Source organism: Anolis carolinensis, chromosome 4 (assembly GCF_035594765.1).
Source record: "Anolis carolinensis isolate JA03-04 chromosome 4, rAnoCar3.1.pri, whole genome shotgun sequence".
Taxonomy (NCBI): domain Eukaryota; kingdom Metazoa; phylum Chordata; class Lepidosauria; order Squamata; family Dactyloidae; genus Anolis; species Anolis carolinensis.
Window position 1 is genome coordinate 248,523,736 of NC_085844.1, and position 218,935 is coordinate 248,742,670.

General features: G+C 41.4%; 5 protein-coding genes and 1 long non-coding RNA gene across 13 annotated transcripts; 3 read left to right on the plus strand and 3 right to left on the minus strand.

Annotated features, from left to right (window-relative positions):
• Positions 1-10,201: 10,201 nt before the first annotated feature.
• psmf1 (proteasome inhibitor subunit 1) lies at positions 10,202-26,916 on the plus strand. Its single transcript, XM_003226120.4, has 8 exons — positions 10,202-10,338; positions 14,483-14,625; positions 17,904-18,056; positions 19,498-19,580; positions 22,592-22,789; positions 24,910-24,963; positions 25,536-25,694; positions 26,567-26,916. The coding sequence occupies exons 1-8, from the start codon at positions 10,311-10,313 to the stop codon at positions 26,616-26,618; spliced, it is 870 nt and encodes a 289-aa protein (XP_003226168.2). The 5' UTR covers positions 10,202-10,310; the 3' UTR covers positions 26,619-26,916.
• Positions 26,917-37,167: 10,251 nt separating this feature from the next.
• Positions 37,168-50,803, minus strand: tmem74b (transmembrane protein 74B). Its single transcript, XM_062979120.1, has 2 exons — positions 50,561-50,803; positions 37,168-41,466 (listed from the first exon to the last, which is right to left on the minus strand). Exon 2 carries the CDS (start codon positions 41,424-41,426, stop codon positions 40,743-40,745), a length of 684 nt encoding a protein of 227 aa, XP_062835190.1. The 5' UTR covers positions 41,427-41,466; positions 50,561-50,803; the 3' UTR covers positions 37,168-40,742.
• Positions 50,804-55,573: 4,770 nt separating this feature from the next.
• Positions 55,574-100,653, plus strand: rad21l1 (RAD21 cohesin complex component like 1). Of its 5 annotated transcripts, none has more exons than XM_062979121.1 (15): positions 55,581-55,991; positions 71,664-71,732; positions 72,909-73,084; positions 75,162-75,291; positions 80,404-80,503; positions 83,437-83,537; positions 85,283-85,468; positions 86,829-86,927; positions 88,555-88,659; positions 89,834-90,063; positions 90,942-91,029; positions 91,399-91,511; positions 91,987-92,073; positions 97,497-97,574; positions 99,371-100,653. In XM_062979121.1, exons 1-15 carry the CDS (start codon positions 55,973-55,975, stop codon positions 99,557-99,559), a joined length of 1,770 nt encoding a protein of 589 aa, XP_062835191.1. In that variant the 5' UTR covers positions 55,581-55,972; the 3' UTR covers positions 99,560-100,653. The 5 variants fall into 5 exon arrangements, with proteins under 5 accessions (XP_062835193.1, XP_062835191.1, XP_062835192.1 ...); XM_062979124.1 differs by lacking the exon at positions 55,581-55,991 and adding an exon at positions 63,756-64,019; XM_062979123.1 differs by lacking the exon at positions 97,497-97,574 and having other exon boundaries at positions 55,574-55,991.
• Positions 61,811-69,440, minus strand: LOC134298555 (uncharacterized). Of its 2 annotated transcripts, none has more exons than XR_010005669.1 (2): positions 69,253-69,440; positions 61,811-62,003 (listed from the first exon to the last, which is right to left on the minus strand). It is a non-coding gene; the product is annotated as an uncharacterized LOC134298555 (long non-coding RNA). The 2 variants fall into 2 exon arrangements; XR_010005668.1 differs by lacking the exon at positions 69,253-69,440 and adding an exon at positions 63,361-63,714.
• Positions 100,654-112,668: 12,015 nt separating the features above from the next.
• snph (syntaphilin) lies at positions 112,669-172,679 on the plus strand. 3 transcript variants are annotated; one of them, XM_008118810.3, is made up of 6 exons: positions 112,669-113,263; positions 113,401-113,533; positions 155,837-155,927; positions 158,846-159,052; positions 165,080-165,229; positions 166,364-172,679. In XM_008118810.3, exons 3-6 carry the CDS (start codon positions 155,884-155,886, stop codon positions 167,604-167,606), a joined length of 1,644 nt encoding a protein of 547 aa, XP_008117017.1. In that variant the 5' UTR covers positions 112,669-113,263; positions 113,401-113,533; positions 155,837-155,883; the 3' UTR covers positions 167,607-172,679. The 3 variants fall into 3 exon arrangements, with proteins under 3 accessions (XP_008117017.1, XP_008117019.1, XP_003226156.1); XM_003226108.4 differs by having other exon boundaries at positions 112,672-113,263; positions 158,945-159,052; XM_008118812.3 differs by lacking the exon at positions 158,846-159,052 and having other exon boundaries at positions 112,670-113,263.
• Positions 172,680-178,006: 5,327 nt separating this feature from the next.
• sdcbp2 (syndecan binding protein 2) lies at positions 178,007-195,774 on the minus strand. Its single transcript, XM_062979127.1, has 9 exons — positions 195,535-195,774; positions 189,784-189,862; positions 186,651-186,753; positions 185,330-185,439; positions 184,933-185,094; positions 184,519-184,694; positions 182,274-182,445; positions 180,895-180,986; positions 178,007-179,439 (listed from the first exon to the last, which is right to left on the minus strand). Exons 2-9 carry the CDS (start codon positions 189,835-189,837, stop codon positions 179,385-179,387), a joined length of 924 nt encoding a protein of 307 aa, XP_062835197.1. The 5' UTR covers positions 189,838-189,862; positions 195,535-195,774; the 3' UTR covers positions 178,007-179,384.
• Between the last annotated feature and the right edge of the window lie 23,161 nt (positions 195,775-218,935).

Genomic DNA, 218,935 nt, shown 5'->3' on the forward strand with positions numbered 1-218,935 from the left:
AACATTCTGCCAGCCCGTTTATGTTGGATAAGTGAGACTCTACTGTGTATATGTGTGTGTGTGTGTGTGTGTGTGTATATATATATATATATATATATATATATATATATATATATATATATATGGAATGATGTCCAGAGTAGAAGAAAGAGCCCTTGTCTGTTTGAAGCAAGTGTGAACGTTACAATTGGCAAGCTTGATTAGCATTGAGCAATCTTGCAGCTGCAAAGTCAATCAGTATTGTAGCCTGGAGGCATCCTCTGCTTGGGAAGTGTTAATTGGCACTTGATTGCTTGCTGTCTGGAGTTTTCCTGCTTCTGAGTGGTGTTCCATATTTACTGTCTTGATTCTGGTGTTTTTTAATACTGGTAACCAGATTTTGTTCATTTTCATGGTTTCCTCCTTTCTGTCGAAATGGTCCACATGCTTGTGGATTTCTGTGGCTTCTCTTTGTAGTCTGACATGATTGGTGACAGAGTAGTCCAGCATTTCTGTGTTCTCAAATAATATGCTGAGTCCAGGTTGGTTCATCAAGTGCTCTGCTATGGCTGATTTCTCTGGTTGAATTAGTCTGCAGTGCCTTTCATGCTTTTTGCTTCATATATGGGAAACTCTACTACATTTGGATGTCCTTATATAGACTTCGTGTCCACAGTTGCATGGTGTACGGTAGATTCCTGCAGTTCTTTGCTGAACATAGTGTTTATTGAATTCTCTTAATGGGTCTGTAGATACTTTGTAGGTTGTGTTTCCTCATCAGCTTCCCTATGTGGTTACTGGTTCCCTTGATGTACAGTAAGAACACTTTTCCTCTAGGTGGATCTTTTTTTTTACTCTCATGGCTTGTTTTTGGTCTTGCAGCTCTTCCAATGTCAGTTGAAGAATACATACCCATTGGCTTGTAGAGCTCAATGACAGTTTATTGCATTTCCTGCCACATGAAGAGTCAGCCAGTGATGACTTCAAACTGAGTCCTAAGCTATTTAGGATGCGGATCCTACATGGACAGGTTCTGGACCAATCGGGAGGTTGTGTGGGTTTCTTAAATAATAACTAAACACAGCTGTCTATTCTAAACAATATCTGAAAAATGTGTACCACGATAAAGGTTCAAACCATAGAACACAATATGTATATTAGAGCATCATATACATAATAATGTTAATAATACAAATAATATTACAACTGATAACCAAATTCTGTCAGCTGTAGTGGCATATAGTCATAAGTTACAAAGATTTATAGACTGCAATCATCCAGGTTGAAATGCTAAACAGAGCAGTTTTCAGTATAAAACATATCAGACATATATCAACAAGACTCCAACTAAAGTTTGTTAGCGACACAGTATGTGTACATCCAGTCTCTCCAAATGCATGTAATATGCTGTAAAACTCAATATATCAGTGTGCAAACCAATTGGCTCAAACTTGGCTTGGATTCAAAACAAAACAAAGTCTCTGTAGTCTTGGAGCAGTTCTATAGGACTCTTCAGGATGTAAATGCAGTCAATAGGCTGTAGCTTCAGTTTGTTGACAATAAATGGTCAAATAGATGTTATTTTAGAGTAGCTGGCTGTGAGCCGAAGTAAGCTGTTTACAAGCTGTTTACATAAGCCGTTTACTACTGGTTCCCAGGTTTACTCCAGTTTCAGTTAACCCTTCATCTGGTAAGCGGCAATGTTTCGAATATCTGTATTGTTGGCTCAGATTCAAGTTTTCTTAAAGAGATAAAAGGAAAATGGTCTAATATAGTGCTCTTTATAAGATATCACATATGATTTATATAGACCAGGTGAAAATAGACATATCAACAAATGCTATATTTACATAGTGTTTACTCCCAGGCATAATAGTCACAATTGTTTACTCACATGTTCGCAGTGTCTACGTGCTGATTGTGGATTCTATAGTGTGAGCAGCCATTAGTGGTCATCTGACAGTTTAAATATATGATTACAGGAAACAGCTGAAATCAAGTTTATCATTCAAACCATGAGGTGTGGTTGTTCTCAATTTGTGAATCCAAAAAGTTTCCCTTCTGAGGAAACCAGTTCTGATGTCAGCATTGTCAGTAGAATATAACTTCTCTAAAGTAAAAAATCTAAAGCTGTTAAAGGAGTGAGATTTATCATGAAAATGTGTATATAAAGTGGAATCTAAACTTTCTCTTTTGATTTTACACTGATGTTCCTGTATCCTGACTTTCAAGGGTCTAGTAGTCATCCCGATATAAAGTAAATCACAAGGGCATCAAATTACGTATATTACGTTTTCAGTTGAACATGTAATAAAGTCTTTCAATTTAATCTTAGTATTTGATGATGGATGAACAAACAGTTTAATGTCAGACGTGAGACAACAGACATCACAGTGACCGCACCTGAAACTTCCTGTCGTGATACTTCTGGATTCCGTATTGGTTTTCTTAAAATCAGAATGGATAAGAATATCCTTTAAGTTTTGTGATCTTTTGTGTGCTATAATGGGTGTATCTTTGCAACCTGGGATCTCCCATATGAGGTGCCAATGTTTGTAAATAATACTGCGGATGTGTGGGGTTTGTGTGGTAAGTGTTAATGGACAAATTATCCTATTTTGCTGTTATTTTGGATTGTATGTTAATAAAGAACTCCTATCAATTTGTAAGGACTTCTGAAAGGCCTGTTTTAGTACCTTGGCTGGATAGCTTCTAGCTTTAAGTTTGCTGTGAGTGCACTGGCTGCTGAAAGATAATGAAAAGGCTTGCTATTGTTCTTCTTAATTCTGAGAAATTGAGAGTAAGGTAAATTGCATTTGAGTGAATGATGGTGGTAGCTATTATAATGCAAAATAGAGTTTTTGTCAGTTGGTTTTGAGTAATTAGTTATATATAGGCCCCTATCGTCTTGATGTATAGAAACATCTAAGAAATTAATGTCTGTTGATTTAATAGTTTTGGAAAATTTAATATTGGGGTGTATGGTGTTGATCCAGGAACTAAATTGTTCAGCTGTATGTAAATTAGAAAAAACCGCAAATATATCATCTATAAATCTCCTGTAAAAAATCATATCATTTAAAAAAGGATTAGTGTCCTGATTATAAATGTAATCAATTTCTAGTTGTGAGACAAACAGATTTGCTATGAAGGGCGCTGTTGGACTTCCCATGGCAACCCCACTGGTCTGTATTACTTAAATACCTGTCAAATGAAAGAAAAATGCCCTGTCCTTGCAATTGTGGTTCATCAATTCTTTGGAGGGCTTTCTCCACTGACATCCTCTCAGACATTGAGAATGTTAATGTGGGATTTGTGTATTCATAGTTTTTAAATGCAATTTGTGCCATGTTTGTATTGCAACTGATTGCATCATCTAGAATGTACCATAGTGTGGAAAGAGTTAATTGCCAAGAAGCTATGATGACCTTGATGTGTGGCTGGAACTAGGGAGTATCCAGACACAAGTGTTTGTGCATAACGACTGCGTCAGTTCAGTTGACATCTGTCTGCTTAGAGTTCGAGTCAAGTTCTGTTGGAGAACAGAACAGTCCTGTGTTCGTCTGTTGTCTGCAAGTCTGTTTGTGTTGATTACTGTTGCATACAGTAAAACTTTGTAAATAGTTTTACCAACGTCTCTGAGTGTCTCTTCGTTCTGCGTTCCACTGCTTCCATCCAACTACTGCTGCGCTGCAAATAATCTGACAGAGAACAACCCTCTGGTTTTGTGATCGACCCATCTGTATCTCATTCAGCCTTTTGGGAAGCTAGTCATGTCGGGTCTTCGAACCCACATTTCTTGTGGATGCTGAAATCATATACTATTCTGATTCTGAAGACCAGGGTTCAAATCCCCACTTGATCAAGAAAACCTCATGAGTGAACTTGGGCAAGTCACGCTCTCTTAGAGGGAGGCAAAGATCAGCCTACTCTGAAGAAACCTTGCCAAGAAAACCTTAGGGCAGACGTGGGCACACTTTGACTCTCCAGGTGTTTTGGACTTCAACTTCCACAATTCCTAACAGCCTAACTCACACAATTCCAAACGAAGTTTGCTGGTAGGCTGCTAGGAATTGTGGGAGTTGAAGTTCAAAACACCTGGAAAGCCAAAGTTTTCTCATGCCTGCCTTAGGATGAGAAGCACATAGTCCCCACCTGCAGCTGGGTAGAAGACTATCACCTCACATTTTGGCAACGTGGAAGAACAGGTGCCACAGAAATGCATATGATTTCCTTCACACTCCAAACAGGAAATGTTATATTCCGGAGATGAGACACATTTTGCTCTGGGTTCTCACTTTTGCCTGTGTGATTGCAATCATCTGGGGTTTTGCAAATCCTTCTATTCCTGGAGCTCGAATTCTGTGTCTGTTTTTTTTTAAACCTTTCATCAGAAAAAAATCCCTTTGAGGTGTCCAGGGACCGAAAATAGCTATAGGCTGGGACTGCATAAACTCAAGAAACTTTCACACTTTCCCTAAAATCCATGGGGCTGTGTCTAGATGAAAAGAAGCAGAAAAAAGGACCCAAGACGACAACTACCACTGTCAACAGTGGTGATAAACAGCTTACAAGCCAACTGTGGCTCTCCATGGTCCTTCCGCCATAAATCCACATTGGACGTAAGTCAACTCTGAAATGTTTAACTTTGGACTTTCTCACTTCTGTTGCCAAATTGGATCTTCAGTTGATGAAAGCCTGGGGAACGCTGTCAGTCCTTTGCCAAACTCTTTCACATTGCACTATTAAAATACTTCATTCCCACTTTAATGCTCTATCCTACAGAATTCTAGGATTTGTGGCTTATATATATCTGGAAGAAAATCCTAGATACCTCCCCAATGCTTTAGTATCTTAGCTAGTATATGTTGAATAGGCATTATTGGAAATGCCTGGGATCCGAAGTGCTTTGGATTAATTATTTTTTTAGATTTTGTAATATTTCCAAATACTTACTGTGATGACTTAGAGATGGTACCCAAGTCTAAACATAGAATTTATGTATATCTCTTATCTACCTTCTGCACATAACCTAAAGGGAATTTTATACATACAGCAGAGTCTCACTTATCCAACATAAACGGGCCAGCAGAACGTTGGATAAGCGAATATATTGGATAATAAGGAGAGATTAAGGAGAAGCCTATTAGACATCAAATTAGGTTATGATTTTACAAATTAAGCACCAAAACATCATGTTATACAACAAATTTTACAGAAAAAGTAGTTCAATAGGCAGTAATGCTACGTAGTAATTACTGTATTTACAAATTTAGCACCAAAATATCATGATGTATTGAAAACATTGACTACAAAAATGCGTTGGATAATCCAGAACGTTGGATAAGCGGATGTTGGATAAGTGAGACTCTACTGTAATAGTTTTAATGATTTCATGCATGAAACAATGTTTGTGCCTTGAACCATCAGAATCAAAAGGGACAATTCTAGATTTTGGAACTCTGGTAATGTTAGTGGGTATCTTAACCGTAGCTGTCGCTCCAACAGCCTTGGCACTACTTCATGTTTTTTGGCAACTGGGGAGAACTTCCTCTGAACAATTAAAAATGGAGTGTGGTTCGAGCGAGCCTCAAAACAACAGCCTGTACTTGGAGCATCTCTGGTAATAGTTATCAAAGGCAGAAGAACTGGATGTGTCAGAAACGGAAGCTGAAGGTCAACGCTGGAATCCCAAGCCACATGAATGCCATTCCAAAACTGGATGAGCAATGAGGCTTCATTGATCTTTGATTCAAAAAAAAATTCTCAAATCTTTGTGTTCCATGAGTTTGTCAACAAGAGAACATTTGCAAAAACAAAGACACTACATAGACATCACTTACATAGACATGTCGAATTACTGCCGTTTGTCACTTCTTGAATGGCCATAGCACAATACTCTAGAATTGTAGGAGCAGTAGTTTTACAAGGTCTGTAGCCTGTTATCAAAAACTGAACCCCATAAATTATGAACCGCAAAGTCAGTGGGTCCATTGGGACACACAGCAAGAACACGTTGACCTCTCACTTAATTCTAAGATAATCTTCAATGAACTCCTCCCTGGAATGCTATACATTTCTACACACCCCGGACATCAGGGGATAGCCACACATTTAGCATTATCCTTTTACAATAGTTTGGAAAAGCGTCAGGGAACACATGATGGGTCTCTTGAAAGAGCCACAAGGTTTGTCATAATATGTGTTTATTTTATCCTAGGAACATTTCCTCATCTATTTTGTGGTGCCAGACCCCCTTCCATGAAGTATCCATTGCACATGCCAACACCTTGCGCACCCTTTGTTCCCTGAGTCGGCACCCATTGTATTGACTGGAGTTGAAATATCAAAATCAATTTCAGCCCATTATCACTTTCTTTCCAATCTCGCCTCTTTCCTGGGCAGACCAATAAATGGACACAAACCTTCAAAATAATCCAATGACCGTTTATTAAATTTCCTGCCATGACTGGAGCCAACCAGCAATGATGACGGATGAAGCTCGAGACCAAAGGGAGCGGATCCTAATAGGCCACATTTTGGACCAATCAAGATCCAGCACGGTAGTCTAGAATAGCTATCAAAAGTGCTATAAATATTCCTATGTGTTTGCACTGAGGTATGTCAGTCTTCGGGAGCACAGACTTTTAAGCCAAGGAGAACAAATGCCTCTGATTTTGCCTTCAACCCATCTGTGTGTCATTCAGTTCTTTGGGAACTACGCACTCCAGGCCCCAAACCTACAATTTTAGTGGAACTGAAATCACATAACAGAGAGTACAAGTGCATTAACAAACTACAAATCCGAGGAGACCATAGCATTGAGCCTTGGCAGTGTAAGCTTGTTATTTAGAAGGGAGAATTCCCTAGGGCCAGGATATACAAACAGAAAAAATGCAAGGGTTTGAGGGTTTTGCACAGGTGAAATCTCTTCACACTCCTTTTTATTAGTGTAATCCTTGCACACCAATGTTAGCACAAGAGTTATTTTTGTGGCAGATCTCCAAAAAATAGAGTGCCTCTTAGATGTAGAGCAGAACTTCCTAATGCCTCATAATATTATTTATTGTTGTTGTTGTCTTTATTTATACCCCACCTTTCTCCCTCTGGGGACTCAAGGCAGCGAACACTTCACACTGGACAAGTTTAATATATGCCATTGCTATCTATTTGTTATATATACAAGGATGCTCTCAGACACAATGGCCCATAATAACTCGCTTTGAGCAGCACCCCAAGTCATGAATTCCCTAAGACAACATTGTGGTGTAATGAGAATTCTTAAAGATTTGTCATATTTGCAGCTTTTACTGTATTCAGCTTTTATTAAAACAAATTATGCTTTGAAGAACCTCCCTTTTGTCGAAATGGCCTCCTTAATGCTCAAGTAGCACCACTTTCCTTTTGGTTGTCCCTTCACCGTCAGAGATACCAATAAAAGGATCTGGCTTTAAAAAGATTTTATTTAAATGTTAGAAGATGAAGGGCTGCCCTCTTGTGTCAGTTCTGAGATCACAAGGCAATCTGCATTTGCTAACACTTGTGCATTTGTGTGCGTGTGTTTTCAGAGTCGGTAACAACAACAACAACTTTATTTTTATATCCCGCCTCCATCTCCCTGAAGGGACTAGAAGCGGCTTACATGGGGACGAGCCCAACATCAACATAGATTAAAACACAATCCATGAATTAAAACAAAATGACAAAATAAATATAAAACAACCTAAAACACATCAAATGCTTTAAAAACCTAGACTTAAAATACATGTGCAGAAAAAGATGTCAGAGTATTAGCAGTGCAGCAGTAGTTGGATGGAATCAGTGGAGCGCAGAACAAAGAGACACTCAGAGACGTTGGTAAAACTATTTACAAATTTTTACTGTATCAACACAAACAGACTCACAGACGACAGATGAACACAGGACTCAAACTCTAGGAAGACAGAACTCAACTCCTAGGCAGACAGATCTCGACTGAACTGATGCAATCAGTATGCGTACACACTTGTGTCTGGATACTCCCTAGTTCCAGCCAAACATCAAGGTCATCATAGCTTCTTGGCAATTTACTCTTTCCACACTATGGCACATTCTGGATGATGCAATCAGTTGCAATACAAGCAAGACACAAATTGCATTTAAACACTATCAATACACAAATCCCACATTAACAAAAGAAACTTGTGCAGAACTCTGTATAGGGCTCATAATAAATAGTATAAAGGCGATTGGTAAAGAGCGAAGGGACAGTCTTATTAGAACACTGACGGCCTATAAAAATGAGGAGTAGTGATAAAGTGCAATGAGATATTGTAAACAAACTGGGGATCTGGTGGGACTGTTCACTCATTACCAGGGCTGGTCCAACAATGAGGCAAATTAAGCGGTCGCTTCGGACACAAAACATACGGGGGCGCAGTCGAGACTGCTTTTTTTCTTGATGTCTTGTAAAACATGATGTTTTGGTGCTTAATTTGTAAAATCTTAATATAATTTGATGTTTAATGGGCTTTTCCTTAATCCCTCCTTATTATCCAACATTTTTACTTATCCAACGCTTTTATTTTTCAGTGATTGGCTTGGGGGGGGGGGGCGCCAAAATTCTGTTCACTTACACTTGAAAAATACCTAGGGCCGGCTTTGCTCATTACCCAGGGTAATAAGTTAAACATCTCACATGGATGTATCCAGAGTTGTTCAAGTGCCAGCAGAAGGAACACAGTAGCAGAACAGGTTCCCTCTCCACCCTGCAGACCTTGAATCTGCTATAGAAACCCTCAATAACAACAACAACAACAACAACAACAACAATTGTATTTCTTACCCGCCTCTCCTCTCCTCGCAGCTCAAGGCAGGTTACAAAATTGCTAAAACACATCATTCTACTCTGGGAACTTGATTGGATCCCTGCGCAACCACGAAACCCACTCGATAAGCCTGGGAAGTCACACTCTCCCAGCCTCAGAGAAAGGCAATCCTCCTCTGAACCAAACTTGCCAAGAAAACCTTGTACATGATTTGAGTGCGGGCTCTGAGGGCGACAGGGGAGTCCCTTCTCTCGGCCCCACCACCGTCTCAAGAGGACAAGAGAAAGGGCCTTCTCTGTGGTGGCCCCCCGGTTCTGGGATATCCTCCCAAAAGAGATTAGATTAGCCCCGACCCTTCAATCCTTCCGTTCCAGCCTCAAAACATGGATGCTCAAACAGGCCTTTGACCTCGAGTAGGCATAATGGGCCCATACAAAGTTGACATTTGGCACTTTCTAAATCGATGGCCGCTAGTTTTATTAACGGATGTTTTTAAAATGGTATTATTTTGACTTTTATGTTATTTGTGCTATGAGGTTGTTGTTATAATTTTAGGTGACTTGTTTATATGTATATACCATTTTTTTATTTGCTGTATATTATATGTGCACCTTGGGAGTGCCTTTGTAAGCTGCTCTGAGTCCCTCCGGGGAGATGGTGGCAGGATATAAAGTTTATTATTGTTGTCAAAGGCTACAACCTTCACAACCTCTGAGGATGCCTGCCATAGATATGAGCAAAACATCAGGAGAGAATACTTCTGGAACATGGCCATACAGCCCAGAAAACACATAACAACAAAGTTTATTTTTATTATTATTGAACAAACACAAAAACCGCAATGTGCCTTCAAGTCAGCGGTCAGGTTTTGGAGACTGTGAATTTCACTGGGTTTTCTTAGTCAAGGAATACCCAAGGGTTATTTAACTTGTCCTTCCCTGATATATAACCTAGCAACCATTGGTGGTCTCCCATCCAAGTACTAACCAGGCCTGACCTTTTTTAGCTTATAAGATAATTCAGGATCTGGTGCCTTTGGGCATTTAAGTTGGTGAGTGGCAGTTAGTGGGCGGCTGGGTTTAATACTAAAGATATTTAATTCTGTTTCAATATTTGTATATTTTTAAAATACTTTCCATGGTGAAGAGCTGGGAGAGAAGACAAGAAGAACATAAGGCAATACAAGAAGATATGAAGGCCATATGTTAGAGGACTATATTTCTCCTCTCTTTGTTATAGAGCAGGCATGGGCAAACTTGGTCCCTCCAGTTGTTTGGGGAATTGTGGGAGTTGAGAGTCCAAACACCTGGAGGACCTAAGTTTGCCCATGCCTGCTTTGGATGCTCCTTGTAGCAAAAGCCGTGAAGATGGAACACAGAACCCGTTTGAAACATAGAACCCAGCAACTGACCAGCGGCCTGGTTTGGCCAGCCGAGCCCAAAGGAGGACAATGCCATCTTCGTAACGTTCACACTAGCTTCCTCGTCCTCTTCTTCGCATCATGTGGCCCACATCTCCATAGCCATGGCAGAGCGCGCCCGGAAAGTACACGGTCAGTGGGAAGAATGAAAGGCTACACATTTGGCTCAGACAATCCCAGTTAGTCCTCCCTCTTCCCATTTGTTCAGCTGCTTTAAAGTGTCCCAGTTTCTCCCTCCTCCTCCCAATTCTCCCTTGGTTCTCAGCTTCTTTCAGTTGCTGCAAATTGTGTTCAAAGTCTATGAACCCCAAGCAGAGTGGAGAGAGAAGGACTGGATCGTGCCCTGAATAGAGATTTATAGTCCAAACACATCTTGGAAAGTTGTGTTTTCCAACCCTGCACCTCGATTGGATAGTTTGGTACCCTTTTCATTGCCATGGGTCAGTGCTACGAAATCCTGGGACTCTTTGGCAGAGAGGGCTAAAGGCCTTGTAAAACTACTACTCCCAGGACTCCATAGCATTGAGCCAAAGCAGTTAAAGTGATATCGAACTGTAATATTATAGAGTGTCAGTGCACCTTACAGCTCTGGAGACATGAGTTCAGATCTCTGCATTGTGTGGAAGGGGGCCGATTGAAAAAACAATAAATAAAAGGGGAAATAAAATAAAAAATACAAAATTACTAAAATGAAAAATGTTTACGCTGCTCGTATTAATATGATCCACGGGCAGATGGAACGTTTAAAATGAAATAGAGTTAAGATACTATACTTTGAAAAAGTCAGAATGCAACGAGGTTTAGTTAGATTAAAAGGCAGAATATTTAAACTTTATGATTTGGGAGTTTGGGTGTGTGTGTGTGTGTGTGTTTTTTTGTCATTGACTTTTTAGCATATATTAAAATATATACACTGCAATAGGTTTGCTGGGGGTTGTCATCATTTTGCAAGAACCTGAGTCATCTCTGCCAAAAGGTGTTGGTGCAGTTACAAACTACAACTCCCAGGATCCCATAGCATGAAGCCATGGAAGTGGTCTCAAACTGTGTTAATTGTAACAGTGGAGCCAGAAATGTGCAATGCCATGAGAGCTGGACTAACAAAGTGCAAAAAGATTATGTTCCATTATCGGGGGCCCTAGAGAGAGAAGGTGTTGCACCCTAGCGAGGGTCCACTTTGCTCTCAACACACACCACTGAGACAGACTTGATATAAACAGTTTATTGATAAAGAAGTAGCAAAAAGTAAGGCAAAAGCAATAAGGAAATGCAATAATCCAAATAGAATTCAGTGTCCCAGAAACAGCAAGTAAATCCTTAAAAGACAAGGCTTAAAACAGGAACATGATCTTCAAAGCAAAATCCAAAGTACAAACAGGAGCATGAAAGCATGAATACTTTCCCAAAAAACCATAGGCAAAACCTGAACCAAGACTTGAGGCTTGAAGACAGGAATAAAGCAGGAGATCTTGCTCTGAAAGCAAAGTTGCTTGATCTGAAATGTGCCCCCACATTTCCCCTTATTTTCCCATTCTTACAAGACATGAAGGCATTCCTTTGACCTTGGGTTCCCAGCCTTTTGGCAGCAATCCTTAACGAACATCTAGGGAGCTTAGTTCTCAGACTCAGCCTTGTTTCTCTGTCTAATTGGACTTGCTCATTATTACTTTCAGAACCGCCTAGCTGTTGTTTACTTTCCCTGCCTTCCTCCAGTTCTGAGAGCTGGGAAAGGTCACTCTGATCTGAAGCCTCCGTTATCTCATCTCAGCCTGTTAGCTCATCTTGGCTGCCTGCCTGTGGCTTTCTCTGAATCTCTGGCTGCTCAGACTAAGAATCTCTGGCTGTTCAGACTGTCTAACATTCCCAGTTTCAGACTGTGCAAACCCAAATCCCCCTTCATCATCAGACTGAACCACAACAGAAGAATAGTCCATTTTACGCAGGTCGAGGGTGGGTTGAAGGAGGAAAACCATTTCTACCTGTTTTCCTATTATTCCCCCCCACCCATGTCCCTGTCATGGAAACAACCCTCGTTTATGAAATGGGAAGTGTGGAAGGGGAATAACCAGTGAAAACAGTAAATTGTTATAGACTATCCTTCCCTCTCTACCTCCCTTGTGGCCTCCACCCCCATAATGAAACAGTACCCATTTTACTTTTAATAAACCTCTCCTTTTTGCATTTTATTATTATTGAATTTTACTGAACCAACAATTCTACTGCAGTTTATTGACCACGGCATTTTACTCAACACTTTGTTTTGCTTTTTAGTAACCATTGCATTTTAATTAGAATCATAGAATCAGAGTTCGAAGAGACTTATCAATCCTTGTTTCCATTTTATTAACCATAGCAATTTATTTAACAAGTACCTTTTTGCATTGCATTGCATTTTACTTAAAACCTTTTTTTACATATTATTAACTTTGTCATTTTATTAACTTTCTGGTTTTTTTGCATTTGGTGAATGTTTGCATTCTGTTTTTATTTTGTATTTTATTAATCACAGCATTTTACTTAGTAAGCATGTTTCTTTTTCTGGCATTTTATTAATCATAGCATTTTATTTAACAAGCACCATTTTTCTTTTTGCATTGCATTTTACTTTCCACCTTTTTTGCATATTATTAACCTTTGTTTTGTTTTGCTTTTGATAAACCTTTGCATTTTGTTTTGTTTTGTATGTGTATTGCACATTTGATTGACAATTAAAAGGCAATCCTGGGTTGCTGTGAGTTTTCCTGGCTATCTGGCCATGCTCCAGAAGCATTATCTCCTGACGTTTCACCCACATCTATGACAGGCATCCTCAGTGGTGGTGAAGTCCGTTGGAAACTAGGCAAGTGGGGTATATTGGCAAGAAAAGGAAAAAGAAACATGCTAATTAAGTAAATTACTGTGTGATAAAATGCAAAATAAAAACTGAATGCAAACGTTTATCAAATGCAAAAAAAAAACCAACAGAAAGTTGAATGCAATGCCAAAGTTAATATGCAAAAAAGGTTCTAAGTAAAATGCAATGCCTAATGCAATGCCAAAGTTAATATGCAAAAAAAAGGTTCTAAGTAAAATGCAATGCCTAATGCAATGCCAAAGTTAATATGCAAAAAAGTTCTAAGTAAAATGCAATGCCTAATGCAATGCCAAAGTTAATATGCAAAAAAAAGGTTCTAAGTAAAATGCAATGCCTAATGCAATGCCAAAGTTAATATGCAAAAAAGTTCTAAGTAAAATGCAATGCCTAATGCAATGCCAAAGTTAATAATATGCAAAAAAGGTTCTAAGTAAAATGCAATGCCTAATGCAATGCCAAAGTTAATAATATGCAAAAAAAGGTTCTAAGTAAAATGCAATGCCTAATGCAATGCCAAAGTTAATAACATGCAAAAAAGGTTCTAAGTAAAATGCAATGCCTAATGCAATGCCAAAGTTAACAATATGCAAAAAAAGGTTCTAAGTAAAATGCAATGCCTAATGCAATGCCAAAGTTAATAATATGCAAAAAAAGGTTCTAAGTAAAATGCAATGCCTAATGCAATGCCAAAGTTAATAATATGCAAAAAAAAGGTTCTAAGTAAAATGCAATGCCTAATGCAATGCCAAAGTTAATATGCAAAAAAGTTCTAAGTAAAATGCAATGCCTAATGCAATGCCAAAGTTAACAATATGCAAAAAAAGGTTCTAAGTAAAATGCAATGCCTAATGCAATGCCAAAGTTAATAATATGCAAAAAAAGGTTCTAAGTAAAATGCAATGCCTAATGCAATGCCAAAGTTAATAACATGCAAAAAAGGTTCTAAGTAAAATGCAATGCCTAATGCAATGCCAAAGTTAACAATATGCAAAAAAAGGTTCTAAGTAAAATGCAATGCCTAATGCAATGCCAAAGTTAATAATATGCAAAAAAAGGTTCTAAGTAAAATGCAATGCCTAATGCAATGCCAAAGTTAATAATATGCAAAAAAAGGTTCTAAGTAAAATGCAATGCCTAATGCAATGCAATGCAAAAAGGTGTTTGCCATTCACAACAACCCGGTCTGTAGATCGTTTGTAGGTTGTGTTTCACCCGGAACCAAAGCGTCGGGCTGTGTGTTTCCCTGCAAAAGGGGGCGGGCCTCCCCGGTCTGCTTCCTCTCCGCCTCCTGGGCCACTTTCACTTTCAGGCCCCGTCGCAGGAGTTTGCATTGCAACCAACCCTTCCTTCCGTCCTTTGCTGGGGTTGCATTCTTCCCTCCTGCTGACGCGTGTCCTCCCTTTCCCACGTGACGCGTGTCAGGCGGCTGCAGCGCGATGGCCGGCCTGGAGCTGCTCTTCTCCTCGGTTGCGCCGGACCTTTCCTGCCCGCAGGACGCCCTGGTCTGCTACCTGCACTGGAAGCTCATCACCCATGGCTACCGCTGCCTGGGCGCTGGAGACCAGGTAAGAGGCCCTCGGCATCATCTCCAGGCCACCTTAAAAGCATCACCCAAAGCTGGGCGCACCCCATCCAGACCCATAAGCAACCCAGAAAGAGGAAAGCATGCATTTAAGTTGAGCAACTAGTCTCCAAAATGCTTAGGACCCAAAAGTAGATCTACTGTTAATACTAACAGTATGTTAATCTACTAACTAATAATAATAATAATAATACTTTATTTTTCTGTCCCACCACCATCTCCCCAAAGGGATTTGGGGCGGCCAACATGAGGCCAAGCCCAAAACAAAAACAAAATGTGACAAGTTAAAACCAATATAAGTAAGTAAAAACAATTCAGCTATAATAGTAAAGGTAAAGGTTTTCCCCTGATGTTAAGTCCAGTCGTGACCGACTCTGGGGGTTGGTGCTCATCTCCATTTCCAAGCCGAAGAGCCGGCATTGTCCATAGACACCTCCAAAGTCATGTGGCCGGTATGACTGCATGGAGCGCCATTACCTTCTCACCGGAGCGGTACCTATTGATCTACTCACATTGGCATGTTTTCGAACTGCTAGGTTGGCAGAAGCTGGGGATAACAATGGGAGCTCATTCCACTCCCGGGATTTGAACCTGGGACCTTTGGGTCCACAACAGCTCAGTGCTTTAACACACTGTGCCACCAGGGGCCCCAATAATAATAATAATACATGTACAGTAGAGTCTCACTTATCCAAGCTAAACAGGCCAGTAGAACCTTGGATAAGTGAATATCTTGAATGATAAGGAGGGATTAAGGAAAAGCCTATTAAACATCAAATTAGGTTATGATTTTACAAATTAAGCACCAAAACATCATGTTATACAACAAATTTGACAGAAAACGTAGTTCAGTACACAGTAATACTATGTAGTAATTACTGTATTTACGAATTTAGCACCAAAATATCACGATGTATTGAAAACATTCACTACAAAAATGCGTTGGATAATCCAGAACGTTGGATAAGCGAGTGTTGGATAAGTGAGACTCTACTTTAATAATAATACTTTATTTTTCTGTCCCGCCACCATCTCCCCAAAGGGATTTGGGGCGGCCAACATGAGGCCAAGCACAAAACAAAAACAAAATGTGACAAGTTAAAACCAATATAAGTAAGTAAAAACAATTCCGCTATAATAGACAAATTAAAAACACAAAATACAAAAACAGTGTAATGACCCGATAGGGAAAGTAGTAAAAACAGCATCACCATCAATTGATAAAATGGGGGTAATCAGGTCAAAAGTATGTGATGTTTTGGTCCTTAATTTGTAAAATCATAAGGTAATTTCATTATAATTCGAAACCGTCATCCCAGGCCAGTACAATCTCAGTTCTCCATTGCACTTATGGTTCAATGTTATTTATTTATTCAGTGTTGTTTATTTACATTCACAAGGTGGGCCAAAAGCCACAAAGGGGATTCAATGTGGAGCAAACATTCACGAAAAGAAGAGGCGATATAGATATATAGCCATAGCAAGGGATCATACAACAATATGATTTCAAAATCTTTAACACCTCCCAACAAAGGATAACCCCAGGCAGGAAACAGCAAGGCTTTAAAGCTGCAAGGCCATTACATGCTATTCAAGGAGACCAATTAAAACGTTCAATCTTTCCTCCAACAGACAAGACTTCTTCTCCCGCACTAGATATTATTCCACAGGTATATCAACCACACTAGCCTGCCTGTTTCTTACCTAGAGAAATCAATTGAAAATAAACAGAACCTGCCTCCAAGCATTAGAAATCTAAAAAAACAACAACAGTACAATAAATAAAGAACAACACTCTGAAACCAAGGGAATTCCAGACAGTAAACAATCAGCCCAGCTAACATCTCCCAACGAAAGATTCCCTCAGGGAGGAATCAGCCAGACTTATAGGCTACAAGGCCATTACATGCTAATCAAGATAGCCAATTTATTATGCCACAGCAACACGTGGCTGGGCACAGCTAGTTCCTTATACAGTAGAGTCTCACTTATCCAAGCTAAACGGGCCGGCAGAACCTTGGATAAGTGAATATCTTGGATAATGAGGGATTAAGGAAAAGCCTATTACACATCAAATTAGGTTATGATTTTACAAATTAAGCACCAAAACATCATGTTATACAACAAATTTGACAGAAAAAGTAGTTCAGTGCACAATAATGTTATGTTGTAATTATTGTATTTATGAATTTAGCACCAAAATATCATGATATATTGAAAACATTGACTACAAAAATGTGTTAGATAATCCAGAATGATGGATAAGCGAGTGTTGGATAAGTGAGACTCCACTGTATATCTATTATCTCCCAGGGTTTTGACTGCCCAAGATTTGTCCTGAGCCCCCACCACCAAAAAAGGGAACATCTGCACATAAACATACAGGATGCATCTACACCAGGCATGGACAAATTTTGGCCGTCCGGATGTTTTGGACTTCAACTCCTACAATTCCTAATAGCCGGTAGGCTGTTAAGAATTGTGGAAGTTGAAGTCCAAAACATCCAGACGGCCAAAGTTTGTCCATGCCTGATCTACACTATAGAATAAGTGATTATTATTATTATTATTATTATTAATATTATTATTATTATTATTATTATTTGGCATAGCTCAATGCTATGGAATAATGTGGTTTGTAGTCTTATTTTTGCCTTCTCTGCCAGAGAGTGCTGGTGCTTCATCAAACTACAACTCCTATGATTCCATAGCATTGAGCTCAATGGTGTCAAACTCCATTCATTCTACCGTGTTTCCCCGAAAATAAGACAGTGTCTTATATTAATTTTTGCTCCCAAAGATGCGCTAGGTCTTATTTTCAGGGGATGTCTTATTTTTCCATGAAGAAGAATTCACATTTATTGTTGAACAAAAAATGAACATTATATACTGTACAGTAGTTGTCATCACAAACCAGCATAACCAAACTGTGAATCCTATCAAGAATTTCTTGTTATTACCATTATTTCCATATACAAGACTATGATATGTACATTTACCAATCCCGCATGCTTTGGTGTTCTGTTTGGCGGGCATGCTTCCAAACAAAGACTTTGCTAGGTCTTACTTTCTGGGGAGGCCTTATATTTAGCAATTCAGCAAAACCTCTACTAGGTCTTATTTTCCGGGGATGTCTTAGTTTCGGGGAAACAGGGTACTGTGTAGATGCACCCACTGTCTCCACTGTTGCTTGACATGGTGCAGCCCAGCCAAAGTGTCATCTCTCTCTTTCTCTTCTTTGGGGGTTTCTCCATCATCCAGCCAGGTGCCAGCGAGAGGAAGTCGGAGATGTTGCCTCCCGGGTGGAACGCAGACAAGGAGCTCTACACCCTGCGCTACCGGGCAAAGGACGACTCCCGCGACCTGCTCCTGAAGGGCATCATGGTGGACGGCAGCATCATCCTCAACGTCATGGTGAGCCAGCTTCCAGGCCTAAGAAGGGGTTGGGTTCGGCCTCTTTCCCACAACCAAAAACACGGAGGGGCCCCCCAAGGTCCATCCAATCCAATCCCCTTCTGCCATGCAGTAGGACACCATTAGAGCCTTCTCTAAAAATGTCCATCCAGTCCAAAAGATTCCACTGCGTTGCTGTGAGTTTTCCAGGCTGTATGGCCATGTTCCGGTAGCATTCTCTTGACGTTTCACCTGCATCTGTGGCAAGCATCCTCAGAGGTCTGTTGGAAGTGAGGCAAGTGGAGTGTGGAATAATGTCCAGGGTGAAAGAACCCTTGTCTGTTTGAAGCAGGTGTGAGTATTGCAGTTGGCAAGCTTGATTAGGGTTGTTGTGTGTTTTCCAGGCTGTATGACCATGTTCCAGAAGTATTTACTCCTGACGTTTCACTCACATCTGTGGCAGGCATCCTCGGAGGTTGTGAGGATATATACTTCACTACCTCTGAAGATGCCTGCCATAGATGTGGGCAAAACGTCAGGAGAGAATACTTCTGAAACATGGCCATAGAGCCCAGAAATCACACAAGAACCATGTGATTTCGGCCATGAAAGCCTTCTACAACAAGTTTGATTAGCATTGAGTAGCCATGAAGCTGCAAAGTCAATCAGCGAGGGCATCTGCATAGAGGTAGCTTGGCTGTTATGCCTGGAGGCATCTTTTCTTTGGGAGGTGTTAACGTGCACTTGATGCTTTGCTGTCTGTAGTTCCCCTGTTTCTGAGTGGTGGTCTTTATTTACTGTCTTGGTTTTAGTGTTTTTTAATACTGGTAACCAGATTTGGGTTATTTTCATGGTTTCCCCCTTTCTGTTGAAATTGTCCACAAGCTTATTATTGATTTCAGTGGCTTCTCTGTGTAGTCCAGTGGTTCTCAACCTGTGTGTCCTGAGATGTTTTGGCCTTCAACTCCTAGAAACCCTAACAGCTGGTAAACTGGCTTGAATTTCTGGGAGTTGTAGGCCAAAACACCTGGGGACCCACAGATTGAGAACCTGGTGTAGTCTGATATGATGGTTGTCACAGTGGTCCAGCATGTCTATGTTCCCAAATAATGTTCTGTATCCAGGTTGGTTCATCAAGTGCTCTGCTGTGGCTGACTTCTCTGGTTGAATTAGTCTCTTTGGTGCTCTTTGGTTTGTGTTTGGACAATGCTACTGCATTTGGTGGTTTCCATCGATTTCACTATCATCAGGAATTTCTTCCTAATGTTATCAAGGATTTTCTTCTCTATTTTGAATCTACATCTTAGGGTGCATCTACACTGTGGAATGAATGCAGTTTTGCCCCACTTTTGATAGCTTTGACTGAGTGCTTTGCAAGCCCTGTAAGCTTTCTCCATGCAGTGAGTCCTGCCCACCAATACTGTGGTCCACCTCAAACTCTCTTCTTTCCTTCCCCTTTCAGGAGCCCAAATCCCAGAAAGTGGCGGATTTGACCCTGAAAGTGACTGACTACATCAACCCGGAACACCTGGCTGATTTTGACAAGTAAATATTGATCCTTCTCAACTCTGTAGCCAGTGGAGGGTCTGCAAGGAGAGATGGGAGCTGGAGTCCCAAGAGTATCATATGGCCACTTGATTCCATCACTATCAAATTCAGATAATCTATCACACATCAGATCCAGATAATCTGCTTTGAACTGAATTATATGGCAGTATAGTCTCATCTATTTTGATAGTCTGGATTATATGGCAGTGTAGAAGGGGCCTGAGAAGGAGTGCCCTTTGATAAACCAGTAGCAACAGAAGCTAAGAGGAATTCTGCTAGGTTAGCCTCTAAGCCTGTTGCAGGATTTTGAAAGGAATAATAATAATAATAATAATACTACAAACAGGTTACAAAGTTATATATTTTAAAGAAAATGCTACTCATCTACCTTCTAATACTAATACAATATGACTAAATATCTGCTTCAAATAACATGTTTAAACAAACAAACAAAAAAAGCATACACAAAAATAAAGCTGACTAACAAACTTAAAAAATAATTGTGTGTAACACGATTTTTGTTCATGGGTTATCAATGTAATTTCCTAACTGGTTATATCATAAAAACATGGAAAAGGTTTATTAAGCTGCCAAAACTTTGTCGTTGTGGGAAGGACATCCTGCAGCACATTTTGCTGTAGTTTTTCAAGGAATATCACGTCTAGTCTCATCCGACAGAATTTGTGGCAGCCACAAAAACAAAGTTTCTGGAGTGTAACAACTGCTTTCAAAGTAAATACAATTGGACAGGAAATAATATTTTCAAACCAGGAACAAACATTTCTTTTCAATTTTTTTTACATAGTGTACTTTATATACTCCAGTATAAGCCAAGTTTTTCGCTCAGCTTATACTCGAGTGAGGATCCTGGGCGGCTTATATTCAGGTCGGCTTATACTCGAGTATATAGGTAATCAGAGTTGGGCAGTCTTATCCTATTACTGTCTTATTACAGTAGAGTCTCACTTATCCAAGCTAAACTGGCCGGCAGAAGCTTGGATAAGCGAATATCTTGGATAATAAGGAGGGATGAAGGAAAAGCCTATTAAACATCAAATTAGGTTATGATTTTACAAATTAAGCACCAAAACATCATGTTATACAACAAATTTGACAGATAAAGTAGTTCAATATGCAATAATGTTATGTTGTAATTACTGTATTTACGAATTTAACACCAAAATATCACGATATATTGAAAACATTGACTACAAAAATAGCTTGGACAATCCAGAAGCTTGGATAAGCGAGGCTTGGATAAGTGAGACTCTACTGTATTATCTTAAATTATTTATTTATTTATTTACAGCATTTATATTCCGCCCTTCTCACCCCGAAGGGGACTCAGGGCGGATCACATTACACATATAGGCAAACATTCAATGCCTTTTAACATAGAACAAAGACAAACAAACATAGGCTCCGAGCGGGCCTCGAACTCATGACCTCCCGGTCTGAGTGATTCATTGCAGTGATTCATTGCAGCTGCTCTCCAGCCTGCGCCACAGCCTGAGCCCGAATACTGTCTTATTATTATCTTAAATTACAGTTTTATGTAAATATTCAGAAACGGGTTGACAGTATATATAACAAAAACTGGAGATTTGGCTAAGTATGAACTGCATGACTGGAAGCATATCTTTGGTTTCACCACGAGAACTAAAACATTACCTTTAGGCTTTTCTTAATGTAGGTGACAATTAGGTTGAGGGAAGAATGTGGTGGCTGCTCTAAGCCAATATGGACGCCACCAAAGTTATTTTAGTGCACGAACAAAAAATGTAGTTTCATGGCGCAGCCTGCTAGTAAAGTCTGCTAGGACTCTCTTTCCTTGGCTGAGGATCAGTCCAAGAGTTGCCAGACTTGTTCATGGTCTTTTGTGTTGGAAAATATGACTCTTCTTCATTGTCATAGTGGTCATTGAACATGACACGCCTTGCTATACCTTAGCCTTAGACAACATGGGAAAATGGGTTCCTTTCTATTTGCTTGGTTAGGGTTTGCCTAGGTGGAGCTCCCCAGACTTACAGCTTTCCTTCTTTCTTGGTTTGGTGCCGTGTTTTCTTTCCTATGCCCTTTTGCAAGAGCATAGTGTCAGTTATGGGGGATTCTGGGGTTCACAGTCCAAAATGGCATGTTTATTCATGCTGTGGAAGTTTTAGCCTGCAGCATTTGGGAGGGGAAAAGGAATCCGGGTTTGCATCTCATGTATGTATATGTACCTTCAAGAATTTCCTAGGCTGCATCTACACTGCGGATTAATGCAGCTTGATACTACTTTAACTGTCATGGCTCAATGCTATGGAATCCTAGGGAGTTCTGGAATCTTTCCAAAAAATGCTGGTGCCTCTGCAAACTACAACTCCCATAAATAATAATAACAACACCTGAGGGAGGGCCAAAGTTTGCCCATGCTTGGTATAGATGCAGTCAAAGTCTGCCAAAGTGACTGTAGTTCTGCGTGGACCAGGAGAAACGTAATTTAGTGTAGAATAGAATAGCTTTATTGTCATTCTACAACTAAATTAAATGCTTTCCCCAGCACACATCACAGAAACAACACACCCATTGCTCCATATCAATGTGACGCCATGGAGTTCTGTAGAGTTACATCTCTAGGATAAAAGCTTTCTTGCAGTCTGTTTGTCCTTGTCTTTGTCATCCTGTACCATCTGTCAGATGGCAACAATTAAAAAATAGTAATATGCCAGGTGAGATGGATCCCTAAGACTGCTCTGAGCTTTCTTAAGTCTGCGGGACTTATAAAGTTCTTCCAAAGAGGGGAGAAAGAGAGCAAACAATGAAGTGGTGACGCTTTGGAGCGCTTCCTATCTGCCACTGCAGTTACCAAACTGTGCTTGATATGTTTGTTCATATTGGCAGTTTCAAAGGGATGCATGTGGTCTGGCCACAAATGTCTCCCCCGCAGACATGTGGGCATTTCTATATTACTTGGTTTCAGCAGAAGGTGAGCAGCTCACACCTCTCCATCCATCTCATTCCAATAGAGTCTACCAGAACACAGAGGAGCTGCAGGCGCAGATCCTCCACCACATCGTCTCCCCCTTTGAGACAGCGGCCAAAGACCCCGCCATCCCCAAGAAGGAGCCCAAGAGGGAGAGGAACCCCTCTCCGCCCAACCCTCCAGACCACGACCCGCTGTGGATCCCACCCCGGCATCCCCATGGCGGCCGGCAGCCCAACTGGTGAGTTTGCTGGCTGAAAAGTGCTTCTGTTTTGGAGCCACTTCCTCCTTGAAGGTTGCCGCTGAATCGGGTCATATGTATGGGGAATGCAACAACACCTAGCATGGAAGAGTGAAGAATGCCTCATAGTCAGCAGCAGTAAAAGGGTTAGATGGTTTGAGTGATCTGTAACTCTCAGCATCCCCAATCATTGAGCACACTGGCTGAGATTTTTTTTTTAATGTATACATTTTATTGTGATACTGTCTATACCTAGCCACATGTTGCTGTGGCCCAGTCTGGTTTGATGAAAAAAACTCATTAAAAAGTTCTTTCTCCTATCCTGGACCTTCCACAGATATATAAAGAGAAGCCTCTCACAGGATGGTAAAACATGCAGGTATCCCCTGGGCAGCATCCTAGCTGACGGCCAGTTCTTTCACGCCATAAGTGGCAAGGCTACGGCCAATTGGAACATTTCTTGCTGTAAATAAAGAACACCACTCAGAAAACAGTGGAATACTAGACATGAAATAATCAGGGCCAGCTAACACCTCCCAACAAAGGATTCCCCCAGGCAGGAAGGAGCCAGGGTTTGAAGCAGCAAGGCTATGTAATACTAATCAAGTTGGCCAATTGGAACATTCACACTTGCTTGTAGAAGAAAGGAGTTCTTATCCCACCCTGAACCTTCCACAGATATATAAAGAGAAGCATCCCACAGGTTGGTAAAACATCCAGGTGTTCCCTGGGTAACATCCTTGCTACTTGCAGTTTCTTCCTGACACCCTTTCTGTGGCTAGGGCTCAGATCCTCAGCCTTGTGTAACTCCTCGTAAGTGGCAAGGAGGCAAGCCTAGCCTTCCCTTGTGGCCCCGCCCACACGGGTTGCTAAAGAGTGGAGACTGCTTGTCCGTTGCTTGCACCGATGCTAAAAGGAGAAGCCGTCTATTCATACGGTAGCTAAGGGAGGAGGAGACTGATTGACCGTTGCTTAGGGATACAATTTTACCTTTCTCAGGTGTGTCAGGTTTGTGAGAGTGGGCTTAAAACACTTCGCTATGTTGTGTCTGATTTCATAGCAATTGGTGCTAGTTTGGAAGATATGAGGCCCCTCACTTACTGACATTACATTTTTATTTATACCGTGTTTCCCCGAAAATAAGATAGTGTCTTATATTAATTTTTGCTCCCAAAGATGCTCTAGGTCTTATTTTCAGGGGATGTCTTATTTTTCCATGAAGAAGAATTCACATTTATTGTTGAACAAAAAATGAACATTTATTATAAGCTGGACAGTAGATGTCATCACAAACCAGCATAAACAGACAAACTGTGAATCCTATCAAGAATTTCTTGTTATTGCCATTATTTCCATGTATAACACTCTATGGTACGTACATTTACCGATCTGCTCTGGTGTTCTGTTCGTTGGGCATGCTTCCAAACAAAAACTTTGCTAGGTCTTACTTTCGGGGGAGGCCTTATATTTAGCGATTCAGCAAAACCTCTACTAGGTCTTATTTTCTGGGGATGTCTTATTTTAGGGGAAACAGGGTATAAATGGGGGGGGGACGACGACGACAACAACAACAACATGCAATCTTCGAGATTAAACAATCAAAATACAAATATTATTTCCCCTGTCCTGCCACCTCCCCATTCCTACCCATGACTTCTGACACCACACCATACAGTTTTAAATTCTTACAGCCTTTTACGTTATTTTAAAGTGTTTGTTGAATATGTTGTTGTCCTGTTAAGTTATTGTACCATTTTATTCTGGAATAGTTCCAAATTGTTTATATGGTTCTATTTGTAAGCCAGTCTGAGATCTCACGATTAAAAAAGCAGGATAGAAAGACCAGTTCAGTATCCCTCAGTCCTAAAATATTAATCTGAAATGGTCCACCGGAGAGAGTGGTGCCTGAGATTTCTGATGCTTTAATATACACAAACTTTGCTTCATGCACAAAGCTATGTAAGATATCATATACCTTATAATATATAATGTGGGTTTGTGGCTATGCGTTTTTACTTTTAAAGGCCCTTCTGTAACCATTTTTAGAAAACCAATATCCTGCATTCAGTGACAGACTCTTCAAACTGTCTTTCGAAACTCAAATATATCTTCCTTTTCAGGCAAGACCCCATGGGACCATTTGCTGTTGGAGGAGAAGACCTGGACCCCTTTGGGTACATTTTTCATTCTATCTAAATATCCTTTGTGAGAAGTCCCTGTCTCAGGGTGCATCTGCACTGTGGAATTATTGCACTTAACAACTTCCATAATTCCATAGCAGTGAGCCATGGCAGTTAAAGTGGTGCCAAACTGCATTAATTCTACAGTGTAGATGCACCCTCAGAGGGAAGGAACAGCAGCTAGAAATCACTTCCAACACACTGCTTTTTCAGGAATGTGAAATCAGTACATCGTCTTCAATTCTTCTATTTTACTGCTGTCCAGCTCTCACTCCTTCATAAGTGGCCAATGCATCTTAATTAGTAATAAATATACTGTAATAAAATGTTAGTACAAGCTGTTCAATGTTGCTACATGAATCACCAGACTACGTAGTTCCGGTAGAGCCGACATAGGCCAATTTTGGCCCTCCAGGTGTTTTAAATTTCAACTCCTACAATTCCCAATAGCCTACCGTTGTTAGGAAGTTGTAGACCAAAACTAGCGGGAGGATCAAACGCAGGTCAGTGCCAAGGAACTGGCCTGAGTCAATCCAGCTGTCACCTCTCTTTCTGCTTTTGCTCAGGGGCCGAAGCGGGGGAATGATCTTCGATCCGCTTCGATCGGGATATCGGAATCCTGTGATAGATCCATCTTCAGGACTTCCAAACAGACTGCCTCCTGGATCCGTTCCCCCTGGTGCCAGATTTGACCCCTTTGGGCCCCCAGGAGCTAACCGAAGTGGGTGAGTATCAGAAACAGATAAACTAGAACATTGTTCTAGTAACAAGCTGAGTATCTCTTAGCCAAAATGCTCAGGATGAGAACGGTCTTGGATTACAGATTTTGGAATACTCACATGCACATAATGAGCCTTCCTTGCTTCCTCCCTCCCTCATGCACGTGTCACCTAGCACAATCTTTCTTTCACTGTGACATCAGAGAGGGCCACTTCACCTAGTTTTGTTCCTTTTCTTTCCCTATGCTGTTGGGCCCAAAAGGGTTGGTTGTTTTAGTTAAATCCATAAATCTAACTTTGATATGTTTTAATGGTTTTTAACTGGGAGTTTTTTTAAAATACTGTTTAAATTTAATCCTGTTAATATGTTTGCATACTGATATATTTTTAAATGTATGCCAATGTTTTTATGTTAAGCTGCTTTGAGTCTCCTTCAGGAGAGATAAAGCAGAGTATTATTATTATTATTAATAATAATAATAATAATAATAATAATGTATATATTTATGTTTTAGTTCAACCAGAGGCTGAAGAGGAGGGGATAGTCTGTGTGCCAATTTTGGGCTAGACCCATCATGCCATGTTTGGAGCCTTTGTGGAACAAATGGACAAACATATTTTGATTTGATAGATACACATATAGATAGATAGACTGACAGATAGATAGATTGAAATATTTAACTCCCATTCTGCAGCCTATTTGCATATTTTAATGGGTTAAGGAGCCATCAGGGGTTGCCAAAATTACTTTGGGGGGGGATCCCAGCTGGAAGGTGGAGTCATTGGTGTCTGTGAAAGCTATGAGTGTGGGTTGGTTAATTCTAAACTGGCTTAATATGGATAGTGGCACTTCCATGTTTTCCATATTCTCCTTTCAGGCCGAATCCGGACCACCTTCCACCTCCCAACTACGATGACATGTTCATGTGAGAGAAGCCAGATGCCTCCGTGCCACCCACTCTACTGTTTCTACTGATGAGGGACATTCCTCTTTCCCCTCAATAATTTGGGGTGTCTGCTTTGATGGACTTCTTGGGCAGCACTTTCTTTTCCTAGCTCTGGCTGTTTGTGTGGATTGGATTTCTCATCCCATGAAGAGGAGATCAGTGCCGCCACCTTCTTTCTCCCCTTTGTGCTGCCTACTTTGCCCCAACGACACATCCTCTTTGGATGCTGTACATTGGCACTTTGGAACTTTAACCCTTGCTAAAGATGACTGCTAATCCCTAAGCATTACTGGTATGGTCTGATGGGTGTGTTATTTTTCAAAGGATGTGGTTGTGAGACATCAGTATCATTCCTTCGCTTGAGCATAGTGTGAACCTGGTAGTGAACTTCGCTCATTTGGTAGGAGCATTGGGTTTCGATCAAGAGAAAAACAAGATCATTATGGTGATAGTAATAATCTCTACCAAGAGAGAAAAGCAGAATAATAATGCTGATAGTAATAGTAATAATTATTACTACAGTAGAGTCTCACTTATCCAACGTAAACGGGCCGGCAGAACGTTGGATAAGCGAATATGTTGGATAATAAGGAGAGATTAAGGAAAAGCCTATTAAACATCAAATTAGGTTATGATTTTACAAATTAAACACCAAAACATCATGTTGGACAACAAATTTGACAGAAAAAGTAGTTCAATATGCAGTAATGCTATGTAGTAATTACTGTATTTACGAATTTAGCACCAAAATATTATGATGTATTGAAAACATTGACTACAAAAATGCGTTGGATAATCCAGAACGTTGGATAAGCGAGTGTTGGATAAGTGAGACTCTACTGTATGTTTGTTTATACCCCGCTTTTTCTCTCCCCAAGGAGACTCAAAAGTGGCTTACATTAAAAGCATTTCAATACAATTTAAAATATACAAACATTAAAGCAGAATTAAATATTGTGGTGTTAAAGGCTTTCATGGCCAGAATCACTGAATTGCTTTGAGTTTTCTGGGCTGTATGACCATGTTCCAGAAGCATTATCTCCTGACATTTCACCCACATTTATGGCTGGCATCCCCAGAGGTTGGGAGGTCTGTTAGAAACTAGGCAAGTGGGATTTTATGTATCTGTGGAAGGTCCAGGGTGGGAGAAAGAACTCTTGTCTGTTTGAGGCAAGTGTGAATGTTACAATTGAGCACCTTGATTAGCACTGAATGGTCTTGCAGTTTCAAAGTCTGGCTGCTTCTTGCCCAGGGGAATCCTTTGTTGGGAACTCTTGTCTGTTTGATTTTTAATATTGGTAGCCAGATTTTGTTAATTTTCATGGTTTCCTCTTTTCTGTTGAAATTATCCACATTCTTGTGGATTTCAATGGCTTCTTTGTGTAGTCTGACATGATAGTTGTTGGGGTGGACCATTCAATGCTAATCAAGGTGGCCAATTGCAACATTCCCACTTGCCTCTAACAGACAAGAGTTCTTTTTCCCACTCTGGACATTATTCCACAGACATATAAACCCCACTTGCCTAGTTTCCAACAGACCTCACAACCTCCAAGGATGCCTGCAATTGATGTTGGCGAAAAGTCAAGAGAGAATGCTTTTATGGCTATACAGCCCTGAAAACTCAAGCAACCTAGAATTAAATATCATTGGCATTTAAAAAATAGTCAAAATCCATAAAAAACAAATTCAAATTAAAAACCACTGCAACCCCTGACTTGATCTTAAAAGCTTTCTTCTTTAAAAGCCTTCCTGAATAAAATGGTTTTAGCCTATAATAATAATAATAATAATAATAATAATAATAATAATAATAATAATAATAATAATAATAATAATAATAATAATGCTGCACAGTGGGGTGGGATACTCACAAATTGCCCTGCCCACCCAAAACCAACATTTCCAAGCAGCCATGCCTACCTTTTGAATCCTCTCATTATCTAATTTTGCTGCCTTTCCGTGAAAGCCATACAAAGCTTGCACTGCTGCCACTTAGTTTCTTCTCTTTCCTGCCCTCCTAGAGCTTGGAAAACTTCCTTTTGGCAATTATAGCTCCCCAGATACCAAGGAAAGGCATTTTTTATAGCGGGAACTCACCCAGACATCAATTCAGTTCTTGTTTTATTAATAAAGGGGGTCAACAAAGGGCATGTCCTGGTACCCACAGAAATAGCTCTTTGATGGCCTCATGTGGCTGCACTTTACCCAGTACTGCATTGCTCAATACTAATCCCGGCAACGCCTGCCCATTGGAGGATGCCAAAAGCTGTGCACAAAGGAAATTTTAGGCAATTCTAGGCTGCATCAAGATGGATATAGTGTCTAGAAGATCAGAGAAAATCCTAGTCCCACTCTGCTGCTTTGGTCAGACTTCACCTGGACCAGTCCTGCGCAAAACAATCCAAGAAGTATGTACTGTATGGTCGATGGCTTTGATGGTCAGAACTGGATTGCTGCGAGTTTCTGGCTGTATGGCTATGTTCCAGCAGCATTCTATCCTGATGTTTCACCTGTATCTGTGGCTGGCATCCTGAGGTTTGTTGGAGGTGAGTGTCCTGTTTTGTCTTTCAAGAACAGCCTTAAAACACTGGTAAGTAAATGAAAACTGCTTTACTTCAGGAAAACAAAGAACAGCATACTCCGTTGAATAATGCAAAATAAAGCAAAGAAGTCTTAGGGCAAACACAGTTTTTAAGTCTCTGATCAATTCCTAAATCAAGTAGCAGTCTTACTTCAGACAAAGAAACAGCAATAAATCATTAGGAGCAGTTTCCCAGATGTAGATTGAAGCAGGCACAAGGAAGGTGAAGGCTTAGGTATTAGAGTCAGTTTGTTACCAGCAAGAGCTGGCTGCACCTGCTTCTGTTTTATAGCCCTAAGGCCCCTCACAGCTGCTAGAGCGGTTCCCAATTATACATTTGCATTTCTGGAAGCTATTCTAGCTGAACGACTTCTCTGCTCTGTTTCCTTTCGCCTCTCCTGAAATGTGGGTAGTTGCAAAATCTCGGATTCCAACTCACTCTCAGATTCATGAGCACTTTCCTGCTCCCCTTCTTCTGAAGAAGAGGAATCCCTAACAGTGAGGCAAGTGGACTGTATAATATACCTGTGGAGTAATATCCAGGGTGGGAGAAAGAACCCTTGTGTGTCTGAAGCAAGTGTGAATGTTGCAATTGGCAAGCTTGAATAGTATTTAGTGGCCATGAAGCTGCAAAGTCAATCAATGAGGTTCAAGAGAGACAAGTTATGTGCACATGTAGCCTACTTAGTTTGTTAGTATTTAAGGCTATCTCTGCAGATTTTCCTAGGAAATCATGAAAATCTGCATAGAGGTACTTAAATATAAAGAGCTAAGTAGGCTCCATGTCTGACCGCTGTGCACATAACCTGCCTCTCTTGAACATCCCATTTCTCCCTGCAATATTTCCGCCCACCTCCAATTGCCAAGGACCTTTTTCCTCCCCTTCCCTCCTAGCATCCATTTGGGCTCCTCTGGGGAAGAAAAGTCAATTTCCCTCCATTGTGGTTGCTAGGCAACGGGAAAAAGGCTTGCCAAAGATGTCCTGGTTAATTGAGAAGTTAATTGCTCTCCCCGGAGGATGCTCTGAGCTGGTGCTGCGAAAGGTGCTTCATTCTCTGCCGAGGTAAAGAAGTGAGGGACCAAAACGGTGTGTTTGGGTCAATGCAACATAGACACCATCCCTTTGCAGGTTGGACTTGGTGGAAGAACGGACAAAGATGCCATCCATTGTGGGTGTGCCAAGATAGAGCTAGCCAGTTTCCCGTACAGGTTGTGATGGCTTCCAAGGCAGTCCAAATCCTCTGTCTAAGAGGGTGTATTATGCAAGATTATTTGCCATGAGCAGAGGGTGTAAGAGTTGGAAGGGACCCCAAGGGCCATCCAATCCAACCCCAGTCTGGTAGACATGAACAGTCAAGAAATGACCCTCCAACCTTGTTTATAAATCTTTCCTACATGCAACCTCTTTCAGCCTCAGAATTACTTAATTGATCCTGAGTATATATAGGTATATGGAATAGGTATAAAAACCAAGCTACTGATAACAAATTACTATTTGCAAGGCGTGCCAAATAGCCTGATGATCCTTTTCATAAAGTAAATCTGCAGCATCTTCTGCAGAGTCCATTGTAAACACTGAACAACAGAGTCATGTAAATGTCTAAAACAGTGGTTCTCAACCTGGGGTCCCCAGATGTTTTTGGCCTTCAACTCCCATAAATCCTGACAGCTGGTAAACTGGCTGGGATTTCTGGGAGTTGTCTAAAACAACCACTTAGTAATGTTCAGAAACCTCTTATGGCTGCCAGATATTTTGGGACTCCCAGCTTAAGAAACAGGGTTCTAGAGAAGAAGACTCCAGCACACTTCAAGGTAGAATATTTCTTTTGAACAGCTCTAACCACTGGGAACTTCTTCACATTCAAGTGGAATCTCTTTTTCTGGAATTTGAATCCATTGCTCTATGTTCCTGGAGGAGCAGAAATCAGACCTGCTCCATCTCAATGTGGCATCGGTTCAGATATTTAAACATGTCCCCTCTAAACTTTTGAGCCTTTTCTTTTCCCATCTAAACATACCCAACCCCCTCCACTGCTCCTCATAAAGTTTGGCTTTGGGGAATGTCAGAGCAATCTTATTCTTCTAATGGTTGGTTCAAAAACGAAGATGTTGCATGACAAAACCACCTAGGTACCTGTTGCAAAATAGATGTCAGGCTCTCGCCAAGCCAGGTTGGTCCTTCCATCACTGTCTTACCAATTCATGTTGCTTCCCAATCCTTGTCAAACTGAATCCAGCAGCCTCCATTGATATTTACCTTCACTATTGCTGATTAAAGGTGTATGTGATGATTTGTGATGCCTTCCTCTTCTGTCTGATGGGTTTAATTGGTTAATCAATCAGAGTCACTTGGCACATTACTGAAACCATGATGGAGATGCCTTTTGAGATACTGAACACACAATGAAACAATGAGTAGGGTGGCCAAGATTGCTGGAAGGAGTGCCATTGAAAGGATCAGGGTCTGGAATCATAGAGTTTGAAAAGACCCCAAAGGACATCTAGTCCAACTCCCAGGGGCTCCTGCCACACAGGGACACATAAAGCATTCCTGCAAGATCACTATCCACTTCTATTTAAAACCTCCAAAGAGGGAAACCACCGGAGGCTGATGCTGCAAAGGATTCCACTTTGAAACAGATCTTACCATCAAAAAATTATTCCTAATGTTTATGTGAACGCTTTTCCTGCAATTTTAATCCCTTTGTTGTGTCCTAATCTCTAGAGCAGCAGAAAAATGGTTACCTGTGATTCATTTGTTTCTGTTTCATGGATGATGGATGTTCCATCATTTGGTTGCCAGATGTACAGTCAGCCCTCCATGGATCCAACCATCTACAGCTTGAAAATATTGCCCAGAAAATAACCAAAAGTCAACTTTGATTTTGCCGTTTTATATAAGAGAGGCCATTTTACCTTGGCATTGAATATAATGGGACTTGAGCATCCATGGAGGGCCTGGAACCAAACCCCAGCAGAAACCAAGGGCCTGCTGTACATCCAAACACACCGTATTCACTGATTACATTTTGCTGAATTCTGCAAACTTAAGGGAGAGCAATTATAAGATGTGGCAGCTGTCCCATCCTGTTCCAGGATGAAAATTAAACTGAATTGACTTGTTTTCCTTTCTCACTTTCTAATGGAACCATGTTTTGTATTGGGAGGGAATTGTAGAAGTGTTGAGCAATAAGTCCCTGATCATAGAGTAATAGCTTCCCATTTCTTGGATGTCTTTGGTGGCAATTAGCAAAAAATGAGAGATAGAAATAAAATAAATAAATGCAATATCCACAGGTACAGTAGAGTTTCACTTATCCAACATAAACGGGCCAGCAGAATACGTTGGATAAGTGAAAATGTTGGATAATAAGGAGGGATTAAGGAAAAGCCTATTAAACATTAAATTACATTATGATTTTACAAATTAAGTACCAAAACATCATGTTTTACAACAAATCGACAGAAAAAGCAGTTCAATACATGGTAACGTAATTACTGTATTTACAAATTTAGCACCAAAGTATTGCAATGTATTGAAAACATTGACTACAAAACATTGACTACTAAAAGGCGACTGCGTTGGATAATACAGAACGTTGGATAAGTGGAGGTTGGATAAGCAAGACTCTACTGTAATAATGAACCCTATTGAACAAACTATTACTAGCAGAAACATATCATAGAAAATGCTTAAAGAAGACAGATCTCTACTCATCACTTCGTCTTCAAGTGTGGCTGTATGGTCATCTTTCAGTAGAGACATACCATAGAATTGGTATGCTTCTGAGCTCTGCGAGTGCCGCATTTTTCCGAATGAAGCAGAGAGTGTTTAAGGATCGGGACATCCATAGGGATACCAAGGTGCTTGTTTATAAATCTATAAACTTTGTTATATGCCTGTGAGACGTGGACTCTCTACAGATATCACACTCAATTCCTAGAATGATTCCATCAGTGTTGCCTCTGAAAAATCCTGTGAATTTCTTGGGAACAGGGCCGGCCCCACCATGGAGGCACGTGAGGCCGCCGCCTCGGGTGCAGGTCGGGGGGGCGCCGTCAGGCTGGGCGGGAGGCGGGGCACCGCCCTGACGGTGCCCCGCCTCCCGCCCAGTGCGCCCTGGCCTGGCTGGCCTTGCCCGGCCGGCTGCCGGCTGGGTAAGGCCAGCCAGGCCACAAGGCTTGCCCGGCCAGCTGCCACAAGGCCAGGGCGCACTGGGCGCGAGGCGGGGCACTGTCAGGGCGGTGCCCCGCCCCCCCGCCAAGCGTGCCCTGGCCCCGCCTCCCACGCTGCGTGGGAGGCGGGGCCAGGGCGAATAGCGTGGGAGGCAGGGCCAGAGTTGGCCCCGCCTCCCGCGCTATTCGCCCTCGCCCGTCTGCCCTTTTCTAGCTGGCCAGATTGCAATCGCGGCCTGGAGGGACCTCCGCTGCAGTCTGGCCAGCTAGAAAAGGCCAGACGGGCGAGGGCGAATAGTGCGGGAGGTGGGGCCAACTCTGGCCCCGCCTCCTGCGCTATTCGCCCTGGCCCCGCCTCCCACGCTGCGTGGGAGGCGGGGCCAGGGCACGCTGGGCGGGAGGCGGGGCCAGGGCGCGGGAGGCGGCGCCGGTGGGGGGGCGCTTTTCACCCCCCCCCCGCTTAACATTAAAATTTATCTCCGGCCGGCCCTGCTTGGGAAGACAGGCGGACAAATGTCAGCATGCTGGAAGAAGCAAAGACTACCAGCATTGAAACGATGCTCTTACACCATCAACTCCACTGGACTGGCCACATTGTCCGAATGCCTGATCACCATCTCCCAAAGAGTTACTCTACTCAGGAACAGAAAATGTAATGTTGGTGGACAGGAAAAGAGATTTAAAGATGAGCCTAAAGCTAACCTTAAAAACTGTAGCATAGACACTGAGGACTGGGAAGCCCTGGCCCTTGAGCACTCTAGCTGGTGGTCAGCTGTGACCAGCAGTGCTGTGAAATTCAAAGAGGCATGAATAGAGGGCGAAAGGGAGAAACGTGTCGAGAAGAAGATGTGTCAAGCCAACCCTTACTTGGACCGTCTTTCATCTGTAATCCGATGTCCTCACTGTGGAAGAACATGCAGGTCAAGAACAGGGCTCCACAGTCACCTACGTATCCACCGCCAAGATACCACACTTGGAAGGATATCATACTTGGACAACAAGGAATCACCTAATATAATATATAGTAAAGGTCAAGGTTTTCGCCTGACATTAAGTCCAGTCGTGTCTGACTCTGGGGGTTGGTGCTCATCTCCATTTCTAAGCCGAAGAGCCGGCATTGTCCGTAGACACCTCCAGGGTCATGTGGCAGGCATGACTTGCATGGAGTGCTGTTACCTTCCTGCCAGAGTGGTACCTATTGATCTACTCACATTGGCATGTTTGATTCAAGTAACCCAGTTGGGGGTGGGAAGAGGGTGGTAAGGGTGGGTGGGATGGCGGGTTTAAAGGGGCAATTAATTAAGATATGCGGTCAAGAGAATCACAATTGGAACCTGTATCCCAGCCATAAAGATTGTAAACAGTTTTTATGTTATCTTTTAGATGGCTAAGGTATGCAGTGTATTGTTTTGTTATCTGTATGAAGAATAAAAAAAAGTTAAAAAAAAAACAAAAAAAATTAAAAAAAAACCATTGGCATGTTTTCGAACTGCTACGTTGGCAGAAGCTGGGGCTGACAGCAGGAGCTCACTCCGCTCCCAGGATTCAAACCTGTGACCTTTCAGTCCGCAAATTCAGCAGCTCAGCATTTTAACACACTGCACCATCGGGGGATCCTTTTAATATAATATATAAATGTATATAAATATATTTAATATACCATAGAATTACCTGGAGGACCTAGAAAATGCCTAAAGGACATGTTTTGTTGATTATGGGTAAACGTCTGAAATGGGATTGCACTGTAACAAACACAATTTCCACTCCAAGTGGACACACAAATCTGAAGCCAGGGCCACTGCCACTCCACCTCCTCTGAGGATAATAGGGAAGGACTCCATCCGCGTAATGCCTGGCTGATTGCATTAAAGCCTTGTGCGAAAGAGCCTTCCTTCCCATTACAATGCAGCACTCAGCCTGCCAGCACACCGCAGCCTTCCGCAGATCTAATCTCTTTAACAGGTTGATCTCTTTTTCAAGGGCATTTAATCTTATTGAGAGGGGAAGCAATTGATGTTCACTCAGCGCCTTCCATTTTTTTTATGCCGTGACCTGAGGGAGAGGTGCCTGCAAGACGTGCCCAGGGCTGCCTATGAGCCGGGCGGGGAGAGGCATCTCCTCATTCATCCTGGATTAGGGTCCCAAGGTAACGCTTTCCTGTTTACATCCTCGATCAGAGATGGATCACACAGCCATGGTAGTCATAACAGTATCTCTAGCATGGCCTTCCACAATTTCCCGTCTGCTCCTGGGGCTTCAAATGAGCAAAATCAAAACCACAATGATACAATTGCAGGATTTATGAAATCACAGAAGAGGATGAGACTCCAAGGGTCATCCAGTCCAACCCCTTCCCTGCCACGATCCAGACCCTATTTAAAACCCTCCGGAGAAGAAGACTCGACCAGACTCCAAGGCAATTTATTCCATTGTTGAATAGATCTTACTCTTAGGATGTTCTTCCAAATCATTACGTGGAATCTCTCCTTTTTTGCAATTTGATTCAATTGCTCCTTTGTCTACTCTCAAGAACAGTGGATAGTTGGACATCTTTTCAAATATTTACATATGGCTATCATGTCCTCTCTGCACCTTCTTTTCTCCAAACTGAAATATTTACCTTCCTAAGCCACTTTTCAGATGGATTTGGGGCTTTCAAAACTTTTATAATTTTGGACATCTTTCTCTGGACCCTTTCCATCTTGTTCATCTCCTTCTGGAATTGCTTAGCCCAGAACTGGACACAGGGCTATTGCAAATGAAGTCTGTCCAAAGAAGAGGACTATGACTTCTCCAGATCTAGACCAGTGGTCCTCAACCTGTGGGTCCCCAGGTGTTTTGGCCTTCAACTTCCAGAAATCCTGGCTGAAATTTCTGGGAGTTGTAGGCCAAGACACCTGGAGACCCACAGGTTGAGAACCACTGATCTAGACACTATCCTCCAATTGATGCACTATCTTCCTATAGTTGCTTTGGGTCTTGATCCATAGGGAAAAGAGAGGTGGAAATGATGATGATGATGATGCAGTCCAGAATCACATTGGCTTTTGTAGCAGCTGCATCACACTTTTGACTCATGTTCAGCTTGTGGTCTGCTAAGACTCCTAGATCCCTTTCACTTGGACTATTGTCAAACCAAATGTCACTCATCCTATATCGGTGCATTCCAATCTTTTTCTGCCTAAATGAAGTGCCTTCACTTCTCATAATCCCCGACCATTGGCCATTCTGGCTGGGACCTCTGGGAGCAGAAATCCAAAAGAGCATACTAGAACTCTTTAACAGAGAGGTATAACCCGATTTTTTTTCTTCTTTTTTCTTCTTTTTTTTTTTTTTTTGGTCTTTTTTTTAACCTCTATTTCTATATTTATTTTTTCCTCTTGATACTTTCCCACTTTTCTATTGATATATTGTTCCACCACTTTCAATGTATCATGTTTCACTATATAAAAAATAAAATAATTCACACACAAAAAAACCAGAGAATTCCAAGAACCTCAACAAACTACAAATCCCAGAATTCCATAGGATGACACTGTGATAGTGAAATAGGTATTGAGCTATGATGTATGGTGCAGATACAAACAAATAGTAATACTCAATTCTCCTTTTTCAAAGAGCTTGAGTTGAAAATAGGTAGGAAAAAAACCATCAAGTCCCTTTTTTGGTTATGTAAATGACTCTCCTTACAGTATTTTCAAAGCATTCCAATGCTGCCAGTGATGCAAACATCAGCACAGAAGTACAAACGGATCAGAAAGAAGACGCCACACACATTTTAAATGGTTATTTATATATACAATGTTCGATTTAAAACATTCCATTTCAATGTTAAAATTTCAGTAGACATTTAGGCCACTAACCAGAGGTGCTGTGAAGAAATCCAGATAAGGAGGCTGCTAAAAGAGATTGGGGTTTAATACATACATACATAATACAGGAGGAAGAGGAGAACCTTGTAAATCTTCACTTTTGCACATGTAGGAAAGTTAGAATATTTGGGAGGAGAAGGAAAACTGCTTTCCATCCCCAGGGCTGCAGAAAGAGCTGGTAGGATCCTGAGAAAGTAGACTGCACCATTTTAAACTGCAGGTGAGGAGCTACATTTCTGAAAGCATGTTATTTATTAAACCTGTTCCTTATCAAGGATAGAATGGCACTCGAGGTGTACACAGAACATATACGCAGTTGTTGCTGCTGCTGCTGTTGTTTTTCTAAAGACAAGTACAAAAAGTGAAAGGCTGGGTTAGTAGAAGGCTTCAGACATGAACAGTCCACACCAGTAGTTTGGAATGGTACAGTCCCCTCGATCTCCAGGCCTGATTTAGATTAACTATTGCTCAGAATCTTATTTCCTATGATCCCCATTTCCCATCTTCCTCCCTGTCCCATTCTTGCTTTTTTATCAGTGGGATGCAGAATTTGTCTTGAGTTTTAGTACGAACTTTTAAGGAAGCCATTCAATGATGGGGATGAGCTCCCATGTTCTGGATGGCAACGTTAAAGCTACCACTAAAATCCAAAGCAAATCCACCAACATGAAGCAAGCAGCAACCATTCCAGTAATATTTACCCCCTATTTCCCAATTATAAGCAATTTAAATATTCCAGGAGTTTCCAAAGGGGAATCCGGGGTAAAGAATGAAAGATGAGCAAACCTTGTGTCAAAGGCTTTCATGGTCAGAATCACTGGGTTGCTGTGAGTTTTCCAGGCTGTATGGCCTTGTTCCAGAAGCATTCTCTCCTGACATTTCACCCACATCTTTGGCAGGCATCCTCAGAGGTAATGAAGTATTGTCGAAGGCTTTCATGGCTGGGATCACAGGGGTGTTGTATGTTTTCCGGGCTGTATGGCTATGTTCTAGAAGTATTCTCTCCTGACGTTTTGCCCACATCTATGGCAGGCATCCTCAGAGGTTGTGAGGTATGGAGAAACTAAGCAAGGAAGGTTTATATATCTGTGGAAAGTCCAGGGTGAGAGAAGAACTCTTTGTCAGTTGGAGGCCAGTGTGAAGTTTTAATCACCTTGATTAGCATTGAATAGCTTCATCTCCTGGCTTCTTCCTGCCTGGTGGCATCCTTTGTTCAGAGTCGTTAGCTGCCCCTGATTCCCATGTCTGGAACTCCTGTTTTCAGAGCTCACAACCTCTGAGGATACCTGCCATAGATGTGGGCGAAACGTCAGGAGAGAATACTTCTAGAACATGGCCATACAGCCTGGAAAACATACAACAACCCTGTAATGAAGTATGTTAGAAACTAGTCAAGTTGGGTATATATATATATTTGTGGAATGTTCAGGGTGGGAGAAAGAACTCTTGTCTATTTGAGGCAAGTGTGAATGTTGCAACTGGTCACTTTGATTAGCATTGAATAGCCTTTCAATTTTGAGGTCTGGCTGCTTACTGCCTGGGGGAATCTTCAGTTGGGAGGTGTTAGCTGTCCCTGATTGATTCATGTCTAGAATTCCTCTGTTTTCTGAGTGTTGTTCTTTATTTACTGTCCTGATTTTAGAATTTTTTTAAAATGCTGGTAGGCAGATTTTGTTCATTTTCATGGTTTCCTCCTTTCTGCTGAAATTGTCCACATGCTTGTGGGTTTCAATGGCTTCTCTATGTGGTCTGGCATAGTGGTTGCTAGAGTGGTCGAGCATTTGTGTTCTCAAATAATCTGTTGTGTCCAGGTTGGTTCATCAAGTGCTCCGCTATGGCTGACTTCTCTGGTTGGATTAGCCTGCAGTGCCTTTCATGATCCTTGATTCATGTGTGGGCTCTGTGTTTGGTGATCCCTATATGCAGATGTGTCTACAACTAAATGGCATACGGTAGGGTCCTGCAGAGGTGAGAGGTGGCCAGTTTGAAACATTCACACCTGCCTCTTACCAGACAAGACTTCTTTTTCCCACCCTGGACATCATTCCACAGATATATAAAACCCACTTGATTAGTTTCCAACATACCTCATTACCTCTGAGGATGCATGCCATAGATGCAGGCGAAACATCAGGAAATAATGCTTCTGGAACATGGCCATACAGCCCAGAAAACTCACAGCAACCCTGAGCGAATCTTCTTATTAGCAAACTGTACAGCATTTCAATATACGTCTCTTTTTGACTCTTTGACAAGACAAATATCAAGTGATGAAAAAAATCTGCTGGTATATGGCTGCACGTTTTGTTTTAAAAAAGAAAGGTTTGGCTCATTGCAGCATTCTGTTTTTTTTGAAACCGTTTTGATGCTTTTCCTGGCAGCCATGCCTTTCAGAGGTCACCTTTCATCTGAGTCATTTCCATTTTGAAGCTGCCTGTCGACACATTTTCCCTTCCCATCGGCCGCATGCTGGCCTTCATTAATGTTTCATACTTCCGTACCATCCAAGATGTAATTCTATCCTTCCTGCAACAGCAGCTGGGGCTTTCGAAGCCGAAAGGCAGGTGACTTATTGGGTTGAACAAGCTGCGCATTGAAGAAGAAACCAAATGATCAGACAGCTCTTTGATACAGGTAGCTGCCTTCTTCTTGGCACCGAACAGACGGAGATATTTGGGTGCAACAGGTGAGACTACAGAGCCAGGTTTGCTGGTGCCTGTTGGATGCTTTGGGTGGAGATATCCCCTCGTGGTGTCATGTCTGCAGAATGTGCTACAAATACAAAGGGTATGAACAATGTAACAAGACCTAGGGAACGTATACAAATGAGGTGACCTCCAATATTTTCAATATTTTCAATGTTAAATTCTGCATCTCTTCCAGCTGGAGCTATTGCTAAGACATTGTTGGCTGCGGAAAACAAACAAAAAACAGAGTCGCCTAGGTCAAATGTCCAGGCCTCCAGTAAATAAGTATGGAAATAATGTCCACAAAGACCTCAGAGAAGGGACTTTGGCTCTGCATCGTCGGCGTAGGCAATTTGGTTGTGCAACAGTCAAAAAGCTACCAAGGGATATATGGGGAATGTCCCAGGACTGTACATAGCACAGAAAACATTTCTTTTTGAGGGATTGGAGCTCATGTCTTCTCTAGACTTGATGCGTCCCTAAGAAGCTCCTACTTCCCCCATCAAATCTAAAGCCATATTTGGTTTCCCCCAAGTTTCTTTTTTTTAAGGAGAGAAGAAGTGTCCGGGTAGTTTGGCCTGAGATGTGGTTTAAACAGCTTCCCAGCATAGAAGAGGTGACATTCCCATACCTTCTTCCTCTCTGATTTCTTTGCGGTACAAAGTTATCCTTAAGTGTGAATGAACCATCCAACTGCAAATGAAGGAGAACAACACCATCCTACAGACTTTTTAAATAAGCTTTTAACCAGAAAGGACTCTTTGAGACCCACCATTTATGAAGAAAGATTAGCAGCTCTGGCCAACATTGGTAGCATCCGTCACATGAACGACCTCATTCTCAACCAAGTTTTGTCCCCCGTCTCCATTGAGTTGCCTCATCCTCAGGTTTATCGATCCGTAAGTCTTTCGGGGAGCTCTGGAAGACGGGAATGTCCTTCTCCGGTAGAGCTCCCCTTTGTAGATGGAGACCATCAGGAGAACGGAGAGAAGCATCCCACCCAAAGTCAACAGGCCCAGCCCTGCTATGATGCACTTGTCCAAATGGGAGCCCAGGCGGGCGTAATACATCTCCAGCCGCTCCATCTCCCTGGCAGAGACAGAGTCTGGGTTGACCTGAACCTCCCGCGGGATGCTGTAGGCCACAATCACCAGCAAAATCCCTCCGACCAAGAAGATGAGAGCCAAGATGAAGCCATAGTCTACGGAGGTCCCGGGTGAGTCCGACAAAGTGACGTCCTCCGACCGTGGAGACAGGTCTCCTCTGGAGAGCGCCGTGCTCCTGCTTCCTGCACCTTGACCGCTCCGGAAGGACGTTTCGGTCTCTTCCTCCTCCCCCTGGTAAGAGGCATTCTCAATGCCCAGCCTGGGAGCTGTCCATGCAGATGATGAGGTCTCCCCCTCTGGGGTCCGGCGGCTGGACCCTGGGCCATTCCCCAAGACAGTCAGTTCCAGGGGCTGCGAGGACGCCATTGGGATGGGGTCCCTGGGGTCATCCCTGGCAGCACTTCATCTGCAAGAAAAGACAGAATAATCCAGGTGGTGAGAAAAGTCTGAACCAGAGCAGCTCATAGAAACACAGAGAACATAAGAGTCATCTAGTCCAACCCCCTGCCATGCAGGAACCCACAATGAAAGCACTCCCAATAGAGAGCCATCCAGCCTCTGCTTAAAACCTCCAGAGAAGGAGACTCCACTGGATTCGCAGGCAGCCTATTTTACTGTCCAACAGCTCTTACTATTAGGAAGTCCTTCCTAATATTTAGATGGAATCTTTTTCCCTGCAGTTTGAATCTATAGGCCCGGGCTGTGGTGCAGCCTGGGGGCAAGGGACAAAACATTTCCAATGCTAATTAGGATGATTAACTGAAACATTAATGCTGGCTCCCAGTGACAAAGAACTCTTGCCACACCTTGGACTCTACACAGATATATATTCTTTCCTTTCCTTACTTAGTTTATCCATACCTCACAACCTCTGAGGATGCCTGCCATAGATGTGGGCGAAACGTCAGGAGAGAATGCTTCTGGAACATGGCCACACAGCCCGAAAGACATACAACATCCCTGTGATCCCGGCCATGAAAGCCTTCGACAACATATTATCCATTTGTCTGACATCATTGGGACAAGGTCCCCTGGCAACACTTGACCAGCAAGAAAAAACAGACAATATTCCAACTGATGAGAACAATGTGAAGTTGGACATTTATCCACTTGCCTGAGCCAACACAACTTTCAAGTCTCCTCAATTATTTGGGAAGAAGTGGGCCAAGATTTTTAAGGTGTGCTCCTGTTGTATAGGGTGTTGTTACCTGTGTGCTTTGCTAAGGGCTTTCCCATCTCATTGCTTGAACAAAACACTTGTTTGGCTAAATTTTTGGGATGGTTTAGAGAGGCTCTGATGCTTTTATTCTTTCCATCAACAATCTCTAGAAAAATCTCAAAAAATCTCAGACAGTTCCCATGCCCAAACCTGGGAGTGCCAAAAGTAATCGCTGCGTAACAGAACAATGAAGACACCAGACTGTTTCTCAATATGTAACAAATCCCACACAGCACACACTACAGATGCTGACATAGTATACAATAAATTTTGCAAATTTGCCATTCTATGTATGGTGCCTGCCTTCGTATTTAGACCTCTATGGAGCAAGCATTGCCATCCTTTGGCTTCCTTATACATCCGTGTGTGGAACCCCTTTTATGACTCCTGAGGAACCCAAACAGTCTCCCAATTCTCATTTACAATTTTCAATGGTTTTTATGCAGTGTCCATCACAGCTGCCAGGCACTGGTCCAGGATCCAGGGAGCTTCCTTGGATTGTAGTAAAAAATAGTAAAGTTGTGTGTCATCTGTGTTGAGATGACAACCAACTCCAAAACTCTGGATGACCTCACCCAGTGATTTCACCCCAAATACATTCATTTTCCAATGCAGTTCCTCTCAAATTGTGACACATTGTCATTTCCTGAAACCATTTTGATAGAGACTAAAGAGAAAAATTGGTATTTGGGCTTGTTTGAAGTGTATGGCTGCCGGGAGAACTATAGGAGAAAACTGGTGCCCGGCCTCCATGCAGTTGCCTTGGCATAGATCTTGTCAATTCTTCCAGTCCCTCAGTTAAGCTTCATTCTCACTTTGAGATCCACAATCTATCAGCTGTTACCAACAGTGTTGCAGAATTTGAAAAAGCACGAATGGAGGGTTTAAGGGAGAAATGTTCCAAGAGGAAGGCACGTTAAGCCAACGCTGACCGGGACCACTTTCTGTCTGGAAACCAATGTCTTCACTGTGGAAGAACATGCAGGTCAAGAATAGGTCTCCACAGCCACCTATGCATCTACCACCAACACACTACATCCTCGAACTACGAGGGACCGCCTATGTAAGTAAGTCTATCACTGTACTCATCTGATGGTAAATACTGTTCTACATTGCATGAACCCTGTCAGAAGATGGTAGACTTCTTTTACTAGGGGTTTTTTAAGGCTGATGTCCATCTTTTGGGGTTAGGGTTGTTGTGCGTTTTCTGGGCTGTATGGCCATGTTCCAGAAGTATTCTCTCCTGATGTTTCGCCCACATCCATGGCAGGCAACCTCTGAGGATGCTTGCCATAGATGTGGGCAAAACGTCAGGAGAGAATGCTTCTGGAACATGGCCATACAGCCCGGAAAACACACAACAACCTTGTGATTCCGGCCATAAAAGCCTTCGACAACTCTTTTGGGGTTAGTTTAGTACTGGATTCCTGCAGTGGGAAGGAGTTAAACTGGAATTAATCAATCCCTTCCATCTTTATGATTTTGTCATCTATTCATGAGAAATTTGTTATGGCTCACTCTGCCTTTCAGATTATAAACACAAAATGCAGTTATGTTCCCTGAAGGTAGTTTCATACACAATGTTTTACTAATGTTGTGCATTAAACAAAGTTTGTGTACACTGAACCATCAGAAAACAAAGGCATTACTCTCCCAGACACCCACATGGACTATTTTGGATTTTGGAGTATTTTTTATTTTTTTATATAATAATTTTTATTGAAAATAAAAAAGTTTCCTTTACATAAAAAGTGGGTGAACATTTTGGTTAAAGAAAAGTAGGAAAAGGAGATAGAAAAAAGGAGAAAAAGAGAGAAAAAAACAGAAAGAAAATAATCATATTAAATAAGGGCTTTTTCTGACGACCTTATCTGCACCATAGAAGACCCCCTCAATAATACTGAACTCTGGCTACCAAATTCAAAGAATTTGGGAAAATATCAGGATTTAGAATAAACAAGGAGAAATCAAAAATGCTAACTAAAAATATTACAAAAATAAAGCATGAAAAACTGCAGGAACTTACGAGTATTTTTTATTTTTGGGATAAGAGACACTCAGCCTGTCTTGCCTTTCTTCCCACTCACATACAACCAAAGCAAAGACTCCGTTCACATCTCCACACATTTCCAAAAATATCTCACTGTTAAAGATAAGCACTGTGACTGTAACATCATGACTTTCCCCGCTGCCTTCTATTTTACTATCTCTCCAAAAGCCAACCTTATTTTGTGCCTTTCACTTGCCCTGATAAAGGTATCACTATGGGATGGATTTGGGATTTCTAAAAATAGACAGTTCAATTCCTCCTCCTCCCATAACCTTCACTGCCATAACTTAATCTCCTATTATAAATTAATCCTATTAGATCACATCCTGAACTCTTAGGGAGCAGAGAATAAGACATTTATTTGCCCTCCTCTATGCATCGTGGCTGGCAGATATTCAGAAAGATCTATCAAGATAGGCACACAAACATTATCTTCTCTATTTAAACATCTGTAAAGCTTCAGATACACTTCCCAGGACTTGGTTTTCCACCCCGTTGACCTTCGTTCTACCTCTAGAGTTGTGGGTTTTTCTTTCCTGAAATATGATCTATGCACAGGACCTCCAATGAAACCCAAATAGTGAACAATGTGGTGGAAGAAAGAAAGAATAGATATAATAAATATATTATTTTCTATGGTTTGCCGATACAGTTTGATGCATTCACATCACACAAGCACTCTCTATAGATCTGCAGCCTCACCTTTAATAGTTTTGTTGGCTTAACTATGTATTTAATAGTCCTATATTTGTTGGTGAAGGCTTTCCTGGCTGGAAGCACTGGGTTGATGTGAATCTTCCGAGCTGTATGGCCATGTTCCAGAAGCATTCTCTCCTGACACTTCACCCACATCTATGGCAGGCATCCTCAGAGGTTGTGAGGTCTGTTGGAAACTAGGCAAGTGGGGTTTATATACCTGTGGAAAGCCCAGGGCGTGAAAAAGAACTCTTGTCTGTTGGAAGCAAGTGTGAATGTTGTAATTAACCACCATGATTAGCATTGAACAGCCTTGTAGCTCCAAAGCCAGGCTGCTTCCTGCCTGGGGAAGTCCTTTGTTGGGAAGGATTTGCTGGCCCTGATTGTTTCTTGTATGGAATTCCCTTGTTTTCTGAGTGTTGTTCTTTATTTACTGTCTTGATTTTAGAGGTTTTTTAATACTAGTAGCCAGATTTTGTCCATTTTCATGGTTTCATATATAAGTCCCACTTGCCTAGTTTCCAACAAAGCTCACAACCTCTGAGGATGCCTGCCATAGATGTGGGTGAAAAGTCAGGAGAAAATGCTTTTGCAACATGGCCATACAGCCTGGAAAACTCACAGCAATGCAGTGATTCTGGCCATGAAAGCCTTCGACAACAAATCGCCGTCATCATTGTCATCAACATCATCTCTAGGATTCTAAGATTCTATCTGAAAGGTGTTCTTCCTCTATTCCTATATGTGAAGTTCTTCCCATTGTTTTTATTACACTTCTTGCCATCCTCACTGTTGAACAGTTGTTCAACAATATACTGCCTAGGAGTCCGGTGGACACTCTTTCTTTAGAATACTTTAAGTAGAGGTTGGATGGCCATCTGTTTGGAGGGCCTGGATTGTGTTTTTCTGAACGACAGGGCTGGCCTTTATGGTTTCTGATTCCCCAGGCCTCTCTGCCACTTTCAGGTGTCACCTCCTGGAAGAGGTTAAAGAAAACATTGCAGAGGAAGCAGCTGAGCAAACGCCTCTTGCAAATGGAGCTGTAATGTAAAGGTCATGGGAAAGGGAGGTGCAGGGAGAGACATTCTGACACTCATGAGAACACCGCATAAAGGGGAAAAAATCAATCGCCCACAAAGGCTGCACACCAGCAAATATCGGGGTCTGGAGTGTTGTGCAATTGATCTAGATGTGCTTAACAGTTCCACACACAAACGCAAGACAAAGGGGGAGGGAGAGACCTTTATAGTGGGTTAAGATGAATCAAAGCCCTTCTTTTGCAATCATAGGGCATGAAACCTTGGGCAAGTCACACTCTCTCAGCCTCAGAGGAAAGTAATAGCAAATCCTCTTTGAACCTGGCCAGGAAAGCATCATGATACGGTAATCATCATCATCATCTCAGCTGGTATTTGGAAACAATAAACATAGACAAAATTATGATCTGTCAACTGCAAAAGGTCACCTTACTTGGATCTGCACACATCATCCGAAAATACATCACACAGTCCTAAACACTTGGGAAGTGTTCGACTTGTGGTTTTGTGATACAAAATCCAGCATATAGATCTCATTTGCTGCGTCATACTATGTCTTTGTGTCAATAACAATAATAATACAGTAGAGTCTCACTTATCCAACATAAACGGGCCAGCAGAACGTTGGATAAGCGAATATGTTGGATAATAAGTAGAGATTAAGGAGTAGCCTATTAAACATCAAATTAGGTTATGATTTTACAAATTAAGCACCAAAACATCATGTTATACAACAGATTTGACAGAAAAAGTAGTTCAATATGCAGTAATGCTACGTAGTAATTACTGTATTTATGAATTTAGCACCAAAATATCACGATGTATTGAAAACATTGAGTACAAAAATGCATTGGATAATCCAGAACCTTGGATAAGCTAATGTTGGATAAGTGAGACTCTACTGTACCAGGTTTCGACGGTGGCCAGGCAAGCTTTTGCACAATTAAAACTTGTGCGCCAGTTGCACTCGTACCTTGAGAAGTCAGATTTAGCCATGGTAGTCCATGCTCTGGTTACATTCCGAATAGACTACTGCAATGCGCTCTATGTGGGGCTGCCTTTGAAGGCTGTTTGGAAACTTCAAATAGTGCAACAGGCAGCAGTCAGATTGCTCACCGGAGTGGTGTACAGGGAGCATAAAACCCCCCGCTACGTCAGCTCCACTGGCTGCCAGTCTTCTACCGAACACAATTCAAAGTGCTGGCTTTAGTCTATAAAGCCCTAAAAGGTTCTGACCCAGCTTACCTGTCTGAACGGATCTCCCCCTTTGAACCATCTCAGAGTTTAAGATCACCTGCTCTCGGTCACACTCTCTTTGCAGGCGTGACTGGCGGGGACGAGAGACAGGGCCTTCTCAGTGGTGGCCCCTCGGCCATGAAATTCCCTCTCTAAGGATATCAGATCAGCCCCTTCCCTCCTTACCTTCAGTAAGAAAGTGAAAACATGGCTTTTTGGTCAAGCCTTTGGAGAACTTGTGCCATAGATAAATATGGAATTATGTGCATGACTATTGGAACGGCCCAGACGATGACTTTGGAGAATGCAGTTAACAGTGAAGGTATTGTTTTGTATGTTTTTAAATGTTTTTAATGTATTTTATGATTGTATTCTAAAAGGTTTATTTTAACTGTACATTGTTTTAAGGCACTGAATAGTTGCCTAAGTGTAAAATTGCCTTGAGTCCCCTCCGGGGTTGAAAAAAGGCGAAGTAGAAATGTCGTAAACAAATAAATAAATAATACAGATTGAGGTGGAATACAACGGAAAATAAAAAACACATACAATAAAATACATCGATTAAAAAACATACCATTATAACAACATACACCAAACACAGGGTACAAAAATCAACATCTAGCAGCAATAGAATGCGAATTCAAAACTCATGATTGGAAGTTGACGTGAGTAGGCCTGCCAAAAGAGACAGGATTTTAATTGTGTTTTAAATCCCAACAGCCATAAGTTGGGAATGACTTGAAGGCCCATGGCAAATGAAAAGGCTATGATACTGGAGGAAGAGGAAGTTGGTAGGAAAAGGGGGAAATGCAATGTCGATTGGATCCTATGAAGCTGCCTATGAGATTGCAAGACATGCTGACAAGGTTGCAGATGATTTCTTGAAGGTCTCCCATTCATGGGCTTGTCATGAGTCAATGTGGATTGAAGTCACATAAGAACAACAGTGGCTGAAATCCAATCTGAGCAAAGATGCCCAGGACTGGGCTCTCGGTACTCACAGAAAGCCACAGAAATGCATGACCTTTGGACAGATCAGGTGCCCTGGGCACATGGTTGGTGTTTCACTCAGCTCTTCATTCACACACGAGACACACACATTGGCTTCTATCCTGGTAGTAAATATGATACTCTCCAGCTGAGACACACCACTATGATTCCGTACAATTACCACCCAGTCGCTTCTTCTCTCCCTCCACCTCTGGATGCTGCAGGTCACGAGATCCTTTGGGGACTCTCATTGAAATATAGTTTAATTTAAAATTTAAAATATATTTGAAATGTGTTTGCTGGCCTCAATACATGCTGTGTCCCTTTGGGACAATATGAAGCAAAAATATTCAAGAGACCAATGGAAACCCATGGCAGCTCCCCACAAAAAACAAATGGCAGAGGGAAAACACTATAATATAAGAGTGTTAAGCTCATTTTCATGAAGGGCTACATCCGCCTTAGGGTTGCCTTCAAATAGACATTGAATCCATGGAGGGATAAACCATGGAGACAGAGACCAAAAGTATGAATGTTGCAAATGGCCAGCTGGATTAGCATTGAATGGCCTTGCAGCTTCAAAACCTAGCTGCTTCCTGCCTAGGGGAATCTTTTGTTGGGAGGTGTTAACTGGTCCTGATTGTTTCCTGTCTTGAATTCTTTTTTCTTTTTTTTTACTGTTGCCCTTTATTTACTACCCTGATTTTAGAAGTTTAAAATACTGGGTTGCTGTGAGTTTCCCGGGCTGCATGGCCATGTTCCAGAAGCATTCTCTCCTGATGTTTTGCCCACATCTATGGCAGGCATCCTCAGAGGTTGTGAGGTCTGTTGGAAACTAGGCCAGTGGGGTTTATATATCTGTGGAATAATGTCCAGGGTGGGAGAAAGAACTCTTGTCTGTTGGAGGCAAGTGTGAATGTTGCAGTTGGCCACCTTGATTAGCATTGAAAAGCCTTGCACCTTCAAAGCCTGGCAGCCAAATACTGGTAGCCAGATTGTGCTCATTTTCATAGGTTCCTCCTTTCGGTTGAAACTGTCCACATGTTTGTGGATTTCAGTGGCTTCTCTGTGTAGGAACATGACCATACAGCCCAGAAAACTCACAGCAACCCAGTATTATTATTCTTTGATAAACAAGTTTAATACACAGCAAACTAGATCACTATGCTGGCTGTTGCAATGGATCACACACCGGACACTTCCCAAGTGTCTAGGACTATGTGATGTTTCAGCGAATAATGCAAGCAGATCCAAGTAGGGTGGCCTTTTGCAGCTGATAGATGGCTTTTCTGTGTAGGAACATGGCCATACAGCCCAGAAACCTCACAACAATTCATTACAGTAGAGTCTCACTTATCCAAGCTGAACGGGTTGGCAGAACCTTGGATAAGTGAATATCTTGGATAATAAGGAGGTTATGATTTTACAAATTAAGCACCAAAACATCATGTTATACAACAAACTTGACAGAAAAAGTAGTTCAATACGCAGTAATGTTATGTAGTAATTACTGTATTTACAAATTTAGCACCAAAATATCACAATATATTGAAAACATTCACTACAAAAATGCCTTGGATACTCCAGAACCTGGATAAGCAAGCCCTGGATAAGTGAGGCTCTACTGTATTATTATTATTATTTGATAAACAGCAAGGTTAGTACACAGCAAATAAGATCACTACACTGACTGTTGTATTGGATTACATGCCGGACACTTCCCAAGTGTCTAGGACTGTGTGATGTATCGGTGAATAATGCAAGCAGATCCAAGTAGGGTGGCCCTTTGCAGCTGACAGATGGTAATTTTATAATAATAATAATAATAGTTGTTGTTGTTGATGAATAATATAGAAATTATCCTCCAGCATCCAGAGGGAAATACCAAATGACACGGAGGGCCTTGAATGTGACCCATGTGCTGCGGCAGTTCTCTCTCAGCCACCCATCCACTAAAGGAGAGCTTTCCCCACAAGTGTATGCATCCTCCTCTTTAGGGGCAAGGGAATCCTCCCTTAGAGGATGGCCTGGGGACGATGGGTACTGCAGTCCAACCCCATTGGGACTGCAGGGAGCTAGTGCCCACCCTTTCCCCCCTCCCACCCTGCAGGGATGAGCAAGGTGGCATAGAAAGCGGGTGGGAGCCAGGCAGGATGATGACTTCATGGCTGCTCCCCTCTCCCTTCCTCCTCCTCCTCCTTCCCTCCAGATCCAACATCGCCATCGCTTATGATCACACACACACTACAGTGAGTCTGGCAGGGAGACCTACCTTTCCTGGCCCGCCTTGCCTTCTTCTCGGCTGCCTCGGGGCGCATGCTGCCTGGCCAGGGACATCCAGAGAGCCTTCTTCTTCCTCCTCCTCCTCCTCCTCTTCCTCCTCAAGACTTGGGAAGGCTTCCCCCTGCCGACCGATCCGGGAATTGCAACAGCGGCGAGGCGTGGCTGCAGAAAGGAAGTCGCTGTCCGTTCAGCACCACGAGGCTCTGCAGGGCTTTGGGGTCCAGCCTGGCCTTGGCTGCAGGTGCATCTGCGTTGTGCATAGTGTTAATGCAAAACAAGAAGCCTTTTCCCACACTCTGGAGCTTTCCCAGAGCCTTCTCCCTCTCAGGAAGTATTTGGTAGGAGAAGGAGATCAAGGTCAGGTCTTTGCATTTATCTAAGTGCCTTCAAGTCTCTTTATGACAGGCATGGACAATCTTCAGCCCTCCAGGTGTTTTGGACTCCAACTCCCACAATTCCTAGCAGCCGGTAGGCTGCTAGGAATTGTGGGAGTTGGAGTCCAAAACACCTGGAGGGCCGAAGATTACCCACACCTGATCTAGACTGTTGAATGAGTCCAGTATGACACGGTTCAATGCTATGATATCCTAGTTTTAAAATTCTTTGGTCTGTACTAAAGAATGCTGGTGCTTCAGAAAACTGCAATTCCCAGCGTTCCATGCACCGGGCTGTGGCGCAGCTGGCTAGTAACCAGCTGCTATAAATCACTACTGACTGAGAGGTCATGAGTTCGAAGCCCGGGTCGGGTTAAGCCTCCAACCATTTATAGCCCCGGCTTGCTGTTGACCTATGCAGCCCCGAAAGACAGTTGCATCTGTCAATTAGGGAAATTTAGGGACGCTTTATGCGGGAGGCTAATTTACAACACCATAAAAACTGCCAGAAAAACACGAGGAAAGGAATGCGGAAGTACAGCCACTACTGGACGGTGAAGCAACAGCTCCCCCTGTGGCCAGAATCGTGAAGCTGGAAAAATGTTAAAAATGCCTCTGAGTCTGTCTAATGTATGTTGTTTGTCTGTTGGCACTGAATGTTTGCCATATATGTGTTCATTGTAATCCGCCCTGAGTCCCTTTCGGGGTGAGAAGGGCGGAATATAAATACTGTAAATAAATAAATAAATAAATAAATAAATACCATATGGCAATCAAAGTGAGTTGAAGTGAATAAATGATGCACCCTAGGTCTCTCTCCATCCTTTTGCAAAACATGCTCCCTGAAACTGATTTCTCTCTCTCTCTCTCTCTCTCTTTTCTACCTTCCCCCTCTGTTCCTTTATGATGGAATTGACCCTCTCCCAAAGAAACAGAAATTGGGAGGGAGAGACAATACTCCAGAAGACAGGAGCAGAATTCAAAACCATCTTAACAGATGAGAGAGATGATTGGCCAAAACTAACACAATGAAGTTCAACAGGGACAAATGCAAGAGGCTCCACTTAGGCAGAAAAAAGGAAATGCAGATAGACAGAATGGAGGGTGGCTGGCTTGACAACAGGATGTGTGAAAACGATATTGAATACTCATGAACAAGTTAAACATGAGCCAATGGCATTTTGGCCTGCATAAAATTGGAGCCTAGTGTCTAGATCCAGGGAAGTCATGCCTCTATTCTGCCTTGGTCAGACCACACCTGGAATCACACAGTGTCCAATTCTGGGCACTGCAATTTAAGAGAAATATCGACAAGGTGGACTGTTTCCAGAGGAGGGCGACTAAAATGATCAAGGGTATGGAGAAGAAGACATATGAGGAGTGACTTAAAGAACTGGGCATGTTTAGCCTGCAGAAGAGAAGGCTGAAAGGAGACATGATGAGGGCCATGGAACACACACGCACATTGCAACCCCAAGGCTGCAAAGCAATTACCCAATGGAGCAGCTAAAGCACCAGCTGTTCGATATTATGACCTTCTTTCAGGTTTCTCCTCCTCTCTGGATAAAGGGAAGGAAAGGCAGAAATTTTAAAAAGGCAGAGAAATCACTGAAAGATTGCATAGTTAATAACAATCTTCCAGTCTTCCTTCCAGTTCTGTCCCATTCTGCTGTGAAGGAAGACACAATTCAAGTCTTCCTGACAGATGGCCATCCAGCCTCTGCTTCAAAAGCTCCAGAAACAGAGACTCCAAAGCAACATATTTCACTGCATGTGCTAGATGAGCATCCTCCCACCCACATCCTTACACGCCCATTCCAACAAGAGAGTCAAGCAAAATGAGCTTAAGCAGTGTTGTCAATAGAGGTGGCGTGGACTACACTGAGGTGATACCAAAACACCTGTCTATAAAGATTAGCAGGTTTTTAAGCAAAGGCTGGATGGCAATCTGTCAGGAGGGCTTGGGTGGTGTCTTCCTGCCTGGCAGAAGGGGGTTGGATTGGATGGCCCAAGGAGTCTCTTTCAGTTCTAGGATTCTATATTGACAAGCTGGAACATATCCAGAAAAGGGTGACAACATGATGAAACAATGAATCCTTGCAAGGAGCAGCTTAGGGAGCTGCATATTGAAAAGCAAAAGTTACAAAGGAGCACAAGAGCCATGTTTAGATATTTGAAAGGAGGTTCTTTTGAAGAGGTAGCCTGCTTGTTTTCTGCTCTTCCAGAGAATAACGTACAGAGCAATGGATTCAAACTGCAGAAAAAGAGATTCCACTTGAACATTAGGAAGGGCTTGCTAATAAAAAGAGCCATTTGATAGTGAAATTTGCTGATGCCTTGAAGTCTTGTGAAGTCTCCTTCTCTGGAGGCTTTTAAGCAGAGGCTGGATGTGTATTCTTCCATGGCAGAAGGGGTTGGATTGGATGGCCCGTGGCGTCTCTTCCAAATCCAGGTTTCAATGAACTCAGATCTAAACAAGATCAGACCAAAATGCCACCAAGACCATGTGCCAATGCTCTCATTGTCTGCAGAGGATGTTGACAAAGACCCAAAGGCCGGCCTCTCCTTCCGTTCCATCCCAGGACATGTTTTCCCAAGGACATTTATTATTTCCCCAGCATTTGCTTTCCCTGAGTGCATGCTTTACAAGACACTTGGTGCCAGACAGTGAAAGGGGGAGCAAAATTAAGAGCAGGGGCTTTGAAAAGGCGCTGTTGCGTGCCAACAAGTGAGGAGGCATTGCCGCATCGTGACAACTGTGTGTGGCAAGGTTTCCTTGGCAACGCACCTCCGTGGCTCACAACAAGGCATCGGAGTCGGCTGATAAGTGTGCAGGATTGTTTCTTGCTGGTGCTGCGATCATGAAAAATATGCTTGAGAACAGATAGAAGCTGTTCTATAATAAAGGAGCATCTACATTGTAGAAGTAATGCAGTTTGACACTGCTTGAACTGCAATGGCTCAATGCTCTGGAACCCTGGGGGTTCTAGTTTGCTGACACACCAGCCCTCTTTGGCAGAGACTAAAGATCTTGTAAAACTACTACTTCCAGGATTCCACAGCACTGAGACATGGCAGTTAAAATGGTATCAAACTTCTACAGCAAGCATGGGCAAACTTGGGCTTCAACTCCCACAATTCCTAACAGCTGGGAGTTGTGGGAGTTGAAGTCCAAAACACCTGGAGGGCCCAAGTTTGCCCATGCCTGTTCTACAGCGTAGATAAACTGGACAGTTTTATTCCAAGTGAAGTCTGTCCAAAGCAAAATAGTCATACTATTATTTTCCTTGATCTAGATATTATATTTCTATGGATGCAGCCTATTATTATTATTATTATTATTATTATTATTATTATTATTATTATCCTGCTTTATCTCGCCAAAGGGGACTGGCTTTCTTAGCTGCTGCATCACACTATTGACTCATGTTCAGCTTTTGGTATATTTATTTTATTTATTTACTATATCTCTATGGTCTACTATGTCTCCTAGATCCTTTTCACGTGTAGTTTTTCAAGTCATATACACACAACATCTACAGAAAGGGAGGTGATGATGCATGGGCAGACGGATGGATGGACACAGATAGTATAGTGAGCCCTCTATGTTTTCTGGGTTAGATAAAGCCACAGATAAAATACTTGCTATGCTTTGACCTAAGAAAATAACTTTCTAGGAATTTCTAGGCCTTCCAGCACAATTCTGTGATCAATCTCTCCTAGAAACTGACCACATAATCGCATTGGGGAACCTACAGAGCCCAACAGAGGTGTCTCCTTGAATATCCAGTCCTCCAACATGACATCCTAATCCACCTCAATGCTTTATGGAGCTTTCTTTTCCTTCCCTGTTTTTCCCTGAGCAATAACTCTGTCAGCAAAGTAAAAAAGACAACAATCAGGTCCCAGTTGACCATAGATTCGCACTGGTAGACCGAGAGATTGCTAGAGAGAACATTTAAAATCAAATATGTAAATAATTGGTGGTGGCGCAATGTGTTAAAGCACTGAACTGCTGAACTTGCAGACCGAAAAGTCCCAGGTTCAAATCCCGGGAGCGGAATGAGCGCCCGCTGTTAGCCCCAGCTCCTGCCAAACCTAGCAGTTCGAAAACATGCAAATGTGAGTAGATCAATAGGTACCGCTCCGGCGGGAAGGTAACGGCGTTCCATGCAGTCATGCCGGCCACATGACCTTGGAGGTGTCTATGGACAACACCGGCTCTTCGGCTTAGAAATGGAGATGAGCACCAACCTCCAGAGTCGGTCACGACTGGACTTAACGTCAAGGGAAAACCTTTACCTTACCTATGTAAATAATTTAATCCAGAAAAATCAAAACCACAAAAGTGGAGGGATGGCTGAAATTTTACTTTAGGAAGCTTTTGGCTTTCAGCGTATATGCAACAGGTAAAGCCTTACATGGGGGCAGGCATGTGTAGTATTTTAATTCGGCTATATTATTAAGTCTATTTTAATACTACTCTTTCTAAAATAGAAATTACCTTTTATTTGTTGTATTCACCCCTTTAAAATGCATTGTGCTTAAAGGCAAATAACAACAGCAATTGCTCTAATTGATTGATTGATTAAGCCTGAAGAATGGGGGAAGTAGCTTTCAGCACTTGGGTGAGCTCCTTTAAAATCTGGATCTAAAATGTAGAGTGGATATTTTAACCCTAAAAGCCACAGGTTGAGAGAGGAAAAATGCCCTGTCCCCACACAAAAGCAGCTCTCCCATTCAAAGCCAAGGCATTCACCCTCACCAGTTGCTGGCAGCACAGTGCTGTTACATGGCAGAGAGAGAGAAATGCTGCGTAGCTGCTTTGCAAAAGGCTTTAGAGCGTCTGGAGGAAGAGGAGAAGGAAGTGGGAGCCATTGGGGAGAAAGGGGGGCCTGCAAGTCTCAAAGGCTCGTGTGAATCCTTCCGTCTCTCACCTCTTTGCCTGGAGGCCTTCCCTGAAAGCTCCCTGTCCTCATCATGTCACTGGAAGAGGAGCGGAGAGTTCAGATTGAAGAAGCCCTGGCATGGTTGAGGAGAGAACTGGTAAGTCCAGAGGATTTTATGTCCTTTTGACCTGAATTTTCCAAAAATCCACACCTTTCTTCATATTCATGGATGGAAAGGACTTGGAAAGATTTAACCTTCTAGTCTATATGAATACATTCATTATGAGGTTCTGGTTTGGGTTTTGATAACTCTGTTCCAAAATTCTTCCCCTTTGGAGTGTAGTTTGATCCCACTTTAAAATGCCATGGCTCAATGCTATGGGATCCTGGGAGTCATAGTTTCATAAGGTCTTTAGCCTTCTCTGCCAAAGAATGCTGGTGTCACATCAAACAACAACTCCTAGGATTCCATAGCATTGAGCAATGGCAGTTCAACTGGTGTCAAACTGCATTGATTCCATGGTGTAGGTGCATCCTAAATCAAATGTGAGGTTAAGCCGATGCATCTTGATCTAGACCTTTTTGTGCTTAACACTCAGAAGATTGGGTCTGAATGCCTGGATTGAACATTGCCACATTATTTTGCCATGAAATGCTCCTCCATTTCAATGTGTAGTGCTTCGAATGCTGGACTAGAACTCGGGTTTCAATCCTAACTTGTCTATGGAAATACACTAGGTGACCTTGAATGAGTTAGTCTACTGTTGTATTGATGAAGCTTCACACCACTTTCGCTCCCTTGACTCAATTCTATATAATCCTGGGAGTTGTAATTTGGTGAAACACTAGCACCTCTTAGCAGAGAAGATTAAAGGCCTCACTAAACCACAACAGCATTGAGCCACAGCAAGTAAAGTGGTGTCAAATGGCATTAATTGACAACAGATATATACATTCAGCCTCAGAGGAAGGCAAAGGCAAACCACCTCTGAGCTGATCTGGCCAAGAAACCCTGTTTCCTTTTTAGGATTCACATAAGCATTCAAAGACTTGAGGGCACATAGCAACAACAAAGAATAGGGAGCTCAGAGTTAACCAACAAATATATATTTGGCAGTGAAAACAGGAGCAGATGGAATTTATATCAGAGCTGTGAAAATGGGCACACATGTAATTTCCCTGCCATCATTGGTTTCTCTTTGTGAGCATGGGCTGAAATTCATAATCAATTTCTCCATCACCAGGAGGAACAAAAAAAAACTTGAGGTTGAGAAAACAGGAATGCAAAACTATGTGAAACTAACACATTTGCCCTAAGCTTAACCAGATCTGTCTATCTTTCGGGTGACTTCTCTAAAGACAGTTTGCAAAATTTGAAGACCATCTTCAATCCATCAGTATAGCTGCTGTGTCACTGGCAGCAGGGATTCAACAGGTGAAGGCTTTTAATGAGTGCTGAATAGTAATGGAAACACCTGTTGAACTCCTCCACAATCTGTTATTACATATTTTGGGGGCTACTGACCTCAAAGCTCTTCAGCTTTCTCTGCCTCACCAAACTACAACTCCTAGTATCCCATAGCATTGAGCCAAGGCAATTAATGTGGTGTTAAGCTGCTTGAGTGTCATTACTGAAGAGTGATTTGAACCAGCTCTCCTAAATCACAGCATGCTCTCATTATTTTATTGTTAGTTTATTACCTATTAATAGTAGTATTACTTTATTACCTTTGTTAGTAATAAGTAGAATCCAGCAGATTGTGGCAATATACTTTACAACCGTTCTGATTTGGCAGGGATTGTCCAGGTTAGTCTTCTGCCATTACATTTTAAAATGTCCTTGTTTCTCTCTCCCCCACCCCCCACTTTTCACTTTTGCCAAAATACTCAAATCAAAGGGTGCAACTGCAGCTCAAAATCAACTTATTTCACAGGATACAAAGTGAGTTCAAAGTGCATCCTTTTCGATATTTATACATGGTTCTCACATCCCCTCTCAACCTTTTCTTCTCCAAGTTCAACATACCCAGCTTCTTATAGGGCTTGGTTTCCAAACCTTTCATCAGTTTTGTTGCCTTTCTCCAGTGGCTTGGCTATTAGTGGCCCAGTTTTCATTTGTGAAATGTTGAAGAGTATACGGAGAATATGTTGGAGAGATCTGATGTGTAGGGGTTTGAGCATTGCATTACAACTCCTGAAATTTCAAATCTCTGTTTGACCTTTGAAACTCACTGGGTGACCTTGGGCACATCACAGTCTTTCTCTCAGGCCCAATCCACACTGCCATATAATGTTGTTTCAAAATGGTTTAACTGCATTGAACTAGATTATATGTAGACTCGTATAATCCAGTTCAATGCAGTTAAACTGCATTCTGAAATGGCATTACATGGCAGTGTAAATGGGGCCTCAATTGAAAGCAATGGCAAACTTCCTCTGAACAAACCTGATAGGTTTGCATTAGAATCACTTAAGTCGGAATCAACTTAAAACCGGTATGGGCAAACTTGGGCCCTCCAGATGTTTTGCTAGGAATTGTAGGAGTTGAAATCCAAAACACCTGGGGGGGCAAAGTTTGCCCATGCACACAACTTCCAATGTGGGGACAACCTGTAATCTTAAAATATTTACCTTTTTGGACTGCAGCATCTATAATCTCTTTGCCATTGCAGTTCAAAACAGAAGTAACTTTCTGGGCAATTTTGGTAACTTGGCCTGCCTCACAATCTAATGGAGGAATCCCACCATTTATCCAGGGCAACCCTGCCAATTCTTGACTAGGGGAAACTGAAATTCTTTTATCTCCTCTTTGTTCCCTTGTCAAGGCCGAAATGCAGCTGCAAGACCAGCAGTTGTTAGAGAAGCTGTTGCAACTGCACACTGCTCTACGGGAGCTGAAAGTGGAGAGTGCAGATTGGGACAGCTCTGACCCAAGCAGGGATGGCTTCACATCCAGAGCCCGGTCCAGTTCGGAAGACATGGGTGGCCCTGTTTCCCCAAGAAGGTCCTCAAAAGTCAGGAGGGGACGGAGGAATTCTTTGCCATGAGCCATTAGAGGATTCCACTGTCTCTTTCAAAAGTATGTTTCTTTGTGTGGCAGGTGGAGAAGAACTGCTATGGATATTTCAACTGTACAGCAAGATAGATTTTGGAGCTGGAAATGAAACTGGAAAGACTTGGGTGAAGATTCTACCTTAAGTCAAGTCCAGGATAGTCTTCACAAAGTTTCTGGATATGTTGGACCACAACTCCCAGAATCCCCCTACTGCAAAATCATGATCCAAATCACCTGTAGGGCATCAGTTTGCTGGAATTGGTGATCTTTCACATAGAAAACAACGGAATTCCTTTTGTATATTTTGACCGATCGTAAAACACCTTGTTGCATTTTTCAGTTTCAAGTGTAGCTGCTTTTCAACACTGAAGCAGCCCACTTTTGAACTTAAATGCATTTCCAACTTGGCTTCAACACTTGTCTCTGTCTTTTTTTTTCCCCTCCGCATTATCATTTAGTATTCCATTGTGGTGGTTTTCTGTATTTTCTTATTTCCAAATGGATCTTTCTATTGTTTTGAATTGCCTTCAAGCTGGTTTCAACATATGGCAACCCAATGAACGAGAGAGCTCCAGTCAACAACTGCCCTACTCAGGTCTTACAAATGCATATACTGGGCTTCCTTGAGTTATTTCATATGTAATTATATTACACTTTGTAACAGGATTTTGAAAAATGTGGCTTGTGGTGGAACTGAAGATAAAACTTCAGTGGAGACCTCTTTTCCCCATGATAATGACTCTTCCAGGAGTGGATTTCCCTTCCTTCCGAGGGCTTGATTCATCTCCTTTCCTGTTGTCTCACTCTGTTCTTAACTAAGAGTTATTTGTAAGTTGGATGTTTGTAACCTGGGAGTGCCTGTAATGGCAAACTCCAGGTTGCATGGGATGCATACACAACACTTAAAGTACTGTCACTTCTAGTCATGATGCTATAATTCTGCAGTGTGAAAAGGGCCCTAGAACTGAACCAGGTACTGCTGTCTCTCTGGCAATAAAAGCCATTGCACCTGCCTTGCCTTTAGCGTTGTTCCTCCGCAGCCCTTTCCACTCTACCAGGTCCCTCTGACCTCAATCGCATCTCCGGCAAATGTAATCCATCTCCGAAATCTAATTCCCAGCAGGGGACCCTACATTAGTCAATATTAACACCCGGACGAGGAAACATTTGGCACATACACAGCAACACGGCCTTTTAAACTTCAGATTAATGGACAGCAATCCCTTGCTTGCATACTTTGACCATTGTTTTGCCATGTAAAATGTGCGCATGTGTGGATATGTCTACCAAACTCATCTGGTCCGAGACCACAAAGAATCTAGGAATCAGAGCAGTATGTGATGACATTCACAGGGTGTTGTTGTTGCTGTTGGGTTGCTGTGAGTTTTTCGGGCTGTATTGCCAAATTCCAGTAGCATTCTCTCCTGACATTTTGCCTGTATCTATGGCTAATGCTTCTGTTGGAGGTGAGGCAAGTGAAGTGTATATATACCTGTGGAATAATGTCCAGGGTGGGCGAAAGAACCCTTGTCTGTTAAAGCAAGTGTGAATGTTGCCGTTAGCAAGCTTCAATAACATTTGAGTAGCCATGAAGCTGCAAAGTCAGGCTGTGGCACAGCGAAATCACTACTGACAGAGATCATGAGTTCGAAGCCAGCCCGGGTTGGATTGAGCTCCCGACCATTAATAGCCTAGCTCATTGTTGACCTAAGCAACTTGAAAGACATATGCATCTGTCAAGTAGAAAAGTTAGGTGCCGCTTTATGCAGGGAGGCTAATTTAACTAATTTACAACACCATAAAAACGTCAAGCAACATGTAAAAGAATGAGTAATTACTCCATCAAGGGCTTGGTGTCACAAGTGGATGATGAAGCGGCAACTCCCCATGTGGACGGAATTGAGCATACCCTCATGAAGCCAGAAGCTGGAAAAATGTTAAATTGCCTCTGTGTCTGTATGTCCTATGTCTAATGGCATTGAATGTTTGCCATGTACTGTATATGTACATTGTGATCCGCCTTGAGTCCCCTTCGGGGTGAGAAGGGCGGAATATAAATACTATAAATAAATAAAGTCAATCAATGTGAGTATGTGCATAGATAGCCTGGTCTTTGTTGCCTGGAGGCATCCTCTGTTTGGGAGGTGTTAACTGGTACTTGATGGTTCACTGCCTGGAGTTCCCATTTCTGAGTGGTGTTCTTTATTTACCCTCTTGTTTCTGATAGTTTTTTTTTAATGTTCATTTTCAAGGTTTCCTCCGTTGTGTTGAAATTGTCCATGTGCTTTTTGTGGATTTCAATGGCTTCTCTTTGTAGTCTGACATGATGGTTGTCAAAGTGGTTCAGCATTTCTGTGTTCTCAAATAATACTCAGGTTGATTCATTAAGAGCTCTGCTATAGATGACGTCTCTGGCTGAATTAGTCTGCAATGCCTTTCGTGTTCCTTCATTTGTGTATGGGCATTGCTGGCTTGGTGGTTCCTATGTAGACTTGTCCATAGCTGCATGGTATTCAGTAGAATCCTTCAGTGGTTAGAGAATCCCTCTTATCCTTGCCTTAAAACAGACAAGGGTTCTTTCTCCCACCCTGTATGTTCCACAGATACATTCCACTTGCCTCACATCCAACAGACCTCTGAATAAACCTCTGCCACAGATACAGGTGAAACATCAGGAGAATGCTACTGGAACATAGCCATACAGGCCGAAAAACTCACAGCAACCCAGTGATTCCAGCTATGAAAGCCTTCAACAACACATTGTTGTTATTATTTCTCACTTTTATGAGATGCACTTGATTGAGATACAAAGCAAAGAATGCTTAGAGGCAGTATTTGCAAAATCCCTTCCTCTGAAATGCAGCTTGGCCTTATTTATTGGTAGTCTCCCATACAAATGCACTAAACAGGGCTTACCTTCCTTCAAATATCAGAGAAGATCTGGTGTATTTAATGTATTTAAATCCCCTCCAAATTTCCAGAATTGTCTTTGGGTTTCTTTGTAAACGGGCGACACCTGCTGTCCAGATGTGATCGGTTCCTTTTCCAAACATTTTCTGATACTTCCTTGAGTAGGAGAACATTTTTTGAGAAACCATCAGCATCTTCTGCCATCTGAAAGATTAAACAAATGTATAAACAAACTGTCAGGAAGTCCAATAATAAAAGGCCAATTTTTAAAACAGCTATCATCTCTCTCTCTCTCTCTCTCTCTCTCTCTCTCTATATATATATATATATATATATACACACATACAGTAGAGTCTCACTTATCCAATGTTCTGGATTATCCAATGCATTTTTGTAGTCAATGTTTTCAATACATCGTGATATTTTGGTGCTAAATTCGTAAATACAGTAATTACTATATAGCATTACTGCGTATTGAACTACTTTTTCTGTCAAATTTGTTGTATAACATGATGTTTTGGTGCTTAATTTGTAAAATCATAACCTAATTTGATGTTTAATAGGCTTCTCCTTAATCTCTCCTTATTATCCAACATATTCACTTATCCAACGTTCTGCCGGCCTGTTTGTTGGATAAGTGAGACTCTACTGTATATACAACTCAATATATATACTTATCCCATTAAGTTTGCCTCATCAATACTACAAATCCAGTAGTTTCTTAAAAGTGAAGCCAGAGTCTTTCCAAGTGGCATAAAATTTAACACAGGATTAGTCCTATTTGTTTCAAGGAATTCAAAATTTTGGTTAGCCTTTTTTGAATGGAGGCTCATAGAAGAGCTATTAAATGATATTATATATTAGTAGTAATAAAAATAAGCATTGTATTATAGCCCCACTCTTCTATGAGACTCCATTGATGGTAGTAAATAATAATAATGATGTGTATTACTATTTCGATACACTAGTGATGTATACTCCACTAATATAAGAGCCAAAAAGAATGAGTCTTCTCAAACACATACAATATCATATATATATATATATATATATATATATACAGACACACATTTACATAGAGAGAAGTAATAATTTTTGTTTAGATACGCCATCGATGTACACTTCAAAGATATGAACCAAAAAGAATGAGTCTTCTCAAAGACATACAATATTATTGATATATTGATATAGGTATTTAATGGTATATTTATATTACATGTAATATTACTAATAATATTACAATATAGTGTTATAGTACAATATGGTAATATATAATGCTTATATTGTGCTATACGAATAATATAATATATTGTATGTACATATGATTGTAAGTTCTTCGGGGTGAGAAGGGCGGGATATAAATGTCGCTAATAATAATAATATACATACATACACACATATACATATATACATACACAGAGTAATAATAATATTTATTTAGATATGCCATTGATGTGTACTTCACAATTATAAGCGCCAAAGGCATCCATCTTATACACACACTTATACAAAGAGAAAGAAAAATAATAATAATAAATAATAATAATATGTTTATTCTTACAGCACTCTCAGGAAGAAGCAACTCCGGTTGCTCCTGACACGAAAGAAAAAAAAAGCACTTTCAGTGTATATGGGAAGGAAACAACAAAATATAAAACTACATAATAATACAATTGTAAAACAAAATACCCAGATAAAATACAATATAGCATGAAACAAACTGATCTGAACGATATAATCAAAATATACAAGCTGTCAAAACAACATTCAACCAGAAAACAACGCAGCTTTGGAAACCGAGGCCCCGCCCCTCACAGAAATTCCCTCCGCGGGAGGGGCGAGGAGAGGGAGCAGCATGGATGACGACATTTACACCCTGCGCATGCGCCCTGGCCGATGCGTCTCGCGCAGGCCCTAACGGTCGAGCCAAGTTCGAACGTGAGTGACGTACGGGGAGGGGGAGGGGTGAGTTGGAATTTAGAAGCGTAGCTCCTGCTTCTCCGTTCCGCGCATGCGCAGTCTGCTACTGTGGCGTTCTAATTGTAGAGAGAATCTTATTAACAAGCCCGCTTTTTGAGGGCGGGAAAAAGAATGTAATAAAAAGTGGGGTTTATAGTCTGAATTTACATTAATGTGCATTTCCCATCCCTTATTATTATTATTATTCTATTATTATTATTACCTCAGAACTACACAAAAAGTTACATTTTCTCCCCTGAGGTAAACAAAAAAAGTCATACTCCATTAACTAATTGATATTATTATATCATTTTCGACCTTGCATTGAGGGTGTTTTAGTGAATACATCTGATCACTATTTTTTGCCATATATTTTCATTGGTTTTAGTTATTTAGTTATTACAGTAGAATCTCACTTATCCAAGCCTTGCTTTATCCAAGTTTCTGGATTATCCAAGCCATTTTTGTAGTTAATGTTTTCATTATATTGTGATATTTTGGTGCTAAATTCATAAATACAGCAATTGCAACATAACATTACTGCGCATTGAACTGCTTTTTCTGTCAAATTTGTTGTAAAACATGATGTTTTGGTCTTCATTTATAAAATCATATCCTAACTTGATGTTTAATAGGCTTTTCCTTAATCCTTCCTTATTATCCAAGATATTCGCTTATCCAAGCTTCTGCCGGCCCGTTTAGCTTGGATAAGTGAGATTCTACTGTATATCATTTTCGACCTTGTATTGAGTGTGTTTTAGTGAATACATCTGATCACTATTTTTGCCATATATTTTCATTGGTTTTAGTTATTTAGTTATTACAGTATCATATCATTTTCGACCTTGTATTGAGTGTGTTTTAGTGAATATATCTGATCACTATTTTTTGCCATATATTTTCATTGGTTTTAGTTATTTAGTTATTACAGTATCATATCATTTTCGACCTTGTATTGAGTGTGTTTTAGTGAATATATCTGATCACTATTTTTTGCCATATATTTTCATTGGTTTTAGTTATTTAGTTATTACAGTATCATATCATTTTCGACCTTGTATTGAGTGTGTTTTAGTGAATATATCTGATCACTATTTTTTGCCATATATTTTCATTGGTTTTAGTTATTTAGTTATTACAGTATTATATCATTTTCGACCTTGCATTGAGGGTGTTTTAGTGAATACATCTGATCACTATTTTTGCCATATATTTTCATTGGTTTTAATTAGATATATGCCTCTTCTGCCAAAAGCAGCCTCCAGAAACAATATACATAAAATCGCAATAATATTTAAAATACCACATATTTAACAGTTCTGGTACAGTAATGATATGACAGACTTTATTTGAAAGTACAGTAGAGTCTCACTTATCCAACATTCGCTTATCCAATGTTCTGGATTATCCAATGCATTTTTGTAGTCAATGTTTTCAATATATTTTGGTGCTAAATTCATAAATACAGTAATTACTACATAGCATTACTGTGTATTGAACTACTTTTTCTGTCAAATTTGTTGTATAACATGATGTTTTGGTGCTTAATTTGTAAAATCATAACCTAATTTGATGTTTAATAGGCTTTTCCTTAATCCCTCCTTATTATCCAACATATTTACTTATCCAACATTCTGCCGGCCCGTTTATGTTGGATAAGTGAGACTCTACTGAAATATTTAAAATACATACTAGGACAGATGTAGCGGTTCTGCTACAGTATTGATATGACAGACTTTATTTGAAAGTATATTTTATTTCCGGTAGAAAACCCTTTCCCCTCTTATTTCTCTTCTTCAGACACGCAGAGTGATTAATTAAAATGAACAGTATACCAACTAAATCAATATACGTAATCACATTCTAACTAATGGGTTATATTAGATACTGATGTATTTCTTTGTTTCTTAAGATTTATTTATCGTGACAGAAGCGAATTGAGGGTACAGTTATAAAGTATTTTTTAAAAACACATAAAGTTAAAACTTGATATACTAAATTTCCCTTGATCAGAAGCTACCATTTAGAGTGCCTCTGGTGTCACTGTGAGAAGATCCTCCATTGTGCATGTGGCAGGGCTCAGACCACGTTGTAGTCAGTGGTCTGTGGTTTGCTCTTCTCCACACTCGCATGTCATGGACTCCACTTTCTGGACCCATTTCTTAAGGTTGGCTCTGCATCTCGTGGTCCAAAGCGCAGTCTGTTCAACGCCTTCCATGTTGCCCAGTCTTCTGTATGCCTAGGAGGGGGTTTCTCATCTGGTATCAGCCACTGATTGAGATTCTGGGTTTTAGCCTGCCACTTTTGGACTCTTGCTTGCTGAGGTGTTCTGCGAGTATCTCTGTAGATCTTAGCAAGCTATTTCTTGATTTAAAGTGCTGGCTATCGCACCTCAGAATACTTCACCTTGCTATAGACACCCAGTCACACACAGGAGAAAGTCTTTTGTAGTTTTATTGAGCAAAAGCAGATATAAATCTAAGCAGGCAGTAATAAGGTTTTCAAGATTGCAGTAAAAGAGTCAATAGAAATCCAATAGTTCTTAAGCCATAAGAATCCACAAGTCCATAAGCCAAAAAGGGTAGACGATAGATCCCAAAGAACAAAGGCCCAAAGGTTTCAAAGATCCAGGAACAGGAAACTTCTCTTAGGCATGAAGCAGGAACATCCACTCAGATGAAGCGAGAATTTGCTTTGACAAAAATCTATCTCAAAACACACACTTTTAAAAGCAACCCAAAAATGCATTTCTCTTTCCTGTGGGGGCCTCTCTCTTCCCAACCAATATTACACTCCTACAAGGCTGAACTCCCTTCCATAACAACCGGTCCGCCCTAGATAATGATGGCACCCCTTCAAGGTCCTCGTTATCTTGCACCTGAACTGGGGCTGAAGACACTGGGGCTTGAGACATCTCTTGCTCATTAATTCCCATGGGAATGTCATCCTGGCTGTTATCTATGGCCAGCTGGGTCAACAGTTCATTCTGCTCAAGCTGCATTTCTCGAGCCTCTGAATCGGCCTGTATCATTCCCATTCCCATGCCATCATCCTGAAATTCATCCTGCATCCCATCATCTGGCTCTTGTATCTGAAACCCAGAATCCCCTTCTTCATCCTCACTCTGGCTATGCTGTGACTGAGTCACAACACTGGCTTGCTGGTCGATATCCAGACAGAGCATAGGCCAGAGATGTCACTGCCTTTCATTGCTGGCTGCTACTTCTCGGCAGATGTCAGGTGGTGCAATACTGGCTAAACAGTATAATTTCTCCATTGGTGCATTTATTTATTTAATTATTTATATCCCTCATTTCTATCCCGCCCTTCTCACCCGACGGGACTCAGGACAGCTTACAAAACTGGCAGGATTCAATGCCAATACACAACAACATAAAAGAATAAAACCTAAGCAGTTAAATACAGATTTAAAACAATACAAAATACTTGAGCCATTCATCCACAGAACATAAACCTTAGTCCAGACCGAGTCGAAGCCAACGAAACTTATTCTTTGAACGCTTGCTCACATAGCCAGGTCTTCACTTTCTTTCTAAAACTCAAAAGGGATGGAGCCTGCCGGATGTCACTAGGGAGGGAGTTCCACAGCCGAGGAGCCACCACTGAGAAGACCCTGTCTCTCATCCCCGCACCAGTGAGGCTGGCGGGACCGAGAGCAGGGCCTCCCCTGAAGATCTTAAATTACGTAGTAGGTCATAGCAGGAAACACGTTTGGACAAGTAAGCTGGGCCAGAACCATTTAGAACTTTATAGGCTAAAGCCAGCACTTTGAATCGTGCTCGGTAGCTAATCGGCAGCCAGTGGAGCTGACGTAACAGAGGAGTAGTGCACTCCCTTTACGCTGCTCCAGTTAACAACCTGGCTGCCTCCCGCTGGACTAATTGAAGCTCCCGAACAGTCTTCAAAGGCAGCCCCACATAGAGTGCGTTGCAGTAGTCTAATCGGGATGTAACAAGAGCATGGACCACTGTGGCCAAGTCCGGCTTCCCAAGGTACACAGACATCCTGTGATAATGCGGTGTGAAAACGTTGCTGAAAATTATGATAGAGTTACAAGCTGTGTCGATGCAGGGAACGCCGTGGATGTAGCACACCTGGATTTCAGGAAGGCCTTCCTCCGACAAGGTCTCCCATGACCTTCTGGCAAACAAACTAGTCAAATGTGGTTTTGGCAAAACTACGGTGAGGAGGATTTGTAATTGGCTAAGTGAACAAACCCAAAAGGTGCTCACCAATGTGTCTTCTTCATCCTGGAAAGAAGTGAGGAGTGCCATAAGCAGAGTTACGTCCTGGACCAGGTTCTTTTCAACATCTTGATTGATGACTTGGATGAAAGGTTAGAAGGCATGATCATCAAGTTTGCAGACGGGACCAAATTGGGAGGGAGAGCCAATACTCCAGAAGACAGAAGCAGATTTCAAAATGATCTTCACAGATTAGAGAGATGATTGGCCAGAACTAACAGAATGAAGTTCAACAGGGACAAATGCAAGATAGTCCATTTGGGCAGAAAAAATGAAATGCAAAGATACAGAATGGTGGATGCGTGGCTCGACAGCAGGATGTGTGAAAAAGATCTTTGAGTCCTCATAGGAAACAAGTTACATTTGAGAAAGAAGTGTCATGCGGTAGCTAAAACAGCCAATGGGATTTTGGCCTGCATAAATAGGAATCTAGTGCCTAGATTCAGGAAAGTCCTGCTACCCCTCTCTTCTGCCTTGGTCTCAGTCCACATCTCGAATCACAATGTGTCCAAATTCTGGGCACCGCAATTTAAGGGAGATGTTGGTAAGCTGGAATGCGTCCAGAGGAGGGCAACTAAAATGATCAAGGGTCTGGAGAACAAGCCCTATGAGGAGCGGCTTAAAGAACTGGGCATGTTTAACCTGCAGAAGAGAAGGCTGAGAGTAGACATGATGAGGACCATATACAAATATGTGAGGGGAAGTCATAGGGATGAGGGAACAAGCTTGTTTTCTGTTGCCCTGGAGACTAGAACACAGAATAATGGCTTCAAACTACAGGAAAGGAGATGCCATCTGAACATTAGGAAGAATTTCCTCACTGTGAGAGCTGTTCGGCAGAGGAACTCTCTTCCCCTGAGTGTGGCGGAAGCTCCTTCTTTGGAGGTTTTTAAGCAAAGGCTGGATGGCCATCTGTCAAGGGTGCTTTGAATGTGATTTTCCTGCTTCTTGGCAGGGGATTGGACTGGATGGCCCATGAGGTCTCTTCCAACTCTATGATTCGAAGTTCAAAAACTGTTTAGGGGGGAGTTTCAAAGAGATCCACCAACGAGACTTACTATTGTCAGGATAGTGATAGCAGCTCGCATAATATCATAGCCCCTTTTAACTCTTAGTGTGATAAAAGAACTCAAAAAATACACATGAGTCCGTTGCTTTAAAGTAGAAAAGAAAATTTAGTTCTATTCACTGCACAAAAACACAAAACAATACAGAAGAGTTGTTCTCACCAATAACAAACAATATCTCTGGTCAGTCTTTGTCTTCAAACAACAGCATTCAAACAAACTGCAACTTTGTTTTTAGTACAATGTTCTTATCTTGCCTTCCTTGGCACTCCAAACGGCTTCATGCTCAGGACGCTGCATAACCACTCCCAGCAACAGCTTCTTCAGCTCTCAACGAGCCACCAAGCTAAGCCAAATGCAAAGCTCAAAGCTTGCAAACTTAGTGCCTTGTTTTATGCAGAAGTTGATAACACACCCAATTAACTTGTGGCAGCTGTAACAGAAAAGGTTCTGATCCTCCCTGTTACTTAGAAAAAGCCTATTGTAAACCTCTAGTAGCAACAACTATACCATGATTCGAATCACAAATAAGTTTAGATCCGATAGAACTGTTCAGAATGGCACACTTTCCAACCAGGATGATGTGGAGTGATGTTGAGGCGACATTCAAATGAAATGGTTCAATTAACCGCCACAATTGCACCGACTGGGGGCTTGACAACCTGCATTTTAGGGTGGAACACCATGTCAACTTACTAGGAGTTACAGTGTGTTGCGGCTTATCATCAAGAGAAATAATTGGACCATTGTTTTTTGATGCTACTGGGACTGAGGTTTAATTTGAATGTCGCCCCTCATCACTCCTTGCAATCATGGTAACAAGTTGCATTGGTGGATGAATCTCTTTGAAACTCTCTCCTAAACTGTCTTCTTTGCATTTCAACTCCGTTTTCACACTTCCAGGAGCATTTTAAAATGAATTTCCCTTGTTCAAACCTTGGTCTGACTTCCATTATTAAATCCAATGGGTTTAACCTGGGGGGGGGGGGCATCAATTGAGCTATCAGCTTGGGCAAGTCTACATAGAGACCATCAAATGCAGTGCCCAGACTAAGGCCTCGAATCAAAGAACATGAACAGCATTGCAGACTAATTCAACCAGAAAAGTCAGGTATAGCAAAGGACTTGCTGAACCAACTTGGACACAGAAATGCTGGACCACCCTGATAACCACCATGTCAGACTACACAGAGAAGCCATTGAAATCCGCAAGCACATGGACAATTTCAGCAGAAAGGAGGAAACCATGAAAATGAACAAAATTTGGTTACCAGTATTAAAAAAACACTAGAATCAAGACAGTAAATAAAGAACACCATTCAGAAACAGGGGAATTCCAAACAGCTAACATCCAAATGTCAGTTAACACGTCTCAAACAGAGGACGCCTCCAGGCAACAGAGGCCAGGCTACCTCTATGCAAATACCCTCACTGATTGACTTGCAGCTTCATGGTTACTCATGCCATTCAAGCTTGCTAATTCACACTTGCTCTAAACAGACAAGGGTTCTTTCTCCCACCCTGGACATTCCACAGATATATATACACTCCACTTGCTTCATTGCCAACAGAACTTCTAAAGATGCCAGCCAGATGCAGGCTAAATGTCAGGAGAGAATGCTGCTGGAACATGGCCATACAGCACGAAAAACTCACAGCAACCCACTAAGTAGCATTCAGTAGTCTCCCTCTCTGACAGCAAATCATTTTGGATGCGAAAATTAGGTGAACAATCTTCACAGTCTAATCATTGATAAAATGGCATTTTGTATTTTTTAAACCAAATTGCCCGTCTAAACTAGGATTACCACAGTAAAAATTAGAGGAGAGTTCCTGTAGCTTTAATGGTTGTGTAGAAGAAGGAATTTCACATCAGTTTTGCAAGATTCCTGATTGGGTGCCAAGCAACACAGGTGCATATTCCCTCTTAGACATAAGTAATTAAGGCACAGGAGCTATCTCTAGTTTCCAGTCTAGAAAGCCTTCCCTTTGTGGAAAGCCATGCTTTCTTTTTGAATAGACTATTTCTACGCTAGAACAGTACTAGTCAAAGACCATTTGAATGGTACTTGGTTCATCTAGGAGATACTAAAAATGTGTAACAAAAATGGTTGAAAAATTTCTCTGCTGCTAGGATTAGCAAAATAATGACTCAGAGTAATGATCTGTGGACCAGTCTTTTCTGTGGTGTGTATGTCTGTAGCAAGTTTCCAGGAGAGAAATAATTGTAGCCATCAACCACAAAAATCAAAAACAAAACCTCAGATAGCTTTAAAAGTACGGCCCAACCTGTACTACTGTATTTCTTCGATTCTAAGATGCACTTTGCCCCTATATAAACATCTCTAAAAATGAGATGCATCACAGGTGTATCTTATGTGTTCTGTTGTTGGAGGAAGGACTGACATTAGGGTACTCTTACAATTAAACAAATACGGTATTGTGATGCTATTCATTGCCACAGGTATATGGCCAGGTCACTGGTCATGATGGCTTTTAAAAAGGACAAGATTCAGTCATGGAGTTGGATATAAGTATCATTGGCTAATTGTATATTAATTTTTTTATGCCAGATTCCCAGGCTGTGCTATTTCCAGGATCAGAAGAATATTCCCCTGACCCTCAGGGCAGAGCCAAGAGAGGTATTGGCTGGAAGGTTATTATTATGAAAAAGTAATTTGTTTCGGTCTGTAATCTATAATCTAGTTTCATCAGGTTTTGAAGCTCCAGGAATTTTCAGTCAGCAGGGACCAAGGGACCTCTGAGGACCCTTCTGCATTACCAAATAAAATTCAGATTACCTGCGCTGAACTGGATTATATGGCAGTGTAGACTCATATAATCCAGTTCAAAGCAGATCATATGGATTATCTGCTTTGATAATCTAGATTATATGGTAGTGTAGAAGGGGCCTATGTCACTGGTTACTGTGATAGTTCTATGACCTCAAAATTTGTTACTGTTACAAATTTTTAAAATAAAACTGTTAAAATATCTGAATGTTTCAAACCAGTGGCCTATTTACCTTGTCATCAACAATTTTAACTTGTGAATTTTAACTTGCAGGGTGAATTTTAATCTGTATTTTATCTGTGTATATTTGTTATATGTATTTTAATAGTGTTTTACTTTATCTCACTGTTTTAATCATGTTGCACCCTGTCTCAAGCTGCAAGGAAAGGTGGGTAATAAATAAATTACTCTATGTAACACAATTTTTGTTCTTGGGTTGTAAATGTTATTTCGTAATTGGTTCTATCATAAAAAAAAATGGAAAAGGTTTATTAAACTGCAAAAACTTGGTCTTTTGTGATAGGGACATCCTGCAGTACATTTTGCGATAGTTTTTCAAACAATATCTCATAGAGTCTCAACCAATTCAACATAGTTTGTGGCAGCAACAAAAATGAAGTTTCTGGAGTAGAACAACTACTTGCAAAATAAGTACCACACAATTAAACAGGAAATAAAACTTTCAAACTAGGATCAGATTTTTTTCAATTTTTTGGCATAGTGTTATTACAGCTTCAGTATGTATGCCTTAAATGGAAATGCTCCTGTAATACATAGATGATATTATATACACAAGTACCTATTTCTGTTTTTATTCTAGATTTTATATGCAATCAGTGGAATTGTTTAATATGTCTTGGAAATCTAATTTGAATTACATGCCTGCGGAACTTGGAAATCTAAGAACAAGCCCCTTCTGTTCACAATTATTTATGACAAAACTTAGTTGTTTTTTAATTGCTGTGGAAATTATTCAAAATGACACATTCAACATTTAAAATATTTTTCTTCTCCACCCCCCCCAGCGCAGCAAGTTAGAGAACATAATATTGGCAAAATGTTCTACATGCAACTGCTGATGGATAAGCGTGGGCCTTTGGCCAAGATATGGCTGGCTGCTCACTGGGACAAGAAAGTAACAAAAGCTCATATATTTGAGTGCAATTTAGAGACTACTATTGAAAAGATACTTTCTCCAAAGGTATGAAATGTCTCTTTGAATATAACATAAATGCCCCCAAGGTTTTATTAAATATTAAAAATCATGTGACTGTACTGTTTGTTCAGTTCAGTTGCAGGTAGACCTAGGGGTTCTAAACCCCTGTTTGCTTCAAGATGGCATAGATTTACTACCCACTACCCAAAATGTAGGCTAGAATCTTCTATATAGAAAAAGCTATTTGAATGTCTATAAACATGCCCAGTGTTTTCACCTGTTATAGATTTAAAACCTCACCCATTTCAATCTCACCATTCATTGTATGAAGTGTGAAGTTTAAATTGGTGAGGTTTTAAACCTCACCCTTCATTGTATGAAGCGGGAGCCCCCATTGGCACAATGAGTTAAGCCCTTGTCCCAGCAAGACTGTTGACCGACAGGGCAACAGTTTGAATCTGGGGAGAGCATGGTGAGCTCCCTCTGTTAGCTCCAGCTCCCCATGCAGGGACATGAGAGAAGCTTCTCACAAGGATGGTAAAACATCAAATATCCAGGCATCCATGGGCAACGTCCTTGCAGATGGCCAATTCTCTCACACCTGAAGCGACTTGCAGTTTCTCAAGTCACTCCTGACATGAAAAAAAAATGTATGAAGCCCTATAGAAAGTAGCATTTAAAACAATAAAGTAATTAATATTAATTTAGAAAATAACAGAAGAAACATTAAAAGCGATACAAGAGTGGGAATTCTTGGGACTCATGCAGAGCTCTTTGCGGGTGAGAAGGCATTGAGGCTCCTGAAAGAAATAAGAACATTGCTGCCTCGGTTACTGTGGCATATAGTCACCCCCCTCTTGATGTGGCCCAGTGCTCAGAAAACACCTTCTCCCAGCACATAGCAGGAGACAGGCAGAAACAGCAGACATCTTCCAAACATCACATCTTCCAAAGACACCCCCCCCCCCCCCAAATCTAGATAGACACAGTAAAACAAAACAAATATTTCTATTTCTCTAGGGGTGTGTGCAATATCCTAAAGAAGCACATTCTGGCAAATGTACATTTGTATCTACATTTGGTTTTCTGTAAAGGCAAAGGGACCCACCCCAAATATCTTTGGTGAAAAGTACAAATTGTTGCTGATGTGGGGAACTATTATATTGAGGAAAAGCCCATTTTCCATATTTCATGAAGTTCATAGATTACAGAGTTGTGGACAGAGGCAAAGCAGGTCTATGTGGCCCTTTTTTCCTTCCTTTCGTAGGAACATAAAGGAAATATACAAAAAAAAAAAGGTTTTACCTAGGCATGTCACACATTCTCAGCGTCAGAATACGCTGTGATAGGGTTGCTCTAAGTTAGAAATGACTTGAAGGCATACAACAACAAAACCTACCTCTAATCATTGTAGAAAACACCCGTGCACATAAATATGCGTATTATCACTCAATGTTTTGTGCTTGTGGTGAAATCCCTTTCTTGGAAATTATTGAGAAACATAACTGTTGACACTGAGATATAAGGAAAGACTAGTATTTGTAGAAGATGGACAGTTAAGGTTGGAGGTGGGGAAAATTCAAAACATTGTACACAGAAAAAGTATGTAGATAACATTTGCTATGTTCTAGAACTGGTTTTAGGACTCACCAAAGAGTATTTTATGACACAGTGCTACAATCTGCTCATGGGATTTGAGCCATAGAATGTGTAAATAGTAATTAACTCAGCTTTCTTTAAAGGAGAATCTGACTAATTTGTAGAAAGGTCTGTCGGTGACTATTAGAAATTAAAGCTCTAGATACATAAATAATATGTTGTTGTGTCCCTGAGAAGCAAGTTTGGGAGCACTATTTTGTTGAAAGAAATAACAACAATGAAATCGTTTATTTATTGCCTCTCAGCTCACCAGGACTTCTGTGGTGATGCATAAGAGCTCTACTACCTATGAGGTTTGGTCTTCATTTTCCTCTTAAGGGTTTGTCGGAAGCATTTGATAGATTTGAGAAAATTGAGGGAACTACTAAAATAGATGAACTTTTGATCATATCCAACAGGCTTTTTCTTATGATATACTTAAGGTGTTTCTCAAAACTAAATAATTGCAATGTTTTACCCCAAGTGTGCAATTGCTCTGAGAACCTCAGGACATCTATTATTAGGAGTGGTACGCATCTATCATAGAAAAACCAAGTACCTTTTGGCTGACTGCAATGAAGCTCTACTTAAAATGCAGGCAACCTTTCGTCCAGGTATGTCACACTAGCTGTTTACTTGCTATTTCCTGTTCATTACAGTGTAAGGAAAGTGCTGTTTGGGTCTTCCAGCAAATTAGATCAGTTTGTGAGATCGGTATGGATGTATTAACATGACAATTGTTATCTTCAATATAGAACAAAGAGTGTTATGCAATTCACCACCCTTGATTCAGCTGATATTAAACATTTTTTGACTGCAAAGCAATACACACTTACTTAGCCAGTTGAGAACCAGTATTGTGTAATGCTTGGAGAATTTGACTAGAATTCTGGAAGACTAGGGTTTGAATTGCTATTCAGCCATGGAAACCTACTAGGTAACTTTGAGCAAGTGACAGTCTCTCAGTCTAAGATAAAGCCAAGGACAAAACCACCTCTGAAGGAATATAGCCAAGAAAACATTATTTTTAGAGCCAATGTGATGTAGTTGTCTGAGTTTTTAACTAGAACTCTTTCCCCTCAGCCATGGAAATCCAGAGATTCATAGAGTTGCAAGGGCCTCATGGGCTATCGAATCCCCGGCAAGTAGCTGTCCAGCCTCTTTTTAAAAACATTCAGTAGCGGAGAGCTTTCTTTTAAAAATTTGTTTTAAAAGCTTATCAGAATAAAAGGGTTTCACTTGTCTGTGGAAGGACAATGAGGAAGCCATCCTTGCCTCCCTAGAAAGGGAATTCCAGACTCTAGAATAGCCACAGATAATATTTTCTCTGACATTCCCACCAACAGTGCTTCTGGTGGTAATGGGACTGAGAAAATGTCTGCTCTGAGGGTCCAGGCAGACTCATATAGGGAGATATAGTCTGGACCAGACCATCCTGGGCTCTGTAAACTATAACCAGTACTTTGAATTTTGACCAGAAGTAAACTAGTCACTTTTGGAGTGGTTGTAACGGACATAGTATAGTCTCTGTTACATGTCACAGTTGGCTGCAGCTTTTTGAACCTGCTGAAGTTTCTGCACACTTTCTAAGTGGTTTGCATTACAGTAACTTGGATGTAACTAAGACATGTACTTTTATAGCCAGAACTGCCATAACAAGAAACATGTGCAAAGACACTCATGTCCACCACTAAAATCTGGGCCTCCAGACTCAAAGCTCAATCCAGGGGTACACACAAAGTATGAACCTGTGTCTTCAGGGTGTGTAGCCCCATCTAGTACATGCCAAATCCCTATCCCTTGATCTCCCTTTCGGTTGACCAGGAGCACCTCTGTCTTGTCTGGATCACATTTCAGTTTGTTTGCCCGCATCCAGTCCATTACCTATTATAAGCACCAGTTTAAAATCCTTGGATTTGGGTGGAAAGCAATAGTAGATTTGGGTGCCATCTGCAAATTGATGGCACTATACTTAAAAATTCCAGATGACCCCTCCCAGTTGGGTAAGATTCTTCTCAATGAAAAGGACCCAAACATCAGGCAGCAATGATACCCCAAGTGCTGTACTATGAATAGAAGAGAGGAAAGTTTTAAAATGGCTGGATATATGGTAAACAGCAGGGGACTGCTTATGTAGGAATATATATCCTTCCACAACTATGCAAAGTAGACAGTCTCAGATATAATAAGCAATTATGTCAGCTTATCACCCCAACAGAATTGTGAGATATATAATATATGATTAAAAAATATTGTGAGGCCGAGAGAATCATGAAGGCGATCTGTTAATTTTTTTAAAATCACACAATTTCTGGCTGTAAGGTTGCAAATAGATGTGAAACTGTGTTTAAAAACACCTAAAGTGTGAGGAAATGGGAGACAGTAAAACAGAAGCTCTGGGAAATTATTTTCATCTCTTACCCAGCTACAAAGCTATTTTTGCAAATAACAGTTTTTGAACAGAGAAAAAGTATTTTAAGAAATAGAAGATCAGCTACAACAGCTGCCTATATATACATCACAGTGTTACTAACAATTTGAATTTAGTACTTGATTGATTGAGGATCCAGTTTGGTACCTACTGACCAAAGATAAGCCTCACTTAAAGACAGTGGGGCTTACTTCTGAATCTGCATGAGTAAGATTGTTCCAGTTGAACTACTGAAAGCTTTTAAAGAATCCAATGAAAAGATTCCCTGCTAACATTTTCCTCAGTAGATTGATTCCATGTCAAGATTCATCAATTGGTCAAATCAACCCAAAGCTAACTGAGTTGAAGAGCCTTATCACAATAGAGCTTAAAAGAGTAGGATAAGGCCCAAAGTGTAAGAACTTGCAATTAACTGGGATGATATTTGTTGCCACCACATTTTCAGTTTTTTCTGGTCCCCTTAGTTCTTACAATAGCAGATGGAAAAGAGGATTGTCCTAGCAACAATATCTTGTTGTGAGTTAGTCTTGTTGTAATGCAAAGTATATGGGGGCTTAATCTTGAACAGACAATAAAAATCAATTAGCATTATGCAAGACCTGTTCCTCACTGAGATGAAAACAACTAAAGCTGTTTTGTTCATGAAAATTAACACAGATGTTTACATTTTGGATAGGATGCATACAGATAAGTTGGGACTTCTTATGATGACTATCTGCACTTCAGAATGTATAGTATAGTTATGATCATCTGGGTTTTCTTTCAGTTGAAGGGTTTGTTTCATTTCTGCAAAAAGAGTACTTACCAGACCTATATTCATAATGGAGTGATACCTTTATTGGCCAATCAAATGCACAAACACATCAGACAAGCTTTTGAAGCTCTGCTAGCTTCTTCCGTTGAGTGAGAAGGAAGTATTTTGAGTAGTCTTCATGGAAAATGATAATCCAATTTTCATGATGATTTCCATTTGGTCTACAGACCTTTGCAACTTCTAGCTGATGAGAGTACAGGGAAAGAAAAGCCTCTTTTGTTTTCCCTCATTATGGTTCTTCAGATTTGCTTCCACGGGCCTATCCACACTAAGGACTTTAAAGTGAATAATGGCAAGCATGATTAGGGGGACTGGAAGAAAGTATTGTAGTGGAGGGCACTGTGTGGCTTCTTTCTAATGTCAGATTGTCTGGCTACTGTATTTTTTTGTGTGTATATAAATTTTTGCTACCTTCAATACCTCCCCATACCATGCTTCCAGAGTGAGATTGGTTACTATCTTCCAATTCCTTGCAATTATAAGTCTTGCCACTGTGAATAAAATAATAACCAATTCTTTCTTTTCCATTTCTAAATTTAACTTTGTAATGCTGACCTAGCATCTGGGATGTTTATTCCTATAATTTTACCTATTTCCATAAACGTATTGTTCCAAAAACTCTTCAACTGGGGACATTCCCAACATAAATTAAAATATGTCCCTTTGTGCATACCACATCTCCAGCAGAGGTTACTTTGCTTCCTATCCATTTGGTGTAGTTTAACTGAAATGGCAGACAAAGGTTTGAGGTAATGAGACAAAGAGAGTTCCGGTTGCTGCAGAAAAAGACGTTTATTCCCAGTGGCCACAGAGAATAAGCATAGGAAGCACCCTCTCCTGTAATCAGGAAAGCAAGGGTACAGAACAAAGAAACACAGGCCTTTTTATACCATTTTGCCTTCATCTACCTACGTCATATAGGATTATCAATCACCAATTAGTGTCAAAAAAGTCTTTGCATTTTACTAAAACATAGCCTACTTTCAAGACCTCTGACCCTCCATTAGGCCTTATCTAAGGAATTTCTATCTAAGCTTTCTGGGGTCCCATTAATTGAAGAATTTTCCCTATCTTAGCTTTTAGGGAGTCATTAGCACTCCTACATGGCGCCAGGTTACTTTAAGCTTATTTTGACAACCCAAAGAGCCTTAATTTGTCTTGTCCACTGGTTTAGGAGCTTATCTGGTCTTGTTGACACTTGACATATGTCTCTGCCACTTAGGGGTTGAACTTTGGTCTCTGCTATGAAGAGACAGGTATTTGCTAGACAGAGTGTATTTTGGGCTATATGCACACATTCTGCTTGTGATTATATATATTTTCTATTCCCATTTCTAATATGATTACATTCAATATATAGTTTCCAATACAAGTATTATATTTTTCCAATACACCTTCATCATAACCAGTGTAGTATCCCATCTCCATATGACTTTGTACACATTATACTTTCATCTTATTAACAGATTCTTAACCACTCTCTACTTTAAAACCCCTTCCCAATATCCGAGATCCATCAGAGGCCCTAGGTCTCCTTCCTGTATTTTTTCTAACAGCTTCAGCCCTATTTCTTCACCTATTAATCCATTGTATACTTTCCCAATTTATCCTTCCCCAGCTATTTCTTGCTTTTTAAGTTTACTTAGCCATTCTTCATATTTATTCAACTCTCTACATCTGGGATAACCAGCCCTTTTTCCAACTATATAGCTGTTGCCTCTCAAGCCAATTCAGGACACCTTGCCCGTCAAATTTTGTATCCATTCCTTCCAAGAAAGAGCACTTTCCACCTCCACCATTTTTTTATGCTTAAGTTTAACTCTCAGATCTTCTGAGAAATTTCCCAATAAAACTATTGGGGTTAGGGGAGAGACTCCTGAAATATATTGCTTTTTAACTTAACCCATATCTCCATAACATCTTTAGCCAGGTTATTTTTATACCCCTTAATTACTTTGCCTATTTTTTAAATGAAAAACATTTCCCCATAATCTCTTTGCCAACATTTACCTTCCAGTTCCCACCAGATTAATTTAGGTTCTGAGAGCAGCAGAATGGCAAAAGGTGAGATCTTATTCCACCCATTTTGAAGTGGGAAAATGTAGTCAGTTTTTGCCATTGTTTTTCTTTGCTTGATGCTTTGCATCCATTGTTACATGCCCTTAGGTTTTATCCTCGACTTATCCATGAGTTATATCAAAATCCATAATTTTGACTTCCAAACCTGCCCACGAATTATACATGAGATTGACCATCAACAATTTTTAAATAGTCATAATTTGTGCTGCTATAATATATGCAAACGGCTTCAGTACTGCTCATATGTATGCATTTTTAATATCACGTATGATACAGACACAGTTGTACCTTTTTTTAAAAAAAAATCCTATATGGTACCTTCAGCGTGTTCATGCATTTACAATATAGAGAACCAGACTACAGAATGCCACAAATAATCTAGTGTTATGCATTTCCATTTAGGACTTGTTGATCTCCCAAAAGAGAACTGTGAGGCGAATTATGATGCTATTACATTGCCCGAAGAGTTTCATGATTTTGAGACACAGCTCCCTGAGGTGAAGTAAGTGCCTTTCAGGATATAGTTTCTTAGGAGGCTCCTGAGACTGATAGCTTTCCACATGAACCACTAATATCAATTTGAGGAAGTGTAGATTTACTATTGCTACTATAGTATCTATCATCATGCTTTCTTAGGAAGATTTCCAGCGATTTCTGAGGAAGGAAGCTGACAAAATGTGGTTGACAATGGTATTTTACTTGATTTATCTGCACAAGTCTTTATTTATTTATTTATTTATTTACAGTATTTATATCCCACCCTTCTCACCCCGAAGGGGACTCAGGGCGGATCACATTACACATATAAGGCAAACATTCAATGCCTTTAACATAGAACAAAGACAAGACAAACATAGGCTCCGAGCTGGCCTCGAACTCATGACCTCTTTGTCAGAGTGATTTGTTGCAGCTGGCTGCAGCTGGCTGGCTGCTCACCAGCCTGCGCCACAGCCCGGGCCCTTCTATAAAGGTTTCTTCTATAAACCTTTGTTTTAACTTGTGTTTTATCATCATCTTGTGTTTTAAACTGTGTATATTGTTAATGTATTTGCGCCGTTACTTTTGTAACATTGTGAGCTGCCCCGATTCCCCACGGGGAGATGGTGGCGGGGTATAAATAGTTTTATTATTATTATTATTATTATTATTATTATTATTATTATTATTATTGTTGTTGTTTCTGTCCTATTGTTGTTGTGTCCATCAAGTAAGTTCTGACTTATGGTGATCTTAAAGCCATTGAGCATTCCAGGGCTGAAAATGTGTGTTAATTGGTGGTTTTCTAAGGCTGAACAGGGAGTTGAGCCCCAGTATCCAGCGTCATGGCCCAGCTCAGGCTACTAGTGTAAGCTGTTAGGAATTGTGGGAGTTTAAGTCCAAAACACTGGGAGGGCCAAAGTTTGCCCATGCCTGTACTAAACCATGCTGGCTCTGAACAGGGAAAATTACCTGCTTGTATTCTAACACCCAGAATCCCCCAGCCAACATACCTGTTGTTGGCTTTTAAAAGCATTGGTCCTACAATTATTCATTTTTGATTATATTTTTTACAATCAACTCATCTTCCAACCAAAACACCCATTTTTTTCACCCTTTTACAGCTTCTTGTGGTTCCCCTCTCTCCTGTGAGTAAGTTAAAAAGAACGCAGTGGACATTTTATTCTTTTTGTAGACAGATAGAAGACGCAAAGGAGATGAAATGAGGTTAGAAAATAGCATTCCAAAGGAAGAATACCCATTTATAACATTTTCTTTTACAAATGATGTATGCATTTTTGTGCTGAATGGAGCACAGCAAAAGAATCGCAGTGTTAGACAATACTGCTACAGTGTGAAAGAAGTGTGCCTTTGACTGTTTTCTGATTCATTGAGAAAAAAAAATCTTGAGAAACATTCCTACTGGACGATAAAAAGCAAACAAAAACAGGTAGGATATGAATATAAAATGTGTATCTGTGTGTATCTGTACAGGTATATAGTGAATACAAATTCCTAAAATACCAATTAGTTATTCAAATTGAAACAACACAGTCCAAACTATAAATGTCAACATGGGACAAGATCCATCAGGCATAAATTGTTTGCTGAAGCAAAACAGACAGATGACCCAAAGTCTCATTAGGTTCTTCAAACAAACAGAAACCATACATTTTTCAACTCAGTGTCTTTTTTAGTGGGTAGCATAAGAATTTCCTTGGCCACTAATGAAGGCTGTCCGTTGAAGCTATTGCTATCTTTAGTTTGGACTGTGTAGTTTTACTTGAATAAATAACTATTTTGGAGATGTAATCTATTCATTATATACCTTCACATACACACACACATATATTTTATATTCATACTCTATTTGTTGTTATTTCAATGTCCCTTTTGTCCTTCTAATTACAATGAACCCTCCCTCACTGCTGAGTACTTCTCCTTCAAGTTCCCTCCCTAGTTTGAATGCCTTGAAAAGAACAGTGTACTGTACATATATGTAGCAAGGAAATAACAAATATGTAAATATAAATAAATAATATTTATGAATGTATTTATGGTATATTTACATAAGTATGTATCCCATATCCCACCTTGCTCTTTGACTAGCGATGACATTTCCCAAACTGCTTTGAGTCCCCTTTGGGAAGATAAAGCAAGGTATAAATAATAATAATAATAATAATAATAATAATAATAATAATAATAATAATAACTACTGTGATGATATTATGTAGCAATTGTGAGAACACCGTTTCCTAATTTACTGTATATACTCAAATATAAGCCTAGTTTTTCAGCCCCTTCTTTAAGACTGAAAAAGCCCCCCTCGGCTTATACTCGGGTGAGGGTCCTGGTTGGCTTATATTTGAGTCAGCTTATACTCGGGAATATATGGTACATTTATTATCTTTCTCTATTATTATTGGTATTATTACATTTATTATTATTTTTCTATTAATGTTGCTAATATTACATTTATTTTACTCTATTTTTATTATTATTATTATTATTAATACATTTATTATTTCACTCTCATCTTATTATTATTATTATTTTACTCTATTTATTATTACTTGTATTATTTTCCTGTATTTATTATTATTATTATTATTATTATTATTATTATTACATGTATTATTTTACTCTATTATTATTAAAAGGATGCATAAGCACGTTTACATTGAAGAAGATGAGAATAATGATTTGATCAGAGTTGGACAGTCTTATCTTAAATTTGAGCTTTATGTAAATATTCAAAACATTTAACCTACTGAAGCCTCAATTAATGTAATTTTATCAGCATCTATTTTTATTTCTGAAATTTACCACCCTCGGCTTATACTGGAGTCAATGTTTTCCCAGTTTTTTTGTGGTAAAATTAGGTGCCTCGGCTTATATTCGGGTCGGCTTATACTCGAGTATATACAGTAAGTAAAATAACATTGTTTCTTTCAGTGCCATTGATGTTGCCCAACATTTTACACTGAACCAGAGCAGAGTTGAAGACATCACTCTAATGGAAGAGGATTTTCGACTTCCTCATAGTGGCAGTTTTGGTAAGGTAGCATTTTTTCTTTATAAATCAAAATATAAGTTCTAATTTTATGTTTCAAGTTTTGAAGCCAAAGGGAATAAAGTTCAACATCATACGTCTTGTCTCACTGTATAATGCAAGATGACATTTTCTGGGTTCCAGAAACTGCAATTGTTCATTAGCTCTGTAGGATTCCCTCAATAATAAATAGTAGGCCTGATTCATTGTCTCATTTACAAATAACAGAGATTTAAATAAAAGTTTGTCCTCATTTATTAATCACATATCGATTATTGTTTCAAGAAATAACTGGGGGAGGCTTGAAATTTTCTTCTCTGTCATTCATTATAATGCTTAGTATCTGTCAAAATTCTTCCTCACTCCAAGCTGCTTGTCACCTTAGGACTGAAACCATTGCCCATATTTGTAGTTCCCCTTCAAAATAACAGTTTTGGAGGATAATTTTCAATTAAACCTGGGACAAAGAGGCTGACATCTCTCAATCTTGATTTTTTTTTTTGTTTCTCCAAATCACATGGCATTTTTTTTCTCTCCTTGTTTCATACTGTATTTGTTATACTGTGTTCTCTCCTCTGTGGCAATTCATAAAGGTTTTTACACATTTTCTCATGAGACACCTTTACTTACACCATTTAAATAATGTACACATTTACCCATCTAAAAATTCCTGCATTTGTCTTTATTTTACATTTTTAGCTGTGTGTGTTGTAATATTTTATTTCTCTGAAATAGCCCATAAGGGTCACAGATGAACATCTTCTCAAGCTAAGGGTACTTTTTTCTTGCCTTTGTCTCAGAAGATGCAAAAAAGCTACTTTTATAAAGATCATAGAATCATAGAATAGTAGAGTTGGAAGAGACCACATGGGCCATCCAGTCCAACCCCCTGCTAAGAAGCAGGAAAGATTGTCAAATCTAACAAAAAAAAAGAAAAAAGAAACCCAACTCCAATGTTGTGGAATGGAAGGGGGGATCCATAATACCATGCCCTTCACATTTTGGCCCTCATCACAATTTTTGCTTCCCATTTTAAAGGTAAAAAGGATACAGGGGCCAGGCTGTGTTGCAGCTGGTTAAGTAGCCAGCTGCAATAAATCACTCTGACCAAGAGGTTGTGAGTTTGAGGCCAGCCCATTTCAGAATGAGCATCCGACAATTAAAATTAAAAATAGCCCCTGCTCGTTGTTGACCTAAGCAACCGAAAGATAGTGGCATCAAGTAGGAATTTAGGTACCGCTTTGTGGGGAGGCAAATTTTACTAATTTACGACACCATAAAAAAATCATCCAGTTCCCATTTGGAATGAGGAAGTATCCATCAAGATGTCACAGTGGATGGTGAAGCAGCTGCTCCCCCTGTGGCCGGAATTGAGCATCTCCTCAGGAAGCTGGAGAATTGTTAAATCACCTCTGCATCTCTGTCTCTATATTTATATAGCATTGAATGTTTGCCATTATATATGCACATTGTGATCCGCCCTGTGTCCCCTTGGGGTGAGAAGGGCAGAATATAAATACTGCAAATAAATAAATACAGGAAACATAGTCATGTATTTCTCAATCCTGATTTATGATCTAACTTTAAGCTGTTGTTTTAGGTTTAGCAGCCTTTTTTAACATTTTGACTTCCTTTTAAACTTAAAAAAGAGATACATTTGCTAGAATAGCATTTTTAAGCTTTTGGAGAAAAAATGATTTTTATTTGTTCTAAGAAATTATCAATAACCTTTCATATGTGTCTTCAAAGGTGAAGAAATTGAAATACCAAGACAAAGCAGCTTCTTAAATGACAGCTTATTGACTGGTTCTGGTGGTTTCTTGCTTGACCGCAGTTTTTTGAGCTTCTCTGGAGACAAAATTGCATTGAATGAAGAGGAATCTATCTTAAAGCATGATGGATTTGGAGATGAAGGGGCTGTTGAAGATATGATTAGTATGTATAGAAAAAAAATCCTTTTATAAGCAAGCCAAACGGAAACAGATGTCACATATACATAAGCCACTTTTCAGAATTATTATCCAGACCTGCACTTTTTATTATCTACTGTCTTTATCTTGTTCTTCTGGGGTTTTAGCACAGAGTCTTAAATATGTTAAATTATTAGAGTATTACATTCAAAGACATTATTGTTATTATTACTATTATTATTAATTTTCCATCATTTCCCAGTTTAGGGTTCAAAGCTTACGTCATTTCTTTAATAAAATACAGAGCAGCTTTAAAAATCCATTTTACAAGCCCAATAATTATTCATTGGATAAACCATTATTTCCAATTTCCTTCTTTGTTTCACACAGGAATACCACTTCCTACTAATGTACTGATTAATGGCTAGGATACAAAGATCTACTCTAAGCACATGCACACAGCATCACTTATAAACTGAATATTCCCTTTGTCTCTAAATTAGTTGGCCATGAAACAAAGAAATCTGCAGTTTAAGAATTGCAAGCTTGAAAGTCCTTTAGTGCTCTGCACAAGTCATGTGATTCTTTTAAATTCCAGACAAGAGAGAGAATAGACAGTCTCCATGTTCTTTGGCATTGAATTTATCAGCAGGAAAGACAAGCCTAGTCCCATATTCAGCAGACACACACCTGTGTAAAGGTCCTTCATGTGTGGGATGAGGGTCTTGGCCTAATTGGAAGCTTCTTCCAGCCCAGTTTGAATGACTGTGTCTAGCTCTTGGATAAGCTCTGCATGCTCAGAGATTTTGTTTGTGCCTCATTCATGGAGAAGGACAAGTTGGTATTGCTTCACAGCCCCCTTTATGTGTTTGAACACATGCAGGTTATGCATCAGGATTAGTAACTTCCCAGGTATCCAATGGTGAGTGGTAGGAATGACAGGAAAACAAAGACTAGTGGCTTATATCAATATGGGAACATATCTATATGCATGGCAATGGTGGAACCCACAGATGTTGCAGTCACGAATTTAAAAGTAGCACTATCAACCTTAGTGCAAACACTCAAGAATAAACGGTGCAAAATTTCAAGGCAGGAGTGTCATTTGGCTAGCAAAGTTCCATCTGGTGCTGTTCTATCTCCTCCTCACCTCATCCACTAAAAACCTACCCTCACAAACATCTGCAAACCATTAGAACTTAGGGTTGATTCTGAAATACAAAAATTGTGAAATATTCCCTTCCAGATCTCTGCCACTCTATATTAAAACTTGGGTTTAAAGGTGCAGAATTAAACTCTGTCCCATCTGTTCTACCATTGTGTTTTTTTGTTTTTTTTTTTGTTTCAAAACATTGTGTGTAATGTAAATTTTATGTCACCTTAAGACAGTGTGCTTGGAGGAGAGCAGCATAGCCTAATTGAGCTCTTTGGCCCAGAGGAAGAAATTCCTTTAATTTCAACACCTCCAACTGATGATATAGCAGGTAAGTTTGTAACTAATTTGGTGTAGCAGCAGCAAGCTTTGGCAAAGAAAAAGAAAGATCTTGTAAACTACAACTCTCAGGATTCCATAGCATTGAGTTATGGCAGAATTCTACAGTGTGTTGCACTCTTAAGTGCTAAGTGACAGCTGTAATGGAAGAGCAGGCCTCCATTGTTTGGAGGAATTTAAGCAGAGGTAATACAAAGATATGTGAGGAATACTTTTGTCCCAACCTGCACTGTTGAAATTGCAATGAATATGGGCTTGGACTAGAATGATCTCCAAGGCCCCTTTTAGCATTATCTTTCTAAGAAACCACACACTCAGGCATTATCAGCCAGCTGTTTCAGGCTGGAGCATCTAATTCTTCCTCCTTTCAAAGGCTCTTGCACTAAACTATCAAATATTCATATGGCACACTTCTGCCCTAAGCCCATCAGAGCTTGGATCAAAATAATGGCTTCATGTCTCTCTCCTCATGTGAATTAACAATAACTGTTATAAATGTTCACTTTTCTTAAGCCATAATCAGTCTGTCAGCTAAAGGTTTCAGAATTAACACCAGAGAAAGCTATTTAGATTTGTCTATCACACTCAGTGTCAATTGTTTTCATTCATGAGAGAGCAAAGGATGGGGTGCATTATTTATAAGTTGTGCACACATAGTGTGATTGGGAATGGAATTTAATTTCATTGTACAATGTACAGTGACAACGTTTTTCTATTCTATTCTAACATAGAAAATTGAAGATATATTTACTTTGTTTGAAACAAAGCTAATGTAGGTATACTCCACTGACTTTCTCCCAAATCTGTCATATATAAGAAGGATCCGACTCAGTTTTTTGGCTGCAGTTCTCTACCAACATATGGAATAAGACCTATTAAGTGCAATGGACCATACATCTTAATTGACACATGTAGTGTGAAGTAAGGAGTTCCAGTTTCAGGAATCAACCACAATGTGGTCTGTTACTATAAGTTTGGAAGGGCAGTACTGCGGCGCAGTCAGATTACTATGTTTTTATGGTGGTTTTAAAAATTCCCTTAATTGTTTTTTGGCTTGTTTTATTCTGGAAGAGTTTGGAGTCTTGGATGGATTCCAAATGGCTTAATGGCTTAAAAGGACAGAAAACAGGCTTCTTGGAGTCCTAGTGCATTTTCCCCACAGATGTGAACAGTTACATTTGAATTTGGTTATCTTCTATGGTACATCTTCTGTTCTGGCTATTGTCTTTCCATCTCAAAAAAAGGGATAATATATTGCATATCCCATATCATATCTGGACTCCTATAGGGTATTACACTGGCATGACTCCTGGTTATGCTGGAGATTGTATTATTTGCATATTGGCATAGGGAGATATCAACTAACCCCTAGACAAACAATTGCTTTTCAGGTAACATTCTCTCTTAGCCCTATCTGGAGATTATTATGTTTCTGGTAGTCTCTTATCCTACTTTCCAATCTTTACCTTCCAAAATAGAATAAAATTAATGCATTTAAGGTGGTTGACAAATGAGATTTCAAGTCATTTAGTACAAATTGCCAATCTTTGACATAGGCTTACATTATTTGCTACACCATATAATATATTTTTACAGCATTGTGGATTGGTGTTTTATAGATCATCCCATACCTGTCCAGGAAGCTATAAGTCCCCAAGTAAATGAAACAACACTGTTTTCCAATGAAGAAGAAGGTTTTGTGCTTGAACCAATTGATGAAACAGGTTAGATTTACTCAATGTTTCTTTTAGGGGTGGGAGGACTATAATAGCGCTGTATTATTACTATATTTACAACCCGCTTTTTTCTCCTAAAAGAGAATCAAAGCAGCTAACAATGCTAAAAAGAATACAATATGTAATGTACAATTTAATTTTAATAACAAATAGAAAAATTTGTGTAGCTGTGAGTTTGTTTTTGCTTTGTTTTAGTACTTTCCAAATTGCTTTGTTTTTAGTATTTTCCAACAAATTGTCTCTTTCTTACTTTTAATAGTTCTTATAGATGACTTTACATTTGCCTGAAAAGTTGATATTTATATGGAATATTAACCAACATTCGTGTATTCCATAAAGACACATATTGTGACAGAAATTTCAGAAAACCTGAACAAAAAATACAGACATTTTATCACATTAGTTTCCTGGAAAGTTGTAAACAGTGTCCCCAGTTTCAATCCCCTTCTGTGTAAAAGCTTATTTTAAACAAAAAGGAACACACAAAAAACATTGGGTCAAATGTTGTCCCATAAAATCTATTGTGTTGTTTTGGTTACTTTTTCCCCCACACAAGAAGGGCTGACATTGATGCAAAATGCACATTTCATCTTATATGGGGAAATACTTTCTGATTCTAGTGATATCTTTATCTTTATTGTGGAATATCCTTGGTTTGGCATTCACAAACATGTCTATGGACATGGGTCATTTTTATACAATGTAATCCATTGGCATTTTTCATTGGGATCAGACAATGAGTCTGACTGAAGCGTTTTTATTTCCATGTACTAATTTATTTCCAATACTAAAGCTTTGTTAGCATTATAAATATAATTGTTATCAACCATGCAAAATTGCTTCAAAAGTGCGGAAAATGTGATAACATTTTTCTTGAAATCTCTAGGTCCTACAGTGCAGGTTGATTATTCACAGATTTGATTAGTATGACATCTCCATGTCCTCCAATGCAACTCTGTGGTTAGCTTCTGCCAGAATTGATAACAGAGTCTCACTGGAAAACCCAGGGATTCCTAAAGAGACTAAGATTCACATTTGCAAATTAAAAAAGTTAAATGTGAAAGGCCAACTGTGCAGGGTACAAGGAACAAAGCTGGGACTTATCATACCCTTAGAGTTCATTGGGTTGATAATATGTCACTTGAATGTTCCTTGTATTTAGATCTCAAAAGGAAGCAAAGAAGTAAAAGAAAAAGGAAGTTGCTTGTTGATGCAATGAAAGGGTTAAGCAGCACAACTATAAAAAACCAACTTATGAACTACAAAGATACTGTAACTACACTGGATATTGCACCTCCAACAAGGAAACTGATGATTTTACAGGAGCGGGGTGGTGTGAATAAACTCCTGGAAAGATCTACCCAGCCTTTAATTCACGAACATTTGCTAATGGTAACAATTTGTGACTGTTAGTAGGTTACTTCATATTTGCTGTTTAGCCCATGGAAACATCATTATGGGAATTGTAGTGTTACAAGACTTTTAGCCTCTGCTTGTGCCTTACCAAACTATTACTCCCAGGATTCCACAGCATTTAGCCATGACAGTTAAAGTGGTATCAAGTGCCATTAATTCTACAGTACAGATGCACCCTCTGGCAAATGTAAACTACTGTAGCTTCTCCTAACTCGCCTGTTTTTTCCTCATCAATAACTTTTGCCATCTTGGCCACACTCAAATGGTGCTTGGTCACATGTGTTCCAGTTTTCATCTGTGAAATGTTGGAAAGCATGGTCCAGAGTGGAGAAACAATCAGTCAGTTAGCCTGAAGTTGCATGATTCCTGTAATCATCCCCACAGAACACTCTATGATAATGTTGGCATTCGTAATATTTTTTCCCAAAATTGTCATTGCTTATACTCTTGGGATACCAATAGCAATTCCATGAAAACTTGTTTTTTCAATAGATACATTTCTGAAATCAAATGTGTTCCCTGGTAATGCTGCTCAGTTTACAGATCACTCAGTCTTGCAAAAAATAAAGTCTATTGATAAGCCTGTTATGTTGATTACAGTTTACATTGATTTCTCAAGAAAAGAAATACATAGTTTGGGACTCCAATTTGAAATGCCATGAGAACTACATGCCAAGCCAATAAACTTAGTTATAAATTAGACATTTCTCAATATCTATGAGAACGTTCTTTGGGTCCCAAAGTTTGGCCATATATGATGTGTGTCATACTTTTTCCTCTTCTGAACCTTTTATTTAGTGAGTAGCATGAAATTTGTATTCCAGAGTTGCATAGAAATGTTTGTGTTCTTACAGCTGTTTGGAAGAAGTCTCAGGAATGGAAGAAAAACGTTGCAGCAAGAGGCTGAAATAGAAGAAAGAAGCAAAGAACAAAGTATCAGAGGTGGGATTCTAGAATTCTGTACATCAAAATTAGCAAGAAAAAACTCATTCTTTTTCTCTTTCAAAAATGGGACATTTTACTTTAGTTTTTCAGTCTTTCATTTCAATAAGAGTATCCATGCAGACTAACATTCACATCTTATATCCAGTAATGTTATGATGCTTGTGGTGGTCTGTAGTCTAGAAGATAAATATTGGAACAGTTCACAAGGTATATGTGTGTTTAATAATTTAAAACCCTTGGGAAAGGTCAAATTTGCAAAAGCTCTTTGACTGGTCCCTGTATTTCATTAGTAGGGTAATAGAAGTTGCTCTGGACAAGATGTTAATACCAATTTTCTTTTGTGAATTCATTTTATTGTCAGTGCAGAGTCAGCAGCAGAAGTTTCAAATAATTTGCAGGACTTGGTTCACCAGGAAATTCAACCAGTTTTGGAAAATGGAATAGATGAAAGAAATAATGCTATACATTTTGAAACTACAGTAAGTATTTTCAATACAAATTGATATTGCTGTGCTAAAACAATGGACAGGAGTGTTTCCATTGAGACCCTCATAGAGTATTATAATAGGTCCGTCTAATACTTAATTATGTTTCCAGTTAAAAGATAAAATGGGATTATAAGAGAAAGTTTTTTAATAGCATTATAAGGATAATGTATTTTATAAATTTTTTTGCTGAAATTATTTTTATAATGATTTACTGACCTATAACTATCCTGCTCTTACAAGTAAAGGTAATCGATTTCACAGTTAAACTTCTGCATTTCTTGTATGAGCAATGAGCTTGTCTTTAAAAGGTTTTGGGGGCATACACTTAAACAGAAAAGTGCTGTGTACCCTTAATTATGCATCTGCTGCTGAGTAAGGAACATACAGACAACTCTTAACAGAATCACAATTAAATTCTGTTTGCTAATACACTCTTTTTCTCTCCTCACCCTACTTCCCATATTAGGAAATCATGTCTGCTCTGTCCAGCGGTTCTTTCATGGACTCCTCTGTAAGACAACAAACTGAGATGAAGCAAACGGCTCTGAAGGATGTATGTTTGATTATTTATTCCAAACATAATTTATTCAAAATTATTAGACATTGGTTTTTAAAGTACTCCCCAGGTGTGAGAATAACATGTTATAGCTGGTACAGTGAACTGATAGAAAATAATCCAGGACAACAAAAATGTCATTTGAGTTCTCCCTTCCCTTCCCTTCCCTTCCCTTCCCTTCCCTTCCCTTCCCTTCCCTTCCCTTCCCTTCCCTTCCCTTCCTTTCCTTTCCTTTCTTTCTTTTTGTTTTTGTTTCATAGAATCATAGAATCATAGAATAGTAGAGTTGGAAGAGACCACATGGGCCATCCAGTCCAACCCCCTGCTAAGAAGCAGGAAATCGCATTCAAAGCACCCCCGACAGATGGCCATCCAGCCTCTGCTTAAAAGCCTCCAAAGAAGGAGCCTCCACCACGGCCCCGGGGAGAGAGTTCCACTGTCGAACAGCTCTCACAGTGAGGAAGTTCTTCCTGATGTTCAAGTGGAATCTCCTTTCCTGTAGTTTGAAGCCATTGTTCCGTGTCCTAGTCTGCAGGGCAGCAGAAAACAAGCTTGCTCCCTCCTCCCTTTGACTTCCCTTCACGTATTTGTACATGGCTATCATGTCTCCTCTCAGCCTTCTCTTCTGCAGGCTAAACATGCCCAGCTCTTTAAGCCGCTCCTCATAGGGCTTGTTCTCCAGACCCTTAATCATTTTAGTCGCCCTCCTCTGGACGCTTTCCAGCTTGTCAACATCTCCCTTCAACTGTGGTGCCCAAAATTGGACACAGTATTCCAGGTGTGGTCTGACCAAGGCAGAATAGAGGGGGAGCATAACTTCCCTGGATCTAGACGCTATTCCCCTATTGATGCAGGCCAGAATCCCATTGGCGTTTTTAGCAGCCGCATCACATTGTTGGCTCATGTTTAACTTGTCCACAAGGACTCCAAGGTCTTTTTCGCACACACTGCTGTCAAGCCAGGCGTCCCCCATTCTGTATCTTTGATTTCCATTTTTTTCTGCCGAAGTGAAGTATCTTGCATTTGTCCCTGTTGAACTTCATTTTGTTAGTTTCGGCCCATCTCTCTAGTCTGTCAAGATCGTTTTGAATTCTGCTCCTGTCTTCTGGAGTGTTAGCTATCCCTCCCAGTTTTGTGTCGTCTGCAAACTTGATGATCGTGCCTTCTAACCCTTCGTCTAAGTCGTTAATAAAGATGTTGAACAGAACCGGGCCCAGGACGGAGCCCTGCGGCACTCCACTTGTCACTTCTTTCCATGATGAAGACGACGCATTGGTGAGCACCCTTTGGGTTCGTTCGCTTAGCCAATTACAGATCCACCTAACCGTAGTTTTGTCTAGCCCACATTTTACTAGTTTGTTTGCCAGAAGGTCGTGGGGGACTTTGTCGAAGGCCTTACTGAAATCCAGGTACGCTACATCCACGGCATTCCCTGTATCGACCCAACTCGTAACTCTATCGAAAAAAGAGATCAGATTAGTCTGGCATGACTTGTTTTTGGTAAATCCCTGTTGACTATTAGCAATGACCGCATTTGTTTCTAAGTGTTCGCAGACCACTTCCTTAATGATCTTTTCCAGAATTTTGCCTGGTATTGATGTGAGGCTGACCGGACGGTAATTGTTTGGGTCGTTCTTTTTTCCCTTCTTGAAGATAGGGACCACATTCGCCCTCCTCCAATCTGCTGGGACTTCTCCCGTTCTCCAAGAACTCTCGAAGATAATTGCCAGTGGTTCTGAAATAATTTCCGCTAGTTCCTTCAGTACTCTTGGATGTAGCTGGTCTGGCCCTGGGGACTTGAATTCGTTTAGAGTGGCCAGGTGTTCCTGGACAACTTGTTTCCCTATTTGGGGTTGGATTTCCCCCAATCCTTCGTCCATTCCATGTTGCTGAGGTTGAAGATGGCTTTCTTTTTGTGAGAAGACCGAGGCAAAGAAGGCATTAAGTAGTTCTGCCTTTTCCTTGTCCCCTGTCGCCATCACCCCATCTTCTCCTTGCAATGGCCCTATCGCCTCCCTTTTCTTCCTTTTTCTACCAACGTAAGAAAAAAAGCCTTTTTTGTTGTTTTTTATGTCCCTGGCAAGCCTGAGCTCATTTTGCGCTTTAGCCTTGCGAACCTTTTCCCTACAGGTGTTGGCTATACGTTTGAATTCTTCTTTGGTGATTTCTCCCCTTTTCCACTTCTTGTGCATGTCACTTTTGAGCTTTAGCTCAGTTAGAAGTTCTTTGGACATCCATTCTGGCTTCTTTGCACTTGTCTTATTTTTCTTCTTTGTTGGCACTGTTTGCATTTGCGCCTTGAGTATTTCACTTTTGAAAAACTCCCATCCATCCTTAACTCCCTTGTTTTTTAATATCGGCGTCCAGGGAATGCCGCTCAGTAATTCCTTCATTTTTTGGAAGTCAGCTCTCTTAAAGTCCAGAAAGCGTGTTTGACTTGTCTTAGTTTCAGCATTCCTTTGTATTGCAAACTGCAGGAGCACATGGTCACTTGCTCCTAAGGATCCAACCACTTCAACTGTATTGATCAGGTCTTCCACATTTGTTAAGATTAGATCAAGAGTTGCTGATCCCCTTGTTGCCTCTTCTACCTTCTGGACCATAAAATTATCTGCAAGGCAAGTGAGGAATTTGTTGGACTTTGTACTCTTGGCTGAGTTTGTTTTCCAGCAGATATCAGGATAATTGAAATCGCCCATGACTACTATATCTCTTCTTTGTGCCTGTTTGGTCAGCTGTTGACAGAAGGCTTCATCAAGTCCTTCATCCTGACTCGGAGGTCTGTAGTAGACACCCACGACAAGATCTTTTTGAGTCCCGGTTCCCTTGATTCTTATCCAGATGCTTTCAAGCTGGTTTCCCGGATTACAGTCTTGCATTTCTTCTGCAACGTAACTGTTTTTGACATATAAAGCTACCCCCCCTCCTCTCCCCTTTGTTCTATTTCTGTGAAAGAGGTTATAGCCCTCAATGGTTAAATTCCAGTGATGGGAGTCATCCCACCAGGTTTCAGTGATGCCTATGACATCGTATGTGTGGTGCTGTGCTAGGAGTTGGAGTTTGTCTTGCTTATTTCCCATGCTCTGAGCATTAGTGTAAAGACATGTAAGCCCCTGTGACCTCCCCTCGAACTGTTTATTTGGGATTATTGTGCTCTCTGTACTTGGTCCTTGCTGTGTTTGTGCAGCCCTCCGTTTAGCCTTTTGGCGGTTCCCTGTGGTCGTGGGTAATATAGTGTTCGCCAGGCTGTTGTTCCCCTCCCCCAGTGGATCTAGTTTAAAGTGCGCCTAATGAGGTTTGTGAGTCTGTGTGCAAAAAGATGTTTTCCTACTTGTGTGAGATGCACCCCATCGCTTGCCAGTAGTCCATCCTCTTGGAAGAGTAGACCATGGTCAAGGAAGCCAAAATGCTCCTCTTGACACCATTTTCTGAGCCAGTTATTGACCTGTACTATTTTTCCGGCCCTTGTAGAGCCGTGTCCTACAACGGGGAGGAGGGATGAAAAGATCACATGTACATTATACAGTTTTAGCTTTGTTCCCAGAGCTCGAAAATCATTTGTGATCTTTTGAAAAGTATGCCTAGCGGTGTCATTGGTACCTACATGAATCAACATAAGGTGGGGAGGGTGATGGGGTTTTAGGAGCCTGCTCAGCCTCTGAGTGATATGGTGTATTTTTGCCCCCGGGAGGCAGCATGTTTCTCGAGCCATCCCATCCGGTCTGGAAATGATGGCTTCCGTTCCTCTAAGGAGGGAGTCACCTACTACCAAGACCTGTTTCCTTTGAGGATTGACAGGGTCCCTTTTGTGCAAGACAGTGTGTATGTCCCCTGAAGAGTGTTCCTGTTGAAGTGAATCATGTAGGTGTAAAGTGTTGTCCTCCTCCTCAACATCCCCAGTGCATTCATCAATGACAATCCATTGAGATACATCTGAGAGCCCATTACTCTCCCAAGGATGTTCCTGTTGCTCCTGGTCTATGATTGGGGATGGAGCATTTGCATGATTACATAAGTGTGACTGTGGTGATGCACTGTCCCTGTGAGGGCTATCCCCTGTGCATTGATCCAGGGTGGTCCACTGAGTGGTATCTAAGAAATTGTGGTCCTCCACAAGATGTGTTTCCTGATTGTATGTTAATGATGTAAGAATTTGAAATCTGTTGTGTAAATGCAGCTGAGCAGAGGAGTTCTGCGGAGGCTGCCTGGTCCTGCGTCTCCTTCTATGGGTGACCTCCTTCCAAGCCTGAGGGTTGTCTACCTTTGAGTTGATCTCCCCATAAGGTTCCTGATCATGGTCTTGGTGGTGTTGGTGTGATGCAGGCTGCAGATCTACAGCAGCGTGTTGTGCAGTGTCCAAGAAGAGCTCGAGTGCCTGAATGTCCTTAAGGGTCTTAATACGGTGCTCGAGCTGTTGGATCCTCTGCTCCATCAGAGTCATCTGTTTGCATTTGGAGCAGTTGTAGTTGTCTAGTTTTTGTGTGAAAAAGCGGAACATGCCACAGCTGGTGCATGTGATGGGAATGTTTTGCTTTTGTTGCATCTCTTGGTGAGCGTGGTGGCCAAGTGGGATCTTTGTACAGTTAAGTAATATGCACGCACTTTATGTGCAGACTGCAACAAACCACCTCTTTGTGTATTTGTTTATGTTGCTTTGTTTCCTGTATGTAATGCAAAGGATAGTTAGTAAAGGTGCCTTTTTCAAATAAAGCTTTCCCAGAAACTCAATTAACAGGGGACAATGCCTGCTGTCAATCAACTTAAGTACCTGGCTCTCTTTCAACAGAACAGTCACACAACAGTTAGACTTTGACCACAGGAGCCAAGCCCACACTCAGTTTAAAATCTTAGCCAAATCTTAGCCAAATCCTACCTGAAGCCAGGGAGCAAAAATGTCCTCCTGCTGCCTCTGCCTCTGCGAGAACCAACTGCCCTTCTGGGATCAGTTTGTTGAGCAATACAACAAATCCTGCAATATTCTGAGGAGCAAAATCTGAACTGTGGCACTGGAAAGGGGTTATTTGCCCCCTCCCCCCAATAGCATTTCCAAATGAAATAACTGCTTATCCCTCACAAAATCCATAAATACAAGAAACCTTGCCTGGTAGAATGGAAGAGGCTCCAAAGGAAGAGTCATAAATATTCTGCTAAGACACAACTGTATCCAACCGGCAGTATATCTTCTTTTTATCAGATCTCATAAATCTATTTCATAGAGAAAACACACTGCAAATTATCTATAAATAGTATTACTACCTGTCCATGATGATACCTTGAGGCCCTGAGTAATACAGACAAATGAGCAGGAAATTTCTGAACCACCTGTTAGTAATATCATGCTTGGAGAGACTAAAATAACCCTCCATTTAACCTTTGATTGGGCAGAAATGAATAATTTCTTCTGCTAATCCTCAATATAGGAATCTCAAGAGAGCAACACAGAAAATGAAGAAAAAAAGAGGCAGAAGAGGACTCTATTGCTTTTGGAAAATTTGCGGGTAAGCTACCCTAAAAAATTAAATCTGTCTCTGCTTTTAAATGGGGAGGGGGTGTTGTACTCTTCATTGATTGCAATAAATCAGGTGTAAATGAAAATAAATTAATGAATCCACTTTTGATCATAAAGTGAAATTGCAAAAATGTCCTGTTGTAAGCATTTTGCCTTTATTGTTCTTCTGATGCACAGCACCTTACTGATCCTAAGAGGCATATGCAGCCTTGAAATGTAAGCCAAGTATCTTACAGAACTGAGACATCTGGACTGGTGGTGCTAGAGAAGCATCGTGTAAGGATTAGAATCCTTGTCTGTGATACTGATGCTAGTGACAAGAGTTATGTTTTCTGCCTTTGTTCTTTACTTCTGGACAAAGTGCAAAGGGCCAGGATAGGCTGTGGATGTAAAAGGATGCTCCCCCTCCTCCCTCTGCATGGCTTTGCCTCTGGGATCTGCTTATAAGGACTTGCATACTGGATGCATTCATTGCTGGTGTAAATCCTTCCCTGGTAAACTGGAATCCTTCCCCAAGAATAGATCTTCTGTGTGGAGGAAGGGTGTGGCCCCTTCCACACTGCCCTTATATCCCAGGATCTGGTCCCAGATTATCTGCTTACCTTTTATTATCTGTCAGTGTGGATTCATGTAATCCAGTTCAAAGCAGATAATCTGGGATCAGATCCTAGGATATAGGGCAGTGCAGAAGGGGCCTGTGGAAATCATTTCAGCTCAAGGGCCGCAACCACAGATTTTCAGCAGCCATATTTGGGGAAAATACAAGGCTAGGATAGACCTGAAAATATATGTAAAATACAAATTAAGGCTCTTCTTGGCAATAGCTAAAATTTAGGAGAAGCATTTCAACTATTTATAAAAAGGAAAGAAAAAAAGTGTAATATCTGGGGAATCACAAAATGATGCTATTATGGAAACTAGGACTCAGAGCAATAGGTTCAAATTACAGGAAAAGAGATTCCACCTGAATATTAGAAGAACTTCCTGACCATAATTGCTGTTCAACAGTTAAACTCTCTTGGCTCATTCTTTGGAGGCTTGTAAGCAGTGGCTGGATGGCCATCTGTCATGGGTGCTTTGATTGCGTTTTTCCTGCATGGTGGGTAGTTGAACTTGGATGGTCCTTGGGTTCTCTGACAACTCTGGGATTCCATTGCCTTCTTCAATTTAAATGTATCTATGTGTATAATATACACATATTTTACAAATCAGGATTTAATCATGATACAGCTGTGGAAGGAGCTATCGGTATCATGCCTTACTTGTGGGCTTTCCAAAGCCAACTGTTGTTAGAACAAGCCTGTAGAACTAGATCGGTCCAACTGAGCTTTTCTTGTGGCTTTCTGATGCGTTTATCTTATGTCTCCCAATAAATATTGTCCAAAGGAAATGCCAAACAATCCAGCCTCCAATGTAATGGTTTACTGTTATAATCCCATACAGGCATGTAGCCGGGGGGGGGGGGGGGGGGCGCTTGAGGGGCTTCAGGTCCCCCCCCCCCCGAAAATCTCAGGGTGGTCTGTGAAAAGGCCTTACATTTATTATTTAAACTGTGGTGATCAGATCATGATATGAATAATAATCATATATCCCATATGCATGGGGGTATTGGGATAATGATACAAAAGGTTGGCTAGGGTAGATCCTCCCTCACCCAGGCTCAGCTCCCCCCCCCCCCCCCAAAATCAAAATCCCAGCCCTGCCCAAATCAAAATCCTGGCTATGGGCCTGATCCCGTATAAACCTAATGTCTTCATTTTGTTCTCATTTTGTTCTCATGTGCAGCATATTGACCAGACAGGAGCAAAGTCTTTTAGCCTTCTGGCTCTCTGCAAAGACAACAACAGTAAAGAAGTTGCAAGCAAGTTCTACAGTCTTCTTGATCTAAAGAAACACCAAGCTGTTAATGTGGCTCAGTCTGCTCCCTATGCTGACATTATAGTGACCAAGGGTACAATGTTCCATACTCTCTAGGATGGAATGCTCTCCACTGAATTGTAGGCTTCTCTAAATGATAACTGAGCTCTTCTGTTTTAAAAACATTCTAGAGTGAAATCATTTATTTCCATCTCTCTTCTGTTACTAATAGGTCTGTAGATGTCATGCCTTAAGAATGGAAACAAATACACACAAATATTTCAACAGTATAAAAATTTGCTTAACAAGCCCCTCTAGAATTCAAGTTGCAAGTTAAGAGAAATGCTTATTTTTAAGAAGTGTTCAGCCTTAAATCTTTTGTGTTGGCTACCTGTTTTTTCCTACTTTTCAGAAAGGATATAACTCCATTTGGCTCATTTTGTACAATATTTTTGTGTATTGTTCATATACTTAGCTAATATAGTCTGATATGAAAAGGTAGATAAGACATGTATTGAGCAAACATCTGTAAATCTTGGAAGATTGTAGTCTTGAACTGGCCTTTTTTACTGTACTAACAATGTTCGACATAGTGTTTGGTCTGAACGATGCATAGTGCAGAGATTAGATGCATTTTTCGAAGCACAACTTGTTTCCTACAGCCCCAAACATTGATCCATGTCTGCCCAACCTCTGCAATAGCTCTGCATTGATGACACGAGAATGTGTCAAGGGAAGTGTTATTATTTCCTCGCTCAATTCCTAATTGGGTGGCAGAGAACTTGAAAAATATGAAAGATAAACTAGTATCCAGCACATTCAAAGACAGTGGAGAGGGATTATGTTTTCCAGCAAGTTGAATGGTGTCTGATACAGCCATTATTGATTATAGTGTAAACTCTTATTTTCTCTCTTTTGGTGTCTTTGGTCTGACAGCATTTGTATATTTTTGAAGCACTGAAAAAAATGGAAAAATATATTTAACCCGAGAGATGATATTGGGCAAGAAAAACTAAAATTACATACAAGTAAAACTAAAATTAACCTCTGATTTTAGGTTAATTTTTTTATAATGGGTTTAAAATGGGTTAAATTACGTGTTCTATTTAAAATGCATAGTTAAATGCAATGTTCTATTTATTTTTACTTCTTTCTTTTTCTAAGATTTTTCCGACATATTTATTCAATTAAAATAATGTGTTTTTAATCCATGAAGGCTTTAGAATTGTTTTTTTACTATTAAATAAACCTTGACTCTGCTTTTTACATGTAACTTGAACAGATGAATATTTAAATAATGGGTGAATTATATTTTGCGGACTGAAAGCTGCATTGATCTCTTTGGAAGCCTTGAGGTTGTATGAGTCTGCAGGGCTTTTGAGTGGGGAAATGTAGATGGAGGAAAGATCTACACAACATATATACCTATTCAACACCAATGATTTCTCTCTTATGCACACACACATATTACTACCCAAGGATCTTGTATAAACCATGAGAAGCAAATAATCAACCCCTCCTTCCTTTGGGGCCTGACAATTGTGACACGGTTCGTTTGTTTAATATTTGCAAGTTTCCTTCCTGGACCAAGTCTACCCAGCAGAATTTGTTTGTATTTTCATCCATATCTTTGTTTTTCCTTTTTGATCTTATTCAGGAGATATTCCTGGTCAATTTCATTGTGTTATAGCTTTGCACTGATCAAGCCTACAAATTCAAAACAAATGTTTCCATTAAATATCTTAGCAGACAGAAAAAACCTGTCATCTAAATGTCAAGAAGACTCATACTAATAAATAAGAAACAGAACACTATGTACCTAAAACGTGATATGTAAAATATGACATCTAGCTGGTATGTAACTATTTCAATGATGCCTGGTTCATGGTTGGGCCAACATGATATTGTGGTTTGAGCATAGAACTATGATTGGATGGCCATGGAAACCCACTGGGTGATCTTGGCCAAGGCACACTCTCTCAACCTCAGAGGAAGGCAAAGGCAAACCAACTCTGAACAAATCTAGCCAAGAAAATGCTATGCTGGGTTCATCTTCGAATCACCCTAAGTCAGAAAGAACTTGAAGGCATACAACAAGTCATTCATGAATTGGTATGCCCAGGATTTGGTAATGCAGGATCAATACAGGTCTTTCCCTTGCATCTGAACCTGGCAGGAGCTAAATAAGCCAAAAGATAAACATGGGTTATTTCTCTGGTTCAGAGTTCTGGCTCCTGATAGATTAAGAAGCCATGTTAAATAAACTGTATAATAAAGCAGGAATGACCAGCCCTCATACACCAGCATTCTGACTCATACAAGCTGAGGACTTTAGCTTAATTTTGAGATACATCTACACTGTAGAATTAAGGCAGATTGATACCACTTTAACTGCCATGGCTCAATGCTATGGAAGGATAAGAGTTGTTTTACAAGCTTTCTCTGACAAATAGTACATCTAGCTGCAAATCCAAGGATTGTGTAGCATTGAGCCATAGCAACTAAAATGGTGTCAAAGTGCATTCATTCTACAGTGTAGATCCACCCTTAATGTCCAAACTGGATCAATAACTGGAAGCAAAATCACTCCACCCAATTAAGGGGCCCATGTAACTGGTACATCAACACAGACACCTGCAGCACAACTCTATCGTGAATGTTGACCATTGAGCCATACTGGCGGACCTAGAGGTTCCTAAAGAGAACATTAATCAAATATGTGAATACTGAAATTCACAAAAGTTAAATCCGCAAATGTGGAAGGCTGACTGTACATGTCTTTACTTCTCTGTCACATGTTCATAGTAATTGGTTTGGATATTATATTCTTCTTGGAGAGTTGCATTAAGTAGTTGTATGTCTGATTGTGGAAAGTTAAGTGCATGGTGGAGAAAAGATCAATGTGTGTATGTGACACATGTGATACACGAAAACATGACACCGAAATCTAGGAAAGTCCAAGTGTTCAATAGGAAATTATTTCAGTAACCAGCAGGCTCGGGTTAGAACCCAAAAGCTTGGAATTTACTTTCTCTAGTCCCTTCATTAATGACATCTGCCCTTTTTCAGATATATACACAAACACCCATCCCCAAGTTGGTAATGAAGATGAAAGACTGCTCAACTAGATCAGAAACAATACAAAGGAAGACAGCACAGTGTGAGAGATAGACAAATATCACCCTGTGACACATTGGTGTGAAGGAGAAAAATGAGCATCAGTGTGAAACAGGAGATGGGAAACCAGCAGGAGGGGAGCTGCTGGCAAAGAGGAGGGCGTCCTTGAACTCAGCAATAACCAGAGTAATAGAGAAGCAGAAACACTGATAGATGTATTGGAGAAGAGTGCAGAAAAAATATACAGCCTGGCCCATTCTCTCATTGTGTTTCTCTCTTTTGCAGGGTCCCTTGCATGATATTTTGTTATCAAGCTACAATATCCCCCCTCCCCTGCAAAAGATTTATAGATTTATAGTTCATCAAGACATTTCAGACAAATAATATGATTTTTTTCTTTTTTATTAAAATATTTTCCAGAGATTCAGAGTTTTGAAATGCTAAAACACTAGAGGCTCTGGAATGGACTTAGAAGCAGCTGTACCCTACAAACTCTATCAAATCTAACCCTTTTATGATTTTTGTATAACTTGTATCTTTAATGTACAGTATCAATTCCTACTAGATATAGCGTATAAACTGTTTCTAATATATGTATTAAAATATAACTGGAAGACAGCCACCTCTCCATGATCCAGTTTACATAATCCCTTGGGAAAGGGGACCATGGCCAGGATCCCTCCAGCCATTTCCCAAGCCAGATAACTAACAAACTCCTTGTGTAAATATGTATATAGATTAGTGGTTCTCGACCTGTGGGTCCTCAGATGTTTTGGCCTTCAACTCCCAGAAATCCTAGCTGCTGGTAAACTGGCTGGGATTTCTGGGAGCTGTAAACCAAAACACCTGGGGACCCACAGGTTGAGAACCACTGATATAGATGATCCTCTTTTCCAACAACATATGCTTGGGATGTTTGTTCATTTAACCTGAAGCGGAGTGTCTGCCACTCCTGCAGAAGAGGGAGCTTAATAAATCCAGATCCATTTACTTCTCAATGTCAAAAAACAAGCTTTGATTGTCTGGAAACAACACCTTTGTCTTTTGAGTCTCACACCTCTGTTTTACACAGAACTGGACACTTGAGTTAATGAAAAACTCATCAGCATATCTGCACCATTGTTTCCTCATGAACTGTGTGCCTTCCCAGGTGGCATCTCTCCAGTGGATTGGTTTCTTGAATAGACCAATCCCCGGCTGCCATTCTTCTTGCCACGGGAATCCCCACCTGCATATTGTGACATCAAAGGAACCCTCAGCCAATTTCAGCGCAGATCCTAGCCAGTCTCTTTTTCAGCCAATCAGAGTGTGGGGCAGGAAGTATGAATAGCTGTCAGAATGTATAAGGTGTCCTGTATTTCTCTGTATGTTTATACTTGTACCTTATGAAGCAAATTGCTTGTACTTGAATCCTTTTTGGCTAAATCATAATAAACCTGTAGCTTGCCTTCAACCCAGATAGATGTTATCTGTCCTGACTGATCTGGTTTCACAGATGCTCACCGGGCACAGACCCTTTTAACCACAGTTCTAGCTGAACTCACTACACGTTGCTACAAATTCTGCTGAGTTCTCAGAATGTGACAATAAAAGGCACTCTACAAAGAGCTGTGTGTGATGGATGGATGAAGTGATCATCCACTAGATTCTGGAGAACAAAGCAATTGACATTGCCTCAGCTTACAACATTTCAGGTTTACAAGGTTTCAACAGAAATGAATGAACTAATGAATGAATGAACGAACGAACGAACGAACGAACGAACGGTTCACTCACAATTTGTAGGAAGATAAAGTAGCTGCAGTTTTGCTGTTGCAGGTAATCAGAGGCGGTTCTACCACCAGGCAAACTAGGCATTTGCCTGTGGCGCCAAGTTGTTGGGGGCGCCATTGAGGCAACTCCTGTCTCCTGCGGCAGAAAGGAGCCAAGGAAGACAATATGGTTTTTGGGAAGCCTGTGAACTAAGTTTTGCTTATCTTACCTAACTTGGGTGAATTAATTTAATGCATACACACTTATTTAATTGAATGTTCATTTTCTACTGTTACTTTTTATTTTATGGAGCTTGTTTTAATTCATTGGTGAGCCACTTTTGGCCCCATTTATGAGAAAGGAGGGAAATTGTTAAATAAGTCCTAGTGCCTTCATTTATAAGTAAATTTTCCCAAGGATTAAAGTTTTAACACCTGTATGCAACTAGTTTAGCAGAGATATAGAATCTACACTTTCTAATGGATGTGCAAGGCAGAGATGGCAGTAATGAATGTCCAGCACTTCTGGAAAATGTCAGTTTGAGAAAATCTGACATACATTGTCAGAAATAGTTGTACTGATTCAGACTACTGGGTCATCCAACTCAGCCTCCTCCTCTGTAGGAAGTCTAGGAAGCAAGGCAAGTGGGGCTTCCTCCCTGGGGGCATCCTTGGTTGGGGGGTGTTAGTTGGCCCTGATTGCTTCCTGTCTGGATTTCCCATTTTCAGAGTGTTGTTTATTTAGGCTTTTCCTTAATCCCGCCTTATTATCAAACATTTTTGCTTATCCAACACTTTTATTTTTCTTTGGGGGGGGGGGCACCAAAATTTCTGTTCGCCTACACTTGAAAATTACCTTGGACCGGCTCTGCAGGTAATATAGGAGGAAAAAACTTGAATCTTGCCATCATTGGAAAAAAATCACTGTTGCCTGTTTATATGATCTACTTTTTAAAGACTTTAAACCTCTTTTAAATTGTTAGTGGGTCCAATAAAATTGCTAACTTTGTGGCTATTTCACCTCCATCGAAATGCATTCTCCCAGTCTCCAGTGGTTCCGTGGCTTGATTTTCATTGCAAATCCAAGGATACAAGTTTAATGTAAATCAAGACTAACTTGTACTATGGAGAGATGAACATGTGACCATTACTGTATTTTGAAAGGATCCTGGATTTATTGTGAAAAACTGTGCTAGATTAGATTTGAAAAGATAGTATCTTCCATTGGTTCCATTGAATAATGATTTAGGCTGCCTTTCTATGTATATTCTAGCTGGGAGTTAGTTCTAGATTAGTCCTAAATTGTTCTTTGAGGGTTAATTACCCTTTGAGGGTTAATTATGAGGCTAAATCCCATCTGCTGTTGGTGGTGGTGGTGGTGTTGTGGTGTGTCTTCATGTCATTTACGACTAATGGCAACCCTAAAGCAATCCTATCACATGATTTTCTTGGCATGATTTGTCCATAGAGGATTTGCCATTGCCTTCCTCTGAGGATGAGACAGTGTGATTTTCCCAAGATTTCCTGATGGGTTTCTATGGCTAAGCAAGAATTCAAACCCTAGTCTCCACAGTCATATTCCAACACCCAAACAACCACTACATGCTGCCTCTCCATCTTGTTTTACATTGGTGCAAAGTACAAAATAAATTCTGTCTCACTCAGAGAGACCTTGTGAATGATGTCTGCTATCAACCATAATTGCCTGGGCAATATGTTTGGGTATATTGTGTTTTGCTTTATATTTAATGGCATTCCCAGTCTTTTCATTCCCAGCGCAGCTGCTTCGTGCCTAGATGTCCTTTGCTCTTCTGCTAGGAAATAAATTGAAGTGGGATGAGTCATTGAGAGGAGGAGCAGAGAGCGATAATACACTGGGGAGAGATTCAAACACATTTGTCTGTCGTCTTGATAACAGACTTTATTATTTTCCTGCCACCTTTCCTTAAAACATACCAAACAAAGATGAATTGACCTGTCTATTACATTTTGCATTACATTTTGTTTTATTTATATATTCTCCTCAATATCTAATAGCTAATAAGACATTCAAATCTGTATTAAAACCATTTAACAGAGAAAATGAAAAGGATAGGGGGGGATGTCATTAAGGTGACTAATAATGGAGCCTTGCAGAGAAAGCAGAGAATAAAAGAGGAAGTTAATCTGAAGCTCAGCTGATTAGCTAATATATTATTAATATTCATCATTTACATAATATTTTCATATGTGAAGCATTAGACCAACCAGGCCTATGTTCCTTTTTTGTTGTAAAACATCTTGTACATTTTCAACGCTATATATATATATATATATATATATATATATATATATATATATATATATTGTTAATATTATGGTTTTATTTGGACTCCAACAAGAGCTGTACAAGACAAACCTGAATATGAAACTGAAAGGCTACTAAATTAATTTCACCAATAGCTATGCTAGGAAGGGAAGATGTTGCAGTCTCTTAGCATACTTCATCTCTGACCTCAGGGTTGCTATATTTAAATGACAAATGAAAGGGAGGGCCAGTATATATGTGAATATGTAGTGATTTAGCTAGGACTACAATTAGAGAATATGTGCCTGGTGAGCGTATGCTAAACCAAATCAGCTGAGACAGAGAAAAAAACTCACCAGGTTGAAGACAAGTCACAGAGGTTTATTATCCAATTCACCATGGCTAGTGCTATAGACTTTATTTGCATATCTAAGGAACTCCAGCCAGCATTCACATCCTTAGAAGTTATCCCCCGATTGGACAGCGATCACCAACTTCTAACAGTGAGATGCCTCCTGCAGACTGACCTTAGAAGACCTATACTCAGCTCCAACCAGGAAAGCCAGATATTGGAATTACAATATAACAAAAGACTTAGACGGAAATTTGTTAATTCAACCCACCTAATGGATATCATCAACTCCCCAGAAGTCGGCATTCTCAAAAAAGAAATCCAGTTCGAGACAAACAGTATAGAGGCTGTTTTTGATGCCTATAATTCTTTAATCAGTGGCTTAAAGTGGGCGCTGACAGAGAAACCTAATAAAAAACCTCCACTGACCACAAGTGGTTTGATCAGGAATTCACCATGGAAAAAGAAAATGAAGGAAAACTGCCTTTTTTTAGATGTCCTTGTCATCTGCAAACCCAATCAACAATTGGGTCACACAGTTTACAGAAAACCTACAAACACAGATAGATAGATAGATAGATAGATAGATAGATAGATAGATAGATAGATAGATAGATAGATAGATACCTACATAAAAACTCCAACCATCACCCAAGAAGCACGATCAAAGCCCTGGCAGACGGGCTAACCACCTAAACTGGGCTCTACAGGCCAATGGATGCAACACCACAGACGTCAGAAGAGCTGCAAGACCAAGAACAAGCTATGAGAGAAAAGACAAAGATCCACCCAGAGTAAAAGTGTTCTTACCATACATCAAGAGAACCACTGACTGCATAGAAACCATCTACAGACCCACTAAGAAAATCCAACAAATGCTACGTTCAACGAAGGACAAGAGGGATCATCTCACCTCTGCAGGAGTCTACTGTATACCATGCAGCTGTGGACAAGTCTACATAGGGACCACCAAACGCAGCAATGCTCAGACACAAATCAAACACAGCGCCCAAACACAAACATAAAAGTCACTGCAGACTACTTCAACTAGAGAAGTCAGCCATAACAGAGCACTTGATGAACCAACCTGGACACAGAATATTATTTGAGAACACGGAAATGCTGGACCACTCTAACAACTACCACGTCAGACTACACAGAGAAGCTATTGAAATCCACAAGCATGTGGACAATTTTAACAGAAAGGAGGAAACTGTGAAAATGAACAAAATCTGGGTACCAGTATTTTAAAAAAATCCTCCAGAATCAGAATTAGTCTGCAGTGCCTTTCATGTTCCTTGATTTGCGTCTGGACAATTCTGCATTTGGTGGTCCCTCTGCAAAAACCTATCAAGCATGGGAGATCCTACAGTGAGCGTCGGCATAGCTTCTTTCACACAATAAGCACAAAATGCCACCACCGCAAAAAAAAAGTAGTGCCATCAGGAATAGATAACTAACTAAAAATAATCCTCCAGCCCACAGTTGGAATAAGTCCTATATCTTTAGAGCAAGATCCACTCCTGCATATATTCCTGAGCAGAAGGCGTTCTGCATGCAGGAGAGGGAAAGGGGAATGAATGCAGCAAGAGGCTGTGAGTCATCCGCTTCATGAAATCCTTTTGCAAAAAGGGGAAGCTTAACAACCAAGGTCTATGCGTTCGGATGCTACTCACTCCTTTTGGAACCAGCCCCACTCAACTCAAGAAAACACGCTTTATACCTTGTTGGGTTGCTATTCTCTCTTAGGGTCTTCTTTTGGCAAGATTTCTTCAGAGACATTTGCCACCTCTTTCTTCTCAGTCATTATGACTTTTTCAAGGTCACTCAGTGGATTTTCATGTCTGAGCAGGGATTCGAACCCTGATCTCAAGAATCATAGTTCAGCACTTAGACCACCATACAATGGCTCTCCAACAGAACTTACTTCTAAGTAAATATGCATTGGGCTATTCAGTGGCATTTAAACATCACAACTGTTGTTCACAGACAATGTAAGATGGCTAGGAATAAGTGTTCTAACCTGGGTTATACTGGACAAGTCCCCCCCCCCCCCCCCACACACACACACAGACATTCATCATTCATCATCATCATTTAATTACTTATTAATCGCCCTCCATCCAAGATGCTCTAGGCAATTTACAAGATAAAATTGTAAAGGATAAAAATAAATACATACATACAAATATTGATAAAATTAACTTAGATTAAAAGCTCTAGTAAAGAGCCAGGTCTTGAGTGCTAGGATAAAAGGCCCTTACTCACGCATGGCTCTCATGTAGGGCGGCAAGGCATTCCATAAGGCAGGGGCAGAAACAGAAAAAGCTCTGCGCCTGGTCCTCTCCAAGTGCACTTCTCTAGGACCCGGTACATAAAGTAAGTCTCGTTGGGATGGTCGTTGCGACCTCCGATGATGAGAGAAGGAGAGACGGTCCCTAAGGTACGATGGGCCCTGGCCGTAAAGAATTTTAAAGGTCAGAACTAGCATCTTATATAGACCACAGTAATCAGTTGGAAGCCAATGCAGATGCTGCAGCACTGGTGTTATGTGGCATTTCATGGGTGTTCTTGTGAGTAGCCTGGCTGTCGCATTCTGAACAATACGGAGCTTTCGGGTCGTGGACATCGGAAGGCCAACATACAGGGCGTTGCAATAGTCCAGCCTAGACGTGACCGTGGCATGGATGACTGTTGCCAGAGCCTCATCAGATAGATAGAGTGCCAGTTGCCTCGCTTGTCGTAGGTGGAAAAAGGCCTGTTTGCTGGCAGCAGCGACCTGAGCTTCCATTCTCAGCTGCGAATCCAAAACGACACCCAAGCTCTTAACGGTAGGCAAAGGAGATAGGGCAGCACCATCGAAGGTGGGTAGCAAATGGGTCAGATCAGTCAAGCGGCCATGCCAAAGAATGTCAGTCTTCGCCGGGTTCACCTTCATATATATCATGGTTCACAAAATAACACCAGTGTCGTTCCCACATAGGTGTTCCTGAACATAGTTGGCATACACACATATCTGGCAACAGCACAGTGAGTCAACTTTATCCACGGATTCTACATCCATGGATTCAGCCATAAACAGCTTAAAATATATTTTAAATAAAATTAAACAGCAATTTTTAATTCCGTCATTTTATATAAGTGATGGAAGATAGATGCTTTTGAACTTTGGTGTTGGAGGAAAATCCTGAGAGTGCCTTGGACCGCAAGAAGATCCAACCAGTCCATCCTCTAGGAAATAATGCCTGATTGCTCACTGGAGGGAAGGATATTAAAGGCAAAGATGAAGTCCTTTGGCTACATCATGAGAAGACAGGAAAGCTTAGAGAAGAGAACGATGCTGGGGAAAATGGAAGGAAAAAGGAAGAGGGGCCAACCAAGGGCAAGATGGATGGACGGTATCCTTGAAGGGACTGGATTGACCTTGAAGGAGCTGGGGGTGGCTACGGCCGACAGGGAGCTCTGGCCTGGGCTGGTCCATGAGGTCACAAAGAGTCGGAAGCAACTGAACAAATAAACAACAACAACAAAATGTTATTATTTATTTCTTACCCAACTTCTTAAGGCTTGAAGTGGGGTGCAACATAGTTTGGATCTATGCTACCCTGTATCCCGGGATCTGATTCTAGATTATCTGCTTTGAACTGGATAATATGAGTCTACACTGACAAATAATCTGGGATCAGATCCTGGGATATAGGGCAGTGTAGATCCTGCCATAGTTAAAATTAATAGATTAAAACATGAAACCACTAAAACAAATTTAGTGAATGACTCAGGCCCCTTCAGCACTGCCATATAATTCATATTATCAAAGCAGGTAATCCACATGATCTGCTTTGAACTGGGTTATATGAGTCTACACCAGGCATGGGCAAACTTGGGCCCTCCAGGTATTTTGGACTTCAACTCCCACAAGTTTGCCCATACCTGGTCTACACTGTCATATAATCCAGTTAAAGCAGATAATCTAGATTTTATATGACAATGTAGGGGCCATAGACATATGATTAAAACACATTAAAATAATCCATGACCCTTTGTGCTTCGATTGTGTGTTCTTGCATGTCCAGGAGTTAGACTGGATGACTCTTGCGGTCTTAACTAACTCTATGATTCTATAATAAAATGCCAATTTAAAATTCATACTTTGAAAAGCATTGAATATCCCAGGAAAAAAAGATACATCGTTAATTCTGTTGTCAAAGACTTTCATGGCCGGAATCACTGGATTGTTGTGAGTTTTCCGGGCTGTATTATTATTTATTCATTTAAAACATTTATATTCTGCCCTTCTCACCCCGAAGGGCACTCAGGCGGAGTACAACATATATACATTCAATGCCGGAGCATAAATTGAACCATAAGGTAAAGGTAAAGGTTTCCCCTGACGTTAAGTCCTGTTGTGTCTGATTCTGGGGGTTGGTGCTCATCTCCATTTCTAAGCCGAAGAGCCGGCGTTGTCCATAGACACCTCCAAGGTCATGTGGCCATTGGCATGATTGCATGGAGCGGTACCTATTGATCTACTCACATTTGCTTGTTTTCAAGCTGCTAGGTTGGCAGAAGCTGGAGCTAACAGCGGGCGCTCACTCCACTCCCTGGATTCAAACCTGCGATCTTTCGGTCTGCAAGTTCAGCAGCTCTGTGCTTTAACACACTCCACCACCGGGGGCTCCAAAATGAACCATAAATACAGTAGAGTCTCACTTATCCAACATCCGCTTATCCAACGTTCTGGATTATCCAATGCATTTTTGTAGTCAATGTTTTCAATACATCATGCTATTTTGGTGCTAAATTCGTAAATACAGTAATTACTACGTAGCATTACTGCCTATAGAACTACTTTTTCTGTCAAGTTTGTTGTATAACATGATGTTTTGGTGCTTAATTTGTAAAATCATAACCTAATTTGATGTCTAATAGGCTTCTCCTTAATCTCTCCTTATTATCCAACATATTCGCTTATCCAACGTTTTGCTGGCCCGTTCATGTTGGATAAGTGAGACTCTACTGCAGGGGTCCCCAAACTAAGGCCCGGGGGCCGGATGCGGCCCTCCAAGGTCATTTACCTGGCCCCCGCCCTCAGTTTTATAATATAATATTTTTATATCAGTTTTAATAATATAATATATTGTATATACATATAATATTGATAATAATCTTATGTTATACAATATAATACTAATAGTAATACCATATAATAATATTAATTATATGTTATATATTGCATATTATATAATAGTATAGTGGTATAGTTCAATATAGTAATATATAATGCTAATGTTGTGCAATGCTAATAATATAATATATTGTATGTACGTACAGCTGCTCTGTGTCCCCTTCGGGGTGAGAAGGGTGGGATATAAATGTAGTAAATAAATGCAGTAAATAAATAATTATTTTTAGACTTAGGTTCGGCCAAAGTCTGACATGACTTGAATGCACACAACAACAACAACAACAACAACAACAACAACAACAACAACAACAACAACAATCCTAATTAACTTGACTATCTCATTGGCCAGTAGCAGGCCCACACTTTCCATTGAAATCCTGATAGGTTTATGCTAGTTAAGATTGTTTTCATTTTTAAATATTGTATTGTTCTTTCGTTTTTGTTGTTGTTGTTGCATTACTAATAAGACGTGCAGTATGCATAGGAATTTATTTTGGTTTTTTTTTTCAAATGATAATTTGGCCCCTCCACAGTCTGAAGGATTGTGGACCGGCCCTCTGCTTAAAAAGTTTGGGGACCCCTGCTCTACTGTATACATAAACACTAAAATCAGTTATCTTCATATTATGGCCATGTTTGGCCATGTTCCAGAAGCATTCTCTTCTGATGTTTCACCCACATCTAAAGCAGGCATCCTCAGAGGTTGAGGGGTCTGTTTTAATTCTATTTTAAATCCGGACAGTGCAGTGTGAATGGTCCCCAGGAATAGGGTTGCCAGGGTTTCCAGCATTTCTGCTCCTGTGCATACACAAAATAACAGCAGGGAAGTTTCCTGGTGTGGAAGGTTATGGGGTGCAAGAAATTCCTTTTATAAAAATGTCCCCAGGCCACTGATGATGGCAGGATTTGTCCCAAGGAGAGCTAAAGTGGTCCAGCTCTTGCCCAGGCCAATCCCTGTGCTCTGTCTCTTTAAGAAGGCAGCGCAGAGAGAGAGAGAACCGCAAAGTACGCAGCTGCTGCTGCCTGGGCAGCCCTGTGCCCATCCCCTCCCATCAGCCCAGCCTCCTTTCCCACAAGGTTGCAGGGGAGCATCACCGGCTGAGCAATATGGAAGAAGACACTGGAGCAGGTGATGAGGATGGGGATGGGGATGGGGATGGAGGCATTGATCCCTCCCTTCTCCCCTCCATCCCCGGCTGGGATGCTGGGCTCTTTTCTCTCTCCTTTTAATCATATTTCCTCTTGTCTTCCTTGGCTTGGTGACAGGTCGCTGAAAAGAGACGCTGGCTGCTTCCGCAGTGGGGCTGCTGCACCCTCGGCCATTGGCCCAGAGCATCACCAAAGAGAGGAGAAAGCGGGCTTCTTCTTGGCATCATCCCTGCTGCCTGAGCTGTTCCAGGTGAGAAGGACCCAAGAGGAGGGGGAAAAATATCCTGCATCCCTCCTTGGAGGCAGCGATGCAGACTCTTTTGCACATAAATGAATCCAGGGCATCCGGCTCAAGGGTTAAATCGGCATGACTCATATGCCCTCCCTCCTTGACCCTCTTTGGCTTGCAAACTTAAAAGGTGAGGCATGGAAGCTGGACACATTGGCAAGAATAAATGTGCAAGAAGGTGGTTTTGGGTACATCAATGCACCTTGTATCCCTCCCTTTTTGGGGATCAGACACACCCGGCTGCCCAAACGCCTCTCTTTTCAGACAAGCCGGCTTCTCTCTCTGCCATTCTCTGCCAGGGAGTGGGCATCGTTGCCATCTTCCGACAGAAATTAGGCAGGCCCTGGAGGGTGTGGATGGCCTCTTTCCCTTGCCTCTCTGTTTTTCTCCCTCTACCAAGGTCATTGGTAGATATCCCTTATTTTTTGGTGAAACAAGACGGGCATAACATTGCCTGGTGTAGCATTTTGCATTAGTCTCCAGAATGCTCCATCTTGTGCAAAAGAGACTCCTTATTCAAGCTGGGCCTGCCTGGAGGCAAAGGGCTTTTCCCCAGGTCAAACCCCCTTCTGATCCATTATTGTTGTTCTTGTTGTTGCTGTTTTGCTGGAATGGACTATGAGAATTATGTATCTCAGCTTGCAACGGCTGATCCTTTGGGTTATTTCTTTAAATCATTGCTTAGAAATGTACTGTCTCCTAACTCCTTGTCTGAATGGAGCATATCAGCTTTCTTCCATATAATGCAACACAGCCTTTGCTATCCAGTGGGGTTTGGTTCCAGGGCCCCAGAGATGCTCAAGTCCCATTATATAGTGAAAAGGTATTTCTTATATAAAATGGCAAAATCAAGATTTGCTTTTGCGGTTGTTTCAAGTTGTTTGCAAAAAAAAAATATTTTCAAATCATTGGCAAGATCAAGGTTGGCTATTTCAAGCCGTGGGTGACTTACCATATATACTCGAGTATAAGCCAACCCGAATATAAGCCGAGACACCTGATTTTACCACAAAAACTTGGAAAACCTATTGACTCGAGTATAAGACGAGGGTGGGAAATGCAGCAGCTACGGGTCAAATTTAAAAATAAAAATAGATATTAATAAAATTGCATTATTTGAGGCATCAGTAGGTTAAATGTTTTTGAATATTTATATAAAACTTTAATTTAAGATAATAATAAGACTTAAATAAGATAAGACTGTCCAACTCTGAATACCTTTATACTCAAGTATAAGCCGACCTGAATAGAAGCCAGCCAGGACCCTCACTCGAGTATAAGCCGAGGGGAGCTTTTTCAGCCCTAAAAAAGGGCTGAAAAACTAGGCTTATACTCAAGTATATACAGTAATCTGTGGATGCAGAACCTGAGGATAAACAGAGCTGTCTGCAATCTGACTTTTTTTTTCAAGTTTTCAAACTTTATTGACTGAAAAAAACATATTTAACAGAAAATATGTTAAAATTTTTGTTTAAGAGACATTTTTCACATTAATATTTCATGTATTTTATAATGCAAAACAAAACTACAGTAAGTTATAGTTCCCACTTGGACATATCATGATACGTAAGATAGAGCTGTGTAAATTCAGAAGAGTATAGTGAAAGATTGAAAATTATAAGAATTGTTGTATGAATGTGTTGTCGAAGCCTTTCATGGCCAGAATCACTGGGTTGCTGTGAGTTTTCCTGGCTGTATGGCCATGTTCCAGAAGCATTCTCTCCTGACGTTTCACCCACATCTATGGCAGGCATCCTCAGAGGTTGTGAAATCTGGTAGAAACTAGGTCAGTGGGATTTATATATCTGTGGAATAATATCCAGGGTGGGAGAAAGAACTCTTATCTGTTCAAGAAATGATGAATATTGCAATTGGCTAGCTTGATTAGCATTGAAAAGCCTTGCAGCTTCAAAGCCTGGCTGCTTCCTGCCAGGGGGAATCCTTTGTTGGGAGGTGTTAGCTGGTCCTGATTGTTTCTTGTCTGGAATTCCCCAGTTTTCTGGGTGTTTTTCTTTATTTACTGTCCTGATTTTAATTTTAGAGTTTTTTAAATATTGGTAGCCAGATTTTGTTCATTTTCATGAACAAGCATATTATTTGAGAACACAGAAATGCTGGACCACTCTAACAACCATCATGGCAGACTACCCAGAGAAGCCAAGCATGAGGATAATTTCAACAGAAAAAAGGAAACTATGACATTTCACAGATATATAAACTCCACTTGCCTAGTTTCCAACAGACCTCACAACCTCTGACGATGCCTGCTATAGATGTGGGTGAAACGTCAGGAGAGAATGCTTCTGAAACATGGCCATACAGCCCAGAAAACTCACAACAACCAACTTGTGTATTAATTTCCAAGTTATAGGACTATATTTCATTACAATTAAAGCATCTGTATTGGTTAGTCCAGATGACTTGCCCAAGGCATTTTGTCAGTCAAATTATTTTGTCATGTGGATCAAAGTATCCAAGAATTATCCCTCACCCTTTCAGCCAGTAAAAATGACACAAAATTAAAGAACTGACAATAAGATAATCTAAAAACAATAATAACAAACAATAATCCAACCACTTTCTTTAGCCTCAAAGGAATGCAATTTGACTTGTGTAAACAATTGCAGGAAAACAGATTCCACCTAAACATTAGGATGACCTTCTCAAACTAAGAACTGTTTAACAGTCTGTGGAGTCTCCTTCTCTGGAGGTTTTTAAAACAGTGGCTGGATGGCCATCTGTTGGGAAGGCTTGGACTGGGTGTTCCTGTTTAGCACAATGGGGTTGGACTGGATGGCCCTGAGGGTCTCTTCCAACTTTGTGGTTCTATGGGTTGTTGTGTTTTTTCCAGGCTGCATGTCCATGTTCCAGAAGCATTCTCTTCTAACATTTCGCCCATATCTATGGCGGGCATCCTCAGAGGTTGTGAGGAAACTCTGAGGATGCCCGCCATAGATGTGGGCAAAACGTCAGGAGAGAATGCTTCTAGAACATGTCCATACAGCCCGGAAAACACACAGCAACCTTGTGATTCACAGCCATTTGTGGTTCTATCATTCTAACTCTGCATTGTCGGCACCACCTGTCCTAGACCTATAGAATCATGTCTATTGTAATTTTACAAGGTCTTCTCTGCCTCACCTAACTACAACTCCCCTGACTCCATAGTAAAGAGCCATACAAGTTAAAGTGGTGTCAAACATCATTCATACTACAGTATAGATACATACAACCAGAGATACCTCATGGGCTATTCATCAGAGCTGCTGGTTCATGTTTGGTTTGGTTTGGTTTCTCTCAGGAAATCCTAATGCAGTTCCATAGCACTGAGTTATGGCAACTCAAGGAGTTTTGTATACAGAATAAAACTGACACACTATGCCAGGATATACTGCATTCAGTCCAGATAAAGTTCCCCTGTTGCTCTTGTTTAATCCAGGGTGCATCTACACTGCAGAGTTAATGCAGTTTGACACCACTTTAACCGCTACGACTCAATGCTATAGAACAGGCTTGGGTAAATGTTGGCCTCCAGGTGTTTTAGACTTCAACTCCCACAATTCCTAACATTCTTTTTAAATAATTCTCCCATTGTAGTTCTCTGCATATACAGTAGAGTCTCACTTATCCAACACTCGCTTATCCGACGTTCTGAATTATACAATGCATTTTTGTAGTCAATGTTTTCAATACATCGTGATATTTTGGTGCTAAATTCGTAAATAGAGTAATTACTACATAGCATTACTGTGTATTGAACTACTTTTTCTGTCAAATTTGTGGTATAACATTATGTTTTGGTGCTTAATTTGTAAAATCATAACCTAATTTAATGTTTAATAGGCTTTTCCTTAATCTCTCCTTATTATCCAACATATTCGCTTATCCAACGTTCTGCCGGCCCGTTTATGTTGGATAAGCAAGACTCTACTGTAATAGGCATTTGTGCCAAGGGGATGTCATACCAGCACCCAATCTATCCATTAACTAATTTGTTTATAAAATTAATCGCTTATCCGCTGCCAAGGGCCATGAGCACAAAGCCCAACAATGAAATCCAGATGCAGCATTTGTTTCCATAATTCAGAAGAAAGCATTTGGGAGAAAATGGAATGGCCTCCATTCTTTGCTGCTATGTTGGTGATAAGGAAGCCCAGCCCAAAGGTTTGGGGCCACTGAGACCACTACAAGTCTAGCAATATATAGTTTCGTTTTCAACACCACCGAGTAGCCAAAACCAGTGATGATTGGATGGGGAGAAGCCTCGTCATGTAGATCTGCAAGACTCAGGGCAGTTAAGGATTAAAAGGTCACTTGACCTGGGCTTGATGCCACAAAAGAGAGCGAATAGCAACAAAGCTTGCATTGCATAAAGGTTAGTCCTTGTGAAATGGATCACCAACTTCCGCATTAAAAAAATATGCAGGAAATGGGCCCTGAATAAGCAGAATAAAGCAAGAGGGAAGATGCTATGACACACAAGGCTCGTGTGTTTACAAATGCCTGCTGTTGCAGGGCTAAGTCGTGTATCAGTTTGCACAGATATGAGGAATCCTATCAGCAGATGAAATGAGTGTTTTGCTTTTTCAAAGAGTTCCAGAGTTTGGGCCGTGTACCAATTCAGTGGGAGGAAAATGAAAAGCTGTAGTTTGGTGAGTGATTCCTTGGAAGGAAACTACACTGAACAAAACCAGTCTTGCATCTTTGTAAGGCTACATTGGGAACTTACAAATGCCTCCTTAGGCCCCTTCTACATTGCCATATAATCCAGATTATCAAAGGAGATAATCCCCATGTTCTGATTTGAACTGGATTATATACGTCTACACTGGCTATACTGTATATATTTGAATATAAGCCTAGTTTTTCAGCCCTTTTTTAGGGCTGAAAAAGCTCCCCTTGCCTTATACTCAAGTGAGGGTCCTGGCCGGCTTCTATTCAGGTCGGCTTATACTTGAATATATAGGTATTCAGAGTTGGATAGGCTTATCTTATTAAAGTCTTATTATCTTAAATTACGGTTTTATATTAATATTCAAAAACATTTCACCTACTGATGCCTAAAATAATGCAATTTTATTAATATCTACAGTAGAGTCTCACTTATCCAGGCTAAACTGGCCAGCAGAAGCTTGGATAAGCAAATATCTTGGATAATAAGGAGGGATTAAGGAAAAGCCTATTAAACAGCAAATTAGGTTATGATTTTACAAATTAAGTGCCAAAACATCATGTTACACAACAAATTTGTCAGAAAAAAGTAGTTCAATACGCAGTAATGTTATGTTGTAATTGCTGTATTTACGAATTTAGCACCAAGATATCATGATATATTGAAAACATTGACTACAAAAATGGCTTGGATAATCCAGAAGCTTGGATAAGTGAGGCTTGGATAAGTGAGACTCTACTGTTTTTTATTTTTATTTTTGAATTTGACCCGTAGCTCGAGTCAATAAGTTTTCTGAGTTGTTGTGGTAAAATTAAGTGCCTCGGCTTATATTCGGGTCGATTTATACTCGAGTATATACAGTAATCCACTTCAAAGCAGATAATCTGGGTTTTATATGGCAGTGTAGAAGGGGCCTTAGATTTCCGATTTCAATAAGATGCATCCCTATCCATGCATATTCAGCTTCTCCTGTTCACATCTGAAAACATGGATTTTGTTTCGAAAAAGGCACCAAATCAAATACAATTGAAAAATTAGTTACAGATGGGAACACATTCTAGGAATCAAATATTATGTACAAAACTATTAAAATTTATCAAATCAGGGCTTGGAAAATTGCATCTTATAGCAAAGGATGCATATCTTCAGCACGATCCTTTTTCCAATTCCTGTAAAATTGTGTTCAGAAGGATTTGGTATCTTTTGGAAACAAGCACCACAAATGTAAACTGTACTACTGTTTTTAGATCTGGTTTCTAGTGAAGCCTTTTCCAGATTAGTGTAAAGACATATGAGTTTTGGCACCTCCTGGGATTTGTTGCGGCCTGGCAAGGGCCAGATGATTCTGATGAGGATGATGGGTTTCAAAATGATATGTCTGAGAGCATTCAGAGAGATTTGCAGGCAGGCCACTCTGAAACAGGTCGGCCTGACCCTGAACCAGCAGATGGTGTGCATACCAGGGAACGTGAAACTGAATTTTCCCTGGAGAGTAGGCCTTGGGGAGATGCAGAAGATGCAGAAGTCTCAAGGGAGTATAGATTAGATCTCAGGACTCAAGGCGTGAAAAGCAGGCAATTAAGACATTCCAAGAGAATTAGAGAAAAGAGTTTCAGGTCCAGATGTGGCAGGGATGATGCCATGAGTGCCTTGGTGGGTTTGATTCTCAACAATTCAGAGAAGACAGCTTTGCCTTTAGGAAACAGTCTTCTGTTCATGTTGACAAGTCTTTGGTTCTTGTAATACCAAGATTCTTATTTCATGTTAATGTTTATGCCTTTGCCTTTGTACCTTGGAAGAGTTTTGCCTGGATTAAGTTTCCCGTGTTCATGTTCCTGCATTTTACCTTGGATTATTGCTATACTCTTGGGTTTCTAGTTCCTGTGAGATTTTGCAAGTACCCACATTTCAGGAGAGGCGAAAGGAAACAGAGCAGAGATGTTGTTCAGCTAGAATAGCTGCCAGAAATGTAGCTGAGTAATTGGGAGCTGCCCTAGCAGCTGTGAGGGGACTCAGGGCTATAAAGCAGAAGCTGGTGCAGCCAGCTCTTGCTGGTAACAAACTGACTCTGATGCCTTCACTTCACTCTCCTTGTGCCTGCTTTGTGTCTGCATCTGGATTTATTGCTGTTTCTTTGTCTGAAGTAAGACTGCTGTTTGATTTGGGAGTTTACCAGAGACTGTGTTTGCCCTATGACTTCCTTGCTTCTTTTTGCATTATTCCACTGAATGTGCTGTACTTTATGTTTGCTGAAGTAAAGCAGATTTCATTTACTTACCACCGTGTTTTAAGGTTGTTCTTGAAAGACAAAACAGGATAGGTTTCTTGAACTTGCACTGGATCTTTCCCAAACAGTATTGTCAAAGCCAGGCATACTTTGGTGAGGACATCCTATGGTTTAAATTTTCTCTGTATGGATTTTCTTTTCCTTATAATGAAAAAACTGCAACTTCAGTGATGCACTATAATACTATAACTTCTTTTTAAAAATTCAAAAGAGGGAAAGGAATGGAAGAAAGGAGACTTTTGTTCTTAAACATCTCCAAATAGTCATAAGATGGTCATAGGATGATCTGAGACCACAGAAATGGGGTTCAGTGGCAGGTAGAGGTTTTCCATAATTGCTGTTGATGGAACTGCTCATATGTCAAGAAGAAGTGAGTGTGCAAAGAAGTAGGAAATGGGTTTAAAGATTGGATGATCTTGAACGAAAAGGGAGGGATCTGAAAGGGAAGGAAGAATGAGAGAGAAAAATAATTGATAGAGAGCTCCACTCTTTTCTAACTCCCTAACTGGCAGAGATGTCTTATTTGGAAATCACCTGCTATGCTTTTTGGCTTCAGGCTTGCAGCTTGATCATGAGTGGGGAAGCTCAGAAATCCCTGATTCAGCAAATCCCGATGCAAAAGTTCACGCTGGCAGCTGTGCGTGAGAGCAGGGCGGTCGGGTTACGTCTCACCAAGGAGGCCAACTTGCCCATTAAAAGAGAGCCCTGTTATGAAAACTTGGCCCCAAATTACTCTGTGCGAACTTGCCATCAGCTCCTACAATGTTGGCTTTGGTCGGGAATTGTATGCCATTGAATAGTCCATGGAATTGCTGTTCTGCTGACAAATGTGAATAAGTCTGGTGTGTACCAGTTAGGAAAAAAACCGAATGTTGTAGTCTTTGCTTTTTGCAGAGAAGCCCACAAAAGTGCCCGTCAGAGATGGAATGGCCAGTTATATTTAGAACTGGGTGATCTCTTCTATTTATGGAAATGGTTCGTAATGAAATCAGGGTGAGGTGGTGCCTATGTTTGCACCAAAAATCTAAAGTAGCATTTTTGATCATTCTGGCTTTGCAGTTACCATTCCAGACATAATATGTTTTGAAAGCTGAGCAGACTCATGCCTGGTTATACTTGGTTATACTGGGAGGATACCAGTAATATCAGGAACCTGCAGGTTGAGGGAAATCCTGCCTGGAAGTCGTTGCTACTGGTCCGAATTGGCAATATTAGGTGAGATGGACCAATGCTTTGAATCAATAGAAGATTTTTTTTCATACGCTTCTTTGAACTACCGTGGTAGTGCATCGACCCCAATCAATCCAATTCCTCCAAACAAGATGAGCTAAATTAAAAAGGTGCTTAGAGGAGATGGAAAAGATAATTGTTGCATCCTGGTTTGTTAATCTTAAACCAGAGTTTGAAGCTCAATTCTGGATCTGGGCTTCTTAAAGGAGTGACAGGCATCGATCTAGATTTGTATTTATTTATTTATTTACAGTATTTATATTTCGCCCTTCTCACCCCGAAGGGGACTCAGGGCGAATCACATTACACATATAAGGCAAACATTCAATGCCTTGACATAAAACAAAGACAAAGACAAACGCAGGCTTCTAGCTGGCCTCGAACTCATGACCTCTTGGTCAGAGTGATTGGTCTCAGCTGGCTGCAGCTGCCTGCTCACCAGCTTGCGCCACAGCCCAGGCCTGCCATAGAAAAATGTCACTTTCAGACAACCTAGGCATGGCATCACTTATTAGCACAACTACCGTCGCCAAGTTGGAAAGGATTTTAACACCGAGAAGTTAAAACTGATAGCCCTCTTTGCTGGATATCCCTGAGACTGTGGCCAGTGTCCCACTTCTTGCTGGCTTCCCTGTACTACTGTACTTTGGCCAAAAAAATCAGCCAAAAAAGTGTTCTTGAATTGACCAGAAGTGACTATGGCTTTTCCCTCCCATTATTTTGCTTTATTTATTTTATATTTGTATCCTACTTTCTTTCTCACAAGGAGACTCAAAGTAACTAATATTTGAAATAGTTTTTGAGCTGGGGAGTTATTTTAATGATATACTGTGCATTTCCTCAATTCAAAGTTGTATTTTTTCTTATATAAACAATTCTAAAATGAGGTGCATCTTAGAATCACAGGTATGTCTTATGTATTTTGGTTGGTGGGGGTGGTACTGAAATCTATGGCTTTTTACAACTAAAGAAATACGGTCGTTGCTTAATAATTGGGCTTTCAGCCATACTTACTCCACAGACATTTCCAGCCAAGATTCAACATTGCAGTCAATAGTGCATCAGTAACTAAGCTGCAGAGGCCCAAAGACACCCTGTTGTAGTGAACTGTGAAAATGCATAATAGTACCTGCCAGAGCATCCCAAATTCACAACAAGCACTGATACAGTTTAGGGCATGATGCCCAACAGTCACTCATGTAGGTACCATTGCACAATAGGCACTGGGCACCATTACATGGTAATGTCAAATCAGCCTTTTGTTGAATACAGATGCAATTGTTCAGATCTTTTCGCCACACAAATAATACCACTACTTATATGGATATGTCCCCCTACAGCAGTGGTTCTCAACCTGGGATACCCAGATGCCCCTGGCCCCCAACTCCCAGATTTGTACACAACATTCACTGAGGGTAGGTTTTTGGCTTGTGGAGTATATGCCCTAAAGCAAGCATGGGCAAACCTTGACCCTCCAGGTTTTTTGGACTTCAACTCCCACAATTCCTGGCCTCAGGCCCCTTCCTTTCCCCCCTCCCCAAGTTAATTTGGGTACAGAGTGTGTGGGAAAAGGAAAGGGCCTGACGCCAGGAATTGTGGGAGTTGAAGTCCAAAACACATGGAGGGGCCAAGTTTGCCCATGCCTGCCCTAAAGGCACCAACAGCCAAGCTCTTGATTGTCTGGAAACAACACTTAGTCTTTTGTTTTATATGGAACTGGACACTTGAGTTAATCAAAAACTCATCAGCATATCTGCGTCATTGTTTCCTCATGAACTGTGCTCTCGCAAGGAGCGTCTCTTCAGTGGATTGTTTTCTTGAATAGACCAACCCCTGGCTGCCATTTTTCCCACCTGTCTTATCTTGGAAGCTTAGCAAGGTCAGCCCTGGTTAGTACTTGGATGGGAGACCACTTAACGAGTGCCAATGCTGTAAGCTGTGTTTCAGAGCAAGGAAGTGGTAAAACGTGAGTAATCCTGTGGAATTCATAGGGGTTGGTGTAAGTCAACAAGCAACTTTTGGGATAAATTAATACAAAATGACAGGAAAGAAATCACTAAGATATACAAAATCTTGTTGGAGTGGTCTACTGAACCGGAAGTAGTAAAGAATTGCACGTTAAAATGGGCTAAGAACATTGGACGCCCAATTAAAATTGAAGAATGGGAAAAGATTTGGAAAATAAAAACAAAATATACGTACGCCTCTGATCTTCAGGAAAATTGGTTTAAGATGTTTCACAGGTGGTATATCACACACAAAAAATTAGGATTAATGTACAAAAATATTCAAAATAAATGCTGGAAATGTAAATCACGTGAGGGAGATTACTTCCATACATGGTGGACCTGTTCAGAAACAGTTAAATATTGGAAATACAGTAGAGTCTCACTTATCCAAGCTAAACGGGCTGGCAGAAGCTTGGATAAGCGAATATCTTGGATAATAAGGAGAGATTAAGGAAAAGCCTATTAAACATCAAATTAGGTTATGATTTTACAAATTAAGCACCAAAACATATTATACAACAAATTTGACAGAAAAAGTAGTTCAATACGCAGTAATATTATGTTGTAATTACTGTATTTATGAATTTAGCACCAAAATATCACGATATATTGAAAACATTGACTACAAAAGTGGCTTGGATAATCCAGAGGCTTGGATAAACGAGGCTTGGATAAGTGAGACTCTACTGTATATGCATGAAAAATCACAAAAAAAATCTAGAAAAAATATTTCCGATGAAACCGGAATTCTATCTTCTTGGATTAACAGATAGCATATCAACTTTTACCAAAAATGATGACATTTTATATATATCATCGGCCACAAGAATAACCTTTGCTCGACAATGGAAATCAGAAGAAATACCAGCGAAAGGCCTCTGGTCAGAGAAGCTCGATGAAATTTTTGATATAGACAGATTAACATATTTATTGAAAGAAAACAGAGGCAAAACAATAAAAAATACAGACTGGAATAGATACATTAGATATAGAAAACAAGCAAGGGAATAGAATTTATTTATTTATTTATTTATTTACAGCATTTATATTCCACCCTTCTCACCCCGAAGGGGACTCAGGGCGGATCACATTACACATATAGGCAAACATTCAATGCCTTTTAACATAGGACAAAGACAAACAAACATAGGCTCTGAGCGGGCCTCGAACTCATGACCTCCTGGTCAGAGTGATTCATTGCAGTGATTCATTGCAGCTGCTTTCCAGCCTGCACCACAGCCCGAGCCTAGATGGAATGAAAAGGAGGATCCTGGGAATCCAAACAAAATGGAGACCAACAAACAAGAAAAGCCAATATAAATATTTGAATATATCCATGAAGAGTAGAAAACGGAAGACAAAAACTTTTACCCCTTTCCCCTCCTTCTTCTTTCTTTATTTCTTTTTTCTTTCTCCTTCTCACCCTCCTTCCTTTCCCCATAAATTTCTCTATATCTTTACTTACTATTATCCTTTGTTCTTTTCTTTCTCCACTTCTTTTCTCTCCCTGTTTTCCCTTTGTCCCTATATATATCTTTTATGTAAAGTGTTTAAAATCTGAATAAAAATTATCAAAAACAAAAACAAGCAACTTGAAGGCACGTGCAAACGTAAGAACTGATCTCGGATCCTTGCCTTCAAAAACTGCTTGACAAACTCCTACAATATATAGGAAATGTGTCTTTTTTTGGACTGGCACTCCCAGATTCTGGGAGAATCCGTCCAAAAAGGAAAAGCTTTTCCAAACCAAGAAGACATCCAGTTGCTGGAGACTGTATTTCAGAAGTAGAACTGGCAAAACTACCTCTTGAGTATTTCATTCCAAAGAAAATGCTGTGACCTTATTGGGGTCACCATAAATTAATGGTGGTTTCAACACAGAGGTGGATATTGCGCCAAATTGTTGTGTGTGTGTGTGTAAAGAAATCCTTGCAAAGAAAGAGCTCTGCAAAAGGGGAGCTGATCTTTTTGCAGAGGCAAGCCACGCCTCAAACAATGTATCGGTTTGATGGCAGATGGCTGGTTTTGTCAGTTGGGATTTGAGCTTGCTGGGAGAGCACAGGAAAAGAACAGGCTCTCTAATAGCTACGGTCAAGTAGCAGGTTTAAATATGTTATGCTGGATATATTGATTGCTGATTGATTAGTTATTGATCCTATGCAACTACAAGGACATTGTACGATTGCTGAACTGTTTATTTGACTTCAACAAGCAACAAGTAAAGTTTTCCTTTTGTTCTTTTAATTCCTTTGCCGCTGCACACTCACCTGGTAACAGTGGGCAATGGCAAAAATGGGAAATCATTGAACCCATGGTTTCAACCCAAAACCTTGGAAGCCATTCTCATTTGCTGTACACTATACTAGTACTAGTGCTCTATGTAGACTTGTACTCTGGTGAGTAACCTTGATGCTCCAAGTGTCTGAAATGCTTTTTTAAAACAATGATGCAAGGGATTGAATTGGAGGCCTTCTTAGTGCAAGCCAAGTGGTGACTCCTTTGAATCCATTTTAATGCATGGCTCCTTCAAATCCATCTTGGACCCAAAGATTTACATGTCTCTGTGCCCGATTTTTGCCTAAGTATTTGAGTGAGTGGTTGATTTGAAATTAGGGATGAGTGGCTGAGTTATTGCTTGACTTGGACAAAGTTGGGAATCTCATCTGGATAGGAAATTCCAGCCAAACGAGGAGTGTATGGCCGATATGCCGTGGCTAAATTAGCTAACTTGGTGAGAACCAGAAATGGTAAAATTCAACTGTTTTGAAACTGAACTGATGCTTGATGCAAAAAAATATTTCTGGTTTATAATATAAAAAGAAATGGTTTAAGCCTTAAAGTGCTAGACACATAAAACTGGAAATGCAAGTTTGTCTAAAATGAAAGCAGGCTGTTGAATGATGCATGAATGGTGAAGGTTGGATGGGATGTTGTTGGATCATATCTCCCAGCATCCTAACCATTATAGCTAAGGATGCTGGGAACTGAAATCTAACACCATCCAGAGAGCCACAGATTTCCCATATTTATTGTGAATAGGTATATTACATTAAAGGAGAGAATCCTAAATTATTTTACCCTATTCACAGTCTAGCTATCATCCACCTGATATGTCCAATTTCTCCTATTTTCAATTTATCGCTATTTTCTTTTAAAAATCTGTTTGAGTAGGCGTAGCTCTGACACTCTGCATAAGCAGCTTATTCGGTCCCTGGCCTCCCTTTATAATTAGGAAGTTTTTCTTAATCCTAAATCATCAGCTTGAAGTTCAGGCCCATTGCCTCTTTGTTGAGCTGAGTCAAAGCCTTTGGTAGTGCTGCAGCAGTTTCGGTTTGTGCCAAGATTGTTTTCTTTGGTGAAAGCTGGCATCTGAGCAAGATTAAGTACAATCTCAGCTGCTTTTCCTTCAGATAATCTGCTCTTCATAGGAGTCCGCAGTGGTGCAATGGGTTAAACCCTTGTGCCGGCAGGACTGCCAAATTAAAGGTTGGGTTGCTGACCTGAAGGTTGCCGTTTCAAATCTGAGGAGAGTGCGGATGAGCTCCTGCTGTCAGCTCCAGCTCCCCATGCAGAGACATGAGAGAAGCCTCCCACGAGAATGATAAAAACAAAAAATGAAACTACTACAAATACTGAACATTTTCTGCAACTTGGTCATTTAATTCGGTCCAGGTATACGCTCGCTCTGTGCAATAGTTTTTACTGAGGGTCATGTTTAAATTTATTGTTTCTTCCAATTTGGAATTTTTACTATAATGAGTATGTTATTATCATTTTACATACTCATTATAATAAAAATGTGCTATCGTCGTTTTAGGAGCCCCCGGTGGTGTAGCGTGTTAAAGTGCTGAGCTGCCAAACGTACAGACCAAAAGGTCACAGGTTTGAATCCGGGGTGCTGGGTGAGTGCCCGCTGTTAACCCCAGCTTCTGCCAAGCTAGCAGTTCGAAAACATGCAAATGTGAGTAGATCAATAGGTACCGCTCCGGCGGGAAGGTAACGGCACTCCCTGCAGTCATGCCAGCTACATGACCTTGGAGGTGTCTATGGACAACACCTGCTCTTTGGCTTAGAAATGGAGATGAGCACCAACCCCCCAGAGTCGGACACGACTGGACTTAATGTCAGGGGAAAACCTTTACCTACCTATCGTCATTTTATACTTTTGATATTAAGTGAAGTAGTTGTGGCATTGAACCTTTGCCATTTATATGTATGTTAACCACCCTGAGTCTCTCTGGGGAGAGAGGAAGGTCTAGAAATATTATTATTATTATTATTATTATTATTATTATTATTATTATTATTAACATCAAACATTCGGGCATTCCCCTGGGCAATGTCCTTGCAGACGGCCAATTCTCTCACACCAGAAGCAACTTGAAGTTTCTCAAGTCACTTCTAACACACATAAAAAATGCTCTTCATAAGAGTGTAGTGCAGGCATGGGCAAACTTCGTCCCTCCAGGTGTTTTGGACTCCAACTCCCACAATTCCTAACAGCCGGTTGTTAGGAATTGTGGGAGTTGAAGTCCAAAACACCTGGAGGGACAAAGTTTGCCCATGCCTGATCCAAACATTAGGAAAAACTTCCTTAGAGCTGTTTGACCATGGGATCCGATGCTGCCTGGGAGTTTGGTGGAATCTCCTTTTCTGGATGTTTTTAAGCAGAGGTTGAATGTTCATCTACCAGGAGGGCTTAGATTGTTTCTTCTTGCTTAGCAGAATGGGGTTATATTGTCAAAGGCTTTCATGGCCAGAATCACTGGGTTGCTGTGAGTTTTCAACAAATGCTGCATTTAGCAAAGGATAAGAGGGATCCTCTCACCACTGCAGGAGTCTATTGCATACAGTACAGCTGTGGACAAGTCTCCACAGGGACCACCGAATGCAGCAGTATTGCCCAGACATGAATCAAAGAACACAAAAGGCACTGCAGACTGATTCAACCAGAAAAGTCAGCCATAGCTGGAGGACTTGATGAACCAACCTGGACACAGAATATTATTTGAGAAGATAGAAATGCTGGACCATTCTCACAACCATCATGCCAGAGAAGCCAGTGAAATCCACAAGAAGCATGTGGACAGTTTCAACATGAAAATGAACAAAATCTGGTTACAAATATTAAAAAAAAACACCAGAATCAAGACAGTAAATAAAGAACAAAACTCAGAAACAGGGGAATTCCAGACAGCAAACAATCAAGTGCCAGTTAACACCTCCCAAACAGAAGATGACTCCAGGCCACAACAGCCAACCTCTATGCAAGTACCTGCACTGATTGATTTTGCATATTCTTGGCTACTCGGTGCTATTCAGCTTGCCAATTATAACATTCAGACTTGTTTTAAACAGACAACAGTTCTTTCTCCCACCCTGGACATTCCACAAACATATATACACTCCACTTGCTTCACTGCAGACAGAACCTCTAAAGATGCCATTAGCCACAGATGCCGGTGAAACGTCAAGAGAGAGTGCTGCAGTCCGAAAACCTCACAGCCACCCAGAATGTGGTTGGACTAGATGGTTGTGGGAGTGTCTTTCAGTTTTGTGATTCTATAAGACATAGCAGGCACACATGGGCTGTTTACCCTCCACTTCCTGTTGCCATGTGCTTCTGTTCTGCCCAGTACCTCCTTTTTTTTGCACAGGTGAAACAGACATTCAGGAAGAGGAAAAGAAGTCTGGGATCCACAGGGCAATTGAAACCAAGCATGGGGTTGTCCCCTCTTTTTCCCCCTGGGATCGCAATGGTGGCATCCCATTGTGGGATATGGAGGCCAGCACAGATGTAATCTTCCAGATTCTGTTGCTCCCAAAGCAACAGAAAGCAGCTGCCAATACGTTGTAATTTGAGAAGAAACCTATTTATTGTTCAAAAAAACAATGCTTATCACCTGAACAGTTCATTCTCCCTCTTTTCCTTCCAACTTCCCATCTGCGTGAAACCACAGAAGATCATATTTAACAGTATGAAAAGGTTGGAAGAAAATAAGAGTATCCATTCAGAGTATTTGGCCAGAACCAACAGCCACACACACACACAAAAGGAAAGTTTAGCAGTTTCTTTAAGCTGTGGGAATCACAGATGTCACTGAAGGCATGCTTTTTATAGCATAATTTTTTCCTACCTGGAAAGTTAATTTGGGTACAGAGTGTGTGGGAAGCAGAGGACTGTATGGAAAAGGAAAGATTGGAGTTGAAGTGAGGCATACATGTCAGGATGAACTGACATTGCACCCAAGAAAAGCACAAGGCAGGATTGCAGAAGCCAAAGCAATCTGGAGGTGGATTCTAGAGTCCCAGGGATCCAGAAGATTTGCAGGTGCCATATCTATCAACTTGGGAGTAGATGCTCCCATTGTCAGCCTGAATGATGCCTGAGCTGCAAAGCAACAGAAGGATCCTGCAGGAAATTCAGCAGAGACTGTCAGTTTGCAGCTGTGAGTCTGTGGCCCATTCCACACAGAGGAATAAAATCCCATGTTATCTGCTTTGATTTGTGATATATGACAGTGTGGACTTGAAGGGACCATAAGCCAGAAAATAGTAAACTTTTGCATAATTCATCCAGAGAAATCAGCCATAGCAGAGCACTTGATGAACCAGCCTGGACACAGTATATTATTTGAGAACACAAAAATGCTGGACCATTCCAACAACTATCATGTCAGACTACACAGAGAAGCCATTGAAATCCACAAGCATGTGGACAACTTCAACAGAAAGGAAGAAACCATGAAAATGAACAAAATCTGGCTACCAGTATTAAAACACTCTAAAATCAAAACAGTAGATGGGAACCAACACTCTGAGGGCAGAGGACCACTAATGACTGAAAAAAGGATGCCCCCAGTGTGACCAAAATATGCATATATGATATGTGGTATGAATGGAAGAGTGAAAGAGAGCTAGAAATTTGAAGACACCAGTCTGTAGACTAAGACCTGCTCAGGAATTGTAATTAAAACCTGCTAATGAGACCTGAAATAGTTGACCTGCCCGGCAAACTGTGATAAGAACTGTGACTGATAAGAGAAATGTTTACATCTGTTAACATCTGTCAACATTTGCTAACTTGATGAACTTTTGGGGCAGAGCTGCTTGTGTTTGCTAACACCAATCAAGAGGAATCAACATCTGGTCCAGGAAACTGAGGATATTCCAGGATGGAAGACGTCTATGATTCATTTACAACTTTGGGACAACATCATCAGCAAAATATTGCTATATAAGTGACCTTATGACAGTCCAGAAGGTGTGACAGACAGCGACGCTGTTCACCCGCCATGCTCAGTGGAGATGGTGTACTTGGGAGTGGCAGATCTGCTATGGGAAAGCAGGATTCTGTTCACTGTTTGGGGCCTCTTTTTCTCATGGGAAGAGAAAAGAGTGCATTTTGAAGTCATGGTCTTTTTGAAGTTTTGGCGTTTTGGAACTATGTCTTGGCAGACAGCAGTGGGAGCTGGGTCTGGCCTAAGCAGGTGCTTCTCCAAGGAGGGAGAAAGAATATGGTAATATTTGTGTGCATGAAGATGGATGCATGTTGTTTGTGAATGAAGAATGAAAATGTAAACCCCCCCCCTTTGTTTGTTTCTTAGCCAATGTAACTGTAGGTTGTTTGTAAATCCAATGTAGTTGCATAGAATCTGTATGTTTGTATGTCTAAATGTTGTTCTTTCGTAAAAGTTCTGCTATACCTCTCAGACTGAAACTGCAATAAAAAGAACCTATGCTTTAAAGTTATTGAAAAGTTATTCTTAACACTTTGGGTGTCAGAAGTGGGATATTCTGTTCAGTCTGAGCAGGATGTTTTAACTTATGTTGTAAAAGTCTTCATGACACCAGGCAAGAGACAAAAATCTTTCCAATGCTAATTAGGGTGATTAACTGAAACATTAATGCAGGCTCCCAGTGACAAAGGACTCTTGCCACACCCTGGACTCTACACAGATATATATACTTTCCTTTCCTTACTTAGTTTATCCATACCTCACAACCTCTGAGGATGCCTGCCATAGATGTGGGCGAAACGTCAGGAGAGAATACTTCTGGAACATGGCCACACAGCCTGAAAGACATACAATAACCCTGTGATCCCGGCCATGAAAGCCTTCGACAACACATTTTGCATATATGGCTTTGCCTCTGCATATATCATATTAGCCTTTTATATTGACAATGTAAGCTCTTTGTATGAACTAAAGTAGTACGTGTAACACTTCTCCGTTGTGGCCCCCGGCTCTGGAACTCGCTCCCCAAGGAGATCAGGCAAGCCCCCACTCTGATGGCGTTTCAGAAGAGCCTAAAAACCTGGCTCTTCACACAGGCCTTTGGTTAAAGACTGTCCATCCCCATAATAATCATGTCCTCGACCTTTTTTGCACTGGTCGCACTTCTCCTGGTCAACTTGACATTAGCTCAGGGCTCCTCCCATCCCAAATTGACTTTCAACGAATCTGCTGCACTTTATCTGTTATCTTGAGTTTACAACTTATAATGCACACTTTAGCTTATCTATTACTGTAACTTCACTAGTTTTAATTCTGTGTTTTTTAAGCGTGTTTTTATTTCATAAGTTAATGTTTAGATTTTATAATTGGTGCATGTTTTTGTCTATTGATGTATTGTATATTGTTATTGTTTTTATTTGATATTTTTGTGAGCCGCCCCGAGTCCCCTTCAGGGGAGATGGAAGCGGGATATAAATAAACTTATTATTATTATTGTGGGCTGGTGCTTTTCTCTAGAAGGTTCTGAGGAGAGAAGCTAGCTTGGAGTAAATGAGTTAGGTCACAGATACCACCTGTGCCAAAATAGGTGTGGATATGAAGAAGACCATCAGCAATTGGTCAAGTTTAGGTAAGCCAAGATATAAGAATTTTATTAAATTTTTTATATACATCAAAAGAGTGAGAACAACCAAGGTATAGAAAAGTAGGGAAAAGAGAGAAAGGTAAAAGTCTACAATCTACAAAAATATACCAGCACACAAAAAAACAAAAAGCAAAAAAAAAAAAAAATGACTTCCATTCCATCTTCTTGGATAATATTTTCTTATCATTCAATAATATTTTTTCTTGCTAAGGAGAAAAAAAATAACAAAATTGTCTCTCGTAATCTTAATTTTCTCAAATTATCCAGATAGTCCTGAAGATCGTCCCAATTTGTTCTTTTCATTATCTTGCCTGTATATTTCTTCAACAAAAAAGTCAATTCGTCCCTATCCTTTATTTCTCTTATCTTCTCCGCCCACTCCTCAATTGGTGGGACTGATTCCTGTTTCCATTCTCTAGCTAAAACAATTCTAGCGGAAGTCATAATATAAGTAAAAAGTTTATCTTCTTGTTCCGTCAATTGTAAGTCTAAATCTGTAAATCCTAATAGATAATACTCTGGTTTTCTTATAAATGTTCTTTTTAAAATCTTTTGTATTCTTCATGAATCTTCACCAAAAAACTTTGTTGCTTTTTTACAAGTCCACCACATGTGATAGAAGGAGCCAACTTGTTCTTTACATTTCCAGCACTTATCAGAAACTGTTTTATACATTTTGGCTAATTGTTTCGGTGTAGTATACCATCTGTGGAACATTTTTATCCAATTCTCTTTCAAATCCATTGCATATGTATATATATGTATATATATGCAATGGATTTGAATATATAAGATATATATTCTTTGTTAACTGCAACACACTTTGCAGCAGCCATTTGCATGGTACAGACCTTTGTGTGTGTACGGCTGTTTTGTTATGATAATAATAAATACTTTGCTTTTCGTACTCTCACGAGACTGGGTTTTCTGCCTGATTCCCTCCTGGCCAGGACCCTTTGAAGTAATTGTCTTACAGACTCAGATATGCCGGTTCAAAGCAGATATTGTGGGTTATTCTGTCTTGGTATTCTGGGTTATATGGCTGTGTGGAAGGGCCCCATCTGAGCAGATTACAAACACTACTAAGGGAACATTTGCACTGTCCAATTATTAGTTTGCCCCCATTCCCTCCGGCAAACACCCGGCTTGCCGGGAGGGATAATAGGGCCTCCCTATTATCCGACAGTTTTTGTTATCTGACATTCAGCCCACCCGTTTATGTTGGATAACCAGAATTCTGCTGCATTTATTGTTAATGTGGGATTTGTGTATAGATAGTGTTTAAATGAAATTTGTGTCTTGCCTGCATTGCATACTGATTGCATCATCCAGAGTGTAACATACCGTGTTTCCCCGAAAATAAGACAGTGTCTTATATTAATTTTTGCTCCCAAAGATGTGCTAGGTCTTATTTTCAGAGGATGTCTTCTTTTTTCATGAAGAAAAATTCACATTTATTGTTGAACAAAAAATTGAACATTTATTATATACTGTACAGTAGTTGTCATCACAAGCCAGCATAACCAGACAAACTGTGAATCCTATCAAGAATTTCTTGTTACTACCATTATTTCCATGTACAACTGGTAAGTACATTTACCAATCCTGCATGCTCTGGTGTTTTGTTTGGCGGACTCTGGGCATGCTTCCAAACAAAAACTTTGCTAGGTCTTACTTTCGGGGGAGGCCTTATATTTAGCAATTCAGCAAAACTTCTACTAGGTCTTATTTTTCAGGGATGTCTTATTTTCGGGGAAACAGGGTAGTCTGGAAAGAGTTAATTACTAAGGAGCTGTGATGTCCTTGATGTGTGGCTGGAACTGGGGAGTGTCCAGACACAAGTGTGTGTGCATTACTGATTGCATCAGTTCAGTTCTGTTCTGAGTTGAGTGCTGTCTGCCTAGAGTGAGAGTCAAGTCCTGTGTCCATTGTCTGCAAGTCTGTTTGTCTTGATTATTACTGAAGTCAGTAAAACTTTGTATATAGTTTTACCATCGTCTCTGATGTCTCTTAGTTCTGCGTTCCACTGATTTCATCCAACTACTGCTGCGCTGCAATTACTCTGACATTTATGACAGTGGACTTCTGTAAATGATCAGAGGGACTATTGTAAATACTACTGTTTTTGATCTCTTGGAATCAGTAAATTTCCTGTATTTTTGTTCTGCAAACCTGAGTGGCATGTTCTGGTTCTGCGGATGACTCTGGATCGCGGGCACACGTAAGAGCTTCCATTTATCATCAACAATCCACAACACAAATGTCCTAACTTCCTGATACATTTTGCCCTATGCAGAGGAGCTTTTGAAGACTTCAAGAGTGTGCAATCTTTCAAGACCCAAAGGAGGCACTGATTAAGCAAAAGAGGAGACCGCTCCAATTACAGACAGCGGCTTACTTGCTTTGTTTGAAAACAAATAAAACACGTGACCGTCTATTCGCAATTGGAGCTATCCTCTAATTTGCTTTCTGCTACCGGTATATCTAGAATTGAATCCCAAAGACTCTCTGCTTTGTTCCACCAACTGGAGCATGTTGCTAAATGCGCATTTGCATTAAACCTGCCGCGTGCCTCAGCTGCATCCAGTATATATTCATCTCTTGCCATTAAAGTCTTGAATGCATGCCCTTGGGTCAGAATTTCCTAATAGCTTGCATCCATAATGTCCTTTCTCTCATACATGTGTAATATCCTGCCATTTCTTTTGTAGTCCTCAAGGATACGTGTATGATCTGCCTTCTGCTATATGGCATATAGCCTCAGGCCCCTTTCTTTTCTCCCTCAGCCGCTTAAGCGGCTGAGGGGGAAAAGGAAAGGGCCTGAGGCTGTCAGGAATGGTGGGAGTTGCAATCCAAAACACCTGGAGAATCCAAGTTTGCCTGCTCTATAGGGACTGAGTGTGATACTAATTATAAGAGCTGTTCAACAGTGGAACTCACTGCCTCAGTTTTCCCTCCCTCCCCCACTCCGCTCCAGTAATCTAATTTTGGCATATCAGGTCTGTGTCTGACAAGTTTGGTCCAGATCCATCGGTGTTTGGGTTCACAGTGCTCTCTGGATGTAGGCGAACTACAACTCCCCAAATCAAGGTGAATTTTCCCCAAAGACCTCCAATATTTTTTACTGGTCATGGGGACTCTGTGTGCCAAGTTTGGTCCAATTCCATCTTTGGTGGAGTTCAGAGTGCTCATTGATTGCAGATGAACTATACATCCCAGTACCTACAACTCCAAAATGTCCAGGCCAATTCCCCTCAAAGACCACCAGTATTCAAATTTGGGCATATTGAGTACACGTGCCAAGTTTGGTCCAGATCCATCATTGTCTGGGTTCATGGTGCGCTCTGGATGTAGGTGAACTATAACTCCTATAAATCCCTCCAAAGACCTTCAGTATTTTTTGTTGGTCATGGAGGTTCTGTGTGCCAAGTTAGTTCCAGGTCCATCATTGGTGGAGTTCAGAGTTGTTGGTGTTTACTCTTCTTCAGAAGAGGAATGGGAGCAGGAAAGTGTTTGTGAATCAGAGGAGCAGTTGGAATCTGAGGAGGAGAGTTTGCAAATACCCACATTTCAGGAGACGCAAAAGGAAACAGCGCAGAGACATTCAGCTAGAATAGCTGCCAGAAATGCAGCTGAGTAATTAGGAACTAGCCTTGCAGCTGTGAGCGGACTCAGGGCTATAAAGCAGAAGCAGGTGCAGCCAGCTCTTGCTGGTAGCAAACTGACTCTTCGCTCCCGTTGTGCCTGCTTCAAGTCTGCATCTGGGAACCTGCTGCTAAGGATTTATTGCTGTTTCTTTGTCTGAAGTAAGACTGCAATTTGATTTGGGAATTTATCAGAGACTAAGAACTGTGCTTGCTCTAAGACTTCCTTGCTTCCTTTTGCATTATTCCACTGAATGTGCTGTACTTTATGTTTTGCTGAAGTAAATCAGTTTTCATTTACTTACCACAGCGTTTTAAGGCTGTTCTTGAAAAGCAAAACAGGACAAGAGTGTTCTTAGATTGCAGCTGAACTATACATCCCAGTCCCTACAACTCCTATAAATCATGGTGAATTCTCCTAAAACATCTGTAGCATATTCAGTTGCTGATCAATTCCTCTGTTTGCTGTAGGCCACAGAAAAGAATAGGAAAGGGTTAGGGGAGAGGCAGTGGGCGGGATTATGCAAATCCCACACTAAGTGAGAGATAAGAAACACTGGGATGTCTCTGGTGGAGGAAAAACAGAAAACCTAGGATGAAATGGTCCCTGTATGAAAGCCTTCACTTGGATGGTGGGCAGTATGGTGTTGGTAGAGGACAGTGACAGGGCTTTTGGACATGCTCATAGCACTCTATAACCAGCAGAGTCATTGGAGGGAGGGCCATTGGTGTCTCCTGGATAGTGAGAGTTATAGCTATTTGTGTAAGTGGGAGCTTGTCTGTGTAAGTGGACACCCCGCCACATGCATACATACACTTTTTCATTTTTATTATCTGTCTATATATAAATGTACTGGCCACTTGTAGGACTGAGTTAACAACAAAACCACTGGACCAAATGGCACCAAATTTGGCCACAATACACCAACACATCCAAAGTATGTCCTTCACTAAAAAAAAACCCCAAAAAATCTGGATTGGCCTATATCTGGGTTGATGTGTATTTTCTGGGCTGTATAGCCATGTTCCAGAAGCATTTTGGAACATGGCTTCTGGAACATATAGCCCGGAAAACACACAACACCCCTGTGATTCTGACCATGAAAGCCTTCGACAATACATGGCCTATATTTTTTTCACTTTCCGCCCCTCCCATCCTCCGTTGGCCGCCTTGAATACCATTGACCAGCCATGCAGCTTCAAAGCCAGGCTGCTTCCTAACCACAGGGATCCTAACCACGAGACTATGCCACAGCGATGCGTGGCCGGGCACAGCTAGTGTTTATATGGATACAGATATAGATACATGTGTGTGTTCTGCCGTGCTTTATTTTTCTATTCAGACATTGCCTTGTTATTGTTTTAAATCTTGCTTTCAAGGCAAGAGAAAATACATGTGAGACAGCATGTCAAAAATAAATAAATATCTGAGCGTTGTTTCTGAACTAATTCCCAAAGTCTCATGACTCCCTGCTGGTTTTCCCTGCTCTGGATTCAGCCAGATGCCCTTTTGAGCCTGAACATATTGTTGTTTCTGTATAAAACGTAATTAAGTTAAAGGGAACGGCAGCCTCGGCGACAACGGGTCTGATCTTGTCAGGATGCCATAGTTACAAATTAAAACGTCCACCTTTGGAGTGTCTGCAGATAGATCAGATGCGACGTTAATTAATTAAAAGAAACAAAACAGATTACTATCAGAGCTGCACTTGGATACGTTCTTTTCATTTGTTATATAATTTGACCAGACAACATCATGCAAAGATATGTTATTTCACTTATGAATGGGACTGTATTAAATAAAATAAATAACATGAAGCTGTTCTGGTAATTTGAAAGGGAGCAATTTAGGAAAGGAAGCTTGAAAGGGGAAAAGGACAGGTTTAACCAGGCATGGGCCAACTTGGGCCCTCCAGGTGTTTTGGACTTCAACTCCCACAATTCCTAACATCCAGTAGGAAAGAATACTTCTGGAACATGGTCATACAGCCCGGAAAACATACAACAACCCTGTGATCCCAGCCATGAAAGTCTTCTACAACAGAAATACCCAGCATGTTTGACATACTCACAGTAGCCAAGCTGTTTATACATAGCCAAAGCACATGGCAGAACCATAGTGAACATCGCATAGACATAGAATTGGATCCTGACAATGAGATTGCCGTAAGTCAACAAGCAACTTAATGACACACAAACACACATTAGAACAACGTCCAATGTGTCATCTATTTGCCCAGGTGCTTCTATGATTTCAACAGATATAGTTTGAACAGCCCTTAACTAAAATGCATGCAAACGGAAGTGTTCTGTGTTTCAGATTTCAGAATAATTGCATGCACATATAATATGATGGGGGCCCCAGTGGCGCAGCGTGTTGAAGCACTGAACTGCTGAACTTGCGGACCAAAGGGTTGCAGGTTCGAATCCAGGGTGCAGAATGAGCGCCCACTGTAAGCTCCAGCTTCTGCCAGCCTAGCAGTTCGAAAACATGCAAATGTGAGTAGATCAATAGGTACCACTCTGGCAGGAAGGTAACGGCGCTCCATGCAGTCATGCTGGCCACATGACCTTCGAGGTGTCTATGGACAATGCCGGCTCTTCGTCTTAGAAGTGGAGATGAGCACCAACCCCAGAGTCGGACACGACTGGACTTAACGTCAGGGGAAACCTTTACCTTTACCTATAATATGATATCTTGGAGAGGGGGACCCAAATCTGAAGACAGAATTCATTTATGTTTCATATACACCTGAAGGTCATTTTATTCACACTATTTGCAATAATTCTGTGCATGGAACAAAGTTTGTATTCATTGACCCATCAGAAAGCAAAGGTATTGAGCTCTCAGCCACCCATGTGAACAATTTCAGATTTTGTATAATTTTGAAATTGCAGATAATGGAAGCTCAATCTTTGTGTATCATGTTTTAATCCCTTCCTGCAACCCCTCTCTTACTTCTCATCTAGAATACAACTAGATTAGATTAGCGTCCAAAATATTTCTCTGACTCCGGCCCTTCTACATTGCCATATAAAATCCAGATTATCTGCTTTGAAGTGGATTCTATGGCAGTGTGGACTCATATAAACCAGTTCAAAGCAGATAATATGGATTGTCTGCTTTGATGATCTGGATTATAGGGCAGTGTAGAAGGGCCTTAGAAAGCAGCTCCTGTATGCCTTCTGTAGTTTTAAAGTTTCAGTGGAATATAAACACAGATGCTCTTGATCCAAATCAGATTGTTTAGTTGCTTCCTTGTCTGTCTGTTCAGCTTCTGAGTCTTTCTGGAACGTTTAAGCAAATCTGTAGGCAAATCTTTTTTGAAACCTATGGGCAGAACCAAAAATAGCCATCCAGGTGATGGCGCTGTCTTGAAAAAATATATTTTCTCTATTGGTTATACATGGTGTTTTGGGTTTGAATTGGATACTCTGAGCAGCTGTGGATGATGTTGAATACATCGTGCTTCAGGATGTCATTCTTGTGCCATCAATTTTGTAACATCACTTTGCAGTAGCACTGCAAATCCTTAAATTATGGGCTTTCTTCCTGAAACCTCATTCCTAGAATTGTCAAATTGAGTGAAGTAATAGTCCCACTTTTATTCTGCATTGGTCAGACCTCACCTGTAATACTGGGTCCACGATTCAAGAAGGAAAAGAGATCCCACCTCAACATTAGGAAGAACTTCCTGATGTTGAGAGTTCTTCTGCAATGGAATATGCTGCTACCTTGGACTCCGGTGGATGGCTATCTATCAGGGGTGCTTTAACTGTGTTTTCCTTCCTGGCTGGTCCTTAAGGTCTGTTCCAACTCTGTGAATCTATGGATTGGACCGAACAATGAAATTGCAGATGTGCATGGCTAAATCGGTTACAGGGTTTTATGGGCAAAGCCTGCTGATACATATTGGCAGTTTCTTGACTAGATTTGTGGCCATATGTAACAACCAGCCAGGGTACCGTCATCTCCTATGGCTTCTGCAAATGCATCCTGACATGATTCCTTCCCTATCAATTTGCTTGCGGCTTCAGGGATGGAGGATTCAGCAAGCTGAGTCACGGTTCTGTCGGAGATCTCTTCTTGCCCCGCAAAGCAGCCCAAATGCCTTCTGGTGATTCCTTCCTTCCCCCTCCTTGATGTGACATTCATCCGTCTGGTTCTTGTTTTCTGAGGCAGCACTGGCAAAATGCTCAGCAGAATACATTATTAGGAAAAGTGGTAAAGGTGAAGATATCCTCTCTTACTGGAGATTGTATTGAGGAGGGAGAAAGCTAGTTTCCTGCTTCTCCAGAGACTAAGAAATGGAGCAATGGGTTCAAATTGCACCTAAGCATCAGGAAGGACTTTGTGATAGTAAAATGTACTGTTTAATAGTGGAAAATACTCCATTGGAGTCCAGTGGCATCTCCTTCTTTGGAGGTACAGTAGAGTCTCACTTATCCAACACTCGCTTATCCAACGTTCTGGATTATCCAACGCATTTTTGTAGTCAATGTTTTCAATATATCATGATATTTTGGTGCTAAATTCGTAAATACGGTAATTACAACATAACCTTACTGCGTATTGAACTACTTTTTCTATCAAATTTGTTGTATAACATGATGTTTTGGTGCTTAATTTGTAAAATCATAACCTAACTTGATGTTTAATAGACTTTTCCTTAATCTCTCCTTATTATCCAACATATTCGCTTATCCAACGTTCTGCCGGCCCGTTTACGTTGGATAAGTGAGACTCTACTGTATTTAAACACAGCTAGATGGAGTTGGACTGGATGAGCCTTGGGGTCCTTTTGGACTCTGTATTTTGATGATTTCTATTATTCTACTTCATCAATAGGATTATATGGATCCAGATCAGGCATGGGCAAACTTTGGCCCTCCAGGTGTTTTGGACTTCAACTGTTGTTGGTTTTGTTGTTGTTGTAGTGCATTCAAGTCATTTCCAACTTATGGCAACGTATTACAAGGTTTCCTTGGCAGGATTCATTCAGAAGTGGATTTGTTTTGGGGCTCTTTGGGGCTGAGACAGTGTGACTTGCTCAACATCACACAGTGGGTTTCCACGGCTGAGCAGGAATTCAAACCCTAGAGTTATAGCCCAAGACGCAAACCATTGTACTGTTCTGGCTCTGGTTATATTTTGATGAAGTGAAATAACCGGAAAGGGGACTAGAAAAGACAAATAAGGCAGAATAGAGAAGGAAGGAATGTACCAACCTACATTTCCATGGTATTTTTATTTGTGTCACATTGAAAGATGTGTAGAGGCAACTATTTCTTGAGTGCTATGCTATATTCCCTCTTCTATAGGATCGCAACTGTGGCAGGCCCAGGGGCTACTTTTATACCCAAATTATGCTCTGGAGACCACATGGGATAATTGTATCACACTCTTGACTCATGTCCAACTTGTGATCCACTATGGGCCCATCCTTCAATACGGCCATATAACCCAGAATATCAAGGTAGATAATCCACAATATCTGTTTTGAGCTGGAATATCTGAGTCCACACTGCCATATTATTCATTTCAATGTGGATTTTATACAGCTGTGCAGAAAGACGCCTAAGACTCCTAGATCCCTTTCACACAGACTGTTTTTCAGACACGAGTCACTCATCCTATAGCTGTGCGGGTGGTTTTAAACTGTTTTACCGTTCACAATCTTGTCAAGTTGTTCAGTATGTTTTATTTATTTATGTATTTATTTCCCTCATTTCTATCCCGCCCTTCTCACCCGAAGGGACTCAGGGCGGCTCACAGTCTGGCAAAAAAACAATGCCAATATACAATACAAAAAGCTAAAACATAAGCAATTAAAACAATTGTCAGGACCCAGGCTGCAGAGCACCAATAACCATGCGCAGAGACCAGAATCTAACTAATATCTTTATTAAGGAAATATATAAAGTTAATAAAAACAAGTGTAGAATATAGTTCAGAAGTAGACCTTTCAGGAAAGGTCAAATATAGTCCAGGAAAACAATGTCCAATATGAGATATTAAGGTCCAAAGTTGTAATCCAATAACCGAAACACACACTTTGCCAAGCAAAGTGAGGGGAAATGACAAGGTCCTTTAGTCCATGGAGCTTAATGCAAGGCTGGGGAGCAAACTAGATTCTTGGCAAACAAGGCTTGATTCAAGGCAACAAGAAGCGAGGAGCAAGAACAGGGTCCGTGGCGAAATCCGTGGCGAGGTCCGGGGAACAAGGCAGGGCTGGAACGAGAGCAAGGTCCTGGAAACTGGAGTAGCGTAGTCCACACACAATCTACTCCCGAAGCTGACGAATTGACTCCGCAAGGATTCCTTTGCGGCCAAACACCTATATAGGATCTTGTTTTCCCGCCAAAGAACACTTTCTCTGGGGAACAAGAAATGAAACCTATGCTGTGTCCAGATGCATGACTCCTTAAACTTTCCCAAGGGAAACAGACTTAATCATCTAATTGTCTGGCAGCTATCCTGGCGCTCCGGTGAGTCGCCTCCCGAGCGCTTCTATCTTGATTATAATAAAGCCGGCGAGAAAATGGGGGAGATTTCTGCTCAAGGCTTGTTTGGCTGACTTCTTGTGGGCAAACATCCTGCAGCTGCAAGGGCTCCAAATCCGGCAGAAACGGTGGGAAACCCAAGTTTTCCTCTTCATCTGTCACAACAGTACTAGGAACAGGACTACATGGCCCATGGGTCATCACAACAATTGGATAATTTAACAAAATACAATAAATACATTTAAAACAATAGAATATAAAATACTTGAACCATTCGTCCGCAAAACCTTGTACATGAACTATAATCCAGACCGAGTCGAAGCCAACAGAATTCCCTCATCCAACGCTTGCTCACAAAACCAAGTCTTCACTTTTTTTCCTAGTATATTTTAATTGTTTCCATTGCTTCAGATTGTTATGATCTGCTTGTATTGATATTTATATTGATGGTATTTATATGGATCTAGACCTAGCATGGGCAAACTTCAGCCCTCCAGTTGATTTAGTTTTAATTGAGGTTTGGGGCATTAATTTAGAACTCATTGAGAAGTTAGTCATTTTATATATATTACTGTGTGATAGCTCGTTTGGAACATATAAGCAATCTTTTATGGCTTCATAGCAGGACCATATCGGATAGTAACTAAGGGCAACTATTTTGTCCTTGGCAGAGAACTCAAAGCACAACAGATGCAGAGAAATGAGCCGAATCACAGATGGCAATGCAAATTTTAGACATCCATTTGTACAATATACAGCCTGCAAGTGTGCAGAGTCTCCTTTTCTGGGGGATTTTAAATATAAACTTGATGGCCATCTGTTGGGAGGGCTTCAGTGGGTCAAATGGGATGGCCTGGGGGTCCCTTCCAACTCTTGAATCCTATGTTGTCAAAGAAACAAAATGTCTACAAAATGTGATAAAGAGGACCAAACTAGACAGGAATCGCTTGGTTTCATCCATCAGTGCTCTCCAAACTGGGAAAAAGACATCTGTTCTTATGGCATGTGATTGGTGTCACTTCCGTATCTTGCGTTTGGTGTTGCTTTTGTTTTGTGATTGTTCAGTAGAAGGGAAACATGGGCTTTAATTGTGGGAAGAAAATAGGTTAATGGAAAGAAATATGCTTAAATTCTGAGAGAATGATGGAAACAGGTGAATCCATGGCACAGAAGTGAAAGGTAACAAAGCTTTGAAAAGGAAACAAAATTTAGCAAAACAGAAAAGGAGGAACAGATTGTGTGTTTGCTTGCTCTCTTGCTTACACACATATGCTTTTTCTTTCTCCCCCAAATATTTGAAAGAATTTCCATGTATGCTAAAAAAAACCACCTTACAAATATAGAACTATTTTTTGAAAAAGAAAGAGAGAGAAAACAAAGACGATCATATATTCTACATATATAAAATCTTGCTTCTCCAGCTACGGATTGGTTCATATATTTCTTCTGATACTCCAAACCTACTAAAGATCAAACACATGATGATATCATTCTCTCTTTTTTTTTTGCAATGAGTTCTCAATGCTCCGAAAATGTCTTCAATTACTTTTCTCTGATCAAAGAGGAGAGTTTGTTCATTTCAGCTCAGTCTTTCAGTTTTGACAGCCAGTCCTCATTTGTTGGTATTTATTGCATTTTTCCATTGTTGTTGCTGCTGCTGCTGCTGTTGCTGTTATTGTTGTATGCCTTCTAGTCTCTTCTGACTAAAACCTATGACTCTTAAGACTGAACTACAACTCCCAGGATTCCAAAGCATTGAACCACGGCAGTTAAAGTGATATCGAATGGCATTAATTCGACAGTGTAGATCAGTGGTTCCCAACCTTTTTTTGACCAGGGACCAATCTCCAACATTAATACAAGGGGTGAATGAAAAGTAATGCCTCCACCTTCGTAACTCGTCAACAGATGGCAGTTCTGGTCTGCAGCAGGTACTGGCTTGTTCAGTAGACTCTCCTCTACAGTTCCATTTGGCAGGAAGCCTTAGCATTGAACGGTTGTGTTGTTAAAGTGCAAAGTATGGAATCCTGCGTAGACTGTCAGTCAAGGTTGGGAGATTGATTGAGGACGATCATCATATCGCTCAGAGAAAATTTTCAAGCATAATTGGCATTTCACAAGAACGTGTGGGTCACATTATTGCTTTGCTTGGCTATTGGATGATCTGTGCATGATGGGGACTGTGAGACGTGGTTCCGGAAACAGAGGGTCAACTTCTTCCGTGACGTCTTCAGAAAACTTGTTCATCTTTGGCAGAAATGTATCCAATTGTCTGGTGATTATGTGGAAAAATGAACAGTGGTAGTTAAAGAGCACGTTCTAAGGATTATTTCTGCGTTTGATTTATTAAAATATTCCCATCCAAACCCAAGTAACGAAGGTGGAGGCATTACTTTTCATTCAACCCTCGTACCAAAAGGATTAGGAATCAATTTCTGATCAACTTTAGATTCGGTTTGATTATTTGGGGTGCTGATTCAGAAAATTGCATTGGATAAACCACAACAGCTCTGATTTCTGAAACAGGACATATGTCATCCAGTAATCGCCATCTGCTCGCCCATAGAAAACCATATTTAATAATCTAGAGCTGATGTGGTCTATCCAATGCAATTTTCTGAATCAGCACCCCAAATAACCTCAGGAACAGATATGAAAACAAAGGCATCAAGAAAAAAAAAATTGGTTTGGGCTGTGTTATTATCCGTAGTAGTAATATAAGGCCAAATGTTAGTTCTTGTGGACCACTGGTTGGGAACCTCTGGTGTAGATGCACCGAAATCCAAAACACTGCCAATGCCCTCTGACTCTCATCACACTTAGCACCATGGGATATTAATGACCAGCAGGACAGCTGCTTTTCTGGCTTCTTTTGCAGACTTGCACAAAACAGAAGAGAAACCTTACAAATGGATGAGAACAAAAATATTATCAGTGAGCTGCTTTTCCCATCTGAGTTCTCCTTAGTTGGCACGAAAGGTTGAAGCCAGCTGTACCCGCCAAAAGTGGGTCACTTTTCCGCAATACAAAGCTCTTCTTCATTGATTTTGCTGCAATAGACTGCTTACCATTCTGGAAGTTTTCAAAATAAGCATGTTGAGGGTTTGTTTCCAGCTTGATCAATTCTCCTTACAGCATCCATTGTGTGATTCATCTTTATTGCTTTCTAATAGGATACTGCTCAAGCATTTTGTTTTTACATCTGTCAATTTAATGTTGCTTGTTGTCAAGCCAGCTTTTATTTCCAGTCTGGTCTTCCAGGTATTTTGGACTTCATCTCCCAGAATCCCCAATCATTCGCCAAGGTAGCTGAGAGTTGGAGTCCAAAACATCTGGGAGGACAAGAGTTTGGGAATCATTAATGTATAGTAAATCTCCAAGAGACTCAGGGTGCATCTATACCAGACATGAGCAAACTTGGGTCCTCCAGGTGTTTTGGACTCCAACTCCCACAATCCCTAACAGCCGGTAGGCTGTTAGGGATTGTGGGAGTTGGAGTCCAAAACACCTGGAGGACCCAAGTTTGCCCATGCCTGCTCTATACGGTTGAAATAATGCAGTTTGAGACCACGTTAACTGTCATAGCTGAGTGTTATTGAATCCTGGGAGTTGTAGCTTTACAAACCTTCTCTGTAAAAAAAAAGTACTACAATTCCCACGATTCCATTGCATTGAGCCATGACAGTTCAAATGGTCTTAAACTACATTAATTCTACACTGTAGATGCAATCTTAAATACTAGGAATATAAAATTGTGCTCTATCAGTGCATGTAAAGAAGTAGATCTATATAGCCACGAAAGTTCTTGCTAAAATAAACCTCATAATCCCTTAAAGTGCTGCTACCTTCATGTTAGGAACCCCAGTGGCGAAGTGTATTAAAGCGCTGAGCTGCTGAACTTGCAGACCGAAAGGTCCCAGGTTCAAATCCAGGTTCAAGTGGAATGAGTGCCCGCTGTTAGCTCCAGCTTCTGCCAACCTAGCAGTTTGAAAACATGCCAATGTGAGTAGATCAATAGGTACCGCTCCGGCGGAAGGTAACGGCGCTCCATGCAGTCATGCCGGCCACATGACCTTGGAGGTGTCTACGAACAACGCTGGCTCTTCGGCTTAGAAATGGAGATGAGCACCAACCCCCAGAGTCGGTCACGACTGAACTTAACATCAGGGGAAACTTTTACCTTTTACCTTCATGTTATCCCCCTGAAGCCTATGATTTAGGAGATGTCTATAAATTCATCATTTGGAGACCTACAAATGGGTGGCTTTTCCTCTGGGCTCTCCCTCTTCCTGAATTCTTTATCCTTGTTCTGTTGACTTCACCGTGTTGTGACAATCGCGTGCTAGACTCTCGACTGAGTTCTTTCTCCAGTCCTCCTACATGGTATTTGTTACCATGGAGAATCTCTTCCGAGACTCTTATTACTGTTGCTATTTTATTTTAAATGTCACTTAGTAAAATGAAAGGATTTGAGGTTGGTTTGGGGTTTTGTTTTGTCTTTTTGTTGTTGTTTTGCATAGGAGAAAAATGCTGTGAAGGCTTGGTCTCACATAGACTTTCTTGTAGCCGCTCAGCATCATGTATGAACTTTCTTCTTTGGATGCTGGGTAGTATGCAAATATCTATATCTTGTATTGATATTTACTAGGGAGAGATGTTGCTATCAGAGTCATAATGTCTTACCGTTTCCACATTCTGTTACTCGAGGCAGCAAACAAACACTAAAACCTTCGAAGGAGGGTTGTCGTTGCCTTCTTCTCAGGCTGAGAGAATGTGACCTTCTCTAAACCATCCAGTGGCTTTCAATGGATAAGTTGGGATCAAATAAGCATCAAGATTGAGGGAGTCATGATCTATTCTGCTTTGGTCTGACCTCACCTGGAATAATAGCCCAGTGTCCAGTTCTGGACCAAGTAATTCAAGAAGAAGATGGACTAGATGGAAGGGGTCCAGAAAAGGATGGTGTCATGATCTCTGATCTTATGACATCTCCGGAACAGATGCCAGCCATAAAACTGGCCAGCCATAAAACCTCAATTACCCTCTGGTATGCGAGAGCCCCTATATAAATGGGCTACAGAGAAGATTCTGGTATTCCATACAATAAAACCTGTTTGAATCTACCCAGTGTGTGTCTTGGTGCTTTCTTCTGGGGAAGATTTACCTACAGCACAACTGGAAGAGGAGAACCTAACAGATGGTCGTAATTGTCTACAAACCATGAATCCCTTTGTGGAGCATACGTTGGAGAAAAAAGGCTGAGACGAGACATTTTTGCCATGCGAAAGGTGGTCACGTTGAGAATAATAGAACCATAGGTTTGTTGTGTGTTTTCTGGGCTGTATGGCCATGTTCCAGAAGTATTCTCTCCTGATGTTTCGCCCACATCTATGGCAGGCATCCTCAGAGGTTGTGAGGTATATGAAGAATTATTTGAGAACACAGAAATGGCCAACCACTCCAAAAACTATCTTGTTAGACTATACAGAGAAGCCATTGAAATCCACAAGCATGTGGACAATTTCAACAGAAAGGAGGAAACCATGAAAATGAACAACATCTGGCTACCCCTTGCCAAGAAGCAAGAAAGTCGCATTCAAAGAAGGCAACAAGCTTGTTTTCTCCTGCTGTAGAGACTAAGACATGAAGCAGTGGATCGCCTAAGCAATGGATTCAAATTACCTAAACAATAGGAAGAAGTTTTTGATGGTTAGTGGACCATGATGCTTTGAAGTCTGGTGGAGTCTCCTTCTCTGAAGGTTTTTAAGCAGAGGCTGAATGGCCATCTGTCAGGAGGGCTTGAATTGTTTCTTCCTGCCTGGAAGAATGGACTTGGATGCAGGATGTGGTTGGACTGGATGACCTGGGGTCTCTTCCAATGGATTCCATCTACACTGTGTCCTTAGTCTATACTTTTCTCTCAGTCTGTTGTGAGGTAGATAATGCACTGTTTGATAGGAATGCATTGATTTGTAGCCCCATTGTGTAATACTGGTGGAAAATACAGTTCTGATGGACATGTGGTCACACACCCACTGAAGAGTTAAGAGTTAAGTAGGTGATGATGTGGAACTGAAGGGACAGGTAAAAGAAGCTGAATCATGAATATGTAACAGGCATGATGAGAATTACATCATTCACTGCCTGATGATGAGAATCAATGGGTATAAAAGAGAGCATCAAGCACGTGCTCTTTCTCTTGCCGTAATTCTCTTGCTTCTCTGTTGTGAGTATATCTCTGCATATGCCATTGACTGATAGGACATCAGGGGATCCTGATGTGTGTGTATATAGATGTACATAAAGCAACGTGTCAAGATTAAAAGCCTCCACTATGAATTTGGATGAATACTGAGTCAAAGAGTGAGCTGCACAAGGTCAGGCTCTGCAGTAAAACTCTGCTGACAACTGATAAAGGACTCTGCTATGCTTGGGCTGATTTTTATAGCTTGCCTCTGAGTCAATCAGTCTGGTGTGCAGCATTAGGGAGGGCATGATTGAAGAAGGGGGAAAGTATAAATCACGCACCTATCCTGATGTTTTTTTCTGACATCTGTAACTGCATCTTACAATCATTAAAACCTTCAGAGGAGGTTTGCCATTGCCTTTCTCTGAGGCTGAGACAGAGTGACTTACCCAAACCCACCCAGTGGCTTTCCATGATGAATTAGGGATCAGACTATGGCCTCTCTGAGTCCTACACTTAACCATTGCATCAGACTTGCTCTCATAAGAAATTGCACATTGCACTGACGCTCAGGAGACTGTTATACACAGAACAAGATGCTGGGGTTTTCCTGCATCTCAGCCTTGTTTTTCCTCCATCTCTCCTGTGAGTTTTTGCATGACCAAAATGCAACAACATGCATGCATTCCTATGTCATTGCTTTCTGCGCGGACAGGGCAATAAGGTCTTCTCTGTTCCATGCTGCATTCAGCAGAGGGTTTGCTTTGGCGACGTCTCTCTCTTTCCGCTTGCCTTGTGATGACTAATCTTTGCGCATTAGCCGAATCCCCTGTAGGTTTGCTTCTTGGGGAGGCAGACGCCGCCGATTAGGGAGCTTTTATCTGGAATGGCATCCCGCTTTGCCGCTTTCAGGAGAGCGAAGGGGTGGGATTGAGTTTTCTGTTTCTCTTCCTGCCACTTCCCTGCACACTGTGGGGCTGGGGATCAACGCAGGGCAGTTATACTGAGAGCTGCTTAAAATAAAAACAGATTGACTGCACATCTGACTTGAAATGCAGAAACCTGGAAAGATTATCCTTTCCAAATCTCTCCAAATATGAACCTGTTTGAATTTAAAGATCCATCATTTCAGGACACAAGAAAGGGCCTTCTCTTCGGCTGCATCCAGGTTTATTTATTTATTTATTTACAGTATTTATATTCCACCCTTCTTTCTCACCCCGAAGGGGACTCAGGGCGGATCACATTATATACATATAGGGCAAACCTTCAATGCCCATAAACACATCGAACCAAGACAGAGACAACAGACAGACGCAGAGGCAATTTAACCTTCTCCTGAGGGGATGTTCCATTCTGGCCACAGGGGGGAGCAGCTGCTTCATCATCCACTCTGATGGCACTTCCTCACTTCCTCATTCCAACGTTGTAAATTAGTTAAACTTGCCTCCCCACTTTTATAAGTGGTACCTTATTTCCTACTTGATAGATGCAACTATCTTTTGGGTTGCTAGGTCAGCAACAAGCAGGGGCTATATTTTATTTTTAATTGACGGGTGCTCACCCCGCCACAGGCTGGCCTCGAACTCATGACCTCATGGTCAGAGTGATTTATTGCAGCAGCTGTTTACCAGCCTGCGCCACAGCCCGGCCCCAAGCTGAAAGTCCTTCCTTTATTAGACTTGGTTGGTCACTTTTTTTTGCTATCTTTCCTCCTGCCAGTGAAGATCTTTCTTTCTACTCTGGTTCTATATTGTTTAGCCACTGTTGTTTCCACATCAGCCATCATGTCATTTCTGAAATATGGCAAAACTTATCTCAGGGTTTTCTGGGGTTGGAAGTGACTCGCCTAAGGTTGCCCAGTGGGCTTTCATTACTGTGCAAGGAATTGAACCCTGGTCTCCAAAATTGTAATCCAATGCTCAAACCACTTGCTCTCTTAAATGGAGCATATTGTGTTTTTGTATTAATATTAGGTTTTACATTCTTTTAAACTTGTTAACTTAATCTTTTACAAAGGTTGGATGAAAAGTAATGCCTCTACCTTCGTTACTTGGGAATATTTTAATAAATCAAATGCAGAAATAATCCTTAGAATGTGTTCTTTATAATAAATAATACTAATAATACTAATAATAATAATAATAATAATAACAACTTTATTTTTATACCCTGCCCCATCTCCCTGGAGGGACTCGGAGCGGCTTTCATGGGGACAAAGCCCGACATATACAACAATAAAACAGTGAAGCGAATATTTCAACAATAAAACATCAACATCAATAAAACCATCATAAAAAACAACATACAGCACAAACTATTAAAAACAGATGACTAAAACTACCACTATTCACTTTTAACTACCACTATTCTTTAACTACCACTATTCACTTTTACACATAATCATCAGACAAATTGATACATTTCTGCCAACGATGAACAAGTTTTCTGAAGCCAGAAGAAGTCGACACTCTGTTTCCGCAACCAGCGTCTCACAATACACAGTGCACAGATCTTCCGATAGCCAAGCAAAACAATAATGTGACCCACACGTTCTTGTGAAATGCCAATTATGCTTGAAATTTCTCTCTGAGTGATACGACGATTGTCCTGAATCAATCTGTCAACGTTTTACTTGTGAAACTCGGTGGTTGCTGTCACAGGACATCCAACTCTGTTTGTCACGCAAGTCAGATGTTCCTACCTTAACATCTTTAAACTTACTCACCCAACAACGCACAGGACTCACATCAACACAATCCCCATAAACAGCTTGCATTCTCTGATGAATCTCCTTTGGGGTGACACCTTCTGCTCTCAAGAATTCAGTGACTGCACATTGCTTAAGTCACATTGACCAACCGTCTGTGCAGGGTTCCATACTTTGCACTTCAACAACACAACCGTTCAATGCTAAGGCTTCCTGCCAAATGGAACTGTAGAGGAGAGTCTACTGAACAAGCCAGTACCTGCTGCATGCCAATATTGCCATCTGTTGAGGAGTTACGAAGGTGGGGGCATTACTTTTCATTCAACCCTCGTAGTATCATTGTTCATTGATCCGTTTTGACTTTTGTATTATGCCATTCTGTTTGCTGAGCTGCTCGCTTCCCAGCCTGTTTGTACGTGCCGTTCCCTGGAGCACAAGTTAGTGTTAACCGATTGCCTATTGATTATTTAATGGTTGTGTCAATTGTCAACATTCTCTTTGTTTTGGCTGGAGCAGGATGGGATATGGAGGCATCCATGTTGCAACGGGAGGGACCTTCTGAGAGATACCTTTCCTGCCATTAATCCAAAAGGTTTTGTTTCTCCAAGGATTGTGTGTTTGTGTGCCTTCAAGTTACCTGTTGACTTATGCTGACACATGAATTTCAGAGGGTTTTCTTAGGGAACAGGATTCTGTAGCATTGGCTATGGCAGTTAAAGTGGTGTCAGTGAAGTTGAATTTAGACTATGGACCACAGTTAAGAAGGGTTCTGCCTGGTGAGCTGTGCTAACCACTAATGTTTCCTGAATAGAGAGAGACCCACCAGGGTGGAGATAGTTGACAGAGGCTTTAATACAGGCATGGGCAAACTTGGGCTCTCCAGGTGTTTTGGACTTCAACTCCCACAATTCCTAACAGCCGGTAGGCTGTTAGGAATTGTGGGAGTTGAAGTCCAAAACACCTGGAGGGCCAAAGTTTGCCCATGCCTATATTAAAGCCTCTGTCAACTATCTCCACCCTTCTGGTAGGGCATAGTCTGGAAAACACAAAGTAAAGATATGTTGATGAATTTTGATAGGCTCAAGTGTCCAGTTCAATGCCAAACAAAGGTGTAAGACAGGAATGTTGATCTTGGGTACTCAAAGGCTTGGCTGTCAACAAAAGAGGTTTGATACATGTGGACAGACAAACAGCTAGACAAACAGGTTTGGGTTTGGCTGGAGATCACCTATGTCTGCATATACAAGGGTTGAATGAAAAGTAATGCCTCCACCTTTGTTACTTGGGTTTGGATGGGAATATTTTAATAAATCGAACACAGAAATAACCCTTAGAATGTGCTCTTTAACAACCACTATTCACTTTTCCACATAATCACCAGACAATTGGATACATTTCTGCCAACGATGAACAAGTTTTCTGAAGCCGTCACGGAAGAAGTCAACACTCTGTTTCCGCAACCAGCGTCTCGCAGTCCCCATCGTGCACAGATCTTCCGATAGCCAAGCAAAACAATCATGTGGCCCACACGTTCTTGTGAAATGCCGATTATGCTTGAAATTTCTCTCTGAGTGATACGACAATCATCCTGAATCAATCTGTCCACCTTTTGCTTGTGAAACTCAGTGGTTGCTGTCACAGGACATCCAACTCTTTGTTTGTCACGCAAGTCAGATGTTCCCGCCTCAACATCTTTAAACTTACTCATCCAACGACGCACAGTGCTCACATCAACACAATCACCATAAACAGCTTGCATTCTCTGAGGAATCTCCTTTGGGGTGACACCTTCTGCTGTCAAGAATTTAGTGACTGCACGCTGCTTAAGTCAAATTTCCCGACTGTCTGCACAGGGTTCCATACTTCGCACTTTAACAATACAACCGTTCAATGCTAAGGCTTCCCGCCAAATGGAACTGTAGAAGAGAGTCTACTGAACGAGCCAGTATCTGCTGCAGACCAGGACTGCCATCTGTTGAGGAGTTATGCAGGTGGAGGCATTACTTTTCATTCAACCCTTGTATATGTGGGAAAAGGGTCTGGTTGATTGCTTTGGCTTGGAGAAAGGCCCAAGGGGTTTGCCCGTCCTTCTTGTCCAGGAATCTCTCTGCAGGGAGGTGAAGGGCTCTGGCCCTATTTGGTTATACAGTATGTTGATAAAGAAGTTGATACATTTTATAAATCTATGAAATATGTATAGTATACAGACAGATTTTTTGTTGTGTTAGAAGTGACTTGAGAACACTGCAAGTCACTTCTGCTGTGAGATAATTGGCTATCTACAGAGACGTTGCCCAGGAGACGCCCGGATTTGTTACCATCCTGCTGGGAGGATTCTCTCATGTCCCTGTAAGCTAGAGCTGACAGACGGGAGCTCACCCCATCTCACAGATTCAAACTGGTAACTTTCAGATCAGCAACCCAACCTTCAGGTCAGCAGTTCAACCGGCACAAGGGTTTAACCCATTGCACCACCGCAGCTCCTTATGAACAGATTAAAGGAATGTAGAAAGTTATGAAGAATCTGTACAAATATGATAGCTGTTGTTGATTTAGTCTTGATCTCCTGTCATCAAGCTTTGGATGTCAAATAAAGGAATTCAATGTGTGCACATAAACGTCCTGCTGAGCTGTGCACACAGACACACAATGAGTCCTTCATAGTGACGTTTGTTGGGCGTCCAGGAAATTAATCTGTAAGGTCAAGGGAAGGTGATGACCCTGTGGCTGACTCTGGCAGGAATCATATTTTTAACACGCACACCTACACATATATATGATAAGGAATAAATGATAAAGATGTAATATGGGCAAAAGCTAATATAATACAGAGAGGAAGGATATATTCTATTAAAAGGTTGGGGAGCTTTTGCCTTTGTAAGAGACTCGCTGATGTAGATCTGGTCTGTACATGTTCAAATACAAATCTTAATAAATATATATATAAAATGAAAGATGAGGGAGGTCTGCTGTTGCTGGTCCATCTCGGAGGGTGACAGATGTCATGGTTTGCAAAGGCACTGTATTATGTGTGTTAACTGGAAAATGAAGCCGATTGGCTGAACCTGCAAAGACTTGGGGATTGATTTGTTACTGTTTCTGTTCTGCTGCTCCAGAACCAGTTTGGAAAAGTTCTTTCAGTTGCTGACTGAGTACTGCTAGTGTGTACTCAGAGAGGCCTTGCTATTTTGAGGCCTGTTTGCTGCTGAGAAAAGAGGGTGAAGAAACAAGACTGTATTCTTCTCTGAAGCAGATTTGTGGACTGAGAAAGGAACATTTATGACTGTGGGCTTCTGTAAGCAATCAGAGGGACCATTGTAAATACAGTAGAGTCTCGCTTATCCAACCTTCACTTATCCAATGTTCTGTATTATCAAATGCAGTCTGCCTTTTAGTAGTCAATGTGTTTGTAGTCAATGTTTTCAATACATTGCAATGTTTTGGTGCTAAATTCGTAAGTACAGTAATTACTACATAACATTGCGGTATTGAACTGCTTTTTCTGTCAAATTTATTGTAAAACATGATGTTTTGGTGCTTAATTTGTAAAATCATAATGTAATCTGATGTTCAATAGGCTTTTCCTTAATCCCTCCTTATTATCCAACATTTTTGCTTATCCAACATTCTGCCAGCCCGTTTATGTTGGATAAGTGAGACTCTACTGTACTTTTTTATCTCTTGGAATCAGTAAAGTTCCTTTATTTTTGTTCTGCAAACCTGAGTGGCATGTTAAAATTTGTTCTGCGGGTGATTCTGGATTGTGAGCTTCCATCTATCATCATGAATCCATAATAACAGAGACATCACAGAAATGAAATTATTTCATTTTATTTGGCATATGTGTCCTTGGTGAACTATGAATTGCTGGGGTGGAGGGTACAATATTCGACAACATCAAACTGCATTAATTCTACAATGCAGATGCACCCATCATCGGTATCAAAGGTGCTTGTGTTTGTTAATGTATTTCAGTAGCCAAGTAGTTAAATGTCATGTTCAAGAAGGAGAACTTGAGTTCAGATTTTACCACTGGAAGCATGAAACTGCTAATAGTGGTTCTCACTAAACCATCTCCTCCTCTTATTTTATCTGTTTTTCTTTCTTTCCTTTCTGTTTCTCTCTATTTGCCTCCTAGTTGGGGTCGCCGTTGGCTCCACCACCAAGCCCTGCGGCTCCATTGCTATGTCCCTGCCCGGAAGCAGAAGACCCTCCACGGGATCCCGAAGGTAAATAGGATTTGGATGCTCCCCCCTTGCGTATTATTTTGCCGGTGGGGCTTCCCACGGCCTTTGTGCCAGTCGGCAGCAAAGACCCTTCCTTCCTGCACTCCCCCCAAGCCTTGCTCGTGCCAAAAAGAGCAAGAGAGCGTCCCATGGTAGGACAGGAGGTCTCTTTCCGCGTGCTTCGTGACAAACGCAAAGCCCTACACAGTGCCTTTTGGGGAACCATAGATACCTGACCCTCTCTCTGAGAAAGAAGGGGAAGGTGGCTTCTCATGGCTTCCGCAAAGCTGCATGTCTGTCGTTCACACGCTGTCCCGTTCTTGTGCATGTACAAACGCCTCACGCCAGCCCTCCATTGCAAACACTGAGGCTGCCATTCACACTTCTTTTCTGCAACACCAAAGGCAGGTGTCGGGGCTCAACAGCAGGGGGTTTCTAGTAATTTTCAAGGTTTTCAGGGAGGTTGCTATTTTCCTTATTGTTTTTTGCCAGAGATGTGTTTGACTACCTTCAGTCTTCTGTATTTGCAGAGGAATGACTTACTTCCTTACTTACTTACTTACTTACTTACTTAGGCGATCCCTCGTAGTTCGAGGATGATGGTCCATTGGTCCTCCATCTTCGCTATCTTGGGGATGGATCCGTAGATGGCTGAAGAGACCTATTCTTGATCTGCATGTTCTCCCGCAGTGAGGACATCAGTTTCCAGGTGGAAGGCAGTCCCGGTCAGGGTTGGCTTGACAGGCCTTCCTCTTGGCACGTTTCTCCCTTAAGTCCTCCGTTCGTGCCTCTTCGAACTCCGCAGCACTGCTGGTCACAGCTGACCTCCAGTTAGAGCGCTCAAGGGCCAGGGCTTCCCAGTTCTCAGTGTCTATGCCACATTTTTTAAGGTTGTCTTTAAGCCCATCTTTAAATCTCTTTTCCTGCCTACCAACATTACATTTCCCGTTCTTGAGTTCAGAGTAGAGGAGCTGCTTTGGGAGACGGTGATCTTTGGGCATTCGGACAACGTGGCCAGTCCAGCGAAGTTGATGGCGTAGGAGCATTACTTCAGTGCTGGTGGTCTTTGCTTCCTCAAGCATGCTGACATTTGTCCGCCTGTCTTCCCAATAAATTTGCAGGATTTTTCTGAGGCAACGCTTATGGAAATGCTCCAGAGGAATATTACACTATGTAACAAAATTTGAAAACTTTTCTGTTCCTGGTTTGAAAGTGTTATTTCCTGTTTAATTGTGCCATACTTTGAAAGTAGTTGTTAAACTCCAGAAACTTTGTTTTTGTGGATGCCATAAACTAGGTTGAATTGGTTGCGACTCTAGGAGGTATTCATTGAAGAACGGTCGCAAAATGTGCAGCAGGACGTCCTGCAAAAACAAAGTTTTTGCTGTTTAATAAACTTTTCCCATGTTTTAATGATAGAACCAATTAGGAAATGACATTTATAACCCAGGAACAAAAATGGTGTTACTTATTATTATTATTATTATTATTATTATTATTATTATTATTATTATTATTGTATGACACAACAAACAAGATAGATATGCTGGATTTCGTTTTACAAAATCACAAGTCGAACACTTCCCAAGTGTCTAGGACTGTGTGATGTATTTTTGGATGATGTGCGCAGATCCCAGCAGGGTGGCCTTTTGCAGTTGGCAGATCATAATTTTGTCAATGTGTATTGTTTCCAAATGCCGGCTGAGATCTTTTGGCATGGCACCCAATGTGCCCATCACCACCAGGACCACCTGTACTGGTTTCTGCCAGAGTCTTTGAAGTTCAGTCTTGAGGTCCTGATAGCGGCTGAGTTTTTCCTGTTTTTCGTCAATGCGACTGTTATTATTATTATTATTATTATTATTATTATTATTATTATTATTATTATTAATCAGCATTATAATTATAATGCTGGACCAGCATAACTAGAGGCCAGCTCAAGAGTTGTATGACAGCCGTAATTCTTAGTGGCACTGGAACCAGTTTGGCACGGCTTGACCACAATCCTTCTCTTGCCTCTGTCAATCCAGTGTTTGCAGTGCCCACTGGACAAAAAAAGGACACTGGAAACTATCTACGGATAATATCTACAGAAAGGGGAAGGAGAAAGGAGCAATCACTCACCCTTTTCCCTTTCCCTTCTGCAAGTGCCCCATCACTATGGGTATCATCATTAAAGGCATCACACAATGTCCAGTGCCATTTTCATGCCCGATGGGCATCGCAAACACCAGATCTATTGGGAAAAGTTGGTGTCATCCCCTATTAGGATGGTGATATCAACGGCAGTACTAGCCACTTCCCAAATAGGAAACGGCACAACTACTTATACATCCCCAAAGTCATACTTCATTCTGGTTTTGGGGAAAAGCTCCAAAGTATCCTGCAACTTCTGTTGATGCAATTCAAGGTTGCATTGAGTGGTCTTGATCCGAATTGTGCAACCGCTATGGAGCTGATTTGGCCTCCCTACAGGATAAATGCCAATGAAAATGCACCCATTGTAAGTTTAAATCTGCATGAAGTCAAGCCAATGTCATATATTATGTTCTACCAAAATAATGGGTTGCATTTGCTGAGTGCCATGGCTCCTAACCAAGAAAGCAGATTTCAACAGAGTGCCCCCATTATATATTATATTATATTATATTATATTATATTATATTATATTATATTATATTATATTATATTATATTGGGGTGGGGAGGGCTGGCCCCTTCCTCAGGCTTGCCTTTGCTACTGCTTCACTAACCTGTTTGCAGCGCGAGCTTTTGCCGTGTTCCATTTTGAACCCCTGCTTGTTTTGTTCTTGTCCTTTTATTTCTTTTCTTCTTCTTCTTCTTTCTGTCTCGTGTATCTCTGTGTTTGTTTTGTTGGTGTGTGTGTGTGTTCTTTTCCTTTAATTTCTTTTAATTCCAAAGCCACGAGTTTTACGAAAGGAGTGGCTTTGCCTCGTTCTTTAAGTCTGCCACGGCCCCTGCCACTCCCACCGAGAAACAGCCTCTTCTTCCTGCCTCCAGGCGTCCCTCCCCACCTGTCAGCATGCGGGACACCTACGGCACCTCCTCGCTCAGCAGCAGCAGCAACTCCGGCTCCTGCAAGGGCAGCGACAGCAGCCCCACCCCAAGGTAACCCTCGGCTCCGGCCAGGGACCCTCCCACAGCCCCATCTCCACCTCCACCCTCCGCTCCCCAGAGAAAGACAACATGCAAGGCCCTGGCTGGGCAACAAGGCCTCCGCCCACCCTATTGTGTCCAGCACAGATCACCCATGGGATTCCAGCTGGCATCCTGTTTGTGACTTACGTTGGCATAAACATCATTTTTGGACTGGGTGCAGAAGGATGCACCATGATGATGACAATGATAATGTTCCCACCACGAAACCCAAGACAGCTCAAAACAAAAACAAAATCATCAAGGCAATAGGCCACCATATTGTTTCCAATAGCAATCACCTGCAGGATTCCAGCTGGCATCCTGTTTGTGACTTAGATCGGCATAAGCACATCCTTTTTGGACTGGGTGCAGAGGGGTGTACTATGATTATGATATTCCCTCCAGGATACCCAAGGAAGCTCAACCACATCTAAACTAACAGTAGCTTTAAAAACAAAACCACTAAGGCAACCACATCTAGGCAACATCAATATGATAATATTGTTTCCAACAGAAATCACCTGCAGAATTCCAGCTGGCATCCTGTTTGTGACTTAGGTTGGCATAAGAACATCATTTTTGGACTGAGTGCAGAGGGATGTACCATGATGATGACAATGATGATGTTCCCACCACAAAATTCAAGACAGCTCAAAACCACAATAGCATTAAAAACGAAATCATCAAGGCAACAGGCCACCATATTGTTTCCAACAGAAATCACCTGCAGAATTCCAGCTGGCATCCTTTTTGTGACTTGGATAGGCATAAGCACATCCTTTTTGGACTGGGTGCAGAGGGATGCACTATGATTATGATATTCCCTCCAGGATACCCAAGGAAGCTCAACCACATCTAAACTAACAGTAGCATTAAAAACAAAACCACTAAGGCAACAGGCCATCATATTGTTTCCAACAGAAATCACCTGCAGAATTCCAGCTGGCATCCTGTTTGTGACTTAGGTTGGCATAAGCACATCCTTTTTGGACTTGGTGCAGAGGGGTGCATCGTGATGATGACAAATTCAAGGCAGCTCAAAGCCACATCTAAACTAACAAGAGTGTTAAAATCAAAGCCACCAATGCAACCGGCCACCATAGTGTTTCCAACAGAAATCACCTGCAGGATTCCAGCTGGCATCCTGTATTGTCATAAGCACATCCTTTTTTGGACCAGGTGCAGAAGGATGCACCATGATGATGATGATGATGATGTTCCCTCCAGGAAACTCAAGGCACTTCAAAACCACAAGTAACAATAGCATTGCAAACAAAAACAATAATGCAACAGGCCACCATATTGATTCCAAGAGAAATCACCTGCAGGATTCCAGCTGGCATCCTGTTCGTGACTTACATTGGCATAAGCACATTCTTTTTTGGACTAGGTGCAGAGGGGTGCATCATGATGATGACAAATTCAAGGCAGCTCAAAGCCACATCTAAACTAACAATAGCATTAAAATCAAAACCACCAATGCAACAGGCCACCATATTGATTCCAAGAGAAATCACCTGCAGGATTCCAGCTGGCATCCTGTTTGTGACTTACATTGGCATAAGCACATCCTTTTTTGGGCCAGGTGCAGAAGGATGCACCATGATGATGATGATGATGATGATGATGATGATGATGATGATGATGATGATGTTCCCTCCAGGAAACTCAAGGCAGCTCAAAACCACAACTGAAGTAACAATTGCATTACAAACAAAAACATTGACGCAACAGGCCACCATATTGATTCCAAGAGAAATCACCTGCAGGATTCCATCTGGCATCCTGTTTGTGACTTACATGAGCATAAGCACATCCTTCTTTGGAGTTGGGTGCAGAGGGATGCACCATGATGATGATGTTCCTGCCAAGAAACTCAAGGCAGCTCAAACTCACAACTAAACTAACAATAGCATTAAAATTAAAAATAAAACCACTAAGGCAACAGGCCACCATATTGTTGCCAACAGAAATCACCTGCAGGATCCTTACGTTAATATAAGCACATCATTTTTGCACTGGGTGCAGAGGGATGCACCATTATGATTACAATGATGATCTTGCCTGCAGGAAACTCAAAGCAGCTCAAAACCATAAGTAAACTAGCAATAGCATTATAAACAAAACCAACAAGGTAACAGGCCACCTTATTGTTTCAGAAATCAACTGTAAGATTCCAGCTGGCATCCTGTTCATAACTTACGTTAGCATAAACCTATCCATACAGCTTTTTTGGATAAGGTATAGAGCAGGCATGAGCAAAATTTGGTCCTCCAGGTGTTTTGGACTTCAGCTTCCAGAAGTCCCAGCCAGCTTACCAACTGTTAGGAATTGTGAGAGTTGAAGTCCAAAACACCTGGGGAGCCAAAGTTTGCCCATACCTGGTCTAGAGGGATGCTACACAATGATGATGTCTTTCCCCACAGTTTGAGTCTCAATGCAGCTTATCAAGGTTAAAGAGGCATCGCTATGAAATTTGCATTGCACAAAAAATTAAAGCCATAACTAAACTGTGAACCAAGGCAACTGGGTGTTCTACTGATTCCAACAGAAATCATCTTCGGGATTCCAGCTGGAATCCTGTTTGCTGCTCTACATGGGCAAAAGTCAGCTTATGAAGGCACCATTATAAAACTGAGATCATGCAAAAATTAGAAATAGAACTAAACTAACAATATAATTAGAAATAGTACTTTTTAAAAGAAAACTACCAAGGCAATTGGTTGCCATATTGTTTCCAGCAGAAATTGTCTCCAGAATTCCATCTGGAATCCTGTTTGTGACATACATGGGCATAAGCACATCTGCATGTCATTTTTTTAAACAGAGTGCAGAGGGAAGGATGGTAACGATGCAACTTATTAAAGTTAAATCCACATAGCTTTTAATGAAACTGCAGACACTGGTCCGGCAGATAAAGGATCATACGGTATTTATATATGGCTACCATACTATAGGCATTGTCTGAATTACAAATATCCAACATGCAAACAATTCATAATTAAAAATGAGGGTGAGGCAACAGGAAGTGAGAGTAATCTACCCCTCAGAAGGGAAATTCACTCCAGAAAGAGTTATTACCATGGGGAAAAGGGTCTCCTCTAAAGCTGTATCTCCAATCCTTGTTTCCACAATAAGCCAATTTTTTTCAAAATCCATGTGTCCTGCAAGAAAATGGAGGTACCTTTGTTTTGAATGTCTGTCAAGCTCCTGCTTCCAGCCAGTTTTCTGTATCTCTCCATTTGCTGTGTGATTTGTCCGCTACACATCGCCATGTTATCCTCCTCTCTGGGGAAAAGGCACCACCAAAGCATCCCATGCAGTTGAGTGTCCTTGTTCTTTTCTCTCTGGTTTGGAGACAGAAATCTAGAAGACAAGGGCAAAGCGTGCTGAACAATTTAAGCTCAAAAGTGGCCGCAGGGGACAATTCTGAAGTCTTTGGAGCAGTAAGTCCACTATGGATGTTTCGTGGAGCTTTCCAAGGTGCTGAACCGTTTCTCCCAAAAAGATTCAGCACCGTGGGTAATACAGGTGTCCCTCCACATTTACGGTTTTGAATTTGGGGGATTTGATTATTCAGATTTGATTTAAAATGTTTTCGCCAGAAACTTCTAGGTCCTCAAGTCTGACTCTGTGCTCTGCTTCCAGTGGAAGTTCACCATAGTTTTGCACTTTTGTGCAGTAAAGACTTTCTGTATATATTTCAGATTTCAATATTAATATCAAAAATACATAGTATGATTTTACATAGGATTTGTGCTACATTAGAACAGTTAAAACAAATATCGCTTAAGTAAAATAAACATTAAATATTGAATAACCAAAAAAATAAAATAAGGTGCAAACACTAAACTAATCTGGGAATCTGCTATTGCAACACATCCAATGAAGTGGTTTAAAACCAGTATAAAAAAAAGATTAGGACTAAGTAAGTTCTGATCTACTTGGAATACACAAAGCTCATTCCAGAAGCCCCTAACCCCAATGAATGTAGATCGTTGACTGTTCTATAAAATTATCACTATGCAGGTATTTGCCAAGAGAAGCAACATAGATCTCTTGGAAGTGTGAGAGCCTTGGTGCTGATCTTCCATTGTTTTTGTTTTACAGGTTGAGCATCCCTTATCTGGAATTCCAAAATCCAGAATTGTCCATGTGGGTGGCTGACCCCATGTAGCCACAATGTACACTGACTTTGTTTCAGGCACAGCATTATTTTAAAATATATTGGGCCCCACCTCCGAAGTATCTCATTATGTATCTACAGGCACATACAGGTATTCCAAAATATAAACAAAAACCCCCAAAAATCCCAAATGCTTCTGGTTTCTTGAATAAGGAACCCCTCACTCCTCTCGAGAAATGTCAAGATTTTCCAGAATGACTCTGTGATCAATTTTTGGTGGAAACTTCCCACAGAATCACACTTGAGGACATAGAAATTCCTACAGAGGTGCTCTTACAAGAAATCTCTAGGTTCTCCAGTACAATTGGAAGGCATTTGCCAAAGAGTCATGTTGGAAGAACTAGAGATTTCTAGAGAGAACATTTTAATCATATCCATGGATGAGTCTCCTTGTGGAGAGAAAAAGCCGGGTATAAATAAACATAGAATCATAGAGTTGGAAGAGACCCCGTGGGCCATCCAGTCCAACCCCATTCTGCCAAAAAGCAGGAAAATCACATTCAAAGCATCCCCGATAGATGGCCATCCAGCCTTTGTTTCAAAAGCCTCCAAAGAAGGAGCGTCCACCACACTCTGGAGCAGAGTGTCCCACTGCTGAACAGCTCCCACAGGGAAGAAGTTCTTCCTAATGTTCAGGTGGAATCTCCTTTCGTGTAGTTTGAAGCCATTGTTCTGCATCCTAGTCTCCAGGGCAGCAGAAAACAAGCTTGCTCCCTCCTCCCTATACTTCCCCTCACATCTTGATCCATGGCCCTCATCATGTCTCCTCTCAGCCTTCTCTTCTGCAGGCTAAACATGCCCAGCTCTTTCAGCCACTCCTCATAGGGCTTGTTCTCCAGACCCTTGATCATTTTAGTCACTCTCCTCTGGACACTTTCCAGCTTAGAGTCAACATCTCCCTTCAATTGGGGTGCCCAGAATGGGACACAGTGTAATTCCAGGTGTGGTCTGACCAATGCAGAATATGTCAGAGTAATTTGCAGCGCAGCAGTAGATGGAGTCAGTGGAATGGAGGACGAAGAGACATCAGAGACGATGGTAAAACTATATACAAAGTTTTACTGTACAAGACAAACAGACTTGCTGACAATGGACACAGGACTTGACTTCTCAACAGACAGCAGAACAGAACTGAACTGATGCAATCAGTAATGCATGAATAGAGGGGAAGCATGACTTCCCAGGCAGTAGACTCCTATTTATGCTGGCCAAAATCCCATTGGCAGTTTTAGCCGCTGCATGACATTGTTGGCTCATGTTTAACCTGTCCACGATATTTTTCACATGCACTTCTATCGAGCCAAGCGTCCCCCATTCTGTAGCTATAAAATAATATCCCCAAAAGTCAAATCCGCCAATGTAGAGGGACGATTTCATACTTTTCATCAAGGTTGAAACCAGTGCACAGCAGGGGAGTGAAAAGAGAAGTGTGTCATGGACTCCAAACATTATCAGGGGCTCCCAAAGTCATTATGTTTATTGCTTATTGTTTGCACTATTACACTGTTGTGAGCTGCTCCGAGACCCCTCGGGGAGATGGGGCAGGATACAAATAAATTTTATTATTATTACTATTATCCAGCCCAATTTCCAGTCCCAGAATCCATCCCTGCCTGATGCCCATCCAACCACTGCTTTAAAACCTCCAACACTGTGATGAAGGTGAACCAAATAACGTGGGACAAAATGTCTATGTGTTTTTAAGTGTCAACTGTCTCTAAGGACACATTGTCCCCTTCTGACCCCCAGCTTTTTACTGGGGCCAGTGAGCCAGACCCTGGAGGAACTGAGCTCTTTCCTTCTCTTCCCAGGCGGCCCGTCAAGTACCTTTTGTGCAGCGACAACCATGGCATCAAGCCCCCGACCCCCGAGCAATACCTCACCCCACTCCAGCAGAAGGAGGTCTGCATCCGGCACCTGCGGGCCAGGCTGAAGGACACCCACGAGCGGCTGCAGGACAGGTATCAGTGCCCACTTTGAGTCTCAATCCAAATAGAAGTGACATATAACAACAACAAGAATTGCATTCCGGGTGGAATAGAGAGCAGCCAGCCAGTCCTGAATGAGATCCATTGGCACCATCGACACCACTCAGAGGAAGAAGGGCAGTGAATCCATTCTGGTTTTTAGTCCAAACTTGAAAGGCACTCTCCAAGTGGACAGCCCTCTTACCCCAAACAGACTCAGCACCTTAAAAGATCCTTTAAAGTTTGAATTAAAAAGCAGATGGATTCAACACCCTGGTGAAGATGGTAATTCTTCTCAAAGTAGCCTCAGGTGTTTTTCATGGGGCTTCTCAGAGTTGAATTGTAATTGCCCATGATCAGTGGTGTTTCCCATGCTCCTTTTGTAGGCTGGTTATTCATTTATAGAATTTCACTCTATTTCCAATCCTGTGTGGCTTGCAATACTTGGACAGTTTTCTGGCTTCAGAGAAACTCAGGACTGTAATTCTATCATTCATTCCTTTGAAAATAAGAGGGTTTGCATGTACAGATGCAAATTCCAGAGATGTATTTCCTATTAATACTGGGTTCATTCCATACACTATTATAAAATTTGCAGTTACTGAGGCTACTTTTGTACTGTAGAATGAATACAGCTTGACAACACTTTAACTACAATGGTCAATGTTATGGAATCTAGGGAGTTGTAGCTTGGTGAAGTACCAGGACTCTTTGACAGAGAAGGCTAAAGACTTTAAAAAACTACAACTTTCAAGAGTCCATAACATTGAGCTAATACAGTTAAAGTAGTGTCAAATTGCATTAAATCTATAACATAGAGTCAGTGGTTCCCAAACTTTGGTCGTCCAAGTGTTTTGTACTTCAGCTCCCAAGATCCCCGGCCAGCTTGGCTAGCAGTCAGGAATTCTGGAAGCTGATGTCCAAAATATCTGGAAAATTAATGTTTGGGAACCATTGGTAGATGCACCCTGAGCCAGTTTGCAAAAACTGGCCAATACAAACTACTTTGTAGGAATTAAATCTCTGGTGCCAAACATTTGGGTTTGTGCTTGGTATGGAATAGATATGGAATGGCTTTTGTTTGTGATGGATTGGGATAAGGAGTCATGACTTGTGTGTCTGCCACAGGGATTCTGAGATCGACGACCTGAAGACCCAGCTCTCCCGGATGCAGGAGGACTGGATCGAGGAGGAATGCCATCGGGTGGAGGCCCAGCTGGCTCTGAAAGAAGCCCGGAAAGAGATCAAGCAGCTCAAGCAAGTCATCGACACGGTCAAGAACAACCTGATTGAGAAGGACAAGGGCCTCCAGAAGTACTTTGTGGACATCAACATCCAAAACAAGAAGCTGGAGACTTTGCTGCAGACCATGGAGGTGGCCCAAGATGGGGCAGGGAAAGAGGAAGGGGCGGCCGAGTCGGCAGGCGGATCCCCGGCCCGATCCCTGACCCGCAGCTCGACTTACACCAAGCTCAGTGACCAAGGAGCTGCCGACCGGAACATCGGTGGTTCCCAGACCATCTCGGTGGATGATGCAGCGGACAGCGGTTTCGCCGCAGCAGACGACTCCTTGAGCCGGACGGATTTCTTGGATCAGAGCAGCCTCATCTCCTCCGGTGTGGACTGTGGCACTGATGAAATCTCCCTCCAGACCAACTCCACTTTGGGCTCCCGGGTCCCAACCAGCTCCACGTACGAGAAACTGATGGGGTCCCAGCAGAGCGTGGAGGCCGCCGTTCAAGTCAGCTGCATGCAGGAGCAAGCCATCCAGACGGACTTTGTACCTTACCAGCCGGATCTTGACACCATTGTGGAAAAGGTCAAGAAATCCCAAGCCTGCGGTGTGGCCAATCCAATCATGGCACGGGACTCCGAAATAGAGGATGCTCCGGAGGTAAAGAGCTCCAAGGTTGGTTCCCAGTCACTCCCAGAGATGAGAGACTTTGCAACTGACAACCCCAGCTCAGATGTTATCATCAACGCTGAGGAAGAAGGAGATAATCCTGATAGGGAATCAGTCTCCAAAGAGTGCGGCAATTCTGCGGTGCACGAACTGGAGAGCCATTCGGTGAGCATCGTCTGTGCTCCAGAAGAGGAGGCTTCGGAGGCCGCCCCAGAGGCATCCGCAGCAGCATCCACAATGGAGCCCAGAACATATTGGAGCCGCCATTTCATCGTGGATCTTTTAGCCGTGGTGGTCCCGGCGGTGCCGACGGTGGCCTGGCTGTGCCGTTCCCAAAGAAGGCAAGGTCAACCTATCTACAACATCAGCTCCCTGCTCAGGGGCTGCTGCACCGTGGCTTTGCACTCCATCCGCAAGATCAGCTGCCGCTCCGTGGCCGCCCCCAGCGGCTCTTGTCCTCAGCCGTGATCCCCGTCACCGTCCAGCCCATCAGTTGCTTCACACGCACAGGCTCTTTCTCCAGAGAAGCCGATCTATGCGGGGAGGGAAACAGTTCAGATTGAGCTGACCGCTGATTGTAAATTCCATCCATGCACTTGAAACGTTTTTTTTAAATATATTTATTTGGGGGCAACTTGAGGAGAGTTCTGACCTGCTGCAACTTACTTCTTTTATGCAAAAGACTTAGGAGAAGACATGGCTGCTGTTTCTAGATTTGTTTTCTAGACGTCCGTAATGGGAGAGGGCGGTTTTCTCCATTGTGCTGAAGGATGCTTACCTTCTAGTTGGTACAGCTCCAGGGAACTGACTTTTCACTTGAAGAGAGTTGCCATCATTTTTTTTCCTGAAATGCTGGATGAGCCAAACTTTTTCTCCTTTTCACTCTTGATGTTTTGAAGCACGTTTTCTGCATCCTTAGCTTAACTCTTTCCCCTCCCCAGTTTTTCTCAGCTGAACCAGAGATGGTGTCCATATTGCACAGTAGTACCACTTCAATACCACTTTAACTGCCATGGTTCCATATCAGAGAGCTCTGACCATCAGCTATTTAAAATTCTCTGCAGAGAGAAGGATAAGTTGCTCAATAGACTAGGTAAAGGTAAAGGTTTTCCCTTGACATTAAGTCCAGTCGTATCTGACTCTGGGGGTTGGTGCTCATCTCTATTTCTAAGCCGAAGAGCCGGCATTGTCCGTAGACGCCTCCAAGATCATGTGACTGGCATGACTGCATGGAACGCTGTTACCTTCCCACCAGAGCGGTACCTATTGATCTACTCATATTTACATGTTTTCAAACTGCTAGGTAAGCAGAAGCTGGGGCTAACAGCGGGAGCTCACCCCGCTCCCCAGATTTGAACCGCCAACCTTTTGGTCAGCAAGTTCAGCAGCTCAGCGGTTTAACCCACTGCGCCACCGGGGCTCTGCCCTTACCTACTTAGACTACCTACCTAGACTTCCTAGACTACAAATCCCAATATGCTATAGGAGGGAGTCATGGAAGTTAAAGTGGGATAATGCTACTGGGAAGTGTGGACACATCCTGAGCTTGCCTCATCTTCACTCCCTGCTTTTGCTCTGTTTCCTTCATACTTCCTTTATGGTACTGGACTACAACTCCCATCAGCCCCAGAGCAGGCTCAGATGATGATGATGATGATGATGATGATGATGATGATGATGATGATAATGGGAGTTACAGTTCAGAGCCCAAAATTGCTTCCTCTCCTACTTTCCAATGTCAGCTTTACAGGAATAGCTGGATCTCTCATGCAAAGCTGGCTTCGGAACAGGAGAGTGCATTTTGACCTGTAGGGTCTATCCATCTGTCAAAACTTAGAAAGTTTTTTAATCCTTAGTTATAGTTCCAAAAAACCTTCAAAAGCATTCATTGTTCTAATCAAAAGTTTTTCAAAGAAAAGCTTTTGTTTCAATTGCCTGAGATAGTTATTTGCTAGTTACTTTTTTATAAAAAGAGCAACGGAATAGTATAAGTTAATGGTTTAGCTATTAATGCTAAGCACCCCAACACATCATTTCAGCACCCAGAAACGACCACGAGGCACAGCATACGCCTGCACTTGAACCGTGTGATCTTCCTCCTCCACATTCACTCTCTTTAAGTATATCAGTGTTGCATTACAAAAAGGAAATAATTCCATGTTGCAATCACAATGCAACTGAGGAATGCTTTAGTCGTTGCAAAAAGGAATTAGTCATAAATATCTAGTTGGGTGTAGCTTCTTTCTTCTATTGATTATCAAATAATAGCAGGACCTATTTGTTGGTTTATGGCAGTGATGGGCAAACTTGGGCCCTCCAGGTGTTTTGGACTCCAACTCCCACAATTCCTAACAGCCTACCGGCTGTTAGGAATTGTGGGAGTTGGAGTCCAAAATACCTGGAGGGCCCAAGTTTGCCCATGCCTGATCTATCTCCATGAATGTGCCAGATTTTCTTAGAAACAGTCCTGAACTTTGCATCTTCCTAGGGCTAAATGTTTAGCTATCTTTTTCCTCATAAAACCCTAACTCTTTAGGTCCCCAAATCCCTATCTATCGATCATCTATCTATCTATCTATCTATCTATCTATCTATCTATCTATCTATCTATCTATCTTTCTGATGGACCAGATCTTCTTAAGGCACTCCATGCAATCTTTGAAACAGTCTCCCCCAACTTCCATATCTCAATGTTCAGGTGAAAACCTAACTTTTTAGGGCCTTGAACCCCCCAAGTGATTGAGGTTCTCCAATGACAAAATGTAAGCAGAAAGGCGCCGAGGATATGCAACTTTTAAAACTTTGATTATGGACTTGCTTTGACTTATTCTGAACTAAGCTCCAAAAAAAGGAGTTGGAGAATAAGAGAGATAATCCGGCACTTCTGCCTCCTGTTTAAGAGTGTTGTGGAATGTAGTGGCTCACGAATGCAAAACTTTTTTTTGAAAAAATCACTTTTGACGACCACGGAAATGTCACTTGCCCTTCTCCTCCAGAAACCACATCCATAGGACTTTTTAGGACTCTGTGCTCTGCCAACCGGAGGGAAAAGAACTGTGCTTCTTCTGCTCCGTTTCTTGGACGCTGCTCCAGCGAAAAGACTGGGAGAAGCTAGATATATATACCTCGGATAGCGAAACCTGCCGTGTTCCCGTCTTGGGGGCTGCGGCGAAGAAGTCCTTAAGTTTGTTCCTGTCTCGCTTTGCACTATGTTCACTTTTTTTTGGCAAACTTGAACCCTTTCGGACGAATGTCCCGGCTGCACCCATCTGGGTGGGTTGTGTGTTCCAATGGGCAGCCTTCTTCGGTGCTGCTGGTCAGATTGATTCCTTTTTAGGACCGAAGAAGCGAAGCAACATTAAGGTACTTGGATGATGCCTCTCTCTAGCCCCCCAGCTGCTTTTTTCACTAGTCCTGCAAACTTTGGAGAAAAAGCCAAAAGGCCAGTTGGTTGGAGACGTGCTTTGATCTCACTTGAGCTTAAACATATGAAGGTTTGGGTCATGGGTTACGGTGAGAATAAGAATTCTGAATATCCTGTGAAATTTTCCTTTAGTCCCCAAAGGTTAACATTGCAGTAACTTAAAAGATGTGAGTTCTTCTTATCTGGAATTCAAAATTAGAAATAAACATCCAGTTACAGTAGAGTCTCACTTATCCAACAGAATGTTGGATAAGCGAATATGTTGGATAATGCAGAGGCATTAAGGAAAAGCCTATTAAATATCAAATTAGGTTATGATTTTACAAATGAAGCACCAAAACATCATGTTAGACAACAAATTTGGCAGAAAAAGTAGTTCAATACGCAGTAATGCTATGTAGTAATTACTGTATTTATGAATTTAGCACCAAAATATCACGATATATTGAAAACATTGACTACAAAAATGCGTTGGATAATCCAGAACGTTGGATAAGCGAGTGTTGGATAAGTGAGACTCTACTGTACTTCTGAATTTGTTATCAAAGGCTTTTATGCCCAGAATCACTGGGTTGCTGCAAGTTTTCTGGGCTGTCTGGCCATGTTCCAGAACCATTCTCTCCTGACCTTTTGCCCACAACTATGGCAAGCATCCTCAGAGGTTGTGAGATCTGTTGAAAATGAGGCAAGTGAGGTATATTTATCCGTGGAATGATGTCCAGGTTGCGAGAAAGAATTCTAGTCTGCTTGAGGCAATGGTGAATGTTGCAATTAATCACCTTGATTAGCAGCGAATAGCCTTGCAGCTTCAAAGCCTGGCTTCTTCCTGCCTGGAGGAATCCTTTGTTGGGAGATGTTAGTAGGCCCTGATTGTTTTATGTCTGGAATTCCTCTGTTTTCTGAATGTTGTTCTTTAATTACTGTCCTGATTTTAGAGTTTTTTAATTCTGGTAGCCAGATTTTGTTCATTTTCATGATTTCCTGGCTAACAGTATTAAAAAAAACCTCTAAAATCAGGACAGAAAATAAAGAACAACACTCAGAAAACAGAGGAATTCTGGACATGAAACAATGGTGACAGTTCCTGACATGGTGGTTGTTAGAGCGGTCCAGCATTTCTGTGTTCTTAAATAATATTCTATGTCCAGGTTGGTTCATCAGGTGCTCTGCTATGGCTGATTTCTCTGGTTGAGTGAGTCTGCAGTGCCTTTCATGTTTCTGGATTTATGTTTCTGCGCTGCATTTGGTGGTCTCTATGTAGTCTTGTCCACAGCTCCATGGTATACGCTAGACTCCTTCTCAGCCATAGCAGAGCACTTGATGAACCAGAGTGGACGCAGCATATTATTTGAGAACACAGAAAGGCTGGACCACTCTCACAACCACCGTGTGAGGCTACACAGAGAAGCCACTGAAATCCACAAGAAGCATGTGGACAATTTCAACAGAAAGGAGGAAACCATGAAAATGAACAAAATCTGGCTACCAGTATTTTAAAAACTCTAAAATCAGGACATTCAAAGGACAGGGGAATTGCAGTCATGAATCAATCAGGGCCAGCTAACACCTCCCAACAAAGGACTCCCCCAAGCAGAAAGCAGCCAGTACTTGCATCTGCAAGGCCATGCAATGCTAATCAAGATGACCAATTGCTATAATAACACTCACCTCAAACAGACAAGCGATTTTTCTCCCACCCTGGACTTTTTACAGATATATAAACCCCACTTACTTAATTTCCAACAGACCTCACAACCTCTGAGGATGCCTGCCATAGATGTGGGCGACACATGAGAAGAGAATGCTTCTTGAACATGGCCATACATCCTAGAAAACTCACAGCAACCCTCTTCTGAATTGTTCCCACTTTGGGACTTGTTTGAAAAACCAGACAGGAAAAGGCCCTGAGATTTGCCACTTCTCCCCTTTACTAATTTCAGCTTGCTTTTGCAGATAACTGTATGTTCACACAAAGGGTGTGTCTTTTGTGATGCCGGAAGGGACAATTCCACACAAATGTACAATTTTTGCTATGGGTTTTTATAGTCTGTCCTTGTGAAGGGCCACCACTGAAGCAGAGCTTGCGGTGGAATCCGAGGTCTCGGTCTGTATATTGCAAATATATCTGGAAAAGGCAGGATCCGGCTCACACGAATAGTGACAGGCAGAAAGGTTTTGCTTGTTGATGCTTCATCCACATCTATGGCAGACATTCTCAGAGGTTGTGAGGTCTGTTGCAAACTGGGCAAGTGGGGTTTATATATCTGTGGAATAAGGCCCAGGGTGGGAGAAAGAACTCTTGTCTGCTTGAGGCAAGTGTGAATGTTGCAACTGGCCACACTGATTAGCATTGAAAAGCCTTGCAGCTTTGAAGCCTGGTTGCTTCCTGCCCGAGGGAATCCTTTGTTGGGAGGTGTTAGCTGTCCATGATTGTTTCTTGTCTGGATTTCCCCGGATCTCTGAATATTGTTTTATTTACTGTCCTGATTTTATAATAATAATAACTTTATTCTTATACCCCGCCCCATCTCCCTGAAGGGACTCGGGGCGGCTTATATGGGGCCATGCCCGGGCACAACAGTATAAAATCAAAAGCAAAACAATAAAGCAAATCAATCAGCAATAAAACATCAACATCAATAATAACAGTCATAAAAGTTCAACATACAAAATTCTAGGGTTTGTAATACTGGTAGCCATATTTTGTTCATTTTCATGGTTTCCTCCTTTCTGTCGAAATTGTCCACATGCTTGTGAATTTCAGTGGCTTCTCTGTGTAGTCTGACATGGTGGTTGTCAGAGTAGTTTAATCTGGCTACCAGTATTTTTTAAAAGTCTAAAATAAGGACATTAAATAAAGAACAACATTAAGAAGACAGGGGAATTCCAGACAGGAAACAATCAGGGCCAGCTAACACCTCCCAACAAAGGATGCCCCCAGGCAGGAAACAGTCAGGATTTGAAGCTGCAAGGCTATTCAATGCTAATCAAGCTGGTCAGACAAGAGTTCCTTTTCCCACCCTGGACATCATTCCACAGATACATAAACACCACTTGCCTAGTTTCTAACAGACCTCACAACCTCTGAGAATGTCTGCCATAGATGTGGATGAAACATCAGGAGAAAATGCTTCTGGAACATGGCCAGATAGCTCAGAAAACTCACAGCAACCCAATGCAAAGTGTGCCAAGCATAAGATGCATAGGTGAGGGGAAATGTAACAGTATGACAAAAAGACATCTTTCATTGCTGGTATCCTTGCACATCATGTGCCCTGGCCCTTTGCGGAGAAGGCAAAATGGAGAGCAAGCAGCATGTGCCTTTGCCATTGCGGTTGCTGCAATGGCAAGCAAAACAAAACAAAGATTTCTTGCTTAAACTTCTAACCCTAAGCGTCACCGAAAGAAACAGATGGAGCTCTAGCATTCTGTTCGATATCCCCTCCAAGAAACAGTGTGGAGAAGTGTGACAAAATTGGCACTATGATTAATGAGTAGGGAGTTTTGAACTGTCTTGAAGGCGTCTTGAGATTCAACACCAAACTATTTATTAGTTTCTCCATAAAGCTTCACACTTTAGCTGATCACCGCCATTTCAGTTAAGCGGTGAATCACATAGAAAGGAAACTTCTCACGATCCTACTTGCTTGCTAAACAGGAAAGAAGTCCAAAGTACTGTATATACTCCTGTATGAGCCCAGAATTTTTAGTTGAAAGATTGATCCAAAAACAACTGGGTCCATGGGTCTGTGTATGTACTGTGCTCTTAACTCTTATCAAGGAGGGAACCATCCCCTTCTATGAATGGAATGGAAAAAGGTAAGAGTTTAGTCCATCCCAAGAGACCCTAAAAGAAGCACTAAACCCCAATACCACATCTTGGTATTATTGATACCCTCGACTTATCGATGAGTCACATCAAGATCCATAATTTTAGCCCCAAAATCTGCCCCCAGCTTATATATAAGATCCACTTGTACACACTTGTACTTGTACGTAACTTGGGAGCTAAAGACCCAGCAACTGGCCCAAGTGGCTCCCAAGGGTTTGGAGAATGTAGAGAAGTTATATATCTTTGTCATAGATTTCGAAGCCGCTGTGGGTGTTGGGTCCTTCAGTCCAGTTTGCCTTAACCGGGACCCAACTGCATGCAGGGCGATGTTGGATAACGCACAGCACTCCCTTCTTCACACAGGTTTGCATACTCACAAACATACACAAACGCACACACAACCTTCACAGCCTTCCGCTTGCACGGCAAGGAGAATCCCTTTGTGCAACCTCGTCCCTTTGTCGCAAGCCTGAGAGGGCACCTGCTTATTTCACGCTGGGCACAAAATGTAATAGTAATGAACCCGTGCAATGATAGTTTGTCACAAGGAACGAAGGAGAGGGGTTTTCATGGGCCCACAGGTTGCAAAAGGTAAAGAGAAGTACCCAATTTTGCAATTGCTTCCAAAGTAAAGAATCCACAGAGCCAGGAAAGGCACCACAATAATGTGTCATGGCCTGAAGCTGAAGCATCTACGGCCAGAAGTATTCAAGTGAATGTCCTAATATCTACTTGGCTGTTGTTGTGTGCGTTTGGATCATTTTTAATTCATGTGGTTTTCTGGGGCTGAGATTGTGTGACTTGCCCCAAGGAGTTTCCATGGCTGAGAGTGGATTCGAATCCTGATCTCTATTGGAAATGGATATATGGAGAGAAGGAGTCCTTTTTCTAAGACACATGAATTGTCAAGAAAGGGTCCCCTGTTCTCTCCAGTGGTTTCCTCAAAATATCCTGTATAAAGGTTTTCTGAAAAGCTTGGGTCCAGGAATAACTATGAAATAGTCTGGGGCAATAGAGAAGTCCTTTGGATATTTTGTCAAAGGCTTTCATGGCCGGGATCACAGGGTTGTTGTATGTTTTCCCGGGCTGTACTTCTGGAACATGGCCATACAGCCTGGAAACATACAACAACCCAGTCCTTTGGGTATTTTTCCACCCAACCTCTTGACCCATTTTGCCCCATTTAGAGGAGCCCTGATGGATAAGAAGGAGCCTGCGTTTTCTGATTGTTTAACCGGAAAGATGGTCGTCGTGCCTCTGTTTAAACTTGTGCAGTGTTTGGGTAGTGAAAGCGAGAGAGAGGAATTGGGTGGAAAGGAGAACAAGCCTCTTGAGCAATGTATTTGTGGATAATGTGTGTACACGTCCGTTAGGCGATCCAAAGCTCTGCCGAGAAATAAATGTATGACTATATTTGAAAAGAAAGAAGAAAACAGAATCTATATAATATATATTTTTAAAAACAGAACTTAGACGCTGTATACTCTTCTTGGGGTTGAGTCCCCACTGTCCTGTAGCCTTTGTCTGTTTGGTGGCTGTAATAAAAAACGTCTGTTTGGGTCTCCAAAGTTGTCTGCTTTCTGTCGAAGGATCATTGTTGCATTATTTGCTGGCAAGTCAACTAGCTTATGGCATTTGTAGGAAGAAGAGCCATCCATTGCCCTGCTCAGGTCTTGCAAAACAAGGCATCCGTGGCCTCCTCAATGGAGTGAATGCACCTTGCTCTGTAGCAGGTATTATCATGTAAGCATAAGGGGTTTGTTCTTATCCAGAGAAGAGGGGAAGCTGAATAAACTGCAATTTAAGACTATAGGTTCCAAAAGAATATCCAAAGATACCAGATCTGGATTTAAACATTTTGCATGTACTGTATACACTTGAGTATAAGATGAGTTTTTCAGTCCTTTTCAGAGCTGAAAAAGCCCCCCTTGGAAAACCTCAGAGGTCCCTCCCTTAGCAGAATTGGAACAATACATTGCAGACTTGCTGATAATGGATAAAATAACTGTACACTTAAAAGGAGAACCTTTAGAGAACTTTGTTAATAAATGGTAACCAATGATTCAATATCTCAATGTAAAATTAACTTAAAAATGTACACAGAGGAAGCTAATAGACTGAAGGCAAGGAGGAAACAGATATTAATTTAGAGCCTATAATATCTTTATATGTACTATTCAAATAGAAGACTGTGAACCCATATTGAAAATATATTATCTGAGAAATGATTATGAAAGCATCAGAACCACATTAAAAATGAGTTGGTCCTTCATCCCATCAGCTTTCTGGATCACAGTCATCCATAGAAACTGGAGATAATAAGATGAGGATGATTTTGGTATTTATTTATGCTGGAATCTGTCTTATTTACATTTGAGGATTTTATCTAGTTCCTTTCATGCCATCCTTTCCAAATCTTAGCAATGCAAGATTGAACATTTATCTACACTATAATGCAAATTGACACGTTAACTGCCATGGTCCAATGCTGTGGGATTATGGGAGCTATAGTTTCCCAAGGAGCCTCTGGTAGCTCAGTGTGTTAAAGCGCTGAGCTTCTGAACTTGCAGACCGAAAGGTCCCAGGTTCAAATCCCAGGAGCGGAGTGAGCGCCCGCTGTTAGCTCCAGCTTCTGCCAACCTAGCCGTTCGAAAACATGCAAATGTGAGTAGATCAATAGGTACCGCTGCAGCGGGAAGGTAACGGCGTTCCATGCAGTCATGCTGGCCATATGACCTTGGAGGTGTCTATGGACAATGTTGGCTCTTCAGCTTAGAAATGGAGATGAGCACCAACCCCCAGAGTCGGACACGACTGGACTTAATGTCAGGGGAAACCTTTACCTTTACCTAGTTTCACAAAGCCTTATCTGCCAAAAAGTGCTGGTGCCTCTACAAAGCCAAGGATTCCATAGCATTGAGCCCTGTCAGTTAAAGTGGAGTCAAGCTGCATTCATTCTGCAGTGTAGATGCGCCCAGAGATAAGTGTCCCATGCTAAGACCTGGAAGGGAAACCATAAAAGATGAGATTTTCAAATATAGATATAGATCAGGCATGGGCCAACTTGGGCCCTCCAGGTGTTTTGGACTTCAACTCCCACAATTCCTAACAGCCGGTAGGCTGTTAGGAATTGTGGGAGTTGAAGTCCAAAACACCTGGAGGGCCCAAGTTGGCCCATGCCTGCTATAGATGCACCACATCATAAGAAGGAACACAGATAAATTGCAGCTCTTTTCATTATATCTAAATCTCACATTTATTCCAGTGGGTTTCTCACTTTGTCCTGTTTCCTTGCCATACTACATTGTTTAGGGATATAGTGTTGCAGTGAAATGTATTAGGAAAAAAAGGATCATCCTTAAAGCATGTGAAGAAACAAGAGCATCAAAGGGTTATAGATGATGTTTCGGTGAGTGCCTAGAAAGGTAGAGTAAGATAGCTTCTGGTCAAACAGAGTCATTTCCAGAGGTGTAGACAACTGATAAAGAGTTTGTTATAAATCAGGATACCACAAGGTTCTCTTTCTTTTTTGCACCGACCTCCTACCATGACAGTCTGACTTGTAAGAACGAGGGTTGAATGAAAAGTAATGCCTCCACCTTCGTTACTTCGGTTTGGATGGGAATATTTTAATAAATCAAACACAGAAATAATCCTTAGAATGTGCTCTTTAACTACCACTATTCACTTTTCCATATACAGTAGAGTCTCACTTATCCAACACTCACTTATCCAATGTTCTGGATTATCCAACGCATTTTTGTAGTCAATGTTTTCAATGCATTGTGATATTTTGGTGCTAAATTCGTAAATACAGTAATTACTACATAGCATTAATGTGTAGTGAACTACTTTTTCTGTCAAATTTGTTGTCTAACATGATGTTTTGGTGCTTGATTTGTAAAATCATAACCTATTTTGATGTTTAATAGGCTTTTTCTTAATCTCTCCTTATTATCCAACATATCCAACGTTCTGCAGGCCCGTTTATGTTGGATAAGTGAGACTCTACTGTAATCACCAGACAATTGGATACATTTCTGCCAACGATGAACAAGTTTTTTGAAGCCATCACAGAAGAAGTCAACACTCTGTTTCCGCAACCAGCATCTCACAGATCTTCCAATAGCCAAGCAAAGCAATAATGTGGCCCACACGTTCTTGTGAAATGCCGATTATGCTTGAAATTTCTCTCTGAGTGATATGACGATCGTCCTGAATCAATTTGTCAACCTTTTGCTTGTGAAACTCGGTGGTTGCTGTCACAGGACGTCCAACTCTTTGTTTGTCACGCAAGTCAGATGTTCCCACCTCAGCATCTTTAAACTTACTCGCCCAATGAGGCACAGGACTCACATCAACACAATCCCCACAAACAGCTTGCATTCTCTGGTGAATCTCCTTTGGGATGACACCTTCTGCTGTCAAGAATTCAATGATTGCATGTTGCTTAAGTCACATTGACCAACCGTCTGCACAGGGTTCCATACTTCGCACTTTAACAACACAACCGTTCAATGCTAAGGCTTCCCGCCAAATGGAACTGTAGAGGAGAGTCTCCTGAACAAGCCAGTGCCTGCTGCATACCAGTAGTGGCATCTGTTGAGGAGTTATGAAGGTGGAGGCATTACTTTTCATTCAACCCTTGTAGAATGCAGGGATTGGAGGGGAAACACAGTGTCACCGATTCCTCACATGTAGGACTAGTACTTGACATCAAAACTCCATTTGTGAAAATTATTTAAACTTTATCTTGAAGCTGTGATATAACCTTTCCAAAGATGCACAAGAGTCAAATAGGCATCAAATTGTCTATTACGGTCAACAAATTAGCCAATGGTTTAAGCTGCAGTTGCTTTGCCTTCCTTCACTTCCCAATAGTCCTAAATAGCAGGGAGAGAATAGCTGCAAGAGTCCTTCTGATGGAGTCCATTATGAATTACATGCCAGGAAAGAGGAGGTGTTAAAAAGGGAATGGTCTTCTGTTGCTTTAAGCATCAGGGACGGAATGATCCATGGAAGATTTCATTAACCCACTCGAAAGCCTTAAGAGACAGGAGAAAACGATGAAGTTAGCCAGGTGTTTGCAAGCATCCAGTAAAGTGAATCAAGAAGGTATTCAAAGCACATCACAGCATTGAACCATGACAGTTAACATGGTTTCAAAATGCCTTAATTCTACAGTATAGTTAAATATACTGTATATACTCAAGTATAAGCCTTTTTTAGGGCTGAAAAAGCTCCCCTCGGCTTATACTCAAGTGAGGGTCCTGGCTGGCTTATATTCAAGTCAGCTTATACTCGAGCATATAGGTAATCAGAGTTGGACCGTCTTATCTTATTAAAGACTTATTATTATCTTAAATTACAGTTTGATATAAATACAGCAGAGTCTCACTTATCCAACATAAACTGGCTGGCAGAATGTTGGATAAGCGAATATGTTGGATAATAAGGAGGCATTAAGGAAAAGCCTATTAAACATCAAATTAGGTTATGATTTTGCAAATGAAGCACCAAAACATCATGTTAGACAACAAAATTGGCAGAAAAAGTAGTTTAATACGCAGTAAAGCTATGTAGTAATTACTGTATTTATGAATTTAGCACCAAAATATCACGATATATTGAAAACATTGACTACAAAAATGTTGATTGATTGATTGATTGATTGACTACAAAAATGCGTTGGATAATCCAGAACACTGGATAAGCGAGTGTTGGATAAGTGAGACTCTACTGTATTCAAAGTTGGACAGTCTTATCTTATTAAAGTCTTATTATTATCTTAAATTACAGTTTTATATAAATATTCAAAAACATTTAACCTACTGATGCCTCAATGTAATTTTATTAATACAGTAGTCTCACTTATCCAACATTTGCTTATTCAACATTCTGGATTATCCAATGCAGTCTGCCTTTTAGTAGTCAATGTTTTCATAGTCAATCTTTTCAATACACTGTGATGTTTTTGTGCTAAATTCGTAAATACAGTAATTACTACATAACATTGCTGTGTATTGAACTGCTTTTCCTGCCAAATTAATTTTAAAACATGATGTTTTGGTGCTTAATTTGTAAAATCATAATGTAATTTGATGTTTAATAGGCTTTTCCTTAATTCCTCCTTATTATCCAACATATTCGCTTATCCAATGTTATACCAGCCCGTTTATGTTGGATAAGTGAGACTTTACTGTATATATTTGTATTTTTGAAATTGACCCGTAGCTGCTGCATTTCCCATCCTCGTCTGATACTCGAGTCAATAAGTTTTCCCAGTTTTTGTGGTAAAATTAGATGCCTCGGCTTATATTTGGGTCGGGTTATACTCGAGTATGTACGGTAGCAGAGGTATATTCAGAGGGACCTGGAACCAAACCCCAGGGGATACCAAGCAGCCACTGTATTACATTATGAGCTTCTTTCCAAAATGGAAGTATGAATTGAGGACTGCATGATGCACACACTCATCCGTTTTGCTATTGCACACTTACTTTTTGATCATGTGCTCGTAGATCACTGACGGGACGATAGTGAGAGTGATGATGTTGCCTGCATTGGTCAAAACATCTGTGACCTCCTTGTCCTTGAAGAAGAAGAAAAAGAGATTCATAAATAGGTCATGTGAGATTTATCCAAGTGAGATTCCTTGCAGAATTGCAAATTTCCTCCAAAAAAGACAGAGAATGGTACACTAGATCTGCACAATTATATCAGCTTTGGAAAGATGCTTAGGTTGCACCTACACTGTAGAGTAAATACAGTTTGATAGTGCTTCATCTGCCATGGTTCAATTCTATGGAATCATAGAGGTCTTCAAGGTGGTTAGGTTTCTTTTCCAAATAGTGCTGATGCCTCAAACTACAACTGTTATGATTTTGTAGCATTGAGCCATGGAAGTTAAAGTGGTGCCTGTAATGAAGTATGAATTTTTGGCTTACAGATGTTATGTTTAATTATGTGTTTGTGTTTTAAAAGGGTATTACAGTTATTGCCTCTCAGCACTCAGAGGCTGGTTGCCATGGAGAAGTAGGCGGAGCCAACTGCCGTTTTGTTGAAGAAGTGCAGAGTTTTAAAAAAGAGAGTCAGTCTGTGCTCTGATGAGGCACAGGGAAGATTGATCCTAGGTTGAGGGGATCAGGGAGACTCAATTGTTCATTTTGAGTCAGTTTAAAATAAGTTTGGTGACTTATTTAATGTAGTCTGTGTCCTGGTAAGGAACAGAGAATCTGTGATCGTATATCACAGGGGTGACTGCGGTTTTAAAGTAGCAGAGAAAGAAGTGACACTTTAGAGAGTCTGACTCATCTCATTCTAGTATTGTAACTGTTAATAAAATTCCTCTAAGTAAGAAACAATATTGTAACCACTAAGCTCTGTGCCTGAATAAACTTGCACTTCTTCAACAAAACGGCAGTTGGCTCCGCCTACTTCTCCATGGCAACCAGCCTCTGAGTGCTGAGAGGCAATAACTGTAATACTTACCCTTTTAAAACACAAACACACAATTAAACATAACATCTGTAAACCAAAAATTCGTACTTCATTACAGTACCAAACCGTTTTAATTTGACAGTGCAGATGGACCCTTAGAGATAAATCCTTGTAAGAACCTGGCAATGTAGGAGTGATGGCACAAGATGAGCATGATGACACCCTTTTGGGACACTCATCATTTTGCAACACAGTCATGCAGTTTTACTAGCAAACCAGAGGCTGGATGCACTCCAAAGCAATCAGAAGACATTGGTTTGGGGAAGGAAGGAAGGAAGGAAGGAAGGAAGGAAGGAAGGAAGGAAGGAAGGAAGGAAGGAAGGAAGGAAGGAAGGAAGGAAGGAAGGACAGTCCTCAATGTTTATGCTCCGATCCTCACCTTCAGGCCGATGACATTCTGCCCATTGACTTCACAGATGTAATGGTTGATGAGGAGTCCGTTCCGGGCGGCGGAGCTGCCTTTGACCAGTGACTTAATCTGCCCCTTTTTGACCACAAATCCCACGTGGCCAGTGCTGTCCTTGTGCATCGTCACAGTTCGCTGGAAGGGTCTGCCAAAAAAATCGGAAAATCAGGACTGAATTCAGTTTTAGCCATGCAGTCCTTTGCAAAGGCCAGACAAAGCCTTTGCATCAAAGCCTGGATAAAATGTTGTTATCTTTACTTCTCCATCCCAAACCAAAGCTGCACAATTAATACAATTTAACACTACTTTAACTGTCATGACTCCATGGAAGACTTTCTCACAGTGGCACCAGAGGCACTCCAAGTGGCCAGCTTCTGGTCAAAGGAAATCTAGTAAAATGTCAAGTTTTTAACTTTGTTTGTGATTTTTAAAAAATACATTATAATTGTATTCTCAGTTTGCTTCTGACATGATAAATAAATAAATGTGGAAGATGACTGGCAGCTGCAGTCCAACAAACTTGGAGGGTTGCACAGTGCAGGGAAATGCATAGAATCCTAAAGTTGGAAGAGATCCCCAAGGGCCATCCAGTCCAACCCCATTTTGCCAGAACACACATAGCCACAGATTTTTTTAAATGTCATTTCAATCTTATGCCTATTATGTCTTACATCTAATTTTTAATGGTTTTATATTTTAATCTATGAATTTTTACTATGTTGTATTCAAGCTCCATTCTTCAATGGCAATTGGAAGATTTCAAAAAAAAAGAGGCCAACTATCAAATAATAGTTTTGAATTACTATGGATATAGAACTGCAAGTTTTCAAAAGTTATGGTTTAGGGGAAAGTATTTAGAAATCCCCTCCAGGGGTATACCCAGTCAAAGCCCTCCTGACAGATGGCCATCCAGCCTCTGCATAAAAACTTCCAGAGAAGGATGTCCTCACAACCTCTGAGGATGCCTGCCATAGATGTGGGCGAAACGTCAGGAGAGAATTCTTCTAGAACATTGCCATACAGTCTGGAATACATACAACAACCAAGGATGTCATGGTTTGCAAAGGCACTGTGCTGTGTGTGTTAACTGGAAAATGAAGTGCATTAAGCCGATTGGCTGAGCCTGCAAAGACCTGGGGATTGAGTTGATACTGTTTCTGTTCTGCTGCTGCAAAACCTATTTTGAACAAGTTTTCAGTGCTGACTGAGTACTGCCAGTGAAGAGAGCAGTGTACTCAGAGAGGCCTTGCTATTTTGAGGCCTATTTGCTGCTGAGGAAAGAGGGTGAAGGACCAGAACTGTATTCTTCTCTGAAGCAGATTTGTGGACTGAGAAAGGACTGTTTATTGTTGGATTTTGGTTGTGTGTATATCAGGCCGGGCTGTGGCGCAGGCAGGTGAGCAGCCAGCTGCCAGCTGCAACAAATCACTCTGACCAAGAGGTCATGAATTCGAGGCCACCTCGGAGCCTGCGTTTGTTTCTGTCACTGTTCTATGTTAAGACATTGAATGTTTGCCTTATATGTGTAATGTGATCCGCCCTGAGTCCCCTTCGGGGTGAGAAGGGTGGAATATAAATACTGTAAATAAATAAAATAATAAATAAATAAATGTAAATCAAGTGTTTCTGCTGTTTTGCAAGTGTATGTATGTTTTCAGCAATGAAACAGTTAACAGCAGGCCAGTTTGACTGACAGCCTGCTGTGACCTATGAGACATAATTTCCGGCCTTGGAGGTCGGGACTTCCTTCGGACTAAGGAATGTGTTTTCTTATCTCTGTTGAACTGTGTAAGCCGAGTCCATGAAGAAGAATGCTGGCTTCTAGTGATGGACTTTGCTGCTTTGTATATATCTTTGTAAATATTAAATAAGTGTTTGAACTTCAGACTGCAGATGTCTTTGAGTCTGACATTGGAGAGGAATTGGTGAGGGCAGAAGTTGAGAAGAAACCCACCAACACGCACCCTGACCCCCTGACTCATCTTGACATTTATGACTATGGACTTCTGTAAGTGATCGAAAGGTCCATTATAAATACTATTGTTTTTTGATCTCTTAGAATCAGTAAAGTTCCTGTATTTTTGTTCTGCAAACCTGAGTGACATGTTATCGTTCTGCGGTGGACTCTGGATCTTCCATAAGAGCTTCCATTTATCATCATCAATCCGCTACACTCCACCACATGATCCCTTTAGGTGAGAGATGCCCGAATCCTCACCTGTCACGAACCACCATGACGATCTTCTCCGGAGAGGCCTTCTTCAGAGCACGCTTGGCCTTCTCCGTGTTCCATCCGGCGCAATCCTTCCCATCGATTTGTAGGATCTGATCCCCAAAGCGCAGCCCCACCAGCGAAGCCGGGGAGTTGGCCTTCACCAGCTGCACAAACAAGCCCTGAGCAAAAAGACACCCGCTCGTCAAAACAGAGACCTCAAAGGTGCATCTACACCAAGTGTGGGCCAACTTGGCCTCCCTCCAGGTGTTTTGGACTTCAACTCCCACAATTCCTAACAGCCGGTAGGCTGTTAGGAATTGTGGGAGTTGAAGTCCAAAACACCTGGAGGGAGGGACCAAGTTGGCCCATGCCTAGTTTAGTCTGTATCTTCCAAACAAACCAAACATCAAAGCTCACCTTGTCGATGTTTCTCAATTTCAACCCTGTCTTGCCACGTTCATCCTTGCAAAGATGGACTTCCCTTAGTCCTGGCTTGATCTCTGCCCGGCGTATCCCCAGGTTGCTTCCTGTCACTGGAGCCACCATCATCCCTGGTCCAGAGGATGCTGGGACTGCAGCCTGCCAATGAATATGGAGCATTTCAGTAGAGCCAAATTGGGGCGCATCTCCGCTGCGGAATGAATGCAGTTTGGCACCACTTGTACTTCCTTAGCTCAATGCAGTTGAATCCTGGGATTCCAGAATGCTAAATATCCTGTAAAAGTAACTTCCAGGATTCCATAGCAATCAAAGTGATGTCAAATTGTATTAATTTGGATGTGGAGGGAAAGAGGATACTCCCCGAAACACTTACGCCACTTCCCGCTGGAACGAGTGCCAAGTTCCTCTGAACCTCTTCGCTGGAAAGCGAGAGGCCCATGTAGTCATTGAGTTCGGCAAGGTTTGGATACAAGATTGGTGGGTCTGGAAAGAAAGAAAGTTTCAAGGACTCTAGAACAGCCATAGGCAAACTTGGGTCCTCCAGGTGTTTTGGACTGCAACTCCCACAATTCCTAACAGCCTACCGGCTGTTAGGAATTGTGGGAGTTGCAGTCCAAAACACCTGGAGGACCCAAGTTTGCCTATGCTTCCACTAGAAGAACCCACTACAAATACTGCAACATCTCAAGTTTGTCATGGTTTGCAAAGGCACTGTTCTGTATGTGTTAACTGGAAAATGAAGTGTATGAATCCCATTGGCTAAGCCTGCAAAGACCTGGGGATTGAGTTGGTACTGTTTCTATTCCGCTGCTGCAGAACCAGATTGGACAAGTTTTCAGTGCTGACTGAATACTACTGGTGTAAAAGAGCAGTGTGCTCAGAGAGGCCTTGCTATTTTGAGGCCTGTTTGCTGCTGAGAAAAGAGGGAGAAGAACCAGGACTGTATTCTCCTCTGAAGCAGATTTATGGACGGAGAAAGGACTAGTTATGACTGTGGACTTCTGTAAGTGACCAGAGGGATCATTGTTGCCAATGCTATTTTGCACCTTATTGTCCATTTCTACCGGCACATTCTGTTTTGGATTTTATGAATTAGTCTCCTGTTTTAATATTGTATGTTTTTTGTATGCTTCTTGCTGATTTTAACAATTGTTTTATTGCTATTGATGTTTTACTGGTATAATTGTTTTATAGTCGTGTTATTGATATTGACTGTTTTATCGGGCTAGGCCCCATGTAAGCCGCCCCGAGTCCCTTCGGGGAGATGGGGCGGGGTATAAAAATAAAGTTGTTTTTGTTGTTGTTGTTGTTATTATTATTATTATTATTATTATTATTATTGTAAATTCTACTGTTTTTGTGTTGTCGAAGGCTTTCATGGCCAGGATCACAGGGTTGTTGTATTTTTCTGGGCTGTATGGCCATGTTCCAGAAGTATTCTCTCCTTATTAGTATTAGGAGATAATACTTCTGGAACATGGCCATACAGCCTGGAAAACATACAACAACCACTACTGTTTTTGATCTCTTGGAATCAGTAAAGTTCCTGTGTTTTTGTTCTGCAAACCTGAGTGGCATGCTATTGTCCTGCGGATGACTATGGATTGTGGGCACACCTAAGAGCTTCTATTTATTATCATCCATCCATACAAAAGTTGACACAGGACTCTTTGTTTTGACCCAGATTAACTTACTAGTTGCTGCCTTGGGGGTTTCTATCATCATGGGAGCCGATGGTGTGACCGCAGCAGGGACCGGTGCCGGAAGATTCTCCTTCGGAGCCACGAAAGCCTGGCCCTGAAGTTAGCAAAATAAAGCAAACCAAAGTGGATGCACCAGTTCCATTTATTTATTTACAGTATTTATATTCCGCCCTCCTCACCCCGAAGGGGACTCAGGGCAGATCACATTGCACACATATAAGGCAAACATTCAATGCCATAACATAGAACAGAGACAGAGACAGACGCAGGCACAGGCTGGTCTCGAACTCATGACCTCTTGGTCAGAGTGATTTGTTGCAGCTGGCTGCTATCCAGCCTGCGCCACAACCCGGCCTGATATGGAAGCCATTACTTGGCATCCAGGCCTGAGCTCTTGACCTCCAACAAACTAAACAAGGTTGCTATCTTGAGGCATCTCCAGCCTTTTTGGAAAAATGCTGAAATTTGTGGGTTTTCTAAACTTGTCATGTAGAAAATTCTGTGTCAGATAGAAATGGATTGTATGTACTGTCTATACTCGAGTATAAGCCTAGTTTTTCAGCCCTTTTTTAAGACTGAAAAAGCCCCCCTTGGCTTATACTCGGGTGAGGGTCCTGGTTGGCTTATATTTGGGTCAGCTTATACTCGAGAATATATGGTACATTTATTATTTTTCTCTATTATTATTGGTATTATTACATTTATTTTACTCTATTTTTATTATGATTAATAATACATTTATTATTTCACTCTGATCTTATTATTATTGCATTTATTATTTTACTCTATTTGTTATTACTTGTATTATTTTCCTGTATTTATTATTATTATTATTATTATTATTATTATTATTATTATTATAGGTATTATTTTACTCTATTATTATTAAAAGGATACATAAGCACCTTTACATTGAAGAAGATGAGAATAATGATTTGATCAGAGTTGGACTGTCTTATCTTAAATTTGAGCTTTATGTAAATATTCAAAAACATTTAACCTACTGATACCTCAATTAATGTAATTTTATTGGTATCTGTTTTTATTTCTGAAATTTACCACCCTCGGCTTATACTGGAGTCAATGTTTTCCCAGTTTTTTTCGTGGTAAAATTAGGTGCCTCGGCTTATATTCAGGTCGGCTTATATTTGAGTATATACGGTAACTCTGTTGTGTGAAAAAATACAGTTCTAATGGACAAGTGGTCACAGTACAATCCACTAAAAACCTGCAAATCTCTTGGGAAAACAAGCGGACAAGAGCAAAGACCATCAGCATTGAAGCAATGCTCCTACGTCATCAACTCCTCTGGACTGGCCACGTTGTTCGAATGCCTGACCACTGCCTCCCAAGGCAGTTTGTTTATTATTTTATTTATTTCCCATATTTATATCCCGTCTTTCTCTACCCCGAGGGTGACTCAAGGCGGCTTACAAACGGCACTTGTGCAGTGCCTTGAGCATAAAACATAAACATAAAACACATTATTAAAACCGAGACAGACATAAAAACATAATTAAAACTCACTGACCATCTTCCTATTTTATTAGCGTTTTGGAAATGGTACTGTCTAATGAATTTTAACTTTTTTGCCATTTGATCTGTTTGTAATAACTGTAATTGTTTTTTCAGCATTTCCAAATCTAAAGTTATTTTTTATTTGTTGGTTTCTTTTTTGATTGGTCTTCTTTTTGAGCAATATTTTCAATGATTTCCTTGATTTCCTTATTTCTTTTCTTCTCTCTCCTCTTTAACTATTTTTCCTTATCTTCACTTTCTTTACTAAATCAACAAATGTTCTCCCACTTTCATTGAACTCCAATAAAAATTACGTATAAAAAAATAATTAAAATACAATCCGATATAAAACACGTCATCCTTAGACAAGGTCTAACAGCGGTTCCATAATCCATTGCACCATTTCCAGGTAAAATTATTTCACTGTGCTATTTATGAAAGACCTGCTATACTCCCAGTTCAAGAATGAGAAATGTAATTTTGGAGGATGGGAAAAGTGATTTAAAGATGGGCTTAAAGCCAATCTTAAAAACTGTGGCATAGATACCAAGAACTGGGAAGCCCTTGAGTGTGTCAGAGTAATTTGTAGCACAGCAGTAGTTGGAATCAGTGGAACGCAGAACAAAGTGACATCCAGAGACTTTGGTAAAACTATATACAAGTTTTACTGTAAGCAGTAATAAAGACAAACAGACTTGAAGACAATGGACACAGGACTTGACTTCTCAGCAGACAGCAGAACAGAACTGAACTGATGTAATCAGTAATGCACAAACACTTGTGTCTGGACACTCCCCAGTTCCAGCCACACATCAAGGTCATCACAGGTTCTCAGTAATTAACTCTTTACAGACTATAGTACACTCTGGATGATGCAATCAGTATGCAATAAAACCAAGACACAAATTGCATTTAAACACTATCAATACACAAATCCCACATTAACAGAGTGCTCTAACTGGAGGTCAGCTGTGACCAGCAGTGCTGTGGAATTCGAAGAGGCACAAATGGAGGGCTTAAGGGGAAAACGTGCCAATAGGAAGGTGCATCAAGCCAACCCTGACCACAGTGGACACCTGGAAATTGATGCCCACACTGTGGAAGAACATGCGGGTCAAGAATTGGGCTACACAACCACCACCAAGACATTACACTTGGAGGAAAATCATATTCAGATAATGAAGGATTGCCTAAGTAAGTACTGAAGGATTAAGCAAGTGGAGATGTGGAACCTTGAGGGACATCTGAGCCATGACCATGTGACAAGTATGACAATAATAATTTCCTGTGGTTACTATGAGTATATAATGAACCGGCAGATCTTCTTGCCCTGATCTCTTTGCTATGATGCTCACTTGTTATGTGGAATTGTCGCCGTGACCCTTTGCCACAGTTCATGTTGTGTTGGTGTGAGTATATCTCCAGATATACTGAAAGCAGAACTGTGTAAATAATAGCTGTTTATAGCAACGGAGTGAAGAATAAAAGCCTCCAAGGAGTCTGAATGAAAGCCAGAGCTCAAGTGGTAAACAAGGTCGGATGCTATAAATCTCTGCTAACTACAGACAAGGACTCTGCAGTGTTTTGGTTTGAGTTAATTGCTTACCTTGAGGACTTGGTCCACCTTCATGTCCTCCAGCGATGGGTACAAGGTGGCCATGGTTGCTGCTCTTGTCAAGATCTACCTGTTGAAAACAAAGGGACAAGGTGAGAATTATAAAAGTCAAAAGAGATCCCATTCTGGCATGCAAGAATTCCCAATCCAAGGCCTTGAGTTTAATCACACTATCACACTATGAACACGAGTTTTGTTCCTGGATTATAAATGTCATTTCCTAACTGGATCTATCATAAAAACATGGGGAAAGTTTATTAAATTGCAAAAAAAACTGAGAATATCCTGTAGCACATTTTGCTCTAGTTTTTCAATAGAGTCTCAAGTAACTCAACATTGTGGCAGCTACAAAAACAAAGAACAACTACCGTATATACTCGAGTATAAGTCGACCCGAATATAAGACGAGGCACCTAAGTTTACCACAAAAAAACCTGGGGAAACATTAGCTCCAGTATAAGCCAGGGGTGGTACATTTCAGAAATAAAAATAGATACCAATAAAATTACATTAATTGAGGCATTTAATAGGTTAAATGTTTTTGTATACAGTAGAGTCTCACGTATCCAACATAAACGGGCCAGCAGAATGTTGGATAAGCAAATACTTTGGATAACAAGGAGAGATTAAGGAGAAGCATATTAAATATCAAATTAGGTTATGATTTTACAAATTAAGCACCAAAACATTATGTTATACAACAAATTTGACAGAAGAAGTAGTTCAATACACAGTAATGCTATGAGCACCAAAATATCACGATGTATTGAAAACATTGACTACAAAATGCGTTGGATAATCCAGAACGTTGGATAAGCGAGTGTTGGATAAGTGAGACTCTACTGTACCAATAAAATTACATTAATTGAGGCATCAGTAGGTTAAATGTTTTTGGATATTTACATAAAGCTCAAATTTAAGATAAGATTGTCCGACTCTGATTAAATCATGATTCTCATCTTCTTCAATGTAAATATGCTTATGTCTCTTTTAATAATAATAGAGTAAAATAATACATGTAATAATAATAATAAATACAGGAAAATAATGCATGTAATAATAAATAGAGCAAAATAATAAATGCAATTATAATAAGATCAGAGTGAAACAATACATGTATCATTATTAATAATAATAAAAGTAGAGTAAAATAAATGTAATAGTAGCAACAATAATAGAGAAAAATAATAAATGTAATAATACCAATAATAATAGAGAAAAATAATAAATGTACCATATATTCTCGAGTATAAGCTGACACAAATATAAGCCAACCAGGACCCTCACCCGAGTATAAGCCGAGGGGGGCTTTTTCAGTCTTAAAAAAAGGGCTGAAAAACTAGGCTTATACTCGAGTATGTACAGTACTTTCAAAGTAAGTATCACACAATTAAACAGGAAATAACACTTTCAAATGAGGAACAGAAATGTTTTCAATTTTTGTTACATAGTGTTATCTGTATCCACATCAATATTAAGAATATATTCTCTACAGATACACTAGTCACAATAGCTGCTTTTCAGACTGATCAGAATTTCAATATATTAGTCTACAATATCAATTGAGGCAAAGTGGATACTATAAACAAAACTGAAGATTCCGGGCTAAATCCAGAAAATCCTGCCGACTGAAAGGTCAGCAGTTCGAGCCCAGGTTGGAGTGAGCACCTGCCGTCAGCCCTATCTCACCTGCATACCTAGCAGATCGAAAGCAGAAATGTGGGTAAATAAATAGGTACCACTTTTAGCAGGGAGGAAATAAAAGGCACCCTTAAGGACATTGATCGGGAAAATCGGGAGGACATTTAAGGACGACAAAAAGCTCCTCGGCATGGAAGATGGAGCGACAGTCTCCAAGATGCCAGGAATAAGATGGGAAATGGCTTTACCTCTGTTTGTTTTGTCTGTCCTTTTTTAATTGTATAACAGGATCGAATGCTTGCCGTTATGTGTGTTCTGTAATCCACCCTGAGTCATTTTACAGGGGTATAAATACTGTAAATAAATAACTAATAAACTGTAAATAAATAACTAATAAATATTAGCACTGCAGAATTAATGCGGTTTGATACTGCTTTAACCACCTTGGTTCAATGCTATGAAAATATGGGAGTTGTAGATTTACAAGGCCTCTAGCCTTCCCTGAAAGAAGCAACTTGAGAAACTGCAAGTCGCTTCTGGTGTGAGAGAATTGACCATCTGCAAGGGCGTTGCCTGGGGGATGCCCAGATGTTTTACCATCTTTTCGGAGGCTTCTCTCATATCCCCGCATGGGAAGCTGGAGCTGACAGATGGGAGCTCACCCTGCTCCCCGGATTCGAATCGCCAAACTTCTGGTCAGCAGTCCTGCCAACACAAGGGTTTAACCCATTGTGTCACCAGGGACTGCTAAAGAGAGTGCTGGTGCCTCAAACTACAAATCCCAGGCAATTCAAGTGGAGTCAAACTGCATTCATTCTACAGTGCAGATGCACCTTTAGAAGCGATAGTATGCAATTTCTCCTCCTCCCCCCCCCCAAAAAAAATTCCATGATCTCATAGGAATTAACAAATGTTAGCCAATTAATGAGATTGGATCATGGGTTGTGAGCCTCGTCACTCTCTGCAGCAGTTCACAGATACCAGGCGTTGCATAACACAAAAGTATGAGTCATAAGGAAATACGTTCTTTCAAAACAATATGGTAGATTGTACTTTCCAGTTTCCATGAGTGCCCTGGGAAAAATAAGTACGGGATTTGTAGCGTGAGAGTGTGAAAGGATTTTGGTGGCACATTGAACATTGACACACACTACTTCCTAATCACTAAAGGCCTTAATACCTAGAAAATTATTAAAAGCACGAACTGAATTGGTAACTAATTCATTGTTTATTTAGCCACTTAACCGTGAGCTGAATATTCATATATCAAGAATGTCAAAGGAAGCGTGGAAAGTTACTTCGTTAATGAAGTTTGGTACCTCTTTACTTGCCATGTCTCTTTCCTATAGAAATCTGGGAATTATAGTTTGGGGATGTACTTTGAACTGTAGTGATTTCTCCTGAACTATAGCTCTTGAGATCCCCTCCTTCAGACCTCAAGCACTTTTCTTGGGCTATCTTGGGAGTTATAGCCTTCAACAATACATCGGGAGTTATAGTTTGGAGATATACTTTGAACTGTAGAGATCGCTCCTGAACTGTAGCTCCCGAGATCCCCTCCTTCAGACCTCAAACACTTTTCTTGGGCTATCTTGGCTTCGACAATACATCAGGAGTTATAGTTTGGGGATGTACTTTGAACTGTAGTGATCTCTCCTGAACGATAACTCCCGAGATCCCCTCCTTCAGACCTCAAACACTTTTCTTGGGCTATCTTGGGAATTACAGCCTTCAACAATACATCGAGAGCTATAGTTTGGGGATGTACTTTGAACTGTAGTGATCTCTCCTGAACGATAACTCCCGAGATCCCCTCCTTCAGACCTCAAACACTTTTCTTGGGCTATCTTGGGAGTTATAGCCTTCAACAATACATCGGGAGTTATAGTTTGGAGATATACTTTGAACTGTAGAGATCTCTCCTGAACTGTAGCTCCCGAGATCCCCTCCTTCAGACCTCAAGCACTTTTCTTGGGCTATCTTGGGAGGTATAGCCTTCAACAATACATCGGGAGTTATAGTTTGGAGATATACTTTGAACTGTAGAGATCTCTCCTGAACTGTAGCTCCCGAGATCCCCTCCTTCAGACCTCAAGCACTTTTCTTGGGCTATCTTGGGAGGTATAGCCTTCAACAATACATCGGGAGTTATAGTTTGGAGATATACTTTGAACTGTAGAGATCGCTCCTGAACTGTAGCTCCCGAGATCCCCTCCTTCAGACCTCAAACACTTTTCTTGGGCTATCTTGGCTTCGACAATACATCAGGAGTTATAGTTTGGGGATGTACTTTGAACTGTAGTGATCTCTCCTGAACGATAACTCCCGAGATCCCCTCCTTCAGACCTCAAACACTTTTCTTGGGCTATCTTGGGAATTACAGCCTTCAACAATACATCGAGAGCTATAGTTTGGGGATGTACTTTGAACTGTAGTGATCTCTCCTGAACGATAACTCCCGAGATCCCCTCCTTCAGACCTCAAACACTTTTCTTGGGCTATCTTGGGAGTTATAGCCTTCAACAATACATCGGGAGTTATAGTTTGGAGATATACTTTGAACTGTAGAGATCTCTCCTGAACTGTAGCTCCCGAGATCCCCTCCTTCAGACCTCAAGCACTTTTCTTGGGCTATCTTGGGAGGTATAGCCTTCAACAATACATCGGGAGTTATAGTTTGGAGATGTACTTTGAACTGTAGAGATCTCTCCTGAACTATAGCCCCCGAGATCCCCTCCTTCAGGCCTCAAACACTTTTCTCGGTCTATCTTGGCTTTGACAATATATTGGGAGTTATAGTTTGGGGATGTACTTTGAACTGTAGTGATCTCTCCTGAAGTATAGCTCCCAAGATCCTCTCCTTGAGGCCTCAAATACTTTTCCCAGGCTATCTTGGGAGTTATTATAGCCTTCAACAATATATTGGGAGTTATAGTTTAGGGGAACTATAGCCTATGATCATAGGGTGCATTGTAAATTAAATGCCATTTGAACCAACTTTGACTGCCATGACACGATGCAATGTTATCATGGGAGCTGTAGTTTCACAAGCTCTGTAGCCTTCTCTGCCCTGGAGTGCTGGTGCCCAACCAAACTACAAATCCCAGGATCCCATAGTACTGAGCCCTGAACTACATTAATTCACCAGAGAGATTCACATACTTCAACTCCAATGGTCTGTGATTCTGATAATCAGAATGAAAAACATTGGGCATCAAAGGTTGAGAGGCCTCAACCTTTGGAGAGCTCTTGTTCTCTCCCTTAAATCACAGCATTTCCTATAAATATTCAAAACCCTTCACCAAACTACACATCCCAAGATGCTATACAATGGTGCTATGGCACAAAAAGACAAATCAAACTACTATAATTCTGCAGTGCAGGTGCATGTCTATGGATAGATCCCCAAGATGGATCTATCTTGAGATTTAATTTGTCTTTGCTTTCTTCTGAGGTTGATTATTATTGTTGTTGTTGTTGTTGTTGTTGTTATTATTATTATTATTATTATTATTATATCTTTTTCCCAAGGGAGCCCAAGGTGGCTAATAACACACACACACACACACACACACACACACACACACACACACATACAGTATATTCAAAAAGTCTATGAAAAGTGGGAAGCTGTTCAATAAAAATGTGTGTCTGTGACACTAAGTCACCTGTCAACTTATGGCGAACACACAAATCTCACAGAGTCTCCTTAAGTGCATCTACACTTCAGAATGAATGCAGTTTGGCACCACTTTAACTTCCATGCCTCAATACAATAGAATCAGGGAGTTGTAGTTTTACAAGGGCTTCCCCTGCCAAAGAGTGTTTTGGCCTCACCAAAATACAAGACGCATTGAACCATCGTAAGTAAAGTGGCGTCAAACTGCATTACATACAGCACCTGAGATTTCTTGCCAGTCTCCCAACCAGGTCCCATCCAGGGATGTCCCTGCTTAGCTTCCAGACAAGACCAGGAACCGACTTCCAAAGTATGCCTGGGTTTTACATTGCAAGGAAGTAAACACATATAAGACATGTCCAAATAAATGCCTTGACCTTCTGCCCAACCCACCCTTCAGGTGAGTCGAGAGCAGCCCTTACCTGTCTGATGTTTCTGGAAAAAAAGAGTTCTGCCGTTGACTTTTGCTCTCTTTCGACTTTATGACGATGAGGAGAATGAGAAGGAAGCGAAAAGACCAAAGCAAACCAGAAGTGGTGGAGGAGGAGGAGGGACACCTTGCTGACGTCAGGAGGTGGTTACTGGCTCAGGTGTGGCTCACCTGTGCAATAGGAAAGCACAGAGCTTGCCCACGGCTGCATCTACACCGGAGAATTGGTGCAACTCCTATGGAATCCGGAGAGTTGTGGTTCAGTCAGCTCTCTTTGACAGAGAAAGCTGGAGACCTTGTAAAACTACAACTCCAAGGATTCTAGATGAGAAAAAAAAAGCAAGGACAGACTCTTTGGATGCATCCACACTGCAGAATCACTTGAGTTTGACACAACTTGAACTGCCCTGGCTCAATGCTATGGGATCCTGGGAATAGTACAAGGGTTGAATGAAAAGTAAAGCCTCCACCTTCGTTACTTGGGTTTGGATGGGAATATTTTAATAAAACATAGGCAGGAATAATCCCTAGAATGTGCTCTTTAACTACCACTATTCACTTTTCCACACAATCACCAGACAATTGGATATATTTCTGCCAACGATGAACAAGTTTTCTGAAGCCGTCATGGAAGAAGTCGACACTCTGTTTCTGCAACCAGCGTCTCACAGGACTCATCGTGCACGGATCTTCCGATAGCCAAGCAAAGCAATCATGTGACCCAATAATGTGACGTTCTTATGAAATGCCAATTATGCTTGAAATTTCTCTCTGAGCGATACGACAATTGTCTTGAATCAATCTGTCAACCTTTTGCTTGTGAAACTCGGTGGTTGCTGTCACAGGACGTCCGACTCTTTGTTTGTCACACAAGTCAGATGTTCCCACCTCAATATCTTTAAACTTACTTGCCCAACAACGCACAGGACTCACATCAACACAATCACCATAAACAGCTGCATTCTCTGAGGAATCTCCTTTGGGGTGACACCTTCTGCTGTCATGAATTCAATGACTGCACATTGCTTAAGTCGCATTGACTGACCGTCTGCACAGGGTTCCATACTTTGCACTTTAACAACACACCGTTCAATGCTAAGGCTTCCTGCCAAAGGGAACTGTAGAGGAGAGTCTACTGAACAAGCCAGGACCTGCCACAGACCAGGACTGGCATCTGTTGAGGAGTTACGAAGGTGGAGGCATTACTTTTCATTCAGCCCTCGTACAACTCCCAGGTTTTCCAACATTGAGCCATTGCAGATAAAGCTGGGTTAAACTGCATTAATTCTGCCTTAATTATTTAAGCAAGGAGGGGATTGAGGGGAATAATGCTTTTACTGAGTGTCATGTTTAAATTAATTGTTTTTCCTAATTTGGAATTTTTGTTATAATGAGTATGTTATTGTCATTTTATACTTTTGATATCAGTGAAGTAGTTGTGGCATTGAACGTTTGCCGTTTATATGTATCTTAGCCACACTAAGTCCCTCTAGGTGGTCTAATATAAAGTATTATTATTATTATTATTATTATTATTGTTGTTGTTGTTGTTGTTGTATGACACAGCAAAGAAGATAGACATGCTGGACCTCAAGATTGTATGACACAGCAAACAAGATAGACATGCTGGATTTCGTTTCACAAAATCACAAGTTGAACCCTTCCCAAGTGTCTAGGACTCTGTGATGTATTTTCGGATGATGTGTGCAGATCCCAGGGTGGCCTTTTGCAGTTGGCAGATCGTAATTTTGTCAATGTCTATTGTTTCCAAATGCCGGCTGAGATCTTTTGGCACAGCACCCAATGTGCCGATCACCACCGGGACCACCTGCACTGGTTTCTGCCAGAGTCTTTGAAGTTCAATCTTGAAGTCCTGATAGCGGCTGAGTTTTTCCTGTTGTTTTCCGTCAATGTGACTGTCACCTGGGATGGCAACATCAATGATCTAAACCTTTTTCTTTTCCACAACTGTGATGTCTGGTGTGTTGTGTTCCAGAACTTTGTCAGTCTGGATTCGGAAGTCCCACAGTATCTTTGCATGTTCATTTTCCAATACTTTTGCAGGTTTGTGATCCCACCAGTCCTTTGCTGCTGGGAGGTGGTACTTGAGGCATAAGTTCCAATGAATCATTTGGGCCACATAGTTGTGCCTCTGTTTGTAGTCTGTCTGTGCAATTTTCTTACAGCAGCTGAGGATATGATCCATGGTTTCATCGGTTTCCTTGCACAGTCTGCATTTTGGGTCATCAGCTGATTTTTCGATCTTGGCCTGAATTGCATTTGTTCTGATGGCTTGCTCCTGGGCTGCCCTTTCCAGTAAACTAAGGCAAGAGCAAACTGCTGCAAACTTTCCAGGATTACGTGTCTTTTGTCCTCTGGCAGAAGAGCCATTCCTGTGTTGCTGCAGCAAATGCAAATGCCACAATCCTCGTGCAACTTATTGGCATCGAAACCACGTCCGGTGACTCCTCCTTTCAGCTGCAATGCTCTCCCACGTTTTCCTTTCTTGCTCAGGGCGGTGACGTGTCCCAGGAGAGTCATTTGACATCCCGTTACTAATATATTAATTACCTCCCTGGCTGCTTCTTGCAACAGGAGTCATTTTGGAAACTGTTATGCCCATTTTAAAGACCTAGTAAATGCTGCTACAGCAGGCATGGGCAAACTTGGGCCCTCCAGGTGTTTTGGACTCCAACTCCCACAATTCCTAACCGCCTACCGGCGGTTAGGAATTGTGGGAGTTGGAGTCCAAAACACCTGGAGGGCCCAAGTTTGCCCATGCCTGCTGTAGATGCACTTGGCTGAGTAACATGTGCTTTGCAAAACTACAAATCCCAGTATTTCATGGCAGTTAAAGTGGAACACAAGTGCTAGAATGTCACTGCGTGAAGATGTTTTGAACAATGTCAATCATTTTCAGATTCCTCTTGCATTCCACCAGTGGGTGCTGTTGCATTGAATGTGGACACATCATTAGTCATATCCTTCCCAGCCATCTCTCCCAATGATGCTATTTCACTATGTAACAACATATGAATATATATATATATATATATATATTCCTGATTTGAAAGTGTTATTTCCCGTTTAATTGTGTGGTCTTACTGTGAAAGTTGTTAAACTCCAGAAACTTCATTTGTGTGGCTGCCACAAACTACAGTAGAGTCTCGCTTATCCAACGTTCTAGATTATCCAACGCATTTTTGTAGTCAATGTTTTCAATATATCATGATATTTTGGTGCTAAATTCGTAAATACAGTAATTACAACATAACCTTACTGCGTATTGAACTACTTTTTCTATCAAATTTGTTGTATAACATGATGTTTTGGTGCTTAATTTGTAAAATCATAACCTAATTTGATGTTTAATAGGCTTTTCCTTAATCTCTCCTTATTATCCAACATATTCACTTATCCAACGTTCTGCCAGCCCGTTTACGTTGGATGAGACTCTACTGTATGTTGAATTAATTTTTACTTTTGTCGAGTCAGGAGTGACCTGAGAAACTTCCAAGTCACTTCGGGTATGAGAGAATTGGCCATCTGCAAGGACATTGCCCAGGGGACACCCAGATGTTTTGATGTTTTTACCATCCTTATGGGAAGCTTATCTCATGTCCCCACATAGTGAGCTGGAGCTGACAGAGGGAGCTCATCCGCATTCTCGCCAGATTCGAACCACCAACCTCTTGGTCAGCAGTCCTGCCAGCAACAGGGTTTAACCCATTGTGCCACCAGGGACTCATTGAATTGCTTGAGACTCTATGAATAATAGAATCATAGAATATTAGAGTTGGCCATATAGTTGAACCCATTCTGCCATGTGAGAAACTTCAAGTTGCTTCTGGTGTGAGAGAATCGGCCATCTGCAAGGACGTTGCCCAGGGGACACCCAGATGTTTTGATGTTTTTACCATCCTTATGGGAAGCTTATCTCATGTCCCCACATGGTGAGCTGGAGCTGACAGAGGGAGCTCATCCATGTTCTTCCAAGATTCGAACTGCAGACCTGTCAGTCAGCAGTCCTGCCAGCACAAGGGTTTAACCTTAGTTGAGATTCTATGAATAATAGAATAGAATTAGTTGAGATTCTATGAATAATAGAATCATAGAATATTAGAGTTGGCCATCTAGTCCAACCCCATTCTGCCATGCAGGAAAAGCACAATCAAAGTACCCCCAATAGATGGCCATCCAGCATGTGTTTCAAAGCTTCCAAGGAAGGAACTTCCACCAGACTCCCAGGCAGAGAGTTCCACTGTTGAACTTCTTTTGAAGTTCTTCCCAATGTTCAGGTGGAACCCATGGCTCCATTGAGTCCTAGTCTCCAGGGCAGCAGAAAGGAAGCCTCTCCCCATTCCTTATGGCCTCCCTTCACATACTTATCCATGGCTCTCATGTCTCCTCTCAACCTTCTGTTCTGCAGGCTAAAACATGCCCAGTTCTTTAAGACGCTCCTCACAGGAATCCATGGTCTTCAGACCTTTGATCCCTTGAGTCTCCCTCTTCCTCTGGACACCTTCCAGATTAGAGTCAATATCCCTTTGAACTGTGATGCCCAGAACTGGACACAGTGTGATTCCAGGTAAAGAGGTCTTACTTACTTACTTACTTACTTACTTACTTAGGCGATCCCTTGTAATTCGAGGATGATGGTCATTCGTCTCTGTTGTCTTGGGGATGGGTTCGTAGGTGGCTGAAGAGACCTATTCTTGATCAGCATGTTCTCCCGCAGTGAGGACATCGGTTTCCAGGTGGAAGGTGGTCTCGGTCAGGGTTGGCTTGACACTCAATGCTGCTGGTCTTTTCTTCCTCAAGCACGCTGACATTTGTCTGCCTGTCTTCCCAAGAGATTGGCAGGATTTTTTGGAAGCAACGCTGATGGAAACGCTCCAGGAGTTTGGTGTGACGTCTGTAGACTGTCCACGTTTCACAGGCGTAGAGCAGGGTTGGGAGGGGAATGGCTTTGTAAACAAGCCCCTTGGTATCTCTACAGATGTCCCGATCCTCAAACACTCTCTGCTTCATGCGGAAAAATGCTGCACTCGCAGAGCTCAGGCGGTGTTGTATTTCGGTGTCGATATTGACTTTTGTGGAGAGCGGAAATGGTCAACGTTTTCTAATGTGACACCGTTAAGCTGTATTCCTGGCTTTGCAGAGGGATTAGCTGGTGCCTGTTGGAAGAGCACTTTGGTTTTCTCAATGTTCAATGAGAGGCCGAGCTTCTCGTGTGCTTCTGTGAAGGTGTTTAGAGTGGCTTGTAGGTCTTCTTCTGAGTGCGCACAGACTACGCTGTCATCAGCATACTGGAGTTCTATAACAGATGTTGTGGTGACCTTGGTTTTGGCTTTCAGTCTGCTGAGGTTAACCAAAGAGGTCTAACCAAAGCAGAATACAAAGGCACCATGACTTCCTTCGATTTAGACACTAGACTCCTTATGATGCAGGCCAAAATCCCATTGGCTTTTTTAGCTGCTGCATCACACTCTTGGCTCATGTTTAGCTTGTGGTCCACGAAGACTCCAAAATCCTTCTCACATGGATTGTTCCTGAGCCAGGTGTTCCCCATTTTGTATCTTTGCATTTCATGTTTTCTACCTAAGTGTAGTATTGTAAGACAATTACCGTATATACTCGAGTATAAGCCAACCCGAATATAAGCCGAGGCACCTAACTTTACCACCAAAAAAACTGGGAAAACATTGACTCCAGTAGAAGCCGAGGGTGGTAAATTTCAGAAATAAAAACAGATACCAATAAAATTACATTAATTGAGGTATAAGTAGGTTAAATGTTTTTGAATATTTACATAAAGCTCAAATTTAAGATAAGACTGTCCAACTCTGATCAAATCATTATTCTCATCTTCTTCAATGTAAACGTGCTTATGTGTCCTTTTAATAATAATAGAGTAAAATAATACATGTAATAATAATTATTATTATTATTATTATTATTATTGCAGGAAAATAATACAAGTAATAATAAATAGAGTAAAATAATAAATATAATAATAAGAGCAGTGAAATAATAAATGTATTAATAAAAATAATAAAAATAGAGTAAAATAAATGTAATAGTAGCAACAATAATAGAGAAAAATGATAAATGTAATAATGCCAATAATAATAGAGAAAAATAATAAATGTACCATATATTCTCGAGTATAAGCTGACCCAAATATAAGTCAACCAGGACCCTCACCCGAGTATAAGCCGTGCGGGGCTTTTTCAATCTTAAAAAAAGGGCTGAAAAACTAGGCTTATACTCGAGTATATACAGTACCTTCGAAGGGTCCTGGCTCAGGAGAGAAATCAGGCAGAAAACCGTCTCATGAGAGATGCAAAAAACAAAGTTTATTATCACAGCTATGATAAGGTATGTATACGTGTGTATGTATACATACATGCATATATACAATATAATTTACAATAATATATAATATAATATATTGTATATGCACATAATATTAATAATATTATTTTGTAATACAATATAATAATATTAATTATATGTTATATATTACATGTAATATTATTAATAATATTACAATATATAATAATAATAATAATAAAACTTTATTTATACCCCGCCACCATCTCCCCAACGGGGACTCGGGGCGGCTTACATGGGGCCATGCCCAGAACAGTACAATATAGCAAAATATAAAACAACATATCATAATACAATTAAACAATACAATAAATAATCATATACAATGCAACACAAAATCTATATATATATATATATATAGATATAGATATAGTACGCGTTGCTGTGGCAAAGTATGGTATTATGGGAAATAAAGTATTGAGGAACTGGTGGTAGTTAAGGTAAAGGGTAAAGGTTTTACCTTACATTAAGTCCATTATAAATTTGTAATATATTTGTGTGGAAGAGCCTTGAGTCTACACTGCCATATAATCCAGTTAAAATCAGATAATCTGTATCTTATAGGCAGTGTGGAAGAAGCCTAAGTGAGACCTAACTCTGCCTGTTCCCTGGGCTGAGTGGGTTGCTAGGAGATCAAGTGGGTGGAGCTTAGCCTTCTAACTGGCAGCAATTGGATAAAAACAATTATTCCTCTCCCTCTAATTAGGACTTTATTTTTCTTTTCTTTTTGTTGTTTGTTTTCTGAATTTTGGATTGTAATGTATGTTATTATTTATTGTATTGTTAAATTGTGTTATGATATGTTGTTTTATATTTTGTCATATTGTATGGTTTCGGGCATCGCCCCGAGTCCCCGTTGGGGAGATGGTGGCGGGGTATATATAAAGTTTATTATTATTATTATTATTATTATTATTATTATTATTATTATTATTATATGTTGTATGAACGTAGAGGCATGGATGAGGGGTTGTGCTGCCAAGTTTAGTGTTTCTGGGATGTGTAGTTTTGTTGTTTTTTCCTAGGCCGAAATTTCATTATCCTTTTATATATATAAGATGGTAATTTATTGCCAGTATTGTGCTATGCTAATAATATAATATTGTATGTAAATGTAATTTGTAAGCCGCTCTGAGTCCCCTTCGGGGTGAGAAGGGCGGGATATAAATGTATTAAATAAATAAATAAATAAATAAATAAATAAATACATAAATAAGGCAGAACAGCCGTACACACCCACTTCAATGGGTCCGTACCATGCAAATGGCCGTCGCGAAACGTGGCATAATAAACAAAGAATTTCTATCTCAGCTTATCTAAACTTGACCAATGGCTGAGGGTCTTCCTCACCTTCCACACCTACTTTGGCACAAGTGATACCAATGACCTAACTTGTTTACTCTGAGCTTTCTTCTCTCCTTGGAACTTTCTGGAGAAAGGCACCAGCTCACAGGAAGGGAGGGGCATAGGCAGAGGCAAAGTCACATAGGCAAAAGTTTACTATTTTCTGGCTTATGGTCCCTTCAGTATCTTACATTTGTCCTTGTTGAAATCCATTGTGTTAGCTTTGGCCAATCTGCTCTCTAATCTGTTAAGGTCCTTTTGAATTCTGATCTTGTCCTCTGAGGTATTAGCTCTTCCTCTTAATTTGGTGTCACCTGCAAACTTGATAAGCAGGCCCTCTAAACCTCTAAAGTTGCTGCACAGTACTGGGCCCAGGACCGAAACCTCTTTATGGCACTCCACTCGTCACTTCTTTCAGGATGAAGAGGAACCATTAGTGAGACTCTCCTTTTGGGTTTGGTTGCTTAACCAATTACAGACCCACCTAATAGTAGCCTTGCCTAGCCCACATTGGACTAGTTTGCTTGCAAGGTCATGGGGGACTTTGTCGAAGGTCTTACTGAAATCAAGATATGCTCCATCCTCAGCATTCCCTGCATCTAACCAAGCTTGTAACTCTATGGAAAAAAGAGATAAGATGAGTCTGGCATGACTTGTTTTTGAGAAATCCATGTTGACTTTGAGTAATCACAGCATTCCTTTCTAAGTGATTGCAGACTGCCTCCTTAATAATCTGCTCCAGAATCCTTCCTGATAGTGACGTCAGGCTGACTGGACAGTAATTGTTTGGGTCCTTTTTTCCCTTCTTGAAGATCAGGACAACACTTGCCCTCCTCCAGTCTGCTTGGACTTCTCCTGTTCTCCAAGAATGCTCAAAGATGATTGCTAGCGGTTCTGCAATGACTTCTCCTAGTTCCTTAAATACTCTTGGATGTGGTTCATCTGGCCCTGGAGACTTGAATTCATTTAGAGTTGCCAGGTATTCCTGAACTACTACTTTGCTTATTTTGGGTTGCATTTCCCCTATTACCTTGTCCGCTCCATATTGCTCAGGTTGAACAATATTCTTTTGGGAGAAGACTGAGGCAAAGAAGGTGTTGAGCAGCTCCGCCTTTTCCCTATCCTGTTAGTATTTCACCACCTTCTTCCATAACCAAAGAATCCATTTTTACTGGTTTTAATCTCTATGAGATGTTTATTGAAAAACAATAGCAAAATGTGCTGCAGGATGTCCCTCCCACAGAAACAAAGTTGTGGCAGTTTCATAAACTTTTCAGCGGCAAAAAGCCGTAAGGGCTTCATGAAAAATCTGTGTTGAGAGTATAACAAAGAGTATCTAGGGGACAGTTTACTAATCTGTAATCAGTTTTTGTTTCAGATTATAAAGATAGCCAAATAACCAATAGAGATTGGAGATACTTGTTATTAAGCATAAGCCAAATGCAATGTCACAAATGACTCAAATGTTGTATTCCATCATTGCACTGTAACTTGATCCTAGCCAATGGTTTGTTGACCGAAATAAAGACTACTGACTGACTGACTGACTGACTGATAAACTTTTCCCACGTTTTTAGGATAGAACCAATTGGGAAATGACATTCATAACCCAGGAACAAAAATCGTGTTACATCGTGTTACGCCTTCCTATTTGGTTGGGTTGAAAACTCAAATTATGCAAGTCTTGGGTGGATTCCGCTCCTAAAATTGTTTAGGTTTCTTCATGCATTTCAAAAACTGTTTTTTTCCCCATTATTCAGTTTCCTTTGAAATGACAGAGGCCCCTTCCACACAGCTGAGTAAAATCCCATATTTTCTGTTTTGAACTGGAATATATGGCAGTGTGGACTCAGATAATCCAGTTCAAAGCAGATATTGCGGGATTTTCTGCCTTGATATGGACAGGTTGCTTACCTGTAACCATGTTTCTTCGAGTGTACTCTGTGAATTCACACTAATGGAGAGGCTGCGCCTGCGCAGGTCCCAACGGAAACTCTTCCCAAGCTGAAGTTTAAATTTTGGCGGTAGCCACGCCCCTCCGTCCCCGGAGGGCATATAAGGCAGCCCTCGGCGTGTCCTCCTCAGTTCCTACGCCGCTAAGGCAACGAGAAAGGAAGAGGGTTTGCCAGAGGGGAAGGAAGGGCGGGCTTGTGTGAATTCACAGAGTACACTCGAAGAAACATGGTTACAGGTAAGCAACCTGTCCTTTTTCTTCGTGTACTCTGTGAATGCACACTAATGGAGACTAGCAAGCTTAAGTCTCGGAGGCGGGCTAAGCAAACCCTGACAACGAGAAACTGTCCAAACATATGTTTATTAGACATGAAAAATATGAAAAAACATGAAAAACCATGGTCCGAGGACCCAATAAGGTATTGCATCAATACACACCAAGTACCGAGAACAGACCGGTAAGGCATGATATAACCCTTGTAAGAGCACATGTGTAGGCAGGAACATCATTCTCCAAGGGAGAAGGTAGTAACAATAAGGCACAAATTGTCAGAGAACAGTGCAAACATGTACTGAACAGGAGAAAAAACAATGAAGAGAGGCACCTGAGAAGAAGGGGTAGCCATAGAGAAGTCATAAGAGCAGAAGGTTTAGGACAAGCATGAGGATAAAACTGCTCTAGCAAAGGCTGAGTCCTTTAAAGTCCTTTGGTCTACCCTATAGTGAGACACAAATGTAAGGGGGTTGGACCAGATTGCTGCTCTGCAAATAGAGTCCAGTGGAATGCCCCTTAGAAAGGCAGTCGACGTGGAGAGACCTCTTGTCGAACGCGGGCGAACCGACGGGGGGGGAGGTCGTTTGGCTAGTTCATAGGCCAGTTCAATGGCCTGGGCAATCCAATGGGACAGTCTCTGTGAAGAAATGGGATTGCCCAGTTTATCTGGAGCATGGGCCACAAAAAGTTTTGGGGTCTTTCGAATGTCCTTAGTACGGTCCCGGTAGAAAAGAAGTGCTCTACGCACATCAAGGAGGTGCAGTCTCCGCTCAAGGGAAGACGAGGGGTCCGGGAAGAAGGCGGGAAGGACAATGTCCTGGTTAAGGTGAAAGGCCGAGACCACCTTGGGGAGGAAGGTGATGTCCGGACGGAGAACGGCGCGGTCGTGATGAAAACGGAGGTAGGGTTCATCAACCCGAAGTGCCGCCAGCTCCGAGGGTCTGCGCGCTGAGGTTATGGCCACCAAGAAGGCAACTTTCCAGGAAAGGAGACGTAGGTCGGTCGAGGCCAAGGGTTCGAAAGGAGAAGCAGTGAGCTGGGAAAGGACAAGCTCGAGGTTCCATCCTGGGGTAGGAGGTTGGGCCGGTGGGCAGATGTTGTTGTATCCTTTCAAGAAGGTCTTGACGAGGTGATCGGAGAACAATGATGGTCTACCATGTTGTTGAAAGCACCAGGATAGAGCAGCCAGGTAAGATTTCATAGAGGCAAGAGAAAGTTTTTGCTCTGCTAGAGACATAAGGAAGTCCAGCACAATCGGTACCGAGGTTGGGAAAGCAGTGATTCCTCGGGAGCGGAGAAAGGAACGAAAGCGAGAGACTTTATAAGTGTAGGCCCTGGTTGTAGCCGGCTTGTGAGCTGCGCGGAGGACCTCTTGTAAGTTCTGCGGGAGGGAGGTCAGGCGAGAATCCTCCAAGCAGTGAGATGTAGAGAGGGGAGATCCGGATGCAGAATCTGGCCGTTCTCCCTGGATAAGAGGTGTGGTAGAAGAGGCAGAGTGAAGAAGGTCGCCTTGGAAAGACGAAGAAGAGCCGGGAACCACGGTTGACGAGGCCAGGCTGGCGCTATCAGGATCGCCGACATCGGTACCGACCGGAGCTTCTGGAGGACCTTCGGTATCAGAGGAAAGGGCGGAAAGAGATAGATCGGTTCCGCCGACCAGTCCAGAAGGAAGGCGTCTCCCAGGCAGCCTGGAGAGGAGGACGGGAGAAGTCTTGCCCCGTACCGAGGCAGCTGAGCGTTCTGGGGAGAAGCGAAGAGGTCTAGGGTGGGGAAACCCCATTTGAGAAAGAGAGAAAGAAGAGTCTCGGGGTCGAGCATCCACTCGTGGGAGGAAGTCGTCATTCTGCTGAGGGCGTCTGCCAAGTTGTTCTGGATCCCGGGAAGGTGAATCGCCGAGATTTGGATGTTGCGGGCTATGCACCAATGCCACAGCTGGGAGGAGAGAAGCATCAGCTTCCTTGAGCCCGTGCCGCCCTGTTTGTTGATGTAGAATACTGCTACTGTGTTGTCTGACTGTACGAGGACAGATCTTTGGGAGATCAGGCGGGAGAAGGCTTTCAGAGCCTTGAAGATAGCAAGGAGTTTGAGAAAGTTTATGTGATTGGCCTTCTCGGAGGGAGACCAGAGGCCTCGAACAGTGAGGCCCTTCATGTGGGCTCCCCAGCCGAAATTGGATGAGTCTGTGGTTATGGTGATCGAGGGAGGAACCGAGTGGAACGGAAGACCCCTGCAGACGTTGGAGAGGGACTTCCACCAGAGGAGCGACCGACGAACATGAGGCGGGACCGAGAGAAACCTCGAGTTGGGGTGGCGAAATGGCTTGAAAACATCTATGAACCACCTCTGCAGGGACCGGAGACGGAGCCTGGCGAACGGGGTCGTGAGGACTGTGGAGGCCATGTGGCCCAGCAGTATTTGGATGGATCGAGCCCGAACCCTTCGGTGGGTCTCGCAGAAGATGATTTGTTGACGGAGAGCTAGAAACCTGTCGAGCGGGAGCGAGACAGTCTGAGCGATTGAGTCGAACAGGGCGCCGATGAAGCGGATTTTGTTCGACGGGTTGAGGTGAGATTTGTCGTGGTTTAGCTGGAGACCGAGAGAATCTAGAAGAGAGAGGGTGTAGTCGACGTGACGACGGAGTAGGACAGGGTCGGATTCGACCAGAAGCCAGTCGTCTAGATAGGGAAAAACTGTGATCCCCTGGAGCCGGAGGTGGGCAGCCACGACAGCGACGACTTTGGTAAAGACCCTTGGGGCGGTAACGAGGCCAAAGGGTAAAACGGTGAACTGGTAGGTTTGGTCGAGGACCTTGAAAGAGAGGAAGCGCCTGTGGTTTTCTCGAATCGCCACGTGGAAATAGGCGTCTCGGAGGTCTATAGACACGAAGTAGTCTCCGCGGTGAAGCATCGGGAGGATGGAGGCGATGGAGACCATCCTGAACTTGGTTGGGCGTATGAAGACATTGAGCATGCGTAAGTCCAGAATTGGGCGGAGGCCCCCACCCCTCTTCGGGACCGTAAAGTACCTGGAGAAGAAGCTTTGAGGGTCCTGTGCCGATGGAGAAGGCCGAATAGCCCCTTTGGCGAGGAGGGTGTCGACCTCTGCGAGAATTTCTTGAGAGGGGTTGGAGAGAAGGACCTGACCGGTGGGAGGGAGTTCCTCGAATTCTAAGGCATAGCCTTCTTGGACAATTTTTAGAACCCAGGCATCTGAAGTAATAGATTTCCATCGGTGAAAGAAGGGAGCCAGGCGGTCTATAAAGAGACCATGAGGTTGATTTGGTGGAGGAGAGGGGTGCGGAGGAGTGAGAACGACATCGGTACCGGAGAAAGAGTCTTTGGAAGGAGAGATGGCGTCAGGAACGCCGGATAGGTTGACCAGCGGTGGGGGTGACCCGGCCGCGTTGTCTTTGAGGTTGTGCGGCCCGACGGGGCTGTTGGCGATTTTGGTTGTTCGATACCGAGGGACGTCTGAAAGATTGCTGGCGGTAAGAAGGAGGCGGGAAGCGTCGAAAGCGTTGAGGAAACCACTTGGTGCGGTGAGCCTGGGGTTGATCGCCGCATTTAGTGGCCAGAACTTTAAAGTCATGGTTGGTTTTAAGCTTGTCATCGGTGCCAGCATTAAAGAGGCCCATGGCGTCGAAGGGGAGGTCCTCGATGACCTGCCTCGAGGAAGAAGATAAGCCGGAAGATCTCAGCCAGGCGTGGCGGCGAATGGCAATGGCGTGGGCGATCATCTTGCCGGCCGTGTCGCCAGTATGCTTAGCCATCTGGATTTGATGATGCGCTAAGGAATCGGCCTCTTGTTGGAGGGTGGACATGACCGACCGGTCTTCGTCGGACAACTTCGCGAAGAAGGGCTGAGCTTTTTCCCAGAGGATCTGCTGGTATGCCCCCATACAGGCCCCATAGTTCGCCATTCTACAAAGTAGAAGGGCTCCGGAGTAGAGCTTTCTGCCGACCGCGTCGAACCTTTTACCCTCTCTGTCTGCAGGGGTAGTGGATTCACGACCGGAGGACTGAGAGGCCTTCACGACCATGGAATTCGGGTCGGGGTGGTGTTTAAGCCATTCTAAGGTGTCGTCATCCGTACGATACCAGGACTCGATTCTCTTCGAGGTAGGAGGGATCGAGGAGGGGGTTTTCCACGAAGATTGGATAACATCGAGGAGATAGGGTAAGAACGGCAACAGCGTGGCTGGAGGGGCCTGGGCTTGGACCCGTTTGAAAACCGGGTCAGTTACTGCTTTGGAAGTCTGTTTAATTTCTAAACCCAGGGCATCAGCCATTCTAATCATTTGCTCGGAGAAAGCCCGAATGTTGTCGGTAGGCGAAGGAGGATCCACCTCATAGGCATCATGGGGAGGAGAGAGATCGAGGCCTAAGGATACCACCGAGGCCGAGAGAGCAGAATCCGGGCGATCAATTTCTATCTCATCGTCCCCAGCCCCTTGAGGGGACTGGGGAGGAGATGACAACACAGTCTCTGGTGGCGGCACCGCCTCAAGAGCAGGAGCTATCTGCGGCCGAGTTTGTTTGGAGGCCGAAGCCTGGACCGCTCGAGCCAGGCGAGTGGTTTGTCTACCCCGTTCCGGTGTCGAGGTCGGGGGAAAAAGCTGCTGACGAGATGAACGATGAGAAGCAGCAGGTCGAGGAGATGGGACCCTGACCACTGTCTGAGTGGAGTGGTGGGGTGAGTCCTGCAACTCGCCGTCCGAGAGTTGGTGAGGAGAAGGCTGGCGAGGTCGCTGAGCGGGAGCGATCGGAGAAGACCTTCTAGAAGAAGTTGCCGAAGAAGGGGCATCCATCTTGGAGGAGGCAGAAGAGGAAGAGCGTTGGGTTGCCCTCTTCTTAGCGAGCGGTTGTTTTGATGGAACCCTCAGGGATTTACCCGGTGTGGGAGGGATCATTGCTGAGTCGGATTGGGTCCGACGAGCTTCCTCATGAGCCCTTTTAAAGGCGATCTTCATCGCGGAGGTCGATGGAGGAGCCCCGAGCTGGGATCGAGCCGAGGAAACGGAAGCTACCGAGCTCGACGTCGAGGAAGGACCGACCCGACCAGAACGTGTCGACACCGTGGCCGTGGTGAGAGTGCACGGTGGTTTAGCGGCCTTGGACGACCTGGAGGCTCTGGACGCCTTAGACGAGACCGAAGGGGCTTTAGCCGCTGAAGACGACATCGGTTCCGGGTTAAGCGGCGACTTCGTGCCCGAAGTCGACGGAGCGGGTTCAGGAGCGAGCGATTTTTCGTAGAGCGCCGCTCTAAGCCTTGCGGCTCTATTTTTGCGAGCCTGGGCCGTTAGGGCCAGGCAGAAACGGCAGGTACCGACGACATGTGCTTCTCCAAGGCAGTAGAGGCACTTGGCGTGGCCGTCGGAGTCAGGAATTTTAGCGGCACACTGAGTGCAGCGCTTGAAGCGAGTCGTAGACATGAGAATCCGAAGTGAACCTTGCGGCGGAAAAAAAGGAACTGAGGAGGACACGCCGAGGGCTGCCTTATATGCCCTCCGGGGACGGAGGGGCGTGGCTACCGCCAAAATTTAAACTTCAGCTTGGGAAGAGTTTCCGTTGGGACCTGCGCAGGCGCAGCCTCTCCATTAGTGTGCATTCACAGAGTACACGAAGAAAAATCTGGATTATATGGAAGGGCCCTAAGTAGTCTGATCTTTGAAGCTAAGCAGGATCAGCCTGGTTTGGTCTTTGGATGAGAAGCCTCCAGTGAATACCCAGTGCCATGGGCTCTTATTTCAAAGGAAAGAACTGGCCAAACTGGGCCCGAGTCATCCTTGCCTAAAAAACTCCTATGAAATCCATGGGATTGCCATCAATTGTCAGGCAACTTGAAGGTACATACAGTTCTTACATGCCAATCTTAAATCTGGATTAGGAAAAACTCGTAGTACTTAGTTCCTGTCCCCGTCACAAACTTTAACACAATGTGTTGTCGAAGGATTTCATGGCTGGATTTCCTGGGTTTCTGTGAGTTTTCCGGGCTGTATGGCCATGTTCCAGAAGCATTCTCTCCTGACATTTTGTCCACATCTATGGCAGGCATCTTTAGAGATCGTGAGGTCTGTTGTAAACTAAGCAAGTGAGATTTGTGTATCTGTAGAATAATGTCCAGAGTGGAAGAAAGTTAGTTATACATTACAGATGTCCCCAAAGGCATTGGTCATTTAAAATATTTAAGGCTTCAATGCCCAGAAAACTCCCAAATATGGTAGTGATTCAGGTGTTTGGACCCACTTTTGGTGCATCAGACTACAAATCCCAGGATTCCATAGGATGGGATAATGATGATGATGATGATTATTATTATTATGATAACAATAATAATACACCACCTTTCTCTCTTAAACAAGACTCAAAGCTAAAGCAGTACCAAAGCTACCATGGCATGCATTTCTGTGCACATCTCTGTCTCATTTGCAGCTTCCCCTATTAATTAGATTAGCCGACGATTACCTGATGAAGCCAGACTAAGCTCCTAACGCTATTTAGCCTGCCTTGCTGGCAATAATGAAGCTGCGGAGGCGGAAATGCCCAAGTCTCTGGACGCAGCGCACTTCCTTGGAGCTTTATGCTCCTACGCAAGAACGGCAGGTTTTCTCAAAACCTTGCAAATTCAGATTGCTGTTTGATAACATAGGCTTAGCTTAAGCCCTCGGCTGCAGTGGGGGGGAGTCCGAGGTCCTCAAATGAACCCTTTTTATCTGCAGTTCAGTTCAGACCAACCGAAGGAGAAAGAAGGGGTGTTTTGGCATGATTTCGGACGCATGGAAAGCTATGGGGTTCTTTCCACCTTGGAAGATGAGAACAGAATCCAAAAGGACCTAGAAAAGCAGGCCAAAATTAGAAAAATGGTATTCATTAGAGCAATGATGGACAACCTTTTGCACTTGGTGTGTCAAAATTCACCAAAAAACCTAGCATGACTTGGGTAGTGTGTCACTTAGAGAAAAACACCATAATTTCACAATATATATAGTATAAATGACAAAAATATATAATTGTAATATATAACTGTATTTAATAAATCAAAAACTATTTACTACCATTATTTCCATGTACAACAATCTATGGTACCTCTTGCAGTTTCCACGCTGATTTCTCTCTATTGTAGTTTCAATGTAGTCATGAATAATGAATATAATAATAATATAATAGTAATAATAATATAATAATATACTACAATAATAATGGAATGATATATATATATATATATATATATATATATATATATATATATATATATATATATATATAGAGCTAATGAAATTTCATCCTAGAACAAAACAACAAAACTACACACCCCAGAAACACTAAACTTGACAGCACAACCACTCATCCATGCCTCTACAATCATACAACAAAAAGAAAAGAAAAATAAAGTCCTAATTAGAGGGAGAGGAATAGTTGTTTTTATCCAATTGCTGCCAGTTAGAAGGCTAAGCTCCGTCCACTTGGTCTCCTAGCAACCCACTCAGCCCAGGGGACAGGCAGAGTTAGGCCTCACTTAGGTCTCTTCCGCACTGCCTATAAAATACAGATTATCTTATTTTAACTGGATTATATGGCAGTGTAGACTCAAGGCCCTTCCACACAGCTATATAACCCATTTATAATCTTATATTATCTGCTTTGAACTGGATTATCTTGAGTCCACAATGCTATGTAATCCACTCCAGTGTGCATTTTATCCAGCTGTGTAGAAGGGGCCTCATACTTCGCCACAGCAATGTGTGGCCGGGCACAGCTAGTATAATAGTAATATAATAGTAATAATATAATAATATACTACAATAATAATAGAATAATAATAGAATGATCATATATATATATATATATATGTATGTATGTATGTATGTATGTATGTAATATGCATAATTCCCATGGAGTAAACAACAAAACCACTGGATGAAATCACACAAAATTTGGCCACAAAAGACATTAGTCATTCGATCAATCTGCATGCGGCAGCGTGTCAGCAAAAATGGCTAGGCGTGTCAGTGCTGACACGCGTGTCATAGGTTGGCCATCACTGCATTAGAGACAAATACATCATTCTACATTCAAGCCACAAAACCCCAATAATGCTCCGTTATAGGATGAGGGATACGGGGCTCAGCAGTAAACAAAAAGAACTTTGGGATTATTGTCTGTGATAAATTGAACATACCGCCCTGAGTCCCCTTGGGGAGATAGGGCAGAATGCAAATAAAGTTTTATTATTATGTGGTGCTGCAGCTGCTTTTAAAGGGTTTTCCCCTGACATTAAGTCCAGTCGAGTTCAACTCTGGGGGTTGGTGCTCATCTCCATTTCTAAGCCTAAGAGCCAGCATTGTCAGTAGACACCTCCAAAGTCATGTGGCCGGCATGACTGCATGGAGCGCTGTTACCTTCCCGCCGGAGCAGTACCTATTGATCAACTCACATTTGCATGTTTTTGAACTGCTAGATTGGCAGAAGCTGGGGCTAACAGCAGGCACACACTCCGCTCCCTGGATTCGAACCTGTGACCTTTCAGTCTGCAAGTTCAGCAGCTCAGTGCTTTAACACACTGCATTGGGTCTCTCTCTCTCTGCTTCTCTCTTCAAACTATCTCTAACTCCTTAGCTCGAGCCTGAACAAAATTGCAACAGTATCAAAAAACCCAGGCTTAACAGCTCTCCAGACATCGCGCAATCAATCAGCTTCATGTATCTTATTTTGCAGTTGACAAACAACCCCCGTTTGCCTAGTTTCCAACAGACCTCACAACCTTGGAGGAGGATTGTCATAGATGTGGGCGAAACATCAGGAGAGAATGCTTCTCGAACATGGCCATACAGCCTGGAAAACTCACAGCAACCCAGGGATTCCGGCTATGAAAGCCTTTGACAACACATTATAGGGATTATAGCTTAGTTGTTTGGAGAGCTCTAGTACACTCCTCTGTACTACAGTTGCCAAGATTCCTGAGAAGATCTGAATTTCTTAAGGTACAGTAGAGTCTCACTTATCCAACATAAACGGACCAACAGAACGTTGGATAAGCGAATATGTTGGATAATAAGGAGGGATTAAGGAAAAGTCTATTACACATCAAATTAGGTTATGATTTTACAAATTAAGCACCAAAACATCATGTTTAACAACAAATTTGACAGAATAAGTAGTTCAATACACAGTAATGCTACGTAGTAATTACTGTATTTACGAATTTAGCACCAAAATATCATGATGTATTGAAAACATTGACTACAAAAATGCGTTGGATAATCCAGAACGTTGGATAAGTGAGACTCTACTGTACTTTGGAAACTGCAAGTCATAGGAGTGCATTGAAGTTCTCCAAAATGTCTTGGACAAACAACTAATCCTAGGACTCCATCAAATGGAACTATGGTTGTTTAAAGTGGTTTCAAACTGTGATTACTGTGCTGTCCGGATATATTTTGCAACACAAGTCAATTGCCATTGATGGTTTAAGATTGCCTTCTTTGCACCAACATGATGACGGCACAAGCAGGAAAACAATCAATAAAACAAAAGGAAAAGAATGCCAAGAAAAAAAGGAGGAATATTGCCTAGCCCAATCCCTATTCCCCCCTGTAATCGCCATTATAGCGCAACACAGAATGTGAAAAACAGGACATTTCCAAACAAGATAGTCTTAACTGCGTCTGCCTCATATGCGCTAGTTTTATGCACAGACGCAGCCAAAGGAGACTGTGCATATCTGGCACAGGGACAAGTCGAGGAGGAATCTCATTATGGAATCCATTTGCAGCTTTTCGTGATGTACCTAGCTCATTCCAGGGAATGTGCCAAGGGGCAATGTGAAGAAGCTAAATCCACACATAAGCACACTCTCCGTGGCTGCTTGCTCCTGGGGTTTTGTCAGGCGCCAGAGCTCTTTGCAACCTGGTCTTTTTACTTTTATTACTATTATTTGCAGGCTCCAAAGGATTGCCATGAGTAAGGCACCTCTGGGGACAGACACAGAAACATAGGCATCCAGAAAAGTCTTACACGAAAAAGCCTGACAGGAAGAACAAGCTCTCCTGGGTGAGACAACTAGGTTGCTGAACATCATCGAAAGCCGTGCTTCTCAGCATATCTGCAAATGACATACCATATTTGTGCTCATTGAGTACAGGGTTTTTCTTTCTGTCCCAGAAACTCACGAGGAATAATCATTCATTCATTTACTTATTTATTTGCTACATTTATATCCCGCCCTTCTCACCCTGAAAGGGACTCAGAGCAGCTTACAAATAATATTTACATTATATTACCATAGCACAATATTAGCATTGTATGTTACTATATTGTACTATATTACTATACTGTAATATTATTAGTAATATTACATGTAATATATAATATATAATTATATTATTACCCTGTTTCCCCGAAAATAAGACATCCCCAGAAAATAAGACCTAGTAGAGATTTTGCTGAATTGCTAAATATAAGGCCTCCCCCGAAAGTAAGACCTAGCGAAGTTTTTGTTTGGAAGCATGCCCACCAAACTGAACACCAGAGTATGCAGGATCAGTAAATGTATGTACCATAGATTGCTGTACATGAAAATAATGGTAGTAACAAGAAATTCTTGATAGGAATCAGTTTGTCTGGTTATGTTGTTTGTGATGACATCTATTGTACAGTATGTAATAAACGTCCAATTTTTTGTTCAACAATAAAAGAAAATTCTTCTTCATGGAAAAATAAGACGTCTCCTGAAAATAAGACATAGTACATCTTTGGGAGCAAAAATTAATATAAGATGCTGTCTTATTTTCGGGGAAAGACGGTATATTTTTCTACATTATAGTATTATTATCAATATATGTATATACAATATATTATTGTAAATTGTATTGTGTATTATATACAATATTATATGTGTATGTGTGTGTGTGTATGTGTGTGTATATAGACTGATGGATCATGACTTTGAGCAGCACTGAGCTAAAGAACCACAACATTGCCCTCCCCTTAACTAGATCTTTGTCATTATTATTATTATTATTATTATTATTGTTATTATTATTATTATTATTATTATTATTATTAAGTTGGAAAAGAACCCATGGGCCATCCAATTCAACCCCATTCTGCCATGCAGGAATATATAATCAAATCCTTCCTGACAGATGGCCATCCAGCTTCCGCTTAGAAACCACCAGAGAAGGAGACACCGCTGGACCCCAAGGCTCCTTTTGCACTGCCATATAATCCAGTTCAGAGCGGATAATCTGGGTTGCTGTGAGTCCAAAGCATCTGGAGGACCAAAGGTTGGAAACTAGATTAAAACAATCCAATTTTAAACATAATTAACATAAACAATTAGCTAACACCATGCAGCACACTTTGGTCTGTTTTAAGAACCATTCTGTTCTAAGAACCAACCTGAGTAAAAAGGTTTTGCTTGCTTTGGAAGGACAAAGAGGTGACCTTTTGGGTTTCCTTGGATAGGGAGTTCCAGAGCACAGGTGCAGCCACCAAGAAGGTCCTATCTTGTATCCCCTGCAATTGTTCTTTCAATGATGGTGGGACTGAGAAGAGGTAGCAGAGCCTGGGTAGGTTCATATAGGAAGATATAATCTGCCAAACAGCCTGGCCCCAAACCATATGGATCCTTTTCGTGACTCGCAGCTCAGCCGTCTCAGACAGAAGACGAATCCTTCGCTCTTAGGAGATGCTGGGCGCTGAAGAGACAACTCTGATCCTTAACGTGACAGGGCAGGCTGGAAGGTGACGATGTAATGGGTTTACCGTAATGCAATTACTTAACCCTGAAGGCATACCAAGCTGTCACCGACACTCCCAGGAAAGGAGAGGAATCCACTGCAAGGACAGACTCGCTTGTTTGGAGATGGAGGAAGCTGGATTTGGGGCTTTGAAACCAAGGACATAGTTCACATCACGGCCACGCTTGCATTGCACACACAAGCCTAAATTGGTCAGACTGTTTCTCTTCCAAAGCTACACATTTTTAGGTACCTAGACAAGAGGGAAGATGGAACAGGCATCCAAAGGAAAACTGACCAAAACAGTTGTGGCTGGAATTCTCTTGATGTCATGTTTACAGGGGGTTGCACTTTTTGGAGGATAATGCTACAGATGTGGTTGAAAGTAAGTTGTAAGTACAGTCGAGTCTCACTTATCCAAGCTAAACGGGCCGGCAGAACCTTGGATAAGCGAATATCTTGGATAATAAGGAGGGATTAAGGAAAAGCCTATTAAACATCAAATTAGGTTATGATTTTACAAATTAAGCACCAAAACATCATGTTATACAACAAATTTGACAGAAAAAGTAGTTCAATACGCAGTAATGTTATGTTGTAATTACTGTATTTACGAATTCAGCACCAAAATATCACGATATATTGAAAACACGGACTACAAAAATGGCTTGGATAATCCAGAAGCTTGGATAAGCGAGGCTTGAATAAGTGAGACTCTACTGTAGTCTTCTCAGATTGAACCATAAGGCTAAATCCAATCAACGTTGCTAGTTTCAAATAAAGTAGCACCATTGAATCAACTGGATATATCCCATCATGGTGGGAAACTGCTGAGAGGATAGAGAAAAAATGGGATATGAACGTACAGTGATTTGGGAGCTGGACCACAACTCTGGAGACCCTGCTTGGCCATTGAAATCCGCTGAGTAACCTTGGGCGAGTCACACACTCTCAGCCCCAGAAACCCACACAATACATTTGCCTTCAGGTTGCCATAAGTCAAAAAGTGACTTGAAGACAAACAACTAACCCACTCGCCTGCAAAAAACCAAGTTCTTCCTCCAGGCCTGGGAGGAATTTGATGTGTTAATAGGTTCAGACAAGCCACCTTACAACATAAAGTTCCTATAAACTCACTTCCTCTCTTTACAAAGCAGCTCTCTCCTGGGGTTAAAATGGCCAATTAGTGGGGCAAACATGCTCATTACATCCCTTAGAACAGGTATGGACAAGCTTCAGCTCTTCGAATGTTTTGGACTTCAACTCCCACATTTCCTTCTAACAGCCTACCTGGAGAGCTGAAGTTTGCCAACGTCTAGCCTAGAAGGCATCTAAGGACCAAAGTTTTAACCTGACAGGGCCTATCAAAATATTCCTGCCATCACCTGGGAACTCATGGATCACATCTTGCACACCCAACTGCATGTTGACTCAACTGCTTAGGGTTATATTCAGGCAGGAGTAGCCCTTTAAGAATGGTGCCAATCAATCGGTGCCTTCAATGAGCTGCTTCATTCCCTCCCGATTGCAGAAACAGTCCCTGTGCATCCTGCAGTATACAATGGACAAGCAGAAGAAACGTCATGGCTTGCATAATGGGAGAATTCAGCAAAGGGATGTTGTAGTATCAATTTCCATGATAGAGGAAACTCAGCCAAGGCCTACTACTAGTCACTGACAAACCCC

Coding starts and splice junctions, on each gene's coding strand:
- rad21l1 (XM_062979121.1), top strand. Junction 80,504..83,436: donor ACACAGCTCCCTGAGGTGAA/GTAAGTGCCTTT, acceptor TGTTTCTTTCAG/TGCCATTGATGTTGCCCAAC. Junction 91,030..91,398: donor CAAAGAACAAAGTATCAGAG/GTGGGATTCTAG, acceptor TTGTCAGTGCAG/AGTCAGCAGCAGAAGTTTCA.
- psmf1 (XM_003226120.4), top strand. CDS start 10,311: ATGGCAGAGCGCGCCCGGAAAGTACACG. Junction 10,339..14,482: donor GCGCGCCCGGAAAGTACACG/GTCAGTGGGAAG, acceptor GACGCGTGTCAG/GCGGCTGCAGCGCGATGGCC. Junction 19,581..22,591: donor CACCTGGCTGATTTTGACAA/GTAAATATTGAT, acceptor TCATTCCAATAG/AGTCTACCAGAACACAGAGG.
- sdcbp2 (XM_062979127.1), bottom strand. CDS start 189,837: ATGGCCACCTTGTACCCATCGCTGGAGGACATGAAGGTGGACCAAGTC. Junction 182,446..184,518: donor GTCATGGTGGTTCGTGACAG/GTGAGGATTCGG, acceptor TTTTTTTGGCAG/ACCCTTCCAGCGAACTGTGA. Junction 179,440..180,894: donor TACGAGCACATGATCAAAAA/GTAAGTGTGCAA, acceptor CTGTCTCTTAAG/GCTTTCGAGTGGGTTAATGA.
- tmem74b (XM_062979120.1), bottom strand. CDS start 41,426: ATGGCGTCCTCGCAGCCCCTGGAACTGACTGTCTTGGGGAATGGCCCA.
- snph (XM_008118810.3), top strand. CDS start 155,884: ATGTCCCTGCCCGGAAGCAGAAGACCCTCCACGGGATCCCGAAG. Junction 159,053..165,079: donor GACAGCAGCCCCACCCCAAG/GTAACCCTCGGC, acceptor TTCTCTTCCCAG/GCGGCCCGTCAAGTACCTTT. Junction 165,230..166,363: donor CACGAGCGGCTGCAGGACAG/GTATCAGTGCCC, acceptor TGTCTGCCACAG/GGATTCTGAGATCGACGACC.